Source organism: Phyllostomus hastatus, unplaced genomic scaffold (genome assembly GCF_019186645.2).
Source record: "Phyllostomus hastatus isolate PE091 unplaced genomic scaffold, TTU_PhHast_1.1 phas_scaffold_385, whole genome shotgun sequence".
Lineage (NCBI taxonomy): Eukaryota > Metazoa > Chordata > Mammalia > Chiroptera > Phyllostomidae > Phyllostomus > Phyllostomus hastatus.
In genome coordinates this window covers 4,178,527-4,466,884 of record NW_025334026.1, presented here as the reverse complement: position 1 = coordinate 4,466,884, position 288,358 = coordinate 4,178,527, and the positions used below count along the sequence as shown (strand labels likewise).

At 47.6% G+C, this 288,358-nt stretch overlaps 3 protein-coding genes and 1 pseudogene across 10 annotated transcripts; 2 read left to right on the top strand and 2 right to left on the bottom strand.

Moving 5' to 3' along the window:
- Positions 1-23,065: 23,065 nt before the first annotated feature.
- Positions 23,066-74,779, bottom strand: LOC123806406 (nodal modulator 1). The gene is made up of 31 exons (XM_045819532.1): positions 74,509-74,779; positions 70,827-70,916; positions 69,161-69,206; positions 65,945-66,045; positions 65,131-65,237; positions 63,178-63,250; positions 60,507-60,659; positions 59,858-59,995; positions 59,448-59,537; positions 56,618-56,723; positions 56,274-56,424; positions 51,586-51,760; positions 49,907-50,048; positions 48,541-48,672; positions 47,239-47,375; positions 45,590-45,677; positions 43,293-43,356; positions 42,197-42,292; positions 38,244-38,462; positions 38,060-38,142; positions 37,039-37,198; positions 36,785-36,911; positions 35,179-35,292; positions 34,155-34,282; positions 33,086-33,227; positions 30,563-30,646; positions 29,275-29,385; positions 26,969-27,070; positions 25,392-25,511; positions 24,148-24,240; positions 23,066-23,698 (listed from the first exon to the last, which is right to left on the bottom strand). Exons 1-31 carry the CDS (start codon positions 74,671-74,673, stop codon positions 23,567-23,569), a joined length of 3,669 nt encoding a protein of 1,222 aa, XP_045675488.1. The 5' UTR covers positions 74,674-74,779; the 3' UTR covers positions 23,066-23,566.
- Positions 74,780-77,355: 2,576 nt separating this feature from the next.
- On the top strand, positions 77,356-126,047 carry ABCC6 (ATP binding cassette subfamily C member 6). Of its 7 annotated transcripts, none has more exons than XM_045819639.1 (32): positions 77,356-77,488; positions 78,887-78,952; positions 80,462-80,587; positions 80,728-80,856; positions 82,316-82,441; positions 83,650-83,711; positions 86,525-86,656; positions 90,447-90,497; positions 90,746-90,955; positions 91,657-91,834; positions 94,944-95,105; positions 98,262-98,354; positions 99,902-100,105; positions 101,155-101,301; positions 102,004-102,103; positions 104,323-104,398; positions 105,945-106,071; positions 106,271-106,447; positions 108,566-108,733; positions 109,179-109,353; positions 110,641-110,716; positions 111,663-111,783; positions 113,314-113,521; positions 115,221-115,531; positions 117,681-117,880; positions 119,915-120,041; positions 121,147-121,248; positions 122,050-122,199; positions 122,694-122,852; positions 122,927-123,093; positions 124,908-125,102; positions 125,373-126,047. In XM_045819639.1, exons 1-32 carry the CDS (start codon positions 77,438-77,440, stop codon positions 125,479-125,481), a joined length of 4,485 nt encoding a protein of 1,494 aa, XP_045675595.1. In that variant the 5' UTR covers positions 77,356-77,437; the 3' UTR covers positions 125,482-126,047. The 7 variants fall into 7 exon arrangements, with proteins under 7 accessions (XP_045675595.1, XP_045675591.1, XP_045675592.1 ...); XM_045819635.1 differs by having other exon boundaries at positions 78,887-79,069; positions 102,004-102,091; XM_045819636.1 differs by having other exon boundaries at positions 78,887-79,069; positions 109,221-109,353.
- On the top strand, positions 96,648-96,737 carry LOC123806546 (annotated as a pseudogene).
- A 4,633-nt stretch (positions 126,048-130,680) lies between the features above and the next one.
- On the bottom strand, positions 130,681-266,944 carry ABCC1 (ATP binding cassette subfamily C member 1). Of its 2 annotated transcripts, XM_045819382.1 has the most exons (32): positions 266,808-266,944; positions 232,003-232,179; positions 225,676-225,801; positions 220,873-221,010; positions 219,529-219,654; positions 208,907-208,968; positions 207,380-207,511; positions 198,259-198,489; positions 197,387-197,564; positions 195,926-196,087; positions 188,255-188,347; positions 186,334-186,537; positions 177,320-177,466; positions 175,650-175,737; positions 172,829-172,904; positions 170,505-170,631; positions 168,184-168,360; positions 167,483-167,650; positions 165,377-165,560; positions 157,940-157,969; positions 155,141-155,231; positions 153,048-153,183; positions 150,837-151,044; positions 148,457-148,767; positions 144,698-144,897; positions 143,200-143,326; positions 141,828-141,929; positions 139,448-139,594; positions 135,341-135,499; positions 134,436-134,602; positions 132,959-133,153; positions 130,681-132,377 (listed from the first exon to the last, which is right to left on the bottom strand). In XM_045819382.1, the coding sequence occupies exons 1-32, from the start codon at positions 266,853-266,855 to the stop codon at positions 132,269-132,271; spliced, it is 4,626 nt and encodes a 1,541-aa protein (XP_045675338.1). In that variant the 5' UTR covers positions 266,856-266,944; the 3' UTR covers positions 130,681-132,268. The 2 variants fall into 2 exon arrangements, with proteins under 2 accessions (XP_045675338.1, XP_045675339.1); XM_045819383.1 differs by lacking the exon at positions 157,940-157,969.
- Positions 266,945-288,358: the final 21,414 nt, after the last annotated feature.

Sequence of the window (288,358 nt, the reverse complement as noted above, 5' to 3'; positions counted from 1 at the left end):
GCCTGCCCAGCATCTCAGCCGCTTGGGTTCCGGGGCCATAGCCTGGTCCTACCTGCCAATCTCCACGCCTGGCTGAGCATCCCCGGCCGCCCCTCCAGCTTCCAGGTGTCTAGTCAGCCTGCTGATTCCGCCCTGGAGGACTGGGCTGTCTGCCTCGCCCTCTGGAGGGCCGGCAGAGGCAGCGGAATGGGCAGCGATTCTGGGGCCGTCACAACTCCTGGCTGAAACCAAACATGACAGATTTACCATTGGGCAGGCTGTTCCATTTATTATTTAACGCTCGCAATAAATATTTGCATGACCCAGTGCTGGAGGGAATGCTCTGTGATAACTCACTGCATTTCCCTGCCAAACACCACTGCAATCGGACTCCAAGCTGTGGCAGGAACATTTTCTGCTGTTCTAAGGAGCCAGGTGATATTCCTCTGGTTGAAATCACTTTCTCGCCTGTCTCCAAAGAGGGGAAAGGGCATAGGGAGACTGTAGTTCCAAGAAGGGACTGGATGAGGAGGGAGGTGAAGATGATGGTTAACATGCACTTAGCACACGGCACACCAGGCTCTGGACTAAGCACTTCACAGTCACTCACTCAACACGGATCTCTGGAGGGCAGGGCTGCCAGACTTAGCAAGCAACATACAAGACACTCAGTTAAATGTGAAATTCAGATACACAATGAATAATTTTTAGTACCACTGTGTCCCATACAATACTAGAAAATTATTCAATGTCTGTCTAAAATTCAGACTTACAGGGCCCCCTGTTTCTCCCTGATAACCCTGATTGAGGTTGTGCCCGACTGCGACTGAACAGCAGAAGAGGCTCACTTTCAAATGGGGCTCCAGGAAGGGCCTTGAGGAAGGTGGCACTTGAGCAGAGATGTCAAAAAATAGAGACATCATGACAAAAGGGGAATAGAGTTCCAGGCAGAGAGAAGAGCCTGTGCAAAGGCCCTGGGGCTGGGGAGAAAAGTGGGGCATCTGAGGAGTAGCGGGGAGGTCCAGGAGGGAAAGGGATGGGAGGAGACCACAGGGTCTGTGGTCACGACAAAGAATTTGGATGTTATGCTAAGTCAAAAGGAAACCACTGAAGGGCTTTTCAGGTGGAAGTGACCAGATTGGGGTCCAACTCCTGCTGCCTGGATTTCTGAATCCAGCTGAGACACAGAGGACCTGACATCGGCAGGAAAGGAAAAGAGGAGGAACAAGGAAAGAAGAAATTGCTTTGGAAGAGAGCTGATCGGGTCTTGCAGGAGCCGCTCACATGGCAGCAAACCAGCTGCCCTCAACAGAAGCCTCCACGTTTCCCCTGAGTTGCTCCCCCAGCCAGGCAGCCGGAGGGAGGAAGACGTCGGCGGTGACAACGCTATCAATTTCCATTTTGCTTTTGCCAAATACAGAAAAGGACATTTCAAAGACTTTTAAAAATATCTTCCAAACAACTCAAGGGTAGGGAGGGAAAGAGAGAGAAATGTTATAGTCAGCCTGCTCGAGAATCGTGATAACAACAATAAGGAGTACAAATAAAAATAACTATCATGAAGCAGGCACGGCAGATTACAGTGTCCTCATTTCACAGAGAAGGAAACTAAGACTCAAAAAAGCAGGGTCCAACAGCGAGCAAAGGGCCAGGCAGGGTTAGAGGTAAGTGTCTCTGGCCCCAAAGCTCAGACTCCCCAAAGCCCTCTGGGACTTCCTATGGAGTTGCAACCCCTTCAAAAAAAATTCAGATCCTGAAGCCCTAATTTCAGTGTGAGTGTACCTGGAAAAGGGGTGTTTAGGAGATCATTAAGGTTAAATGAGGTCATAAAGGTGCAGTCCTAACTGTATAGGACTGCAGCCTTATAAGAAGAAGAGATACCCTCCTCCTTCCCTCCGTCCCTCTCTCTCCCAGTCACATGAGGACGTGGAGAAGGCAGCCCTCTGTGAGCAAGGAAGACAGCCCTCCCTAGAACCTGGTGGTGCTGGCACCTTGATCTCAGACTCCCAGCCTCCAGAGGTGTGAGCAATCAGTATCTGCTGCCTGTGCTGTTTTTTTTATGGCAGCCAGGCAGACAAAGAGAACTGGTGTGAACCCAACCAACCACAGCCCACCTCTCAGCCAGCATCCCCTGTCAGCCCAGCTATGCAAAGCAACACCCCTACCCCACCTCCTCTTCGGCCTTCCTTCTTACCTGACACCTGTAGGGGCCTCCCACCTGGCAAGCCCTTCCCTTCTGCCCTTCTTCCCCGCAGGACTCACGTGCCTCAGTAAATGTCAAGCATAAATCCTGGCAGTACAAGGACTCCTCTGGAGAGGAGCACAGTGGCAGAGTGGAAGGAGCCCAGCTTTGGTATTAAAAAACCTGAGTGCCAATCCCAGTCACTAACCAATTGGGTGGCCTTGAGCAAAGACCTGAACTTCAGTTCCCCCTGCTGAGGAATGAGAATAATACCATTCCCCTCACTAGGATCATTGTGGAGTTAAATAAGATGCTAGAAATAAAAAATAAAAGGTCAACACAGTGCCCAACACATAGTCAGCACCTACTAAGTAGTAGCTGTTAGTAGCAATTACAACAATAACATTCAAATTGTGGGATTTCTTCTACAAATTTTTATTGAACGCCTATTATGTGTTAGACACTTGGATACAACAGAATACAAGACACACATGATTCCACCTTCATGAAAATTCTAATGGAGGAAACAGACTTACCCTATAATGAAAGAAACACATTTGTAAAAAATCAAGTACAAAAAGCACTAAAAGGGTTGAAGAGTACTACAAAGGAAGAACGTTTCTGTAAGAGAATCGTTGACTTCAGCACCAGAGAAGGCCTCAAAGGACACTTTGGTTGAGACCCGGGGTGTGAAGGAGCCAGCCAAGCAAAGACCAGAAGCATAAGCCTTCCCAGTGCAGGCAGCAGCCTGGGTAAAGGGAGGGAGGCAAGAGAGAACTGGGCTTGTACTGGGGGTTAAGGAAGGCCACTGGAGGAAGTAAGGAAGGGAGATGCAGTTAAAGAAGTCAGCCAGGATCAGAGCATGCAGGGTCTGGTCATTTCTAGGTTATTCTGAAATCAAAAAGTAGCAGGTGTTCAAGCAAAAAAAAAAAAAACAACATAGCACATTAGCTGGTACAGAAAAAAAGCTAAAAAATTTTTAGCTCCCTCCCCAACCCTGATACAACCAAAATGAATAAAAATGGCCCCTCTGTTTTGAATTTGGGGGTTTGGCTTTAAACCATGGACTGGTAGGGTGAGGTGAGGTGAGGTGAGGTGAGAGAGGGAATGTGAGGGAGCATGTTCAAAATCAAACAAGACGGAAATGCCTGGCTGGGAATTTTCTCTGCAGCTCTCTGCAGGAATGGCCATCAGTGAAACTGCAGGAGATAGAACAGCAGTCAGCAGAGCCTGGGATTCTTTCTGCAGCCAAGGCCCAGGGGCCAGGCAGGAAGTGAAGCTGCCCCCATCCCACTTCGACCATGTGGCCTGTCTGAGGACAGAGTCTGCCAACCTCTTCCTGACACCAGACTGGTCTGTCATGGCCACTCTAGGCTGAAGCCATCAGCCTGGGACAGGAAAGCAAAATATACTACTATTGGGGTGGGGGGGAACTAAAACAAAAAAGTCTGGCAAGCACTGAGGACAGAGCCACAGTCTAACTTTATGACAATTCATCCAGCATGGAGTTGGGTGCAGTGACTCAGGCCCTTCTTGGACTTTTAAAATCCATTCCATTGTATTTATGCCACCACCACCCACATAGAGCTCACATTAGACTCCAAGAAATATGTATGACAACATTACAAAATATAAATTAAAAGCTGGGACTAGAGGAAAATAATTTAGAATTAGAAGTAAAGACAGGAATAGAGTGGGATGGGAGGCAGAATAAAGATAAATAAGCCAGAAGGTCAGTTACTAAACTGGTTCTAAAAATGTGGCACTGAGGTCCCTGTTGGCCAAGGCAAAAAGGACAGGAGAAGCTGTTCCCGTGGTCCACAAGGAAATGGACACTCAGCTCTCTAGAGCCAGCACTGCCCTGCTGTGTGGCCTCCGGTAAGTGATTTAACCTCCACTTGGACTCAGTCTCCTCATCTCCAAAAAGGGATGAGAAACTATTGAATCTTTATGGCTCCCTCTTTATTAATTAAAAAAAAACCACGATAATAAAAACCAAGAATGGCTCATCTTTCAGCTTAGACTCCAACACAAGAATCCCAAGCCCAAATATCTATAGGGACCAATCAGTAACAAAAACGAGAGAAGCAGCCCCAGCATGAGGCAATGGGGCATGGTGGGGACTGGGGAGCCAGTGCTCTGTCCGGAGGGGAAGCTGCTTCTCATCAGCACTGACTGTTGCCTGCAGGAATGTGGGCTCCACTCTGATTTCTAAGAGGAGTTCAAAGTCAGAGTTTTTCATGTAAACCCCTATAACTTTTAAATGTCTATTTTAATTCCAATTTACTTGAAACAATGTACAAGTCAGACATAGCCCCATCTGAAGGCTAATTTCCAGAAAGAAGCAGCAAATCCCTTTAATGTCTTAGAATGGATTCATCTATCTTCAGGTTAAATTGCAACCACCAGACCCTGTCCTCCCCCAGCTGAGCATCTCAAAGAGTACATCCGAACAGAGGTGTGATTCTTCCTGAATCCCAACCCCCACACTCTGTTGAGTCCCTACCATATTTTAGGGACAGTGAAGGAAACATCAGTGTGATAAAGAAGTCTTCACCAAGTAGCCAGATTGGCCTGGCTGTCTATGCCAGCAGAATGCTGAATTGCTCCCAGAAAGTTCTCAAAGTTAGGTGATGTGTGCGTGGAAATCAGCCCTTTCTAAATCTCCCTTGAGGCATATTGCTGGATTTATTTCTACTAGAAACCAGTAAACATCCACTCCTCTCCATCATTTTTCTTCTGCCCAGGCCCTGGGTAAGCTTCGTAGAGCCCTGCCAGTTCAGTACAGCAAGCATTTGCCAAATGTCCACTGGATACAGGCAATGTGCTAAGAGTTGGAGTTATCAAGATGATATGCAGTGCCCTGGCCTGGTAGCTCAGCTGGTTAGAGCACTGTGCCGACACACCAAGGTTGTGGTGAGTTCAACCCCCAGTCATGGCACATACAAGGGGGGACCCAAAAAAGGAATTTATAAAAATTGTGTGTTTATTCCTACATGTTTAAACTTCAGTCACCTCCAAAGTACTCTCCATTTGATGCAATGCACCTATCAAGACATTTTTTCCACTGCTCAAAACAGTTTTTGAATTATTGATTTTGTGCTTCTGCTGTTTTTTGTTTCACCTCTTCCACAGCAGCAAAACATTTCCCCTTTGAGGACTTTTTTCATCCAGAGAAATAAACAAACAAAAAGTTGCTAGAGGTGAGAGTGGTGAATAGGGAGGGTGGAGCATAGGGATCATGCCATTTTTTGGTCAGAAACACTAGCACGATGTGGGCAGGTGCACTCATAAATCACCCATAGTGAAATGGGCAAATGCATTAAAACAGTCTTCAAAACAAACTCACTGAAGCCAAATGCAGCGTCTCACAACACCACCAGCTGGTACACTGATACAGATGGGTTACTAGAACACTCACCTAGTGGGGGAAGCTTGTACTGTAAGGGGCCTGCCCTCCAGAAGATAATTCCAGGGGTTTTTTGAGTCCCTCCTCATACAAAAACGCATAAATAAGTGGAACAACAAATCAGTGTTTCTCTCTCTCTCCCCTCTCTCCTGCTATCCCTCCCTCCCTCTCTCTCTTTAAAATCAATAGATAAGAAATAAAAATGTAAAGGATTTTTAAAAATAATATTCAGTGTCTAGTACATTGTTGAGGTTCAAAAAATAAAACCATTGCTAGTTTCAGAAACTAACTGGAAAATAAAACTTGGTTTTCTTTTTAAAAAATTTTTAATTTTTCAATTACAGTTGACATTCAATATCGAGTTAGTTTCAGGTCTATAGCATAGTTTCAGATGTACATTTATATGATTTATGAAATGATCTCCCCAGTGAGTCTAGTACCTACCTGACACCATACAGGTTTACAGTCAATTAAAAAAGAAAAGAAAAACAAACAATCTTGACTGTCTTACCTTCTCTTTTTCACCATCTGTTCCACAAGAACTTCCCTACATAAAACGAAATACTCCTGAACAATGAGGATCCCTCAAGCCCCAAGCTGAGCCCCTCGCATCCACCTGCTGTGGACTGCACGGCGCTCCCCTAGGAAAACATGCAGTACCTGTCCTGGAGCCTTGATTTATGCCGCTGCCCCTCCCAACTGTCAGTCTCTGTGTACACAGCACAGGGCCCTCCTGGCCCAGCCCTGCCTCTGGATTCGGGTGCCGACTACAGCTTGCCAGTCCATGCTCTTCCCTGGTTCAGAGTATGTGCTCAGGGTCCGCAGACCTGGAATTTCCTTTCCCCTTTAAGCTTCAAATTGCCCCAAATGTTTAATACAGTTGGCACCTGTGTCTTGCCTGCTTACTTTGGAGGTGGTGCTGGCCAGGTCTCCTTCCCTTGCAAAGCAGCAGAACAGCAACTGGAACCAGTTAAGCAAACAGTGAATTCACTGTTCCCCGGATATGAGGAGTCTAGGGGAGCACCGGGTTCAGATCCAGTAGGATTCAGACCCGGAACAACACCATGGAATCACCTATCCATCTCTTGATCCTGCTCTCCTCCTCGGGGGTGCTGTGCGGTTGCTGTGGGAGACTCCAATTGTTAGGAGCTAAGTAGAGGCTTCCAGCCAGAATAAAAAGCAAAAGGGACTTTAGTTACATGGAGCAGCCTGAGTGCCCTCCCACCCCATTTCGCTTCGTCTGGCCGGCTGGGGCCTGCAGGCAGGCTGTTTCTTATTCCCACGTTCCCCCTGGATGGAGGGCCAGGAGATGGCGCCACCGCAGGCTGAGCCTAAACTGGGTACAGTGTGCGCCCCCTCGACGCCGCCCCCCCACCCTGCACCTGGTACCTGAAAGGCACAGGCCACCAGCTCTTCCTGCACTGGCAGCTCTTTCAAGGACACATACAGCACGTGGAGAGAGCACGGTGTCGTGAGACCCTCTGGACGGGACACGTGACTTAACCCGTTAAGGCCGCTGATCACCTGAGATTCTGGCGGGCGGGCGTGGACAGCTCACCTGCAGGAGCCCAAGGCAAGCCTCATAGGTAAGTCCACTCTCTTGTTGAAACTGCCACCTGCCACCCCGGAGTGTCTGCCTTTTCCGCCCCTCTTTGCCCTCCGATATGGAGCCAATTTCAGATTTCACCCAGGGAGCCCTAGGCTTGCGAACACCTTCTCAACCCCAGAAAGCCACCTCACCTCCCGCCCACAACTGAGGCTGAAGTCTCTTCCAGTCTCCAAGGCCCTATCAATGCGTCCTCGCGGTGTCCTAAGGGAAGCTGGCAGCCCTCAGGTCATTGGTACAGCATATTTGATTGCCACACCCCGCAACCAACGACTGATCAAGTTGGTTCCAGTATTGGCCCCACTAACTTCTCCTGAAGGACTTTTTCATCTCCCAAGTTTCTAAATGATTTTTGTTGCAAGTTATAGATGCCCAACTTATTAAGAGGATACTGAAGAATCCTGTATTTATTACTATTATTAGACATAATATTATTATTTGATATAATAATGATAGTTTTAATAGTAGTACATTATTATATTATGATTAGGTATAGCATATTATAGTTATTATTAGACATAATAATATTATCTTGGCTACCAGGGCTAAGGGGTAAGGGAAATGAGATGCTGGTCAAAGGTACAAATTTCCAGATACAAGATGAATTTTTTCTAGGGAATCTAATGGACAGCAAGATAATCATATTTAATAATACCATATTATAGACTTGAAAGTGCAAAGAGAGTGGATCTTAAATGTCCTCACCCCATAAGAGGAAGAATAATTAGATGATGAGACAGACATGGTGGTGATCATTTGCAGTAAGTAAGCATATCAGATTAGTTATGCACCTCAGACTGACGCAGTGCTGTGTGTCACTGAGACCTCAATAAAGCTGGGGGAAATAATGTGATATCTAATTATTAGTAGTAGTATTGGATAAATTAATAACATTGTTGCTATTATGATTATTATTATTAGGATGTGGAAGGGAGGGGATGAAGGAGAAGAAAAATTTACAAAGCATTTGATATTTTCCAGGTGCTATTCCAAGCACTTTGCATCTCTTTCATTCCTCACAACTGCCCTATGAGGTAGGTATTCTCATTTATCCCATTTTCCAGAAGACAAAAAACTGCTGTCACACACCTAGTCTGTGAGCCAGGGTTTGAACCTAGCTGGTCTGGCTCCAGAGGCTGCATTCATCACTATTAAACTATATTCAAAGGCAGAGTAACCAGAAGAGCAGAAGTGAACAAGTGTAACGGAAACCACGCACTTGAATTCCAACAGGAATTCATTGCTCTTCATCTCTGCTTCTGTCAACTTTTTCCCTCTCTCAGTAGATAAGCTTCCCTCCTATCACAGAAGGTGAGGCTCCCTACAGCCCCAGCCTCGTGGCTCACAGCTTCCACTACAGGGAAGGACTGACTGACTCTCTGCTTCTGAGTTCAAAATCCCAGGAAAGAGCTCTGATTGCCCTAGCTTAGGTCATGTGCCAACCTCTGGGCCAATCATGTGTGGCCAGGGGGCCAGAGGACCACAGTTTCAGGGCTTTGGTGTCAAGTGAATCAATGGCAGGTGGAGGCAGGAACCCCCAGGGAGTCAAAGTGGCAGAGATGGCAAAAGGGGCAAAAGCCATTGTTATAAGAAAGGAGACATGCTGGGGACACCAGCACTTAATTCATCCTGAGAGCAAGGGAAGTTTGCCAGAAAGTCTCACTTGGAAGAAGCCAGTTGGCAGAGAACTGAGGCCCTCGCAGCTGCGGCCCTTCTGACATCTGGTCCAGATGCCAGACATCATTCATTCAAAAGTGCACATGCAGCTTTAATGAGGGACTAAAGAGTACAGTCCTCTGGGACTCCTGTGAAGAGGCATTAGCATTCATTATCCCCCTGCTCTGCCTGCCTGCATGAAATGTGAAGGGGGTCTTTGAAGACACATTGAGAGTATTTAGCAAATGCTCCTGACCAGCTCTTCTGAAAATATCCCAAGTGCAGGACTCTGTCATCTGTGAAGTCTCACAGTTGCAGTTTTGGCAGGAGGTGGGCTAAATTGACAATTGACATTCATTTTCACATCATCCTATTTGTCAGTTCCACTGTTTCTTTCACCCTCAGCCCAATCCTGATTTACATCTCAAGTCCCCGAGGGTGGTGGGACAAGAAAGCAGGCTCTATAACCAGTCAAAACTGGTTTTGAAACTTGGATTTCGGGCTCACCAGCTGGGTGATCTTGGGAAAGTTATTCGACCTGTCTGAACCTCAGTTTTTCTACCTGATAAGTGGAGACATAAATTACCTTCCTTGTAACATAGCTAAGAGGATTATAAATAATGGGAGAGTCCTATATTAGGATAGAATGACTATGCTGTCAAATAAAATCCCAAATATCAGTAACTTAGTGCCACAAAGGTTTTTTTTTTCACTCATTCCACATTTCCTGCCACATGAGAGGAGCTCTTGTATGAGACCAAATACAAAATAAGACCAAGCCACCGAGAAATGCTAACACTAGCCAAGGGGACCAATGGACACATGCAGAAAGCATCTTGATATCACTGAGTCCCTAGTCCCAGGTCCATGCAGCAACTCCTTCCATCCCATAACCACTAAGTTCCAGTTTTGCTTAAATGTGCTTGAGATGGGCTTTGATCACTTGTAACTGAAGGAGATGCAACCAGTTGGATTAGCCATAGGGGTGCTGGTAGACCCCTGGCTGAGTGCTTAGTATATACTAGGCACCATCGATCAGTTTTTTGAGCACGTCCCACACACTGTCCTAGGCACCTCAAGTACAACATTGCTGCTCAGAGTCACCTTCATTCCCATCGTGCTTAGTTCACCTGTCTGTGAGCCCATGATCAATACCTCATTTCTAAATTAGGGAACTGAGGCCCGGAGAGGTTAAGTCACATTCAATCTCAGTTTGGGCTCCCCAGAAACAAACATGAAGCAAGAATTTAAATGCAAGTGGTTGATTTGGGAGGTACAAAAAGATACCTATCAAGAAGTGGGGACGTGGGATAGGGAAGAGAAAGCAGCCAATGAAGACTGTGTTCTCCAGACATCTCCGGCTATGGGCCACTGGGGCTTAATCCTGTGGGGGAACACTGTGAGTCAGCCTTATCCCAGCCAAGGGGCCAGGGAGCTGAGCACTTACACACCTGTCAGTCATTGGTAGAGGGATGGATGTTCTCAGGAGCATTAATTCCCAGACACTTCCAGCGTGTCCTTTGCAGGGGCAGAGTAGCATTCCACAACTTCGAAGAAATTCTTCAGGCAAGAAGAGGGAGACCTACCAGCAGCTGGAATTTGGCCAACACTTGTTGATCTAGTAAGGCCAAAGCAGTGGTGTGGCGGTAAATGTTTAACAACTGTCTTTCCAGATTAGGGGTGGGGGTGGGAGGGAGGGAAGGAGGGAGGGACAGGAGGGAGGGAGGGAGGAAAAAGCCTTGGTTTGTAATGCTTACCGATTCCATGATGGAAGTACTCCTACTATGGACAATTTCAAGCTACCAACATTATGTAAACTGGCTTGAAAAATTTCTGAAATTTTTTGCAAAATTCCTAAAATAACAGCTGGCTCTTGTGAGCTGGTTCTAGCTGACTCCAGCACACCACTGAGCCAGAGGGATGTGGGCAGGGCAATCAAAGCATCTGCCACAACTATGGACAGGACACTTGGGGGAGTTCAGTGTAGTAGGAAGGGCTTTCATTCCACCATGGTGGGTACTATCCATCCTGCTCCTTCTTAGCCCAGGGACTGTGCAAAGATTGTGGTGAGAAACAGACATGTGGGAAGAGGAAGGAGCAGCTGGTACTAAAAAGAGAGGAACAGAGCTATTAATATTGAGAGAGAGCTTCAAAATCATCTATTCTGACCCTACATGGAATGCTGGGCCCCTCCTGATAGGGTCCCTGCCTGCCCAGTGACCATCCAGCTTCTCCTTGCACAGCTCCTGAGCAGAGAGCTCAACACTTGTCCAATAGCCAGTCAGCCTCTGAAGAGTTCCACATCACCAGACCCAGATGGGATTCAAAAGCCAAGCGCCTGTGAAGGAGAAGTCATTTCACTGCATTCAAGGCAACGGATGGACTCGGTGCCAGAGGAAGGCACTTGAAGAATGAGCAAGCTGCTGGATCAGACACATGGAGCAGATGAAGTGCCTGGTCGCAGACCAACTTAAGCAATGGCTCCTTTTGTCAAAGCCACTCACCAAAAGGGAGACTGTTACATGATAAATGCCAGCCCGGGTCAGAGCAATGAAACACCGCGTGCAGGGTTCTATCTCCAACAGGGCTCCCCCCGGCTGTAAGATTAAGACAGAGCCCAAACTTTCCTGTGCCTGAGAGTCACTGGGAAGCTTCCTGGGTCCCAGCACCGACGATACCCACTCAGCAGGTCTGGGGCAAGGCCTGAGAGTCAGCATTTCCCAGGTGGTACTGATGCTGGGAGCCTGATGGTCGTACAGCTTCAGGGGTGTATGACCTGTGCCACTGCACAGCGCCCTGTGCTCAGAAAAGCCCCGTGCTTGATTTAATGCTCTGCCATTACCATCTTTAATTTCTTCACAATTTTTTAGCAAGGGACCCTGCATTTTCATTTTGCACAGAACCCCACCAATTACACAGCTAGTCCTGGTCACTGGTCCCCAAACCAAACCTCAGCAACATTAAATTAAGGAAAGATCACAAGAAGACATGCTTCTCCTAAGTGGAAATGTAAGTGTAGCTCATGCAGTTCAGCCTATGTTTACTGAGCACCTACTGTGCGCCAGGCACCGGGCTAGGTCCTAGGGAGGGACAGAGTACAATGGTTGCAGAGCTTACGAGGGCTGCCTATGGGAGTCCAGAGCGAATGGAGGATCTTACACTTCATAGGTCCAGTCCGTGTGTGCCAGGCAGCCCACCTGGGGACGCGCGTGTTGTGTTGAACAAAAGACCAGGCTCTGTTCTCGATGAGCTTGAACCCTCCTGAGCGAGAAAGACTACTCCCCCACCAAAAAACTGGGAAACAAAGCTGAGCCAACTTAACAAGTAAAAAAAAAAAAACAAAAAAAACACCCACGCAATAGATTAGAACAGAGATGTTCAAAAGTCACAGAAACATCCTTTAGAAGTATAAATTAGCAAAGTGGAGCTGTAAGCTATGGAGGTGTGAAGAGAGCATCGACAGGAAAATTTTTAGGCTCAAGAGCTGCCTGTCATTTTGTGAACTGGTCCCGCAGCTGGATGCTCACCCAGCCTCCCAACAACCCCGGAGGTGGAACTCTCAGCTGACCCAGTTTTATCGTTAAGGAAACTGAGGCTCAGAGTTATATGCCCAAGGTTATACTCGCAGCAAGTGGTGGGGCTCAGGGCTGCCTGGCCTCCAAATCCACAGTTGTAACTGTTAATCTACACAGTTGAACACCGAGTTGTCTCTAGGAAGAAAGGGAGACTTGCGGAGAGCCCCCATGCTGGGAGCATTCCTGCAAAGGCTCTGTAGACAACCCTCCCCACCTCTACCCTGCCTGGAAGGCTCAGAGCATCAGATGCAGCTGGGACTGAGTTACAGTCCTTGTTGGAGCTGGGAGGTGTTGTGGCATTGTGGCTGTGATGGGGGTCACCAAGGCCAAATCCTGACCTGGTCACCTCTTAGCTGTGGGACTTGGGCAAGTTACTTGGTCTCCAGGGTTGGAGTGACCACATTCCAAGCACTAGCAGGCTCCACTCAGATCTAGACCCCCAAAGACTGTAAAGTTAAGACATTCAGTACCTCTCCAAGAGTCATCTTTGAAAGACAGGCGGATTCCCAAGGCAGAACAGTTCATGTCCATTCAACCTCTGAAGCACATTCCCCATCCATCTGCTTCTCTGGACTTCTGATCCCACTGCCCCGGTCCAAGCCACCACCATGTCTCCTTTGCTTAATCCAGTGATCCCCCAGCTGCTCATCCTGTCTGGGCTCTTAATCCCTACAGCAGAGATCAGCAAGATGTGGCCCTTGGGCCAAATCTGGACAGCCACCTGTTTTGTTTTTTTGTTTTGTTTTGTTTTGTTTTTGTCAATAAAGTTTCATTGGAAAAAAGCCACATCCACTCACATGTGTACCTTCTAGGGTTGTTTTCCCATCACAGTGGCAGAGCGGAGTCATTGCCATAGAGACTGTATGTGGTGCATGAGGCCCAAAGCACTTGTGATCTGGCCTTTTGCAGGAGTTTTCCAGTCTCTGCTCTGCAGTCCTTTCTCCCCACAGCATCCAGTCATCCTTCTGAAATGGCAATCAGATCATTTTCCTCCCCTGCTTAAAGCCCTCCAGTGTCTTCCAGGGGGCATCTGAAAACATCCCACTTCTGCATCCATCTGGCAAAGTCCTATGTGACCTCATCCCTGTGTATGCCACTGGTCTTCTCTCTCTTACCGCTCCCTCCCTTGCCCACTGTGCTCCCACCAAAAGGTCCTGTCTGGTACTTCTTCTTGACCCTTGACCCCCCTCCATTCGCATTCCTTCCCTGGGGCCTCCGGGGGGTGCTCTGCCCCAGTCCGGCTTCCCACAGCTGGCTCCTTCTTCTCACCGAGCGGCTTGGGTTTCCACGGCACCTTCTCACAGTGGCCGTCCCTGAAAACCCCCACCTAGAATCACCCCCTTGGCAGTTATGGGACTGCCGACCGAAGTGACCCCATGTATTCATGCACTTCCTCGACCAATGTCCGTCTTCTGACTGCAACATAAAGTTGCAAGAGAGTTAGGGCTTTGTCTTTTTTTCTTTTTGATTCACTATATACCAGGCCCTAGACCACTGTCTTTCACATACCAGAACTCTCTAAATCTTTATTGAGTGAATAAATGATTTTGTCACCCCCAAAGACAGAAGAGACTACGATTACAGTAGGCATTACTTGGACCAGATACACGCACAGAAAATAATTCCTGCCTCACAGGGCTGACACCTGAAAAAGGCTATTATGATAAACTAAGGAACCATTTTCCAACAGCTGAATTAGAAAAAAACTATAGCACCCAGTGCTAGTAACAGTGTGTCATTGTAGATAGCTACAAACCCTTTGCAAAGCAATAAGGTAGTATGTGTCAAAAGCCATAACGATGTTCACTCATTAGACTTGGTATTCCCACTCCTGAGAATTTAAAGAAATAGTTCAATAGTAGCAAAGGTTTGTACCATAACATTGTTTACTGTTTTATTTGAAAAAAACTGGAGCAAGCTAACAACTGGTATACACAGCTTATAACCATGATTGTTATGAAAACTCAGTGGAGCCACACAGAAAAAGGGTTATGATAAATGAAAGAACTCAAATAAAAATGAGAATACATATAATGACTCCGAGTAGGAAAACTACTATGAACAAGGACTAGGAGAAAGTAAGAAATAATGGAAATACCTACTATATGTATGTGGTAGAGACTGCTGGCTGCCCATCGATTTGGTCCTTTCCTCCTCCGGGCACACAGCTCACCAGATTTCCCGGCAGCCCCTGCACCCAGGTGGGGCCACATGCCTAAGTCCTAGTCAGTGGAATGGGAATGGAAGCCACCTGCCGCTCCCTGTTCTGGCCCATGCAACCCTACCATGCACTCTTCGCCATCCTGTGACTCTGGGGTGGCTTTAGAAGCCACACATTGGAGATGGCAGAGACTCTGCCAGCCTGTCCACCAAACAACTGTGCATATGATAGACCTGTCTCTCCCCATTCACCTAGAACCACCCTTAACTATATAACATGAGTCATAAATAAACTTTGGTCGTATCTGTGCCATTCAGTCTGGGCCTGTTTGTTACAGCAGCTTAGCTGACCCTAATACCCTGACACAATGCCTGGTGGGTAAGAGTTCAGGCTTTAGGGTCAGAAAGACTTGAGTTCAAATCACAGTCACATCACTTCCTGTGTGACCTCAGTACATAACTGCTCTGTTTCCTCATCAGTTTGTTTTTGAGAATCAACTGAGAAAACCACTAAAAAGTCCTTAGTGCGGTACCTAAAATGGAGAAGGGGCTTGGTCGCTGGTTCCAGGTGTTCCTGAAGCCAGCTGCATCCTGCCCTTCCTTGGTCCTAGAGACATGTGCCTAAGCTAGCTTGAGCTGGGTTTCTAACCGTCACAAACAAGAGTGCTGACTGATACAACACTGCTCCAAACATTACTGTCTTTGTCCCAAAGAGGTAGTCCCATCACCCTGGCAGAGGTGGTCCAGCCTGGGCAAACCCAGGGAGAAGCTGGCTCAAATCCTAGGCAGGCTTACGATGGACCAGTGGGCAGTAATTAACCCAAAGTCTTCTGCACCTACGTGGCACGACCAGGTCCCAAAGCCAAGAAGACCCCACGGCAGCCTTTCCCAAAACATGGCCCCATCCCTGGTGCCCAGTGAGGTCAGGCTGGACTGTTTTCCTGGACAGAAGAGCAGGCAGTAGTTAGTGGGCTGTGCCCAGGCTGAGACCTTTCCCAGGCCAGATGGCATCTCTGGCAGGCCCTCAAAGCCAGCAGAGGCTGCATCATGCCCAAGAGGCCAAGAGGCCCAATATGGCAGGGATGGTCCAGAGTCCTGGTAAACAAGGCATCCCAGCATCCTCCTGTGCCAGCTGGCCCCCACTCAAGGGGCCCAGAGCAGCAGGCCAGCAGGACCATCCCAGGTGGGGGCACTGAGCCAGAAGTAGGGCTCACAGACTCAATCTCTCTCTCTCTCTCTCTCTCTCTCTCTCTCTCTCTCTCTCTCTCTCTCTCACACACACACACACACACACACACACAAATGCATGCAAAGAGCTGCAGCCATGCATTACACACACAGACACTCCTTCCAAGCCCAACACCTGCTGATAGCACAAGACAGAACAGAGCCACACTGTGGCATGGAGGAAACCAGTTTTTTGCATGTGTCATCATGATAAAATATTTGACGAAACCCTTAAGTTGCATCTCTCACAGGGTCCCTGCCTGCCTGCTGTCCCCAACAAACCTGCTCCACGCAGATGGCCCCTCAGACCCTTCCTCACTGGTCCCTAAGAATCGACCACTGCTCTGGCGATCGCAGAAAGATCAGGGCACTGATGGCAGGGTTTCCTAGTGCAGAGCCAGAGACAGAGACCTGGGAACATGTGGGTTTTTGAGGGACAGCTTCCAGAGGGAAATGAGGACCATGGGAAGCAGAAGGGGAAAGAGCCAAATAAGCATGTGGTCTCTAACATCTCACCTCAGCCTGGTCCTCAGAGCACCACAGGAGCTCTGGTGCAAAGACTGCACCACCTCAAGGCAGGGACAGCAACTCCTCCTGCCAAATCAGTGGGTCATCGGACCACAGCACCCTCTCCTGGGTGAGGCGGCTGGCTCCCATCTGGAGACAGCAAGTCCCCAGGGAAGGACAGCTGTGAGCTCTGAGCAGCCAGCATGCACAGCGGCTGGCAGGTGCACTGGCCAGGTGAAGATCTGGGTAGGACCCTGACAGCATCTGCCCCAGGGTAAACCACTGTAATTGTCTGGGGCCCTGAAAGGAAGGGGAGAATTCATCTCTACCTGGGGATGGCTTTCATAATACTAAACATCTATCAAGGCATAGGCCCCGACCAGCTGACACTGTGACCAATCCCATGACTGGCTGTAAAACATGGGCAGAGCCACAGCAGTGGGTATCAGCTGAATGCCAACTCCATCTCTGCCAAGGGATTATACCGTGAACCAAACCCTGCAGCCATTGCTCCATGAGCTGCATTCCACAGGATCCTCACAACTGCCTGAAATGCCACTGTCACCCCCATTGTAATGCGGAACAGCCTGGGGCTCAGGGGCTTTGGGCAGCTTGCCCAGCATCACCGGGCCCAGCCGATAGCGGGCGGGACTCGCACTCAGACCTGTCTGCCTCCAAAGCCAGTACAAATGTTCTACGCTGCCCCGCTGGCTTGAAGGAGAAGAAAAAAGAAAGCAAGAAAAGCAGCTCTGCTTCCCAGACACAAAAGGTTCCTCAGTGACACTGGGGTCCTGATTTTATCATGTTCTGAGGGGAAGGAAAGGGAAAGGAAACAAGCAAGGTGTGATCTCCTGTCATGTCCAGAGACATTCTTTTCAGAGAAACGTACATTTCTCTGCATCAATGTGCTCTGAAGCCTCACAAAGCTGACGAAGACCCCGTTACAAGAGGCCGTAGAAATTAAACTGAATCATCTGAAACAAGGAGGTCATAAACATTCAAAATTAATGATCCATTTCAGTCCCAAAGAAGTGAGCTCTTATCAAAAGCCTGACTTATCCAAAGATGACATTCCAGCCCTTCCTGCTAAGGATAATGACAGACTTTTATGTCCCCTTTCTGGGGGTTGGCAAACTTTTTTCTGTAAAGGGTCAGAGAGATAGTAAACATTTTGTGGGCCCTGCAATCTCTGTTGCACCTGCTCAGCTTATACCTGCATCTCCCCCACCTCATGGCCATGTCCTCTTGGTCTTTGGCAGGCTCCTCCTCCCTGGACTTGACTTCTTTGGTGTTCATCAAACTCATGAAGTGTGTCTCCTCCTCAGGGGCTTTGTCACGATTGTCACCTCCAGCGGCCAGCTCTTCCAGATCTTTGCATAACTGGCCCCTTCTCTTCTTCAGGTCTCAGCTCAAAAGTCACCTTCTCAGATAGTCCTTCCTGGTGCCAATCACCCTCTACTACATTGACCAGTTCTGTTCTTTTGTTTTGTAACACAACAATTATTCAAGCAGTTCTCATGTAAATGTCCACTGCCCCGTCTCCCCCATTAGCATCACATTTCAGGAGAGGGGAGGTCTGGCCACACGTTCTCACCCTGGAATCCCCAGTACACAGAGCACAGGCTAGATGCTCGGCTAAGAGCTGCTGAATGAATTAATGACTCCTCCCCAAAGATCAAACTTTACAAAGTGCTCACTAGACTAGTGGCCTGCAAAGCTTTTCTAGAAAGGGCCAGAAAGTACTTACTGAAGGCTGTGCAGGCCACTGTCGGTGACACAGCCGTCCAGCTCTGCCATTGCAGGTAACAACAGGCTCGGACGACCCAAAGTTGCATGTCCGAGGCTGTGTTACCTCGACAGTTCACTGACAAACACAGGTGCCTCGAGGACCGGTCTGCTAACCCCTGCACTCAACCAATGCGTCTTAGCCCCCATCTTCACATGTGGATCTCTTTGTCATCATAACTATCAGTCACTGTAGGTGAGGCATTCTTGAAACTGTGCAAGTCAAGAAGCATTTTCAGTAGGCAGCAAAATGTTCTTTCTCCATATTCCCGCTACCCCAGCCTGTGAACACAAAGCAAGAAAGCCCTTCCCCAAGTTTGATCCCTGAGCAGCTGTTAGCCACCCCTCCCTCCCAGCGTGTGGAGCAGGAACAGGATGAACACGCAGCGGCTGTCAGCTCCCTTCCTCATGCCAGCCGCCTTCCCTGCAGAGCCCAGACAGGGAGGGGCTGCCGTCAATCTCTGGGGGCATGGATTCTGCACAGACTCCAGGGACCAATTGTTCCAATGCACCCATCTATTTTACAAAACCTTCCATTCCAAAAGGCAACTGTAAGATGGGCTGCTATTTCACCCACATAGTGGGACACTGAAAAAATTCATTTATCCAAAAGGATGTGTAAAATGGCGGCATATGAACCCCAGGCATAGGGGTGTAGTTACAATATTCGTGATCCAACCACAATCCCACCATTGTATCATGAAGCATAAACACCCACTCCCACTGGGAATGGGGCAAGAAGAGGGTCATGCCATATTGTCCTGTACGCCACCAAGTTCTAGGACTGGAAAAGAGCCTCTCATCCTAGCACACAGTAGGCCTGCAAGAACATTAGTCTCTCCCCTCATCTAGGCACATTGTGATAAGATCACGGTCATTTTGCTAATGAAGATAAAGCCAAAAACAGTGGGTGACTTTAGCCAGGCCTTGTCAAGTCTATAGGAAGTGGATCTGACTTCTATTGGCTTGATGCACCCAGGGCCATCTGTTCCTCTGGAAAACGCAGCATCCCAGGCCACAGGAGCTACCTGTGGCATGGACATTGGTGTGGCTTGGGTCTGGCCAGGCCCCGGCGGGTCTGCAATTTGCCCATCACCTTCCCCAGGACTGACACAGTGCTGTGAGATGGAAGTTCCCTTTCGGTTGATCCTGCAAATTGAGATGATGTATGGACCAAAGTTGCCAGGTGACACCTTCCACAGAAGCAGAACAAGTCAGCAGAAGCCAAAAGCCAGTCTGCCCAAACCCCGCTCACAGTTAACTGTCATTGTCTCCACCTTTATGAATGTGTGCCCAGCGCCTGCCGCTGCCCCTGCTCCTTCGCCTGCCTCAGGCAGAGCAGTGACTGACCAAACAGCCCTGGATCTGCTTAAAACGTCTGTCACTTTCTAGCAAGTAGCCTTTCGGGGCTGATCGCTGAGAGCTGGCAGAGCCTTGGTGGAGGAAAGAACAAGGTCAACACACAGAGGGAAGCAGAACCAGGAACCTAAGATGGACCCTGGATCTGGCCCTGCACACAGCCGGGCACGCCTGTATTTCTCAATTACGTGATCATGAAATGCCCATTTTGCTTAAGCTAGTCCAAGTTGCATTTCTATTGAAACCAAAAGATCCTTGACTGATACACAAGTAGAAATGCATCCCCTTTCTGGGAGTCTCTGAGTCCCTGACCACTCATGCAGCAGATATTTATGGAGCACAGTTCCAGTACATTGTGTAACGTTACCCCCACACTTAGAGGCCTAACACAGTCACATCGTGTGCACTTGTTCTGCAGGGAAGGGATGTGTGGAGAGCTCATCTGGGGAGCACTCGCTTGGGGTCTCTGAAGTAGCTGCAGTCTGAGTTCCACGGGGACTGCAGTTATCCGAAGGCTTGACCGGAGCTGGGGGTCCACTTCCAAGGTGCCTCATGCATGTGGCTGCCAGGCTGCACTGGCTGCTGGCCACAGACCTCAACCCTCTCCACAGGACGACTGCCTGAGCATCCTCAGGCCAGGGAGCTGGCTGCTGCCCAAGCCAAGGTGGGAAGTGTAATGCCTTTTATGACTTAGCCTGAGAAGTCACACATGATCACTCGCTTTTGCCATATTCCATTGGCCACATACGGCCAGCCTCGATTCAATGCAGGAGGGACCACACAGGGCAACGTGGGTCACTGAAAACCATCCTGAAGCTGGTACCTATCCCAGGCACCCACCATGTACTAGGGACTGGAAACACAGACAATTAGGTGCAGATCTCACTCCAAAAGGACACCCACCCTAGACTAAATAGAATACAGTCACGCAAACTTTGTTCCCCAAATCCTTCTCAACTTTGCTCGCTGGGTTGCTCCAGCTTTTAAGAAAAGGGGAATCCTGCTACTAAGGAACTGGATTTAAGTGGTTAGCCACCTAGCCCTTTGGTTCTGGAAACAATGCCGACAGAAAAATTAACAGGTCCTTTGGCATCTAGATCTTTCCCATGACTCAACCCTCCGCTGCACGCACAGCTTCATGTCACTGCCTTTGCTAACCTCATTACAGCCTATGCCCACGTTTTGCATGTGATCCATTTTCTAAACCCCTGAATTATCCACAGACAACCTGGCATGTAACTGCAGCCCCATTTTTGTACAGCGGGGGCAGTACACCTTGGTAGTTAAAAGCTCTTGGACCTGGGTTCAAATCTCAGCTCTGCCACTTAGTAGCTGCAAGACCTTTCGGTCTCAGTTTCCTCCTCTATAAAGTGGGACTGAAAGGAGCTGCACTTCAGGTCATGAACAGCCAACAGACCATGTGTGAAAGGGATCAGCACAGTGCCTGGCGCATGGTCAACCACTCAGGAAGTTCCTAATGGTGCTCTTAACTCAGGAGGGCAATCATCCACGTTTATCTAATTTCACGAATCTACTTCCCTCACAATTAGGCCATTAAGCACAAGCACTGCCTCTTCCGTCTACGCTTTTCTTGCAGTGCCAGCCCCTCCCCTAGTGCATATACAAGCATATACAATCACATATGCATACTCTCAGCCCTTCCCATGTTCCCACTTCCAACAATCCTTGCTGGGTGGTTCAGAAAATTCAAAATAAGAATACCTAGCCCTGGCTGGTGTGGCTCAGTTGGTTGGAGCACTGGCTTGTAACCAAAAGGTTGTGGGTTCAATTCCTAGTCAATGCACATACCTAGGTTGCTAGTCGATCCCCAGTCCAGGTGCACAGGAGGCAACCAATTGATGTTTCTCTCACACATCAATGTTTTTCTCTCTCCCTCAAAGCAGTGAAAAATGTCCTCGGGTAAGGATAAAAAGAAAAAGAAAACCCAAAGAAGAATACTGAGATGAAGGCAGCATCTTATGACACTTTGTTAAAGGTCTTTAAAGTGTCTTCACTGAGGTTTTATGGCCATTTTAATAAGCAAAAATGTGCAAGCAATAGAGTTTTTCAAGAGCTTACTATTTTTGGACATTTTAAAAAATTCACCAGCAGGAAAAATTTGTCTCATGGAACTTTTAACCCCATTCAAAACCCTGTAACAACATTAGCACCTGCACCTCACAGGGGGATCAGGGCTCTGTTCCATGACTGCCAGAAAAATGAAGAAAATCACAGACAACTTCCAAATGGACTGAGGAACACATCTGCTTTTCTCCAGGAGCAGAGAGCCCTTTGACGTCCCACCAACACCAATGGTGACCTGTAGGCAGCCGTGGGGGAAGACTGCCACTCAATGGCAGCCTCAGGAACTGGATGGAATATATTGACATTTAGTTGTATCTTTTACAAGCTCTTAACCTTTACACCGTGTCAATAAAAAGCCCCATTAACATTTAAAAGGGATGTTACAGGGTGTCCACTTGGAATAACAGTAAGAAAACATTCCAAGAAATGGATTATGTATCTCATCGGTCCCCCATCTCCAAGAGTTTACTTCCCTCCAGGGTCAAAAAGCAAGCCAGTGAAGTGGCAAACAGCCCGAGCCACCAGTTGGACGCACAGCCAACTCTTCAGGTGGCCAAGGGCAGAAGGTCCTCAAGCGGACCTTCTGCACGAGTAGTTACATCCAACAGGACCTCCCGCCCTGAGCATCCTCTCTCCATCCTGTGTCCTTCCAGACTTGGCTTAAACATCCCGCCCAGGAAGCTTCCCTAGACGTCAGGGGGACCAGACCTCTGTCAGGTCTCCCACAGCCACTTGGGCTTCTTCCACCAAGAGGCCCTCAGCTTCCTGCACTGCCCTTGTCCACTTCCTGGCTGGTCTTCCCCCCAACCATGGGTCATGCTCTCTCTGAAGGCAGGCACCATCTCCCCACCCATCCATTCACCCACACGTTCATTTGCTCACTCACTTGTTAGAATGCTCACTACATGCCAGGCACTGGGGCTGTAAGAAAGTAAATGGACTTGACCTCCAGCTCTGCCAACTCCATTTATATTGTCATCTGCTCTTTATATCCCCAGTGCCTGTCATATGTGGTACTAGATAAATGTTCAAAGGCTGTGTCCCCTCCTTCAATATAACTTAATGAATTCGAGTCCTGTAAGAACTGAGTAAATGTTGTCCGACTGCCAGGAATTCCTGTGGCTCCCTTGTGCAAAAGGCAGCCGTCAGGCCTCAGCCACCTTTCACATGCATTTTGCTTGGCCAAAAGTACGTGGTCTTCGTAAAAATTTAATTTGCTGCTAACATTTAAAACTTGGAGGAATTCACATAAAATGCTCGTTCTGGCTTCTCTAGAAACACGACCACACATTCCTGCAGAGCCCCGGTGAAGCTGGAGAAACAGTCTCCTTCAAAGAGGATGGGTGCGCTTCACTTGCACGAGCCCACCCTCCCGTTTTCCCACCACGGCGGCCAAGACAGCTGCCGTGTATCACCTTGCCTTTGCTGAGGGTTTTCTCGCCCCCGCCCTTCACTGAGGACCTGCAGGCCCCTCTAGGCATCTTAATTTGTGGCCCTGGCATTATGCCAATGTCATCCAAGCAATATATCTGAGATGAGCTACAACACAAATGAACGGACAATTTTATTGATTTTTACCTCCTAACACACCCTCCTCGTAGTAGACACACGTTTTGGTTTTATTTTCCAGCAGGGATCTTGGATGCAAAGACACATTAAAGGAAAAGGTAACTCCAACAGGTCCTTTGTGAGGGGCCAAAACTGTGTTTCTTGCAAATGAATGCTGAAGATGAACGATTACATTCTTACACCACCAGCACAGCTTAAATACCTCTTTGACAAAAATAATAATAATAAATTATCTTCAACTCAGAAAATAAATTGTGCTCAGCAGAGTGACGGGGAGGGTCCATTCCATTCATTGCATTGCACCGCGGGGCCAGACCAGGGCGAGGACGGGGACAGGCGGCTGAGCCGACAGAGCGCACGGGCACGGAGCACGGTCTGGAGGGAGTCTCACGCATGTTTTCATGCCAGCGGCAGCGCTGCCCCTTGGCTGCGGCCTGCCCCGAGGGTGACTTCTCTGCCCCTCCTCCTCACGTCCGCCTTGTCTTCTGTTTCTTGGCTTGTCTCTTGGCATCTTCTGGGCCACTACTGTCAGAGGCTGTCTGGCCGAGAGCCCGGACACCCTGCAGCCGACTTGTCAACTGCAACAGCAAGGGAATGAGCTAAAAAGAGAGGGAGAGTGTGAGAGGGAGGCCAGGGGACTTCCGTCCAGGTGCACACGGGGGCCTGCCTATCAGCGCAGCTCCGTTTTCAGGCACCGTCACCACCCGAAGAAGGGCAGTGGGGGGTGGTGGGCATGGGGGGTGGGGGGTGGGGGGGGCTAGGTTCAGAACGAGGCAGGCCTCTGCACTAGAGAGGGTCAGCAGAGATGGCTGGCTCTCTGAGCAACACATGCCCACAAGTGTTCCACGTTTAAGGATTAGGAGAGACATTATGGATGTTCATGGCCTGGAAAAGAGGCCTTGGGGTTGGATTTGAGGCCTTTACGTTCCCTTCCAACCCCAACATGTAGTTTCTGGAACACTAAACGTTCTTCTTTGTCACCTCACAGCTGTGAGGACCCTCACTCGCTGACACACCTGCTTTCTCCTGAGGTCTCTGGGTTTCCTACCTTATCATGGTTGTAGCCAGCCAACAGGACGAGCAGCGTCAGAGGCAGGGCGATGTAGGAACCTTGCGCGATGTCTTGCTCAGGCAGTTTCCTCTGTAAACACAAAGACCACCGTCCCTTCCCTGCCTTCCACTCTGACGTGGCCGTGAGGCAGCAGCCTCCTGAATCAGCTAACCCCCGGACACCCAGGTATCCCACACGATCCAGACTGTCCACATTAAGAAACTGAGGCAACTTGGATCAGTTTTCAGACATACCCTCCACTATCCAAACTCATTACTTGCTCCCTGAAACTCAGGAACAGTCCATCACAACGTACTCCTCACCCCTAACTTCCACTGTCTAAACTGAGGAAACCCAGTGCTCTGGAAAGCAGGGCATCCCTGCATTTGAGAAGTAAATGGGTCTGGTGTTGCTGAGTCCCAGCTACCCACAGGCTTTTTCCTACAAGGAAGTATGCAGAACCCAATGCTCCAGTCTCAGACACAGTGATGCACAAGCCAGTCCCAGAGATGACACGTAGTGAGGAGATGAAGCAGCTGCTGCTTGTTCCCCAGGGCCCATTTGCCCTTTCTTCCAACAGAACTCTCAACTTTCACCTGGGCCAATCAGAACACAGGCCACATGTCTGTTCTTTTTTTGAAGTCATTTGATACAAAATCCAATAAGGTCTACACATGGCAAATGACTGATAAACTGAATAATTTCTTTTAATCTACAGGTATCTCTTCCATAACTTGGTTTTTTTCCTCTTGCAATCTGTCATGTTAAGTCAGGTTTCACGCTGTTGTCCTGCAGTTCTCCACAACCTAATTTGGTGATGTCCATTACATGCTTTCTCGGCCTCTGTGTACGTCCTGGAACGTGGCAGCTGGCTCTGGAAGTGTGGGCGGGTCAGGTATCCTGAGCCTCCTGAAGGACCACAGTGCCGCCAGTCGTGACGCAGTGCTGTAGTGGTGACCTTCTTCCCACAAGTCACCCCTGAGCACTGACCTAAACAACTCCAACGCCCTCGTGGCCGGTTTCCTTCTCAAAGGGAACTCAGGCATCAGCGCTGGGAAAAGTACACAAGCATCTGGAGAGATCCCAAGCACACCAATAAAATCCAGGATGCTACGGGGCCCAGTGCCGAGGGCCCTTTAAATAGCCGTCCTGCCTCTACCCGACACCTAGGGCTGAGGCTGGGTGAGTTTTCCTTCTCCCACTAGCTCCAGGGATGTGGCAAGACTCCCCCTCCTCCTTACCGTGGGATTAAAAACCAAGGTGATATGCTTGTGGTAGCCCACTGCAGTGAAAGAAACTTGAGGCAAGACGTAGTCATACTGGGATCTGGGGAGCGTGGAGTCCAGGAGCACAACGTAATTCTGTGCACAAATAAAAGTTACCTTTTTATAAAGGGCAGGTTGAGCAGAGCAAACGAAAACTAAAACCTAACGTATGGCCACAATACAAAGGACTTGACATTTTCAGCAAAATCCCTAAGTTTATACATCCAAAACCAAGGTGGCCACGTTCAGAGCAGGAACCTCGGGGGGCTACCCCGCCAGTGACAGCTACGTGTCTCCAGGCTCTCCGAGGCTGTGCCTTCTCGGAAAGCTTTCAGACTAGGGCACTTTTTATGAGCATATTCAACCACAACAATCGTGGACCTTTGAGGATGTGGCTTTATGGAATACAAGAATTTCTCATGAGCCAAGCCTAGTGACAGAGGTACGTGATCAAACTGAGGAAGACTGTCTGCAATCCAAAATGAGGTTGACTCTCCGGGGACACTTCGGTGGCTCATTAGCTGGCACGTTTTAAGAACACAGCATCTCTAGAAAGGTACCAGTGATGGGCGCAGACCTGTGTGTTGGGCCCCATGTGCCAGGTCAATGCCTGCTCTGCTCTCAAACACTGACAAGGTCAGGATGATTACCCCCATTTTACAGATGGGGAGAGCAAGCCCCGGAGACCTTGAGAGTGACTTGCCCAGGGTGAGCTCAAGCTGTTTCCACAGTGCTGTGCTGTCTACAGTATCTATTTCAGAGGGCATCTGGAGAAAGGAAGAGGAACCCCAAAACTCCATCTCAGCCAATTTCATTACTTTACAGCCTTTTCATGCCAAGAAAGACCTTAGTGCATCATCCCTGTGGCAGGTGGTAGGAAGCCAGGAGAGGAAAGTGCACACACGGGCTCACTAGTGACCCCCTCAGGCCAAGTCCCCCAGAAAGGAACCAAATTCTTTGCAAAGGTTGCTCCTACCGTGCCAACAACAGCAGTTTTCTCTGCCCAGTTAGAACTGATAATAAACATTCTGTGATCAATAAATGATGTCCAACATCAGCACCTGGGTCAAATCAATTATAGTATTTCCTATACTATGAACTCCTGTATAGCCATGTTATAAATGATTTATGATGGGAAAAGATTTGTGACATGTTCTTCACTGAAAAGCACAGATTATAAGATGATGTACAAGAGGCCCAGCTTTGAATTATTAAAATAAATATGTGAGTATATTTAAATGCATATGTGCACGCACACTGAAAAAAGACCAAAAGGATACTTATCAACAGTGGTTATTTCTGGCTGAGCGAGTTATGCCTGATTTTCCCCCAAACTCTCCTGCTGTGAACATGGGTTATTTTTGTAAACAGGAAAACACTAATTAAGAAACATAATCACCATAGGGCCCAATCTCCTTTGGTTCAGAAAAGACAACATCAACCATTTCTGAAGAGTGGTACTTACAGAGAATACGAGAGAGCTGTGCTTCCTTAAACTGAAAAGTGGACTTGCTAAAACAAAGACAGGACGAGAATGGCGCTGCAGCCCTTACCTGGCCGTCTCTGAGCAGCGGCGGGAAGTGGAAGAAGAGGGACTGGCCAAGAGAAACCGTCTGAATTGGGTTGTCGAGGTTTTCACTTTTGTAAAGCTTTACCTAGAAAGCAGAAACAAAGCAAGATGGGCTCTTGAACTCAAACACAATAAGCCTTTCATTTCAGACTACCTCAGGACCACTTATCTCCTGGGGGGAAGAATCCTTGGAACGGTATCTGAGAGAGAAACTGTCCTCTCCTGTCAGGCCATACATAATACATCTCTCAATCACCTAAGACTCCAGCTACATGACATGTGAAGAAATGCAAGATTTAAAGTAGATTCTGACAACTTATGTTAACACTCAAGATGGTTAATGATAATATTAAAGAGAATAGCTTCTAACGTATCTATAACACACCAGGCATGAAACAGGTACCTTACACATATTGTCACCAATCCTGACTACTAATCCTTCATCACTGTCATCTCTAAGGAGACTCAAGGTCACTTAAGGTCACACAATTTACACATGGTGGAGTCTGAGATTCAACCCACACCACTGAGGTCTTGTCACCCTGCCACTGCCTCTCCACTGCTGTACTATTAAACCTGAAACACATTCCCATTGTGCATTGGGTTCTCAGGGCTGCTTCCAGCAATGCAGTTCGTTTCCGGCCTCTCGTTCTCTCCAGCCCAGGTTTGCTGCCTGTCACACCATATGGGATGGGCTATGAGAAGAGGGAGGCACAGTCCTGGCCAATGCGAAAGGCTGTGGGGGCTCCTCCTTGCACCTGCCTAGGGGAATGCCAGAGCTGCCCCTCCCCAGGACCCACACTGAGGCTTTTCTAAATAACATACAAGTCAAGTAGAGTTTTCCTAAAAGTCACAGGAATTACTGGAGACCTGTAGTCACACCTAAGACCAAATATATGTTCTTCTGATTTGTGCAGTGTTTTAAGTATATTTGAATTCATCCCTATATTTAAAAATCAAGTGATTTCAAATAACTCTAACTTCCATCTTCTCTAGAAAATTGAAAAGTGATGTCAACCCTGGGCCAGAACCCCCAGCGCAGAATCAATCCAAGGGAGCAGAGGAGAAGCAGCAGCATCTCCCATCTGCTGCCCTCGCCTCCCTGGGACAGGGCATGGGTTCTCCACCCGGCCCCCCTCACTCCCTGGCAACGTGCCTGCAACCCTGGGCCTGAGGGGCAGTTAAGAGGCGAGTTAAAACCTAAATACACATTCTCACCCAAGTCTAATACTTACTTCACTGTACATCGAATTACAAGTGCCTCTGAAAATAACACTCCCAAAGAAATTCATTTACATCTTTCAAGGGATCACAGGGCACTGTATAAACATTTCTTCATTAATAACAGACATGACATTTTGTTAGAGCTCAGAGACCTTAAGAGGTCACTGAGTCCAAAACCCTGGCTTCGCAGGGGAGAAAACCAAGGTCCATGGGAATGAGGTGACTGCCGAAAGCGGCAAGGTAAGTAACCACCCGCAACAGGAGACCGCCCAGACTGTCTGAGTTCTAGTCCGCTGCCCACCACCAACACCCTGGGCGGAATTTAAACAGTTACAAAACACTCCACCTCAAAATTGTATTTGTTCCAGACTCCAGATCAATGATTTTCAACCTTTTTTCATCTCAAACCACACATAAACTACTAAAACTCTGCAGCACACCAAAAACTAATTTTTGCCAATCTGAAACAATAATAACCTAACTTTTTTGCTCCAAACTTATCTTTTTAAAGAACCAGGTGCCTATACTTGTATGTAAGTATTTCTGGTACCAAGAATTAACCAATCAGATGCAATCTTATTATATAACATGACCAATATGATACAATTCTATATATTTATGGTTCAAAACAGGGCATTCATACTGGACGGCTATTGTTATGTTGCCTGTTTTAATTTTTTTTTTTGACAATCTCAGGAAAAAGAGGTGAGTACCCGTGACTAAATAGTCAGGTAGGGCATGTTTTAAAAATTCTTGTGGCACAATGGTTGAAAAGCACTGCTCTAGATCGTACTGATGTTCATTAGGCTTCTTCTTCAATACTTCCAAAGATACATACTGCTAGCAAAACAGTTATTTGAAAGCAGAACACGTTTCTCTCAGCAATCAGCAATCATTCTCCCAGATACATGCTGGGATCGAAGTTTCTTAAATCTCAACCTCGGCGCTCAGCATCCCCACCTTTAGTATGCTAAAGCAAGTGCCAGGGACGCCCAGACATCCTGTTCTTACTCATCTCAAAGCTGAAAATAACATGGTATTTTCACCTTAAAAAGCTGGCCTTACCCATAAAGTAGAAAGGTACTCAGAGGAAGTGATCACATTTCCACTTAAATCAAATTGATTAATCTGCCGGAAAACTATGATGTTTATGTCATCAATGTCGTTATTGCCAACCTAGAAAGAAAGAAGGAATGCTGGTATTAAGGAAGCTGAAAAAAGAACTTCTGCTCTAACTGTGTGATGTCCCAGGGGCTATTTCAAAACAAACTTTATTCCCTGTACTAAGGGAGTAGAGTCTGTTTGCCACAGAAGTAGCTGGAGTCCAAGGTCACACTGTGATAATAAGCGGATGGGCTACACCTGGCCCACAGACACATTCTGTTGGACAAATGCAGTATTTGTTTCCTGAGTGTTAATTACTTGCCAACATTTTTCAAAACTTCATATACAAAAAAAAACACATTTTCTGGTTTCTTTTGAAAAAAGAGGAAGATATTCCTGCCTGGCAGCGATCAACAAGAGCCGAGCCACAGGCTGCCCCCTGTGGGTGGGCGTGTACACGCCATTTCTGTCACCTGTTCCTGTCTGCCAGACTGCCGTCCCCGTGACTGCTTGTGATCCTGGCCTAAGTCACCACGGCACGGAGATACACAACTGTAAGGTGCAGCCATTTAAAATGCCAGATGCCATAAAGACATCAAAAAATCCACTTTCTAGGCTAAAAAGTCCTACATGGCCCGCCACCTCCCTTTCTAACCCCCCACAAACTCCATGCCTAAAGCCACCTACTACAGATACCAAGAGGCAATCCCTCGTGTCCGCTAGTCTAGCAAATGAGAGTTATTTTGTAGGAGAAAAGCTCCACTTTAAGTGATTCCCACTGCTTCCTGTGGCCTGGAGAGTTGCCTCTTCAGGGGTCAATTAGCTAAGTCATTATCTGGAATATCAAAAACTCTGCCCACCAAATGGGAAAAACAGGGTCACCCAAATGTAAGGAAACTGGGTGGCCCTGCTACCAATTAAGCCCGTGTTCTCTTTATTACACTCCCTTGATTGGAAAAGCTACTTGTGCCTTAAGATCCTTAACTTGCAGAATAATGATCAGAGCTTGCAGGGGAAGTGGGGAAACAACAGTTCAAATTTCTTCTCTGGATGCCTGACAGGCACACTGTTCATTAAAAACCCCACAAGATGCTGCTTCGGAAGATGACACTATTCTAAGAGGGCCCTTAATTAGGATATGAAGTTCCCCCCGCGACAGATGAAAGGCAGACAGCCACAGGAGCACTAAAGAATTTTTGATCAGGGAAGCAATCATACCACAGTGCTGCTGAAGAACTTCATGCCTTACCGTAATTACCCGGTGGTGGGGGAGGGCCCGTTCAATGTGATCGTTGCCTTCTGCCTTGAGCTGCACGTGGTACACACATCCTGGCTGCAGACAAACCCAGGCGTCACTTCTCCAGAAAAAGGCTTGTCTCATGCAACCTGAGCTGAGCCCACTCTGACTGCAGGTCCGCACCAGGACGGAGCTGTTCTGCCTCACCCATTTCAGTTCCCAGTCTGCGGCCTGTTAACCTTCTAAACAGTTCCTTTAAAAAGCACCCTGATGAAGAAACATTTATCTGACCTTCTGTAATTTCTCAGTCCCCACTCAGTTTCTTCTACCCAAGGAAAATTAAATGTGGTCTCTTATTTCAAAATTGCGAACATAATATGCTCTTAGTCTTACAAAGTTCTTCTTTCCTGCTGTCCACCCCTCCGCTCTACTGTATCTATACACCAAGTGATATCTGGAATGATACTCCCAAATGCTTACCATGAATATTATTTCTGGGAAATGTGATTTGGGGTTTATCCTTTTTAAAAATTTCTTCTTTGTACTTTTTACTCCATTGCTCAAATTTATAGGCATATATCACGTTTACCAAAAAGTCACCATTCTAAGATAACTTTTTGATACTGAACACATGATGCATATACAAGGTCTGTCCAGAAAAAGCCCACCATTGTTAATATAACAAGAATGGTTTGTGTGACATCAACATAACCTGGCAGCCGAGGAGAGTGGACTGGAATGTGCATGTGTGAATGATGACTTCACTGTACTAGTCAGTGGGGGCAGTAGGCACCATTGAGGGAACATGTGTACTGTGTGGCTGTTATATTCAAAATGACTCAGTGCACAGAGCAACAAATCTGCATCAAATTTTGCATTAAGCTTGAACACTCCTCTGCAGAAGCTACTCAGATGGTTCAGAAGGCCACAGCTATGGGCAACTGGTGAATAGCAGCTTCGTCATGACAACACACCCACTCATACATCATGTCTCCTGCAGAGTTTTTGGCAAAACATCAAATCATCCAGGTGACTCAGCCCCACTAAGGTCCACATTTGGTGCCCTGTGACTTCTGGCTTTTCCCAAAACTAAAATCATCTTTGAAAGAGAAGAGATTTTAGACCGCCGATAAGATTCAGAAAATATGATGGGCAGCTAATGGTGATTGGGAGCCTATGTGAGGTCCCAAGGTGCCTACTCTGAAGAGGACTGAGGTATCATTGTCCTATGTACAATGTTTCTTATATCTTGCACCTTCTTCAATAAATGTCTCAGTTTTTCATATTACATGGCTGGATATACCTTGATGAAATGGTTTTTTGTTTCTTTACATTGCTGTGGGGGTTAGTAGCAACTCTGATAAAGAGAGATATGAGTTCAAAGGAGAATTTCTAGGAAGGCTGCAAATCAGATAAATTCAGCTTAAAAGCAAGGCTTTAATAGTATAAATGAACCCTTTATCTGTAAAGCTTCTGAATTACTTTTTTCCATACACATTTATTTGGGGAAAAAAAAAAGATCAGTATCTTTCCCCTGGCTCCTGACCTGTCTTCCAGGCTCCTGATATCTGACAGTGGGGTGCCCTGAACATTGGACATGAGTACTCTTGTCTTTGGGAAGGAACAGCATTGACCCAACACACCTGCATGAACTGGCAAACTGATGTGCATCTCAGCTCATGTGATTTGGGCAAACATCCGCCTGTCGCCTAGATATTTGTATGACTATTTCTGGGGTCACCTGAGAATATACAGTTTGTCAGTCTGAAAGGCTGTGACCTAACCCCAAATCCAAGCGACCCAGTCCACTGGCTGTCAGCCCACACTCTCTCTGGGACTTTAACAGTATACATTCACCATCTGTTGAATGAGCGTATGAATGGATGCACAAATAAAAACTGCGAAAAAACACTACAAATCCGAAACCAAATGTTGCCATTCAGCAGCCAAAAGGACAAATAAGGTGGTTGTCTGGCCCACACAGAGAGTTTTTTGTTAAATTAGTTGTGAACATCTATAGATGAGTTTTCACATGGAAATCTGAATTTCTGATTACTCTTCTAAAAACTCAAAACCGTGCTTACCCTCAGACTGTCCTCCCACACGGCCATAATGAGCTAGGGTTGGGCGGTAGCTTCTCAAGACCTTGACACAGGCCACACCCTCTCCAGGTCCCCACAGTCCTCTCCACCCCCTACCATCCACCCAGCCTCCTTCAACTGTTCCCACCTCTCGTTTGGCCTCAAAGGCCTTTGGTTTGAGAACCCTAGCCTAAACTGTAACCACCCAATGCCAGGCAAAAGTTACACCAAATCTGTGGGTCTACTTTGCCACAAAACCCCAACCCAATACGTCAGCCAGGTAAAAGGTAAGATGTATCAGTTAAGAAAAAATTGAGAGGGTTCCAGAACTTGACCCACCTCCCCAGCCCTCTGGCCTAGCCCACTCCTAGCAGTCTACAGGGGGGTGGGGGGGGGGGTACAACCACAAGGCAATATGAAAAAATCCCCTAATAAAACATGTTCAATGTCTCACCAGCAAGCCACGTAATCTGAACTTCCCTTCTTCATCTGTCACGGTGTCCTCTCCATAAATACTACAGTCGTTCTGTCCCACTGCTTCCACGGCAACACCCTGTTCTGGTTCCCCATTTAAAGAAGAAACCGTGCCATAGCAACTAGAGTAAAAAGAGAAGAAACAGAACATGATATTCGTGTGCTTCTCTGAAGCACACAAGGATTTCAGGTAAAGTGTCCTGCATTTACCAACAAATTACTGTGCAAAACAGCTCAGTGGAGAACTGTGCACCAAGGACCCAGCCAATTCAGACTAGCTGTGTCACTTGCCAATCCAGCCTTCCCACCAGCAAGCTCAAGCCAGTATCAGTATCATCAGTATCTCTCCTCATGCATTTTAAGGGATGTTCCAGAAAATTGCAATTTCAAAAGGCTAAGTTTTATTTTTATTCCATTTCACTTTATTTTTGTTAAGCTTGATATTAAATAATGAAGCATTCAATAACATTAAATCATTTCCTCTTTTATTCCATTATTGAAAATGGCCCATTTTTCTGAATGCCCTCCTTCTGATTAATCAATGTTCATCTCAAGTGCGTGTGTAAATATGTATAAACATGTGTGTGTTTATATACAAATACACACATGGACATGCACACTAGCATCGGCATGACCATCTCTGGAAGTATTTAAGACACTGGAAAACTTGGGTAGCTGACAGACAAGGACAGGAGGAAATTTTATATTGTGTATTCTTTTTAACATCTTGAAGTTTTACTCAAGTGAACGCACGTCTTCCTTTTGAAAATTTAATTCAAGTTTCCAACTTTTTAAAAAAGTAAACATTTTAAGCAACTATATAGGCTCTCTCAGACCTGTTTCAAAATGGGAACTTTGTGTGAATCACTGGTTCTCGATTTCAGAAGGAAAGGGCAGCAGCGAACAATCTCTGAACCTCGTATCTCATCCCACTGGGCTCCCAAACAAAATCCGTACGAAGGCTGGAATGAGCATCTAGATGACGAAAGCATCAGGGTGATTCCACAGCCCAGGCCTGGACAAGAGGAAAGCGGGCATTAGCTGCTCACCTGTAGGCCGTTCGGTACCCGGTGATAGTGATCTTTAAGTTCTGCCCTTCCTGCACCTCGATCATTTGGGAGGATGGCTCAAACCGGAATTCCTTCATCATGGGCTTGAAGTAATACTGGCCAGGGCTCTGCCGAGAGACAAACACAAACTGAACCTCTGCAACCACATCTAGGTCAGGCTTAAAATGGGGCGAGTAAAGACATGATGGACTAGAATTATGCCATGAGAGCTCCAGCACTTCCTAGACCAACAGAAATGACACCACTAACTCTACCATAAATAGTTACAGTAACAATTATAATTCTAACAATAGCAGCTGTCATTATCATATGCCTTCAATAACTGTGTAAGGAAGCAATGATTTGAATTTTAGGGATGAAGAAACTGAGAATCAGAGAGTTCAAGTAACCTGCCTGAGATAACACAGCAAGTAAGGGGCAGGGGGAAGATTTAAACCCTGGTATGCATCACTGCACAGTGTGCAACCTCTCAGAAATACCTCACTGCCTGCTTGTGACATCCCTGTAACAGTCACTTTATTCCCAGGACTGACAAGATGGCCAATTAACATATATTTCCTGAGTCCCCATCTGCCAAGGGAGGGCTCAGACTACATCTGGAATGAAAAATTGGTGCTTTCTTTACACCATGCCGAATGTGCTTTGCAGAAGAAACACAAGCTAAATGCTGAACAAGGCTCGGCATCACAAACAACAGGATCCTGTAGTAAAACAAAGGGCCTCCTAAGACAGGAGCCGCTGTGGCCAGGGTCATTAATTACATTGTCTTCGTGACAAGTGGGTGACCAGAAAACAAGAAGTGTGTGCAGAAGGGAACATGAATCAGCCGCATTAAGTTCTAGTAAGAGCAATACTCTAATTACATTTGGTCCCCTGAGAAACCTCACACACTCCACACTGGTGTTCTGTTCTCACATTGTCAAGCAATATGTAAGTTACACACACGATGTCCCTGCTCCCTCATGGGGAACGGACGCAGGCGCTAGGTTACAGGACATCTTACCAGGTTTGAGAAAGTCAGAATGCCATTGTCCTGAGTCAAGAGGTTGGAACGAAACACGCCCCCACTGAGGGATAAGAGGACCCCAGGAAGGGGCTGGTCATCTTCAGCTTTTATCTGGGGGTGAGAAAGGACACCACAGCAAGGTGAATTCATGTTAGCCATGAAGACATATTTTACTTGTCAAGAGGTAATTTTTATGGGTTGTTTTTCCTTTATTGTTATGTGCTGGGGGAACAAAAGGTCTGTTCTTCATCTCTGAGGGTAACTGATGCTAACAGTTCGGTGTGCAGTCTTCCAGAACTGTTTGCTGCCCACACAAAGCTCATGAACATTATGGCTACTGCTGACAGACTGGCAGGTTTACTGGGGGACCGTGTGGGGAAGGAGGTGAGACAAAAAGGACACGCTACACAATACACATGCTTTCTTCCCTCAACCATGTATCCTGACGTTCCTCTTCTACCAGCCCACGGAGATCTGCCTCACTGCTTAACAGCTGCATGTCATTCTGATGGAGAGGCTCATAAACCATCTTTGCGGTGGAAAAGGAGAGACAATCTAAAGGTCCCCGGACATGAATATCTTTGTGCACTTAGTTTTTTCTCTCTTCCTGAATAATCATTTCCTAGGAGCAGAATGGTTGGGTACATGCATTTTAAATTCAGAAAGATACCACCAAATTGGACTCCAAAGTGGCTGTAACCATTCATAGCTCCAAAAGTCATCCATGCAAGGGAAAATACACACTCTCCAAAACATGGATATTGTCTTAATCATTGCAAACCTAACTCAAAACCCAGTGTTTCAAAGGTAACTTCCTCTACATTTCTTCTAAGTTTATTAGGCATTTGTGTTAGTTCTGTGAATCGCCTCTTTACATCCTTTGTTCATCATCTCTCTATTGGGTTTTTTTCCTACCAATTTTAGAAGTTCCTTGTAAACTGGGGATCTTATTTTTGGTGTAAATATTCCTTCCCAGTTTGACTACCTTTCAATTTAGTTTCAAATGTATCCTGCAATCTAGGATTCTCATTTTTTATGTGAGGCAATCTGCCACTCTTTCCCTTCGTCCTCCATGTTGAAAATATTCACACCCAGGCTCTCCGGACTCCCTCTGTGCATCTCACGGCACGCTCCTTCCCAAAGAGGATGGAGGGAAGAGAGAAAGAAAGTGAACACGAGGAGAGGAACATGCTGGGTCCTTCGGCACAGAATGGTTGAGAAGAAAAGCTTGAAGCACTTCGCAAAAAGTTTGCAAACAAGCTAAAGTAACAGATCTCCAAATTATGCTAAGTGAAAAAAGCCAGGCAAAGAGGATGTCCTGTATGATTCCATTTATAAAACTCTGAAAAATGCAAACTAACCTACAGTGACGGAAAGCAGATCAGATCTGCTGAGGGGATGGATTATTACTGAAGGGTACAAGGAAACTTTGGAGTTAAGGGTGACAGATGTATTCACTATTTTGATTGTGGTGGTGTTTTCATGGGTGTGTCCATATGTTGAAACCATGTTGGTAATATATCAAATTATACACTTTATGTGCAGTGTACTGTATGGCAATTACACCTCAGTAAAACTGCTTCTTAAAAGCACACAGTGTTACCTCAAAGCTTACACCTGCCAAGGCATAAGCCTTAAAGTCTCCTATGGTTCCGTCCACCGCAGTCAAAACGTAGCCCTCCTTCTGTGAGGACACAGTGTACTCCAGGTCACTGTGCAGGGGCCCAACACTGAATAAAAGACAGCAAATGCAGAGATGGCTTTGCATCACATTCCTGGAGGAGACATCACCTAACTGCAAGGAAATCTGGGCTCCCCAACTGGTCCCAAGCAAATGTTTCTTAATCACGGACTTACCTATAGGCACCTTTGTCATCAGTAAAGACTGTGATCAAGGGTGAACTTGCCCCCTTTTCACTGATGACAATCTCGACTCCTTCCAACTCTGGGTGGATCTGCCCTTCTAAGAATAAGCCTGCTTTCCCATGGATCTCAATCAGCTTCCCTGGGCAGCTTTCTAAGAAGGGAAAAAGGAAACAGAAGAACACAATGTAGCTGTAGAGAAAGGGGACCTTCTGGTTGGGGGTTTCCCAATAAAGAAGGCCCTAAAACTGAGATATTTAGAGCTAACCTCCAAATGAGGTTGTTTAATGTTCCAGAAACTTCAATGACTAGAAGTGGCCCAAGCCTCTCTTCATCCTGGAAAGGCCTCATTTAACTGCCAACGACGTTGGCAGGTGAACCTAACAAAGGCTAAGTTTTTACTCCTCCTCTCTCTTGGGCCTCACAAGGCCACAAATGGGGAGAGAGGCCTTTGGAGCAGGCCAGAGGCCATGCTGCTCAACCTCAGAGGTTCTAAAACCAACGGCCCCCCAAACAGGCTGCCACTCGCTGGAAAGCCGGGCTCTTCAATGCACCTACTTCCAAACACAAACCACGTGAATGCCCAGGATTTAATGAACCCATAATGCTAAAAAAACAACGGCCAAAAGGCAAATGCTCCTTAAGCAAGCACTTCTAACTATCCAGCCCTAAAAAGACCCCTCCCCACACCCTACCAAAAAATATAAACATCGTGAACGGTTTAGACACAGGACGACTAATGCTCACATTTCAGCAACTGATGGCTTTGCTTTCCACTGACCTCTGGTGTCAACCTGGTAATGTCAAGAAAAACCAAGTCCTTTTCCAAAAAGATCACCCCTTCCTAACAGTAAAAGTTGCTTTTACGCATTTCATTCATTCACGCATCAAACAGTAACATCCATGTGCCTTACAAAGACACCTTCACTGGAACAACAACAAAGAATAAATGTTCAAATGCAGGCAGAGAAACAACTACAAAGGTGTGTCACTGGCTCAGTGAGTGGGCATCTACCTCCGCTGACGGTGGCTTCCATGGAGGGGGGATAAAAGAGCAGCTCTTTAGATGAGGGTGTGACAGTGATTTTCTCTCCAGACCTGAAATAATAAAAATACTTCAATTTGGTTGGTTCTGTCCCTCCATTTAGGAAGAATATCAGAATGGAGGACATGGCAGAGAAAAGCCCAAGAGAACGTACCGGGCCCAATAAGAGAAGTCATAAGAGAAGGGGCCTTGTAACTCATCCACCATTTCCTGAACAGGGGGCTTGGTCTTTCCTTCTCCACCTTCTTCTTTGCCCTTCTTCTCCCGCTCCTGCCTGCGGCTCTCAATCTCGGCCAACTGCTGCTCCCTCCGCAGCTCCTGCACAGACTTCAGGGGGCCTAAGACCAAGGCGGGTTCACTGTCAATGGAAGACCTGGAGGAAAGGAAGGAGCAGCCCAGAGGACATGGTCATTTGTCCCTGTCGTTGGTGGAAATCTGACACCTGCAGGTGGTCACCCATAAGTAACAAAACCAAACATCTGGTAACACACTACATGGCACAGTCTTCTCCTGATCTGAATAAACTAAAAGTTTTTGAAAAATAGAGACTGAATTTTTTTAAAAATACATTTTATTAATTATGCTATTACAGTTGTCCCATTACCCCTCTTCATTCCCCTCCACCCTGCACACCCTTTCCCACCCACATTCCTCGCCTTTAGTTCATGTCCATGTGTCGTAAGTTCTTTAGCTTCTACATTTCCCATACTATTCTTGCCCTCCCCCTATCTATTTTCAACCTACAATCTATGCTACTTATTCTCTGTACCTTTTCCCCCTCTCTCCTCCTCCCACTCCCCTGTTGCTAACCCTCCATGTGATCTCCATTTCTGTGGTTCTGTTGCTGTTCTAGTTCTTTGCTTAGTTGGTTTTAGTTTTGTTTTAGGTGTGGTTGTTAATAATTGTGAGTTTGCTATCATTTTACTATACATGTTTTATCTTCTTTTTCTTAGATAAGTCCCTTTAACATTTCACAAAATAAGGTCTTAGTGATGATGAACTCCTTTAACTTGACCTTATCTGAGAAGCACTTTATCTGCCCTTCCATTCTAAATGAAAGCTTTGCTATATAATCTTGGATATAGGTCCTTGCCTTTCATGACATGGAATACTTCTTTCCAGCCCCTTTTTGCCTGCAAGGTCTCTTTTGAGAAATCAGCTGACAGTCTGATGGGAACTCCTTTGTAGGTTACTGTCTCATCTCTTGCTGCTTCTAGGATTCTCTCCTTCATTTTTACGTTGGCTAATGTAATTATGATGTGCCTTGGTGTGTTTCTTCTTAGGTCTAACTTCTTTGGGACTCTCTGAGCTTCCCAGACTTCCTGGAAGTCTATTTCCTTTGCCAGATCGGGGAAGTTCTCCTTCATTATTTGTTCAAATAAGTTTTCCACTTGTTGCTCTTCCTCTTCTCCTTCTGGTACCCTGTGATTTGGATGTTGGAATGTTTAAAGATGTCCTGGAGGTTCCTAGACCTCTCCTCATTTTTTTGAATTCTCGTTTCTTCCTTCTTTTCTGTTAGGTTGTTTCTTTTTTCCTCTGGTCCACTCCATTGATTTGAGTCCCAGTTTCCTTCACCTCACTGCTGGTTCCCTGTACACTTTCCTTTATTTCACTTAGTGTAGCCTTCATTTTTTCATCTAATTTACAACCAAATTCAACCAATTCTGTGAGCATCCTGATCACCAGTGCTTTGAACTGTGCATCTGATAGGTTGGCTATCTCTTCATCACTTAGTTGTATTATTTCTGGAACTTTGATGTGTTCTTTCATTTGGGTCATTTTTTTTTTTTTGTCTTGACACTCCTGTTACTTAGTGAGGGGCAGAACCTTAGGTGTTCACCTGGATAGGGCAACCTACGTCACTGGGTTGTGACACAGTATGTGGGGGAAGGGTTAGAGAGGAAACAATGTTGCTTGCTCTGCTCTCTGCAGGATTTCAGTCCCTTCCACCACTTCCCCCAAGCAAACTGGGCCCTTCTGGTGCTGATCCCTGGGTGGGTGGGTTTGTGTACCTTCTAGGACCCTGTGGGTCTCTTCAATGAACTCTCCTGTGAGGCTGGGAGTCTCTCCCTGCGCCTCAACCCCCACACGTTTTCAATCAGTGCCCCAAGGCTCTTATTTCCTGGCGCTGGGACCCTGTGCGCACAATGCCCCAATTCACAATCACCACCTCGCTGGGTCTGCTGGTTGCCACCCCACGCTCAGGGTCTGCCAGCCGCCACCTGTGTGCCCAGGGTCCGCCCACTGCAGTCCTCTGTGCCCGGGATGCCTTACAAGCCCAGTCCCACCACTCTTTGTGACTTGACCCCTCTCCACCCTGTTGTCTGACTCTGCTCCTCCTACTGGTCTGGATAAATGTGTCTATTTTAACTCCTTGGTTGTCCAACTTCCATACAGTTCAATTTTCTATCAGTTACGGTTGTTATTCTGTTTCTAAATTGTTGTCGTCCTTATCCTGGTTGTGCCAGGAGACACAGTGTGTCTACCTATGCCTCCATCTTGGCCGGAAGTCAAGACTGAACTTCTGCATGATGGTAGTAGTATCTGGTACATCTGGGCTGGGACGAAATACCACTGACTTTATGACTCGATGAAAACACATCAGATTTCCCAAGGACACGGAGCTCCCCCCATGCCACCATCCTCAGTCCTTCATTCAAGCTTCAGTGAGAACATCCTCTGCCAGAGAACCAGGCACCGGCTTACAGGGTTGAGGGCCATAAAGAGGACAGACAACAGCCCCTGACCCTGTGGAATACACGTTCTGGTGGGATGAGGCAGATAATGGAATGAAAAATGATGTCACGGGACAAGTATAATGAAAAAAAAAAATAAAGCAGCGTGGGAGGAAATAGGCGTGGAGGTGCTATTTTTAAGGGATTAGCCAAGGCCTTTCTGATCAGGTAACCTTGAGCCAAGACCTAAAAGAAAGGAGAAGGGAGCCAGGAGGCCCACTGGGTGAGGAGTGTCTCAAACAAGGGGAGGGCAGGTAAAAGCCCGTGGAGTCCTGGAGGGAGAGCTGCCTTGGCATTCTCCAGGGACAGCAGGGAGGCAAGGCAGCCGCGGCAGAGGGGCCCAGGGAAAAGTCCGTGGGCTGGGGAATTCCCAGGGGAAGCAGCTGTCAGCCTAGGGCTTCGCAGACCTTGGTGTGGACCTTGGTGTGGACTTTGAATTTCATTCTGAGTGGAATGGAAAACTCCTGGGGTTTTAAGTAGAGGAATGATATGACTTCTACTATTAAAGGATCACTCTGGCTTAACACGGGCTGGCCCCCACCAGTTTGCCTCTCCTGAATGGCCCCATCCTCGACAAGGTAAAATTCAGTGCACTTAATTGCATTTATAATTTTACAGTTCTGTGTCTGATTCCTGAACTACATGCCTGCCCCATGAGACCAGGGCAGGAGCTGCGGCCTGTGCCCAGTCACACTGAAGATTCTTAGTAAGTACCTTCTGAAAGGACAGACAGGTGCCAAGGGGGCTGACAGACAGATGAAGACACTGCTGGGAAGACAACCCCAACCAAGGCAAGGGCAGAGACAGCAACTCAGATTTTCATACTGTTTGACAGAGTCGGTCGTGTTGCCAAAACTCTTTCATTTTTCGAGAAAATCAGGGTCTCAGATGCACCACACCACACTGCAAAAATTCCTCTTAAAGGTGACACTGACATAAAGCCCACCCTCTGGGAGGGACGGCCTTTCCCATCCTTTCTGTCTCGTTCTCCAAGTCTTTGAGGAAAAGTCTAAGAAAAACAGGCAAGACTTTTGAATTCGCTGAAGCACTTGAAATACAATGACCAAACCAGAGATTTCTTTTCCCCTAGCAAAGACAAGAAGTATAAAGAGTTCAAATGGAAATTTAAGACACTGGGAAGAGCTGTCAGGACGCTCTTCCTCACCCAAAGTTAATTCTTGAATCATAAAAAGAAAGGAGCAAGGCTGCTGTAAATTTATGGCTACGTCACATAAGTATGAGAAGGAAGGCCATTTGTATACACACCTAGAGATAAGAAATCAAAACTACTTTTCAGAGAACCTGGCAGAGAAGCCCCCAGGCCTCCCCCGCACCCTCCCCTGCTCGGCCCACCACAGAGCAGCAGTCTTACTTGATAGTCACAGTGACATCCATCATTTTGTCAGTGGTGATAGTTCCAAGGACATGGTGGCGAATGGCTGTCAACGTCAAGATACTGGGTGAAGACCTATATAAATCAAAGAAGTGGAGAGAAAATACTAGCAATATCACCTCGTATGCTCAAAGGATGGCAAACAACACCCTTCATGGGCCACCTTCCTAACCCCAAAATATACTATATGAAAGTGCTCTTCATTTGGGCTGAAATAACCTCTGAATCACCTATATCAGTGTTTTAAAGAATAAACTAATTTTCCTCCCCAAATCTTTACACCTCCAATTCCCAGTGAAACCCACAAGCATTTGTAAAAGTAAAGAAATGATGGGCTTGAGCTTGAGAAATTTCCATCAGTGAGAGCTGGAGGAAGACTTAACACAAATTATATTTAATCCACTTCAAAACCACAGCCTTCCATCTCAGCTTACAGAATGCTTGGGAAAGAGATCCTATCTCCATTTTCTCAGTAATTTACCCAAGTATTATGCTAAGTGAAATGCATCACACAAAGAAAGACAAATACCATATGAGTTCAACTAATGTGGAATCTTAAAAACAAAATAAGCAAACAAACAAAACAAACAGACTCATAAATACAGAGAACAAACTGAGGCTTGCCAGAGTGGGGCTGGAGGCCAGGGTGAGAAAGGAGAAGGGATTAAAAGTACAAACTGGCAGTTACAACAGTGATGCAAAGTACAGCATAGGGAATATAGTCAGTAATATTGTAATGACTACGCTTGGTGCCACATGGGTACAAGACTTATGGGGGGATCACTTAATAAATTATATATCTAATCACTATGCTATTCACCCAAAACTAATATAATATTGAAGTCAGCTCTAATTGAGAATGTTTAAATTTAAAATTAAAAAAAAATAATAATAATAATTTACCCAAGTATCTTCAAATCCTCATGTAGAAACTCTTTTTAAAGCCTAAACTTACTTCTTCCAGAAAAACTACAGAAAACTCCTTTTGCTCTCAGAAATGACTGAAGAGGAGAGCATACATGCGTTCTCCATGGAAGCCACACCAACACCACAGAGCAGGGAGTGCCCAGCTTACGTGTCATAGGTGTAGAATGCTTGTTCGAACCGGTGGCAGGAGCGTGGAGTCACCTTGTACACGCCTGCAGCCAGAAAAGCAAAAGTAATTTTCAGAGAAGGGCATCTATTAGGCTAAGCAATTTCAACATTTGAAATCCAAAGGCAGCCTCTCGGTTGAAGACCCACGACATAGCACAGAGGTGCAACAATGAGATCAGAAATGCCTTTTTCGCTGCCACTGATGGCATCTTTCCCTTAACCCAAACCACTTAATGGCCTACTGACAAGCTCAGGATTTTCAGTTCTATATAATTTAACAACTCACAGCAGTTTAATCCACACAGACCAAGCTAACAGATTATGTGCATGAGAAGGAACAGAAGTGCATTTCTACTGCAACTGAGATTGAGAGTCTTCTACTTAATAGATTCTGTTAAAAATTCAAAAGATAACCACAGCTTGAACTCCTTCATATAGAATATTCCTAAAAGGAGGCCTGGGGCAGGGGAAGGCCCAGAAAATTATGAAACAATCACAGAAAACACGTTCACGCCAGAAGATCATGCAGGGTAACCATGAATTAGGGGCGTGTGTCATCACCGCCAGACAATTTCAGGAAGGAGCAAAGTCTAACAATGTATTCCCCACAACTGATCATTAACCCACATTTCTGTCATATGTCCTACAAAAACTGACATTACTTCAAACTATCTCTGCTGTGTGTATCACACGGAGTAAGCCCCAGTGCAGTTCCTAGCAGAAAAAAATGATTATGTCTCTACATTGATTCTGTTGGTTCTTTCATTTGACAAATATTAATGCACCAGCACCTACTATGAGTCAGATACTGTGCTAGATACTGGTCCACAGCAGGAAGGGATATGGGCTCTGCTATCACGGGGCTTACCATCTACGGAGAGAGGCATCTGACAGGCACAGCAGACCTATTATGCTAAAAGCAGTAAAGGAAAGAACTGAGTGCTGTGAGCAACAGGGGGACATAAATAACAACAGAGCACCCTCCCATCCTCAGAAAGTCCATGTGAACCAGAAGTGGCAGGAGGAAGGCACGGCTGGGTGCAGAGTGGGGTACAGGGAGCAGGAAGAGCACTTGAGCAGAGAACACCTGAACCACAGCCTTCCTAGTTGTTTCTCCAACAGCTGTCCTTCCTACCGTGACATCAGACCTGGGTTATGTTTAGGGGGGCAATGTGTCTAGCCTCGGCAACATATTCAACTGCTCCAGCCTCCCTTGAAGCTAGAGGTGACCATGTGATATGGTTCTGGCCAATAAGACATAAAGAAAGTTTACTGGAAGAGTGGGGCACAAAAAATGATTGTCCCTCTCCTGGTCTTTCTGCCTTAAAAATGACAAGTTTTCTGAAGCAATGGCAATTATCTTGAAAACAGAAGGAATTAATACAGGGAACAGTCTAAAAGAATCACAAAGACAGAAACCCTACCATCTACTAGCCACTGAACCCATGCTTGCAGTCACATGCTGCTAGACTTTGTTATTAAGCCCAATTAATCCCCACTCCTTGATGGCACTGTTGTATGGATTCTGTTACTTGCAGCCAAAGGCATCCTAACTGAAACACAGGGAAAGGAGCCAGACTAAATACCAGTATTACATGATTTCAATGATATGAAATGTCAAAAAAAAAGGCAAATCCATAAAAACAAAAAATTAATTACTGCCCAGAGAGGAAATTAATTGTAAACACATGTGAAGGATATTACTGGTTGATGAAAATGTTCCATAGTAGATTATAGTGATGGTTGTACAACCTGGTAAATTTACTAAAACTTGTTCTGTTGTACATTTTAAATGGGTGAATTTTCTGATTTGCAAGCTGCATCTTAAAGTTGTTAAAAGAGAGAGAAGCCACCCAAGTATTTTAAACAAGGGGAGAGATGATCCAATTTTTATTTTAAAAAGATGGCTCTTAAGGAGAAATAGTATAATATTTTTTAAGAGCGAAAGGGTCTAATCACTATGTTCTACACCCAAAACTAATATAATATTAAATGTCAATTGTAATTGAAAAATAAAATCTAAAAAATAAAAGTGAAAGGGCCCAGCAGTCTCCACTCAACTCAAGCCCAAGAGACTGGCCAGCCCCAGCTCCCATTCCTAGGGGAAGAGAACCACTCCCTCCAAGGAGATGGAAAAACAAGCGTACACTGACCGCAACCAGAGCTGGTAACCTGATGCAAGTAGAACTGAGGTAGGAAAACGTAAATGTTTTAAAACCATCTCCTGGTGCTTTTCTGTTTCCCTAACACATAGCGCATCCATCCTCCCAGACTCACCAGGTTTGGACAGGCAGAAGCGGTTGACTCCTTTGGAGAGGTTATAAATCCCCACATTCTCAGGCCCATTTCCATCCTGATAGAATTCCTAAGGGACCAAAGCCAATACAATGACTTACTAGGGAAGACAGAGACACAAGATGATTAATAATATTTCTGTTTCAGAACCAGTCATCTGTTTTGTCCATTAATCATTTGAACAGTTGGGTGCCATGGGAAAATTAAAAACCTTCAAAAACTTCCAACAAAAATGTGCTCTTTTTCATTCAGTCAACTAATATTTACTGAGCACCTGCTATGTGACAGACCCAGAGCTAGGGGCTGGCAAGGCTCCTGTTCTCAGGAGGCTTACATTCTAATATAAGCAGGCAGAAAATCAATGTGGTCAGCAAGAAACGAGTGGACTTCCACTGGTAAGTAACACAGCCATAAGGAAAATAAGCAGGAGTTCAACACACAGAAGGATCCTGGCAGTGGCGTCTTTAGCTTGATGGTCTCAGGGCAGTCCTGCCCTGCGTAGGAAACACTGGGCTGCAGCCTGAGTGATGAGGAAAACCAACTACAAGCACTTTCAGAGCAGACAGAGCGTTCCAAGAAGAGGAAAGAGCATGTGGGAAAGCGCAGAGGAGGGAATGAGCGCACTGTGAAACGGAGAAGGCACTGTGCTGGGGCTCCGTGAGCGAGGCTGACAGCGTAGGAGGTCAGGAGAGAGTCAGGAGTGGGCCTTGTTGGCTGTCATTAAGAAATATGGATCTTATTCTAAGGGAAACAAATATACTGTAGGATTTAAGGAAAGGAATGGTTTCCTAAATGTCTATCACTTATTCTCAATTGGAAATTAGTTAACCCATGTCCTGGAACAAAGCTGTTTGTCAAGCATTTGTAGTTAACCAGTTAGAGCAGCCAGCAGCCAAGGAAAACACCACTTTCAATTCCTCTAGCGTCTAACATAAGCAGTCACTTAATTGACATTTGCCAGAGTTTCTCTACTGGGTACCTGACAAAGACACATATCATTTTTTCAGTCAAAAAATTATATAAAATTCATAAATGGATCTATATAGGTCTGTGCAGGTGCTCCCTTTCCAGAAGTCCACCTGGTACACTACCTATCAGGCCATGGAGACCCATCAACAAGAGAGTAAGGTCCCGTCTAACAACTCTGTCCTCTGAACCATATAAATATATGAGTCCTGGGGAAACTGACTCCGCTGCACCTGGTAATAAATAATAGCAGTACCTGCCAAGGAGATTTTAGATGTGTTAAGGCTTTACTTTATCCTCCCTATAACCCTGAGAAGTGGACGTTATGATCCCAGTTTTGAAGGAGAAAACTGAGGCTCAGAAACATTAAATGAACTTGCCCAAGGACAGAAAACCACCGTGCTTTGTACTACTTCAGCGGCTTCCCCAAATCACCAAAGTTGGAATTTAATGTGAAGCCAGGAAATCTCCCAAATAAAGGCATCTTCCATGGAAGAATTTTAAATGCTTCCTGATGATACTTTCTGTATGAGGTGGCTGAGTTGAGGGGCAGAAAAAGAAATCTGACTAGACCATGATCATAATCTTCTCGGCACGCCAGTCCTTCCTGCTCTCCAAAGGCAAGGGCCCTTCCACACAAGAGGACCCCCAGAAGCCGTGCATACCAGAGTGATGGCATGAGAAAGGGAACATCGCAGCATATAGCCCGTCTGCCTAAACTCAATTGGTGACACGTCGTCTTCCAGAACCTCCACCTCCAGGCTCTTGTTCTTCCAGCACCAATCTTCATGCATGATGCTTACTGCGAAAGCACAAGACACAAAGAGACACATGGGCATGGAGCATGTAACCCCCTGAATACCACCAAAGAGAAACTATGATGAATTCACTAATTTTTAAAAACACATGTGTATATATACGCACATATTTTAAATATGCATACACTTGTATATTTAAATATCTAACTATACATACATGTATATATACAAACATATCAATAAATATTATAAACAACACAATAACAATGCTTGGAAGAATATTAAAGAAAAATTGAAACCAATGGTCATTAAAATGTCCAGAAAGAAATTCAATTGCGTCTAAACATCAGGCTATAAGTAAGATACTCAGAGATCACCAAACTTCTTCTGTAATGAGCCACAGAACAAACACTCGGCACGTTGCAGGCCACGGGGTCCTGACTATTCAACTCTATGTTTAGAGCACACAGGCAGCCACAGACAATACATACACAAAGGGCATGCTGTGTTCAGACAAAACAGTTTATGAACATGGGCTGTTGGCCCTTAGGCCGTGGTTTGCCAACACCTATATATAATGGAAAAAATATATATAACACACATATATAATGGGAAATATAATTCCCCAGAAAAAGCAGTAGACTTTATAAGCTATTCACTGCCAGCTACTCCAAGCCAAGCTTTGAAAAGGCAGAAATACAGGCAATCGGTAGCTTCTGGAGAAGGACAGAGAAAAGAGAACCAGTGTTTGCCAGCGCCTATGCTTACCAGGCACTGTGCTTATACACTGTGCACGGGCTTACCACTGTATTTCATCTAGTGTTACATTCCACAGAAAGCCTGCTACTCCTCTTTCACAGATAAAAATGAGTCTCAGGGACTGCCAAGGTCACACAGCTGCTAAGCAGTAGAACACACTGTATTATTTCACTCTCTTTTCCAGCATTTAGAAATAAAATGGCACGGATGAGGGCAGCCTCCCAAAGAAGAAGTGTGTGGGTCGTCCTGATAAGGTGGCAGTTGGTTCCCAGAGCCTCAGCTCCTACATTACTGCCCAATGCTAAATACAGCACATTTAAGGTCGAGGGCCAAAGAAGAATTAAACAAGTAAAGTTATACAGCTGGGGTGCAATTTGAGAGCTGGGTTTTAGAATGTTTAGGAAGACAGGAAACGTGTAAGGGCCATGAGAGACTATCTTAGGGTCTTACTTTTGTATTTTCCAGGGAGAACATTGTCAAACGTGAACGTCATTGAGTTGACCTTGCCAGAGAGCTGGAGGCTCCGCTTCTCACCCTGGCGGCTCAGAGACTGCAGGGTCACCAGCAGGTCGCCGCAGGTGTCTACAGAGAAAAGACAGGGGGGCTTGATTTGACGGCCCTCGTGAACCATGTTCGAACCCTTGACCTGTGTGTGCTGCACGCTACTGCCTGTCTCCTGAAGGGCAGTGCCAGGGCTCCTTTAAAGCTAATGTGCAGCTACTCGATTCTACAAAGTGCCCTCCATGCAGGTCGTCAGTACCAAGCAAGGAAGCTACAATGGTGAAAGGGGCTGTGCCGTTTACTGAAATGGGGAAAGTAACATTTATGGAGCACCAAGAGGGGCCAGAGAAAAAGAGAGAAAGGTGATAAAACTTTACTTAATGCTCACTTTATACCAGGCTTATCACTAGGCCCCTTATCATAATAGTAACATTAGTATTCCTAATAATAGCAAACATTTAAATGGTTCTTGCTATGTTCGAGATACTTCTAAAGGTTGTACATATACTAATTCATTTGATACAACAAGCCCCTAAGGCAGTTACTATTATCATCTCCATACAGACAAGGGACTCAAAGCACAGAGAGGTTAAATAATTTGCCCCAGGTCCCACAGCAAAGATTCAAGCCCATGTAGTCTGGTTCTAGAGCCTATGTAGTCACTATGCTACACTGCCTCTTGATGACCACATTTGAGCTTCATTAAAACCCTCTGGCCCTGGCTAGTGTGGCTCAGTGCTGGCCTCTGAACCAAAGGGTCGCTGGTTCAATTCCCAGTCAGGGCACATGCCTGGGTTGCAGGCCAGGACCCCCACTAGGGGCACACAAGCGGCAACCACACAGTGATGTTTCTCTCCCTTTCTTTCTCCCCCTCTTGCCCTCTGTCTGGAAATAAATAAATAAAAATCTTAAAAACAGACAAACAAAAAACCTCTGAAAGCAGTAGTGTTCCTATTTAACAGAAGAAAATCAGAGGCTGGGCAAGTAAATGCTTATATTCTAATACCTAGTAAACAAAAGAGGCAGGACTGAAACCTGGGCCTAAGTCCACCTTCCTTTCAGAATCAGAGGAGAGGAAAAAGAGACCCACATATTTCTTGGGGAGCCAAAGCAGAACTACTCCAAGAGAAATCCTTCTGTGACTCGCTGTGGCTATTCTTCAGAAAGAACTGGATGCAGTATGAACTCTCCAAAACCACTGCCCTGGAGCAGCTCTGCTTTAATGCTGCCCCATGAGGACAAGCTCACCAAAACCCCACCTCTACCCACCTGCTTTTTTATAACTATCTGTTCTTGCTTTCAATAGACACCTTACCCAAACAAGAGACTTTCCCAGAAACTGACGCCAAAAACTGCACAAAGGCCACATCCATCACAGGCCTGTCCTTCACAGTAAGAGGAAACGTTCGGGGTTTCAAGGTCAGCCCCGCTCTGGTCTCTGCCTCAGGAACCACCACCTGTGGGAACGCAGGGCGACATCAGCAGCTACATCGGGGTTGCTGTTCCCCTGGCCTGCAGGGCGCCAGAGCACTCATCTGGGCCCAAGGCAAAATGGACTTCGAAGGACAAGGTTCATTTCTAGGCCAAGTTTTACAGTCACAACAAATATGTGAGTAGCCTGTGTGAAGACTACACATTTCTAATCAGGTATAAAAACTCATCCTCAGCAGCGCCACAGTGTGCACAAGCCTATCGGGCACAACACGCTGTAGAGACACGCGAGCTGTCAGCCATCGCCTGAACACTGGGTGGGGACCACACTGAGTCTCAGAACCTTTGCCTGGTTTGAGGTTATATGTGCCATAAGGTACAAACTTGCCAACACTGTCTGGAAGCCCAATAGAGAAATTAGGCCATTTTCTTCTTGTCTTCTAGGGGTCTTTTGCAGGCTAACAAGGACTGGGAAAGAAGGCAATGGTCACATTTTTCATCCATAGCAAAGGTAACACTTCAGAATTGCCCTTCCTCAGGTAAGTCCCTACTCATGCTTCTGAAAGGGCTTCCAAAGGCTTGTCGATGTGGCCAACTTTGCAAGAGGCTGCTGTCTAGTAAAGGAGCTGATAGCCCCCACACCATACTATTCTCCAACCTCAGCTCCTCAGAGGGGGGTCCCACTTGCCCTAGAGGAGAGCAAGTCTTAAAAGGAACCTTCCTTCACTTGCTCGTCCTCAGGGAGGAGGAGCAGCGGCTGACTTGATGGGTGAGGATCTGAGATCCACAGAGACAGGGTCTTGCCCCGTGGGCCGGGCCACTGCACTGAAAGGCACTGAGGGCTGACCTCTGGTTCTGTCTTGAGTCTCCTGCCCACGAGCCTCATCTGTGCTCCGGCCTTCACTCTCACAGTGAGACCAAGGGCCCACGTCTCCCCAGCTTCTCCACCTGCCTAGATGGAGAAATCAGATGGTGCCTGCCCAGCATCTTCAATTCAGAGTGAGGCAGGGAAAGGCCTTGGGTTCCAGAAGCCATGCACTATGGAAATTTTTGAGCTGTCATTACTAAAGAGTTCATTTTAATTCCTTTGGGACTTACGGATAGTCTGCAGCTGCCAAAAGCCTGAGAAGGTGGAGGCGCAACCGGCAGCCTGAACCTAACCCCTGACAAACATCACACCGGAAAAGCAAAATGCCTGTTGCATCATTTTTAAACTGATTGCCTGTCTGCTCCATGAATAGTGACATGCAGAAATGAAAAGATTTCAAAATAAGAAGTTGGAAATGGAAATGTTCCTTCTCTAACCCATTGTGGCTAATAATAACCCTTTTTAAAAAAAATCACTGGTCAGCCCTGGCCAGGTAGCTCAGTTGGTTGGAGTGGGTTCAACCCCCAGTCAAGGCACACACAAGCGTCAACCAATGAATGCACAAGTGGAACAACAAATCAATGTTTCTCTCTCTCTTTTCTTCTCTTTCTTCCTCTCACTCTCTAAAAGCAATAAATAAATTTTTAAAGAATCATTGCTCTTTTTCAAATATCTTAAAACAAAACTCATCGTACCTGGACTTTGTAGGCCCCTGGTTTTGCTTTAAAACAAAATGATCCATGAGCATCCGTCTCCGCAGTGACCAAAGACTTGTCCTTGTCTTGAGACGACAGGACAACTTTGTATTTACTCATCTGCTTGACAGTGTCAGGGAAGCGAATGATGGATATCTGGCCGCAGACACTGAACCTGCAACAAGGAGACCATTCATCCCAGCATGAGAACTCAATTATAACAGGAAAGGCACTTATCAACCAAAATTACACCCTTGTCCCTGAGAGTAGTTTGATCTTAATAGACAGGAATGCAGCCCAAATGGCTCCAGTTTTAAAAGCAACCTTTGGAAAGACTGGACCACCTTCTGAATAAGGGAAAAGGCAGAGTGGGGGCCCAGTGCAGGGCTGTGTATGTGTTCTCGGTGACATCTGGCAACCCCTCACTGTGGAAGTGATTTTCAGAAAATCTGTAGATGATAAAAAAATGTTTCAGGTAATTGAATCAGTGACAGCAGAGCAGCCTCAGACTGAGAAAGTGGGCTAGCCCTTAAAAGCAAGAGCTGCACGCTGCCTGAGAAAGTGCGGCATTACCCCAGCCACAAACAAGGCAGAGTTATCAAAGACACCTTCCTCGCCTGTGGTTCCATATAATGTGTGGATAAGAAAAGCAATCTGGGGATCTGAAGTGAAAAGGTAATTAAGCGAGAAAAATGCAAAGCTAAAGTTGAACTCCTTAGGAGTTAGGAACCAGAAAAGGAACTTAAAATTGACAAGCCCTATTAAGGTAATGACTCAGACAAGAGACCACATGAGCAGCGTGTAAAGTGCTCCAAAGTGCATCTCAAGAGACACGTGAAACACAGGGAGAGAGACACCCACTCCCCGAGAAAGACCATCATCCTCAGTAATGTTCTTCATTTTTCTCTCAGTTGATGTGTTCAAGTACAATAAGTTACCCCAGATGAAGGCCACAACTGTTTCCTTAATGGACTAAAGGTTAAATTTTCTAATCTTAAAGGATCATTTTAGATAAAAACCTGTTGTCAATTTTGACAGAAAGGTAATAAAATGTTGGATTCAACATTGGACAATTATGGGTACACTAAATGATGGAACACCCACTGTGCTGCAAATAAAAAGATGACAGAAAGAACAGCGACGTGGCAGAATACAGTGTGTGTGAAATCGGGGAATAATAAAAAGTCACTTCTTAGTCACTGGCCCAGCCATATGAGCTTACAATCTCGTATGAGGACCAAAACCCAGGTCCCACCAGCTACCTCTTTTCGTATGCACCTGAGCTGAGGATGGTTTTCACACTTTCATTCTCACATCTTTAAAAGGTTAAAAGGAAAAAAATCAGAAGAATATTTTGTGACACATAAAAATTATATGAAATTCAAACTTCTGTGTCTAAATAAAGTTTTATTGGAACACAGCCACACCTACTCAATTTAGAAATTATCTGCAGCACATTTCATCGCAGAGACCACAAGGCCCATGAGGCATCAGATATTTATTCCCTGGCCCTTTACAGAAAAAGTGTGCGGGACCCTGATTTAGATGGAAAGGTATGCACATTGGTTCTCATATTCCCCCTACTGCGTACTTTCAGAATAAAAAGATGAGAGAATACTGGTAAATTATTCTTACAGACCTTTCATGTTCTCCTGATTCATGTCCATAGCAGGGGCTGTCACCTTATTTATTCCAAGCTGACTCTTTGCTTCTCTATGTTTTAAATATTGTAAGTATAGGACCTGTTTTAGCTCATACTCCCAATTAAAAAGAAGTGTTCATACTGCATGTCAACTGTAATTGAAAAATTATTTTTTTTTAAAAAGAAGTAGCCAGTTACTGCAAACCCCAAATGTATATTGGTTTAGTTTAGAAAAATAAGCTTTAAAAAAGTGGTAGGACAGTGTTTGTTATATCAAAGCCCTTAAACATTGAATTGGGTCAATAAATTCTTTCATTGGGGCTTACAGAAATTGGTATTTTTGGTGCATTGTGAAATAACTATATCTTCAAAGTCATCTAGACAAGCCAAAGAGTTTGTCTTTCAAATAAGTTGAGTTGTTTAAGTAACAAATAGCAATGAATTAAAAGGCAAATGTGCTATGTTGGCCCAAAAGGAAAATGACGAATTTTTTCAATGATGTTCAACAAATATTTTACTTTCTTTGACCCAAACATCCTACTTTGAAGAAAATAAATGTATTTCCCCATCTCCATGAGCAGCACTTCCTCCATCTAACCCTCGGTTGTTCAAATAAGAAAGCTGGGACTCGGACAGCACAGACCTGACGACGCTCTCTCCACACCGCCCACCTGGCCCCTGCTTCACACTCCCCGTGGCCAGCACTCCAGCCAGTACCCCGGCCCAGCCACCACAGCTCCTCCAGACAACTGTCACCGCCTCCTGTCCGGTCCCTCCATTATATACTCCGGCTTCCCTCTGGTCCAAGCTCCACACAGCAGCCAGAGGGAAAAAAAGACCCCCCAAAAAAGAGAGAGAGAGAAAACCTTTCTAAAATAACCTGATCCACGTCGCTCACTTGCTGAAAACTCTTCACCGGCTCTCCTCTCTGGGGAGGTGGGGAATCCCATCTCCCCACCTCCACAAGACGGCTGCAAGGTCACACAGCTCTCCAGCCTCACCACTGCCTCCAGCCGCACTGGCTGTCTTCCAGAGAGCTCCCTCCCTTCTCTCCCCTCCGGGCTTGGGACCATGCTGTTCCCTCTGCCCAGGAAGTTCTTCACTTAGCTACCTCTTAGTCCTCCAGAAGGTCTCGGCAACACAGAGGGGACTTCCAGAACTCCCGAATAAGTCAAGTCCTCCCGGACCACCTGGGCTCTTCCTTGCACAACACCTACCATAATTTACAATCACAAATTTACTCGTCTTGAGCCTGCCTTTCCAGTAAGATGAAAGCCCTATTTTGGAACAGTAGGTATCTTTTCACTGTTATGTACCCAGCTTTTATGACAGTGCCTCACCATGCAGAGTAGCTGTTCAAAATCTTTATGAAGGGAAAGAGGGAAGACTTAAGTCCAAGAACTGTTTTCTGACCTCCATGAGAGAGAGGCAGTACCAGGTTCCACAGGTGATGTGCTTCCTGATTTCCCATTCAGCAGTGAACTCTAACTTTGACCCCCACCACCTTTCTACTGAAAATGGTCACTGTAGCCGCCTCAGTGATCAAGCCAATGCACTGTGTTTTCACGGCTCAGCACCCTGGACCTCCCTGCCTGTCAGGCACTATCATACCACCACCCCAGGTTCTCCTGAGGCCACCCCTCACTGGCATTTCATTTTTGGTCTACTGCTTTCCCAATTCTACTGCTTTTACACATTCAAGGTTCTGCCTGCCGCCTGCAGCCAAATCTTCTGTGCAATCCATCCAGGCGTCTATTGGAGAGCTCCACCTAGTGGTCCTACAGACCCCAAAACTGAACCTTCATCATCTGACTGGCTCCTCTCCTTGCCCACAGACAGTGGCACCACAGGAATCCTGCCCCTCAAAATGGGAACCCCTAAATATTTTTCCAATCTGTCCTTGACTTCCCTGTAAGGCAAGCCCTCACTGACTTTCTTTTTAGGCCCCTTGTCCCCAAGTCTTGTCCCCTTCAAAGCCATTCTCCACCATGCCACCAGCATGCCTCACTGAATACAGAAGTCTAACCATGTGCCCCCATGCTCACGCTGTTCACTGGCCCCCTGGCCCCTAGTGGAGAAAGCCCCCACCTTCCAATGGGGTGTGAAGAGGTCTGCTCCCCCTGCCTGCCCAGTACGCCATGTGCCCGCAGCACCAGACTGCCATCCACGCCTGCTGCTCAGGATCTGCACACCGTTGTTCATGCCGCCTCTCTCCAAGCAGACTATGTTCCTCTCCTTTTATGTTACTGTTTATTGAGCACCTATTGCTGTCTCAAGAAAGATGCCAGCGCCCTGGCCCAGTGGCTCAGTTGGTTGGAGGGTCATCCTGTACATCCAAAGGTCACGGGTTCAATTCCTGGTCTACCAAGGCTGCAGGTTCAATCCCCAGGTGGGGTTTGTGTGCGTGGCAGCCGATCAATGTTTCTCTCTGTCTCTCTCCCTCCCATCTTCTCTAAAAATCAATAATAAACAACATTCTCAAGTGAGGACTAAAAAAGAAAGAAAGATGGCAGCATCCCCACTCTACAGGTTACACCAGGTGAGAGGAAGGGCCGAGACTGGACTGCAAGGTCAGGATTCTTCACACTACACGTTACCTCTACCTGAGAAACCTACACGAATTCAACCACAGGATGTCCCCTCACATACGATAAACACAGCAAAGCAGGAAGAACTATGACAATGGCTCAAAGTATCTTACAACAAACTTTCTCAACCAACTATAACATCTTCTGAAGTCCTCAAAAATTAAGCCAAGGACGTCCCCACAGATACGAAGTCAAACACGAAAGACACTTTTCTGACTTAAATGCATTTGAATTTTAAAGCAAGATCATTTTCTTTAAGCATTCAACATATAAATAAGTACCTTCAGTTAAGATTTAGCACTAATTTTTCTAAAGAAGCTAGCCTGAATTTCTCGGCAGGCATCTGAGGCTGAAAGTGGATTCTTGGCAGAAACACAGTCAGACTGAAGGTGACTTTGTTCTCCACTGGCTGCTGGTGTACGCACTGGCGCTTCCAGACCCAAACATGACAACCTTACCCTGTGGCAATGATGTCTGCCAGCTGAGGTGTGTTAGGTGCAATTTTGATCATGACAGTTTCAAAGTAGAGGTGCTCTTTCTGCGCATGGATGGTGTATGTGCCGGTCGTTATGTTCTCCAGACGGAAGGAGCCATCAGCTTTGGTTTTGACTGCAACACAATAACAGGTCAACAAAAGATGAGCCAAAAAAGAAGTGCATAGCCCTCCATATTCACAAGAATACGTGAGGCTAAAAGCTGGCACATTTTTATAAACATTAAGATTTTGTTCCCTCTTTTCATTTCTCTCTGTGATCAAAAACTAGCACTAGCAAACAGCCCTGGGGCCAACATGTCTGCCCACCTTTGATCTGGTTATTCAGAGTGACCACTGCCTCCGGCACACCTTCTCCTTCAGGCCCATTCAGGACCCTCCCAGTGACAGAGAATCCCATGACGTGGAACACGGGCTAGAAGATAAAGAACAGGAAGACGGTTCTCGTGCTTGAGCGGCAAAAGCCCCCCTTTTTCCATCATGCCACCGCCCAGCACATCTGCCCTCACTGGCTTCTCCCAGTCCGGTGTGACGGCCGGGCGCCTTCCCAACTCACCCACACACGTGGCCGCCCCACCGGCAGCACACTCCCCGAGTGTGTCTTCTTTCTTATGTTCCCAACACAAGGATGTATGTCAAATAACCACATGAAGCAGATCTATTACAGACTTACTTCCTCAGTTAAAGGTCCCTGAGTCAGACTGGTGGAAGCCTCCCTGTCCTTTCTCCCTTCCTGCCTCCTGCCCTCCAGATGCTCCCATTTTGGGGAGCCAGGCCGTCCTCCAGCCTCCCAAACTTAAATCCAGCATCACCTTAAACCCCCACCTCCAAGTCTCCCCACACTCCAACATCAATCCACCCTGTGGCTCTCACCTCAGAAAGGTCTCCCAAGCCCTTCTCCTGCCTTTTCCCACCACAACCTGAATTCAAATCCCCACTAACTCCAACTAGACCACCCCATTTGACCCAGCTGCCACACTGACCACAGCGTTCTACACCTGGTTTGTGTGTGTCTGCCCACCCCAGTCAGGACTGCCATGGCTTTGCCCTCTCCGCAGCCACTGTGTTCCAGCCACCCTGATCGTTGGTCCCTCAAGCTGACCACATGAGTCCACCACATGCATCCCTCACATGGGGCTTCTACCAGCTGTTCCTTCAGCCTAGGTCTCCTCCCACACCTGGAGAAGATCTGGCAGGAGGCCACTCCTCATCACCACTCAGGTTTCAGTTCAAACTGTTACGACTTCCAAGAAGCTTTCCCTGACTATCCTATCTCTGTAGTCCCTGCCTCCCACCCCAGCCAGCCACTGTCTATCACACTAACCTATTCTATTAGCTTAAAAGAGAAAAAAAACAATATCTGAAATGTCCTTGTTTGATTTCTTACAGTTTGTCTACCTCCTATTAGAATGTAAGGTCCATGAAGATGGGGACCTTTTCTTAGTCACCTGGTACATAGTAGGCACTCAATAAGCAACTCCTGAATGAATGAATGAATGAATGAATGCAAGCAAATATGCCATAGCATTTGAGAGAACTTGAAGAAAATAAAATGGCTTCCTTTTTATTCTGGTAGCCTTTCTTGATCCTCCTAAAAAGATGTGGTTTATCCACTTATTAAACCATATATCCATTCAACAAACACACTGGGTTTATTAGGAACCCACATGTGCCAGGCACTAAATCATGTGTTAGGAACACAGTGAAGAATAAAACCAACCTCTTGCAGCTTCCAGGCCTTCTCACTCCTGACATTCACCTCTGTTTAAAAACTTGCATTTGGTCATGATCTGGAACGCCTCTCCCCGCTGCCCTGCGCCCACTCGTCTCTGCAAGCCCCGGAAGCACGCAAGGGCTTCATCTTCCCTCCCTTCTCACCCCCCCACCCAGGGCCCAGCACAACAGTCACACGCTTTACTGAATCTCACGAAGCAGGGTAGGAACCCCCACTGAGCACGTCACCTAAACACCAGCTAGCTCCTACCACCTTAAGCTACTTTCAAATGTAATATTAAAAGAAAATGATTAAAATCTAATTTTTTCAATAGCTATAACACTGGGTGGTCTTTTTAGGAAAGACTGTTATTTTCTTTTGGGATTTGCTGTATCTAGCTAATTTGCTGCAATAACCATTTTCAAATTCAGTAATTAAAGATGTGTGTTGAAAACCACACTTAATCATCCTTACCATCTCTTTTATGGTCTAGGGAGTTTATCAGACTGCCTATCATCTCATCCATCCCTACTGCCACGGCCCAGGATCTGTCAGCTCTCGCCTGGAGAACTGCCACAGCCTCCTAACTGCCCCTTACTCCCACCTTGCCCTGGGGAACTCTTCTCAACACAGCAGCCAGAGGGATACGCCTCTCCTCTGCTCAGCACCTCATCCACAGTGGGGCCAGTTGTCACCCAGAGTGGCCCAGGAGGCCCTGTACAACCTGCCCCATCATCTCTCTGACCCTCTCTCCTCTTCCTCCCTTCCTCATTCCCTCCATTCCAGCCCCCCTGGCCTCCTGGGGTACCCTAAACTCTCTAGGCCTCAGAACCTTAGAACCTGCCAGAATGGTATAAATAAATACCCTTCCCACAGAGGAAAGTATAGTTCGCTGCATCTTCCCCTTCAGGGTGTTGCTCAAATGTCACCTTCACAGTGAGGACTTCCCAAGAATACCTTACAAGATTGCAATCCATCTCAACCTCGAAACTGTGTAATCGTCTTGCTTTATTTTTGTAAAGAACACTTATCACCCTCTAATATACTTTCTAATATACTTATATACAAGTGCTCTTTTTCTGACATTAGAACGTGAGTTTCATAGAACAGGAACTTTTGCCTCTTTTTGGTCACTGCTACATGCCCATCCCTGGAATAGTACCTCTAACGTATACCAATGGCACTCAACAAACACATTTCCTTGAAGAAGGTAGATATAACTAAGGCTCCAGTTCTCCAAGACAGAGACATGTAAGAGGGGTGAGGTATCTAGTGGATTCCCGCCAACTGGAAGAGTACAAGGTTCTGGTTTTTCCAACAGTCCATCTAGATAAAATACTGATTTTTTTTTAACTAATCTGCAACACCTGTGCCCAGGGATGGGAACTTGAACACCTGCTCCTCCAGAAGATGGGGAGTTCCTACCTCAATGCGCAGGCTGTCGTGTTCCACTGTAAAGTCAAGTCTGGAAGGAGCAACGTCAAAGGTAATCCTCTCCCCTCTATAGAACGGAATCTGAAAAGAAGAGTGTGTTAATTACTAAGAGCCAATAACATGATTCAACCAATATTAATTGTCGATTCAGCAGCCCACAAACAACACGGGGTTCAAAGCAGGCCAAGAGAAACTATTCTAACTATTCCCAGTTTTAATAGAGAATAGCTTGCATTTTTGCAGCTGTCACAGAGGGGTCAGAGTCTTATCCTAAGTAACTGCTAAATACAATGTTCACACAAATACCAGTCAACCACTTACTCCTCACCACCCAAATGGATCAGCTATTACTGCGCTGTAAGAGTCCCAAACATGGACATAATGGAAATCGCTTCACTCACCACAGTGTAGCCCCCACTTGGCAAGGAATAGAAGGAGAATGAGCCATCTTCTTTGGAGACCGCGTAGCACAAATACACCAGACTCTTGTCCTCGGGCTGGAACCCGGGCACTGGTGAGATGTTGCAGCCCAGGACATCCTACGCCGGGAAAATCAAAACACGTGACTTCCTTTCCACTTACAAGTTCTGATTATCAACAAGTAGCCCCACTACAGGAAAACATTCGCAAGTTTCACATCACAAAACATGTATTTCTGAAATCCAGGACATAGTAGAGACAAAAGGAACAAAAATGTTTACACTAGTTAAAAATGGCTTAGTCCTCTTGGAAAAAAAAGACATGATCATCCTTCCCTACAATGCGTCACCATTCTCCAGACGAGAACACGGAGTTCAGGAAGGTGAGGAGCCTGGCCCACGGTCGCACAGCTAGTAAGAGGCAGAGCCGAGATTGGTCTGCAATGGGTCTGACTGATTTAAAAACCCATGCACTTTACACCAAACTCTACCACCTCCCCATGTGGACGTTTGGTTTCTTGTAAGTCAGCCAAGAAACACAATGTTCTTAACTGTTGAGACTATGAATCAACCTTGACTGCATTTTAAACAGCATAACCTCAGTCTCCTCAATTCATGTTTCTTTGCTTACCTCTTTGGTTACTAAAGAAGAAAAGAGAAGAAACTTCACCCCTTTCATGGGTTCCCCGTCACTGCGGACAGAGCCGGACACGTTGTAGCCAGCCACTATCAGGGGACCGGCGGCATTAGCATTGGAGTTGGTCACTCGCACGGTGGTGCTCGCCTACAAAAGAAGATTTTAACTTCCAAAAAATGAAATACTCAGAAAGTGTTTAGGAGCATGAGGACATGCTTAAGCTAAAATATTAACTAGGAAAAAAGGAACATGTAAAATCACATATATAGTATGATTACTATTTTTTTCACATGTAAAAGGAAATGTGGCAAAATGTAGATAATGATGACTTCAGCTGTATGTGGACATTTTACATCCTTTACACTTTCTCACTTTCCAACTTTTCTGTTTCTCTGTATGTTTCAATTCTTTAAAAATGAGCATGCCTTACTTTTTTCCTATGTTTTATGGTATACACGCAACTGTTTTTCAAACTAAACTACCATTTATGTGGAGAAAACTACACATATTCTGAGAGCCCTCGGCAGGGATTTTCACCAGGTGAACATGCCATGCGAACAGCGCCAAAACCAGGGCAGAACCAGCACCCAGAAGCCCGGTTCGTGCTCCTTTCCAGACACCGTCCCCAGCAGGGGGCAGCCTTCACCCTGACTTTTAACAGCACGCTTTACTTTGAAACAGAATTTTATATTAATAAAATAAAATTCCTTTATGCATGCAATTAACAACGTAAGCCTTAAAATGTATTCTACTTATATAATGTTTAAGCCAGTGAGTTTTAAATAAAACATTTTTTAGTCCTAAATCGAGGACATTTATTTCATTGCTTCCGGAGAGAAAGAGGAAGGGAGAGCGGGAGAGAGAGAGAAACATCAATGCAAGGGAGAGGCATCAGCTGGTTGTCTCCCGTGCGGACCCAGACTAGGGACTGTGCCCAGATGAGGGGTTACAAACTCTCACACCCAGACTGGGACCGAACCCACAACCTAGGCATGTGCCCTGACTGGGAATCAAACCTGCAGCCTTTCAGTTACAGGATGATGCTCCAACCAACTGAGCCACACAAGCCAGGGCAAATAAGACATTTTTGAAGTCCTGAAAACCTAAAGTCGTAAGCTGAAACCATACTATCAATTATAACTGCATAAAACCTACAGAGTAAAAACTGAAATACTGATTCTGATGCTTCTTGAGCAAGAATGAGACACAGCCTCAAAACTAACACAACAGCTAACGTGTTGAAATGTCCTTTAGGTCTTATTTCAATTTGTTTTTCCACAGTTATGACAAAATCTCAACTATTGTGTTTCTTTTTATCTGTTATTATAAACTATTTCAAACAAAAAGATAAAAGAAATACTCTAAAAATCACCTCCACATGCTCTAACCAGATAAGAAATAAAAGAGCAGAAATACTACTCAACGGGGCTATGACTGCTAGAGGGAGGGGGGTGTAAGGAGACTAAATGGTAATTGAAAAAAATACAATAAAGATTAAATTAAAAAATAAAAGAAATACAATTCAAGACCCTGTGTCTCTCCTTCTCCTCATTCTACAGACATCAATTAACACAGTGTTTACCATTCCCACATCTTTGTAGTTTTTCTACATATGATTGCATCCACAACTGGTATTATCATGAGTGTTTTTAGTTACCATATAAACGTTACCGTATTTCTTTTTTCTTCAATTTGTGTGTTTAAGTGTAGTCATACTGATGAATGTGGCTCTGGTGCCTTCATTACAGCCGATGTACAGAATTCGAGTACGTGATGGAACTACAACCCTTCCTCCTCATAATGAACATTTAGGTTGCTTACAAGACTTTGCTATTACAAACAAAGCTGCAATACACATTCTTATACATTCTCCTTGGGCACATTTACAACAGTTTCTAGAACATTAAGTATATTTATATAGAGTGCTGTTTTTGACTGAAAAAAGCACAAGTAAACCCCTCTGTGCTGTGTTTAATCAGCATAAGCTTCAGAGAACTATATACGTGTATTCTACGTCTTGATCAAAGAATGTACTCGGTATTCATTTAGAAGTTCAAAGTGACAATGCAGAGGGCTTTCACAGCCAGCGGACATGCTGCCAAACCTCAAGGACACACAATGGAAGGCTGTCAGAGGTTGCTAGCTAACTTTATTGTTTACTGAGTTCAAACTAAAGTCAAGTCCTTCTGGTGCTGAGTTAGCTTAAAATAGCTATAATTGCACTGGCTGGCGTAGCTCAGTGGATTGAGTGCAGACTGTGAACCAAAGTGTCGCAGGTTCAATTCCCAGTCAGGGCACGTATCTGGGTTGCAGGCCATGACCCCCAGCAACCACACATTGATGTTTCTCTCTCTCTCTCTATCTCCCTCCCTTCCCTCTCTAAAAATAAATAAATAAAATCTTTAAAAACAATAGCTATAATTAATAGCAAACCTATTTCACAGCAGGAAGACAATATTTTCACCTAAAACTGAAACCAACATAAGCCACATCTGCTACAGTGAGGGAGTTTTACCTTATAATACCACCACCTCACTAGCAGCACCACTGTTTCTCTATTTCCAGAAAAACCTTCACTCATTTCCCATCCTGAACTGAACACCCCCACATCTGCCCCCAAAACGGCACACCGTGGGCACCCTGAAGACTTAACAGAAAGGCTCACCTCTTTCAATGCCCAGGTTGGATGAGTTGCAAGGATTTCATAATCTCCAGGAAGAACTTTAAAAAATGCAAACCTAAAAAATACAAAATACCATTTAACTTATTCCCAACAACCTGAGTAGTTCTAATTGTATGATTAATATTGGGATGCACAAGAAAATGTTTGAATTATCACAAACTTGCCATTAGCTAGTTAAGTGAGCATAAACAAAATGTAATCCTTCATTGCGTGAATCCGCATGAGACATAACTTACTCAGCACTTACTGTGTGCAAGGACTGGTATTCCATGTGCTGGCAGAAAGAAGGGTTTATATATTCCTTAACCCCAACGACTTCTGGCCTAAAAACGAGTCACTGTGGTTTAGCAGGGAGCAGTCATAGAAGGGGCATGTGAGTTTTGACAGAGGTGACAGGCATGAATAGATAAGAAGGCAAGTGATGTGTCCAAAGGGACAGAAGTGGGAAGGGAGGAGTCACATACATGTACAAACAGAAACAGATCCAGTAGGCTAGGCAGACACAGACCCAAGATGATGCCAATGATGTGGGAGGGTGCATGGTAACAACCTTCTAATCCAAGGGAATGCAAGGGAGTTTGGATCTGTTACCAAAAGCAAATGTGACATTCTGGGCTCAAAGCAACAGTGATGAAGCCAGAAGCCCATGCAGATCACTCGAGAACCTACAGACTAACCAAGACCAGAGTGAGAAGAGCTGAGGCTGGAAATGGAAAGATTCTGACACATTTAACCCTTTAATCAGAAAGGCACCAGACTATTAAGAGGGCTGGTTCTAATGAAATGAATTACAGTAAACATTCAATTTCTTCTGTGGTGGTATTTTATTCTATCAAGTGCTGCCTATAATAACTGGATAGGGTGTGGCAGTCATTTTGCTACAATACAATCGAAACTACCACTGGATTTTGGTCTTCGTAAGATGTAGCTTACACTTCACATTCATGGTAACCCCATCCTGCTAGTCACTGTCTTTGTTTGGTTCAGGCAGATGGAGCTTCAGAAAGGTCATTTTCCCAGCAAGGTCAACAGCAAACTATGAGCCTAGAGAAAATGGAAACTTCACATTCCTCTACAGACCAGCGTTGGAGAGGCATTAATCAAATTGAAGTAAATGTTATTCCAAAAATCATTTCAATGCTCACCATTTAAAAATTGAATGACTTACTGACAGACTCATTATCAACTTCAATTTTGCAGCTTAGTCCATTCTGTGTATTAAAGTAGTTAGCAATGATCTGAACACTTTCAAAATTATCAGTTGGAACTATTCTGGTATTAAATTTGCCATATCTGTTAACACTTACAACTCAACAATATAAATCCATTAAATAAATGCTTTAAATGTGACTCAACAAGGTTAATTAAGTAATGATCAGTTGTAACTACAAAACAATTTTGATGTAGTTGTGATAAAATGATTTGTAAAAATCGTAACTAAGCTAACCTATATTGAGCTAACAGTTATTAAGCACATATGTCATGCCAGAGTGTTTGAAGCACTAATATAATTTGATCTTCCCAATAACCTAGGAGGTAGATTTCAGGGTTATTATCATTTGGAATGAGGAAACAGAGGCCCAGAGGCATTAAGTAACTTGCCCCAGGTCAAACAGCTAGCAAACAGGGGAACCGGGATTCAAACCCAGGCTGTCAGGCTCCAGAACCAGTGCCAACCACTAAATGAAGGCCTACTGTGTGTCAGGCACTACAGTAGGTGCTTGACAGGTATTATACCATCAACGCCAGATGCAACAGGTCCAGTGACTTCCATTCTACAGGTGAGGAACTTGAGGCCCTGACGGGCGTGAACTTGTCCAAAATGAAGAAACCAAATCAGGATTTGAACCCAGGTCTCCCTAAATCCAAAGCATGCACAACCCCTGTCACAGCCCTGCTTTAGCTGTGAAACAGGACAACACAAGCACAACTCACTTCCCGCCGGGCTGTGTTACTGTGGACTGGATCTTCGCTTCGGTCCCCGTGTTTCTCAGAGACACCTGAACGCCAGCAGGACCCAGGGGCTGCCCTTTGCTGAGAACCTGTCGTGGAGAACGAGGTTAGAACTTGGCCCAGCAGCATAGTGCTCCACTCAGCAGGCCCTGCTCATGCTCCTACATGGGGCCTACGACGTTCTCTGGGTGAAATTCCTTTGAAAAGGTGATGGAGATCGTGGACACCCTTCCCAGGGAGGGCTGAGGGACTGTGAGAGGAAACAGTCGCAGTATAATGTTTTGTTTCACTGAATCTGAGACATCATCAATTAAAGATGCACAATTATTTCACAACGTTTGGAGTGCAGAGATGATCCTCCTCTCTAACAGGAAACCCACACATACAGATGGAACAAGCGGGCCTCACTCTCAATGAAAGGGTGAAGAAGTGGACCCACCGTGCAGAGAAGGACGGCAGGAAACATGCACATCTCCACCGTGATGCTGGAGGGGGCAGGGGGCGGGGAAGAGAACCCTGAGAACCTGTCCCTGAAAAAGGCCACCCCTGGCACTTACACGCTAACACCCTCTACTCTTCCAGGGTAAGAGCAGCAACCTAGATCTGACCCCTAAAAACACCCACTACACTTCATACTCAATTTTATTGAGTTTCCAAATCCTTCTGAAGCTTATCCGCAGGTCCCTTGGGCAATCCAAGTTCCCCAGGTTAAAAAGTCCTGCTTTTTTAAAGGTAAGAGAAGTCTCAGTGTGTATTACAGAGCAAAGCTAAAAATAACGAAATACTGAAACCACACCTTTCCGTTCACTGAGAAGCCCGTAAACACAAAGTTGATGTCCCCGCCTTTCGTGCAGATGTCGCTGACGCCGTCCACATAGAGCTCCACATTCGTCGGCTCTGAAGGATGCAGGTGGGAACAGGGACAAGACAAGAGCAGTTCAGTTCTGGGGTAAGGGGAAACTGTCCAGGCAAAATACGTTTCATTGGTTAACTCATCTGATTTCTTTCTGAGCACTTAATGCAGCCACATGGTTCAAAATCCAAAAGTGCAGCAAGTAGACAGGGAGAGTCTCCTTCCCACCCGGGATTCCTTGGACACGCAGGCTCCTGCCCCAGAGGATAACACACTTGTATAAGTCGTTCACCGAGATGCATCTCAGAGTCCCATGAAAAATTCAGTGAGCACCAAATATTCCCAAGTTTTATTCACTGAATGTTTACCGTAGGCCAGGCACCAAGCCAAGTGCATTTAATCCTCACAACTACATTAAGAGGTAGGGAGTAACACTTAGAATTGATTGAGGGGTAAACTGAGGCACAGAAAGGTTAATGGAGCTCTCAAAGTCACAGTGCTTGTGAGTTACAGGGCCCCAATTCAACCCCCAAATATCTGGCCCCAGTTCTGTCCCCTGACCAAGCACATGGGTTCAGCCACATTAAACCGGGGCCGTAAACCCCAGTGCCGCAGGAAACAAACGGGTGAGAAGCCAGCAGACAGGCCAAGTGGGGACTATGGTGACTGGAAATGGGGAAGATGCCACTCAGCTTCTGTCGACCGCAGCCATGGGGCCCAGTGTTGCCACAGCCTCCAACTTCTCAAGAAAAATTGGCAATCCAGATTATAGGTCCCACCTCCTGGTTTTTCAATATTAAAGCTACAGGTAATTGAATTTTTTAAAGAATGAAGTTGAGATTTTAAAAGGTTAGGAAGAATGTGGAGTGATAAGTAGAGAGAAAAATGGGAAAATCAAAAGAATTTCAGGTGAAATGAAAAATTACCCACATAGGCGAAGACATCAATAAAAAAATGGACATAAGAGCTCTGGCCGGTGTGGCTCAGTGGACTGAGTGTTGACCTGAGAACCAAAGGGTCGCTGGTTCGATTCCCAGTTGGGACACAAACCTGGGTTGCAGGCCAGGTCCCCAGTAGGGGGCTTGTGAGAGGCAACCACACATTGATGTTTCTTTCCCTCTCTTTCTCCCTTCCTTCCCCTCTCTCTAAAAATAAATAAATAAATTCTTTTAAAGAAATGGACAGAAGACCCGAACAGGTACCTCACAAAAAAGCATATCCAAATGACCAACAAACATAAAAGAGTGCTCAACCTCAATGACCATAGGGGAAACGCAAATCAAAACCACCATGAGATGTCGCCACATCCCCACCAGAACGGCCAGAATGGAAAAGACTGACCACGCCAAGCACTGGGAAGAACGTGGAGCACCGGGAGCTCTTCCATGCTGATGAGAGAGACGTTGCTACATCCACTTTGGATGTTCGGCCTTATCTACTAGAGCTGAGCACGCAAACATTCTATCGCCCCGTAATTTCATTTCTGATATGTAACTCCATAGACATGCAAACATACATGTGCCAAGAAGTATGTATGAGGACATTTGCAGGAGCACTATTCTTAACAGCCAAATCGGGAAGGAACTCAAATGTTCGTCAAAAGTAGAAGGGATAAGATAAATCATTTCATATTCATGCAGACAACAGAATGAAGTAACTAGAGATATAAATATGAATGAACTTCAGGGACAACACTGAAAGAAAGAAACCAGATTCAAAACTGTACTTTGTGTGGTTCAGTTTATATCAAGTTCAAAACAGAAAAAAAAACTACCCTATAATTTTAGGTCAGGGCGGCAGCCACCTGTAGGGTAGGCTGGGGTGGAGCAGTTAACGAGTGCCTGTGGGGCTGACACGTTCCGTCTCGTTATCTGGGTGGCCAAGACCCGGGCGAGTTCACTTTGTGAAAATCCCTGTATGAGAAGCACGCTTACCTGAAAGTATGCTACAATCCAATGAAAAAAGCTTGTCAAAAGACAGAGCACTGACAGGAAGGGAGGGGCTCCAACACAACACTCTGACTGGCTGCCAATCTGCAACCTCGGCATTAGCCGTCAGTGGGGTTTGATTTCCCCTCTGGCTTTCTGGAATGCACCAGCCAGACACACTCTGACTTCAAAATGAAAAAGAACTTCTCCCACACAGCCAAATTAGGTACCTGAGCTTCCCTTTACCTGTCGTGATGGCAGGGACTCAGTTTGTCCTTGTCTAACTCATGAGCCAGCCTGACAGAACAACCGTGGCCCCCAACTCCCTCCCACGCCCAAGCTACAGAACTGGGATCACACACATCTCTTCCAAAAAGTCAATAGTCTCTCCTCTCCAAAATCATCAACCAAATCAAGGCACAACCCTCTCTTCTGACCTCAACCCCATTCCCACTTGTCCAACTTTGCTGAAAGGCAGTTACTTTTTTTGCTAAAAGCTCAGGAAAAAGTTTTGAGCTTTTATCTGTGCATGTGCAGAAGAGTGGCTTTTAAGTAGCTACCAAGTAATTGCTAATTATGTGCCATTCTGAACCCATAAATACACTGGCCCTTTAATCCTCCAGGTGGCCTGTGAGGCAGGTGCTGTTACTCTCCTGAACCCCTAGCAAGGAGACGGACACGGAAACAGGGGAAAGAACTTGTCCGAGGTCTCCACAGAGCTGGTAAGGCCCAAGGCTGCCAGATCTCCTGATCTCTTGAGAGAAGTAGATCTGGACTTTTATACCAAATGTTTATACCAAATGTTTAAACATTGTATCTTACAATGTTTAATGTAACAATTAACTCACTATAATAATAATAACAACAACAACAACAACAACAACAACACTGAGGGAGCTAAGAAAGAAGCCATGCTGGGACAGGAACCATGTCCCCACTCCTGACCTCTATCTATAATTCTACTGCTGTTTAATCAATGAAACTGCAACTGCAGAGTTTCTTGAGGAAGGTGCTAGAAAAGATGTCTATTTTAAGAAAGATGACCAAAAAACTTAAAGGCAGATGTAAGGTAAATCCAATGTACTCTAAAGTGACAAAGCAAGGGACCCTCTTCTACACTAGAAATGAACCCTTGACATTTTAGCAGTCTATGCCCTCTGTCAATTTAAATTAATAGCCAGCATATAATCTAATTGTTTACAGAGTATGTCTAATTATTCAGTTAACTTACCAAAACTCCACCCTAGGGGAGGCTCAATCTTCAGAATAAAATCTCCCTAAGAGGGGAAAAAAGTAAAGGAATGAGAACTGATGACCCTTCAAGTAGCCTAACTCGGTTTAGTGCTACCATTTAATCCAGAATTTTTAAGGTGGAAATGAAATCCCAAGCATAAACTGAAGTTAATCACCAGGTGTGCCCATCCAGCCAATCAGCCAATCAGAAGAAGATACCATGCGAAAGGCCAGGGGGAAATTCTAAAGACACCATATCCAGCCACTTCTTGTTTTTTGATACCAAACATGTTATTAATGAATCTCCTATTAATCCTGCATACATCTGAGGTTGTTAGGGTCAGCACATGTCTTCAGAACTAAAGTCATTTCTTAGAACTAGACTTACTTATACACTCTGGTTTCTTTAGGTTGTTTTAATAGTAAGATAATAATAATAATAATGAATGTTAAAAGATTTCAAGACCCCGAGGTCCACCTCTGGAAATCAATCTTGTACACAGGGTGGAGCCAAAGTAGGCTGACAGTTGTTCATATGAAAAATAACACAATAATTAATAAACACTAATACAAGCATAAACTGTGTTTTGCATACTCATAACTGCAAACTTACTTCTCCCCACCTTGTAATGTACAGAAAGATACAAGTTTGAAAATATTTATTGCTATGTTGTATTAATAGTTTTAAAAATTGGGAACAGCCTCTATCAATCGAGCAGCTGTTGAATGAAGAGCTGCTTTGGTCTGACTCTGACATGCTACGCAGCTGTTAAAAAGAACGCAGTAGATCTAAACATGCTGATGTTGGAAGGGGCCAAGATATCACCACAGGGAGAAAAATAAAATAAAATTAAAAAGTGATTCCTATTGTTTGATTTCACTTGTACTTTTTAATCAAAATAAAAACTATGTATATTGACTATTTTTGCAACTTCCTGTGACTCTATATTTTTTAATAAAAAAACTGGAATGTGGGCAAGACAGGGGTAGAAGTATGAACATGCACAGGCAACCCTCCAGTGCACGTGTGTGTGTGTGTGCGTGCACGTAAGCACAGGCATGTGTATTCTGGGATATCAGTGTAACTGCAAATACAAGAAAGCAGCCTGTGAGGACACACACCAAAACTTTCATCAAAGGTTATCACTACACAAGGAGGGGCATGTGGAGGGTTAAAGATAAAATTTACTTTGTGTACTTCTCAAGACCTTGATTTTTTGTTTTCATAAAGCTCATAAATTCATATGTTACTTGTATAATTTATTTTAAACAACATTTTACACTACTTGCAAACAAAGGGTTCTACTGAGTCAGGGTTTCCCACCCTTGATGCTGCAGACATCCGTCTGTCCTGTGCAGCATCATGGGCTTGCAGCTCCCTTCCTGGCCTCTGCTCCCTGGAGAACTGCAGTGCAACCCTCCCCTCCCCTCCCGCTGCAGCTACCCGAATGTCTGTGGGCCCTGACGGCTGTCTCTGAAGACCTGGAGACACACTATGTTCAATCATCCCCTCCAGAATTTGGCCAGAATTGTCACGTTCCAGTTATAATTTACAAATCAGATGGGTGTGTGCTTTTGTGGGAAAGGCCGTTCTCCTGGTTAGCAGAGCCCTGTGGGCCACACCACTTCCCATTATAAAAGACGAAATGACTCTGTCCTCCTACCTTATCATACAAGGGGATCATAAAGTAACCATTGTTCGGGGCACAGTCTGTCTGGTATTTCAAAGTCCCATGCTTGGTGTACAACTTTATCTAGAAAGAAAGGAAAGAAAAGAGATGTCGTAATTTCGCCTTTGAGAATTAGCAACGTACATTACACCTGAATGCATTCAGTCAATGGATTTGCTAAGAACCTACTACATGCTGCTATTAACACTGGACATGCGGCAGAGTGATATGTACCCCAAAAATAATGTGACTCGATACTTTTCAGGTTAGAAACCATCTGAAGTCCACTCCAAAAGTTGTATTTTTCAATGCTTTTTTTAATGTTAGTAACTGTTTCTACACTGTTTTTGGGTCCAAAATGTTCAAATTTGCTGTTAGTAAGGTGCTTGTTAAAAGCAATTCCTGAGCCCCCTTCTGTTTCTGCACTAGAAGGGTAAGGCCAGGTCTCTGCATCGTTAACCCCAGATGATTCCCAATGCCTGTAGCACACTCATCTACAAACTTCTCCATTTTCTCTTTTATTTTCATTCTCAGGACAAAAACATATCAAAAGATATTTAATACCCTGGCTGGCATAGCTCAGTGGATTGAGCGCGGGCTGCGAACCAAAGTGCCGCAGGTTCAATTCCCAGTCAGGGTACATGCCTGGGTTGCAGGTCATGACCCCCAGCAACCGCACATTGATGTTTCTCTATCTCCCTCCCTTCCCTCTCTAAAAATAAATAAAAACTTTAAAAAAAAGATATTTAATATATATTCTCTCCTCAAGAACTCTCTAAAACTCATGCATCCTTATCATTCCCAGACATAAACTGTCAGCCCACTAAGATGGTCAAGTAACTTCTGAGCCTCCCACATACAGTGTGACCTTGGGTAAGCCATCTACCCTCCTGAGGCCCTTTGTTTCTTCACAGGTGAAAAGAGAGCCACTCCCCTTCATGGTGGCTCGCACAAATTCACATCTGTTCATATTAGGCACCTAGTACTGAATGTGGACTCAAAAAAAAAACAACCCAGCAGCTTGTATTGCTATTTACTATTACTATTTTACTATATTACTGTGTTGTATCACCACATCTTCACTAATAAAGCGAAGTGGTGTCATTGTCAGGGCAGAGACTGGATCCAAAAACATTTCCTAAACTCTCCTGCACAGAGCAACCACTCTGAGCCTGTAAAAGGGAGCACTGGATCTCATATCTGTAAAAGGGAGCATTGGATCTCACCTCTAAAACGTTAATGCTGAGACCATGATATGGAAATGACCATCACATCATACCAGCTAAAAAGGTGTAAAAAGCAGCAAACTCACCATGTGTACATTTGGTAAAGGCACAAGTGAAATTACACATGGACTGTAAGTGCCCCATGGGCATGATGGCAGCTTACACTCCCCAGTGCCTGGAACAGTGTCTCATTTAGTGCAGGTGCTCAATAAATAAATACTCAGTGAATCTGTGGACAGGCCATGAAGAAAATCAGATGTACCAAAGTAAAACACGGCTTGTCAATTCGCCTGTCCAGCGGGGCCAGGGAAGCAATGTCGATGGGCACGGATTTAAAGGGAGACAGCTCACTACTCAACCCGAGCCAAGTTTTGCAGCCCAAGGACCAGCTGGTTTTCCAGAGGAATCAGGAAGCCAGTTTTTAAAATGAAATCCCCTGATTATCAAAGTTTCAACAAGCCATAATTTTTCTTTTGTAGGGGTTTTTGTCTGTTGTGTTCTCTGCACTGCTATACTGCTAAACTATCCCCACCCTGGACAGTTTCAGTACGAGCAGGGGGGCTCGCTCAATAGTTTCTGTCTGAATGAATATGATGGAAAAACACACAGAAGGGAAGAAGGCTGGAGAAGAGTAAAGGTAGTTTTTTAAGGAGACAGAAAATACAATCAAGAAATGATTGTGAAATATCTTGATCACTTGCATGTCTTTCATAAAGTACAGATCAGGACACAGGGTGGCAATATACATTACACATATGAAGTGTCTGATTTCATAATCAGAAATTATGAAAGAATGAATGTGTCAGGCCATCTGGACAGGCAGCCCTGGGGCTCCAGGAACACACTTCATACTGGCCCACAACACCTGCCCTCGGTTCTGAAGGTCACTATTGTGTTTGGGGTGGGGGTGCCCCTAACCACCTTCACTTTCCTCCCAGAGCCCCGGGAAACTACAAACTGCAATAGGCCTATCAAGGCAGCTTCTGAAATGCCCTGTGCCCACACACTGGGAGGCAGTCCAGGAGGTGGTGTGGGCACCCAACTGTCCCTCAGGGCCCTGCCACTGCCACCAGGTAGAGTCATTCATTAAACACCCAACTTCTTAAGATCAAAAACGGTGGAGAAACCACAGAGGGCCCTTAGAGGTGGTAATTATCTTCTGGCACTAGGTTCTGCTGCTTCACTCACAACCCCATCCAACAGGAACAGAAATTGGGACTTGGGGCAAGGCCAGGTCAAAGAACCGTGGGGTGTGGAATCTACATCCACCTGCCTCCCGCCCCAAGCCCCAGCAACCATTGTAGAGCACACTGGTTTATGCTTCCCCACAGCCCTCCAGCTGCCAAGACTGGGAAGGCTCAAACGTGCTTTCAGGCAGCCTTTGGGCTCTCAGGGCCCAGCCCCTTCTTTTTGGCACCTTCCAGCCAGTTCCTTTTTTTTCTATCAAACCCCTTCTCCCACCCCATCATCAGTAACCTCCTAAAATAGAGGGCACTTCTCCCTTGGGTATCTTCCCACCCACCCTGGCAAGTGACTTTCTATCCCTACTTCCATTATCCTCCCTTCTTCACAAAGCTTTCTAGGTCAGAATCCCACTGGGCTGATAATCATCTCACGAGAGCTTTGCAACTTAATAAAAAGGCGTCTGCACAAATCTCTAGTGAAATTCCAATAACTACCTAGTAAAGCAATCAGGGCAGCTCCAAACTCTCCATTAAAAAAAAAAAAAAAAAGTCCCAAGGGGGTAAGAAAAGGGCGCCAAGGATTAAAAATACAGATTCCTAGCCCCGGAGATGCCAATAGAGATCTAATGGGTAAGTATCTGGGATAGGAACTGACACTCTTTAGAAGCACCCCAGTAGGTTTGGAGGGGTTCAGTGGATTATAACTTCTGGGGGATGTGTTGTGGGATTTGGGAGGGGAAGACTTGTGGTATCTACATTCTGGAATGTTTTTTGGGAAATCTGAGTTTTGAGGACCTGAGTTGTGAGTCCCGAAGGGCCTGGGTCCTGCTGGGACTGGGTGTTACGAGATCTGGGGCCTGGATTCTGGAGATGGTCTGGGTTCTGGATTATCTTGAATCTAGATTCTGGGGACCTGGAGTTTAGGTTTTAAAGAATCTGAGGGTCTTGATTTGGAGGATCCTTGGTTTTGAAAACGTATGCATAACCATCACCACAAATGTCCCTCACACCCCTACGCACATAGGTTCTGCCCCCATCCCGACTGCATAACTGACCCCACGGTAAAAACCTCCACTTTAGCGAGTCTGGGGAGGGAGGGGTGGAGGGCCCATGGCAAGAGGCGCGTTTAAAAGGTTAAGGACTGCCAGAATGTGGGACTTGTGGCAACCTCTTGGTGTAAGAAGACCCCTGAGACCCAGAGAGGCTGAGTAACTGGCTCAAGCTCACACAGCAAGCTCCGGCCCAGGCCGCAGGGTGGGCGCTCACCTCGATGAGAGAGTAGTTGATCTCCACGTCAGACTTGACGAAGCCCCCGCAGCCCACCACAATGTCCTCAGAGCCGCACGTCGGTAACACGTAGTTCATCATCAGGAACAGGATGGCAGCCACCACCACGGGCTCCGGCGGCCTACCGCCCCGGTACACCCGCATGGTCCAGCCCCCCGCTGCCCAATCCTCCGCAGACCTCAGGGTCCCACTCCCCAGACAGCACGCTGCCCGCTGCTTCCTCCTCTGGGCGTGGCTGACAGCCAAGCCACACCCCTCCACCGCCTCACGCGTGCGCACCCCCAGGCAAAATGACTCCCGCGCAAGCTCAACAAAAAGAGGCCATTTGTGCCCTCTGGAGGCCTGGAGGACTCCGCGCACCGTTTGACGCGCGTTAAACGTTGCAAGGCGCGTTTAAGTACAGGTAGAAATTCCAAAGAATTCTACTTTTGGAATGCAGTATCCATGAAACTAGAAAGGATGAGAGACTGTTGATCGAAGAATTCAATACTTTCCCCAAATCTTTCTGACCCACGTATCCCACAGATATATAATCTCAAAAACTACTTTAGGAATTTGTATAAATTGGGGCATGTTCCCATGATAAATGATCAATAAAGTTTTTTTTAAAGCAAAATATAGGTCATTTAAATTCAGCATAACATTCGAAAAGTATTTAAAATCTATTTTAATCCCAGCTCGAATAATATCTGCATAGAAACAAATTTTGAGGGATTTTCCCCATTAGCCAGACATGTATGCCATTTAATTTACTTTGAATTTCTCCTGTGAGATAAAGCCTGATTTGTCTGAAAAGAAGTTTAGATTCACTATGTTGTATTTTGTCCCAAGGTTGAATGTATACTATAACATAGACTGAATTTAACTTCAGGTCACTACATTGAAATACACAAAAATTTCTTTTTCTGGCCTGGCATTTGGAATTCTTCCATTTTGCTCCTAAAAAAATCTAGTGCTTTATTTTGATGGTTTTTATATTTCGGTTTTAAATGACAAGGCAAAAGAGAATTTCCCACTGAAATTTGCCATTGTGGCTAAGACTTAAGTGGTAAAAATTGTGAATCACAATGATCTTGCACTATACAGAGGTCAAAGCCCTCGGACTGACTACAACAGATCCACTGAGATGCTCTGTCATGAGAGCGTCTGATTTCAGTTTCTCAGGCTGAATTCTCACATGAAATACAGTGAAACTCTCAACTGTTTGATTATAGAGAGAAAATATTTAAATAATTGTTATATTGATTGAGGTTCGCTATTTATATAACTACAATTGAAATATATGACCTTTACCCTCCCTGACATGAATCCCTGGTCTGTCTTGGCAAATCACCAGGGATTGAAAGCCACTAATTAGGAAATGTTGGCCTATGGAACCATCTCATTTTACAGAGTGAGAAACAGGCCTGGGGAAGGAAAGGGACTTGTCTAGGGCTCTGCGTGCAGCCATGTGATATTCAGAGAGCTGGAAAGTAGATTTGGAGTCGCCCAAATTCTGTTTTTGGCTCACCAGCTGGTTTCCTCTATTTTTTTTTCCTGCTTTCCTGACAATTCGCCCTTGAATTTCCAACATTCCCTTCGAATTCATCTTCAAATATACAAAGAAATAAAGGACTAGGACTATGGCAATGCCAATGGGGAGGAGGTTGCAGGCAGAAGGCGCTCACACCTCCCCATAACTTCCAGCAGCCTCCACCAAAAACACCTCAAATAAACAGACACCATTTAAATGGAAACAGCAGATCTGCTGCACTCAGCTCCAAGATAAATCCTCGGGTTCTTTGTGTCCCTGCTCTTCCAAAAAGAAGTCCCAGGCAAGAGGATGGCTGAAGGGGAAACAAGAAGAGGGGAAATTAGGCCTGGGGAACCCACGTGGTTGAGGCTGTAGGAGGCAGAAGAAAGATGAGGGCAAGAGCCTGAGAAGCAACGAGGCAGCATGGAGAGAGCAGAGGGCTTCAGTTCTGCACCCAGACTGAGCATCCATGCTTGTCTGTCTGAAAAAGCTGAGTCTTTCCTTCCTGTCCTGAAAGGAACACATGCTCACTGCAGAAGGAAAGAGAATAGAAAAGGAAAAGATAAGAAGATTAGGACTCCCACAATACTGCTGTAGTGCATTTCTATCTTTTTATTGTGCATATATGTCACAAAGAGTCATTTCCAAAAAGAACTCATAGCTGAGGACACAACTTGCTTTAAGACCCAGGAGAAGAATGTAAATGACGTGACTTTCCCACTTTCTCCACCATATGCCTTTTTTTTTGGCAAAATTATAGCCTTTTTTGTACTATGACCTCTTTTTTCACTTAGCATTTAGCAACCATCCCTCCAAATTAACATTTTTGCAATGGCACTTTGAAGCACTGCTTAATAACCTCTGAATGAAATAATAATACTAATGCTAATAACTAACTTGCTGAGCATTTATCATGTGCCCTGCGCACTGTGCTAACCTCTTTACTAGTAGTCTTCTTAAAATCTTCCCCCCACCATAGAGGCAGACAATGTCCACCCCCACAGAGGAGAAGACTGCAGCTTAATCAGACAGCTCCGCCACCCACCCGCACTGTTGGACACTTAGCACATGCACACTTTTTGGGTTCTTTCATCAGGATAAGTTCCTGGAATCGCTGTTGCCCAGTGTTCAGGAAGTTCAGGGTGACAATTGCTGTGGGGGTGGAAGGTTATATGGAGATGCCACTGCACTTTCTGGAGCTGGGGTATCCCCTCCCCTGGAGCTCTTTCTGAGCCACGTTTCACCTCTTCTTGCTCCACCCCCGCTCGAGGCTGGACCTTGCCCGGGGCCTCGCAATTCAAAGCTGGAATCCTGGCCAGGCCTGCTGGGCTCCGCCTCTTCCCGGTCTAGGGGGCTGCCAGGGACTGACGGACAGACCTAAAGACAGACAGACAGATGGACAGCGCCCCAATGGCCACTCCAGGAGAGCCAAGCATGGGACCCGGAGTGAGTGTCCCCTGACTGCCCACTCCCCTTTTCCCACCTTGGTAGATCTCTCAGGAGATAACCACAAATTTCAGGCCAGATGAAGGAATGGCAGGGAACTCGATCCTTTTAACCAAGCTGGGCCCAGAAGAGCCCAGCCCCGTTAAAGGGGCCTCCAGACCTCCCGGCTATGGGAACTTTGACCCCTATTTACTTAAGGCTTTAGGGCCCCCATTTCTCTGATGTAGGCTCTTTGCAGAGGACTCTAGGGAGTGGAGTTCATGGGGTGGCAGTGAGGGTCACAAAATCCCAGGATTTCAGGGGTCAGGTAGGTAAGGCAAAAATAATAGTTGATGCCTATTTATTTTTAGGGGTTTTTTTATCCTCACCTGAGGACATGCTTATTGCTTTTAGAGAGAAGGGTTTCCTTCCTCTCTCCAAAGGGGGCGGGGGCGGGGAGAGAAACATCAATGCAATTGCTCAATCCATTGCCTTTCCTACTCACCCAGACCAGGAATCAAACCCACAAGCCTTCAGTTTACCGACCAAGGCTCCAACCAGCTGGGCCTCACCAGCCAGGGCAATAGCTGATGTTAAAATGAGGGCTTACTTTATGCCCAGCATCGTGCTATTACTGGTATTGATCCATTTAATACAGCTTTTAGAAGTTGAATCTCTTATCATCCCCCCTTTGCAGGGAAAGAAACTGAGGCACAGGGAGGTTGCAGTTTACAGAGCTGGTGAGTGGTGAAGTGGGAGGAGTAAATATTACCATTGGGAAGGGGTTGGGGGGCTATGAACACAATAGGGAGAGAACTGAAGAGGTCATGTTCTCTTTACTTCATACTCAGACTTCTTCTAGGGTTAGAGACAGGCCCGCAGAGGGGCTAAGGTAAGGATCACAAATCGACAACAAGGTCTGGGGTCATACAGGCCTACATGGAGTCAGCTCTGTCTCTTCCTACTTGTGTGAGCCCGAAGAAGGCTCTTCCCCTCTCAGTGCCTCAGTTTCTCAGTCTGTGAAATGGGAACAGTAACGCCTACTGCCTAGAGTTGTTGTAAGAATTAAGTGGCTGTGCCCAGAACTCATCAGGGAACCCAGGTCTCTTAGACTCCCGGACCCAACCACCTGTGTTCAAATCCCAGTACCACCACCTTCCGGCTGGGTAACATCAGCCAAGTTACTCAGCCTCTCTGAGCCTCAGCTTCCTCACCTGCAAAATCAGTGTGATAACTGCATCTACCTCCTAGGGCTGATGTTAGGATTAAAGGAGCTGAGAGTTATAAGGTATTCCAAAGAGTGCTTGGCAGGTTTTCATGTAAATGTTACGGGTCCAAAAAGTTGCCTGGCCCTGTAAACAGGTAAGTTAGGGGCCCCTGTGCTTTACCATCATAAGGGTCACCCTGGTGTTCCCTCAGGTCTGGAACCAGACGGAGCCTGAGCCCACCACCGACAGTGTGCTGAGCCTGTGCTTCCTGAAAACAGTAGGAGTCTGGGTGCCCCCCATGTACCTCTGGGTCCTCGGCCCCATCTACCTCCTCTACATCCACCGCCATGGCAAGGGCTACCTCCGCATGTCCTCCCTGTTCAAGACCAAAATGGTAGCTACTGCCTCAGAGCCTGGAAGCAGGCGATGGTTGGGCGGGGGGCAGGGAGGAGCAGGCTGGAGCCCAAAGTGGACATTCCTCCTATCAAGGAGCGCATGGGGTGGTAATGCAAAGGGAACTTGTTAACTAAACAGAGCAATGCTGCACAGCACACAGAGGTAAACTCAGGGGAACAAGGTCCACCCAAACAGATTGGTAATAATGAAGTCCACAAACAACCCAGACACTCATGCATTCCGGAGCAGCGTCTGACCACCAAGACCAGGCATTCGGCAAAGCATGGGGTGCGCAAGGTAACTTTAGGATAAACGCTTTACATTGTTAACAGTTATGCATTGATTTTTATGTTTCCTTGCTGTTTGTACTAAAGCACAGTTCTTAAAATTGTTAGGCATTTATTTTAGAGAGTTAGAAAAACATGGGCATTCGAAGTGGGGGCTGTTATGCTCAGCTGTGCCCTTCTCCGCCGGACTGCTGCAAGGATGCTCTTCAAGGCTCATTCATTCCCACACCACCTTGTTACCTTTTCTCCTGTGGCCAGCCATCTCCCTGTTGTTGACGCACTGTCCCGGAAAGGGCCCCGTAGCACATCCTGGAGGCCTTGGGGGTCCCACAGTCTCTGCCCCGACTACTGAGTTCCGCCACTGCAGCAGGAAAGCAGCAGCAGGCCACAGTCAACAAATAGGCATGACTGTGTTTCAGTGAAAAAAATTCATCAGCACTGAAATTTGAAGTTCATATAATTTTCACATGTCGCAACATATTTACTTCTTTCAGTTTTATTCAATGATTGGAAAATGTCAAAAACCATTCTTAGCTCACAAGCAAGACAAAAGCAGGCAGTGTGCCAAACCCATCCTGTGAGAGCCGCTGCTTCGAATACCTGAGGCACGCTCCCAGAGTGCCCGGTCCGGCCTTTTCTCCGCTCGCACGCACTCGCACTTGCTCGCTGTCTCTCATGCAGAAGAGACGCCGAAGCACTTTAGAGAGGGTCTAGAGACAAGCAGATTCCAACAGAGAGTTTCCCCTTGATCTAACAGTGGGGATGAAAGGAGACTTGAGGGGAGTGTACGTCCATTTCATTTCACTGTGCTCCTCTGTGCCTCAGCACCTGTCCCGGGCGCTGCTGGAGCACCGCCAGCATTTGGGAAAACACAGCCTTGGCTCGGGCCCCTGTGGTCATTACTACATGACAGTCACCAGTCAAGCTCGATCTGTAACACCCCTCCCAGCTTTTTCTTATGCATCTTCCACATTGGCACTGTTAAATTATGACACTGGTACGTGACAGCACCCCATCCAGAGTCACAGTGACATGGGGTCACTGTGCAGCTTGCCACCACCTCCGTTTTCACCCACCAGCCTTACCTAAACCTGTCTCCACAGGTGCTCGGGTTCACCCTCATAATCCTGTTCACCTCCAGTGTGTCTGTCACTCTTTGGAGAATCCAGCAGGGGAGGCCCCAGGCCCCGGAATTCCTCATTCACCCCACCGTGTGGCTTGCCACTACGGTAAGGACATCCCCAGGCTTGCTGGCTTGTTCCTGGCTATTGGTCTTCCTGCCGAGGTGGAGGGTGTGGGGCAGAGTGGGGGTCTCCTCTCCCCAACCCTCCCCCCGCCTTAAAGGGTGTGTCCTGACTCTCTGGTGCAGACCTTTGCAGTGTTCCTCATCCATGTGGAGAGGAAGAAAGGGGTCCAGGCGTCTGGGGTGCTATTTGGGTACTGGCTGCTCTGCTGTCTCTTGCCAGCCATCAGTGCCGCCCAGCAGGCCTCGCAAGAGGTAAGTGGGAGCCTGGGCCACCTGGGGAAACCAACATGGCAGCTTCAGGCCTCGGGTCCCATCCCCCTTCCTCCTTTTTCCACACATGACTTCTTCTCTACGCAGAGACACAAACACCACAGTTGCTTAAACTCTAGCAACTCACAAGCATACTCCCCCCACAGACATACCTATCATCCCACATGTCTTTTTCAACACAGATTCTCATTGTCTTACACACTCATGGCACACCCTTTACTTGCACACCAGACACACACTTTATGCATCACACAGCCACAGACTGAAACATCTCACATACACACACCTGCATACGTCCACTCACACTGTGCCACCCAGTTGTGGCTGTGCCTTCAAGTTCCCACACGACTCAGGCACAAACTTCCCACACCACCCACGTATTCACACAGCCCTCCCACACTGCCCGGCACAGTCACACTGGGCTCGCAAGCTCAGAGCCCCTGCATGAAATTCCACACTGGCCCCATACACAGAGGGCACAGGGAGGCAGGACAGGCAGCCACAGCAGACTGGTGGTTGGCAGTTTAATAAGCAAAGGAACTTACCTACAAGGCTGGACTTGGGCACTGCAAGACAAGATCTTCACACCCACCCGCCAGAATCTTAAATAGTTGATACAGTGGCCTTAGTGAGGATAAGTCACGTATACCGTCCAGATGGTCTCGCGACACCATGCCCTTTCAAGGCTGCGTCAGGGGAACAGGAGGAAAGTGAGGAGCCTCTGATTGCCCAGGTCCTGCCCGCAGATCAACCAGCAGTCATGTCCTCTCGATGAACTCCCCCAACACACACCTGCACACACTCCCCCTCACGCATGCAGGTTCCCCCTCATTCTCACCTGTTCTCTCCCTCACCAGTGCCCCCATATATCTGTATCTCCACACTCACTTTGTACATCCACCCATATTTCCGCTTCCTGATCTGGAGAGCAGCATTTCCACATTAGGGGGCATAATGGACCATTTTATCTGCAGAGAAAAAATATGTAACCTAGACCAGAGTTTCTCAACCTCAGCACTCTTGGCACAATTCCCTTTTGGGTGGGGAAGCTGCCCTGTGCATTGTAGGATGTTGAGCAGCATCCTCCACCCGCTAGGTGCCAGTGGCACTGTCCCCCCATTGTGGTAGCCCCAAATGTCTGCTGAGATTGTCAGATGTCCCCCGGGGGCAAAACTGCCCCCCCCCGTGAAAACCACTTGCCTAGAGGGAGCTCACCGAAGACCTCTTGAGCCAAATGGTTATTCCATCTTGCTCCTTTTTAAAAGAAGACAGAGAAACACCCTTCTGTCCTTAAGGACAGATTTTTACAAAGTAACATGTGTAACTAATGGGGAAATTCCACAGACCATCTGCTAATTAATTCATAAAGGGTGGGTTCCCACAGTTGACTTGTCACTCTGCCTGCCTAGACTCAAAGGGACTCCTGCCTTCTCTCCCACAGGGCTTCCAGAGCGACCCCTTCCGCCACCTGTCGACCTACCTGTGCCTGTGTCTGGTGGTGACCCAGTTTGTGCTGTCCTGCTTGGCTGATGGACCCCCCTTCTTCCCCAAAGAACCCCCACAGTCTGTAAGTCTCCGTGTCTCCCGCCCAGTGCCTCCCTTGTCCCTGTTCTACTTCCGGTCTCAGTCTCTCATGTGACTGAAGAGAGCTGACTACAGCACAGGCCTTTGCTTTTTTTATTCATTCCCTCATTCAGTAGAATGTGTGTTGCACGTCTATGCCATGGGTTGGCCAACGTTTTCTGTCCAGAGCAAGACGGAGATGCTGTCAGGCTCTGTGGGCCACAGGGCCTCTGTGGCAACTACTCCACTCTGCTGCTGCAGCACGGAAGTAGCCACAGACAGTGTGTCGACAAAAGGGCGTGAATGTGTTCCCATAAAACTTGATTTGCAGAGACAAGCAGTGGGCCAGATTTGGTCGCCAGGGCCGCAGTTTGCCAACCCCTGCTCTGTGCCCAGCTGGGTACCGAGGATCTGTACTGAAGAGGCAGATGTTGTGCCTCGTCATGCAGCTAATGCCCACGTCAGAGAACCAAACATTAATCGCATAATTACAGAGACACATGGAAAATGACAGCAGGGGCAAGTGCTCTGCAGGAGTACCTCATGCAGGTACTCTGAGAGTTTACGACAGGTAACACTGAACTAGTCTGTGAAATCCGGAAGGAATTCTCTAAAGAAGAGATGGTTGATCTGAGTTCATCTAAAAAGATGCTCAACTGCTTAAGTAATCAAGTTAAAACTATAATAGGGCCTTTTCTCTATGATAATGGCAGGAAAAAATAAAATCTGATAACCAGCCATGATGGCGAAGGTGTGGTGAATGGGCACTCTCAGGCCGTACTGGTGAAGGACATAGGCTGTGCAATTTTTCCAGAGCAGGTGGCAACATCTCAGGACAGGCCCCTCCCCACTTCCTCACCACATTCACCCAGAGGTACGGATCAGAATGCTGTCAGTGTCGTTCACGGTCCTTGCTTTGAGAACTGCCTGGGCTCAGTATGAACAACAGTTGTCCTTCCAGGAAACTGTTAGGTCTTGCCTTGTGGATGCTCTCAGTCGTGTGGCCCAATCCCTTTTTGCCTTGCCTGCTAGGAAGCACTGAGCCCATTCGTGTCTACCTCTGACTAGTAGACAGTGCACGCTGGTGTGCACTTTTAGTACTAAACTGATGGTCACTTCACCCCGTCTTCCTGTCCCTGGTTCCCCTTGCCACATGCTGGCCAGGGAATGTGAGACTGAGTTCTCCCTCTGCCCCATCTTTTGTCCTTACAGAATCCATGTCCTGAGGCTGGGGCCTCCTTTCCCTCCAAGGCCATGTTCTGGTGGGTTTCTGGGTAAGTAAGGTGGCTGCAAAGGGGCTGGGGTGGTGCCTCCGCCCACTTGCATTTGTTGCCCTGATTTGTCACCACCCTGTTCCCCACCGGGGTTCCACCCAAGCTTACCAAGGTCCATGGGCTTTCTCCATTCTGGCCTCAGTGTGTCCCTCTCAGTGCACCCGTCATACACACCCCGCTCCTACTCCCTCGTTGGAGTGACATCTGGGTTTGAATCCAATCCTGGCTCTGTCTCTTAGCCAGCCATATCACAAATATTGGGAGTCTTAATTTCCCACTCTGTAAAATGGGAACAACTCTACCTTCATTGAATGTGGAGTGCTTAGTGCTTATATAGAGCAGGTGCTCCATAAAAATCATCTCTTACTTGGTTTCATTCATTGCATTAACACTTAACAAGCACTTACTATGTGCTCAGCACCAAGGGTGAGAAGGTAAAGACCAAACCTTTATCCCCTGGAAGCTCCCAGGCTGGCAGAGAAGACAGATGTTTCTCCAGGGTCCGCATGCGGGCACTGAGGATGTCCCTACCCACTGCGCCCCCTCCTGACCACACTGTGGTCAGATTTCATAGTACCTACATTTGAATCCTAGCCCCACCACTTCCTAGCTGTGTGACCTTGGGAAGGCTCCTTAGCCTCTCTGTGCCTCAGTCTCTGAACCTGTAAAATAAGGATAATAACAGCATCTACCTCATAGGGTTGTGAGAATTAAATGAGATAAAGTTTGTGAAGTGCTTAGAGCAAGGTCTGGCCCATAATGAGTATTATGTAAAATAGCTACTAAATAAATGCAGAATAGCATGCTCTAGGGATATGGGATTGGTGGAAAGAGCATAGAAGTACTAGAAGAAAACAGACCTAGCCCTCTGTTTCCCACATGTAGTTCCTTCAAGCCTTTTTCCTTATTAGGGTATCATTCATACACAGCCTACTTAATATTTTTCTTTAAAGCAACTCAGTTTTTTTCTACTCTAACGGCCTTTTTAAAAAAGGAAACTTTCTATCACTGCCAAACTGGAAAAATCTATACAGCCAATTTCCATGTAGAACTCCAAACGTAATTTCAGTGAAAAAGCAAGCAATGTGAATAATTTCTGAATCAGAAGTATTGCTTGCCTGAGTTTGCTCTGTGTTAAGAAAGGGAACTTGAGCAGCACCAAACAAGACCTTCTCCTTGGTGTCATCAGAGAGATTAGAGAGACTTGAAAGGAAAATAACGCTCCTGCTACGGAAGTCTGCATTAATTACTGTCTTGAGGATGCGTGTTGGTTTGCATCCTGGCCCCGCCCCCAGAGGGCAGAGGGAGATGGGAGAGACAAGCTCCAGAACCGTAGGTGGCGGTTTTAAGGAGCAAGAGAAGTTGCCTGCAAGGCTCCTCTTGTGCTCCGCTGGACAAGGAGATCCCCACACCTGCTGGTCAGAATCTTAGCAGTTTTTGTGAGGCCTTACTGGGGTTTAGTCACGGTACCACCCAGATGGCCTCAACAACATCTCACTCTCTCAAGGCTCCTTGAAACAGCTCCCAGCGCAGGAAGAGCGGGCAGCGTGCACATTCCAAGGACAGGGGAGGGGCGAGGAGCCTCCAGTCGCCCAGGTCTAGCTCTTGGGTCAACCAGTGGTCACATCCTCTCAATGACCTCCTCCGACACGTGCCACCTGCAGTCAGTCGTCTCATACACCAGTCCCAGGTGTTGGGAAACACTGTCATTTTAAGGTGAGGAAATGGAGGTCCATGGATGAGAAGTGACGAGCTCAAATCGCAGAGCTGACAAGTAGCCTCCTGTGACAAATCTTGTGCCCTGTGCCAGGAGGTGAGGACAAAGACAAGTACTGTCTTTGTCCCCGTGGAGCTTAACATCCAATGGAGGAGAAAGACACTAAGTAAATAATCAGGCTGAAAAAGTAAATAATCATAATTGCAACAAGCATTATAAAGAAAAAAGCTCAAGGAATTATGGGATCTTATAATGGGGGGATCTACCTGGACAGGGCATCATCAGGTGGGCTTCTAAAGAAATCCTGCCTAAGCCAAGGTAAAGAACAAGTGAGAAGTGACCAGGTGAGAAGTGCAGGAAAAGAGTTCTGAGCAGAGTGGCATGCGTGTGCAAGGGTCCTGAGGCCAGGTGGCTGGAGCAGTGAGTGAGAAGGGGAGTGGGAACATTTAATGCTGAAAGAGTTCAGGTTTTCTCAACAGTGGTAGTTTTTATTTTAATTTTTAAAAAATCTCCCCCAGTGACATGTTTGCTTATTGATTCTTCTTTTAGAGACGGGGAAAGGGGAGGGAGGGAGAGAGAAGAAGGGGGAGGGAGAGAGACAGAAACAGAGAAACATCGATGTGTAAGAGAAACATTGACCAGCCACCTCCCACACATGCCCTGACCAGGGACCGAACCTGTAGCTTTTCACTCTGCTGGAAGACAGCCAACCCACTGAGCCACACCAGCCAGGGCTCCTCAGTGATAGTTTTTAATTCTGGACTCCTGAGTCCTAGGGAGGTTTATTTTCCCTTCTACCCAGGACATCCCTTGGTTAAATCACTCAATCTGTCTGAGCCTGTGCTTCCTCATCTGTAAAATGGGTCAGTAGTAATCTATCATATAGGCTCATGTGAGAATTAAATGAGATAACCTTTGTAGACTGAAAAGTGCCCGGCAAATATTAGGTGCAGTTAATGGCTTTCATTTTACCGAGGGGCCGGCAGAGGTGCCGAGAGGTAAAGCAACTTACCCAGGGTCACACAGCTACCAGACCAGGACTTTCTTAAAGGGGCAGAAGGCATAAGGAGCTTGCCCTGGTGACCCTCTTTTACAGGCTGGTCTGGAGGGGCTACAAGAGGCCACTGGGACCAAAAGACCTGTGGTCACTTGGGAGAGAGAACTCCTCAGAAGAACTTGTTTCCCAGCTGGAAAGGGCATGGACAAGGAACCGCAGTGCAGCCCAGAGGTGAGTGTGTGGAAGTGGAGAGAGAGCTCAGCCACGCGCCCAAATACAACCCCCAACCCTACCCTGGGCTCCACCTCCACAGCCCCCTTCTTGCCGCTGATCTCACTGAGCGTTACCTGGTCAGGCTCAAGGCACATTTCCTCCCAGAGTGCTTTGCAGGTTTCCAAAGGAGATGGACAAAGTGGCAGCTCCACCAGACCCTCAGGAGGAAGCTCGAGTGGTGAAATGGCAGGCAGGAAACAGAAGGGATATTTTAAGGTGGGGAGTGCAGAGTTTGGTGGTGGGTCATAAATGCAGGCAACTATTCACTTATTATGTCACCCGAGTGATTAGTCTCCTGGGCCTTGGTTTTCTTACTTGTTCAATGGGCATGTCATTAGCCCCTAACTCATAACTTATGGGAGATGATAAGAAAATGATTTTAGAAAAGAACTTAGCGAATTCCTCGAAAATGGCAAAAGCTCGAGCAAAACCAGTTACCCAGAGGACTTCAAGCTCTTTCTAGTCCTGTCCACTCTGCCTCCCTCTTGCCCTCTGTGGTACTCCTGGGAACTTCTGTGGGGCCCTTGCAGTCTGAAGAGCCAGTTTGAGAACCTTTGTTCTAGAGAAATGAGCAGACAACATTAATTAAACCTGGAGTCAAATGCAGACTTGCCATCAAGTAGTTGATGATTTTGGACAAGTCACTTGATCTCACTGGACCTTAGTGTCTCAGGGGACAGATGAAAGTAACTTAGCTCTGTGGGAAGAGTTAAGAGGTCCCCCTGCATACTCTAGGATTTTGTAGTGGTGGCTGCAGATGGCTGAATCCCACAAATTAGCAGAAGTGAGAGACAGACAGAGTGAGAGTCTATTGGCTCACATAGTTGAGTCTGGCTGGATCCAAGGACTCACATGATGCCCAAATTTTTTCCCTCCATCTCTGAGCTCAGCTGCTATCTGTGTATTACCTGTATGCCATAAAGCCATTGCTCCTAGCTCCTTATAGAAAATCCCAAGGAAAATTTCTGATTGGTTACCTCAAGTCATGTGCCTCTCAGGGGCCACTCCCACAGGCAGAGGCCAGGCCCCATGATTGGTTCCTTCAGAGTCACACAGAGAGGAGAGGGTAGAGGAGGGGCTACACCCCAGACAAGGGGTGTTGCTCCAAAAGGGGTAATATAAGCAAATCAAAACAGCAGCCCTCTCTCACCCAGACATATCTTGTTGAGCTTCCCCTCCACTTTTAAATGACTTTTGAGTGGCAGAAACCACTCAGAAAAGCCCTGGAGGTCTCACCCACTCTCTTCCAGCACTGGCTTCCCCTGCCGGCATGAGAACATTGGAGCTAGTGGATAGAAACATACTTTTCAGAGAAGACTGAGGATCCATAAGCAGTGGACAGAAAAGAAGGAGGAAGGCATGGTTACACAAAGGTCCAGCTCAGTCGTTTTCTGAGATGACTGATTATTCACACAGGGAACTTTGCTTTTGTTTCTGAAATATCTTTATTTTGCATCTTTGGAGGAAGGGAGAGGATGTCCTCCTGAGAGGTCAGGTTCCCAAGGTGTGCTTGGCCCACATGGTATAATGTTCTTCTTTTATGGGATTTTTTGTTTTGTTTTTGTTTTTAATAAGTTGCCAACATTTAAAACTTGGAGATATCACTTAAAAATCTGGAATTCTGATTTCTCTTAATGTAGACGGTAATGCTGGGTCACAGCCTCCCACAGGGCAATGGGAGAGTGGACCTGGGTGGCAGCTGCCCCGTTGGACAGGGCAGATGCTTGTCAGTTTGCCACAGCCTCCACCACTCCCCTTTGTATCCCCCAAGTTACACCTGGCCACTCACTCACACCCCTGCCTCACCCTGTGGTCACAGGCAAGTCCTGCACAAGTGGCCTGTGGTCCAGAGAAGAAAGATTAGACACCAGTCTGGAGACTTGTCTTGAAGAAAAGTGAAACCCACTGGAAAGAAGAACATTTGCTGCAGACCCTGCAGGCTGACCTCAGTGACTCAGAATTCTGGGGCAGGCAGCTAGAACAGAACTGAGTAACAGAAGCCCTCACAGCCACCTCTTCGCCCACCCCATTTGACAGATGGAAACACTAAGGCTTCAAGGGGAGGGGATAGAGCCGGCATTTGAACCTCAGTCTTCTGGCTCCAAGGCCAGCTTCAGTCCACCAAACTAAGTTGCTTGCTTGCTTGCTTCCTTCCTTCCACAAATCTTCATAACACTATGCGCCAGGCACTCCTGTTAGGCCCTTTGCCCACATCACACCTATTTCCCCCATCGTTTGGCAAGTATTAACTGAGCACCTACCACCTTCAGGAGCTCAACTAGGTACTGGGGGAAATATAAGCAAAAGGTCTCCCCACTGGAGTTCTAACAAGGTAAGTAAAGGAGAGAGCTGGAGTGCGTGAGCATGGCTGTGAAGGCAAATAATTCAGCGATGGGGTCCGATGGGGAAGGGTGGTCAGGGATGGCCTCTGCAAGGAGGTGACATCCTTTTGGTTTTCCAGACCCAAATACCAAAATGTTTGTGAGCAGCAGGCCATGCACGGCTCAGTGACAAAGAGCAAACCACAGCCCTTTGAGATGCCAAACCAAACAACAAGCCAGGCCAGGGATGAGGGGCAAGACCTTTGACCTTGTCAGTGAGAGTCTGGCCACCCAGACTCGACAAGGTTTTTTTCTTTTCCTTTTTTTTTCTTTCTGCTGGGTGGCAAAGGCCACAAAGAGGCACTGTGTGAACCATGAATGGAGAGCTGGGCTCAAATCTCTGCTCTGTCCTTGCTGTGTGACCTTGGGCAGTATCACCATCTCTCTGAGCCTCAGTCTTGTTCTAAGTAAAGTGGGGGGCCTGGGACACCTGCCAAGCAGGCAGGTTGAGAGGAGTCAGTGCAATCGTGCACGTGAAGGGCTGACCCCCGCGTCTGGTCCCAGTCCCAGCTCTGTGGCTGGGCATTGACATTAATGATAACCCCACCGGCTGTCAGAACTGGACAGGACGCAGAGTGAAACCGGCTCCATCCTGTCACACTCCAGGACACAGAGGCACAGAGAGGGGCAGACTGCCCCAGGCCACACAACCCGGCTGTCAGCAGCTGCATCACTGCCAGCCCCTCCCTACGGTGGAGGACCGGCTCTCTCAGGAGGGGTCCTCTGGCTTCTCTCTCCTCATCCTCCCTCACCCTGGCTCTCCCTGTGGCCCCTGGTTATGGCCAGGGTCCAGGGCTAGGGCAACAGCAGGATTCTAAACCCATTCAAACCAGTTCTAAACATCATGAGGGCCGGCCAGGTGTGGAAGAAGAGAAGGCTGCATACTGGATCAAAAGTGCCTGAAGGCAGAGTTGGGTTGACTTCTCAGCTGCATGTCCTTGGACAGGTTCACCCTCTGTGCCTTAGTTTCCTCATCTGTAAAATGGGGCAATACCCGGCTCACCAGGTTCTTAGGAGGACTAAGGAGTGCCTGGTACATAGTAGGTGCTGAAAGCATGTACATACCCATCACCATTCAGGAGGGCTTAGAGCTGCCCTCCTGCCCGCCCCACCCCTACCCTGCCTAATTGTCTCATAAGTGGGTGATCTGAGGGATGAGGAAGAAGAGGTGAAGAGGTGAGGCTGGATGCATGGTCATCCACATCCCCCCCCCCTGGTTGAGAATGAACCCTGAAATTCTGGGTGCTGCTGCTGACAGCTCAGCTGCCACCTCTGAGAATATTAATAAGATTGTCTTAGTCCATTGGGAGCTATAACAAAGTTTCATAGACGTAGTGGTTTATAAGCAACAAATCTATCTCCCACAGTTCTGGAGGCTGGAAGGTCCGAGAGCAAGGCACCAGCAGACTTGTTGTCTGGTGAGAGCCCGCTTCCTGGTTCATAGACACTGTCCCCTCTCTGGGACCTTACGTGGCAGAAGGGGTAAGGTGGCTTTTACAAGGTCAATCCCATTTAGGAGTAGTCCGCCCTCACGACTTCGTCTTCTCTTAAAAGGCCACACCCCCAAATACCATCCCGTTGGGGGCTAGGATTTCATCTTATAAATTTGGGGAAACGCGTTCAGTCTATTGCAAGGACCGAGAGCCAGTGTCTCTTCTCCCCTAAGGCACACGGAGAGGGCAGCGTTTGAAGGGAAAGGAAGCCTCCACCACGGCCAGGACGCCTCTGAGACCGAGGCCTTCCTACAGCAGAAAGGGAGCAGGAGGGGCCCGCTGCTGAGGGCCATCTGGCAGGTCTCCCGCTCCACCTTCCTCCTGGGGACCCTCAGCCTTGTCATCAGTGACGTCTTCAGGTTCACTGTCCCCAAGCTTCTCAGGTGGGTTCGAGCCTTGGGTGCCTTGCTAAGATCAGTGGTCCCACATTGGTGCCAGCAGGGGCCCTGCTCTCCTGCCCCTGCCTCAACCTCTGGTGCTCAGGGAACAGGACAGTGGGAGAAAGGACAGTGACAAGGACAGAAATAAATGAGAAAGCGACTGACCTGGGGGAAGAGAAAATGGGTGACCTCTACCCTGACTGTATCAGTTAGTTAAGAAAACACCCCCAAAAGGAGGGGCTTTACACCACTAATTTACTCATGAGAATGTGGGTCAGCAGTTCGGTTTGTGAGCATGCGCACCAAGTGTCTCCTGTCTGTCCAAACTTCCTCTGTAAGAACACCGGTCACATTGGATTAAGGCCCACCCACACAGCCTCATTTTAACTCTCTGCCTCTTGAAAGACCTCATCTCCAAATGCAGCTGCATTCTGAGGTGCTGGGAGTTCAGACTTTAACCTGAGACTTTTGTGGGGTACAACTCAGCCCATAACAGGAGGAAATAAGAACGTCACCTCTTGACCAGAGCTGCTGCAGGTCACTTTGAAAATGAGCACGGACAGTGGGGAAAATAATTATGGTCATTTTGGGGGGGAAAATCTGCTACGCCAGCTGGCCCTCCAGACCGGGACAGGTTTGGGCAAGGGCCACACCATGGGCACCTTCTCTCATGAGCTGTACCTTCCCCCTTCCTCTTCCACAAGCCTTTTTCTGGAGTTTATCGGGGATCCCGCGGCTCCGGCCTGGAAGGGCCACCTGATCGCGGTGCTGATGTTCATCGCCGCCTGCCTGCAGACGCTGTTCGAGCAGCAGCACATGTACAGACTCAAGGTGCTGCAGATAAGGCTGCGAGCGGCCATCACCGGCCTGGTGTACCGGAAGGTGAGCCCCGGGGACAGGGGTGGGCTTTTCCCTTCTCTCCGTCCCGTCCCGGTTCACATGCAGGTGCTCTGGCCAGGGAGCGTCACCTCACTGAACTGTTCGTGTAATCTGCGCCTGAAAACACTCTCACTCATTAATTCACTAACAGTTGCTTATGTTCTTGGTCATTTCTGTGCAGCCCTGTGTGCTCTGACCCTAGGGCCTCTCTGACCCCATCACATCACACACCTCGTTCTCTCTTGCTCACCCGCGCCCACCCTAAACACATAGAGCGCCCCTTACCTCAGGACCCATGCGCATGCTGTTCCCACAGCCCTGCACGTGGTCGGCTCCCACGCACCCCCATGAGGAGAAAGAACTAACCTTTGGGCTGTGCAGAAACCAGATAAAAGTGGGACTGTCACCTACATTAGCAGGCTACACTGCTCGTGGTAAAAATGACCCCTGACCCACTGGGAAACTGCCTCTGGACTGGAAGTTCTGTCAGGGAACTGGGAATACCTAGTGGAAGCCGGAGCTTTGGGCTTCTCTCTGTGTCGGGACTCTTACTCGCTTGGGGAGCCCCGGAAGGGAAACCCATGGGACTGTTGCCATTGGAGACATGGGCTCCATTGGGTCTGGAGCATCTAAGCCAGGGTGGCTCTGTCCCACGTGAGTCTCCTGTCACACCTGAGCTGTCACCTGGTGAAGGAGGGGGGCAGAGGGAGCAGCTCCTCGGTGGCCTCGGGGATGGCTCCCTTCGCTGCCCCACCTGCCTGCTGTGTCCCAGGCCCCTGTCCCCTGAGCACACTGGAGCTTTGTCTGTGAGCCCTGCCCCGTCCTGTGAGTCCACCTGTTGAGTTGAGGCTGATTGGACGATGGCCTGAGGGCATCGCTCGTCCCACTCCCACCCTTAGAGAAGCCTCCTCATCTCCTGATGAGCTCAGACTCCTCACTGTCCTCTCTGGGCTGCTTCTCTATGAACCGTCTTCTTATTTTCCACAGCTTGTGTTTTGACATCTGGGGCTTTACTGACCCAGGAGGGAGGGACCGTGCCTCCCTGGCTAGCCAGTTCCTAGAGACAGTAAATGACTCACCTGAGAGCGTACCTTTCATATGCAAACCAACCAATCCAGAGCCCACCCCTCACCCCCACCCCCCATGTATACGGTTCTCACATTCTGGTCCACTACCCACACCACCCTGCCCTAATCATTCCAGGGCCAGACAACCAGAGACAGCTCCCATGCCCAAGAGCCAGCTGGAATTATTGAAAGAAGCCAACCTAATCCTGCCCAGCCGGCCTTCCTGTGAAGACCACAATACAAGCTTTTGCTCCCCGTTTCCCGAGCCTCCCTCTGCCCAACACTGGTGTGTGCCTGACCGGCCCCTCTTGGCAGGGAGTGCCCTCCCCTGTTGAGATTTATGAGTATAAAAACTCTCCTGTCAATCATAGCCATCTCCTGATCTGTGGGCCTTGCCTTATCTGAATAATAAACCCCATATTTTAAATCACTTCTTCATGGCACTCATCATAACTGCCAGTAAAGAACGAGCTATGTAAGTCTTCATTTAATTTTGCCCCTCCCCCCAAACCCCACTCCCCGGAGAGCAAGCCCCCTGCCTCTGTGTCCACAGCTGCACTCTTGGTTCTCAGCTCAGGTGAGGCACAGAGAGTCAGAGATTTCGTGGAGAATTCCCACACTCATTTAGTCTGGGCTTCCTCCTTCACCCCCTCACTGTTTTCCTCTCACACTCAGCAGAGGCAGGATTGCAAGTCAAACTTAGCATTCAACTGGCTGGAAGGGGTCCCCCGTGGCCTGAGGGTTAGGGCAGACCTGGGGCTGCCAGAGAATCAGGTTGGTGCTTGAGAGACTCATCAAATGCCTGCAGTGGCCCCCTGACACTCTGTTGGGCCTGGGGCATGCCTCAGGCGTCCTCAGTTCCAGTCCTGCACCAGTCATTTGTTGGGTTGGCCAAAATGTCTTTTTAGTGTTTTCCATAAAATAACAGACATATTTTTCATTTTCACCATGTAATTTTATCGATTTGGATATTTGGAGTATGTCAGCTATCTCCTGCTATTGGCTTCTCATGGGTAGAGGCCAGGGGTGCTGCTAACCATCTTCCAATGCATTAGACAGCCCCATGGCAAAGAGTTTTTTGGCAAAAATGCCAATAATACCAAGAAACTCTGCAAATCACTTCTGACACATTCAATCAGTCACAGCACCTTCTGCATACACTATATAAATCTTCTTTTGCATTTTAGTTGCATTTTTACCTTTCTTGAAGTAATAAAGCATAACATGCCAAAAATGTTATATATCTTCTTCCATCTTCAATATTAAAACAGCTGCACAAAAATTCACCAATTTTGATGTTTTTTAAAATGAACGCTGATATGACAGCTGTCACAATACATTCTAACAAAATCGTTTTGACTGAGTCAAAGACAACTAAGCACTGCTAGAGCCATCGTACAGAAAAAACTAAACGAACTTTTTTGGTCAGCCCAGTACAAGCCCTCTGTGTCTCAGTTTCCTTAGCTGTAAAGTGGGTTAGTAATTCTGCAGCTGACTGATTCTAGTCTCACTTTTTTTTAGCACTTCTGAAATCAAGATACCTTCTGTCTTAATAGGCATTGATTTTTTTCCTTTAATGATTCGAAAATACATGGTCTTACGGCTTGATCTTAAATCAAGTGAAATACGGCAGAGCCTGGTCCATGCAGCAGTGTGGTGCGCTCATCACAGAAAACGATGACACCATTTATCAGACACAGTGCCTATGACACAGCTCTCGGTACACGGCCACCACTGTCGTCACAAATCCAAGGTTTTCACATATTATGTGATTGGCTATTATGACCCCAATGCTTAGGGATTTCAGAGTATTTTCATCTTTGTCATCTCCCTGGATTCTCACAAAGGCCCCGGGATTTTGGCTGAGGGGGTTTTCATCAGCCCACTTTCAGGACGCGTGGGGCTCGGGTAGTAAAGAAGCCGCCTCACCCCGCCAGGACAGTGCGGCTGCGCTCTCGCTCCCTCCGCGCCCTGAGCCTCCCTGCCCCCCCACCCCAGTCGCCTGGATCCTCCCCTCAGGGTCTCGTTCCTCCTGTTCTGCCCAGGTCCTGGCTCTGTCCAGCGGCTCCAAAAAGACCACCGCCGTTGGGGACGTGGTCAACCTGGTGTCTGTGGATGTGCCGAGGCTGACCGAGAACATCCTCAACCTCAATGGGCTGTGGCTGCCGCTCGTGTGGATCGTCGTCTGCTTTGTGTATCTGTGGCAGGTGTGCAGGGCAGAGGGCGCTGGGATTTGAGCTGAATCCTAACCCTTCCCCTCCTTCTTGTCCTCTTCTTCCCTTACGCCTTTCTCCATCTGCACACTGGGGCCTGGTGTAGTGGGCAGAGTCTGAGACAAGGATGGCCTTCACTTGACCTTGGGCAGTATGCTCTTTCTCTCTGGGTCCCGGTTTCTTCGTCTGCAAAATGGGGATGATAATGACGACAATGACGCCTTGGGTACGCTCTCGGGGTACCAAGGAGACAGATTAAGCCTGTAACACTGGGGCCCCAGCACCGTGGACAAAAAAAGACAAAACATCTCAGGGGAAGGAACTGGCTACTTAGTGTTCGAAAAGCATAAAGTGGCCGTGTGGCAGAAAACAAAAGCCAAACCCTTTTCTTCTGATTTCCCTTCATCTAGTTTATGGCACAGGACCTTTTTTAAAATTTAAATCACAGACTTTGGAGTGGGACTCCCTGGGCTCACACCCTGCTTTCACTACTTGCTAGCTCTAAAGCCTTGCCCAGGTAAGTCAGCTGGTCTGTGCTGCTTCCTCATCTCTAAGGTGAGACCTGTAAGTGACAACAGCACCCCGCCCTTGATGTTGAGGTGATGAGCTGACACCTGTGCCCACTGAGAACCGCATCTGGCACACAGCGGTATTCTGTATGCATTTGCTCAGATTAGTAATTATGCACCAAGGTGGGGCAGGTCATCGGAAGATCTTACTCCAGCTCTGCTCCAGGTGCAGGTGCAAGGTTCACGCATTTTTCTGTAAAGGACCAAATCGTAAATATTTCAGACGTTGGGGCCATGTGCTCTCTCTCAAAACTGTTCAACTCTGCCCTTCTAATGCGAAAGCAGCCACACACAATACTAAGCAGGTAGACAAGGTGGCGTGTTCCACTGGAACAATTTCTGAATACTGAAATTTGCATTTTGCATAATTTTCATGTGCCCCCACGTAGTCTTCTTTTTTAAATTTTCTTCAACCATTTAAAAATGTAAAAACCACTAAAATTTTTTGTACAGCTTCCGGGCTGTACCAAAGCCAGTGGGGGGATCTGGCCTGTGTGCCGGAGTTGGCAGGCCCCTGGGCGGAGGCGTCAGTGGCGTGCTGGTTGCAAGTGAGTGCAGGACACTCCCCAGTGCCTCCTGCTGCGAGGTGGCACCATCACTGGCCCTCTGCTGCTGCTGCTTCCACACGCCTGCAGGGCTGGGGAAGAGAAAATTTCTGACTCTGTACTTTGTACTCTGTACTTTGTATGCCAGGGCCTGGCATACAGTGGGTGCCCAGCAAGTACACATAGGGCACTCCAAGCAGGTGCTGACATGAAGTACATAGATGTCAGCTCTTGTGATGGGGCTGGGGGGAGGACGGACATGGGAAAATGCAGGGCAATTGCATGGGCGGAGCCACGACCCTAGTGAATCAGCAGGCAGCACACCATCACTTTCCTGGCCTCTGGTTCCTACCATCAGAGGATCACCCTGAGATCCTGCTTAGGGGGAGGTGGGCATCGAGATTGCAGATTGCTGTAGTTAGAAGCCTATACTTTCAGGGATCATTTCTATATTTCGTTACTAGAGAAGTTCTCTGAACCTATAGAGCAACCAGCAACAAGAAAAATAAAGTACCTAGGAATAAACCTAACCAAGGAAGTAAAAGACCTGAACTCAGAGACTGACACAATACTAAAGAAAGAAATTAAGGAAGATGCAAATAAATGGAAGCATATACAGTGTTCATCGATTGGAAGAACTAACATTATCAAAATGTCCATTCTACCCAAAGCAATTTATAGATTCAATGGAACCCATATTAAAATACCAGTGATATTACTATAGTTGGCATTTGTAGCATTTTACCTTTTATCAACATATCTTTGAGAATCTTCCGAACCTTGGCTGTGACTGCTGGTGTTTGTCTTCTGAGCACTTCTCTATTTTACCACTGGGTGGCACTATTGCTATATAAATGAAACAAAATGGCTTGCTTGGTAGTCCAGGAAATTTCAAAAATTGTTTTTGGCTAATAGAAGAAACCAAAGCCTACAGACTAGAAAGAGGGTGAAACTTCTAGAGCATGGGCCCAAATGACCTCAGTAGGAATCTCAAAGTCACAGTTACTTAAAAATCATTTATTCTACCCCTTACCTCCACATTTTCTTTTTTTTAAGGTTCTATTTATTTATTTTTAGGGAGAGGGTAAGGGAGGGAGAGAAAGAGAGAGGAAAACATCAATGTGCAAGAGATACATCGACTGATTGCCTCTCACATGCCTTCAACTGGGGACCTGGCCTGCAACCCAGCACGTGCCCTGACTGGGAACCAAACCAGCGACATGACATTTTGGCTCGCAGGCCAAAGCTCAATCCACTGAGCCACACCAGCCAGAGCCACGTTTTCCATATAAAGAAAGCAGAGCTGAGAGGGAACACAACTGTCCCAAAGTCACAAAGCTGGGGGGTCTGCCAGAGAACACAGGGTGTCCTGTTAAATATAAATTTTAGGTACATTTAATAATCCCTTAGTATAAGTATGTCCCAGTGTTCCATGGGACTCACTTACACTGAAAACTTATTCACTGTTTGTTTATCTGAAATCCTAACTGAACAGGGCAGGTGTCCTGTGTGTTTATCTGCTGAACCTGGCACCCTTGTCCGGGGTGAAAGGAAGACTAGGTGACGATGGGATGTATGACGTGAGCACTTGCCTTGGGCTGTGGGAACAGCTCTATTTCCATTTAACAGCTGAGGAAACTGAAGTTTCATTTCCTTGGGGAAGTCACTTGCCCAAGGCCACCTGAGTGTCAGAATCAGGATTTGAACCCAGGTCCTGAGTCCAGCGACCTGACCTCATCACGCTGACCAGGCATGCCTCCCTTGTTCCACCCATCCAGATGCACATCATGTGCTGAGTACATGCCCCATGTTGTGTGCAGTGTCGTTTCCACTCCCCAGTGTGCAAAGCGTCTCCTTCTAGTTGTCTGCCCCGTGAGTCTTGGTCTCCATGACCCAGTAGCTGCCTTCACCAGACTCCCGACACCTCCCCACCTTCGGAACGAAGTCTGAACCCCTGACCCCACCCCAGCCCCTGGTCCTGACCCACTCCCCCAGTGTCTCTGGGTATCTCGTGACACCCTCCCCTCTGTCTCCAGCTCCTAGGACCCTCTGCCCTCACGGCCATCGCTGTCTTCCTGAGCCTCCTCCCTCTGAATTTCTTCATCACCAAGAAGAGGAACCACCATCAGGTTTGGCATCTGCCCGAAGGGACACCCAGGGGTATGGGGGGAGAGCCCGCAGCAGGGAGGTGGGAGGGAGGTGGTGTGGGCCTGGCTTGGCCGGCAGTGGTGTGAGCCTTTTCAGTCGCTCGGGCTGGTGGTCCCACCGCGCCCTCTCAGTGGATGGCTGTTCCGTCCCTCCAGCATTCAGGCCACAGAGTAACTAGGGGTCGGTGTTGATGCCTCTAATCTTCTCACATCTCGTGAGTCAGCTGATCTGATTGGCCTCACCTTCAAATTGTTTCCAGAGTGTTTCTCCTTCTTACCGCAGGCCCTCCAAAGCCCCCTGTCTCTCATCTGGGTCCCTGCAGGGACCCCCGGCTGAGTCCCCACTCCTGTCCTCGCCCCCACCCAGCCCCCTCCACACAGCAGCCAGAGGGCACCTGGGAAAACAAAATGGTGCCTCTGCCCCATTTCCCTCGGAGCCAAAGCCGAGACTCCCTGGTGGCCACCTGCCCACTGTGACGTGGCCACCTCACCGCCTACTCCCTGCTCATTCCCTGCCCCCAGCTGCCCTTCCTGGGGTCCTCACACCTGCCCAGCTCCCACCACAGGGCCTTTGTGCCAGCTGTTCCCTTGGCCTGGATCACCCTCACCCCCCAGACGTCAGGTCTCCCTCCCCACCTTCCCGAAGTCTGGGCAGCCTCTCCTGTCCTCCCCGCTCTGGTCACAGCCAGCATGCCCTCCCTCCACCCCCTGCAGATGGGCTGCTTGGCCTGTGCTGCTTCGTTCACAGTGCTTTCACCTTCTAACCTGACACAGGACACACCTAGTTCTTCCACATATTGTCTCTCTGTTGTTAGAATGCGAGGGTCCCAGGAGCAGGAAATGCTTGTTGATGCAGCCTCAGCTTTTGGAATAGTGCTCGTCCTGGATAGTGTTCAGTAAACACTTGGGAGGAAGGAAGGGAGGGAGGGAGGGAGGGGCCGTATAGACTATTTCTCCAGCCTCTAGTCTGGCCTCTAAGATGCTGTCTGCACAGCCGCCCCTCTGACGATGCCCCTCAAGGGTGCAACAGAGGGGCCCCAACTCCTCTGCCTGACCTCCATGTCCCACCATGATCCAGGCCACTTCTGTTTCTCAGTCTGTTTCTACACACCCTCCTCTGACCACACTGGATGTCCTCTGAGCCATGCTGTCCCCCCATCTTCCCCCGCCCACCCCACCCCATTCTCCGTGTGCTCGGCACCTCCACATCACTTCTGACCTAGCTAATGTGTCACCCCCACCTCCAGGGAGCCTTCCTGATGGCACCACGTTCAGCTGGGTCAGGGCCTTGCCTCTGTTTCCAGTGCATTGGGGGCCTCCCTTTGTTATGGTGCATTATCTCCTGTGATGAAGACAGAGGAGATGACAGTGGCTGAGCCAGGACTGTGGGGATGAAGATGCCAAGAGGCAGACAGCCTGGGGCCTGGCTTGAATCAGCGGGATTTGCTGAAGGGGTGGTGTGCCGGCTGCAGGGAAGGAGAACTCTAGATTTGACCCTGTCTTCTCCCTTCTCTTCCCTCTGGTCCCAGGAAGAGCAGATGAGGCAGAAGGACTCTCGGGCACGGCTTACCAGCTGCATCTTCCGAAACATGAGGACGGTCAAGTGCCACGGCTGGGAGGGGGCCTTTCTGGACAGAGTCCTGCGCATCCGGGGCCAGGAGCTGGGTGCCCTGAGGACCTCTGGACTTCTCTTCTCTGTGTCTCTGGTGTCCTTCCAAGTGTCCACGTTTCTGGTGACGTCACCTTGGTCTCCCTGCAGAGTGTGGACTTGGGGAGGGAGTGCTGCGGGGGTGGGGGGGATGAGGTTGGTGGAGCCTCTCTTTGCAGACCACCCTGTCCACCCAAACGCACCTCCCTGCATCCTGCTCTCACTCAGGGTCCCTGCGCCCTGCTGGTTAGCAAAGGGGCCAGATCTTCCCTCTGAGGGCAGCAGTGCCTGGTGAGGTCTGTCATTCTCCTTGTGAAAGGCCAGGCTTGGGGAACTGCTGCTTCCACCACCACAGAGTTGGGACAGGTGCAAGGAGCTGCAGAGGCGGAGCCTCGAGCTCACCCTGCAGTGGCCCCCTCCCTGGGTATGGTGCCTGTCCTGTCTTTTCCCAGCTGATTTCACAAATTCCTGCAACATTAGCTTTCTGAACCGCGGCTCTGACTGCAGTGGCGCCATTGTGGACACACCTGCCATGACTCACCGCCATGTCCAGGATAAAACTCAAACCCTTCATAGAACAGTCCAGGCTGGTGACAAGCGGGCCAGAACCACTGTTTCCAGAAGGATCTGGAATCGTAGAGGCCATCTGCCATGACACCAGATGTCACCAACACATCACCACTCAGAACTGTGCAAGTACCATCGCTTAGAACCTGAGGGCTCCCCAGCAAAGATGTACCATGACAACAAGTGACCAGAAGTGACCATCACACTGAGGACCATCACACAGTGTGGCCATCACACCAAGTGACATCTAGAACCACAAATGCCACCAATACCTAGAGCCCTCAAGTGCCGCTGATACTTGCTATTTTCAAGGGATTCTCCAATCACAAGTCCCAGCCCCGGCTAGAACCGCAGAAAAGCTACCGAGGCAAAGACCTGTGGTTCCCCCAGTGCCTGGAACCGAGTGTCCAATGCCCACTGACACGGGCCGGGCGCGCTCCCTTCACCCACAGCGCAATTCGAGGGCAGCACTGGGCAGAGGCTCCCATGGAGCCCTGGAGACAGCGCTGCTGGCCCGGGCTGCCCTGGCCCCGCTCAGGGCCGCTCATTCACCCTTGTCTCACCCAGGTGGCGCTGGTTGTGTTTACTGTCCATACTTTGGTGACCGAGGAGAATGCCATGGACGCCGAGAAAGCCTTTGTGACCCTTACGGTTCTCAACATCCTCAACAAGGCGCAGGCTTTCCTGCCCTTTTCCATCCACTCCGTTGTCCAGGTGAGGCGGGAGGCCCGCTCGGAGGAGCCTTCCGGGTCTCCACCCACTCGCCATCAGTCCAGGCGGTGGCGGAGGGGAAAGGGGATGAAACAGAGCAGCAGACCGGAGGGAGGGGGCAGAGGCTACCGCGGAAGTTGTAAGCAAACGTCCGCAAAATGCACAGCCTCGCCTAGCCAGCAATTCCACGTGCAAGTATTCATTCCTGTTCCCTTTTTATACAAAGTAATTTTATATTATTTCTCTGCCTTTGCCGCCTCCTTGGGCGTGATGAAAACAAGATAGCAGTGGCTGGGCTGAGCCATCCCTGTTTAAATGGCCGCCTTTCTAGGCACCAAAGGTGGGTTTGGGGTTGGGAGCAGAGGGCGCCCCTAGGTGGACAAAGTTTAGAATCGTTCCTGATAATGGCTTGATAATGGCTTGATAATGCTGTGGGAAAGGCCGCCATACTCTCTCCCAGGGCGGGGTCTGCAGAGTGGCAGTTCCATTGTACTAGTTATGCCAATTAGGAGCAAGGAGGAAGGAGGGCACCACCACTATCCTTGTCACCACCTTCAAGCGCATCACTTTTTTTGTCACCTAAAAAGCTTTGCACTATTATTGCCTTGCAAGATTTCCCCACCATCTTGAGGCACCTGACACTCGAAGCCTGAGTTCTTTTTCTGCTGTCCCTGCACGGGTGACCTGGGGCTTTGGTTCCTCCAGGCCCGGGTGTCCTTTGACCGTCTGGCCACCTTTCTCTGCCTGGAAGAAGTTGACCCTGAGGCTGTGCACTCAAGTCCCTCCAGATGCTGTGAGTGCCGAGGTCAGCAGGGGTGGTATGGGATGGACAAGGGGACCTGCAGTTGGCCCAGGTCCCAGCAGGGTGGGGGGTGGGGCGTCTGTTGGCGCAGGATGGCACGTGCCGGCTGCACGATTAACCATGTGACTCATAAACTAGCACCGTGATGCTGCTACCTGTCAGTCACTCAGTGCCTGCCGCTGTGCACTCTGTGTGCAGCAGTGACCTCGCTAACTGCCCAGTCTTTGCCCTCATGTGCGAGGTCAGGCAGGTGAGCATGGCAACCTGTTCATCAAGCTGGAAAAGAAAACCGGAGAGATCCGCAGTGCCACTGTGTGATGGGACGTTCATGTTGGCTGGGCTTTCCTGCCCTGCCCCACCCATGTCTAACCTGGCACCTACAGGCCTAGGGGCACTGGCTGCACTGCTGCAGAGAGAGGCGACCCCTCTCAGGGCTCAGACCCTCCCATCGTTGTAACTCAGACATCACCAACCTGCTTACCTAGAAAACACCCACATGGTGGTGAAAAGCTTAGCTTGTGGTGCTGGACTGCCGCAGCCAAAATTTAGTCTCTGAGCCTCACTGTCCCCATCTGCAAAGTGGGCGAGATGACTTTATGGCACTTCAGCATAGGGCTGTAGTCGGGGTTAAATGACTTAAGTTTAAGTACCATACTGAGAGCAGGGCCCTGCACAAAGTCAGCATTCAGCACATTTTAGTTATTATTGTAAATATTATTAGAGAAAAAGAACTATGAAAGTCAGCAAAGAGCCCTTTAAATAACGCCATATTGGTGTATCTGAGGCTTACTCAGAGCTCTGACTTATTTTCAGGCGGGCACAGCTTCGTTCAGCTGAACCCATGTGATGCGGGCGGTCAGAGCTGGGCAGGCCCTGCTTCAGATCCTGGTCTGCCGTTCCGGCTGGCCCCGGCAGTAACTCCTCCAGCTCCCTGCTGCTGCACCCCACCCCTGGCAGGATATCCTGAGAGCCACCGAGAGCTAGCAAGCCCCCAGTTCTCAGGAGCTGCTCCATAAGTAGCTTTGGGTCCCTGATTACTGTGCCTCTGTCCCCTCTGGAGGGCCCAATGGACCCTGCACCAGAGACCCCTGGGTCTTATTTGAGCCACACATTTGACACACCTGGTCACCTTGCCTGGGGCCAGAGCCTCTCTCTCCCCCGTCCTTTCTCTTTGCCCAGAGGTGTACAACAGCGAGATTGCTACAAATACCAACACCCAGTGGGGACTCACCACATATTCATTGGAACTGCTCCAGATCGAGACGACCTGATCTCTCCTCACCACCCATGTTATAGATGGGGAACGGGGAGAATCCCTGCACCCCAGACTGTCGAGAAGGGACCAGCCCCCAGAGCAGGGCAAACAGATTCACAAATAGACACATACAACTCCAGTGAAATTTGATTTTTAGGTTCACAGAGAATGATTCTTCTGGTTATACGTATATCCCATGTCACACGTGGGGCATATTTATATCAAAAAAGCACTTGTCTATCTGAAATTAACAGTAAACTAGGCACCATGCCTTTTATCTACAACACTTCCCTAGAGACCGTCCGGTCCAGTGGGTGTCGGAGGGGCCACCTGCTCGTTAGACAGGAGGTGCTCAGGCCTCACCCCGTGGAGATTCTGGTTTGGGGGTTTGGGCTGAGCCAGGGAGAGATTTGGGTTTTGTTTTGTTTTGTTTTTAATCTTTCTGGGTTATTCTAAAGTGCATTCAGGGTCCCAAACCATTGATCTGGTTCCTAAGGAGACCATTGTCACACCCATTGTCCCAGTAATATTAGTAACTCCCTTCACTTTCCGGAGTCCCAGGTTGGATGATAAATTACGTCGGAAGCCCAGTAACTTTCCTATGAAGGACTAGATTGTACATGTCTTAGGCTTTACAGGACATCTGGCCTGCGTCGTGACTGCTCACCTCTGCTGTTGCAGCGTGAAAGAATCCATTAAAAACACACACATAAATTAATGTTTTCCCATAAAGCTTTATAAAAATGGATGGCAGGCAGGATCTGGCCCCTGGGCTGTGGTCTGTGGACCCGTGAGTTATTTAACCATCCCACGGGGTCACGCTCAGGCCGGTGAGTAGCAGGACACTTTGTTCAGTGGGAGAGACTCCCTGCTGCTTCGGGGGATGGGGGGAGCAGATGGGGCCTTGAGGGGGGGACTAGGAGGCCCGCCAAGAAGTTCTGGTGTAACTGGTCTTTTCTGCCTGCAGCTGCCAGGGAGGATTGCATCAGTGTGCAAGAAGGCACCTTTGCTTGGTCCCAGGAGAGCCCACCCTGCCTGAACAGGTACAAAAGGGCTTCCCCAGTACTCCCTTCCCGTTGACAGGGAGAAAATGCCAGAGGCTCTTGCTGCTTGCTAGGTGAGAGGTGGTGCAGGTTACAGGCTAGGCTGGAGGGTGGGTGAGCCTGGGCAGGCATTCTACCACGGAGACTCCTGGGACCAGTCCTGGCAGAGGGAGTCTTGGGAGAACAAGATGGGGCACAGGGAGTCTGAGCCTCCCTGTCAGGCAGGAGATAGCCTCTGCTCCCCAGACCAGTCAAGGTGCAACAAGAGAGGCCTGGCCAAGAAGGGACCCAGCGCTGTCAGCCATGCCCGCTGCTCTCCCCGCTGTGTCAGTCCTTACATCACTGTCACCTTGAGCCTTCAACTCTGTGGCTGGATCTTTGTAGCAGAAGACCCTCAGCCAATCCCAAAACACCCTATGGAGGGAACTTCCCTGGCCAGTGTCTGTCAGTGGCACTTGCTATGTACCAGGCCCTATTTCAGACACTGGGGCTGACAGTCTAATGGAGGGACACACAAGTACAAAATCAGGGAAAGGTGACAGCGTGATATTGACAGGGTCAGGTGTGGTAAGAAAAGGGTTAGGTGTGGTAAGAGAAGACCTCCACCTGAGGTTGTAAGGTGGAGAGGGGCTGAGTCTTGCACACGCCCGAGAGCAGAGCTTCCTGGGCAGTGGAAATAGCATGTACAAAGGTCCTGGGGCAGGAGTATGCCTAGACCCAGGCTTCTTCACCTCATCATTATTGACACTGGGGTTGAACAATTCTTTGTTGTGGGGCTGTCCTGTGTATTGTAGGGTGTTTGGCAGGACCCTCATTATATACCCCCTAGATTCTAGCAGGAACCTCCATCAGGTGCGATAGCCCAAAATATCTTCATGCATTGCCAAATGACCCCTGGGGGCACAATCTCCCCCAGCTGTGCCTGACCCCCAGGTCAGTGTGGCTGATGCAGAGCAGGAGGAAGCTGGGTGCCTTTTAAGGTTGTCAGAACCCTGAGTGACATGGGAACCTCCCGAGGGCTTCAGCAAGGGAGTGTCATGATTAACTCAGGTCCCTCTGGCCTCTGGGTGGAGGATGAATTGGAACAGACACCGAGGGCACAAGCAGGAGAAGCAGTGAGGAGCCTATTGTAATGACTGAGGCAAGAGACAATGCCAATTAAATCCTCCTGCCAAATAAACTCTGGGTGGTACATGTGTGTACACATGTGTGTGCCCATGTGAGAGCATGTTTGTTTGCCAGCATGTGCACTTGTGTGCATACATTGTATGCATATGCATGCTGTGTGCGCACACACACTGTGGTATTCCATGTGCACATGTGAGTATTTGTGTGGGGGTGCATACATGTGTTCCCATGCACATGCATGGGACATGATGGCCACTCGCTAGCCAGACAAGGATTGGGAGAAGGAAGGACTGCCACAGAATGTCCTCTTAGCAACCTGCTGGATGAATGACCAGTGGGAAGGGCTAGTTGTGTCTGGGGTTCACCTGTTCTGCACAGATTTGGGCAGGGCCCTACCAGGTGTGCATCTCCCCTCCAGGATAAACCTCACCGTGCCACAGGGCTGTCTGCTGGCTGTCGTTGGTCCTGTGGGGGCTGGGAAGTCCTCCCTGCTCTCTGCCCTCCTCGGGGAGCTGTCAAAGGTGGAGGGGTCCGTGAGCATCAAGGTGAGGCCACACCCCTGACTTTCTGATAGATTGTCCCCCATCCTAGAGCCCTTGCCATGCATCCCTACTCCTCCCCCTCCTCTCCATTCACTCTCTGCCTTCCACCACCAGCAAGAGCCCAGCACCTACTGCTCCTCCATAATTACTCCTACCTTCATCCCCACTGGCCTCCTCGTTGCCAAAGTGAGTTGTGTTTTAGGGTCCTGTGGCTTACGTGCCCCAGGAGGCCTGGGTCCAGAGCTCGTCTGTGGTGGAGAACGTGTGCTTCAGGCAGGAGTTGGACCCACTGTGGCTGGAGAGAGTCCTGGAGGCCTGTGCTCTGTGGCCGGATGTGGGCAGCTTTCCTGCGGGGGTCCACACCCAAATTGGGGAGCAGGTGAGGGGCTTGGGCCTTCCTGGGACAGGGAGGGGCTATAGCTGGGGCCATTTGCTTCCCTGAGCTGTGGGCCGTGTGGTGAGAGGGATGAAGGGGAGACAAGGGAAGTCGGAGAGAAAAGGGGCCCAGCTTAGGGCCAAGCACATACTAGGTGCTCAATAAATCATTATTAATGGGTGAATGGAAACAGAGACCAGGGACAGGCAGAAAGGTGTGGCAGGGATTGGTGGTGATGGGCTCTCCAACTGGGAGTGAGGACACCCAGGCCCCTTTCCTGTCCCGCATTTTTGGGTGACATTGATACAATTGCTCCCCGTCTTTGGGCCTCAGTAAAAGGTCTGGGCAGAGATATCCAACGAACAGGATACTCTGCATAGAGGTGTATACCTGGAGCTATGGATTGGGCAGGATCGGCAAACTGTGACCCACAGGTCAAATCGGGCCTACCATCTGTTTTTGTAAATAAAGTTTTATTGGGACACAGTCATGCCCATTTAGTTACCCATGGGCCATGGCTGCTTTTGTACAACAAGAGCAGAGATGAGCAGTTGTGACAGATACTGGGCCCCCCAGGAAAGCTTAAAATGGTTACTGTCACGCCCTTTATAAAAAAAGGTTGCTGACCCCGGATTAGGGAAATGAGAGTGGAAAAGTAGGAGTTAAAATTAAGGAAATGGGTGGATTTTCTGGAAAGGAGCGGAGAGGGTCCCCTGTGTGCGAGGAATGTCTAGAGAGGAGGACGAGGCTGCAGAGGCCAAGGGAAGGTCACTTCACGGCAAGGGGATGCTCAGTATCCTTGCTGCCTGTCCTCACTGCCTGTCTTCACTGCCTGTCCTTGCTGTCCAGCTACATCCTAAACCAAACACATGCTTTCAGGACCCTCCTCCCCTATAGCACACCTGCCCCAGGTGGCGGAAGCTCTGAGCTGAGCTTCCAGAGCTGAGCTCCAAAACCTTGGTGTTACCCTTGAGGCCTCTCCTTTTCTTACACCCACAGCTAACCATCAGCCAATCCTGTTGGGCCACCACCAAGGCAGACCCAGGGTGTTCTGGTCCCATCCACAGCCAGCTCTCCCTCACGCTGCCACAGCGGCCCCTGGCTGCCCTCCCTGTTTCTGTCCTCCACCCTGACAGGTTAATGCCAGGGCAGCAGCTAGAGGCAGTCTGTTCAAATGTAGGTCAGATCATGTCCCTTCTCTGCTCAGATCCTCCAGAGTGTCCCCCCCCCAGCCCCCGCAGAGTCAGAGCCAAAGCCCTGACCCGTCGCTGACAAGGCTGCCCCTCCATCTGGCCCCAGTCATCTCTTTAACCCCATCTCCCATCGTGCTGCACTCCAGCCGCATGGCTCTCCATGATGTCCCTTGAACACCCCAAGCATGCTCTCACTGCAGGGTCTTTGCACCTGCTGTTCCTTCTGCTTCTAAAGCTCCTTCTCAGGAGTCCACATGGTCCATCCTCTCTTAGTGGAGGGACCTTCCCTGACCACCTTTCCCAGCACAGCAACCCTGCTAACACTGGTACACCCTGCCTGCACCCTTCCCCTGCTTCATGGCGCATAACACCAGCCAATAGGTGATATATTTTACTTGTTTGCTTGCTGAACATCTGTCTCCCAACCCCACTCTCATTTGAGTGGAACATCCGTGAGTGCAAGGATGGGGTTTTGTTCAGTGCTGTGTTGCCGGAGCCTAGAATGCTGCTGGTATGAAATAGCCATGTAGTAAATATGAATGGAATGAATGGATGGATGGATGAACAAAAATAAGGACTGAAAAGCTGCCGCTGGATTAGACAATGGGGAAATGAAGCCTGGTGTCCTTTAGGAAGGTGGTATCAGTGGGGACATGGGAACAGAAGCCAGATTTAAGTGAAGGAAGAAGTGAGTGGGAGGAGAGGCAGCCGTGGAAGGAGTCTCCAGGAGGCTTGTCTGAGAGGGGAAGCAGGAGGCTGGGTAGAACCTGGGGAGGGGTGTCAGCTGGGAGCGAGTGTGCACAGCTGGGAGGTGGCCCTGGAGGACGGGCACAGGAGCCATACCTCGCTCTGACGAGCAGATGTGGCCGTGGCATACCCGCCTCCCCCAGCATGCAGACTCGGCTCTGTCCCTCCCTTGTGGCCACAGGGCATGAATCTCTCTGGGGGCCAGAAACAGCGGCTGAGCCTGGCCCGGGCCGTGTATAGGAAGGCCGCCGTGTACCTGCTGGATGACCCCCTGGCAGCCCTGGATGCCCATGTTGGCCAGCACGTCTTCAACCAGGTCATTGGGCCCAGTGGGCTGCTCCAGAAAACGGTAAGTTTGGGGAAATGTATCAGAGGGCACAGGGCAAAGGCAGAGAAAGTTTTAACCCAAGTCTAGCTCACCACCACCCTCCTTGAGTCCAATTTTCCTCTTTGTGACAGTCAGTTTTTGCTGTGACAATGCTACATAATAAACAACCCCCAAACCTCAGTGGCTTACAATAGCAGTTTTTTGTTTGTTTTTGCTTATGGGTCTGTTAAACTGCTGCAGCTCTGCCTCACTCAGGTCACTGGGTTCAGGCGAACTCCTTGTTTTGAGACACAGGTTGAAGGAGCCCCTCTATTTCTCTATTGTGACATGCTGTTTTCAGTAAAGAGTGTGGGAGCACAGGAAGAGCTGTGCCCCACTCTGAGCCCAAGGCACCTCCTGCCCCCAACCCCCAGCTCTGGGAGGTGTGTGAGCACCTGAATGTAACTTCTACCCCTTCCCTGCCCAGACACGGATTCTCGTGACCCACGCCCTCCACGTCCTGCCGCAGGCTGATTGGATCGTGGTGCTGGAAGATGGGGCCATTGCAGAGATGGGTTCCTACCAGGAGCTTCTGAACAGGAAAGGGGCTCTGGTGGCCCTTCTGGATCGAGCCAGACAGCCAGGAGATAGAGAAGAAGGAGGTACTGGCTGGACTTTGCTGGTTCTCTGTCCCTGGCTCCTGCCCAGGATCCCACTGGCCTGAGGGGACTGCTCTGGCCACCTCTCCCTGCAGGCCCAGGCCTGAGGTAAATGGCTCTCCTGAGAGGCTACCCATGCCCCTGGAAAGAGCCAGTGCACTGCCCATGAGCCAGGGCCTGTGCTAAAAGCATCTATAAACATACATTATTTCACTTGATCCTCATGATACCCCTTTGAGGCACATGTAGTTATTGCTGCAGTTTCACAGATAAGCAAATTGAGGCAAAGAGAGTTAAATAGTTGCCCAAGGTTGCAAGATTAGAATTTGAGTTTATGCTTATGACTGCTACAGAGACTGAAAAAGGTCATTTGGTGCCTAGAGGCCAGGAGACCCAAGCCATGCTAGCTAGGGGTTCTAATGGTCCAGAGAACACAATGCCTGCTGGGAAAATGATGATGTTCTGGAAGTGAAGTCACCAACCCAAGCTTGCCCACAGTGAGTGATGATAAACTGCCTTTGGCACCTCACCTGCAATAACTCATTTACTCATCTCTATGCACCTGTGAGGTCAGCACCTTAATTACTTCCATTTTACAGATGAGGAGACTGAGGCCCAGAATAAGGAAATGGCCAGAAGTTATGTGGCTTATAAGTGGTGGTGCTGGGATTTGAACCCAAGCAACTTGACCCCAGAGAATGTGGTTTTTCATCACTAGGCTGTCTACTGCCCCTCCATGATGAGGAGCAGTAGACAAAGACCCACAGCCAGCTGCCCCCCCAGCCCCAGGCTCTGCCTCTTCTGAAAATATCTCTTGAGCGCTGGGCCACCTAAGTGGTGATTCACAGGGTCACAGTCCTGGAGCTTGGACATGGAACCTGCCCAGCCTACAGAGATGGTCATGGGGCCAGGGCCCTTCCTGGGGAAGATGACACCTGAGGTTGGATAAAAGTGTGAGAAGAGTGTTCAAGCCCTAGTAAGCTGCTTGTGCAAGAGTGTCAGGGAAGCCACAGTAGTATGATTATGTTCATGTTTACTGCTGTTTTCCAGCCCCAAGTTAATAGCAGGTCCTCTATGATATTTACCGAGTGAATAAATGAAGGAATGAGTGATCAAATGGATAATGTCCCTGGAAGGACCCTGGGAGGATTGCGAGTGGTTGCAGGAGCCAGAGCAGTAAAGTCGGATGCTCCAAGAAGCTCAGGCCACACAGCCAGCAGGTGTCAAAGGCAGCACCTGGACCCTGAGGTCTTGACTCCCATCATGTGACAAGACCCCTTTACCTTACAGAAACAGAACTCACAACCAGCATTGAGGACCCCAGAGGGTCTGTTGGAAGCAGGAGGCCCGTGGGTGGACCAGAGAGGTGAGTTCTCTGTGTTCCTGAGAACAGGGAGGGCACGGACTGAGGCTAAAGTCTACCTGCAGCTCAGGCAGGGAGGGGGCAGCCAGAACCATTCTGGACTGGACACCGCTCAATACCCACTGTGGTGCTCAGTTGTGGGATACTTCGCCAAAAACTGTTTGGCAATCAAAATTATTAAGCCCCCAAATGTCCAGTTAACAGAATGACCATTTAGTCCTCTGTACTAAATGGTCACTGTAGATAGATAGGTAGATAGATATATGAAAGATGGATAGATGGTAGATAGATTGATTTGACACTGTAGATGGATAAATAAATACAAAAATAGATAGAAATGGATGGATAGATGATAGATAGAGATAGATGTTAGATTGATGGATGAATGGATGATAGATTGGTTAGTAAGTGATAGATAGACATAGGTTATTCCCTTTTACAGCTGAGGAAACTGAGGCACAGCGCAGTTAAGCAGCTGCCCATGGTGTCACAGTTAGTAGATGCCAATTCGCATTTAAGGTTAAGTCAGCCCACTTGTCCACAGATGAAAGGAACACACAAGTCTTCAACAAGTGAATTGTGCAAAGCTGATATTCTGCCAACCTAGATGGACAATTCTGAGGATAAACAGTAGGGATGAAATGATTGCAGCAAAGCTTAGGCCAAAATGAAAATTCCAAGAACCAAGTTCTGAAGGTGGGCAAATGAGCCCTTTCAGTGGAATGGCACTGGAAGGACAGGCTTGCTCCACCTGGGGTGAGAGAAGGCAGTTAGCTGCGCACCGCAGCGGGAGGCGCTCAGTGCGTTGGCGGAGTGAGTGCATGAACGAGCGTGCGAACGAAGGAAGAGCGACCCTTAGTGCTCAGGGGCTACCAGCGGCCATGAAGGTGGGGCGCACACGCCCCGTGGAGAGAGACACTGATTTGTCCTCATTTCCTGTAAATAACAGGTCCCTGAAGTTAATCCCTGAGAAGGACAGCACCGCCGCAGAGGCCCAGACAAGGGCTCCCCTAGGGGACCCTGACAGGGCAGGCCCGCCAGCCGGGAAGGACAGCGTGCAGCACGGCAGGGTAACACAGCTGCCCTCCCCTCCACACCCTCTGCTACTGCTGCCCGCAGGGGCCCAAGACCCGCCACCACCAGATACAGCACAGGGGGCGGGCAGTCACCTTTATTGAACACCTACTATGTGCAAGTGAGATTCTAGACACTTTCTCTTTCTTAATGTCACAACTACCCTAAAAGTAGATTGTGGCAGCTCCATTTTAGAGGCAAAGAAACTGAGGTCTTCAAGTGTTGTGAGAGGCTTCCCTGTGTTCTCATAGTTAGCAAGCGACCAACTTGGGCCTCAAATCTAGGTCAGTCCTAATCTGGAGCTTGTACTATTCCTTCTCTGCTGGTTTCTCCACTCACCCACCCACCTACCTATTCATTCATTCACCCATCCACCCACCTGCCCATCATCTGTTCACTCCTCTATCCCTCTCACCCAGCCATACACCCCATACACCCACCCACTTACCCATCTTCCATCTACCCGCTTACGTATCCATCCTCTCCCCCATCCACCCTTCCGTGCACCCATCCACACATCTATCCATCCACCCACCCACCCACAGGCCCATCCCTTTATTCATCCATCTACTCATCTACCCATTCGTTTACCCATCTGCCCAACCACCTGTCATCCCACCCACCCCTCCACCCAGCGAGCCTTTCCCAAGTGCCCATCATGTGCCAGGTAAAGTCTCTATCCTGGTAGAGATTGCTTGCTAGTGGGGAGAGACGGCTAACAGTTAGGTTAACAAGCAAGGTAATATCAGATAGTGGTAAGTGCTATAAGAAAACAAAGAAGGACAGAGAGGTGGCAACCAACCGAGGGTCAGGGGCCTGCTTGGATAGGATGCTCTGAGGAGTGACATCTGAGCTGAGCCCTAAGGGATGCAAAGGAACCAGCCCTGGAGGGGCAGAGGGAAGGGCATCTGGGCAGAGGGAACAGCAGGTCCAAAGGCTCCCAGGTGGGAAGGAGCAAAGGAAGGGACCCCAAGAGGCCGGCAGACAGCAAGGAGCAGGTACAATGAGAGAGATGAATGAGAAGTTGGGAATTTCTTCTGAGAGCAAGAGAAAGCCACATGCAGGTTAGCACCAGCAGGATGGGGTTAGGTGGATGTTTTCAAACTCCACTCTGGCTGCAGCTGTGAGGAGAACATCAGGTTGGTAGGAGGCGGACCTTAAGCAAGTGGCTTAACCTGTGTGTGCCTCAGTTTCCTGATCCGTCAGAGGGGGATAGAAGCATATGCCTGTCTCATAGTAGGTGTTCAATAAAGCATACCAAAGCCAGAAACTGCCACAGCCTATCACCTCTAAGACTCCCACTGGCCCTCTGGGGCTTCCGTAGAGGAAGGGGGTCCCAAGGCTAGGTGGGGCCTCTAATGGAGAGGTGCTCCTGTTGGGAAGTACTGAGAGAGGGCCTGTGTGGTCTGCATGGTGGCTCCATCTGCCCCGCAGGTGTGTTTTGGGAGCCTGACCTGCTTTTCCTCTCCCCCCTCCCCCCTCCCCCGGATCTCCCTCTGCCCCCATCCTCCCTACGTGTGTTACAGGTGAAGGCCGCCATGTACCTGACCTACGTGCGAGCTGTGGGCACCCCACTCTGCCTCTACGCACTCTTCCTCTTCTTCTGCCAGCAAGTGGCCTCCTTCTGCCGTGGCTACTGGCTCAGCCTGTGGGCGGATGACCCCACCGTGGGCGGGCGGCAGACACAGGCGGCTCTGCGCGGCTGGGTCTTTGGGCTCCTGGGGTGCCTCCAAGGTACCCCTCCCTGGCCGCCCTCAGCCTCCGTCCTTCCATCCTCCTCCCCCGTGGTGCTCAGGGCTCCCTGGCCCACCCATCCCTGGCGTCCACTCTCCTCCCCTCCCTGAGGGTCTGTGCCAATGTCCTCGGTCCCAGCCCAAACCTGCGTCCTTGAGACGGGAGGCGTGGGGGACACAACATATCCCTTCCTTTCTGGGATCCTCGGAGTCCCCACCAGGCTTGTGGGCAAATGCAGATCATTGGCCCCCAGAGGTCGGGGCAGCTGAGCACTCGGGTGGGGACAGACCCAGCAGTGCAGCTGGCTCTTCCTCTTCCCCGCACAGAGGGCAAGCCCACAGTCTGACTGCTGGTGACTTTCAGTACCCCCACCCCAAACATCCAGATGAGCCCTGTGTATTTTGATATCCTGTTGTTAGGGACAAACCTGTGAAGAACTGTTATGTCTTCTTGAAGAATTAACCCATTTATCATTAGGCAACACCCCCTCTTTTTCCCTGATAATTTTCCTTAATCTGAAGTCTGCTCCATTTGAAATTAATAAAGATACTAACTACATAGCTCTAATATACTAACTATATACGTATATATCTCAAACTTGTCTAAGCAGCAAGAGAATTTATTAGCTTATAGGACTGGAATCCACAGATCACTAGCTTCAGGTATGGCGGGATCCAGGGGTCCAATGAGGCTGTCAGAATGGCTCCATTTTCTTCCTGTGATAGCTTCCTGTCCAGGCAGCCTTCTCCCCCTAGTTATAAGATGGTATCCCACAGCTCCAGCTTGGATGCCTCAAAAAAGCAAACACCTCTTGCCTAAAAGCCCTAGCAAAGTCCAGGTCTCACTCTCATTGGCCTGACTTGGGTCATGTATTCATTGTTGGACCAACTGCAATGGTTTGCGTTGGCCAGGGATACAATTTGCCCCCACCCAGAAACAGGGAATGAAGTCAGACCCATTCCAAGCACATAGATTGGCACTGGGAGGAAGTGGATATATTCACCTCCTAGGGCTACCGTAAACCAAAACACCACAGACTTGGTAGCTTAGCCCAGGGGTTTCCAACCTCCGGGCTATGGACTGGTACCCACCTGGGCCTGTTAGGAACCGGGCCGCACAGCAGGAGGTGGGCTTGAATGTAATGCACTTGAATCATCCCAAAACCTTCCCCCTGACCCCGGGCTCCCCGGTCCATGGAAAAATGAAACTCATCCCTGGTGCCAGAAAGGTTGGGGACTGCTGGCTGAGACCAATAGATATTTTTATCCTCTCATAGTTCTGAAGCCAGAAGTCCTACATCAAGGTGCTGGCGGGACTGGTTCCTCTTGGAGGCTCTGAAGGAGAATCCATCCCATGCCTCTGTCTTCACTTCCGCCGGTTGCCGGCAGTCCTGGCGCTCCTTGGCCTGTGGCATGTCACCCCCGCCTCTGCCTCTGTCTTCACAACACCTTCTCTGTGTCTCTCTGTGAATTCTCTTCTTAAAAGGACACTAGTCATTGGATTTAGAAGGCCCCCTCAATCCAGAATATTATCTCAATGTCTTTCACTAATAACGTCTATAAAGATCCTCTTTCCAAATAAGATCATGCTCTAAGGTTCCAGGTGGATGGGGTGATGAGGGTGGCCAGATCACAGGATGGCTACCACGGGGTGGGGGAGGTCTCCAGCCCTCATGCTCTGACCTCCTCTCTCCCCCCAGCTGCAGGGCTGCTCGCCTCCATGGCCACAGTGATCCTCGGGGGCATCCGGGCGTCCAGCCTGCTCTTCCAGAGGCTGCTGTGGGACGTGGCACGGTCTCCCATTGGCTTCTTTGAGCAGACGCCCGTCGGGAACCTGCTGAACCGCTTCTCCAAGGAGACAGACATAGTAGATGTGGACATCCCTGACAAACTCCGGTCCCTACTGATTTACACCTTTGGGCTCCTGGAGGTCAGCCTGGTGGTGACAGTGGCCACCCCGCTGGCCATCATGGCCATCCTGCCACTGATGCTCCTCTACACTGGATTTCAGGTAAGGAGAGGCTGGGAAGGCTCCTGGGGCCAGCTGAGGTCGCCTCAGCCAGTCCCCTTCCCTTGGCAGGAATTGGTATAAGAGGTTCTGCCCAGCTGGGCAGTTGGGGGCACCCCGGGAAGAATCCCCAGAGACAGAGACTCCACAGTCTGTTTCTTTTTTTTTAATTTTTAAAAAATTTTAATCATTGTTCAAGTATAGTTTTCTCCCTTTTACTCCCAATCCAGCCCACCCACCCAACCCTCCCCACTTCCCTCCCATTACCACCCACAGTCTGTTTCTAACACCTCTGCTATCTGTGTCTCCCAAAGGTTCACATCAAAGTTCTTGATATCTAACACTTTGTCCTGTTGCTGCTGAAATGAGCTTCCTCTTCTCCAGTTATCTGGAAACCAAGAAGGCATTGCAAGGTCTCAAAGACTGTGTATTAGGCTAGACTCTTTCAGTGCCCAACCCAGAGACCAACTTGAATTAGCTTACACAGAAGAACAGAATTTAATGGCTTATGTACAGTAGATGCAGTGGCCAGCTGTCACCAAGAGGCAGTCATTCTCTTTGCTCAGTGGTTCTCAAAGTGTGGCCTTGGACCAGCAGAGGATCACCTGAGAGCTGGCTAGAAATGCAAATTCTCAGGCTCTTCCCACTACCTACTGACTCAGACACTATAGTAGTTGGGCCCAGAAATCTGGTTGGTTTTTTTTTAGCAAGTTTTTTTTTTTAAGATTTTATTTATTTATTTTTGGAGAGGGAAGGGAGGAAGAAAGAGAGAGAGAGAGAGAGAGAAACATCAGTGTGCAGTTGCTGGGGGTTACGGCCTGCAACCCATGCATGTACCCTGACTGGGAATCGAACCTGCGACACTTTGGTTCTCAGCCTGCGCTCAATCCACTGAGCTACGCCAGCCGGGGCAGAAATCTGGGTTTTAATAAAGCCTTCAGGTAATTCTGATACAGTCTAGTGTTTAAGAACCACTGGCTTAGCTCTATTTGGCCCAGTTGTGCACACACTGTCTTTTCACGGGGCAGGGGCAGCTCTGATAGCCCCTGGCAACCCTCTGCTCACAGCACCCCACCTTAGCACCCCCAGCACAAAGAAACCTTTTCTCCAGCTCAGCGTTCCTATGAGTATATCAATCCCAGGGAAGATTCTGATTGGCCCCTTATAGAGCACATGTTCATCCCTGAGCTGATCACTGGGACTGAAGGGATAGCTTCCTTTGACTGGTTAGGCTGTGTTCTATGACCACCTAACCACAACTGACAGGCCCACCCCTGGAAATCAGAAGTAGAGTAGAACAATCTTGGTGGGCAGACAAAAACTGTGGCCACCACAGTTCTCCACAAGTATCCCAGGTCTTCTTTAGGTCCTCTTGACTTGGGATGGGACTAGTTCTCCATCAAGAGCTTGGGAGTCAGGCAGAGGTGGGTTTGAATCCAGGCCCTACCACTTACTGGAGATAGAGGCTTGGACCACCTGCTTAATCCCTCTGAGCCTCAGGTGTTCTCACCTGTAAATTGTGAACACCACTGTTGCCACCTCACAATTACTGAACACTATAAAGGGCCTGGCATGCAGCCTGGGTGTTCAACAAATGCATGTTCCCCCCTGCCTGCCAGCTGTATACACCTGCAATCTCAAATCAAAAAACAACATAACATATACTACCTGTGCCTCATTATGTTCCCAGCACCTGGCATGTGACCATCAAGTCAAATAAATGAATTCGACTTGGCTGACTACTTTCCTTGTCCTTTATGGTTTTGTCCCCATGGTAACTGGCTCTAAGGGAAGCAGTTGGCCTTAGAGCTGGGAATGAGACATTTACACTAGATCAGTGGTTTCCCAACCCTATCTGTACCCTAGAATTACCCAGAAGGTGATTTAAAAATATCAAGGCCAATGTGATAACACCAGAGATTCTGATTGAATAGTTCCGGGTTGGGGTATTTGAAGCTTCCCAGATGATTTTTAAAAGAACCATGGAACTCCAAGGAAATTGGAGCTCAGAGAGGGTCAGCAACTGGTCCAAGGTCACACAGCAAGCTAACAACAGAGCCTGGTTTGGGACCCTGTACTTAGGACTGCCTGTGCTCCTCAAACTACCTCTCTGTGTCTGTGTCTTCTCCCTTCCTCACCTGCCCCACTTCAGAGCCTGTACGTGGCCACCTCGTGCCAGCTCAAACGCCTGGAGTCGGCCAGGCACTCCTTCGTGTGTTCCCACGTGGCGGAGACATTCCAGGGCGGTGCAGTGGTCAGAGCCTTCCGGGCCCAGGGCTCCTTCATGGCTCAAAACAATGCCCATGTGAATGAAAGCCAGCAAGTCAGTTTCCCACGGCTGGTGGCTGACAGGTAGGAAGGGGGCAAAGAAGGCCTTGCAATCTATCTGTATCCCCAGAGAGTATCATACTGTGTGGCCAGAGAGGTCAAGTGGCCTGCCCAAGGTCATGCAGCAAGTTGGGAATAAAGCTGAGGCTACATCCCATGAGTGCACCTGGCTTACATAGTGAGCAGACAGAACCTGGCCTGAGGGGTTCTCAACAGCAGGTAGGTGAGGAGGTGCAGATGTCTGCAAGAGGAAAGAAGTCTTTGTGGCCAGGCCACTGGACCAGCCTCTCTTGCTCTGGTGACAAGGCAGCTACATAAGCATCCTCAGCCTCTTTTGAGTACTAAGCAAGAATAAGAGACAAACTTTGAGCATAGACAGACACAGCTCTACAGCTACTGAGCTGCGTAATCTTGGGCAAGTTACATAACCTCTCTTTGTCAAAATGGGATTGCACTCATAGAGTGGCTATGAAGATTAAATAAATACACTCATAGCTAATACTTGTAACATGCTTACTACCTGCTCAGCACAGTTCTGAGCAATCTACATGGATTGAATTTATTTAATCCTGTTAATAACCCCATGAGGCAGAGACTGTTTTATACATGGTGAATCTTAGGCACAGAGAATTAAGAACTTGCCCAGGGCCAAAAGGTGAATATATGGAATCAGGATTTGAACCCAGGGAGTCTGGTGCCAGAGTATGGAGAGAGGGTCAAGCACACAGTAGGTACTCAATAAATGTGAATTCTTTTCTCCTTTCTGCCCAGATCCCCAGTCAGCTGGGGCTCTCAGGCCTTGTAGCTGTGAACAGAGTCTCAATGCCATATGCCTTCTGAGTAACCTGCCCTGTCCCTTCCTGGAGTCTAGCCTAGGGAGGAGAAACCTTGCAAACAATTAGAAGTACCTACTATGTGCAAGGCTCAGTGATTGCCATGCTGTATGTGGCATCTCATTTAAACCTCTCAACTGTAATGAATCAGATGTTACTTCACTCCACAGATGGGTAAACTTGGGTTCAAAGAAGCAAAGGGATTCCCCCAAGGCCAGCTGTCTAGGAACTGGGAGACCTCATCCTTCATTTACTCATTTGTTAGTTGGTTCCTTAAAAGGAAGCATGACCTGTTGGAAAGGGTATGTGCTTTCTGGTAACATTCAGACAGTTGTGGCTTCAAACCCCGGTGTCTGGGCTTAAACAAATACCTAGCCCTTCTGAGTCTCAGTGTTCTCAGCTGTCAAATGCGGACAGGAATGTCCCCTTTTGTAGGGTTGTCAGGAGGACCAGCTGTTATATGTAGTAAAGCCCAGAGTTTCCTAAGACAGGGATTTTAATGTTTGATTCATGGCTATGTCTCCAGCACCTCCAATATGCATGGCACATAGTAGGTGCTCAATACGTATCTGTGGAATGGATGAATGAGTGAATGGTAGAGTAGAAATTCAATAAAAGGTGGTGAGCATTTATTCCTCCACCCAGCATGTATGTGCTGGGCCCTACTCTGGGCTGGGTCTATGCCAGGTACTGGAGACGGAGCCCTGAATGAGAAAGTCACTGCCCTAAGGGAGCTCATAATCTACTGATGGAAAATGAGTGTCAAGGACTGATTAAATGGTTCCATTACAAAGACTGATAACTGCCATGAAGGAAGTAATCAGTGATGTATTAGAGAGAAAGGGAGGAGCAACCCAGGAGGGCTCTGTGAGGAGATGATGTTGGAGCTGACTGAACATGAACATAAGATGTTGGCCACGTGAACATGGAGGCTGGGTTCAGTCAGGAAGCACAAGGGTATATGGCTTGGCATACACCAAGCACAGAATATTGGCAGCATGGCAAAGCTTTACTAGAGTACCCACTGTGTACTAAGCCCAGAGCTGGGCACAGGTGAGAGAGGACAGTAACTTCCCCCACCTAACGAGCGTTGGTGGGGCCTAGGGTGTGGAAGAGACCCTTGTGGGCTCTTGTGCTGGCACCATGATTAGTCCTTGTGCCCAAAGGGGCAGGTCCCACGGAGAAGGTTCCTGCTGACCCCGCTGTTACCTGCCCCACCCTGCAGGTGGCTTGCTGCCAATCTGGAGCTCCTGGGGAATGGGCTGGTGTTTGCTGCTGCCCTGTGCGCTGTGCTGAGCAAGGCCCATCTCAGCGCTGGCCTCGTGGGCTTCTCTGTCTCCGCCGCCCTCCAGGTACTCCCAACACCCCAACCTGACTTCTGGGTGCAGGCAGAAGCAAGACAGACAGAGCCCTGCCAGCAGGACCTTCTGGGGTCTGAGTTGAAACCACAACCAGTGAGGAAAATGCAGCTCTTACAAGAGCTTAGCTGAGGTGACACTGCTGGCCCCTGAGCAGGAGTCTACTGGCCCCGAGCCTCAGTGTGCTCATCTGAGAAATGGGGTAGTGATCCCTCCACTTCACTAGCTGAGATAAAGTATACAGAGTGCATTTCCAGTGCATTGTTAAATTTTTGTTATCTACTAACAACAATCTTCAATGTCAGGTCATGAAATCTATAAAGAAAAAAACACATACGTGAGTAACATTCATTATGAATGAGGCATTGTTCTAAGAGCTTTGTAAACATTAACTCATTTAATCCTGCCCCCAGTCCCATCAGGGGTACTATCATTATCCCCATTTTACAGTTGAGACAACTAAGCTTAAGGATCAAGCAAGGTGAGACGTCAGAGCATGATTGGGGGTGTGCATTACTCTCATGAATGGCCCAGAAGGCCTCTCTGAGGAAGGGGCTGTGAGCCACGGCCTGGAGGAAGTGAGGGAGGAAGTGAGGGAGGGAGGCAGGAGGGGGAGCTTTTCTGAGGCGGGAACAGCAGAAGAGGCCCTGGGAGGGAGAGAGGGGCGTGGCCAGTGTGTTAGAAGAACAGCAAGCAGGTGGTGTGGCTGGAGAGGGTGGAGGGAAATGAGTTTGGGGAAAGGAGGAAGGACAGGTCACCCTGGTGAGGAGGTGGGCACGGTTCCAAGTGTGAAGAGCAATCAGTGGAGGGAAACCTCTCAGAACAGAAGTCAGGAGGCCTGTTCCTGCTGGCTGCCCTTGGGAGGGCCATGCACCCTCTCTGGTCCTGTCTCCCCACCTGTGTCACGATAGGTTGGACAAGCTGGTGTCCGAGGGCTCCTGTCTGCTCTGCTTACCCTGGTTGTACTGAAAGGACAGGAGTCCTGGTGGCCATAGCCAAGTCCAGTCCCCTCCTCTGCCCCACGGCCCTGCCTCAGGGGAGTTGAGCAAGACTGTGGGGCGGTTTTGCTCAAGTAGCCTGAGGTGTCTTCTCACACCAGGTGACCCAGACACTGCAGTGGGCTGTTCGCAGCTGGACAGACCTGGAGAGCAGCATCGTGTCGGTGGAGCGGTTGGAGGACTATGCCCGGACACCCAAGGAGGTGATGGGTAGCCCCTAGGGGTGGAGGGTCTGCCCCACCTGGGACTTATAGCAAAGGGCAGTGGGCCAAGGTGGATGTCTGCCAGGGGCTCTAGAGCCCCCACCACTGCAGGCTGGAGTCCCGGCCAGGGCCGCAGTAATGGCTGAGAGCATGGGATCTGGAGCCAGATTGGATCCTGGGTTCTTTGCTTCCTCAACTGGGCAAGCAGGTCATTCTTCTGAGTGACAGGGGATGGAGTCACAGCCACGTAACAGCAACATGGGAACAACACAACAGGAACAGAAGAGCAGCACAGCCACTAGTGATGCTGGGTATCCTGCAAGGGTCAGATGAGATCCCAAGATAAAGAACTTCCTATGGTGTCTGGCACACCACAACACTCACTCGATGCACGCCACCGCTCTTACTAGCCCCATTTCACAGCTGAGGCGCAAGGGGTGGAGTGACCCGTTCAAGGGATGGCAGTGGCAGCATTGGACTCCCTCCTGCCCAGGCCCACCCACTTCACAAAGACAAAAAAGAGGTCCTAGCCCTCTTTTTTGGTCCCAGAGGAATAGAGTATATTATTGGACAATTAATAGTGGCTAATAATAATTTTAAAAGATAAAGAATAGCGAACACCATCATTATTTTTAAGATACTAGATATTACTTGTTTTTAGCTTTGCTCTGTTCCAGGTCCCTATAAAATAGCAGTAAATATGCCCATTTTACAGAAGAGGAAACAGGCTTAAAGAGTGGACCTTTCTGTGAGAAGCCTGGGAGAAGGGCTTCTCTGACCCAGTGTCCCTTCCTGCCGCAGGCACCCTGGACGCTGCCTACGTGTCCAGCCCAGCCGCCCCCCTGGCCTCATGGGGGGCAAATTGAGTTCCGGGACTTGGGGCTGAGGCACCGACCTGAGCTCCCACTGGCTGTGCGGGGTGTGTCCTTCAAGGTCCACGCAGGAGAGAAGGTGGGCAGCTTTTCCACATCTTCTTCCTCGTGGGAGCCAGGCAACGAGGAAGCTGGTGCTCAGGGCCTTGGGGCCTTCTCCACATCCCCACCTCAGGGCCCCTCATCTTCAGGATGGGACGTGCAGAGGAAGACATGGGGAAGGAAGGAAGGAAGGAAGGATGAGGGGTGATGGAGGGCTGTGCATGGAAGAACAGAGGAAGGGTAGGGGGATGGAAGGAAGGTTGGGGGAATAGATGGGAAGATGGCGAGATGTGTTGGGGAAGGGGAAGATAGAGAAGAATACGCAGACAGAAGCTGGGTGGACCAATGGATCACCCAGGAAAGGTGGACAGATGGAAGGGTGGATGCTCAAAAGGACGATGGCTGGAGGGACAGAGATTTTGGGTGCGGGGGAGACAGCTCACAGAGACGCCCGGGAACCCTCTAGGCTTTGGCCTGCCTTCTCCTGGCCAGGTCTAGTCACAATGGCCTTGCCCTCCCATCCCTTGGCAGGTGGGCATCGTTGGCAGGACGGGGGCCGGGAAGTCCTCCCTGGCCGGGGGCCTGCTGCGGCTCCTGGAGGCAGCTGAGGGTGGGATCTGGATCGACGGGGTCCCCATCGTCCACGTGGGGCTGCACATGCTGCGGTCCAGAATCACCATCATCCCCCAGGTGAGGCCTGGGGGCAGGGCGGGCAGAGGTGGGAGCACGGCCAGGCCCAGCTCTGACCCACCGCCCCCCGCCAGGACCCCATCCTGTTCCCCGGCTCTCTGAGGATGAACCTGGACATGCTGCAGGAGCACACGGATGAAGCCATCTGGGAGGCCTTGGAGACGGTGCAGCTCAGAGCCTTGGTGGCCAGCCTGCCCGGCCAGCTGCAGTTCACGTGTGCTGACCAAGGTGATGACCTCAGGTAGGGTCGCCCGCCACGGCCAGGACCGAGTGTGGCCAAACCTCCCCCAGGGGCAGTCCACCCTGGAAATGTGGCCTCCTGGTAGATTGTCAGCCCCATTCTGCCAGGAATCACAGCGGGGCCCCACCCCTGACCAGCAGTCCCAAACTCCAATGCAGTCTCTGAATATCACGTTTTCTTTTCCTAAACTCGGCTTCCGAATGTATTTGGGCACAGAACCCTACCTTGAGCGCTATGAGGCTACTCATGGTCATTAGCTGCCCTGCTCAGCACTTGTTTTGCTGGAGGAACAACATGGATGATTTCGGGCGCTGACCCCATGCTCACTGCGGGTGTCAGGCATGCCCTCAAAAAGCTTTTTTTTTAATGTAGTAAAACACACACTATAAAATTTATCATCCTACCCACTTGTAAGTGTGAATTTCAGCAGCGTTGAGTATGTCCACTTCCCTGTGCCACCCGTCTCCAGAACTTTTTCCATCTTGCAAAATGGAAACTTAGGACTCCTTAAAGAACTATCCCCCCTCCTCCCAGCCCCTAGCAACCACAGTCTATGAATTTGCCTGCTCTAGGTACTTCATTGTTAAGAATGTTACCTAATTTGTCTTGTTTGGGACTGGCTTATTTCACTCAGCACAATGTCCTCGAGGTTCACCGATGCTGGAGCAGGTGTCAGAATGTCCTTCCTTTTTAAGGCCAAGCAATATTCCACTGCATTTCTGTGCCACATTTTGCTTATTTATTCACCTGTAGGTGGACACTAGGTTGCTTCCATTTGTTGATGATTGTCAATGTTGCTGTCGTGAACACAGGGTATAGTTGTATGCCTTTAAAAAACCAAGACGCTCTAAAAGAGCCCACCTGCCCCCGAAGGCATCAGGGTGCAGGGCTGTGAGTGGTGGTGGTTCCCTCTCATGAGAGACACAGGGCAGCCTGGTGGCTCAGAACACAGACAGGCCTCCAATCCGGGCTCCCCCATCTACCAGTTGTAGGACCATGGGCGATTTACTTAATCTCCTGTGCCTTGGTCTCCTCATCTGTAAAATGACACTACTAGTACCTACCTACCTGTACGAGGATTGGGTTGTATGTGTAAAGTTGTTGAGACATGTCTGGCACATAAGAACGATAAACATTCGTTCTAGTCTTGTGAGCTGCACTCTCACACTAATCCTGTTCCACAAAGTTAGCATCTGGGGCCTGAGACGCGCCCGGGGCTTGGTCCGGGGGTAAGGCTGCAGCAAGGCCCCGGCACCCGGCACCTGCACGGCCGAGGCAGGTTCTGGTTCGCTAGTGTTCACTGTGAGGGGAGGCTGAGTACGGCAGGGAGCAGATACCCTGGGGGCACCGGCCACGAGGCTTTGAGCCTCAACTTCTCCATTTGTAATTAGAGGAAGAGAAGCCACTGCATGCTGAAGGCTTTCCCTGTGACAGGCACTTTTGTGGTTTATCTTGTCCTCACAACCCAGAACAGAGAGACCATTTAATACACTACCCAGCTTTGTGGTCTTTATGAAGATCGGGCCAGTATATATATAGCACACAAGGATGTACGTGTCTGGCACAGAGAGAGCTATTGCACAGATGGGGAAACAGAGGCACAGGGGGTTTGAATGACTTGCCTAAAGTTACTATGGTCAAAATGGCAGGGCGGGGACTCCTACCAGCTCTGTGGACTGGGCACCCACATGTGGGGACGCACATGCACACCCCCCACGCCTGTGCTGTTGTGGGGGCCCATCTGTGGGCACACCCTGCAAACCCTGATGTGCGGGCACCCAAACATCTGGCCTGACTGTCCCACTCATTCCCAGTCTGGGCCAGAAGCAGCTCCTGTGTCTGGCACGTGCCCTTCTCCGGAAAACCCAGATTCTCATCCTGGACGAGGCCACGGCCGCCGTGGACCCGGGGACGGAGCTCCAGATGCAGGCCGCCCTGGGGAGCTGGTTTGCCCAGTGCACAGTGCTGCTCATTGCCCACCGCCTTCGCTCCGTGATGGGCTGCGCCAGGTAGGTCCCCCCGCAGCTGTCCCCAGGGGCCCCGCAGTGGTGAAGAGAGGCACTGGAATGGATTAGCAAGTGCCCACTGGACAGGGGGCAGGACTGATGCCCAAAGGGGGAGCCCAAGGACATGCCCCACAGATGCCTCCCACCAGCTGTCAGGGCCAGGAAACTGCTCAGAAGGCCAAGGCTCCTGGGGAGCAAACCTTGGAGCAGGCATGCTGGGCTCTCAGAGTGGCCGAGTGCCCAGGGTGTGTCCTTTCTCCCTCTCCCCTGCAGGGTGCTGGTCATGGACAAGGGGCAGGTGGTGGAGAGTGGAAGTCCTGCCCAGCTGCTGGCCCAGAAGGGCCTGTTTTACAGGCTGGCACAGGAGTCAGGCCTGGTCTGAGCCCAGACCCCTCAGCCCTCCTGCCACGCCAACCCGGACAGACGTGCGATGCCCTGGAGATACGAGAGACCTGGGGGTCATCAGTGGCACTGTGGTTTTTGGTCCAGACCCCTCTCTGCTCTCTGGGGGCGGGGCGGGGGAGAATGGCAGGGAAAGTGGACGCTCAACCATGGCAGACCGGGAGGATGCAGCAACCCCCAAGGCTGGCCTGACCAGAGCCCATCCAGCCTTGTCCACCCTGGAGCCGGAGTGGACAGCGGCTCTCAGCCCTGGCTGCCCACTGGACTCACTCGGACCACAGGACCTGCCCACACCCAGGCTTCACTGCAGATGGATGAAATCATTATCCTTGGGGCTGGGGCAATGCTGTGTGTCCTTTTCCAAATTAACCCTTATTTTGAGATGACTAACTGCAGACTGACAAGCAGTTGTAAGAAATAATCAGCAGAAGGCCCGTGTGCCCTTTCCCTGTTCCCCCCAAAAGCAACGCCTTGAAAAATGCTAGTACGATATCACACCTGGATGTGGACATTGGCACAATGCACCGATCTTGCTCAGATTTCCCATTTCACTTGTACTCGTGTGTGTGTGTGACTTCTGCACAGTTGTGTCACACATATGGGCGGCATTCACCACAGCTGGGATGCTGAATGCTTCCGTCACCACGATGACCCCTGGGCTTGCTATTTTGTCACCGCACCCCTCTCGCCCACCCCCACAACCCCTGGTGAGTTCTCCCTTTCGGTATACCGTGTAGTTTTAGAGCTCCCCACATGATTCCAACATGCCCTGGGACTCCTGCTGCTCCTCCCACCCTTGCACGTGAGCCGCAAGGGGCATCTTGCTCAAATTGGACACACGGGCCACGGACCCACACCAGGAATGGGTCCCTCCAGGCACAAGCTCACACCAGCAGGTGCTGTTACCAAGGGGAGAGGGGAGGAGCCGGGATGTGGCCCCCACCGGAAGAATCTGTTCAGGACTTGTCACGTGTCGTGCATTTGTTTGTTAAAGACCAAATTACGGACTTCTCCAGGGAGCCCCAAAAGCAGCCAGGGCATTTCTGTTCACATGTTTGCTCCTGAGGGGGCTGTGTGGAAGATGCTGTTGGAGGTCAGAGGTCAGGGGTGGTGAAGGTCCAGCACTTGCTTCCATGAAGGACAGTGCAGAGCGTGCATATCCGGTCCTGTTTCTGACAGCAGTCACGATTCTAATGTGAGGCTCATCAAACCAGCCTCAGGCACCAGGACAGGGAATACCCCAGGTCCTTCACAGACCCCAAGGTGTTGCTACAGGGATAAAGTAATACATGGAAACGTGTTCAGAGCTAAGGTGGGCACAAAGTAAGTGCTCAACAAACGTTCACTGTTACCACTCCTGTTGCATTTGCAAGCCTCTGTGGGCAGCAGAGAGATGTGCACCAGGATTTCTTTAACCGTCACTAGCAACATGCGGGGTAGAGGGTTCTGTTGTGGGGCCGCCCTGCGCACTGCAGGGTGTTTAGCAGCATCTCTGGCCTCCACCCTCTAGATGCCAGTACGCCCTTACCTCCAATCGTGTATAAAACCATCTCCAGACCCTGCCAAATCACCTGCTGAGAGTCACTGGACTAACCTGATCCACTGCCATCAATAATCCACTGGTGCTCGGGCGATGGCTGTGTTGGTGTGTCAGGAGGGGCCTGTGGACCCCCACCTGCCTGCCAGGACACAAAGCCTGCTCTGTCTCAGTCAGGTCACAGGGACTTTCTAATGGAAAGTCCTGACGCAGGTTTTCAGCCCAGAGTAATCTAAATTTAATTGCAGCTTCTACCTCCCGCATTTGCCAAGATGTGGCCACAAGCACATTTTGATGACCTCAAATTCAGATAGGGGGTCTACATGCCTTGCTGGTCCCCGGTCATGCCTACAAAGTGCTGGTTCCCCATTACTAGCTCCATTTGCAGATGAGGAAACTGAGGCTCAGATGGTTGATGTGACCTACCAAGGTTACCCAGTTAGTAAGTGGCAGAGTGGGGATCTGCCCCTGGAGTTATCCAACACCAAAGTCCAACTCATCCTGTGGCAGTTGTCTGTCCAACTTGGAGGCACAGAGCAGGACCAGACACAGCACTTCTCGTTTCTCTGACAGGAGCTGAGCCACCCGACATCCCAGCAGAGACGGCAGGCAAAGGCAGCAGCAGCTGCATATTTGGCAAACTCACTTGGGATCGCTCCAGGGTCACAAAAGCCTACTTTCACGGAGGGAGGTGGTTTGCCGGGGAGCAGAGTCTGGGCCACAGGAGCCAGCGCCCACGAGAGCCTGCTAACAAGGCTGCTGCTGGTCCACACCAGTGCTCCTGGGGGACTGGCCTGTACACCATCCAGACCATTAATCCCCCACTGTGGGCTCCTGCCAGCAGGCTGGCGAGTGAGACACAGGTCCAGGAAAGCCACACACAGACCTCCCTGGTCAGTGCCTCTCAGTAGGCCCTTAACTGCACCCGTGTCCCACTGATCACTGTGAGCCCACACAAAGCCCGGCTGTAAATGCCTTCAGGTAATCCTCACCCCGGAGGAGGGCGGTGCTGTCATTCCACACACCACTAGGATGCTTTGGTGAGGATGTGCTGTCATTGGGCACCTTTCACAGAGAGAAAGCTGAGCGGTTGAGTAGGGATTGAGCCAGGAGGTCCGGTGCCAGAGTACATGTCCCAACCGCTGGGCCATGCTGCCTCTCACACACCTTTTCAGTTCTAGAATACCAGGTCATTGATAAAGATGGAATTTTCTAGAACCCCATCAGAAGAGAAGGGCTCCCATAATTTACTGAGCTGGGGCATTTGTGCATTCTCCCCAGCACCTCGCCCGGTGCAGAGCATGCAAGAGGACTCAATGAATGCCAAATGCTTGACTAAATGAACGAAAGGATGGATAGATGGTCAAAAACACGAGTGAGTGGCATCACCACATCTGAAGGTGCCCTGAGGGCGGGGCATGGTGCTGGGTGCTTTCCCCCGATCTGGGTGCTTTCATCCTCACAACTACCAGGCCAGGTGAACGCGACGGTCTCGGTCATACCAATGAGGAAGCTGCAGCTCCTGAAAGTCAAGCTCTACAGCCCCAGTGACATCACACTTGGCCAAGGCCTGGCACAGAGGGTTCAGTCCAGACCAGAAAGTGCAGTTACTGAGCACATGCTGTGTGCCTCTCCTCCAGAGTGGGGATTCAGCAAAGAATAAACAGATCCGTGCCCTCCTCTCACAGAGCTGCCCTCATCAAATACAGAATGGAGCAAGCAAAGCTGACATCTGGGCAGAGGGAGGCTCTGACACAGGACTGCGCCCCACATGCTAGAACAGCAGAGAGGTGTGTGTGGCTGGACTGGCCTGAGTGGTGGCCAGTGGGGCCAGCTGAGGGCAGAGGTTGCAGGAAGCCAGGTTGTGCAGGGCCTGAGGCCAGGCTAGCTGCTGCCCCAAGATGGGGACCATAGCAGGATTGTGATGTCTGCTTTCACAGCATCACTACGGCTGCTGGGTGAACAGACTGAGTGTGGGGGGAGGGGCTGGCCAGCAGCAGAGGCAGGAGACCACTGAGCTGGCTGTCATAGGCACAGAAGAGACAGCTGATATGTGGGCACCAGTGTGGCAGCAACGGGAGGAATGAGAGGTGGTCAGATCCTGTATGTTTTGATTGATTCTGAAAGAAAGAAGGGGCAAGCAGCTCAACCCTGGGAAGCATCAGGCCAGGTTCCCCACGCCAGTCTAGCCCCGAGAATCCCTTCCCACGAGAAAGCTGTGCAAAGTGCTGAGCCCAGGGTGCACAACAAAGCTTAACCCCCCACGTCCATGGTAGTAAAGCACGTGCAAAGGTTCCCACCCAACCCAACCTCAGCGCCTCTAGCTCCACCCTCTTCAGGGTTAAAGATGCACGCTGCCTCCTTTCACAAAGCAGACTGAACTTGAACCCAGCCCCAGGATTTCTCCCGAGTACTTGGCTGAACTACAACACACCCCCACATGTCCACACCAGGTCACTCCCTATTGAGGATCTGGAATATTAATACTCAGGGTCAGCCGCTGAGGCAGAAATACACCTCACATTAAAAATTGAGTCCATGTGGCTATCCAAGTGCTGCTCACTAATGGCGGTAACCTCACCGGCTTTTTGCCCTTTCTCCACCCCAGCACCTTCACACTCTGGTCCCTAATGCAAGGCAACAACCCCTGATCTGGGACAGCCGTGCTGGAGGGAATATGGCACTAGGATGCTCCATCTGCACATGAACTTGGTGCATGGTTTTAGGGTTCAGCAGAAATGGCATGCTCCCCCAGTACAGGCACTTCTTATTATCCAGACTCACCCAACTCAAACTGAGAAACCCAACACCTGTCTCACTACCTTACTAGCCAAAATTAAGAAACCACATGAATTGCTCTTGCTTATGCACCCCTACATTTCCCGGCTTCCTCTGTGGTTTGCTATGGCCAATAGGCTGCTAGTAGAACTGACTTCACTTCAGGTGTGAGACACTTAAGAGTGGGTATGAGTCATCCCCACGCTCCCTTCCCCTGCTGTGCTGCAATGCTCTGGAGAGGTGATGTCATAAGGCCAGAGCAGTCTGGACCTCTCAGTCACGGCATGGAAGGCGGGGACCCTGCAGAGGCACCCAACCTGACCCTCATCAAGGAATGCATGAGCAAGAAATAAAACCCTTGCCTTCAATTCCCAAGAGTTCACGGCTACAGCTCAGCCTAGCCTAGCCTAGGGCAAAGGGATTTTGAGGGGCAATTTTGGCCACCCGACTTTTGCTTTGCTGGAGTCTTAGAACCCAACCTGGGCCACCGGTGTCACACAGTCACGCCATCTTCACCACAACCTCATCATGCAGGTACAATCAGCTCCATTTTACAGATGAGGCATCTGAGGCACAGTGACTAAGTCACTCACTCAGGGTCACACAGCCAGCAAATGACGAGGGCAGGACTCAAGCCAGGTCCGTCTGACCCCAGAACCCAGGCTCTCTCCTCCATGACATGCTGACTTCCCACTAAACCCCACCCCATTCTTAACCTCGAGTTCTCCCTTCTGACAAGAGCTCCCACTGGCAGTGACACGTTTGCCCGCAGGAAAGGACAGAGACAGACCGGGGTGCCTGTGCTGCCTCCCGGAGGAGGCGGCCGCAGCCTATGCTAGTGCCCCAAAGAAAAGGGACTCATTGTTTAGAAAGAAATAAAATATTTTTTTACTGCAAATTGCTTGTAAATGTTCTCCTTTCCAGTGTAAGTCATTACAAAAAGATTCCCAAGAAAAACTTGGTTTATCTAATGTGAAAGAATAGTATAACTTACAAAAAATAAATATATATTTCCACCTAAAGGAAGAAAGATGCTTCTCTGGGTTTGAAGTCAGCGACGTCATTCGTAGCAAGTCTGACTCTTGGGGCTCAGTGACCTCTCCCTACTTTTTGGGTCTTCCTTTGGTCTCCGGTTGTGAGGCCTGGAGCACAGGCCTTGAAGGTCTCTGTTCCTGTTTGCTTCCGGGAACACACAGACCAACTCGACTGTCAGAGGCCAGGCCAACCAGGCCACTCCCTGGGAGCACTCTCTCCGGCCCAGTACTTCCTCCTAAGAAATTAAAGTCGAGGTTTTTTTTTTCCCCAGGAGCAATACTTTAAAATAAAGAAAAAGAAAAAGAAATCGTTGATATTCATGAATGAGTTCTTTTCTTGTCCTGGAAGACACTCGGTAACTAGATGTCAGGTTCTCTGCACCGCCACTTTTGAGAGCTGAGCGGAGGCCACGGGTGAGACACTGAAATCCACAAACAGGGAGAAGACTCAGCAGAGCTCTTTTCAGTACCGACTGGTCATGCTTGGAGGTGCCTAGCACTCTCAACTCTGAATGCCTCATAAGCATGGGCAGACCTCTTCCCGGTGCCTAGAGGCAAACTCACCTAATAGTGGGTAAGGAGAGGCAGGAGGAAAAGCAGAGACTAAAGTGGGTGAGGAGGTGAGCAACCAATCAGGGGAGGGAAGTCGGCGCTGAGGGGGGATCCCCCAGCCCTGGAGTTCCAGGTCCAGGCCCCTGTCAGTGAGAGCCCAGCGGGGTCCTGTCAGTGAGGAGCGTGCGGGTGGCGAGGCTGCCCCTGGTCTCTGAAGCAGGTCTCCGCGCAGGCAGTGCTGGGACGTTGGTTCCCAGAGTCTGAGTGCCAGGAAGACCAGAGGCTTGGTCAGAGGGGTGTCCAGGCCCTCAGGACACTGCCCGAGGATGAGGATGACCTTTACCAAGCCCCTAACCTCTGAGCTACAGACCCAAGGAAACGAAGCATTCTGGGCAGACTAGACAAGGATGGCAGAGGTGCCGGGACAGCAGCTAGAGGCCGAGTACTTAGAATTCCAGACTTTGGCCGTAGAGATTTGAGGCAGTTGGCTGGATTTGGTCACTAGCATACTTCACGCAACCAATTTCTCCAGAAGTCCGGCTGCCAGAGCTCCCCTGCAGAGCACCAAGAGCAAGAGCAAACATTCCCAGGGGTGCGAGAACACGTGTGCATCTTGTCGGGTACCAGAGGCAAGGGTGTGCGTGTTTTTGGTGGGCTGCATCGCTGTGTCTCTCCTGTCTGTTCACAGCCAGTTCCAGGCAGTGGGCTGGATGGTGGCTGCTTTGTGATTGTGTTGATTTTGGGGTTTGGTTTCTTTTCTTTTTGGTTTCAGTATATGAGAGGCATGAGTTCCCAAGAAGGCTGACTCATCCTGGACACTGGTACTCGGGCCCTGCAGGTCAATCCAGACACACCGGCTCCAGGGCTCACACCAAGCCAGCATCTTTGGCCATGCTGTAAAATAACCCTCTCTGCTGCAGGAGGTCGGAGGGGCTGCCGCACTCCCGGATTTCTCCTTTGTCCAGGACGATCACCCTGCAAGGGGAGGAGATGCAGACATGAGTGGTAGGGCAGAGGTTGGCACCTCATGTCCCCAAGAGCTCACCTAGGCAAGTCCCTGCTCTGGGCCAGTCCCCTAGCACCTTCTGCTAGGTCTGTTCCAGTAGCTCTCCAACTGGTTACCCATTCTCAAGCCCTACTTCTAGTCAACGTCGAAGTCCTGCGATGCTACACACAGCACTCTCCATCACCTTCTCTATTTCCTTCTCAGCACAATTTGCTTTTATCTGTTGCTATGTTTATCATTTGTCTCTGCACCCAGCCCCCAACTAATCTGTAAGGTCCCTTAGGCAGGTTCCTTACCTGACAACTTCCTGCTGAGTCCCCAGTACTTGGAAGAGGGCCAGCTTTGTGGCAGGCACTTCCATACGTGTTGAGTGAGTAAATAATTAAGCGGTATCAAAAATACCTGTTAGTACCAGGGATAAAGAAAGGTTTCCTGGAGCTGTCACTTGGCATAAGGATAGGGTTGAAAGAATGAATGAACGGATGAATGAATGAGTGAGTGAATGAGGTGAACACTGAGGCCTAGAGGCCTTCCGTGCCTGGGGCTTCACCTTGTGTAGTCCATGATGGTGTTGAGCCGGTGAGCGATGGTGAGAACAGTACAATCGTCGAACTGCGTCCGGATAGTGGACTGAATGAGGTCATCTGTTTCTAGGTCCACGGCCGCTGTAGCCTCGTCCAGCACAAGGATCTTTGTCTTCCTCAGCAGGGCCCGGGCCAAGCAAACGAGCTGGCGCTGCCCAATACTTGGCCACGAGAAAAAGACCAGGAGACAGAGTGTCAAAACCACCCCTGACCCTGAGCCCTGGCCTGAGCTGGGAGAAGGGAGAAAAGATACTTGGTGTTCCTTAGACCAGGAGAGTACGAGGGGGGACCCAAAAAAACCTGGAATTATCTTCTGGAGGGTGGGCCCCTTGTAGTACAGGCTTCCCCAGCTAGGTGCGTGTTCTAGGAACCCATCTGTATCAGTATGCTAGCTGGCATTGTTGTGAGGGGCTGTGTTGGGCTTCAGTGAATTTTTCTGAGGACTCTTTCAACATGTGTGTCCATTTCATGATGGGTGATTTAGGAGCACACCTGCCCACACCGTACTGAGTGTTCGGCAGTTTTTGACCAAAAATGCCCTGACACCTTTGCCCCACCCTCCCTATTCACCAGATCTCAATGGAGTGACTTTTTTTTGTTTCCCCAGACAAAAAATCCTCAAAGGGAAAAGCTTTGCTGATGTGGAAAAGGTGAAACAAAAAAATGGCAGAAGCACTAAAAGGCATCAAAATCGACAAATTCAAAAACTGTTCTGAGCAATGGGAAAAACATCTTGATAGGTATGTTACATCAAATGGAGAGTACCTTGAAGGTGACTAAAGTTTAAACATGTAAGAATAAATGCACAGTTTTTTAATAAATTAACTCCAGGGGTTTTTTTGGTCTCCTCTTGTAGGTCCACTCCCACATCTGAGCCTATGGCAGACACCGCTAATGGGTCAGAATGTTTTGACTGTTAAGTGGGCTCAGAATCATTCTCAGACACAGGGCTCAGAGCAATATCCAAAATACTTGACCAGTTCAGCTTGGGTAGTGTGACAGACAGCAAAAGGGGCCCATATCCAGGTCCCCACCTCAGAGTCTGATGTGCCTAGCTTTGGCCAGTGGGGTGCTGGCAGGCATAAGGCCGGCAGAAGTTGACATGGAATGTATGCCAGGCTTTACACACTCGTGCATCTCGGCCGTCACCATGACAACATGCCTGGGCTGGTCTGCTGGAGGAGGGACACGTGCAGCAGACCACAACTGCCCCACTGGAGGACAACGAGATCAGCCTCAGCTGCAGACCCCCAGCCGCATGAGCCCAGCCATGAAACCTGAAACCCACTTCACAGACACAAACTGAGGGTCCAAGAAACAAAAGGCTCATCTGTGGCTGAGCTGGGACTCACACCTGGCTCTGACACAGTGGCAAAAGGACAGACTCTTCAAACAACCTGGCTGAGGTGAAGATGAGGAGACCACCCACCCCCCTCAACCTACCTCAGGTTCTCCCCGCCCTCCGCGCACTCGTGGTTCAGCTTATCAGGAAGACCTGTCACGAAGTTCTTCAGGTGAGCCAGCTCCAGCGACGTCCAGACTTCTTCATCCGAGTACTGGCTGAATGGGTCCAGGTTCATGCGCAAGGAACCCGAAAACAGAACGGGGTCCTGTCCAAGAGAAGACAAGCAGACGGCGTGTGAGGCTCACGTCAGACAGGACAGGGACGGGGCGCAGAGGAGAGACACAGAGAGCTCTTGCCAGAATTGTTCAAGATGCGGCTCCAGAGTTCCTCAGAATCACTGTTTCTGGAGATATTAATAATGAAAAAAATCTGGAAATTCTGGGTTAAGTGAAATAAAATAGATTACGTGGTTTGTTTTTTTTTTTGCAAAACTTCCTGGATCTTTCAATATGCAAATGTGTCAGGAACCTTCCAGAAAGGAGGTGCAATATGGGTAATTCTTAATCGTAGAGTACTGTGGACTCCTCCCCATCTCCTATCCAAAAAAAATCTTCGAAGAAATTTTAGGGAAAATAACACTAAAAGGCAACATATTAGGGAATCACCACCTTCGGAAATCAGTCTAGAAAATTCTCATTTCTGATTTAGCTCTTGGAAGGGTCAGAGAAGCTTGTCCTGACTGAGAGCCGGCAGAGAAGCCAGTGTCCTAGTGGGTCCTGTTAGATGCTCAGGGCACTGTCCGCAGGGCGGTGGACATGACAGAATGATACCTGCTTGATTCCCATTGCCATTTATATGCACAGAGGAGATTCAGTGGAGAAGAAACAGGATAATTTTCATAAAAGTAATAAAGTGGGAACAATTTATATTTGTCCATTGAAAACAGACATCTGCTGCTTTTACTGGGACCCGGCACAGCCCCGTGGCCTCACACAGACCCCACCTGGGGGATGATGGTGATCTTGAACCGCAGATCGTGCAGGCCAATCTTGGCGATGTTGACGTTGTCGATGATAATCTCTCCCTCGGCAGACTCATTGATCCGAAACAAGCCCAGGGTCAGGGATGACTTCCCAGCTCCTGTCCGCCCCACGATGCCAACCTGTGGAACAGGAAGGGCCCAGCGTGAAGTGGGAATGCCACTATCTGGGGGACACCTCCTGCCCCAGAATACCCTCACTTCAGGTTCTGCCCTAGAGCAGTTCAGTCATCTGGTCAACCCAACTCCTGCCACACCCCCCTCACCGCTTCCTGGAGACATGCCTATAGGGGCTGTTTGGCCAAAGGTCAAGAAGGACTCTCTTCTTTTTGCTCTTCATATAAGTTAAAATTATAATTACCTCTTTCTGTAAGTGACTGGAGACTTCCAAAGATCTAGGCATCAGGCAGGAGGGATTTCAATAAGGCCTTATTATTTTCAACTCAAGATAATATTAAGTAATAATCAGATATTCCCCTCACATTGTTTTTTTCAGTTCTTAGATGGTGAGTTTCCCCATCCTGAGCAGCTGAAATAGCTCAAAGACTCAAGGAGATCCCCCTGCACACCCGCTCCTCTCCATCCCAGCTGCGTGAGCACACAGGGGTTACGGATGTGATCTGGTCTCCACTGGCCCTCTCTGGAGGGAACTGGGCTCCCATGCAATGGTCAGTGATTAATGTTCCTGACATTCAACTCCCCTTCCACCTGGGCTCTGAGAAGTGGGCCTCCCCGAGCACTAAGAGCAGTGTCACAGAGCAGTCTCACAGTACGACAAGCCATAAAGCCTCAGTGGGAACACCACCCTTCTGTTCTTCCTCTCACGATAAGTTAGAGAATTATCTCATGGGATCAGAACATTCTGAGTCTGGTAGAAGGGGCAGTTTAACAAGTCCATATGTTCAGAGATGAAGGCAGCACTGTCCCCTGGAAAATGGCCAGGAAGAACCGTGGCCTAATAATTCCTGAGGAGAGTCTGAGGGTGTCAGGGGAAGGATGTCTTCCAGGAACAGCTTGAGACCAAGGATAATGTTCCAAATTTTAACAATCTCACACGTCCCTTGAGTCATCCCTAGCAGTGACGGTGACATCTTTCTATCCTAGAGATCCCAAACTCAAGGCCAGCAGGGTCTAGGTAGGCACCTGATTGGAGTGGAGGGTGGGGACAAGGTGAATGAGGAGACTCATGTCTTGTCTAGCAAGAGCCAGGCGGGGAGACTTTTGGTCAAGATGGTGACATAGGTAAACACAGCTTGCCTCCTCCCACAACCACATCAAAATTACAACTCATTTACAGAACCACCATCACTCAGAACCGGCAGAAATTGAGTTGAATAGAAGAAGTCTGATAACTACAGAATTAAAGAAACCACATCCATCCAGACTGGTAGAAGGGACGGAGACACCAAACAGGCTAGTCCCACATACATGTGTGGTGGATAAAAATTTGGGAGGGATATCTCGGGAGCGAGGATTCCCAGACCCATACCAGGTCACCTAGCCCAGGGTTCCAGTCCCAGGAAGGTAAGTCCCTGTAACTTCTGGCTGTAATAACCAATAAGGATGGAGTCAGTAGAAGAAACCACTGGAATCTCAGGCAGTTTCTCTTCAGGAACCCACATACAAACTTACTTGGACTCACTCCCTCTGAGCTCCAGCACCAGGGTAGCAGCTTGAAAGGCACCAGTGACATACAGGGAGAAACAGAAGTATCTGGCATCAAGGCAAGAGCTAGGGGAGAGCTTTCTCCCAGACAGAAAGGCAAGCAGAGCCACAGAGCCGACAGGTGGGAGCCATGTCTGAGATTCCATCAACCTGGCTAACACAGTCTGCCCCACCAGAGAGATCCCCCGAGGCTCTATCCCAACTAACTTAACAGCTGTTAACAGTAGCTTTTCCATATGAATGGCTGGTCTTGGTTCATGCTTCACAACTTCCTAATTCTTTTCAAGCAAGCAACAGCTGACCTCAGTACCTCTTGCTAAGTAGCCCCAGGCCCAGCACTAGCAGCAACCAGCCTAGATTCACAGCTTGGCTTTGCCTGGAAATCTCCAGGCCCAGCACAAGTGGCAGCTGTCTCAGATTTCTTTATAGCTCATGCAGGGTGGCCCCAGGCAGAGCACAGGTCAGGGCTGACCTTGGCCTGCACCACCCAGGAAACCCCAGGACACATGCACCCAGTGGACATCTATAGACCACACCAGAGCATCACCACACTGCCCCTGCACAGCTGATCCTCCTCAGAGGACTGAGGTTTGTGGTCAGCCAGCAGAGCCAATCCTTGCAACTTACTAGCCTGGGTAAACCCCTCCCATTGACCTGCCAACAGCAATCAAGGCTCAACAAGAGGGGGGTGTACTCAGCCCACATGAAGGGTGTACCTTGAGTACCTAGCTCGGGTGATAGGGGAGGCTGTGTCACTGGACCCTACAGGACATCTGCATTAGGCCACACTACCAAGACATGGAGTCATAGCAGTTCTACCTAATGCATAGAAACAAACACAGGGAGGCTGAAAAGTGAGGAGACAAAGAAACATGGTCCAAATGAAGGAACAGATCAAAACTCCAGAAAAAGAAATAAACAAAATGGAGATAAGCAATCTATCAGATGCAGAATTCAAAACACTGGTTATAAGGATGCTCAGTGAATTTAGTGAGGATCTCAACAGCACAAAAAAGATCTAGTCAGAAATGAAGACAACACTAATTGAAATAAAAAACAATTTACAGAGAAACGACAGTATAGTGAATGAAGCTGAGAATCAAATCAATGATTTGGAATATAAGGAAGCAAAAAACAACCAATCAGAACAACAAGAAGAAAAAAGAATCCAAAAAACTGAGGTTTTTGTAAGCAGCCTCTGGGACAACTTTAAGAGGTCCAAAATTCACAGCATAGGGGTGCCAGAAGGAGAAAAGAAAGAAATTAGAACTCTATTTGAAAAAATAATGAAAGAAAACTTTCCTAATTTCATGAAGGAAATAGACATGCAAGTCTAGGAATCACAGAGAATCCCAAACAAGATGGATACAGCGAGGCCCACACCAAGACACATCATAATTAAAATACTAAAGGTTAAAGATAAAGAGAGAATCTTAAAAGCAGCAAGAGAAAAGCAGACAGTTACCTACAAAGGAGTTCCCATCAGACTGTCAGCTGCTTTCTCAAAAGACTTTGCAAGCAAGAAGGGGCTGGAAAGAAATATTCAAAGTCATGAAAAGCAGGGACCTATAGCCGTGCAGCAAAATTATCTCATTTAGAATTGAAAGGCAGATAAAGAGCTTCCCAGACAAGAAGAAACTAAATGAGTTCATCATCACCAAACCATTACTATATGAAATGTTAAAGGAACTTATTTAACAAAAAGATCAAAACTATGAATAACAAAATGGCAATAAATACATACTTGTCAATAATTCAATCTAAAAACTAAGCAAACAAGAACAGAGACAGAATCATGGATATGGAGAATGTTTTGATGATTGCCAGATGGGAGGGGAGTGGAGGGGAATGGGTGAGGAGATTAAAAAGTACAAATAGGTAGTTACAGAATAGCCATGGGGATGTAAAGTATAGTACAGGAAATGGAGTAGCCAAAGAACTTATATGCACGACCCATGGACATGAACAATGGTGTGGGGATTGCCTGAACAAGGGAGCGGGGTGGGTTGCTGGGTGGAGGGGGGAAAGTTGGGAGAACTGTAATAGCAGAATCAATTAAAAAAAAAAAGAGCCAGGTGGGGAGTATGAACCCAGTGTTGCTAGACGTAATCTTTCAAGAAAAGCAGAAAATAGATTTTTTACCAAGACAAGTTCAAAATTTTTCAATATTTGCAACTTATTCAGATTTTTTTCAAAACCTACCTGTGGGCCATATTTGGCTCTCAGGCTACCGGTATACAACCGCATCAGACACTGAGTGGCTATTACTTCCACAATCCCCTCCAATAGAAGGCCACTCCACCACATGGTATGGCTCTGATGGACTGGGGGAATGACAGTTGGTTTCATCTGCTGGTCATAACCTGTGCCCAACTGTGAATGGGTGGGAGAACAATGCACACCCACCTTTTCCCCTCCATTGATGGTGATGTTGATGTGCTTGAGAACCATGTCCAGGTCCTCTCGGTAACGCAGGCTGTAGTCCCGGAATTCCACTCCTCCCACCTCGGGCCAGGTGCTCGACGGAGCCATCTCCTCGATCCTCCAGGGAGCCTGCAATGGGCGGCAGGAGGGCAGGAGAGGGGGATAAATAAGGAATCTGAAGTCCATCTCAGATCCCAGAAGTCCCTTGGGGCCCCAAGGCTCTATATGAGCTGGACTCCACGACCCCCCTGACCTTACCTCCCTCTTGTTCACTCTGCTCCCCACAATGACTTCAGGGTGACTCCTCCAGGCTTTTGCACTTGCAGCTTCCTCTGCCTGGAACGCTCTTTCCCAAGCCTGCTCCCCCACATCCTGCAGATCTGAGGTCAATTCGGACCACCCTCCTAACCCTGCACCCATCTTTCTTCTCCCCTGCTCCACTCTCCAGACCCCCCATCTCTCCTCTCCCCTGCTTCCTTCTCCTTCAGGGCCCCTGCTGTTGTAAGTGTGCATCTGTTTATTCTGTCGCCCATGCCCACCAGAATATCCACTCTGTGAGGACAGATTCTTTGTTTGTTCATTGTTACATCCCAGGGCCCAGAGCATACAGTAGGCAATCAATAAATATTTATGGACTGAATCACAGTGGTCTTCTCTGAACAGACGCAAGGTTGACTGACTGCCTTCTAGGTCTGGAGTGCAACAATGAAAGTGGCAGCTGATACTTACACATCACTCTATCATATTACCTCACTTAATCCTCACTAGCACCCTGTAAGTGGGGTCCTTTCATCACCCGTTCACACATGAGGAAATGGAGACACAGAATATAGGGTAGTAACTTGCCCTGGGGTCACACAGCCGCTATGTCTGAAACCTTTCTCAGTCTGGTTCAGCGCTTCCTGTGACTTACAAGTGGACATGCTCCAGGCCAGCCTCGGGGCCACCACAGGGGAAAGAAAGGAATGGAGAGAACAATGGAGAACTTCATCCTTTCTCCCCTGTAATATCCTTATATTATTTTTTTACAGTAGGCATAGCTCCCTTTTATAATTTATGCATGTAAATTATGTGTGTATGCAAATACATATGTAAATTATATTTTTATGTGTGTAAATTACAGCGCGTCCCTTTGGGCATGCTGTAAAAACACAGGAGGGACTGGAGAGAAGTAGATGGGACTTTCTGACTATAAATATCTATTATACATAATATATAACATATAAACAATAAATAAGTATATATCTCAATAGTGGTAAGATTCCGGGTGATCTTTACTTCCTCTTGTATTTTTTACATATACTTATTCTAAAAAATGTAACACTAAATAAAAAGTAAAATATTTTTGTAAAATAAATTGAATTCACAGTTTAAGTGGATGACCTGCTTGGCATGTGAATTATAGCTTAAGGCTGTTATTAAAAAAATAAATTCAATGTAAGGTGGGAAACTCCTTGGTGTAATACACTCTTATTTCTACAGGGGTCACTCATACCACTCTTGCCGATGCCCTCTGATGAAATGGAACCTGGTTCACCATTTCAGAGTGTTAAAGGACTGGGGCCATTGGTCACCTGTGCATATCCTTTAAGATGGAGTTTAACTGGGGCCGCCTTGGTCTCATCCCAAGGGGCATTCTCTTGGGAGGCAGTGCAGCACAGTGGCACAGACCTGAATCCTGGGTCTGACACTTACCCCCCCACCATGTGATCTTAGGCAAGTATTAGTAACTAAAGCTCTCTGTCTCTGTTTCCTCCCCTGGAAAGTGGGAGTAATAATAGAATGTGAGTTATAAGACTGTGCAGAGAACACGCAGACTACGTGAAATGTTTAGGACAGGGCGTGACACCTCCATAAGGGCACAAGACGTGTCCCTATTGTTATTATTGGTGGCCATGGAGATGGTGGTGGTGTGGAGACAGAAAAAGGCAGCTATTGGGGGCAACATGGCACTGAAGTCTGGACACTTGGGTCCTACCGACTGCTCATAGCCTTGAATCAGCCACCGTCTCTCTCGAGGCTACCTTTCCTCCATCTACAAACAGTAACCGCAGGGTTTCCCAAACTTGGGTCAATTCCTTACCAGTATCATGATCTTTACAATATCCATGTACTGATTTTGGTTATTGACTTTGAATACTTTTAATCACCTTATTTGTCCTTAACTTCAAAACTTATTAAAAGAAGAAACTAGTCTCATTTCCCATAGCAAGTCCCCCATAAAAATATGTAACAAGTAACATTAAGTTTGTCAGACAGAGGTTGCCTGTTGCAGGCATGCGTGGTTTGGCTCAAAGAGTTCTTTTCGGTAAAGCCACACTGAAGGTCAAGGTCAAAAGGTAAGGGCAGGGGCTTGCTCTACCTCCTTTTCAGTTTCTGAATACTCCTTGAGTCTCTCCACAGCCACAATGTTGGTCTCCATTTCCGACGACATCCGAACAAGCCAGTTCAAGTAGGCGGTGATCTGTGAGTGGAAGAGTCACATGGAGCTTCTAGAGCAGGGACACCCACGCCCTGGGCCATGGACCAGTAGTGATCTGTGGCCTGTTAGAAACCGGGCCTCCCAGCAGGAGGTGAGTGGCGGTTGAGTGAGCAAAGCTTCATCTGTATGTACAGCTGCTCCCCATCACTCGCATTGCCGCCTGAGCTCTGCCTCCTGTTAGATCAGCAGTGGCATTAGATTCCCATAGGAGCACGAACCCTACTGTGAACTGTGCATGTGAGGGATCTAGGTCGCATGCTCCTTATGAGAATCTACTGCCTGATGATCTGAGGTGGAGCTGAGGCCGTGAAGCTACTTCTAGGGAGTGACTGCAAATACAGATTATCATTAGCGGAGAGGTTTGACTGCACAGAGACCATAATAAATCAATCTCTTGCAGATTCCTATCAAAACCCTGTCAGTGAGTGGCAAGTGACAAGTAAGCTGCATCTGGTGGCAGGCTTTAAGTCAGAACCTGACACTTACTTTAGCCTATGAGTGGCTTGCCCATTACTTTATTTACCACTTCTGCCTGCACCTCTTTCTCGCACTGTGCACTTGTCTCAATCACAGATTTGGTAAGTCCACATGCTAACACCAGCATGGGTGGCATAATAATTTCATTACATATTACAATATAATAGTAACAGAAATAAAGTATACAATAAATGCAATGCACTTGAATCATCCCCAAACCATCCCCTCCGCTTCCCGTCCATGGAAAAATTGTCTTCCACAAAACCTGTCCCTGGTGCCAAAAAGTTGGGGACCGCTGTTCTAGAGTGAGCTTGAGTTGCTTTATTTTAATGAATTGTAAGTTGTGAACTATTCCAGATAAGAAAGGTATAGTAATCAGCAACCCTGCAAAGAACCTTCAGCAGACTTGCTGCACAGCATCTCTTAAGCACATTTCAAAATCACCCATGGGCCACACTGGTAGTCAGAAAGGAAATGAGAAAGTATTTTGAACTAGAAAATAACAGGAAAATACAATGTATCAGAATTTGGGAGATGCAGCTAAAGCAGTGCCTAGATGGAAATGTATAGTACTAAGAGCATTGCCCTTGTAGCTGGAGGCATCCAGGCCATGAGTCTAATCTCTGCTGCCCTAGTCAGTCACTGGGATCTACACTTGCTCCTGAAGCTCCACTCAGCCTCTTCCTTTCCCACAGTCCCACAGGGACCCACACCAAGGACAGCTGGCTTTCCCAGGAAAAGAAATGGAAAATCCGGCAAGAGTCTCCCCTCTTACCTGCAACGAATAAGACACTGAGAGGCCCACCAAGCCGGCGCTGAGGCTGTGCCGGGAGATCACTGCGAATAGGGTGGCAAACAGGACAATACAGTTGCCCACACACTCGAGCCGCACAGCCAGCCACCTGCATGAGACACACAGGCAGAGAGGTGGACAGGTGCACACACACCTGGAATCAGCTTTTCAGAGACTTGGTTTCCAGTTCTGGGGGGTGGGGGTGGGGAGGAGGCACTTGGCTAACTGAAATAATCCCTGGTAGTTCCGAGAGAGGCCTTCTCTGCCCAGCTCCTAGGACACACAAGGATGGAGGGCCAAAGGGACATGATTTCAGGAACTCCTCATTCATCTGGCAACCCCAGGGATTAGAGACAGTTCTCTGGAAGCAATCATCCCAGAAAACTGAAGCTCGCTTTTCTTAAAAAACATCTTTTTGTCATGGAAACCTTTAAAATACAGCCATGTGTGCATTTTTGTAAAAAGATGTCCTGAACAACTAAAATACTAAGCAGTCATCAACTGTAAGAGGCACCACTGATTTAAAGTAACTTCTCTTGGCAGGGAATGGCAGCAGTGAGAAAAAAAAATACTATTTTCAATGTAACTGTTAGGGTTCCCACACCCAGATTATCTTTATCTCAGAAACATTAAACTGTATTATTTTTTACCTTTTAAAATATAAACAGATATTTTGATGGTGTAAAGATAACTTCTACAAGGTATCACACAGCATTAGGAATATTATTTTAATGTTTCAAAATGGAAAGCATTCTAGGGAGATGGTTTAACCTTTTTCTACTCCAGCCCTTAAGATTCATGTGACTGATCTTCACAGGGTGGGTGACTCGCACAGACAGACCCACATTCTGACAAACTCCCTAAAATTCTGAAGGGAAGGCAAGGTCTCCAGTAACTCATGGTCTCCCACCCAGTCTTACACTACAGGTTTTTTTCTATATGAGTGGCTACCCCTTCCCCAGCATTTTCTGCCCCACATCTCAAAACCTAGATCAGGATGTAAGCAAGTGAGGGGAATATTTAGGGATGAGACACTTTTCTAAATTCAGTCAATAATTAGCAAACCTCTTTTCCTTTTTTTATTAATGCTATTCAATCATTCTTGATGCCCCAAATGGCAATTTCACATGGTTCAACCTAATATTAATTTACTTCCAATACACATCAGGGGGTGCAGGTCAGGGGTGATCACCTTCAGCTGGAAACTAGGGTAGGAAAATACTCAACAGCTGAATCTGCCCATCACTAGGATTGTGTATTTCCAAGATGACCGTGAAAGGGCAGGCTCTGCAGTCCTTTCTGGCTCCAGAAGAACTCTCTGTCCTGCACTTCAATGCCCCTGGAGTGCTAAGTGATCGTAGTGCTTGTCTGCTTTGAGTGGTCGGTCTGTCCTTGCCAAGTCTAACCATTCTCTCTGAGGGGTCTGAGTCTGGCTTCACACCCTCCTCCACGAACTACGAGGGCTTCTCAGTGCGCCCACCTGTTGGCCACGATGCTGGGGTAATAGGCCTTCTGGTTCTCGTCCACCTTCAGGTCACTCTGGTGGATGAAGCGCTCCTGTTCCGCAAAGGCTCGGATGACACTGACCCCCAGCAAGGTCTCGTTGAAGTGGGAGTAAACCGGGGAGCGGCTGACTGACTCCAAGCGCTTCAGCTGCCGCGAGGAGGCCACGTAGAACCTCTGGGAGAACAGAAAGGACAGGGGAGTCAGCAGAGCTGCCCTCATGCTAGCCTCCTAGGGCTGGGCTGGAGGAAGTCTGGACGTGAACGATGATTCCAGGAGGCCAAATGCTGGAGCTGGGCTGCCCTTAACAGGTGTCTCCACTCACCTGGTGACTGCCGGCACGGAACCAATGACAACGACAATAACAATAGTAACGCTAACACTCACGTGCTGTGGTCACCTCCTCGCACTGGCTCCCTTTCTAAACATCCTGGATGGAAACTGTTCTACAGTGTTTCACCTGCTCAACTGACTCTACTTGTCAGATCTTCAGAATTCTATTCACTATGAAAATCTAACCTGAGACAAAATGTTTTTTAAAAGATTTACTTATTTTTAGAGAGGGGAAGGGAGGGAGAAACAGAGGGAGTGGAACATCAATGTGAAGTAAAAACATCGACTGGATGCCTCCCACATGCGCCCTGACGGGGACCGAATCTACAACCCAGGTAACTGCCCTGACTGGGAATCAAACCGGCGACCCTTCGCCTTGCAGGGTGACACCCAACCCACTGAACCACACCAGTCAGGGCTGAGACAAATTTTTGTTAAGGGAATAATGTGATAAAAAAAATTATTGGCTTCCATTTGAAACTCTATTCCAGAAACACAATCCACACTCTGGACTCGCCTTACTCTTCAGAGACCAAGACAGTGCCTGGTGCCCATGAACGACAATGGCCGCTCCAGGGGCAGCTGCCCGTGCCGGCAGTGGGCCGAAGGCTGCGATGCCAAGACACACAGCAAGTGGCGTCCGTGGAGGCCAGACCATTCCATGAGGCACAAATGCCTCCCTCCAGCAACACGGGAGCCCCTCAGAATTCCACATCACCTTACCTCGAACATTACTGTTTTATAAAAATGACTTGTTTTTAAATTATAACAGTAAAGAATATCCATTTTAAAATGTTGAGGGTAGGAGATATAGATAGGGAGAGTAAATAAATACTATAGTAAGTACATATCCTGAGACAAATAGGCATGATGCAAATTTCAGTGTATAGTCTTTTAGATCTTCCCCAAAAGAGAGTGCATACACACACACACACACACACACACACACACACACACACACACACATCCCCATACGTCCAAGGGGAGGGGGGGACCAGGACCAAAACCAAAACCAAAAAAATCCCCGGAATTATCTTGGGGAGAGCAGGCCCCTTGTAGTACAGGCTTCCCCCACTAGGTGAGCCCGTCCATATCAGCGTCCCAGCTGGTGCTGTGGGGGGCTGCATTCAGCTTCAGGGAAATTTTTTGGAAGATGCAACACATTTGCTCATTTCATGTTGGGTGACTTACCAGCAGGCCTGCCCACACCCTGCTGAGTGTTGGGCAGTTTTTGATCAAAAACGGCAACACCTGTGTGCCCCACCCTCCCTATTCACCCCATCTCACCCCCACATTTTTGTTTGTTTGTTTCCCTGGATGAAAAAAGTTCTCAAAGGGAAACATTTTGCAGATATGAAAGTGGTGAAACTAAAAAATGGCAGAAGCACTAAAAGGCATCAAAACTGACAAACTCCAAAACTGTCCTGAGCAGTGGAAAAACATCTCAATAGATGTACTGCATCAAATGGAGAGTATACCTTGAAGGTGACTGAAGTTTAAACATGTAAGAATAAACAGTCAATTTTTCAATAAATAAATTCCAGGTTTTTCTGAGTCCCGCCTTGTACATCCATCTAAAAGCAACTTTTTTACTGAGATGTAACACATCATTTATTCATACTGGCACAGCCACCACCTGATCAAAACCCAGAACAGTTCAGCACCCCAGAAATCCTCTCACAGCCCCCTGTGGCCAGCGTTCTGACTTGCTGAACCACACAGCAGGAACTCTGGAGTCTGGCTTCTTTCAGTCACCACAGTGAGTCTCTGCAAGACTCATCCATGCTGTGCACAGCCGTAGTTCCTTTCTTCTTATTGCTGAGTCACTTGCACTGTACTGTACGAACAGACCACACCATACTTACTCATTCTTTCGTAAGGGGCATTTCATTTGTTTCTAGTTTGGGGTTTTTATGAGTCAAGATGCTAAAATCATTCTACCATAGTTTTTGTTGTTGTGTTTTTGGCAAGATACAGTCTCTCATTTCTTTTGCATATAAATTAAGGAGTAAGAGTGTTGAGTTATAGGTTAAGTATATATTTAGCCAAAAGCCATTAAAAACAATCCCAACCCTTAGGCAATGTTTCATTTTTGGCCTCCTTTCTCAGTCCTGCCCACGCACGTTATGCACTTCATCTTAGTTAAAACAACAGTGAACATTCAACATGATCCTTAGCTAAATTCATTTCCTTTGTGGTTTAGAAATAAAGCTGGTGGTGTTGCAACAGCATCTCCCTTCTGATCCCCATTAAAGGTACGTATGATTCTGTCATGGAATCACTCCATGGTTTGCTCACGGTCCTGCTTACTGGAGATATCTGAGCTGCTTCAACTGTTGAATTCGGTCTATTTTGTTCTTTTGGATTGGGTCTTTCAGGAAAATTTCCAGCCAGAGTATGACCATGGGTGACATTTTTGGTAAGTGTAGCCAAATGATTTTCCAACACCGGCACGAAGCTGAAGCAAATACAGTGAGGGTTGGGGAACGTGCCTGTTCTGCCCTATTCCACCTTTGTTCATGCTCATCAGTCACTGGGCCACAGTGTGGTGGGGCCCGGGGGCTGGCTGACTGGACCGGGGCCTCTGGGGGGCCCTCCATGAGCAGGCTCTAGGTGAGCTGAGGCATGGAGCCCCTCATGATTCCTCACCCTTCTTTTGTGTTGCTGTCGTTATGCTGCATCGAAACCACCGTCCCCACCAGCAGCCGTGCTTCAGCTCACACTTTAGGGGAAAGAACGGACCAGCAGACTCATGGTTACCAGCACAAGCTTTGGAATCACAAGGACATAAGCTCATACGGCCAGCTCAGCCGTTAGGGCCTCAACAAGCTCGTCTGTCAGCTGGAAACACTATCTGTGTGCAACTGCCTAAGAAACCACAGGGGTGCTGACTCAGCTATCGTGCGCTCCCTGCCCTGTTCCCCTTCCTCAGCCTTGTTTTCTGAAACACAAATGTGAAGCAGTCTGCGGTATTACCAAACTCACGGAACTGCCCTGCCAGCCCTGAGTGGCCCACCTCAATATTTCTATTACAAGGGAGAAAAACAAACTCCTATCTTGTGTAAGCTGCTCTTATTCGAGTCTCAGTTACCTGCAGGGAGCTTAGGAACTAGAGAATTTTGTAAAATTCTGAAGGAAATTTCAATAATAAAAGTATCTTTATAGCTATAGCTTTTTTTCTAAGTCACAGCTACAAAAATAAAACTTGCTGGGAAAAAAGTACATTTGGTTATCGCAAGCTAAAACCAATCAGCTAAGGTGCTCAGAACCGACAACAAATCCAGGCTCGGCCAGCCAACCCTCACCAGCTCCACGGTGGGGAAATGGTGCCCTGCAGTGAGCCCTGTGCCCACGTGGGAGCACGATGCACAGGAGCCCAGGAGCCCAGGAGCCCACCTCTTACCTGGACAAAGAAGTAGATGAGGCCCAGGGGCGGGATGATGACAGCGGCGATGGGAGTAGCCAGCAGGATGATGATGCAGGCGCCAATGACATTGAACATGGAGCCCATGAACATCTTGATGACCTGCGGGATCATGGAGTCCACTGTGTCCATCTCCTTGGAGAAGCGGTTCACCAGGTTCCCGCTGGGTGTCCGCTCAAAGAAGCTCATGGGTGACCGCAGGACATTGTGCAGCAGGTCCAGGTGCAGGCGGCGGGAGGCGACGATGCCCCCGATGGACAAGGCCATGGAGTAGCCAAACACCCCGATACCTACAAACACGCTGGTGTCAAACTCCACACTGGGAGAGGGGCCGAGCTGGGGGCTGGGATGAGTGGCCCTGCCACCGTGTGGATGCAGCAGGGCTGGGCCCCCAATTTATATTAATAATAATAGTAGTGGCTATTATTTTTATCGAGCGCTAACTATACGCTAAGCATTGTACTGGAGTTTTGCATATATCTAAGCCTTATGACAACTCTGCAGAAATTAGATTATTACACCCTTCACAGATGAGGACACTGAAGCTCAGGTGAATTCTGTAACCCTCAAAGTTCTCAGCCAATCAGCAGCAGAGATGAGGTTCCACTCCAGGCAGCCTGCTCCAGGTTCCTGCTCTCCATCAGCTGGTCCACTGCTCTAGAGCAGCCCAGTGGGGCAGAGCCTCCTGTGACAGTGGACACAGTCTCTATCTGCACTGTCCAACGCAGGAGCGGGGAACCACATGTGGCTGCTGAGCACATGAAATGTGGCTACTGCAACAAACTGAATTTTTACTTTAATTTAAATGAAGGGAAACTCAAATAGCCACCTGTGGCCAGTGACCACCATTACAGGACAGCACAGCTCTGGAACAGACACTGATGCTGTGTGAGCCCAAGTGAACATCACACCCTCTCTGTGCCCCACTTCCCATCAATTATAATTTGGAGTCCACAGCCATTTGCCCTAAGAGGGCATTACAGGGACTGAGAAATTTAAAACACCCATGTCTGCTGTTCTGGGTTTTTTCCAAAGCCATCTCCTAGAGTTCAGGAGGCATTTGTGGCTCCTCTAAACAACCCACGGAAGGGCACCCACTCTTTGCAGAGAGGTGATCTCACTGGGATGGAGAGGCTTGTATCCTCGCCTCCTTAGTCAAGGAAGAAACCCAGGAGGCAGGGCTAAAGTGACAGGCTCTGGAGTCAACACTGTCAACTCTCGTCTCTGTCACCTACCAGGTGTGGGACCTTCCACAAGTCACTCAGCCTCCCTCTGTGCCTCAGTGTCCCCATCTGTAACATGGGAACGATATTTATAGCACTGTCAAATGTAAGGGGTCTACCCAGCACTGTGCCTGGTGTACAGTAAGTCCTCAAAAATGTCAAATATGCACCCGTTTACTGTATACATCGAGTACCACAGACACTGAATGCACATGTGCACACACCAACACACGCCTTTAACGGGCACAAGAACACACAGCTGCTGTACTGGGCGGCGTGGTGCTTATGAGCGTGGGCTGCGAGCCAGACTGCCTCGCTCACGGCCAGCACTGCTGCACACCAGCGAGTGACTGGGGGTAACTTGCTTATCTCTGGGCATCAGTTTCTACATCTCTAAAATGGGGAAAATATTAGCTCCTACCTCATGGGGTTTCTGTAAGTGTCACTAAAACAAGTTAAAACACATAAAAGCAGGCACCAGAACAGAACCAGGCACCAAGTAAATGCTCAGTAACCACCAGCCGTTGGTATTAATGCTGTTGTGCCTGGGGACTCTCGTGGGACCCCAAGAAGGGCAAACAGCAGCGTTTCTCCACCTCTCACTGTTGACCTTTGGTGCTGGGAAGACCTCTGTTGTGGGATCTGCACAGTGCACTGCAGGGTGCTTAGCGACACCACTGGTCTCTAGATGCCAGGAGCACCCATCACCCCCCTCAGAAGTTGTGACAACCATAAACATCTCCAGACATTGCCAAATGTCACCTGCACAGCAATACTACACACACGTTAGGGATTCTCATTCCCAGATAGCAGGGAAAAGCCCGCAAATGAGACTGTGCAGAAGCACCAATGCTCCAGGTGGCCTCTCTTCCTCAACTTCCTCATCTGTAAAACGGGCACACTGAAGCTCCCCTCTACCTTCTAGGGCCACATGAAACAAAACATTTAAAAAACATTCATTCCACAAATATATGAGTGTCTACTGTGTGTCAGGTACCATTCGTCTGGGTTTGGCTTGGTTGGGGGCCTATAAAACCCTGACAAGTGGGGGAACCAATTCTCTCACAAGACACAGAACTGGTTCCAAGTGCCAAAATCCAATGGGGCAGAGGAGGGTCCCAAGGGGCAGCTCCCACCTTGTGAGATGCCCAGGGCTCCATAGACACTCAGCCGGACTTTAGTGTGCTCCTGGGTCCCATTGACGATGGGGTCATCGGTCCACAGACTGAGCCAATAGTTGGAGGCCAGGGCAGCAACGTGGTTACACAAGAAAAGGAAGATGCTGAGAAAGGAGATGAAAAGTCCAATGGCCTTCATGTACTCCCAGTACACGGAGAGCTTGACCTGGAGGCCATGGGAAAGAAAGCCTTTTACACAATGCAGCAACCCACCCAAGGCCAGCACCTGCGTAGTTCAGTCCCTCCACCTGTGTGCACAGCTATGACACCCGCCCCTCATTTTTTGACAAAGACAGTCCGCAGCAGACAAAGCCAAGGTCTCTGCCCCTGCTGGGCTTGGTTTCCACAAACTCGAGGCATCTTTCCTCATGTGCGCGCTCACCGTCGTGTCAGACTCTCCAGGCTGAGTTCTGCGTCACAAAAGTCATGTCTGGACTACCGTCTGGTTGAACGGTAACAGTGAAAGCTCGGAGGTCTCATGTGTAACTGAGTGCTTCCTGTTTTTTTCTTTTTCACGTCTCTGTTCTTCAAACTCACATTGTGGGAAGGGGGCGCCAGAATAAAGGACATTTTGGGGGGACCACTTGGCTCCTCATGTAGCTGAGCTGCCTGCCTTGCCTGAATGACTCTGTGGGACTCGGGCACTCCCTCCTCACGAGCAGTGGGACGTGGCAGCGTGGGAGGCACAGGTGGCCGGGTGGGCTGGACCCTGCTCCACTCTTGGCCTGACTTTGGCAATTTACACCCCGACCCCGTCCCCATTTTCCTCGTGTAAAAAATGCAGGTAACCCTAGGACGCATCTCCCCTGGAGGGTGCCATTCAACGGGCCCGGCCTCTCTGGCCCTTCCTTCTCAGGCCCGTGGTTCAGGGTCACTTCTCTGGCTCCCTGGAGGGTCGGGGAGAGCAATGGGGAAGGGCACACGACAGCCACCTCCGCCCCCAGCCACAGGTGTGATGGCAAGAGGAGGGGGCAGGCTGGGGACAGAGGTTCTCGGGAGACTCCAGACTCATCCAGGCGGGTCTGAGGAGCGTGCCCCACCCTCACGTGGTGCCATGCCACCTTTCATGAGACAGTTGTCTTTCTTTATGTACTATTTTTATTTATTTTAAAAACGCTGTTCCCTGTCCTTAAACAAACAAATAAACAAAAACCCCTACATTTATTTTTTAAAAATAAACTTTGGATTATTGCCACAAGTGGAAAACTACTGCTGGCCAATATAGACGATGGTAAAAACAAAACACAAGACAACAAGAGCATTAACCGCACTCAGCTTGTTACAAAGGAAGGTTAGCAATCGTCCATGGCAGAGACTCGAATGTCTGTGTCCCCCTAAAATGCATGTGTTGGAACCCTGGCCCCTAGTATTAGGCATTAGGAGCTGGAGCCTTTGGGAAGTGACTGGTTTCATGAAGGTGAGTGGGGTCAGTGCTCTTATAAAAGGAGGCTTCCAAAGGCCCCCAGCCCCTTCTGCCGCATGAGGACGCAGGAAGAAGACGCTGTCCGTGAGCGAGGAAGGAGGTTCTCGCCAGACACCAAACATGCTGGTGCCTGGATCTCGGACTCACCAGCCTTGGGTGTGTGAACAACAAACGTGTGTTGTGTGTGAGCCCTCCAGTCTATGATGTTCTTGCTATAGCAGCCCAGATGGTCTAAGCTAGTTATTAAATTAAAGACAAGCTAGCAACCAACTTTCTCAGTGATGTAATTGTAAGGGCTAAAAGAGAAATGAAAAAAATTTTTCTTCTGACTATGTAATTTCATATTCTTTAGCTCCATGTCTGTAACAGTCTGAAACGGACTCATATAAAATGAAACCCCGCATGGTAAGAAACCCTGATTTAAAGCAACCAGGTCACCTACTGCTAATGAGAGGCCCCCAGCTGCTCAAAGGAGGTGGCAGTGAGTACTGCAGGGACTACAGATGCCCACCCTGGAGTCGGACTGCTAGGGTTCAAATCCCGGCTTTGCCACTCATCAGCTACAACCTTGGGTAAGTCACCTAGGCTCTCAGGCCTCAGTTCCAGGCACTTAAAAGAGTACTTCTACAGGCTCCTCATCAGGAAGACATGAGCTAGTAGAAACAAAGCCCTCTGCACAGGGCCCAGCACACGATGACACACCGTAAACCCCAACCATCGCCCTCGTTTAGGGAACCGGCCCTCACCTGCCCCGTTTGAGCCTTGTCTGCCTCCATCAACTTCCAGGTGTCCTCCACGTTGGCTCCGGCTTTCTGCAGCTCGGCAGTGCTGTTGTGGTGCCGGCTGACATCCCCGCTGTAGGAGGAGGAGTTGCTGAGCTGTCTGGGGAAAGCGAGGCACAAGGGTGTCAACCAGTGGGAGCCTTGGGCAGGGACAGCAGTCCTAGCAAAGTACCAAACCAGTTCAACCTTCTGATTTTACGGATGCGGCCCAAAGAGGGGAAGGGCCGCGTGTGCCCCAGGGCCCCATGAGAGAAGTGGTCCTTTGTGCAGGCATTATTCCAAAAAGCATTTCTTGCCCACCAGTGGTCATCAGCTTTATGCAGACCATTGCAGATTACCACAGATCATGTGACCCAGAACTCTTTCCTGCCTGAGGCAGTCCTATTCCCCGAGGACTTATAGTCTTGGGAAACGGCATACATTGTGTGTATGTATGTGTGTATGAATGAGAGCACAGACACACACAAGCGAAGGTGAGGAAGTGTGACCCATCTTGGCCACTGACTCCCCTGCCTCCTTGGTTCGCCTGCCTCGGTGAAGCAAGCCCCAGGCCAGAGAGACGCTGGGAGCTGAGGGCTGAGGGCTGAGGGTGGCCTCCCAGCTGCGGCCAGTTAGGAAATGAGGACTGAGTCCAAGTACTTGGAAGTGAATCCGTCCCCAGCTGAGCCCTCATTAGACCCCAGCCTGGCCTCGGCTGCAGCCTGTGAGAGACACTGAGCAGAGGAGCCAGCTAAGCCACACTGGACCCTCCAAGACACAGAACCACGAGATGACAAGCCATTAAGGCATGGTAATTTGTTACATAGCAACAGAAAACGAGTACCCCAGTGTTCTGCATGTTTCTTCAGTCTACCCACGGACCACCCCAGTGTGCGCCCCGTCATCACCTGCCCCGGTACCCCAGGACCACCCGAGTGCATGGCCTCATCTCAGCTGCTTCAGCATATTTTTAGATGCAGCAACTGTGACTGATTGTGCCCCCCGCCACCAGCGTGTCGCGGCGACGCTCTAAGCACTTCACACGCATATGCCTCATTCCACAGGCACCCACCTCAACAGACGCACCGACAGAGAAGGAAATGTTTTCACCTGTCCCGGGTGACAAAAATCTAAGTCTGGGAGGGTACTGTGGCCAGGGCTCTAAGGGCAGAGCTGCTCTTACCGATCTCCATCCCAGCCCCATTTCTGTGAAACAGCCCCACCCCCAGAAGAAGTAGGTCCATGCAGCCCCAGCTCCCCCGATATAACTGTGTGCTGCTTACTGGGTGCTGGTGGCACAGGCACTGTTCTAACTGCTTCACGTGCACCGTATGGTGTAAGCCTCACTACGACCCTGTGTGGCAGGTACACCACAGTCCCTATTTGACAGCTGAGAAAACTGAGGCACAGAGAGGTTAAGCAACAAAGTCCACAGAATGCAGGTCCCCCGAATACCCAATGATCTCACCAAACACAACCTCCTTTAAAGCCACAAACTGTAGAACTGAGGATCAGTGGCTCAGAGGCCAGACTTGGGTTCAAATCCCAGCTCAAATTCTCTCCAGCTGTGCAAGCTGTGGGGAGCTCCCAATCTGCTCATCTGAGAAATGGGCAGATGACAGCAACTACCTCCAGGTTCAGTGGACTGCACGGGCCAGGTCCTAACGGTGCATAAAATGTAGTGGCCACTATTACTGTGACTATTTTCAATTGAATGCTGGTTCCTAAAGACTCAATCTTCCAGCCCCTCAGAGTGACTTGAGCATAAATCCACACCATGTAGGGAACTTGAGCGTCAGAAGCCCAGCCCGACAGTTAAATCACAAGGCCCGTGTGGATCATGCCACCTGGTGGGAACGGTGCCAGTCTCCCCCTGCAGGCCTCCATGCTCTGGAAAGTGAGGTTCCCGGAGGATTTGGGGAAGAGAAGGAGGAGGCAGAAAGCCTGCACTTTCCTTGACCCTGAAGAGCTGAAGGCCTTTTTTGGTAGGTCGAGCCAAGCCACTGGCACCCTGTCCCTCCTCTCTCCCCACAGGCAGGGGGCAGAAACGTGGTGCCTGCCTCCCTCCCCGTCCTTACCTCTGCACTTGCTTCCCGGCAGCGTCCGTCACCACCATGCCATTCTCCATCTGCCTCATCTCTTTGCCTGGACCGCTCATGCCTACTAATCCTGGCAGAAGACAGAGAAAGGGGGGATTGTGGTTTCAAAGGCCAATGCCAAAACCAAAGACAAGGAAAACCTGTCACTTTGGGGGGAGATGGCTGACAACCTGGCCTCCTGGGAAGCTCAAAAAGCAAGACCTGCTTTGCTGAGGCCACAGGCAGGCTCCCAGCTGGGTATAGGAGCTAACTTAATGGCTAGTTAGCTAGTTCCTTGGGGCAGGGATGATGTTTTGCAACCATCTCGAGAGCCCGTTAGCTGAGGGTGGTAGGCCTGAACAGAGGCCCTGGGCCAGCAGCAACAGGTACAATCCATGGACAGTGTCCCTGTTGCATAAAGCTTGGCCAATGGGGCCAGGGTACAAGGAACCAGACATGGGGAATGGGCACAGTCCTCTGGTTCCCAAGGATCCCAAGCAGGGTTGATACTCAAAATAAATAACAACCAGTTCTGACAGGGGTATCCTGTTATGCCAGGAGTTAACCCTTTGGTTGCATAATCACGGGGTGGTCCAGAAAGTCTGGCGCAGTGGTACCTGGGGCAGTGGCTGCTTCCCTAACAGGAAGGGATTTTAATAACTGATATGGGCCCATGGACACCAGCAGGATATCTACCCAATCCCAGGAAGTACCTAGCCGTCAACACTAATCATGGTCACTTCCATGGTGATCGCTAACATTTATCAAGTGAATGGTGGCCACTGTGCTGAAACAAGTGATCTCCTTTAACTTTCCCAACCACTCAGTGAAACACTGATTACACCCACTCTGATCTCCTGATTCAGGTGCTGAGAGAAAGAGAGAATAAGGGAGAAGCACGACACAGGGCTCTGAAGGGATGGCCCCGGGCGAGGAGGGGAGGGATGCAGGAGGGAAGTTACGAAGGAGGATAAATACGCAGCCAGGGTGACCCTGGGAACATGCTGACGTGACATGCATAACAGCAGAATCCAAAACGACAGGCTCTCTGGGGTGACAGCCACAGGAAGACAATGAAGACGGAAAGCTAGGGCTCATTCCTGGGGCAAGGACAGGAGTTCCATGCCGTGATTCTCAACCTTGGCTGTGAAGACCTTGGGGACCCGTGCTGAGCTAGAGCACAGTCAGGTGTGAAGTGTTCTCTCACCTCCCAGGTGTGTGTACTGGGGGAAGTAACAAACCTCTGGGCCTTGACTACCACCTCTGCAAAATGGGAGTAAGAACACCACCTACCCTTGCACGCAGGGAGATGAATGAGCTGTGTCTGGTGCTCGGTGAGTCTAAGTAAGGCAGCATCAGGGTGCTTACCATTCCTTACCTGCGTTGTAAGTGTGCTAGAGTTCTGGCACACAGCCAGGATTGAGAGTCACCGCTTTAAACACTTCCTTTAATGTTGATATCTCTGTTTTTAATTAAAAACAAAAAACAAAAAACACTAAACCGAACAAAAAGAAAAGCCGGGACAGGCAGGACCTTCATGCAGCAGCAGGCCCCCCATGCTCGTGCACATGCGCAGCCTCCGGGGCTGGCCTGGCCTGAGCCAGCTCTCTCGGAGCAGGAGATGCCTGAAAACACTCCCAGAGACACCTGTCCTGTGAACGGGTGCTTCAGAGAGCCCAGCTGCCCCACCTGGCTGCCCAGGCCACCCTCTGTAAGCCTCAACCTTCTCTTCCCCTCCTGCTCCTCACTCAGCACCAGCCCCCAGGACTAGACAGCAACCCCCACAGGGGCCTCCTGTGGTCAGCTTCCCTTCTCAGCCCACTGGGCTTGTAGGCTGATGTGCCAATGGGGGCAGCAGGAAAACTCACCTCTGCGAGGGGAGGGACTGAGAATCCAAGAACAACATGAAGGTTTGTCGCCCACCACCCCAACTGCCTTCTTTGCAGGGGCTCAGCCCTCCCCCGTCCTACGATCTGGGCAGGACTGTCTGTCAGGATGCCCCAGGCTCCCCCAGCCAAGGGTGGGGCCCTTCCGCAGGTCGGCTCACCGGCCCCACAAGGATCAAAAATAGCTCCAACTGATGTGTCCTAAAGGAGTCTCATTCCCAGAGTTCCCGTTTTCCGAGTCCTGTGGTCCAGTTTTGCCTTTGGTTTCTGAGCTTCCGGCAAACTCCCTTGTTGTTAAGTGGCTGGAGTCAGCTGCTGTGGCTCGCTAAGGGGCTCTCTGTCAGGACCTTCGGCCACGCAACGCTGGTTACAGAAGGCAAGGGGGATGGGTCTGAGCCAGCGGCCAGTTCCAGCCTTTACATCACCAGAGGAAGAGAGGGCAGACTTTCTGGCTGAAATTCTGCTAGAAGACATCCCTCCTCTGGGCACCCACCGCCACCTGCAGTTACTCCATCAGGTGCTCATCCCCTGCACTGTTATGGTCTGCCAAGGTCCTGACCATGCCCAGGAGGTATGAGCAGCATAACAATCAGTCAGTGATAATCAAACTGTTGCCATGCATCGTCCATCCACCGTATGCCAGGCATTCCACAACCAGGATCTCCTTCAAGGAGTGCTGGTCGTCATCATTTGACCTATGAGACAGCAAAGCTTAGCCAAGGTCACCCAGCTGATGAGCAGGAGAGCTAGAGATCAAACTGTAACCCTAAGTGCCCACCAGGAAGCCTGGAACACAGTAGGTGCCCAATAAGTGTTTATTGGCTGAACAATGGAGGGGGTGCAAGGGCGGACATTCAAGGGCCCCCTCCCAGGCATGCAGCAACAGGACAAGTCTAACCCACATGTCGCTGACCTTCCTCTTCCTCGTCCACCGCTCTGCTGCCTGGGAATTCACACGATCCAAGAAAGTGTTAAGAACTGAGGCAAAACTCCCTCCCTAAGCCCCCACTCTAAACCCCCTGTGGGGATGGATGGAGGTATTCTCTTAAGGGTGAGAGGCAAGGATGGTTAAAGGACCTGCTGCATTTGTGCCTCAGTTTCCCCATCCCACATGTTTTGGTAAATCCCTGATAAGCACATTATACAAGACCAGGCCTTTCTTCTGAAAGCTATAATTGTTAAGAGTTTAAACAAAAAAAGAGCAGACCAACATTCCGTCTTTACACCTGTTTTCCCAGCAGCAAAGAGAAAGAAATAAAGGACCACAGCGTGGCAGGGCAGGCAGGACAGCTGGGAGGCAGCACAGGCCTCAGCTCCAGCTCACAGCCTTTGGCTCTCAGAGGACGCGAGCCCTTACTCTGAGCCAGCTACTCATGGAGCCGAGAAGAGGGGAAGAGAAGGTAATTTGGCTCAGGTGTCACCCTGGACCCTCCCAGGCTAGAATGGGGACCCCTTCTCGGGGTTCTCACAGGCTGCCACGCCTACCTCCACCACCACGATGTCCTTGATTATTTAGTGCTTGTGTCCCCCATCAAACTGTGGGGGTACTGCATCTCCTCCACTGCTCTGGTCCCAGCACCAGGTACATCAGACGGCTGTGTGGGTTTAGACAGGATGTGCACCACACAATTCAAGGGGCGCCATCCCACACAGTGGCTCAAGTACCAGGCAAACACAGGTACCCTGTGCACCTGTGCATTCATTAGCAAATGAATGGCCAAGTGAACAAGCAGAGCTGACCTCCCGATGCCAGAAGGGGCACCACACCGGCCACAGTGGTGCCAATCTCATAGTCCACTGCCACAAAGCTGGTTTCCACACCAGCCCTGAGAGCAATGGGCAAAATTGGCTCATCCTGTTTTCTAATCTGGATAAGTATGTAGCTGTGGTAATGTCCAAAGCCCACAGACCTGTACAGACCACTTACACAGGGAATGACTCCAGCAATCAAAGGGTAAGTCACTCACTCAGCACATTTACTGAGTATCTGCTATGTGAAAGTCATTGTTCTCAGTCCAAGGGTGACCAAAAAGCCCTCATGGAGCTTAAATTCCAGTGGGGGTGGTGGGGGAGACACAATAAACAAACCAGCAGATCCAGAAGTTGCTATCATGTAGTGATAAGCACTACAAAGAAAAATAAGGCAGGGTAGTGGGGAAAACCAATGATGTGATGAAATAATTTTTTTTCTTATCCTCACCCAAGGACATTTTTCCATTGCTTTTTTAGAGAGAGAGAAAGAGAGGGAGGGAGGGAGGGAAACAGTGATTGGTTGCCTCTCATAGGCTCCCTGACAGGGGATTGAACCCATGGCCTTTCAGTTAGGGGACGACACTCCAACCAACTGACCAGAGCTGAAATAATAATTCTTATTTTTTACAAGAAACCTGTAATTCAATGAACATTCCTTGAGGCTTCTAAGCACCAGGTATGGGGCTGTGATGTCGACACGCCAGGCGCTACCCCTGCCCTTGAATGCAAGTGCTGCCTGGGCTGTGTGCTCAGCCGGCTGCTGGCCCTCACAGCGGGCGCCTCACAGGCTCACTGTTTATTCCAGCAATGCTGCCTTTACTTAAGAAGGTTCTGGAACTCCGCTTGGGCAAGGGCCAGTGGGCAAGCCTCCCTGAAGGGAAAGATCCAAGTCACTGCTTTACAGTCAACGCCTCATTTTTGACCAAAAACGGAAGTGACCGGCTGTATCACCCAACCCTCCCCCTGCCTTCCCCCCCATGCACTGGGCCCTGAAGGTTCTTCATACTCAAAAGAGGAAGAAATACAGCTACTGAAGACAACCGAAAGGAATGTGCAGTCTGCAGATGGACTCTCCGGCAGCTGTGGGGTGTTTATGACAGATTTTTGTAATATGGCGAGGGGTTTATGGGCCGACGCTGGTGGGGAAGGAAGGGCAGGAGACCTGATGAAGACAGAGACAGGTGGGCCAGAAGCCAGAGCAGCGCCCCCCTGTCTGTGCGCGGGGAGAGTGGAAGGAGGTTCTTTCTCCTGGTTCTCTGTTTTTTGCAGTTTGCTATTGTCTGCAATGAGCATATGTTGATTTTATAATCACTGAAAAGAAAATGAGCAAAAATATGAAGAAGGGAAAAATTAGTCACAGAGTTGAAAGAAACTGCCAACAAGGTTGGGAAAAGTGGACGAGTTGTTGGAATGGCCATCTTTTCCACAAGATAACAAGGGAAGGACCTGAACAGCCTGAAGCTGGAGCAGAGTGGGTCCCTCCCCATCCTGCTGGCGGAATGATGCTCTGATGTTGGTGGGCAGAGGCGTGCTGTGTGTTGTAGGGTGTTTACCAGCATCTCTGGTCTCCACCTACTAGTTTCCATGCCCCAATCCCAGTTGTGACAACCAACCCCATCTGCGGACGTTGCCAAACTCCCCCGGAAGGCACAAATGTTCCCCAGTGAAAACCACTGCTCTAGGTTTTAGGCTCCTAATAAAGAAACCAGAGTAAATAAAAAGTTTTCTTCACTTTCCAGGTACAAAGCTTTTGAGCCAATATGTAAATCTCCTTTTGACACCAAAAAAAAAAAAAATCCTTTCCTGGAAATCAGTATAATGAATGTCCATGGCGAGGGACATCTCCCCACTCCAAGCCTGGTTCCTGTTACATCTCCCCCTTCCCTGCCCCAGTGAGAAAGAATCCCCCAAACCAAACACTCCCCCGTCAGCCTGGGTGTTCTAAAAAAGATCTGATTAAGTCAACAAGGAAAATAAAGTTTCCCTTTGGGAAGTGCCAAGAATGTGGTTTCTGGCACATCCAAGGTCCTTGACACTTGGTGCTGGCTAAGCAAGACTAGCCCCCGACGCTGGGCCTTATCACCGGGGAGGCAGGGAGGGCGGGGGGCTGCCCAGTCTGACTTCAGATTCAAGGGCTGAGGACTGCTATGTCCTGTCAGGCAGGAGGCTGGGGAGTGGAATTGGGGAAATGACTCCACAGTGCTGCTAGGGTGGTGGGCGGTATTTTCATCACCAAATTAAGTGCTGACATGCACCAAAAAAAGGGAAAGAGAAAAAAGAAATGGGCAATGCTCCATGTTCTGCATAAACTGCTTTGGACATGCCTGCAGCTGGATAGGAAAGGAGGGGAGGGAGAAAAGCCATCTGTGGTCAGCAGAGCCTAAGAACGTCCCCCACTCACCTGGACAGGATGTGGACAGGGACCTCATTCTGGGGAAAAACGACTCAGCAAAACCCACACGTGTTGATGTGGAAAGCATTCAGGGTTATGTTTGCCTCACTGTAGCTCACCAAGTGGGTCGGTGAAATGGTGATCTCGGAGTAGCCACCACCCATTATGTGACCTCAGCTTGACTTGGGTTCAGAGGAGACTTCGCAGCAACAGGAAACAGGCTAGACCCGAGGCAGAACTTTCTAACCACGAGAGCATGAACATGTAGAAACTCAATCCAACCAGAGAGTTTAAAAGCTGAAGGGAGGGTCAGCTATTTCACGCTGGCAAAGGAAAGCATTTTTAAAACTAGGGAGCATAGCAGCACTACTTATAATAGCCAAAAAGTGAAACCAACTAAAAAATGTCCACCAGCCGACAAAGATAAATAAAATGAGGCATGCTCACACATGGCATATTATGGGGAACCTACCCGCATGGAATGGCAAATACAGCCCAGCCCTGCGGGAAAGCCCATAGGTGCGTGTCAGCACGCAGAACGCCAAACCCACGGATCCGTTCTCTTCGTGGGAAGCCAGGCCTGCACTATACCTAGGCTGCCATGAGGCTTGCTCTTGCTAAAACTCCCTCACCCTGAGTTGAAGTAGCAAATGCTTACTGCATATCCTTAAAGTAACTTCCTGAAGTCTGTGCTAATTCACCCAAGGACTGAAGTGTAACCAGACCAATTACTCTAATTGTTCCCTTGCATTGGCAACATTTTTTCTTTGTTAATCTGTAAGAAGTAACCAGTAACATCCTTTCCATTGCTATCTATAAAAAGTAATTACCTAAAGCAAACCTAAGTATAATGAATGAAAACCTTCTTTGATGTATGCTATTAGAAAGCCAATAAAGGCCAGTCAAGGCAAGGGTTGAGGCACTCTCTCCTTGGAGTGGCCAGGCCATTCCTTTTCCTCCACAGGACTCAGTAGTCCATGTGAATTTGTCTCATCTCATCCACAACGCCTCGGACACTGCAGGCCAGTGTCTGCATCAGCATATTACTCAACAATCAAAAGAAATGAGGTACTGATACATGTTACCACACAGATAAACCTTGAAAACGTCATGCTAAGTGACGAAAGCCAGTCACAAAATACCACGTGACAGAATCCCACTTACATGTTCAGAATGGAGAAATCTATAGAGACAGCAGGCAGACTGGCAGTTGCCTAGGATTTGGGGGGCTGGGGGAAAATGGAGAATGACTGCTAATCAATTTGCAATTTCCTTGAAGGCTGATGAAAGTGTTCTGAAATTGACTGTGGGTAATGGTTACATAACTCTGACTATACTAAAAATTACTGGATTGTACACTTTCAGTGGGTAAATTGTATGGTATTTGAATTATATCACAATAAGACACATACTAAAAACCACTAGGACCTCCACAGCACACTCTGAGTCAGAGGGATTCGCTCCCACCCCAGGCAGGCCTGGAGGCCACTCTAGGAGCAGAGGACAGGGAACCTGGAGACCAGGCCTGGGAGCCAGCCCCACCTGCCGCCATCGAGTGTCCTCAGACAAGGTGCTTCCTCTCTCTGACATGCAGCGGCTTTCCACTGCATTTAGACCAAAACCTAAACTCCTCACCTCAGGTGGGTGACCCCCAGCCAGCCTCATCCCAACCCTCATCCCATGCCTACCATGGTCTGCACACAGAGACCTTCTTTTTGCTCCTTAAACAAACGGAGCTGCCTGAGGCCTTGGCCCTTGCTGTTCCCTAAGTCAGAACACTGCTCCTCACATCTTCTCCTTGCTGGCTCCTTTCCATGCCAAGGCCACTTCCTCAGAGGGCTTCTCTGAGCACCCTGGCATGCCCCAGCACATTATCCTGCATTTTCAAAATTCACAGCACTTACTGCTGCATGAAACCACCTATACTTGTGGATTTGTTTGTTGCCTTCCTCTTCCACCAGATACTAAGTTCCATAAGGACAGGGATTTGTTTATACGTTGTTCACCTCTGTCTCTCCAAAATCTAGAACAGTGCTGTTAAGGGCTAAATTAAATCCCCACCCACACCCAGATCCATATGTTGAAGTCCTAACCCCCAGGACCTCAGAATGTGACCATATTTGGAGAAGAGGCCTTTGCAGATGTCACTAGTTAAGATGAGGTCATTAGGCCCTGCTGGTGTGGCTCAGTGGATTGAGTGCCAGCCTGCAAACCAAAGGGTCGCCAGTTGGATTCCCAGTCGGGGCACATGTCTGGGTTGCAGGCCAGGTCCCAGGAAGGGGGTGCATGAGAGGCAACCACACATTGATATTTCTTTCCCTCTCTTTCTCCCTCCTTTCCCCTCTCTAAAAATAAGTAAATAAAATCTTAAAAAAGGGAAAAAAGGATGAGGTCATTAGGGTGGGTCCTAATCCTATATAAATGGTGTCCTTATAAGACAGGGTGGATTTAGAGACAGACACACAGAGAGAATGCCATGTGAAGATGAAGGCAAACTGGGGAGATGCTTCGACAAGCCAAGGAATGCTGGAGATTTCAGGCAAACCACCAGAAGCTGGAAAGGAACATGGAACACATATTCCCTCACAGCCTTGGAAGGAACCAACCCCATGGACACCTTGACCTCAGACTTCCTTCCGGCCTCCAGAACTGTGAGACAACACATTTCTGTTGTTTAAGCCGGTACTTCGTTACAGCAGCCCTAGGAAAATAATACGAATACTTAACACAGAGTGGGTGCTCAATAAACATCTGGTCCGTGACTAAATCAATGAATAGCAAGTAGCTTTTTTAGTGATCAGCCCCTTTCACATAGACAGGGCATTGCCCGCTCCCGGCATAGAAGGGACTAGTTTCTTTAAGCCTCGGTCTCCTCACAGTGGCCTGGGAGTGATGACTCCACCTCCCTCATGAGTTGTTAGGAGGGTTCGGCAAGAGGACTTCTGCGGAGAACGGGAGCCCCAGCAGGCACTCTGTCTCAGCTGTGTGCCTTCAGATCACAGACACGCCGGCAACAACCTTGCCCAGGGGAGCTGCGCGACGTGGCAGCCCTGCAGCCCTGCCCTTGAAGACAGTCTGTGTGAGACCTGTTTGGGGGCCAAGTATATTGCAAACATGCCACAGAGGCTCAAGAAGTCTGTAATTAGCTCCCGGAGGAGGGAGATCAGGGTAGGATAGTTGACCTCTATGTAGTTCCACTCTTTTTTAGCAACAGCTGAAACCAAAGCCAAAAAGGCATCAGATGACCTCTCCGTGTTAACACGGGTCGTGACTCAGAGAAAAGAGGTGTGCAGAGGACTGTCTGAGGTGCCAGTCTGACCAATGACACACAGGGCAACCTGGAAAGGCTGCAAACCAATCCCTTGACTTCTAACCAACTGATAAGACAGAACAGGATTCTTAGAAGTCTTGCCCTATCTGCTCCAAATAAAGACGGGGAGAGGGCCCAGCCTAGAATTCAAAAGGCACCTCTGAGAGGTCCCTGATCTCAGAGTCCTGGCCTGAAAGGGGAGACAGGGTGCAGTGGCTGGAGAGTGGGCAGGCTCGCCCTGACCTGGCAGGGGCCAAGGGCATGGGGGTAAAAGAGAAGCAACTCTTTCCAGGGGAGTAGTGACATCAGCTGTCATTTACTGAACCCTTTGCGCCAGGCGCCAGAGGCTTCACACAATACAGCACATTAAATCTACATCAAATACTAGAAGGCTGGTTTTCTTGTTATACTGCTTTGTCAGTGAGGAAACTGAGGCTAAGAAGGGGTTTGAGGTCACACAGATGGTAAGAGCTAAGGCTGGGATTTGAACCCAGGTCCTGCCAACTCCAAGCCTGCACGCTCAACCACCTTGCCTTATGACCCTCACATCTGGGTTAAGCCACATGTTACTGGCTTCTCACAGCTTCTTGGGAGTCAAGAGGACTATAATTATCACTTTCCCTATTTTTGTCACAAGGACCCTGAAGCTCAGGAAGCCCAAAGCCATACCACAGAGAAGTATTAGAACTTGTGCCCAGGTCTGCTGACCAGGTCATAGAGCACTGAGACCCTTTCCCACTGCAGCCCGAAAGGATGAAAATGGTCCCTCTAGGTGGTTCCAGAGGGAGCCTGGCCTAGCCCCCGACACCTTGATGGGCCGCCAGTGGCTGACAGGAACCTCTGGGGGACAACTGTGGCCCTGCAAGGTGCCACAGCACTGGAGCCAGCCTCCCTACCGTCGTCCTGCTCCGTCTGCTCCTGTTCCGCGCTGGAGTACGTGCGCAGGAACTCGGCGAAGGCCCCGTCCTGGGCCAGCAGCTCCTGGTAGGAGCCCATCTCAGAGATCTTGCCGCCACTCATGACGATGATGACATCCACCTGAGGCAGGTAGCTGATCCCATGGGTGACCAGGAGCCGAGTCTATGGGAAACGTGGAGATCGGGCAGGTCAGCACACGCGTGCGAGAGGGAATCACCCTGCACCTGGATAGCAGAGCTCCTGTCTGAAGGTGGAAGCACACCTGGCACAGTCTGTGGGTGCTTTCATTCGACACACATGCCAGGACCTGAGATGGGGGCAGCGGTAGCAGGGAAGCACTCAGAGAGCCCTGCACCTGACCCCAGGGCAGGGCTGGAAATGAAGGGCACGAGTAGAACACTGTGTTGTGTGCTGGAGGGTGACCCGCAGCACAAGGCAGGCTGGGGCACGGAGGGTGGGGGCGGTGTTGCAAGTTTAACAAGGGTGATGGGAAGGGGTATTTTTGAATAAAAATATGAAGGATAAAAGGAGAAAGGGAACTAGGCATGCATGGACAAATAAAAAAATGACTGATGCAAAATAATTTGCACATAATGGCTTCATTTTTTAAGTAACCACCCATTTCCATGCCCCCACCCCCCAAAAACCCTTAAAATTTGTACTTGTGCCTTTTTTTATCTAATGATCTGAAAGTCTGGGAAGACGCTCATCAAACTATTCACATGAGTTGACAAACGTTTTCTTAAAGGGCCAGGTGGTAAATACTTTCAGCTTTACGGGCCCCCCTGTCACAGTGGCAGCGGCCAGCTCTGTGGCTGTGGTGTGAGGGCAGTCACCCCCACACACAAATGAAGGGGCCGGCCATGTTCTGATGAAGCTTCATCTCTGGACACCGATATTTAAATTGACAGCATTTTCCGTATGTCACAAAATTATTATTTTTCTTCAGATGTTTTCTGACCACTTAAAATGTAAAGGCCATTCTTGGCTTGAGGGCTGTACTAAGAGAGCAGGCCAGACTGCTGGCCCTGGCCCTCGAGAGAGGAGGTGGTGTAGGGAAGGGGAGGGCCTTTTTGTTCTTACTTTACACAGACCCTTTACAGTCTTTGACTTTGTTACCATGGACATGTGTGGCTTTGATAACAATTTTTTTTTAATATTTAAAAATCATGCCTATATAGAATGTTTGTGGTGTGTATGAGAATAGATCAAGTGGCACGATGCTAACTATATATATGCATGACATGATAACCCTATCAAAAAAGTTTGTACACTCAGCAAAAAAACCCCACAAAATTTGAAATACTAAAATCTCTAATCAGTGAGCAGATACATAATTGCTCTTGTTTTTCTTTTTTGTGTTTTTCTGAATCTGTTATATTTTTCCCATGAGCATGTGTTATATTTTAATCCGTGAAAAAGGAAAGAAAGAATCAGTACTCCCACCTGTAATTCCTCCAAAAAAATAAAATAAAATAATAAAGGAGGACAGGAAACACTTCCTGTGGGGTCAAGGTATTGTGGCAATTTTCCTGCTGCAAACCTCCGTCCCTCAGCCCACGGTCACTTTGGGGAAGGAAGGGAGAGCTGCTTGCTCAGCCACAGGGGACCTTGGTGTGGGATTTCCTTCTACAAAGCCACCCCCATTTTTAAATCAGGAAGAAGGGCCTTTTTTGGCCAAGTGGAGGCAACAACCTCAAGTTAGTGCCAAGGACTTCCCCCTTAATGACAAGAGCGTGAAGGCCATCCTGGGAAGGCTTCCAAGGGAAACATTAGAAAAGTGTCCTGAAATCCAATAAGAAAAGAGAAGAGAAGAGAAGAGGAGAGAAGAGAAGAGGAGAGAAGAGAAGAGGAGAGGAGAGAAGGGAAGAGAAAAGAAAAAAGAAAAGAAAAGAAAAGAAAAGAAAAGAAAAGAAAAGAAAAGAAAAGAAAAGAAAAGAAAGGAAAAGAAAAGAAAAGAAAAGAAAAGAAAAGAAAAGAAAAGAAAACAGCCTGGGAAGTACAGGACTCCCTAAGGGGACACATTCCAACTTAACCAAAGCATGGAAGGGCCGGACCTCAGGCCCTGCCCCTTCCCCCAGTACCTTGTTCTTCAGCATCCCCTTGGGGCCAATCACATTTTCAAATATGTGTTTTCCCACGTGGGCATCCACCGCTGACAGGGGGTCATCAAAGAGGTAGACGTCAGAGTCACAGTACACAGCCCGGGCCAGGCTCACGCGCTGCTTCTGGCCCCCAGACAGGTTCACGCCCTGGGGAGACACATGGCAGAAGGTGGGTTTGCTGGGAAACCTCAAGACATGCAGAGAGGGCAACCTGCTTGGGATACACCAGACCCAGGCTGGAGACCCTACAGGGAGGCACTCTCCTCCTCCTCCTATGCAGCAGCAAAGGCATAAAATTGCACCTGCATGGATGTGGGTTCAAGTTCCACACACAAGATTTAGCCTCACCTGCAAAACAGGTGGAAGAGAAAACCTGAGGCTCCAGGAAGCGGCTGAGAGAAGAACTAGGACATGGAGGGTGTTTAGCAAAGGGGGGCTGGTGGCACTGAATAAGGCTGGCTACAGGAAAGGCTCCTGATCTCAGACTCTGATGGAAGGCACCAAAGGATGTGCTAATGACGTCATCACTGCTAGTATGGAGCAGAGTTACCCAGCAGAGCCTAGTCTGTGTCAGCCAATCACAGTCCACTCACACACCCACACTAAGCCACTGAGATTTTTTGTGACTGTTACACAGCAACAGCTGACTGTCACAAGGGCCATGCTGAAGCCATACTGACCTTCTCACCAATCTCCGTCCGGTCCCCGCTGGGCAGGATTTCCAGATCTGGGAGGAGGGCACAGGCTTCTATCACAGCTTTATAATACCGTTCCTGTAGCTGGCGTCCAAAAAGGATGTTTTCCCGGAGAGAATGATTCTGAATCCAGGCCTGCTGGGGGACGTAGGCCACTGAGCCCTAGATGGCAGGGGGAGAAGAAAGCGAGGGGCAGGGACACAGACCTGGTTAACAAGACAGCAGCCAGCTCGCCCACATGCCAGAACAGCCCGACTTCACCAGTGGCTCTCATCCCGCCCACTGTTTCAACAGGACAGAAACTGAGTCCCCAAGGACAACAAGTGCCAGAGACGAGATCAGAACCCCCATTGGCCAGTATCAGGAGTTCGGGAGTTGAAACCCTCACTGGGGAGATTATAGTTATGTCTCTAGTAAATATTCACTGAATGCCTCCATTACTGAGTAAAACTCCTGACTCCCCAAAATGGGAAATTCCTGACATGATTTAAAAAATTAAATGCTGAGAAAAAGACATAGGAGACCTTTAAATAGTCCTTTAAAAAGAAAGACTTAGTTAGCAACATCAGGAAAGCATTTCTTGAGATAATTTCCTTGATGAAATTTAAGCAGGGACATCTATATCAAAATTGTCCATTTCAAAAGCTGTTGTGTCTTTATTTCCACATAATGGAAGGTATCAAGTAGACCATGAGAAAAGGGCTGGCACTCTCTTACCAGGGCAAAATAACCAGTCACACATAAACCCGTAACCTCGTCAAACCAAATACTCAGCACACACTCAAATTCCAGATCCATCACTTTTGTATTTAAAGGCTTTTTTCCTTTAAAACAGTGGTTCTCCCCGAGGGGTAACTGTGCTCTCCAGGGGCCATCTGATAATGTCTAGAGACACTTTAACTTGTTGCAACTGGAGGCTGATGCTGGGATCTAGTGGGTCGAGGCCAGGGATGCTGCTCACCATCCTACAGGACAAAGGATGGCCCCCAGAGGGAATTATCCGGCCCAAAATGTCAGCAATGCTGTGGTTGGGGAAATGCAGGGTTAATGGAATGCAATGTGGGTCCTGCCATGATTTGTCATTTTCTTCCATTAACCTAGCTCACGTTGCCCATGAATCTTACTTTATAACATGCACTTGAAAGCAATGACAGAACGTTTCCTAAAACAAGGTAGATGCTATTACTTTGGACCCAACTATGGTAATGTATACATTTTTCTAATGCATGTTAGGAGAAAGGTCATTGTATAATCAACAAAGAAAAGATTTTGCACCAAAATAAAAGCAATGGCATAAACCAGCATTCCCAAAAGCAGAGTCCAAGAGACAGCAGTTCTGGGGACGGGAAGAGCTAATGCAGAGACAATGAAGAGGTGCAGGCAAATATGCCCGAGCTGTGCTGCCTTAACCCACGTTAAATAGGGTTTTTCCTCCTTGCAGGACTTCTCAGAGCCTCTACTTTAGTAACGTTTATTCTAAGTCTCCAAGAGACAGGGAATCAGACTATGCAGTATTTTCCAAACTTGTTTAAGTTGGGGGGAATCTTTATTTCCAAAACATCCTGCTGGATGAGTTTGCTGCAGAGCCCACTCCAGGTAACACTGGTGTCAACAAAATATGAAGGGAAGTACTCCTGCATCAGGAAAAGGCCTTTGTGGGGAATGAGCTGAATGCAAAACATGGCTCTTGATTTCTAAAGGGCTCATTTGTTCACTAAAGCAGCCTCTTAGGCTCTCTCTTGAAGAATATACCAGCATAGTTCAAAGTACTTTGTGTATTTAAAAGCAATAAAACCACAGTCTGTTTTAGTCCCATATTAAGAATTCAATGAACATTCAGAATTTAAACAGTTCCCTTAAAAAGAATTCTCTAACATCACATTCCAATGACATAAATCAAAAATTTAAGTTTTGTTACTTTTACAAAAAGAGATGTGCAGAGAGATCCATAGAGAGAACAAGCCAGAAAGACTCATGGACAGAGAGACCACGAGATGCACAGACGGACAGAGATGGGGAGGGAATGGGAGACAGTGAGCAGGCCAAGGAACATTACTAAGTATTTATTGAGTGCACACTACATGCCTGGCGCTATTCCAGGTGCTGAGATACAGCAGAAGATAAATGACACTTCTCTAGGATGGCACAGAAGAGCAGAAAGAATAAGAGAGAAAAAGAAGGAGAGAGAGGGGCCTCGCTGCTTTTGTTTCATGCTCAAGGACCACGATAAAACACAGCGTTGCACTTGACCTTCCTCTCAGACCACCAGCCTCCCCCCGTCCCCGCTCACCCAGCTGTCCTCCTACCTTGATAGCCACATGACCCTCCAGCTTGTCCATCTCGGCCAAGAGAGCTGAGAGCAGAGACGACTTCCCACAGCCCACCTGGCCCACCACGGCCACTAAGGAGCCTTCTGGAATGGAGAAGGTGATGCTGAAAAGACACAACACACCATGTCTCAGTCATGCTCTCACCTGAATGAGGCTGGCGGGGCTGGTGCACCAGCCCCACTGGAAATGGATTTACCCCGAGTGGAGAGAGGGGCAGAAGGCAGGGCTGTCATGAGCCTCTGAGATTTGAAAATTCCTCCTGCATTTCTGCTGCTGAGTTTAGTTCAGTGAAGTCTCAGAAGCCTTTCTGAACCTGAAAGTACAGATCACACCGTACCTGAAAGTGTTCCTTCTCAGTTACGCCAATGCATCTGAGAAATCGGAGACAGCAGGAGAGTCCTGAGCTATCAGCCATGTGGAGGGGTATTAACTTTGCTTCCGGGCACAACGGGGGGGGGGTACTCTGGGGGACAGAGGACCCCTCAAAATGGACTCTGAAGGAAGAGTGTGTGCCAGACACAGAAACTTGGGAACAGCTTAGGAAAAGGCCCACAATGTGAATCACAGGTGTGATCAGGGGTGGACATGTCACTGACACAAGACAGGGCAGGGATGCCAGTCCCAAAGGTGGGTGGGTGGTGGCCAGGCCTGGGAGGATCTGAAGGACCACTCAAGGGTTTCAAGGGACCTGATATGGATGAATGTGGGTTTCAGAAACAGGTTTTTAGTGAAATTTCCCTTTGACAAATACTGGTAAGCAAAGCACAAGACAATACACCGGTCGTTCTGCCAGTAAGATTGGCTGCCACGTGACACGTGTCAGACTTGTGACTCCACCCACCAGGGAAGGGCAGGCCTGTCCAGGACCCTGTGGGGTTTGCTTACATTGGCTGTGCTCTTCTACAGCCTCTATGATGATGTTTAACATATTAATGGAAATGGTGTTAGATTTTGCTGTCACTCACTGCTTAATTCTTGGGAACCTGCTACACAGTCACAGATTATTCTCTTGTTCCTGTACAGTGCGGGGAATGGATTACAGGGCCCAATAACGCAGCTCTTGCTATCATCCAGGTGAGACTGGAATATTTTTAGAGGCTGAAAAGAAAGTAAGTTTGGATGGAGAAAGATTTGGGGAGTCAAGATGGGTGAAGGAGACTGGAACAGGAAAGCCTTTGATTCTGGAAGAACAGAGGAAAGCATGAGGGCACAGATATTATTTGTGAAGTAGAATGAAAGAGAAAAGCTAGAATTGAAGCAGGCAGGAGTAGAGTTAGATATAAGGAGGAACTTCCTGAACATGCAATTCCACCATTAATTTTCAAGAGAAATGTTGGATAGATCCTTTACCCTGGGGAGTTTGTCCTCCATCCCCAGCCTCCTCCCCTGGATAAAATACAGCAGTAATTTGGCTACCCAAAAACAGGGAATTTTTCAGGGGCATAGGGGACAAATTTGGCCTTTAAAAAGGACCCCCAGCACTGTGTTTTGGGAGTCCCTTAAGGAGGCCTAGAAGCCACTGAGCAAGACCTCCAGTCACAAATAAGCACTTGACAAGTTGCCTGGGGAGCAGGGTCAATTCCCTGGACAAAGAGCACTTCATGGGAAAGGTGCCAGGTGGAAGGTAGGTGAGAAAGACTGAGTGAGGCAGCTGGGGAACCCAGGAAAGGATGGAGAACAAGTCCATCCTGAGACCAAATCCCAGGGGACAAGAATTCCTGTCACAGACCCAAGCTTGCCTGCCACCACCAGCCACATCACAGCCTGGGACCCAACTTGGCCAATTAGTGTGCTTTGGTCTCTCCTGGCACAGTAATTGGCTCAGGAGGGGCACATGACTCAAATTGGGCCAATCAGAAGCAGGCAGGTCTCCCAACACAGGAGGAGGTACACTTGGGGTTGATAGGGGCCATCTGACATCATGAGGGGAGAGGCCATCTGAGAGGGAAGCAGAATAAAGACAAGATGGAGAGAATCCTTATGGCACTGGGTCCCTGGATCACCCTGTACCTGAAAGTGGCCCTTCTCAGTTATGCATACCACAAATCTCCCTTTGTTGCTGAAGGTTATCTATGCAAGGTTTATGTCACCTACAATGAAAGGGAACCCTCTGTGCCAGGCACACTCTCATCTGCTTCTCACCAAAGCCCAGGAAGGTGTGAATGCACCTATTTCCCAAATGGGTAACTGAGGCTCAGAAAGGCAAAGTGACTTATTCAAGGTCATAAGGCTGCAGTGTAGCTAGAATTTAAACCCACCTTTAACCAGAGCCCTGTGCCTCTCTACATGTCCTGGCTTACCCATTCAGTGTGGGAGGGTCATTCCTGGCCCACGTGAAGGTGGCATTCTTCACAGTGATGCTGTTCGAGCTCCCGCCTGAAAAGCACCAGATGCAACACATCAGACATAGATAGAGTCATGGGACCAAGAGTGAGCACGAGGCTTACTTTTTTCCCCCCAGTCAAGCAAAGTTCAACCCTAGAGACTAGACACTTTCGATAGGCATTTATCTGGTTACATCCATCTCAGTTTCTAAAGAACACAATTAGCAATTTTGGAGATGGTCTCTGACCCAGAAAGCAAAAGAAAACGGCAAGACGGTTCCGCCTTGAAAACCAGGAGGTTGTACCATCAGACATCCATCTCACAGAGGAGGGGGGACCCACGGGGTTACTCCGCAGGGCTCCAGGGACCTCCCTCATTCCGTCTTGGGCAGGTTCCGGCAGCTCTGGCTGGGAGGGCCAAGCAGAAGCCAAGGTCAATGGCCCTCCCCACACTCCCACAGCCCCTTCCTTCATGTTCAAAGCAGGACTCTCCTCAACTCCTGGATTTTAGGGCTGCCTCTTAACTCATCTCCCTGCATCCCCTCTCCTTCTCTGCCTTCATCCACGCTGCTCGCATCACGGCAGGTCTTTCTAAAGTGCCAGCCACAATGACCGGAGGAAAAGCAGGCTGTGGAGCAGGAAGTGGGGTGCTGTGGCCTGGGGCAGGGTGTTGGAGACAAAGCCTGCACTGTGTGTGGCGCCCCTGTGATCTCCTACCTCGGTCCTCACTGACTTCCCTCCCCTTACTGTCCTTTTACTCCCTGTCCCACACTTTAAAAAAACACAGTTTTGACTCTATTATGAGCCATCTCAAAACCACCTAGAGATAAGACAGGGATGTTTTTCAGTGATCAAATGAAGAACAAAGTTCTCCCACACATCAAAGAAACAAAAACTTGGGGTGAGAGGAAGTTAACCTAACTTGGCCTTCTCCCTCACCACTCCCTCCACCCACCTTCCTGAAAACAGAGAACAAGGAAGAAAGTGGAAAGTGCTATTGAAGGAATTTAAGAAAAGCCACTTGAGTCTGACAAGCTAGTGAACCTTAAGACTTGGCCGGGGGCTGCCAAGGTGGCTGGCTCTGGCACCTGGAGATGTGGATAAACATCTCAGAAAGTCAAACTGCCTCGGAGACTGTCACCAGGGCAGGAAGAGGGGAGCTGAGGTTTCCAGGGACCAGGAGGCCCAGGGACTTTCCAAACTGACTCTTACAGTGAGCTGTGAACAACTTCAGTAGCTCAAAACCTCCACTGCCTGGCCCAAGTTTTGGCCCTGTGTTATGCAGGGAAATTGAACCCTGGGTAGATAGCACTGTTCCAGCATCCTTTTGTGGGGAGGGAGACCACGGTCCTCCGGACAGCGAGACTGGATGAACACAGGCCAGGGGAGTCAGGAGGAAGATTTCCAGCATCCAATAAGCAGTGGTTCTCAAGTGGGGGTGACTTTGCTCCCCAAGGGATATAATGTCTAGAGACATTTTTGGTTGTCAAAATTGGAGTGTGGGCTACTAGCATCTAGTGGGTAGAGGCCATGGATGCTGCTCAACATCCTATAATCACCCCAGAGCAAAGAATGACCCACCAGAACATTAGTGTGCCAAGACCGAGTCAAAAATGCCGCAGCTCACTTCTCACTCACACTAGAGGAGGAGGGTGCACCACCATTCCTGGTTTAGCAGGCACTGTGCTAGGTGTTTTACACACCACTGAAGACACCTGACAACCTCCAAGGTGCCAAGCACTGCTCACACATTATAACCAATATGTACACACATTCACTCCTCTGACTGTATTTATTAGGCTCTGGAGCCAGACTGCATGGGTTCAAGTCCCTTTACAGCCACTTCCTAGCTAGAGAGCTATGGGAAAGTTACTTAACTTCTCTGTGTCTAACTCTCCTCATCTGCAAAACAGAATTGATGATAATGGGGATTAATCTCATAGGGCTGTGATGAGCAGTATATAAGGCAATATACAGCGTCCTTAGAACAATGCTGGGCACACAGTAGGTGCTCAATAAATCTCAGTGGATAAGAGCATAGATTCTACTGACCAGCTATTCATGTGGATCCCAACTCTAGTTCTTACTAGCTGTGCAATCTTGGGCAAGTTACCGAGGCCAGTTTCCTCATCTATAAAATGGGAGTTTCCAAGCCCCTCTCTGTGTGCCTCAGGGAGCAGCAGGCGGGTGCTACATCGATATCCTTAGAACAAACACCCATGGTGGAGTGGCACTGACATGAAAGTGGAAGCGGCTGTTAGTGCTGTTAAAGTAGATTAAGTGCCTGGAGATACAGCCATGGATCAGATCCTTGGTCAGGGGCATTGACTGGGAAGGACAAATTAATAAGCTGCAGAATAAACAAACCTACCAATAAAATCCACATACTCCCCCCATCAAAGAAAAGCACCCTCATTCCCATTCTCCAGATGGGGAAACTCAGGCTTAGAGCAGTGAAGTGACCTGCCCCAGCACACACCACTAACGGGTGTTGGAGGCTGATCAGTCTCCAACATCTAGTTCTGTCTGTGTGTCTACCCAGAATGGAATCAAAGTCCAGGTCCCCTGGGAACTGACCTTCAGGGGGAGACCGCACCCAGTGGCTGCCTCTAAGCAAGAAAGCAGAAGTTCAATTTCACCCTCCTGGGAGGGGCAAGATAAGGCCCTAGACTCCACCCCACTCTGCAGAGATCCTGCTCCCTGCAACCTTGCAGACAAGCTGCTGGGAAGAGCCAAACAGAGGACAGCCTTGGTGGCAGGGCAGCCATCCTGGCACAGAGGGACCAAACGCACACACCGTCTTTGATGGGCCGTCGCTCAATGCTGTCGGGCTCCAGCTCCTCGTGGGACAGAAAGACCCTGAGGCGTTTGAGGGAGACACTCGCCTACACAGGAAGTAATAACAGGGTGCAGTTATTTTTAAAAGCATTTTTGCAAAACAGACCCGAGGCTAATAATGTGGTGGCTTCCCCTGGGTGCAGAGGGGCCCACGTGCCCCCCCATTTCTGAAGGCTCTGAGTTTCCTACAACCAGTGCATGCCTTAGAATAAAAAGTAAGACAGGTTTTGGTTCTTGTTTCTTTTCCTTTAAAAACCCACAACCAGTATTAAAAAGGACTGTGCTAGATGCAAAGGGAATTAAGAACCATAATAACCAAAAGCAATAATCCCCTTTAAGGCACAAATTTGCAGCTAGGAGATAAGCAAGTCCTGGAGACAGAGTGCACAGTGCAGTTAGTGCTCGGAGTCAGCCATACCGGATTATAAATTCAAAGTTGCTAAGAGACTAGATCTCAATTGCTCCCATCACAAAAGGGACGTGGTAAGCACAGGGCGTGATGGAGGTGTTGGCTGACACTGCAGAGGCTGCCGTGCTACCATACATCAGCGCGCTAAATGTGCACAATGCAACGTGTCAAATACATCCCAATAAAAATAAATTAAAAAAAAAAAAACAGGTTCGGAGTCAAATAGCCCAACAGTAAAAACATTAATGAGACAATCCAGAACATATTAATATGGACTGCATATTATTTTAAGAAATTACTCTTTTGTTAGGCATGAAAATGGTCTTATAATTATGTAAGAAGAAATGCACACTGAAGTATTTGCATGAAAGGTCAAGAGGTCTTGGATTTGCTTAAAAATTTTCAGCAAAGAAAAAAAATGAAGGGAGGGAAGAATCAGTGAGGGAGGAAGGTAGAAAAAGGACTGGATGCAGCATGTGAGACAGAATGTTGAATCCGAGTGTCAGGTACACAAATTTCACTACACTAGTCCCTACTTCAGTGTAAATTGGAAATATTTCATAATAAAAAGGGGTTTGATTTGCTTGTTGTTTTTTTTTAGATAAAGCCTACAACCAGAGTTAGACAACCAAATATTGAGGCTGATTCATCTGTGTGGCTGAAAACGGGGTTTTCAACATGAATATGTGCAACGAAAGGGAGAAGAGTGTGAAAAGTACCACTGGCAGGAAGTGGTAGAAGTTCAAATGGTGCAAAAGTGCGGCGGAGCAGTTTCCTTTCCCTGTGGGTTCACTGCATGAGTTTTAGGAACTCTAGGGGGGCTCGGTCAAGGCCTATTAATAGCTGGCAAAATCAACTTACTGGGTTAAGAGATGCATTTTTGAAAAGATAGAATAGGGCACAGGGCAGGGCAGAACAGAGCAGATTGGAATGGAATAAAATATTTCGGAAAGAATCTTAGAGAGCATGGGAAAGCCTGGTTGCATTAAACTTTTGTTTCATATGCGTACGTGTGAGTTCCCTGTCAAGACGTAAAACGTATTTCTTTCTTTGGACCACGACCAAAAGGCATAAAAGCCACCGGTCCAGGCCTCACTGCACCCATGGGCACAGCAGGACAGGAAATGCAGAGGGAGCCACCTCGAGGGGGATTGTTAAGCCCCCCTTTTGTTCTGCTCCCCCAGAGAACCCTCCCTGAAGTCCCCCAGCCTAACCTGTACCTGCACGATGCTGCTGATGACCATGGGGAGAATGTTCAGGGGAAAACGGAGGATGTTGAACAAGGCCAAGGACACAAAGGCTTTCTGGGCATCCAGGACGTTGTGCTCGCCGGTGGTCACATAGACCGCAAATGTACACAGGGCCACCTGGAAGCAGAATGCCCGTCACTGACTGTGTCCTGGAGTCAGAGTCAGAATCTAGGAGAAGTTACATGCCCCCAGCCATGGGTTCAGGCCTTCCCCATGGCAGGTGCGATCGCATGGGGCTGGAGGCAGCAGAAAACGCCCAAGACAACGTCTAGCACACGACAGGCACTCACCAAACACTCAGAGAATGAACACAATAAATGAATGACCGGGAGCCAAAATTACCATCCTCTCCCACCCACTTCCTCTGAGGCATGAGGGATTCCTCAAAACACAGAAGTATAATCACACCTCCGGGCCTTTACGTTTGCAGTGTCCTTTGCCTAAAACAACCTTCCCATCCAGGTGGTGGCTGGGTTACTGTGCCTTACCTGCCCCTCCACCTGAAACAGCCCTGCCGTTGCTCCCCATCCTCCTATCCTGGTTTATTGTTCTTCACAGCACCCACCCCCACCTCTTACTATCCTGTTATATGTATTAGCTGTCTGGCTCCCACACTGAAATGTAAAACCCCACAAAGGCAGGGACTCTGTCCTACACACACAGCACAGCTGCATCATTGGTGCCTCGAACAGACCCTGAGACCCAGGAACACTGAATAAGACCTCGGCCAAGTTACCTCCTCTCCCTGTGCCTCAGCTGTCTCATCTGTGAAACAGGGGTGAAGACGGAGAATTAATGTCAATGTTTAAAGTTCCTGCCAGCTTATAAAGTTTTGTGTAATTTTATACCCCCAGGACAGAAAACCTTACTTAAATAAAAAGAAGGAAAAGAAAACAGCCACTAGCCACTCCCTTCCCCACAAAGTCAGACCTGCCTTAAGCCTTGTGACTTTACTGCCTTGCCTAAGTTCCTGGGATTTACTTCCCAGGCAACCAGGTTTGGGCTCATTGTAGAGAGAGGGGCACGCCACTTCCCTCACCAGGAGGAATGAGGGAAGCCCTGAATGATCCAGGGCCCGGCTGCTTGGTGTAGAGGGGAGGGAAAAGATCAGTGGGTGAATTTCTGTGCCTCGCCCTCACTGCTGGGGACAGAGCAGTGCCAGGTGTCACCAGGGGTGGGAAACCACAGGCGTCCCACAAGGGCGTCTGGTACCTGCTACCAGAAGCAGTCTGGGAAACCTCGGACCTGGCTGATGAACAGAAGCTCCCAGTCCCATGCTAGCCCCAGACTCCCAGAGCCACTGGGGTCAGGGGACATAACTGGGCCCAGGGCAGAGAGCTGGAAGTCAGGAGATTCAAGTTGAAGCCTCTGGTGTGTCTGTGGTTCGGTATATTTTCAGGGTCTCAGCTGCCTCATTTCTCTGCTACCCATTAGAAGGTTGTAAAGCTTAAAAATTAAAACCGTAAGTTTGGCCACGTATCAGCTGGGTGTGCCACCCCACTCCTCCAAGCGAGCCTCCCTCTAGAAAGCAGGGATCCTGATACCCTTTGCAGAGCTGCTGCGGCAGGAAGTCAGGCACTTAGGTGGAGTGCTTAGCACAGTGCCCAGGGCACAGCAAAATGCAGCATGTATATGGCAGCTGTTTTTATTTGTTACAGGACTCAGTCTAAACTCCTTGGATGGTTCTCCCAGAGAGTCTATAAACCAGTCCCAAGAGCAAGGCCCCGGGGAGCCAAGCTGGTTCCTGCTCTGGCTCTGACACTAACAAGCTGGGTGACCCTGTGGCAAGGCACAACCACGTGCCCGGCTCCATGACCGGGAGGGTGGCCAGGCACTCAAAAAGCCACCGACACCTGCTCCCTGGGAGGCCTGCACACCCTGGCTCCCCTCTCCCAGGCAGCAACCTCTTGTCCTAAGGTGCTCTTCACTCGAAACTCCCCAAGTACATCACACAAGGGAAGAGCGTTTGGCCATAAAAAGGAATGAAGCAGTGACACACACAGTGTGAAGGACCCTGAAACAAGGCATTACGTGGAAGCAGGCAGACGCACAAGGCCACACAGCCATGCGACTCCATTTGAATGAACTATCCAGAATGGGCAAATCCGCGGAGACAGAAAGTGGAGTAGTGGGCGCCGGGGCTGGGGCGTCGGGGGAATGGGGAGCGACTGCCAATGAGGGTTTCTCTCTGGAGCGATGGAAGTGTTCTGGAGTCAGATAGTGGTGGCAGTTGCGCAACCTTGTGAATATACTAAACGGTGCTGCGTTTTACACTTAAAAATGGTGAATTATACTGCAATAAAAATAAATAATTTTTTAAAAACCCACCTCACCAAAGTCAGTGTGCTTTGCTTACTGTAGCAGCTAAGCCGCAGGGCCCGCACTGTCCGGCCTCCTCTCCTACCGTTCTCCCGCTCGCTCCCTCTGTTCCAGCCCCACCGGCCTCCACGGTCATTTCTGCTCTGGGGTAGGCAGAGCCCAGCCTCAGGGCCTGGTCCACTCACTCTTTCCTCCCCCCGGCAGGCCCCTCACCTCCATCAGGTAAAGACTCGAGTGTCGCCTTCTCAGTCAGGTCTTCGGTCGTCCTAGGGAAAACTGTAAAACGGATGCCCTCCCCATAGCTCTAACCTGAATCTTTTTTCCCCACAGCACCTACGACAGTTTGGCACACTCTATGATGTATTTATTATGCCTATTGTTTACCGTCTGTCTCTCCCAGTTAGAATGAATGAACACTCCATGAGGGCAGGGAACTCTGTGGTGTTCACTGCTCTATCATGGGTGCCTGGGACAGCACCTGGACCAGGGCAGGTACTTAGGTAATGTGTGTGGGTGGGTGCAGAGATGGATAGATAGATGGGTGGGTGGGTGGGTGGGTGGGTGGATGGACTTGCCTGAAGGCAGGAGGGCATATACTCAGATGTATCTCTTCAGCAGTGGAGAAAACCAGGCCTCAAGCATCTCACCACCAGACCACGCCAGCTCCCTTGGCCCACTGACGGGGCCTGCCAGCAGCACAGGGCACAAGCAAAGAGGGGGTATCACCACGTAGCCCCTGTCAGACCCACAGACCTGGCTTTTCCAGGAAGCAGGGGTCATTCATTCATCCGTCAGTTACTAACTGAGCACCTACTGTGTGTCAGGCACTGTGTGCTCTGAGGTGAGGCAAAAGGAGATCCTGATGTTATCGGCACCCTGAGTTCTTGTGATTTCTCAGGATGGAAATCAAGAGATCACCAGAAACTGACATACTGCCTGGTGCATTGGTCAGGAACCAAACCCAGGAGGCAGGTGAGAATCCTACCACTGAACCACCCTGGGTTCTTGGGAACTCCTGAGATAGAAATCAAGAGAGTTCCCGATAAAGTAGTACTTAGGTGAGAGGTTTATTATATATAGTTTGTGCACCAAGGGAGAGAGCATCTAAAGGGAAAAAGAAATGTTGCTCTCTGAACAAAAGCTAGGGAACATTTTTAGATAAGCTGAGGCAGGAAAGATGACATCAAAGTGTGATATCTAAATATATAGAGGTGGGAACTCTTTGGTGTTTGCGTGGTTAACTACATGTTTCTTCATCAATCTCATTAGCATATTAAATCTCCACCCAGGGGGGTGTTTTTTAGTATTTAAATAAGGGAAGTTCACTGAAAGGACAGTCTATGTTGCTAGCACACATGCATGAGTGACCACCAAAATAAATCGTGCAGATAGCAATGTCCTTCAGTCTAGCTGCTAACTGGCCGTAAGAAGGAAAGCTTTGAGGCAATTAATGGGTCCCTGGCTTCCTGCCAGCTGGACCCAGGGAGTAGCCTGCCTATCTCACTGAGACTCACAGCCTAGTAGGAAATAGGTACTAGCCAGGTTCTCTCTATCAGGGGGTGTTTAGAAGTGTGTGAAGGTGACTGGGTAGCAGGTGGTGGGGACCTAGGGTTGGCTACCATGCTGTAATGGGTGAGAGTAAAGAATGAGAGAAATCCTTCACAAACAACAAAGAACTGTCTCACTCTAAGTGCTAACAGTGCCACCACTGAGAACTACAGCAAATGACTGAACTATCGACACCAGCCCAACCCCCAAAATAACCTGACATCTCTTTGTGTGGACATCTGTTCTTCCTACCTGCCCAGTATCAATTCCGCTGGTGCTGGTAAGAACACCTCAATTTTTCTTTGGGGAAATGAACCTCCCCCAATCTCAGTCTATGAGCTTCAGCCACAGATGAATGGCCCATACTCCACCCCAAACTCATGACCAGGCAGGGTCAATCCAAGCTTCCTGTCTCCCTGGCTTTAGGGATTCAGGATAAGCGTGTAGCCAAGTAGAATCAACAAGACTCAATCTCACAGCTTTGTAGGAACTGACAGAGAAAGGAGGGTTCTCTCCTCATAGGAGGTAACAGGACCAACTGTAACTGCATGGCGAGCACATGTCTGACAAAACCAAGAAGAAAGCAGAGCTAAGAGATGGATACGGATCATTGGAGCACCTAGATGCAGCCATGCCTGAGACCCTCACCACACTTAAAACCAGCACTTTCCTAGACTTTTCAGTTTTTTAACTTGAAAATCTCTCTATTTCACTCTAGTCAATCTGAATTAGGTTTCTGCCTCTTGCAAAGAGTTCCTGACTAATAGTTTCCTCAAATATTTCATTCATTCACTTATTCAATCATTCCTCTACCTACACTTACAGAGTGTGCACCATTTGCCAAGTCCCCTGTGTTCTAGGGATACAAGAAAAAAAACATGATGTCCATGTATGATCTGATCAGTGGAGAATTACAACAGATAACTACCATCTGGAATGATAATTATCTAATGAAGGGAGATATAAGGCAAGTAGAAGGTAAGAAGTGCACAAATCTTCCAAGGCAGAAAATGTTAAATATTGCTGGCTGCCTGGAGATGCTATTTTAAGAAAAGTGCATTAAGTGGACATGATAAATGCCAGGCTCTGTACTCCAGAAAAACAGTCCCATCAATCCCACTACATGGCATCCCCACTCCTGTCTGACCTCCCCAGGCCTCTGTCTTCCATCACACCTACCCGTGGGTAAACACCTCATCATCCTTGAAGCACAGGAATTCACCAGTGAATGTGCAAACACCTTCCAAGGAAACTGAGGGCTACATATTTTATCCTAATGTAGTCAGAGGTTTTGGTGTCTCAGCCATGGCCCAGGGCCCAGCTGACACCCAGGCTCATCTGTTTCACGCCCAACAGCTCAACAAACTCCATCACCCACCCCAAAACTGAGCCGCAGATTCAAGGTCAAGCCAGTCCCACGCTTAAGCATCTCTTGCTGCAGCTTCCTAATAGAGACCAGGGCGGGAGATAATAAATGAAGAGTCAGCACGTTCAGGTGACAAGCTGGAAACTCAGTCTGGTCAGAGGATCTAATGTGCAGGGGAAAGGGTTATGGGAAAAGGAGCCCCTGTCCTAAGAGCACACAAACCATAGACTAAACCCTGACACTTGCTCCTCTGACTGACAATCTTTTCCTATTAGAAAAAAAAGTAATTCAAACACCTTGGAGTTCTGAATGATTGCTATCACTTGTATAAAAGTAACTAAAAGAGATATATAAGTTTAATGACATTACTTGTGCAGAGTCACTGTTATGCTGTATATGTAGGCTTTCTCTGTAAATACACAGAAGCCGCCAGGCTTGGGGGCAGGGTGCACATTTCCATGTCTGGAGACTATTTTGTCCCAACTGGAGAGGTGGAGGGACAGGCACCACTTGGCATCGAGAGGACAGAGGTCAGGAGTGTTGCTAAGCACTGTACAATGCAGGGGACAACCCCCACACCAAACAGACAAAGAATGATCGGGTCCCGAGTGTCAACAGCACGGAGGTCGCAAAACCCTGCTGCAAGTCCTTTAGGACAGCTTTAACCATTTTTACCATGGCAATGCATGGCTGTTTTTAAAACAAAATGTATCACATATACAAAATACAACTACTAGTTACAAACATGTAAAGACTATTTAACAACTTAAAGAAAAACCGCCCTGGCTGGTGTGGCTCAGTGGATTGAGTGCCAGCCTGCAGACCACAGGGTTGCTGGTTTGGTTCCTGGTCAGGGCTAGGGGTGCAAGAGTGGCAACTGATCAATGTTTCTCTCTCTCTCTTCCTCCTTTCCCCTCTAAAAATAAATACATATTTTTTTAAAAAGAAAATAATGAAATGAACATGCTATACAATTACCATCCAGAGTTATATTGCTTTTACTTTTAAAACTCAAAAAGGGGTGTCAAGTACCTGGGGACGGTCGGGGAGACTGGAGTGTGAACAGAATGAGACAGCAGAACCTCCTAACCCAGAATGCTGGAGTGTTTGAGCTGCAAGGGGGGGTCTTAGGAACACAGAGTCCCAGAAGAGCGAAGAGATGCCAAGTCTCTTCTCGTGCCAACTCCGGGCAGTTGACACTGGTCACCTGGAGTGCTGCTCAAACAGAACTTGGTGGGAGGGAACACCCCAGCTGACTGTGGATGTCTGGTGTGGGCGGGGGACGTGGGGCAGGGCAGGGCAGGGCAGGGCCCTGTATGTGACATCTCTGCAGCCTAACCCCTTCATATGTGAAAACCCAGAGGCAGGGAGGCAGGATGACTGGCTTCGGGTCCTGATGTGAGCGGGCAGCAGAATTCAGCAGCTGTCCTGACTCTCAGAAGAACATTCCATTCTGGGCTCAGCATCCTATGGCCTGTGGTCCACATCTGTTGTCTGGCCCTTGAGCTTAGAATGGCTTTTACATTTTTAAATTATTTTTTAAATCAAAATAATAATACTTTATGATGCAAAAATTATATGAATTCAGTGTCTATAAATAAATTTTTATGGGAACACAACCACAACCATTCATTTATGTATTATCTGTGGCTACACTAAGTAGTTGTGATAGAGACCATATGGCTCAGAACACCTACAACACTTACTAGCTGGTCCTGCACAAAAAGTCTGCTTACTCCTACTTTTTCTCATTGTTTCTCAAACTGCCTGAGGGGAGGCTGCCAAAATTCAGATTCTGTTTCACCTGGTCTGGGGTGAGGCCTGAGGGTATGCATTTCTAATATGCAAGCAGGTAATACCACTCTGGTTGTGAGCCACACTGAAGAGTGGGGATTTACTCCAATGGTTCCCAAAGTGTGTACCCCAAACCAACAGCATCAGTAGCACCTGGGAACATGCTAGAACTACTAACACTCAGGCCCTACCCAGACCTACTGGACCTGAAACTGTGGGTGGGGCCCAAGGAGCTATGCCTGAGCAAGCCCCCCAGCGGATCCCAATACCCCCTCAAGTGTGGGCATTGCTGCTTTTCCCCACACTGCCTAGCCGGAGGGTTCCAACTCTGAAGACAGTAAGCTGAGCCTAATAAAATCCAGTGTCAGAATGAATACACTTCGGCAAACACTGAAAACACAGGCGCCCTAGCTGGTGTGGCTCAGTGGATTGAGCACTGGCTTGCCAAACGAAAGGTCACTGGTTCAATTCCCGGTCAGGGTACATGCCTGGGCTGTGGGCCAGGTCCCCAGTTAGGGGCCTGAGAGAGGCAACTGATCGATGTTTCTCTCCTTCACATTCTCCCTCCCCTCCCCTCTAAAAAAATAAATTAAATCTTTAAAAAAAAAAAAGGCAGGAGCTTCCCTAAACATTCTACCTGCAATTCAGCTGTGGTGAAGTAAATGTTAGTCTAAAAGAAACTTATGAAAATGTGAGCTTTTAGTTCATAGAACTTCCCATAAGAATATATATTTGCTGATATAGCTAAGTAATAATCATTATTAGCGCAACATTTTAAGACATAGTTAGAATACCAAGACAGAAGGGAAAACACAAATATGGGCACCATCTGAAATCATCCTTAACCATTCTTAGCTATCAACTGTGCGTGGTCCATCTCCACACGGCCTCTTGGTCTGGGACCATCTTTGTAAAACAGTGGCTTGCACTGCCGTCTTTAAAGTTTTCAAAGCTAGCCAGCCTGGGAGAGACCCACTAAACTACCCCAAACCATGCATATTGGAACATTCGCTGCAGCGTGGGTCATAAGAGCAGAGTAAGAACCACCCTAAAGAGCCGGGCCTGGGAGACAGGAAAGCCAGCTGTGGCACACCTACACACTGCACAGGCACTCGCTGACACGGACAAGGCGGGTCCAAGCAGGAACCAAGGTTATACAGTTAAGTCTAAAAAGGTCTAGAACACTGGAGTATGACTCCACTTCAATATATTAAAACTATTCTTTAAATATCCAAATACATAAATATTTTTTCTGAAAAGATACATGAAATCGTCACTTCAGAGGAGAGGGACAGATGGGAGGAAAGACAACTTATTTTTCATTTTATAACTTTCTGTATGGTTTGAATTTTTTTTTTTTTACAATCAATGACAAATATTTGTTGGGTGCCAAGTTGCACTATTTTAGGCACTGAGGATAGAGCAGTGAACAGAAAAGACAAAATCCCTGCCTTCCTGGAGCTGACACTCCAGTGGAGACACAATAAATGAAACAATTAAGTAAATTTTGGAGTGTGTTTGGCATTGCCACTCAAAGTGTGGTGCACAGGTCACGGCCAACACAAGTTTGTGGCCAGTCAGCCACAGGGAAGGACCTGACACCGTAACATAGCTCAGCTACGGCACTGAGCACGCAGTTTGGTTCAGCGGACACTTGTATGCTTAGCAAGACTTTCTCAATGAAGGACGCAGAGAGTGCGGGTGGACGTTCTGGGGCAAACGCCTCATTTCACAGGGAACCTGTAAAAACAGTTCCTGAACTGGCTGCTTTGAGTACCCTGGGTTGGAAACTCCTAAATGTGATGAATAAAATAAAGGATGTGGATGTGTGCGACAATTTTAAAGGGAATAATAGAAGAAGACCTTGTTGGAACAGTGACATTTTGAAAATACTTAGGTATGAAAACAAAACAAAACATAAAATAATATGGGCCAAGATAGATCTGGCTTCACTCACCAGGAAAGGTGTGCAGACCCAGGTGAAGGTCCCCACAGCTGCCAGGTAGGCAGACTTTTTCAGCACCTTCAGCTCCTCCTGCCTGATGGCCAGCACCTTGTCTTTGAACGCCAGCTCCCAGGCATAGAGCTTGAGCACTTTGATCCCATTGAGAATTTCATTCATCAGCTTAATCCGATTGTCTTTGCTCTTCATGTGGGCTACCTTCAAAGAGAAGAGCAATCAACTCACATCTGGGGCTGGCCCACTCACTCCTGGCCCTGGTGGCAGACCATCACTCCACACCCCTACCCACTAAAGGGCCTTCCTAAGGGTGCAAAAACTGAGCTGACCCTGCAATTGCATGAACCCTACTGCTGACCTGAGAGCACTCCAAGGAACTCCTATCAATGAGAAAAAAACCTGCTTCGAAGCACATTAAATTAGACACAAAGAAACCTATTAGATCAAGGAATAGAGGCAAGAAAATCCTTCAGGTATCCAGGGAAGAAGCGGGGACATGGTTCCTACTCCGAAGATCCAAACATGAGAGAAATCATATTGGGTTTTTCCCTTCTGCTTTGTTATTTTCTTTATAAATTTGCAGCCAGGCATGGTTGTTTACAATACCGAAGTGTTCCTACAACAGCCAGAACTGGTTCCGACCCCTGGGTACCTGCACCATACATTGTTAAACATTTCTAATAGCATCTGGCTCTTTCCACACACCAGGCACTTTCTGAGCACTTTACATGCATTTAGTCATTTAATGCTCATGAGAACCCGATTATTGAATGCTACGGTCATGACTGGGGCACAGACGAGGACACTTTAAGAAGCCGTTTCAGAGGCAGGCCTACTTCCCTGCTCAGGGAAGCCTACATATCAAGAGGATAAAAGCGGATACAGCCACAAGCCCCTTCCTTGCCTGTCCTCTCTTGCCATCCCCCCCCCACTCCTGCCTGAGGAGGCCTCATTCCAACAGGCCCACGTCCTGAAGCCATCTCTTCTAAGGCATCATCGGTGAGGTCAGGCCCTCCTCTTTGAAATGCCATAGGCACTTCATAAATAGCCAACAGCCGTTGACATGGGAGCAGAGAAAAAACTCTGGCCCGTCTCTGCTGTGGACCATTAGGCACCAGTTCAAGAGAATGAAGTCAGGCTGTGGCATGCTCAAGATCCCCAAGGCATGGGGACGACATCAGGCTGCCAAACAGGCCCGTTTGTGTAAAATATATGTGGTGACAATACAAAAAATATGTAAAAGATTTAAAAAACAGCCCCCCCCCCAACACACACACAATGTAACTATTTAACCAGATCTCTACATTAATGCATAGAAAGTCCTAGAAGAATTTGCTTCACGGTGTTCACTGCAGTTGAGGATAGGAAAGGGGACGTCCCCTTTTAATCTATAAACCTTTGTTTTGACATTTTTTAAATAATGAGAAGGCATTCACTCTGCTACTTGGGTATTTAGAAACTTAAAAAATACAAAGTGTCTCTGAAACTAAAGAGTTGACCACTGCACCTAGCATAAGGTAAGAGGGGGAAAGTAGGGGTAATTTTTGCTTACCCTTAAAAACACACACACGAATACATTCCTGGGAAATAAGGAATTTCTTGGAGGATCACAAACATGCTTCCAGTCCCTGGCTCACTAAGTCTAATGATTTTAGGAGCTCACAACGTGGGCTGCCCGTTGTAATCACCGGGGAAGCTTTAAAGACTCCGGAAGCCCAGGTCCTACCCATATTAGTTGAATCAGAATCCCAGGAGTGGAGTCTGGACATCAGTATTTGTTAAAGCTCCTCAGGGGATCCCAACAGGCATGCAAGGCCGAGAACCCCACATCCTGAGCAGAAGGAACTCAGCTAAAACCCACATAGAAAGACCACAGGTCAGGGCCCAGCCCGGAGTCCTGTGGAGACAGAGAGCCTACCTGGTAGGTCTTGGTCTTCATGGCCATGAAAGCATTGAGGGGAACCATGAGGATCATCACAGCCACACCAGCCAGGACGGAGGGGCCCAGGTTCTAAGGGAGGAAAGAGAACAAAGGCCTTCACACAGGGCTTCCCCAGGCCGAGCCTCCCCGCCCCGACTCTGCAAGTTTGCTGTAGTTATGTTACTTTAACCCAACAACGGGCTGTTAAATCAGATATATTCCTGACCATCTCAGGGGATGCCACAACCCCTTTAAGATTATGCAGGTCCATGACCCTTTATTGGAACCCTTGGGACCAGATAAGTTTTGCAAATTTGAACTTTAGAATTTTAGAAAGGTAATAAGGTCTTGAGCAAAAAACAGTTAACACAGCCAGCCTGAGGATTTACCTTGTGTGAAGGTCTGCTTACAAACCTGGCCCTTGGCTGCATGTGGGAGCTCGGGTTTGGGGGAGGGTTCCCACATTCTCAGAACTGATCCAACCAGCTCCCTGTGCCTAAACTGTTGGTACAAACAATATGGTGTGTGCTGAACCCCCTTTTCCTTCTGGAAGTCTGGGAGCTTGGCAAGTGCCAGGCAGAGGCTGACTATGTGACCAGCCCCCGACAAAAACCCTGGACTCCAGGTCTCTACCGAGCTTCCCTAGGTGGCAACACTCCCCACGAGCTGTCACACCTGGCTGCTGGGGAGTCAAGGGCATCCTGTGTGACTCCATGGAAAGGATGCTTGCAAGCCTGTACCTAGTTTCCCCCAAAACTTTGACCCTGCAGCTCAGCCCTCCCCTCAGCCTGCTGTAACAAATTACAGCCCTGCATCCTCCTGAACCATCAACCCGGCATGCACTTGGGGACTCCTGGCACACGGGTATATGCCCTTCGACTGCACCCACCCCCAGCAGGCCCCGGCACAGCACTCCATAATCAAATGCATTGATTTTACAGCAGCAAAATAAGTATATCTGCATGGAGAGAAACAATCAAGGTTATAAATAGTTCATATCCATTCAGGTCAAGATTTGCCACCAGATAAGTTAAGAAAAACTCTGGATTTTCATAGCTGTTTGAATGAGATTTACAGATAAGAGGTTGTAGATTTTTTCTCGTCCCATTGGCAGACTACAGTCTCTGAGCGGTTGATAGGAGGTGACAATACAGATCTGTATCTTCCAAATTCCACAAATACACGGAGACCGCCTGAGAAGTTGGCCCTGTGTGGATTTACTTAGCTGAAACACAGAGATGGAATTATAGGGCCGTGTGCTTCTTTTTCCCCTTACGCATTCAGAAAAACAGGAGTGTTAGTCCCTTCCCAGTAGTCACCTGCAAGGGCTCCAGGCCTAGTCCCAAAAACAATACTCCGGTTGATCCAAATGGCTTTGGTGAGGTGAAGATTAATCTACCTTTGAGAACAAAGGTGATTTCTACCAACCAATGAAAGCATTCAGAGTATTGACAGCAAATAGTAGTAACTAAAAGAAACTGAGAACATCTGTGTACCATGCACTGTTCCATAAACATTATCTGCATTAATTTACTCGATTCTCTGTCTCAACATCCCTCTGATAAGAGGTACTGTCATCATCACTGATTTACAGAAGAGGACACTGAGGCTTAGGGACATTAAGAGTTAAGTCATAGAGTGAGCGATGGAATGAGGCAGGATTTAATAAACCCAGGCAGTCGGAGTCCAGAGCCCACGCTGTCACCCACTATCCTACACCATGTTTTTGAGGATCAAAATAGAGAAACCTATTGCTGAACTAAGCCTGTGGTCTCCAACCAATTTCCCCCAAGGGGACATCTGGCAATGTCTAGACACATTCAGGCTGCCATAACTGGGGAGTGAGGAGAGTTTTGTGTTGTTGGTGTCTTGTGGGTAGCGGCCAGGGATGCTGCTAAACATCCTACACCACGAAGAGCAGCCCCCACAACCGACAACTAACCGGCCCCAAATACCAATAATACATTCACCAACCCCCACTGAAACAAAGCAATTTTCTTAATAGTTCATAAACCAACCCCAAAGCAATTCTAAAAGAAGTATTCCAAAAATATTTTGCTCACGGCAGCACTTTCTGGGCAAGCAGGTGCCAAAAAGATATTAATTTTGATATCTAAATTCTAGCATTTATTTTCTAAGTTTCATTAAGAGAAACAATTTATAATCATTTGCCACCTGCTCTATAAATACACAAAAACCATAAAATACAGCCAAATCAACAGATAATTTGTGGTGTACCTATTATGCAGCAGGCCCCACTGGGACTGCACCCACAGGTTCCAAAAACAAGACCCTATGAGTCCGTGAGTAGCTAACAGACTCCCAAGAGAGGAGGGGGTGTTATACTGAGTGTGCAATACACTATTTTAAAAGGTAAAATCAGATGAGTTTCTATACTAAAGCTACTGGGATTCAAAAGAGGAATAAATCCGTTTATGTGAGAAGGAAAAAAATCAGTGGCACTGGTCACAGTCTTGAGGGGTGGATAGCATTTCATCCTTAAAGAGGAAGGATGGAAGGGTGTTCCTGGTGGAAAGAAATGCACATGCAAAGGCTCAGAGGGGGTAAAAGAATAAGGCATGTGACAGGATATGAGCATCTTTGCTCATCATCTTCTGATTTTGGAAACTGCCCCTTTTCTGGTAGAAGGGCTGTCAATCATACCTCCACCCCTTCCACAGTGTGAGGGCTTTGACCTAGGCTGGACAATCAGAGAAACCTATTTTTGGTCTACACCAGTCATCCCCAACCAGACAGGACTTTGCCAGGCCAATCAGAATGCTCCCTGGGGCTCTGGCTAAGGTAAAGAGTAGTGCTATCTGTAAAAGTAATACAAGCCCAAAGCTATAAAAGCCACTTAGGGAAATCCCATTGGAAATAAGGTCAATTGGCAGGAAAACATGACTAAAAAATGATTAAAGAGCAAAGCTAAGTCCCTGCAGCATTCCTTGAACTCCTAGATCCAACCATGTCTGAAGTCCCTGGACTTTTCAGTTACACGCATGCACTCCCAAAATTGCCTTTATTTGCTTAGGCTATTTTTAAATTGTGGGATTTTTTTTTAATTTTTAGGAAAATGTACTCAGATGTTGCAATTATGCCTACAGCCATAACACTGGATGTTGTAATCCTATCTGCCTCAAACACAAAATTGCATCAAGAGATCTCCAAGGAGCCCTAGACAGTGTGACTCAGTTGATTGGAACGTCATTCTGTAAACCAAAAGGTCGCTGATTCAATTCCCAGTCAGGGCACAGGACTGGGTTTCAGGTTCTGCCCCCAGCCACAGTGCATACGGGAAGCAACTGGCTGATATCTCTTTCACATCAGTGCCTCTCTCTCTCTCTCTCTCTCTCTCTCTCTCTCTCTCTGTCTGTCTGGAATCAACTAATATATCCTCAGGTGAGGATTAAAAAAGAGAGAGAGAGATCTCCAAGGAACCAGAGGGGCAGAAAAAGTGTTGTTGCCTGAAACAGGGGAAGCTCTAACCATCTTATTACTCAGCAGACATTGGGAGTGAACTCTAGTGCAAATATTTTGAATGTAGTGCCTTCTTTCTACCCTTTCCACTTTTCCCAACTCGATTTTTTAGTTTCTTTTTTTTTTTCTTTTATTCCCATCTGTCCACAACCCCCCTTTGGCAACTATCAGCTTGTTCACTGTAACTATGGGTCTGTTTCTGCTATTTTATGGGTCATGTTCTACTATTTTAGATTCCACATCTAAGTGAAATCATACAGTATTTGTCTTTCCCTGACTTATTTCCCTTAGCATAATACCCTCTCAGTCTATCCATTATGTCACAAATGGCAAGAATTCATTCTTTTTTATTGCCAAATAATATTTCATTGTGTACCCATTCATTTAGATTGCTCTTATATCTTGGTTATTACTACTAATGCTACATGGAACGCAGGAGTACAAGTACCTTTCCAAATTAATGTTTTTGTTTTCTTTGCATAAATATCCAGAAGCACAATTGTTGGGTTATAAGGTAGTTCTATTTTTAATTTTTTGGACCCTCCACACTGTTTTCCACAGTGGCTGCACCGATTTACACTCCCACCAATGGTGCACAAGGGTTCCCTCTTCACATCCTCATCCACACCTGTTATTTGTTGATTTATTAACAGTAGACATTCTGACAGGTGAGACAATATCTCACTGTGGTTTTAATTTGCATTTCCCTGATGATTAGTGATGTTGAACATCTTCTAACAGGTCTATTCGCCATTTTTATGTACTCTTTGGAGTAATGTCTGTTCAGGTCCTTTGTTTTTTTTGGTGTTAAGTTGTATGAGTTTCCTCATATATTTTGGATATTAATCCTTTATTGGATTAATATCATTTGGAAATATCTTCTCCCATTCAGTAGATTATCTTTTGTTTTGATTTCCTTCACAGTACAAAAGCTCTTTAGTTTGATATAGTTCCATTTCTTTATTTTTTCTTTTGTTGCCCTTGCCCCAGGAGGCATGTCCAAAAATATATTGCTTTCTTTTTGTTTCTGTTTGCATGGAATATTTTTTTCCATCCCTTCCTTCTCAAGCTGTATGTGTCTTTCAATCTGAACTGAGTCTCTTACAGCCAGCACATCGATGGGTCATGATTTAAAACCATTCAGCCACCCTGTGCTTTTTCGCTGAAGCATTTAACCCATTTACATTTAAAGTAATTATTAATAAGTATGCACTTATCGCCATGTTGTTTGTTGTTTTTAGGTTGTTCTATAGCTGTCTTCTGTTCCCTTTCTTCTCTTCACCTCTTCCCTTATGGTTCACTGTTGCTCTTTAGTGTTCCTTTCTCTTTGCTCTTTGTGCATCTTTTGTAGATTCTTTGGTTTGTGGTTACCATGAGGTTTTTGTACAGGTGGGGCGAAAGGAGGTGTACAGTTGTGAGCATGAGAAACCAAGAGCTTATTCTTGTATCACTATTTATTAATTATTGTATCCTTTTTCATAGGAACTGTAAGCCTACTTTTGCCCTACCTTATCTATCATTCTTTATCTGTAGCAATCTATTTGAAGACAGTAAGTCTGAATATATTTTCTAAGGACCAGGTTTTTACTCCCCCTTCCATGCTTTATGTTATCGATGTCACGTTTTAGATCTTTCTGTGTTGCATATCTCCTAACTGCGTATTTTAGTTTGAGTTGTTTCATACTTTTTTCTTTGGACCTTCATAGTAACCTTTTAAATATCTCATTTGCTGTATTTATTAAATATTTGGCACTACCTGTGAGATTTTTTTTCCTTTCCCATATATTCTTATTTTGGGTTATGGCCATTCCTTTTCTGCTTAAAGAAGACCCTTTAACAGTTCCTGTAAAGCTGATTTAATGGTGGTGAACTCCTTTAGTTCTTGTTTGTCTGGAACACTGCTTTTTCTTCAACAGTGAATGATTGATAACCTTGCTGGGGCAATTATTTTAAGTTGTAGGTTCCTTTCTTTCAGCACTTTCGAGATGTCCCACCACTCCCTTCTGACCTGTAAATTTGCTGATAGTCTCATAAGGTTTCCTTCATATGGAACTCATTTTCCTCTTGCTGCCTTCAAGACTGTCTCTTTAATTGTTGCCATTTTAATTACAGTACGTCCTGGTGTGGGCCTCTTTGGGTTCATCTTATTTGGAACTCTTGGTGCTTTCTGGTCCTGGATGTCTGTGTCCTTTCTCAGGTTAGGAAAGTTTTTAGCCATTATTTCTCCAAATGGGCTTTCTATCCCTTTCTTTCTTCTCCTTCTGGGAACCCCTATGATGCAGATGTTAGTATGCTTGATGTTATCCCAGAGGTCCCTTAGACCATGCTCATTTTTTTTTAATTCTTTACCTTTTTGCTTTTCTGACTGGTTGACTTCCACTAGGGTTTCAGGTCTTTGATACACTCTTCTGTGTAGCAAATTTGCTGTTCATTCCTCCTAATATATTTCTTCATTTCAGTTATTGTACTCTTTGGGCCTGCTTTCTTCTTTCCTTTCTCTTTGTTGTTCTCCCTAAGTTCCTCTATTCCCCTCTCCAGTTTGTGAGCATCCTTATGACTGTTTCTTTGAATTCTTTATTAGGCAAATTACTTACCTTCACTTCCTTAGGGGTTTTATTTTGGGGTTTTTTCTTAATTCTTTCATTTGAGATTCTTCTGTCTTTTCATTTCGTTTGATTTTCTATGTTTGTTTATACAAATTAGATAAAATAGCTACCTCTCCCAGTCTCGGGGAAGTGGCCTAATGTAAAAGCAGTCTCTGTAGGCTGTGTGTCAGGTGGTTCTGGCAGCCAGTAGGAGCCCAGCAGGTGCCTAAGGCATACAGGGCACTGGCCTAACTAGCTGGAGAGGCTATGGATGGAGAGGACACATGTGTGTAGTAATACTCAGTTGGTCCTGCTTGCTCCCTTTGTTTGGGGCCAAAATGGGCTTGGGTGGTGTGTCCAGAAGCACACTGCAGCAACCTTGTGGGCAGGCCAGAGACCTGGATAGAGCCCCCACCCACCCTATGGAAATGGAGGGGGATATACAAATGGCTCTCTGGCCCTGGCCAGGTGGGTCAGTTGGTTGGAGCATCATCCCACACACCAAAAAAGGTTGCAGGTTCAATTTCCAGTCAGGGAACATACCTAGGTTGCAGGTTTGATCCCCAACTGGGGCACATGCAGAGGCAACCAATCGATGCTTCTCTCTCTTTCTCTCCCCCCTCCTTCCTCTCTCTAAAACCAATAAGCATATCCTTAGATGAGGATAAATTTTAAAAAATTTTAATGGCTTTCTCTGGCCCCTCAGACCCTGGAGAATCCCCACGTACCCCGGAGAGCTCCTGCAGCTCTCCAGTTTGCTAAGTCTCTCTCGTTTGTTACACAAAAGATGGTCTTGTGTAGAAGTGACCTCTGTGAGGGCTCGTGTGCTGGGCAGTTTGGGGAATCCAGCCAGATCCAGGCAGGTGCTGATGGCTCCTGGGGCACTGGCTGGTCTGACCAGAGTGGTCCCAGCAGGAAGGCCAGGTGCATATGGTGACACCTGCTGCTCCTGCTTGCCCCCTTCGTTCAGACACAAATGGCTGTTGGCATTATTAACTGCTGTGGTGACCTTGCAGACAGGCCAAAGCCCAGATCAGAGCCCCCATCAGCCCTATGGAAATGGAGAGGACCTTAGGCAAGGGCACCACCTGCTCCCTCAGCTTCGCTCCCCCAAGGAGAGTCCCTACAGGGCTTCTGTAGCTTCCCAGCCATCTCTATTTAGTCTCTTCATGTTGTTTGCTGTTCAGAAGCTGTTTGTTCTCAGCATACCTTTGCTGATTTATCTGATATATTTCTACCCTTTGCAACCAAGAGATATCTTGACCAACATAATTTAGGACCAGTGAATAAATGGGTAGGTTGGTATGTGGGAGAATACAGTGGCAGAAATATGAAGTGTATGTTGTAGAGTTGTTCATTACATATACTTTCAAGAAAAGATAAATGCAAATACCATTCCACTGAAGGGAACATAAACCTAACAACTGAGGAAAGGAATAAAATATCCAGAAATTGGCTGATGGGTCAGAAAATAAAAAGCAAATGACAGCATAAATACCAGTGAGTTACATGACTTCTTATCATGGACACCAGCTCCCTTGCCCCCACCGCCCACCCATGGAGGTCCCTCCCCACATGACTGGGAACCACATCAAACACACACCAGCCACAGAAGGTAGAGCGCAAGGATGACTTGCAGAGGGGCTGACCAGATCATGTTAATGTACGTGGTCAGGTCCATGAACCTCTGGGCGTCCACAGACATGAGGTTGACGATCTCCCCAACCGTGGAGGATTTTCTGGCAGAATTGGTGATCACCAGGGCCTGTGGGGCAAAGGAGAGGGAAAGAGGGTGAGCGTGGCAGGTGAGGAGCCCAGGAATGCCTCCAGGTGTGTGTGAAGGAAGGAGACTACTCACATGTGGAAAGGCCATTCTTTCCTCCTCCCCTGCCGACTTACCTGCCTTTCCAGCTCATCCATCTCATCACAAAACCCTCACTCTTATTGACGGCACTCACTGCCTCCCTATCTTGAGCTCTTCAATGTGGAAGGGACCATAAAGGTCGCCTCAACTCGGGCTTTGCGCACTGGTACATGTGCACTCACCTCACCTGGGAAGTTTGTTAGCACACTGGCTCTGATTCAGCAGGTCTGGGGCAGGTCCTGAGACTCTGTATTTCTAATGGGTTCCCAGGTGATGCCGATGCTGCTGGTTCCCAGACACACTGAAGAACCAAGAGGCAGGCCAGGGCTTCTCAATGTTGGCATTCCTGGCATTGGAGCCTGAGTCTTTCTTGGTGGGGTAGTCCTGTACATTATAGGACATTTAACAGCATCCCTGGCCTTTCCCCACTAGATGCCCCCACGCCCAGTTATAACAACCAAAAATATCTCCAGACATGGCCAAATATCACCTGGATGCATAAAATCACCCTGGTTCTCAAGCATGGTTTCACAATATTACCTGGGGACTTCTAGAAATACTGATGCCTGGCTCCCACCCTCAGAGATCCTAATTTAGTTGGTCGAGATGAGGCCTGGGCATCAGAAGTTTTTAAACCTCTCCAGGTAAGTCTAACTTGCAGGTGGGGCTGAGAACCAATGATCTAGTCCATTTTTTTCGACTATCCCAACCCATGGGGCCCAAGCGGCGTCCTTGCCCTAGACGCTAAAGAACGTAGGGACTAAGAAGGTAATCCAGTTCCTTTAGGACTGGTGCACAAATGCCTGCTAAGTACTCTGTCATCCAGGGAACAGCCATCCTCTCAGTTCAAAGAGAGAGTCAGAACAAACTCAAACACAGACTATGAACAGCAGAGCAAGGATTTGAACTTGGATTTCCCCAAATCCAACACCACCTAAGAAATTCAACCTCCCGGGGCTGACACGGGAACTTAGGGACATTCTACAGACTCATCCCTGAAATCAGCCTTGCTGAGGCCTAATGCGTAACTGTCAATCCTTGCCACTGGCAGTCACTTAGCCACCCCAGTGCTACTGTTCCAGAAGCTGGGCTTGCAATCCCCATGGTGGTCCCAGAGTGACTGGGTCAAGTCCCTATGGATTCTGAGGCCACAGCAGATGGTAAAGTCAGCTCACTTGCCCACGCCCTGGCCTCACCCACCTTCCGATAGACAGCACCAATGACGGCCGTCTTGATCCTCATGCCGCTGACGAAGCAGATGTGGAAGTACTGGTGCAGCACAAGGGTCTGCAGGCAGGCGCACACAAACAGGAGCACCGTGTAGAAGTAGCCCTGCCAGTCTGGGGCCTTCTTGTCATTCACAAAGCTGATGAGCAATCTAAAAAGGAGCAAGGACAGAGCCCAGAATGACGTCACACCATGCCATGCACATGGAGGGAAAAGCCTTTCGGTTTCAGCATTTTTGACTGTCTCCCAAGCCGCGTGAGGTGAACACTAGTACTTCAAGTTTATAGATGGTGACCTGAGTGTGCAGGCTGCCCATACCAGTCTCACATGACAGGGGGCCTTAGGCTTCTCACCACCCGTTCCATCTCACCACCTGTGAGTCACCCAAAGGTGACCAAATAGAGACCATAAGGGAACAGAGCAGGAAGGGTTAGAGAACAAATGTGTGGCCCAAAGAGTCACACAGAGAGAGGAAACAAAGAGACAGTGAGAGAGAGTAACGGAGGGAGGAAGGGAGATAGACAGAGAAGTGGGGACCTCCTTTCTGACTTTCTGGTTGAGGCTGCAGTTTTCATGTGATCTGGCATGCTCTTCACTTCCTAAGACAATCCTCTATCTTCCCCCTTTTGGCTTCAAGGGGGCATAGTAGGTTTCTGTTACTTGCACTAAATGTGGCCTTAATTAAGATGCTAATAAAGCAAAGCACTAAGCACAGCAGGCAGAGGAAGAGACTGGCTATAAGCCCCCTGGGGCATGCCGCATGACCCCAAGGGAGAGTTAGGAGCATCACAAGAGAAAGGTCAAGGATGTGAAGAGTTGCCCAGCTGGGAGGGAAGAGATCTTACTTCAAGAGCTCCGGGCCGGCAAACATCATAAGGTCGTGCAGGGCCTTGAATAGGAAGCTCATGAGAAAGTAGGGCCCAAAGGTCTTGTAGAGCACCTTGAACAGGGACGGCTCCCGCTCCTTCTGGGGGGACTTGACAATCAGAGCCTCAGCCTCCTCATTCACATCCACCTTGGAGCTCCCTTTGGGCTTGGCGGGGTCGTTGGAGGAGTACACGATCTTCACCGGCTGCCTGGAACATAAAGAAGGTGGGCCCTATGGGGTCTGCCTGAGACTGAGGCCCCCGACTGCAGGAGAGGGCCAGAGAACCTGCATTGCACGGAGGCCTGGCCGAGGTAAAACAGTCATCACAGAGGCAGCTTAACGTGGTGGTTATGAGCATGGACTCAGGATCCTGGCTTGGCCATTGGCCAGTGGTATGACTTCAGGAAAATTCCGTAACCTCTCTAGGCCTTAGTTTCCTTGTCTGTAAAATGGGGATAAGAGTAGGACCAACCTCAAAGGGCTGTTGTAGAAATTAAATGAGTTAAAATACGTGAAGGGCACAGGAAGGTGCCCATTCCAAGCAGATTCAATGCAGCCACTATCAGAATCCCAGTCGGCTTCTTCATAGAAATTGACAAGCTAATCTAAAATTTATATGGAAACTCAAAGGACCTAGAATAGCCAAAATTGTCTGGAAGAAAAACAAAGTCAGAGGATTCACACTTCCCGATTTCAAAACCTACTATTAAACAACCGTATTTAAGGCAGGCATAAGGAGATAGGCATACATGGATCAATGGAATAGAATTAAGAATCCAGAAATAAACCCAAATGATTTTTGACAAGGGTGTCAACACCATTCAAAGAGAAAAGAATAGTCTTTTCAATAAATATTGCTAGAAAACTACGTAATACAAAAATGAAGCTGAATGCTTACTTCACATCATATACAAAAGTTACCTTGAAATGTATCAGAGACCTAGATGTAGAGCTAACACTATAGAATTCTTGGAAGGTAGCATAGGAGTAAATCTTTATGACCTTGGAATTTGGCAATGGACTCTTAGATACAACACCAAAAGCATGGGCAACAAAAGAAAAAAATAGATAAATTGGACTTCATCAAAATCAAAAACAATGATGCTTCAAACGGCACTATCAAGAAACTGAATCCTCACACAGTCTTTGAGAAGTGGGGGGCGGGGTGGGGGGAAGAAAATGAAAGACAACACACAGAATGGAAGAAAATATTTTCAAATCAAAAGTCTGGCCCTGGCTGGTGTGGCTCAGTGGACTGGGTGCCAGCCTGCAAACTAAAAGGTCCCCAGTTCAATTCCCAGTCAGGGTACATGTCTGGATTTCGGGCCAGGTGCCCCGCTGGGGGCATGCAAGAGGGAACCACACACTGATGTTTCTCTTCCTCTCTTTTTCCCTCCCTTCCCCTCTGTCTAAACATAAAATAAATAAAATCTTTATTAAAAAATCTGATAAAGGACTTATAACCAAAGCCCATAACAAATTCTTCCAATTCATTAAGAAAAAGACAACCCAATTTGAAAAGGAGCAAAGAGTATATGCAAATTGCCTGTGAGCATATGAAATGTTACTTACTTAACATCATTAGTCATCAGAGCAATGGAAACCAAAACTACTGTGAGATATTGCTTCACACCTAGGTTGGCTATCATCAGAAAATCAGATAATAACAAGTGTTTGCAAGGAGTAGAGAAATCAAAACCCTGCATGCCCCTGTGGAGTCCCCTCTTTCAAAATAGGATATTGCAGAAATGATAGACCATCTCTTCCAAGATTAGGTTTAGAACACACTGTGGCTTTCGCCTTGTCATCTCTTATAGCATTCGCTCTGGACACTCAGAGGGCCCTCTGGAAAACCCCTACAGTGAGACCTGGCCAGCGGCCAGCACTAACTTGCCAACCACGTGTAACCTGGCAGCAGATCCCGCAGCCCTTGTTGAGCTGTCAGAGGCCTGCAGCCCTGGCCACCATACTGACTGCTATCTCATGAGAAGCCCGGAGCGAGACCACCCAGCTAGGCCACTCCCAGATCCCTGACCCAGAGAGTAAATGTGCACTGTTATTTTATGCTGCTAGGTTTCGGGGTTCACTTGCTGTGCAGTAACATACACATCCCCAGTTCCCATCTACCAAAACGCAGTTAAAGCAACATTCTCAAATGGCAAAACATGGACTCTAAGCTTCATCCCCACCCAGCTCTAATGTTTACAACTTACCGAATTCTTACACAGCACAAGTTCACTGAATAAGCATTCGATTTCAGGGGACTCTTCCTCGTCACATCGATGACACATCTGCCCATCCGGACCACGTGAAACTCTCCCCTGGAAACCAGAGCCTTCCAACCTGCCCTGGCTCCGCCCCCACTCCAAACCGTGGACACTAGTCTAGGCTCTGTCAAGTCCTTCTCCTTCTCCTCTGTGCCCCCTGCCCCAGGAAAGGCCCAGAAACATGGGGGCCATCCTCGACCCCCACCTTCAGGACCTCAGGTCCAATCAGGCGTGGGTCCTGTCCATTCCACTTGCAAGATGTGTGTGGTCATCTGTTCACCCTTTGCAGCTCCACAGCCTCCAACCCATGCAAGTGACCACTGCCAGGACCTCCTCACCACTCCCCACTTCCTCCCCTTACAACTATTTCCCTGTACAGCAGCCAGAGGGATTATCCTAAAAACTCATCATCCTCCTCCAACTCCACTGGTGGCCTCCCACCACACGCCCGGTATAATCTGAACTCTGTGTGAAGCTGTACAATGTCCTGTAGCCACTGTAACAAATGACTACTAACTAAGCGACTTAAAATAACACAAGTGTATCACCTTGTACTTCTGAAGGTCAGAAATCTAAAGTGGGCCTGCAGGGTTGTATTCCTTCTGGAAGCTCTCGGGGAGAATTGGTTTCCCTGCCTCTCTAGCTCCTAGAAGTCACCTCCATTCCTAGGGTCAAAGCCCCTTCCTTGACCTCCAAAACCAGCAGCTCGGCATCTTCTCTCCCTCTCTCTCTCTCTGATCTCCTCTCTGCCCATCTTATAAGGACATTGTGATTATTTGGCCCATGCAATGCACAGCAGTCTCCCCATTTCAAAATCCTTCACTTAATCACACTGCCAGGTCCCTCTGCTGTATAAGGTAACATATGCAAAGGTTCTGGGTATCAGGATGCGGACATCTTTGGGGAAGGGGGGCATCATTCCACAGACCACAGAGGATTATGTTTTCCAACTTGTCCACGTGACCACATAAGGTCTCTTCCTGCCCACTTTACTGACTTTCCCTGAAGCTAGGTTTCTGGCTAGGGTTTTGGTGTTTCTTCCAGCACACATGCCTTCTTGGCAAGGAGGAGAAGGCAGCAAGCTGAGAGGAAGGGAGTGGCTCAGCCTTCCCGGTGTCTGCTCTCTGCACTACTTCCCAAGCTGGACCCGGGCCCTGGGCCCACAAGGCCTGACAAACCCAGGGCTGTTTACCGTGGTCAGAGATGGGCTGCTGAAGGGCCAGGGAGGTTTCAAGCAGATCGGAAGGAGGATGGCTCAGGCCTGGGTGGAAGAGGTCAAGAACAGTGGAAAGGATCAGCTAAGGCCTAGTGAGGGGAAAAAAACAAACAGTGGCAGGAGGCCTGTGGGGAAGGTGTTCCAGGACGGGAGAAGAAGCAAGCAGGGCATCTGAATGGTCAGGCTGGGAGGGGAATGGAAAGTTCAAGGGGGAGGGTCTGAGTTGGGAAAACTGCCCAGAACAGGGCAACAGAACCAGGTGAGGAAGCTGGAAACTGGGGGGAAAAGGGACTTGCTGACTTGACTGGATTCTGATGTGGGCAGAGGTGCCCATCGGTCACTCATCCATGAAGGAACTGGACACGTGCTTTGGGCCAATCGCTGGGGAGAGCCCCACCACTGAGGAGCCTTGTGAGAGAAATGGATCATCTTCACAGGCCTGTGTGAGCCAAGAGCTTCAGGGTAAGGGAATGGGCCCAGCTGGGGGGGGTGCGGGGGGGGTGTGGTCCAGGCATGGGGAACAGGATGAGCAAAGCCTGAAGTGAAGGATTTTGAGAAGAGGTGAAGAGAGCAGGTTGGAAGGGCCTGGGACCAACCCAACAGCAGTGAGGAGCTACTGATGGCTTTGCCCGTCATTTGTTACATAAGATCTTTCATCTTCTAGCTAGGGTAAAATCTCAAACTTAAAAAATCTCAACTTCATTAAAATGCCACATTTCCAGACATACCCTGAGCATGGTCTTTGACCCGTAATACCCAATATGATGGAGAAGGGTGGATCTGGTCTACAATCATGGAGAAAGGATTTTACAAACTTAAAGCACATTTCCACTCTTCTTAGAACTCACAATATACAGGAAAATGGTTTTGGAAATCACAGATGAGGGTGATCCTCCCTCCCCAACGCCACCCCCCAAAGCCCCTCCTTGGAAAACATAGGCCTGGAAGGATTTTAAGTCACTTACAAAGGCAAGTAACTCAAGATATTCTTCCTTTTAGTGTTTTTTGTTTTGTTTTTTGAGTGCTTTTTCCTTCCTCAAAAACGCAGGTTTCTCAAGAGGGCTTGTTTTGTCAGCTCACATTCTGTTTGTAGTGACCAGGGCACAGGCAGGACCTTCTGTGAGGCACAGAACATGCCCAGCGGAGGAAGACCCAGCAGGCACCCATGGAGGCGAAAGGCCTGCCTCAATGACCTAAGTCTAGAATCCAATGCCAGCTCTGACAGAAATCCACGCACAGTGTGTATTTTCTGTTTTGCAAGTTTAAATATGCCTCAAAACTTTTTTTCAGGAATGCAATTAAGACAAGATAGTGAGAAGCTGGGAAATTTCCTTGGCAAGTGGAACAGGGAAACTGAGACAGCTGAGCACAATGGCAGAGCAATTTACAGCCGGGTACAGAAGGTCACCTACCTGGAGTTAACAACTAGGACTCAGTTGTGTTTAGGTTCCAGGACCAGAACAGCAGCAAAACCAGGTGGGGAAGCCAGAACAACTGCAATGACTAAAGACCCCCTGTCCTGTCACTGACCCTGAAAGGGCGCACCTGGAGAACTCATGAATATTCTGCTGAAACCGGCCCCTGGGAGCTTCCCTAAGATTTCCACCTACAAGAGATAAACACCTCATGACCATGACAAAGGACCCAGCACACACCATTCCCTCCCCCACCCCCACCTCCTTCCCCACAGGCATGTGTCTCCCAAACTCTAAGGCAGTGGGCAAGATCATCCCAGGCTAACCCTTTAAACCTGTCCCCAAAGCCCTTTTCTCTGACTTCCCAGGTAGCTCAGGCAGCCCAGCCTAGGCTCTCCCATTGCCTCTTCTATGCTAAGCCCTTGTTTCTCCGTCCCCAGCTTTAATAAACAGTACCGTCCGAGTCACCAGGACTCGGGTTGTGAAATCTTTCCAACAAGAAGTCAAGAACCCACGCACTACAGCTGGCCCTACGCAGACCCACTCAGGGCCAGGCCCCTGTGCAGCAACACAATGACTGTGCAAATTAAGGAAAGACTGTATTTTGTTAGGAACTTTGCCAAGCGTTGGTATTCACTTGGTGAAAACCGGGTCTGTGAGAGCGATAGCAGGGGCCCTGGTCTCCAGAACCACACAGACCCAGGCAGTTCAGAGCTGAGCTGTCACAGACAATCTCCAGTGATTCCTTATTTATATTCTAGAGCACACCTATGCATTTATGTCCTGAAATACATGTCATTTAGTATAAATCTCTCACTTTTTAGTTTTCCTTTAAGGTCTAGAGAGAATATTCTGTTGATTTTATAAATTGGATATGTGGTGGGTTATTTCTGTTTATCTATTTCCTTAAAGTTGAGGGATAGAATGCAGAAATAAAATGCACTCACTATCATCAAGCAGCTAAACTGCTAAAATCAAGGTGGTTGAGGCTTGAAGAAACGATTCTATTCTTGTTTGAACTGTCCTATGAACTTAGTTGGTTGAACTTTCTGGTCCTATGTCAATACCCTGATATGCCACACATCAGACCTGCAGGAAACCCTGATGACCCCTTGAAGGACACAGGAAAGAGTCTTCATGTATCCAGACCTCCTGATGTCCAGCAGCCAGACCAGCAGTCATCAAGAGGAGTTCCATCTCCAACCAGGCCAGAGGCTGAGAATGTACCACTTACCAGTGAGAACTCTTACCAAGGGTCCTCCTGACTTTGTTTAAATTTAGTTTTAAACACAAGCACTAGAAATCATCTCTTTCTCTCCATACCCCTCAGTGTCCTGGCCTTTCCCTCAGATAATCAGCAACCCCTGAAGTAGCAGAAGACAGTGGCCCAGCCCTGACGAAAGGTCACAGGTCTGGACCCCTGGCAGGCTAAAGATAACATCTTGCTTGGCCTATGTAAGCTCCCCTAGCTACTTTCCCATGAGACCAGACAGACTCTGGGGCAGACTCAGAACTGTCCTCAAGACCTGAAGAAATGACTTAGTATCCTTATCTTACCTCCGACCAATCGGTTCCCAGAATGACTTCACACCCCCTTAACCCTTGATGCCTTATATTTAATCTGATTTTGCCTTATATAAAATCTGTGCCTACACACCACTGGGAGTCAGGTCTCAAGCATTAGTCTCCTGTCTCCAGCCTGGCCAATTCAATGTTGAACTATTTTTCCTTCCACACTGCAAAATCCTATTTGTGCATTTCTTTGGACCAGTGCATGCAGGCCAACAAACTCAAACACCAGGATCCTGGGACCATACTCTGGGTACTACCTAGCTGTGTTCCTGCTTAGCATGCCCTAAACCCCTTAAATAAACCTTTATCATTTATCTCTAGCCAAAGCCTCCAGCCCTTTTGAGTTTGTTCAACAAACTCCAGTAAAGGAGGCATTACAAAATCTTTGTCTCCAAGGGGACAGTGATTCTGAAAGGTTGAGAACCACTGCTTAACATGCGTATTTTGAAGACTTTTGTTTTGTTTCTGTTATTTGCTGTTCGTCTTCCTTTATGAAACATAGACAACAAAGTAAATGGTCACCTTTTCTTTAAACACTACTGCTTTTTAAATATACAGCTTTATTGGGGTATAACTGATATATGAAACCGCACATTTTTAAAGTGTACAATGTGATGAATTTTGACACATGTATACACCTGTGAGTCCACCAAGGAAATAAAGAAAATGAACACAACCCTCACCCCCAGAGGCGGCCCTATCCCTTTGTCATTTCCCCACCCACCTCTCTACCTCTCCCGCATTCCGGGCAACCACTGACCTGATTCCCGTTCCTACAGAACGGTTTCCATTTTCTAGAGCTGCATATAATGGAATCGCCTAGTATGTACTCTTGTCTGGCTTTGTTCACTCTGCATAATTATTTCAAGATTTTTCCATGTTGTCAAACGTACCAAGAGATAATTCCTTTGCATTGCTTAGAGCAGGGGTGTCAACCTCATTTTCACCAGGGGCCACATCAGCCTTGCAGTTTCCTTTGAAAGGCCGAATGTAGTTTTAGGACTGTATAAATGTAACTACTCCTTAACTGTTAAGCAAGAGCTCTGTACCGTTGACAGGTAGAAACAAGGTGCTGGGCCGGATAAAACAAGGTGGAGAGCCAGATTCAGCCCTCGGGCCTTGTGTTTGCCACCTGTGGCTTAGATGTGTTCCCACATATGGCTGCACCATGGTCTGTATGCTGTTCACTAACAGTTGTCTGGGTTGCTAAGCTATCACTGACAAAGCTGCTACACAAGTTTTTTATGAACACAGCTTCAGGTCTTTGGGGTATACACCTAGAAGTAGAATGGCAGGTGGTACAATAACTGTTTAAAACTTTTTTAAAAGATTATTTATTTATTTATTTTTAGAGAGAGGGGAAGAGAGGGAGAAAGAGTGAGAAGCGTTGATAGGCTGCCTCTTGCATGCCCCCAGCTGGGGACCTGGCCCGCAACCCTGGCATGTGACCTGACTGGGGATTGAACCGGTGACTTTTTGGTTTGCAGGCCAGCAGTCAATCCACTAAGCCACACCAGCCAGGGCCTATTTAACTTTTTAGAAAACTGTCGAACTCTTTTCCAGAGCCACTGAAGCTTATATAGTCATGCTAGCAGGAACCACAATCCGAAATGGCCTTAACCTACAGGAGGCCAAAACTCGAAGAGAAATTTCCACTCCATTTTGTTAAACTCAAAACCATGTGATAGAAACCAATGAAACACTGCATTTTAAAATCCAAAGGTGGGGACAAGGGGGTGAGGGATAGGTGGGGCAGAAGGCAGCTCAGACCTGACTTTTGAGAGGAGTCACTCAAGGCTAAAGAGAGAAGCTAGAGGGAATGGGTGTCAAGACCCCAGACTGAGAAGTCAAGCCAGACACCCCTGCCCAGGCCGCCACTGCCCATTCCCCAGCAGGTCGGGACCCCCAGCAGCCCAGAGCCGGCACAGGCTACCTTCATTCTCTAGCTAACTAAAGAGGCCACACCAAGAAATTCCAGCCTAGAACAGGACTCTCCTCTCACCACCCTTATGTCCACAGGGGCTGCAGGCACCAGATCTGACTTACACCTCCAGGAACAAAGTGACCCATATGCCAGTGTCCCGAGGCAGTGAACTCCCAAGCTGAGACCCCGTAAAGGCCAAGGTGTTCTGATGGAGCCAGCGCCCCTTGGGTGGCCCACACTCGAGCCCTGTGAGCCAGCTCACCATGTTCTCCCAGGCAAGATGGAAGTTCACAGATGAATAAAACACAACCAGTACATTACCTGCCCAGGTTTTCACATGACTTGTCTGAGGTTAGATAGCTTATAATACAACAATTATCTCCCCACATTCTTAGAAGGCCCTCTGAGTGGGACACAAAGGCTCCAGGGCATGAAGGCACTCAGGCAGCCTCTGAGGCCCTCCCTGGTCTCCCCCAGGATCCGCCTTCCCCAGGGCAGCCCCGCTGGCCGGCATAAAACAGATCTCACCAAATGCCACCTCTACCTTCCCACTGAACTTGGGGTCAGACCCTCACTCACTCCCACGGCCTGGCAGACCCCAGAAAATACTTCTACTCTATCTCCTCCCGGTGACGGGAAGGAGGTGACCCAGGGGCCCTAGAGGGTGTCTGGCTTTCCCCTGTGGCAAGAGGACTCACACTTACTTTCTGGATTTGGCACATTCCTTCTTCCAGTTCTTGACCAAAATGGGCACAACTTGTTCTGACATGTCCTCCTTGTTCAGGGACCACAGGTCAGTGTTCTCCAGGGGCTGGCGGTAGCCGCGGATCATCAACCTGGGGCAGAAACACAGGGGGGAGGCAATGAGAGTCGAGAGGAAGAGGACGATGGCCCTCACCGCACACGCCCGCCACCACCACTGCCACCGCCACCTCCATGCCACGGCAGCCCCACAGCCAAAGACGGCTGAGCAGCAGGGGCAACCCGAACATGGACAGACACTGGGCATATTGAACAGTTATTGCTAAACTCTGACAGGTCACCCAGGAAAATGGCCTCACTTCTTAGAAATATATACGGAATATTTAGAAGGGAAATATCAGGATGGCTCCAATGTACTTGAAAAAATCGTTAAGTCCAATATGGCAAAACATTAACAACTGTTAACTCTGGGTGGCCAATTTAGTGAGGTTTACAGGTTTGCACACTCATAGTTAATAGTAAAGCTGATATTTTAACTGGCTATTTTGAAATAATTTCAAATTTATAGAAAAGACATGAACTGTACAAAGAACGCCTATCTACCCTTCACACAGTTCACCACTATTAATGTTTTGCCACGTGTGCTGTATCGTTTTTTTCCGTCTCTACAAACACACACATGAGAACACATTTTTTCCTGAATCATTTCAGAGTAGCTTGCAGAGGCTATACACCTTCAACCTAAACATCAGTGTGCACCCACCTAAGAAAAAAAGACATGATCTTACATAACCAGAGTACAAAGATCAAAATCAGAAATATTAGCATGGGTGGCACAGCCCACAGTCAATATCTAAATTATACTAACTGTCCCAATGGTGTTCTTTAACAGTAATTTAAAAAATAATTAGTTATGAAAAATATTCAATTTAAGAAATGCTTGTAAAAACTTTATAAAGACAAGGAACAATGCTTAACAGAGGGAGAGGGGAGCATTCGAATAAGCCCAGCAAGATGCTGACAACGTGCGGGCGGTGGGGGCAGGAAGGACATACGAAAAGGAAAGGACGAGAAGGGAGATTATCGAAGTGTTGGCTGAGTTGCCTCTGGTGCTTCAGTCCTCGATTTATGCATGTTTCTCTCACCCACATTTCCCACAGCGCACGTGTAGTACGTTTCTAATGGTGAGGGGTTTGAAACAGTGCCAATAATAATAATTATCCCTAATGTAAAAAAATACCCCCAGCTCCCAAGTGAAGGCAAGAGCACTGTCATGAGCATCGTTCACAACGTTCTCCACAAGTATGCACCTTCTAACTGCCCCCAGCCAGCTGTCCGTGGAGGTTTATGTGTTTTATTCTTCATGCAGTTCGAAAGTTCATGAATGTGGCGACAGGGTCAGTATCTCTGAGACCCCTGTCCAGGGCAGGCGCACTCAGGACACAATGCTGCCACACACTCCCCCTCGCCCTCGACCCCAAAGCCCCCGCTCCCCAACCCTGCACCCGAGGCAGGAGGGCCAGGCTTACCCTGTGATCCACCAGAAGGTGATCCTGGAAAGGAAGGATGCGCCAGATTCTGGGCAAGGGTTCTGGTGGAGAGAAAACATGGGGTGGGGATGAAAAGGGCAATGAGTGATTCAACTTCTCATCTATGAGGACTCTGGCCAGGGAGCTGTCAGCAGACCAGTCTTCCTCCCAAAGGACCAGCGGCTACTCTCATGCCACTGATCTGCACCCTGAAAGGATCTCTCTCCTGAGACCCAGTGGCCTTAAACAAACACATGGCAGCTCCTCCACCTTCACCCAGCAAATATCTCTGAATGTCCACTGTGCGCAAAAATGGTACAGTGCCTTATCTTACATCCCCACAGCAGCCCAATGAGCATGGTGCTACCGCCGCTCCCACTTCGTTCCATGAGTTCTTTCATTCGCTCATTCACTCAACAAATATAGTCTGAGCATCTACTATGTGCTTGGCACCATGTATACAAATCTCAACAGACAGACACAACCCCTCCCTTTAGGAAGCCCAGGACATACCAGGGTGGTAGCAGTAACAACAACAGCACCTGCTAACATCTTCTACTAACCAGCTCTGTTCTGAGAGCTTTACCTAAATTATCTCATTTAATCTCCAGAACTACCCAACAAGGCACGTAAAAAAACATCAGCCTCATTTAATAATAAAAGAAACTGCGGAGCATGGGGTGAAATGCCTGGTCCATGGTCCCCAGCGAGATGTGGCAGAAACAGGGTGTGAGCTCCAGGCAGGGCCCAGAGAGAGACATTAAGAAATGATCTCGTGAACAAACACAAACCCACACCTGTGGTGGGGATCTCACCCTGAAGGGCTGTCAGTGGGGTCACGGGTATCTTCCTGGGCCCGCAGTAAGAGAGCTGATAGGGGGTGGGGACTGATCTAGTTGATAGAGGCCAGGGAAGGTGTTCCTGAGTGAGATGTTCCAGCTGAGGTCTAAAGAGTGAGCAGAGGACAAGGAAAGGGGAGAGGGGAGGCAGTCCCAGCAGTGAGAGCAGTTTGTGCAAAGGTCCAGTGGTATACAGGAGCATAACCTCCTCTAGGGACCAAGAAGGGGTCTGGGTAGTCTCCACCGCAGAGGCCACGTAAGGAATCCTGGTCTTCACCCTAAGGGCAATGGGAATCACGGACAGATTCTCGCGAGCTCCCAACGAACCCCTTTCCTAAGGCACAAAGATGAGCTCTAGCTGAATAACACACAGACGAGGATGGGGAAGCAGTGTGGAGCCTCAGGGCTGCACACGGAGTGGCCAGGCTCTCGGTGCAGACACGTTCAGGCCTAGGTTCTGAAACACCAGCTTCCCTGAAGGGGTCACCATGCAGCGATGAGCCCTTCAGCTGACGGCAACACTCAAGGTTCCAGCAGTTTTCAGAGATGCGGCATTGAGAGATGCCTCGACCCAAGCCGTTTTCCATCTGGGCTGGGAGCACTTTTAGAAAACAGCATATCTGCCCCCCACCAAAGAGTCTGATTAAGCTGGTTTGGGGTGGGACCGGGATGTCTGAGTCTTTGTTTTTAATCTCCAGAGTCTCCTTAGCAAAGTGACTGGGCAGGAAATGTATAAGACAAGCCTAGAACACCTTGTAACACCCAATACCAAGGAAACTAAAGCTGAGTAGGATTGCTAAAAGTTCTTGGAAGCCACCAGAAGTGGCTCCCACTAGCCCAAAAAGGGATAATCTGAGCTTCAATAAGGACAGTAAATAGAATGAACTGAAACACATCACCTATGTTTAAATACACAACCTCATACTGATACTGAAAAAAGAACCACCTCTTGGTGTTGGTGATGAAAAGATGCTGGTGAACCAAGCTGTTGTTTTGAAAACAGAAAATGGGTAGGAAACAAGTATTTTCCCATCTGTCCTAAATGACCTACACCAGCGGGGGACCAAAGAGATGAGAGGAAGTGTCTGCCTACAAATGGTCCAGCTAGTAAGTGAAGGGATGATATAACGTAAAGGAATGCACCACGCTGTGACCACCACGGAGTATTATTTGATGATATTAATCAATTATGATTAATGTTTTTAGGCCAGATAGTAGTTGTACTGTTTAAAATACTCATCTTTCAGACACTATCGTTGGGGCAAATTGAGTGAATGTACGCAGGAACTCTACTATTTTTGCAACTTTGTGAGTCAAGTTATTTCAAAATAAAAAGTTATGAAAAATTTAAAATTCCTCATCTTTCAGAGATGCACACTGAGATCTTTGCACATGCAATGCAGGGTGAAGAGTCCATGGCAGTTCATCATACTGCACTGTCCGCTTCTGTACACACGTGGAAGTTCCATCGTGATAAGTCTCCCCAGTGATTCAAACGCACACCCAGGACTGAGAACCAGCAGGCTCTGCTCTGGGGCCACACGGCCTGGCTGTCCTAGAGTCACCCTGGTGCCCAGGGTCCCAAACCAGACCAACCAGTTCAGTACCTCCGCGGTGGGGCCCTGCATCAGTATATTTTTAATAAAGTAAGTAGATGCAGCCAGCACAGACCTACACTCCAGAGCAACCTAAGGCAGAGTAACTTCAGACTGTGGAGCCAGACAGACTTGAGTTCAAATCCCAGGCCTGCCATTTTCTAGCTGAATGACGTTGGACAAGTCTTCACTTCACAGCCTGTTTTCCCATCTGGGAAATGGGAACAGTTAGTCCTACTGCTCAGTCTACCGTCCAGGACTGCAAACAGGAACAAGTAAAACGAGGTCCGTGGGACTGTGTTATAAGCTGGAGCTCTCCCAGCAGAAGGCAGCAGTATTATTCACAGAGGAGGTGGTGATATTCGCCGTGTAGGCTGTTCGTTTTTCCTCCGGAAGTGGGTGGGTTATCGGGAAATCACAAAGGCACTTCAAATGTAGCCCAATCCCTACCCTTTGTGAAAAGCTAAGCAGTGCTGAAAGAGAAGGGCGATGGGGTGGGGCAGAGCTGGCAATGACTCATTTATATCTTGAGCAAATATTTAGGGAGGACCTGCCTATATGCCAGGAGGCAACTGAGGGGTGGGGACAGAGCCAGGAATAAGAGAGCAAGGTCCCTGCCCCATATACAGTGTCCCATATGAGGGGGAGATGGACAGGAAGCAAACCAATATGCAAATAAATATATAACTATAAATGATGAGAGCTGGAATAAAGGAGAAAAAGACAGGATGCCAGAGAGAGAAGGGGTGGGGGAGCAGGGGCGGCTTATGTGTGAAGCAACACAGAGCTGGGTTAGACGAGTTTCAGTCCCAGCTCCGCCACTTACTAGCCATGGGATCCTGGACTCGTTACTTGGTGATGAGATCAAATGAGATAAAGCATATTACGTACTTAGAACAGTGCCTGGCACAGGGTAAAAACTCAAGAAATGGTATCAGTAGCATTAGAATAGACAGGAATAATAAGTGGAATGACAAGGCCTTCCACTGCTGGCAGGCCCACGACACATCGAGCACTGGATTGGACTCTCCGCCACTGAGCAACAAAGTTTAATTGGGACACAGTGACGCTCACTCATTAACAAATGTCTGTGACTGCTATGATCACAGAATTCAGTAGCTCTGACAGAGACCATATGGTCTGCAAATATTTACTAGCTGGCTCTCTACAAAAAATGTTGGCTGACCTCTGCTCACACCAGACCTCATATACACCCAAGAACACAATGGTTATTACAGGTGAAAGTAGAAGCCAGTCTTTCTTCTGTCGTGGCATCAGCATACCATTGTGCAACTTAAACCTTACACACAAAGGTAGCTTCCCCCGGCTGAGGGGGAAGTGAGGGCTGAAATGCACTGTGTGCCTAGCTCAATAAGGCAACCAGGTCCTATGCCAGGGAGGGGTCTTATCAGCTTAAAAGAAGCAGGGTCTATCTCAAATTCATCCACCCGGGGGTGGGAGGAGGTAAGTCATCTTTTTCTAATTTGCACGGGGGCTTGGTACAAATAGCAGGGATGTTAGGCATAATCTGAGGGGCCTCACAAATCCTGGCCTCCTTTCACAATCAGGCAAGTCCAGCCGCGGGTCAAGAATGAAGCAGCCTGTGGACTGTACAACTGAGGTCAGACTTGTTCCCTTGTACCCAACTGCACACAGATAAGACCATAAGAAATGATGCCCCAGAGGGAAAACACTAATCCTCCCTCCAGCCCATAAGAATCCCAACCCCTGTGAGAAAATTTGCCCTGCAAATTTGGTAAGGCTGGGTTATCACCATGAACATTCCAGTTTCTAATTTGTACACTCCAAGAGCTTTGCCAAATTCGTCTCCCCAGCCTTCCTCCCTCCAAGTGATCCAAACACAGATTTTCAGATTACTGGAAGTCTGTTCAGCTGACAGAGTCCCCATCACCAACACAGAGAAGGAAATACTGTATCAATTTGGGAGCCACTTTCGGGAAGTCCCTCTCTGACATGAACGGCCTCGTTCCATAACAGACAACTAGAGCACTTATGAAGCCAAGAATTGATAAAAAGAAGAAGAAAGGGCTAATGAACGGGTTCCAGAGAGCAGACCAGTCAACCGAAATCAAGCGAATGTTTGGTGTAGTGCTCTGCCTCTGCTTCCCACAGAGGCAGAGCTGCCAGCTGGGGGTTTCTGGCCTCTGAGACTGAAACGGACTAACTCCTGACCCAGGGCGGAGGCAGCTCATTAACTGGTCCCCCATTCATTTAGAAAAGAGAATAATTCACTCAAGCCCTGGCTTAAGGCAGAAGGAGAGAAAGCCTGATTTATGCAAACAGAGCTGTGTTCTTTGGCACCTTTACACGGCTCCCAGTGATCTGGCCAGAAACTGTGCATATTAAAGTAATTGGACATAAGAGCCCAGGCACTGGTTCTTTAACTACTCACTCATTCACCTCTCACATGTTGCCCTTTGAGGGCGTCTTCCAGGCCCCCACACCTTTTCTGGTTTTGATTCTGCTTTTAGTTTAATTGTCTGCCAGTGACTCCCACTCTGCACTTCCTAGATGTCCAGGAATAAGGGGTGAACAAAAAAGCAGTATAGCTTTGAGCAGGGGTTTTTGAATGTGGCCCCCATCACCAGCATCCACAGTGCCTAGGAATTGTTTAGAAACGCAAATACTGGGGCCTCATCCAGATCTGCTGACTCAGGAGTGCCAGGGCTGGGACCCAGTGAGCTGTGTTTTAACAAGCCCTCCAGGTAATGCCGTGCCCATTCAGGCATTCAAATCCAGAGAAAGGGCTCCCAGATCCAGTGTTGTGACTTAAGCAAGACACTTCACCACTCTGACCCTTGGGAAGATTCATAATCCTATCTCATTGGGTTGCTTCCAGGATTAAATAAACTAATAAATAAAGACAGCACACCGGGCTGCTATCATTATTACTGGTTGGAATAATTTACATGTCCAACAATAAAAGAGATTTGTTGCTACAACTTATAACAATGCTGGTTTTTGTGGGCTCCGCTGCCCAGAGCTGTGCAAACCACCTCCGTGCTCAGGACCACAGTCTCTGCTACTGTAACACACACTGCGTGCACACCGCCCACAACCTCATCCATTTTCTCCTGGATGCTGATGCTCTTGTGCACACAGGGTCCCTGTCCAGCTCAACTCTCCACTCTACCTGCCTGGGTTGCTATAATGGCTTCCTAAGTGCCACCAGCCACTCCATGTCCCAGGAGTCCTCTTCCAGTCTTTAGCTGGAAGGATCCCAACCAGAGTGTGTCACTCCCCTGCTGAAAAATCCATCAGGTCAAAATTCCCAGTCCATATAGACGGCCCCCCCGGCCCATCCTGCCCAAGCAGAATCCATGCCGTCCTCACTCACACATCCCAGCCCATCCCCTGACCTCTGCACCTGCTGGTTCCTCTACCAGGAGCACCTTCCCACCCGCGCTCTGGCCTTCAACGTCATTAGCCTGGCCAGGCCTCTCCTTTCTTGGACTCAGGCCTCCGCTGCCCTGGATGCTGGCCCTGGAGCCCCCAGCACTGCCCTGCCTCAGAGCCCCACTGTCCGGCCTGTAGCTGCTGGCTCATGGGCCTGCTGCCCCTCCCCCACCTCTCAGAGCCGCTGTCAACATCTGCTCATTTCAAGGTTCTCAGAGCCCAGCTCAGCCCTTGGCACAATGCTGAATTATTATTACTGAGTGGCCACAAGTATAAAGGAAAAAGGACTTTTTAAAATGGTGTTTACAATGCTTTCATAAACAATCTGAACCCAGCCAGTCTCAAGGAGGAGAGGGGTAGAGACCAACCATGACGGGGCAGGGGGAACTGCCCAGGGTCCTGCTAATGTTCTGTATCTTGAGAGAGGCTGAAGTTACTCATTTATCCTCATTGAATGGTACTAAGTTTCAAGAATGTCACTTTATGTAAATTTTACTTAGAAAAAACAGATAGTGAACTCTAGCTAATGGTTTGCATGATGAAATGTTTGGGTGAAGGATGTTTATGTATTTCAAAGGAAGTTTCAGGTATCAAAAAAACTAGTGGGCAGGCTGGCTGGCTGGCTGGCTGGCTGGCTGGCTAAGTGATAAAGCAGTTTAGCAAAATATAAACTGTACAGTCTAGTTGGAGGGTGGATGGGTTCTCCCTGTGCAAGTCTCCTGACTTCTCTGTAGCTGTGAAGTGTTCATAGTAACATGCTGGGGAAGAAATGTTTCATATTTAGGATCAGGCTACAAACGCCTCTTACTCCAAAAGAGCTGAGAGGTTTTAGTAATGTGCACCAGTGCCTGTCAATGGGGACCCGCCCCTGCCCCCCAACCCCGGGATCTTGTTAAAACGAGAGGGAGGCATTAGGGCTCAGGAGGCCCAAGACACTGCATTTCCAATGAGCACCTGGGGATGCCAGTGCTGCTGGTCTGAGGACCGCACTTGGAGAAGTGTGGGTCTGCTGCATGGGCCATGTTTGACCATGATGCTCCCAAACACAAATGAAACCCCTGTCCTCCAGCCCTAAGCAGTAGCCTCAGGGCCAGCAAGATAAAGGACCAGAGGCTGGGGACAGGCAGGAGCCTCGGTCAGCCACCTCAGCTGCACCCAGGCTGGAGCCAGAGGGACTGAGGGGAGCAGCCCTACCAAGAAACCAGGGCCGGAATAGACGTCCTCCGTCGTCCCACAAGGGCAGGCCCGCTGGGTGACTCAGCAGAAGGGAGCCTGGAGAAGCCAAGAGCGGCCAGCTCCCACCCAGGCCTCGCCTCACCTCGCCCGGGTCACCTCAGGGTTTGGCTGCCTGCTCTCTCCAAGGACAGGCGGCAGTGGTTGCTGCTATTAGGGCAGGAGGGAAGCAGGGGCTGGACTCTCCCATCTTTCAGGGTCCAATGTGATACTAGCTCTGAGGGTCACAGGGAAACAGGCACAGAAGGTACTAACAGTGTCCCCCCTCCTCGGGTCTAGGGTGGGGAGCAGGGTGAGGCGAGCATCAAGTAGAGCCTCATCCCAATTTCCAGACACTGACGTCCTGGAAGGAGGGGCGACTGGCCCCAAGTCCCCAATCCAAAAATCATGTGACCTGCTTCCCTGCCTTCATCTCAATTGTGGTTCCCCAGTTTCAGTATTTGTCTGCTGACTTGTGTAACAGCTGTCTCCCCTGAGACCAGAAGCTTCCCAAAGGAACATGGCAGACAGTATTTTCCAAAGACCAGACGTGATCTGCCATCCCGAGTGCTGGTCGCACAGTGAGAGCTGCCCACTCCCCCATTGAGAGGTGGGTCTGTGCCCCACTACTGCTCCCAAGCAGACTTTTGTGATTGCCTCGATCAAGAGAGTAGGACAGGGGTGACACCATGTGACACTGGGACTGGATCAGAAAAGGAGAGAGAGCTTCTACCTGACTCTCTCTCGGACACTCACAGTTGCCCTCCTGCGAGGAAGCCAGGCCACACAAGGAGACCACAGGGTGCTGCCATGCCCGGCCGAGGCCCAGCCAGTGGCTGAGCTCACTTACCACCCACATGTGAGTGAGGAAGCCCAACTTGAGCCCCTACAACCATCGGGCTGCAACTGTAGGACAGTCCCCACGCAAGACCCACCACACTGAGCCCAGCCATACCCACGGCTGGGAGACATAATAAACTACTATTGCTGACTGCAACTGAAGTCAGGGCGGTTTGTGAGGGAGCAGCAGGCAACTGCAGCAGGGCATGAACCACCTCTATTTCCCACACAGCTGTGCCCTGAGAACTAAGCACGGGATACAACAGATGCTCAGTGAATGTTTGTTGAAGGGATAAAGGAACCCAGGTGGGATTAAAATGCAGGGTTTGCCCAACTCCAAAATGAAGCTTCTCTTCCATCACACATGCTGCCTCCACACATGCTGCCGTCAGATTTAGGGTATAAGCTAGGGTCTAACAGCCCACTTCTGAGCTTCAATCCCTAACACAGAAAAAGGACTGGGGAGAAGAGTTGGGGTGTCCTGGCCCCCCACGGCCCAGCCACCAGCTCCCTGAGCCGCGCCTGGCAGGCCCCCCCCAGGGTGGCAGGTCAGGCCCCAGGCTCTGACTGCTGGGAACACGGAAAACACAGTGGGAGGAGGAAGTCCGCTCCTTGAGCCACCTCCCTGCACTCATGCCCAGAAAAGAAGTGAAAGGAACTCGATCTCAATTCCCAGAGAGGACCAAATATCTGAAACTCCATCCTAACAAAGCACCCAAAATGGTCCACTGTGAGAGGGCTGCTTCTCGGGCGCCAGAGGCAGCCTGAGAGGCCAGATGCCCCCCACGCCAGCCTGTCAGCCCCACCTGGACTCAGAGGAACCCAAGGTCTGCAGCCACTTAGGGGGTGTGACTTGTTTGGTGGGATTCCTGGCTCCACAGAACAGCCTGACAATTAATAAATGTTTCCTGATGGGGACACTCCATGGCCACGCGCGCACACACACACACACACTGAGGACCAGCAGACACCACAGCCATAGATATCTGAGCCTCTCTTTTGTGCCGGGCGTGGGCTGGGATGCAATGGGTGCCACAGGCACAGTTGCTGCCTCAGTGAACCTTGTACACATGCAAACACACGTGTATAAGAACACAGTGACACACACAAACACTCCAACACATATCTACATACAAAACATGAACATAAACATACAAATATAAGCACACACATAAACATGCATGTACATGTACCCACATATACAAACATGCACATGTGTACAAACACAGTTGCATGAATACATGATTTGCTACTTTCTCCAACCCAGTTCCTCCTTGAGCAGGGAAATCCAAAATGGGACCTTTCAAGACACACCAGGACACAGGGGGCAACCTCCTCCTCCGCTGCTGCCCCCCAAGTCCCCTGATAACTGAAAAGGCAGCCTCAGCCTTTTCTGAGGCTCAGGCCAGACCCGGCATAACAACAGCAGCTGAAAGCTGCTCCTGCTGCAACTTTACCCATTAACAGCTGACTAACCAGACATGAACAAAGCACCAAATAAATGCTCCAAAGGCTTCCTGCCCCTCTCAGAACAAAACCCACACAGCTCATCTGGCCTACTGTCCCCACCTTGCAGAGGCCACCCCTCAGCTCTCTCCTGCCTTGCTGCTCCAGCCACACTGGCCTCTCCTACTGTTCCCTTGACATGACACAGCAGTTCCTACCCCAGGGCCTTTGCACTTGCCAACACTCTGCCTGGAACTCTCTTTCTCTGGGTATTTGCTCAGTTGGCTCCTTCATTTCTTTAGGTCTCTGCTGCAGTGTGGTTTCCTGCAGGAGGCCTTTCATGATTGCTCATCAAAAATTGCACATGACCTCCAACCACCATCTCCGGTTCCTTTCCCTGCTTTTTTCTTCTTAGCATTTACCCCACCTGACAGATATGTGGGTCCTAGGGTTACTGTTTGTCCCCATGAATGACAATCTAAACTTCAAGTGGGCAAGAACTCTGCTTTAATCACTGCTACAGCCCTATGCCCAGATCAGGGCCTGGCACTCAGCACTGGCTAGAAGGAGGAAGCAGAGAAGGAGGGAGAGAGAAGGGGAAGGAAAGAATGGGAGGAGAAGGGAAGGAAGGGAGGGAGAAAATAGAGACACAAGGGTGACGAGGTCCATGTCCCCTTTTATTCTCCCAGCAGGAAGAGTGGCCATCTCTGCCTGTCCCCTGATTTCTTCCTGCACATACAGGATTTCCCTCAAACTGACAGGACAGACCAAAGGACTCAAACTCGAATCCTTCAGGGGCCAGGCACATACCTAGATGAAAGAAACAAGACTGTACAATGCAATAGGGAGTAGTGGGGACTGTGGTAAACTAGGGCAACACTGCCATGTGCCATGGCTCTGACGCTACCTGAACTTCTATTTTTTTTTAGAATACCTGAACAGTTAGAATTTATGTGAAACTTCCTGATTTTTTAAATGTTTGTTCATATTTTCTAAAATCACTATGCCAACCTAATGAGAAAACCTACAGGCCTGCAAGACACAGAAATTCACAACAATGAATCAGATTCCCTCCCCAGGCTCCCCCACCCCAGCCACGTCTACAGTTCAGTCTTTCCATGTCAAGTGTAGCGGTTGATACCCATCTCCAGGTGTTTGCAGCAGATGGAATGAGATCCCAGATGGACAACACTGGCTCAGAACACATGCCCAATCAACACTAGCCAGCACTGTACAATGCTTCTCTCTTGAACACATTCGTGATCACACTTACGGGGTCATTGATGGTTTCAGAGAACAGGGGCGAGCGGTCTGAGAAACAGGACAGGACGAGCTGAGTCAGCACAAGGCAGAAGTAAATGTAAAAAGTGGTATCCCGAAACAAGTTGACTTCGGCGTCCTAAACATGAGGGCAGAAGGAGGAAGAGAACATCATTTTCTGGAATTAGCTTGCAGAGGCCAGGGAACGGGCCGCAGAAAGTCCACCGACTCAGCACGCAGGCCCGGTGACAAGCTTTCCCGCCCTGTCCCACACCCTGCAAGTCGGCACACGAGAGGCGGTTCCCTCAGAGTGTGGCCCACAGCGCCTGTGGAGGGCGCCCCGGTGGTGGGAGGAGGCCTGGGCGTGGGAGTGAAGCAGACCCCCGACCAGGCCCTGTCTCTGCTCGTACTGGCTGCAGGACTTCGACACCTTACCTAGACCTCTCCATGTCTCAGTTTTCCCACCTATTTACAAGGGTGATTCTACCTCCCGGGGAATACTCAGCAGTGTGTGGAGACACTCCTGTTTGTCCTAACTGGCACCCAGCGAGGGGAGGTCAGGGATGTCCCTAACATGCGACAAAGTACAGGACAGCCCCTGACAACAAAGATATCTCTGTCCTAAACGTCAATTATTGCTGAGGCTGAAAAACGCTGCCAGAGTACTTGTGAGAAGTCAAGATGATTCATGAAAAGAACCCAGCCCTCCACCTGGCACTCTGAAAACACAAACTCAGTAAGTGTCAGCTGCCAACACTGTTAAAGGCAATGTGCTGTGCACTGCAGGTGCTCAGTAAGTGCTCCGTTTCTTTTCCTCCCGTTGCCTGATGCCAGGTCCTGATCAGCTGGGAGATGGGAGGCAACAACAGGATAGTCTGAAAGCACATGCTCCTCAGGATTCCTAGGAGCAGCACATGGCAGCCAGCATGAACCGTTTCTCAGCCCGACTAGCGACTGACAGCACCAAGGTAACTCGGGACAACCTAAGGCCCCCTGGGGGAGCAGCCGCTCTGCAAATACTGCTCCCCATTTGGCTCTGTTCCAGACTGAAGACATCTGGAGCTGACTTTCCTTGCTGTTTACTGCTGACAGAGGCTCACAGGGTGGTGTGCCTCAGCCTGCAGATCCCGCCCCGGGGGGACCCACATGGGCTCCTTGGAGCTACACAGACAAGCAGGGCAGTGAGGAAAGAAGGCTACAAAACAAAGGCTGGTGAGGTAGGGAAATCCCCAGGGAAGAAGCCAGGCCCATGTGGTACCCATCTCCTGGTTCCCCTGGCAGAGTGTGACTTCCCAAAGGAACAGGCATCTCTCCCAAGGGCCCCTGCAGGAAGCTGCAAAGTGAGGCCGCCACTTACCTCTTTTAAGGCAGTCATGATTTTGGATCTCAAGATGGCAAGGGCACATATTAGGGCTACAAGCCAGAATGTGAGCATGATCCCTGAGGACTGGACTCCCTTCCTTCTCTCGAGCTGAATTAAAAAGGTAGCAAGCAGCTAGAAGAGAGAAGCACACAATAGGAGTCGTCAGGAAAAGGCTAGAGCCCCAAAGCCCCCTGGTCCCCAAGGACCCCACAGTCCAGAGGCCTGGAAGACACTGGGCCTGGAGTAGGGCTGCCCTTCACCCAGTGCTACAAGAACAGCCCCGGGGGAGGACTTGGCTCCAGTCCTAGCTCTGCTCTTGTCCTGCTGGGTGACCATGAGCAAGTCACCAAACCCCTCTGAGCCTCCAGTGCCTTGCCTGCAAAACAGTTGATAACAGCACCTAGCGGGATAGCTGTGAGAATTTAATAAGATCATGTATAGGTTGGGGGTAGGAGGCGGCAGCTCAGTGTAGAATAGAATGGGCACACTTTTTTTTAAAAGACCAGACAGCAAATATTTTAGGCTTTATGGGCCATAGAGTTTCTGTCACAACTACTCAATATTGCTACTATAGTGTAAAAGCAGCCCTAGATGATCCGTGAATGAACAGATACAGCTGTGTGCCAACAAAACTTTACAAAATGAGGCAGTAGGCCACCCTTGATTTAGAACTGGAAAGACTTGTTCAAATTCCCCTTTGGTCAACAGTGGCAACTGTGCTCTCTGGAGCATCTGCTACCTTCGCCTCACAGGAAGCATCCTAGTGCACTAACTCAGTGCAACCCCTGCAGCCCCGAGAGCGGGAACCACAGTTTGCATTCAAGGAAGCGAGGTTACTTAATCTGCCTTCAGTCACACATCTTGTCTTCAGGGACTTTCATTACAATAATGGCAGGGTGGGTGAATTGGGGTTTTTATTTCATTCCTGATACCTGGGGCTACTATTTCCATTTCACATGTGACTTCACGATCAGAAAGAAAATAAACAACAAAATTACTTTTCCTTGAAAAAAGGAAACTTCACTGCCCTCCTCCAGAATGATAGAGTCACCCTCTTGAGGCAGACCCCAAGGCCAGTCATGGTCATAAGCCAACTCCTGAGGGGCTATAGGTCACCCACGCCACCACCCCTCATAACCCAGGTGCTGGAACCAAAAACCCATCTGCCTACCTGTCCTCCTCAGCTCCCCCATCTCCTTCACTCCCCACACCTAATCCATCAAAAACACACATTGGCTGTGCCACCAAGGCCAGTCCTCAGTGCACCATCACCCCAGCCTCCATCCCCTCTTGCCATAAGACCCTCCACCCACCCCACCCTCCTCTGACCTCCCAGCTGCCACTGCTGCCCAACTATCTGTTCTCCACTCAGAGGCCACAGTTAGCTTTTAAATATGCAAAGCCAGGAATATCACATCCTTCCTGAAAACCTTTGTCTTTAGGACCGAGGGTTTAACATGGATTCCGAGGACAGGTTGTGGAAAGAACCTGGGAGTCCATGAACTTGGATAGGAAACAATTACAGCTTCAGTTTCCCACATCAGCATCACCAGGTACAAATGCAGGCAATCAACCACAATGGCATTAGCCATACCCAGGACTCTGTCGCCATAGAAACTGTATCTGAAAATACAAAGCTGAAGATGTCCCAACTATCTCAGATGGTCATTGCTATTTGGAAGTTAAGGAGGCATCGCACCTGTTGCTAGATCTTGATTTGAAATACATTAACAGAGAAGCACACGTATTTTTTGGTTTTTATCTTTTGATAACTACATTTAAATACAATTGGTGTCCCAGTCCAAATGTCCAGCAATGAAAGAACAGAAAAAAATGGGTGGTGAAACCATACAATCTAAAATACTCAGCAATTTAAAAAAAAAATGTTCGGACACACTCAACATGGCTGAGCCGCAGGTGCTCTGAAGTCAGACTCAAACTGGCCCAGCTTGCGTGGTTCCATCCACGTGACATTCTGGAAGAGGCAAAGTGACGGGGTCAGGTGGCACGTCAGTCCCAGGGAAGGGGCGGAGGTGGGGCCCGACAACAGAGGAGCAGCGCGAGGGGGCTGCGGGGGTGACAGGGCTGCTCTGTGCGGTGGAAATGGTAGTTACAAGACAAGATGTGTTTACTGATTAAACCTCAAATATAAATGCACGGCACAAAACCTTCCTATACTTACTCGAATGTGATTGGTTTCCTTTGTAATCCTGTATATGTTAAGAACACCATTCTGAGAAGGTGATCAGGCTAGCAAAGGAGAAAGGGGTCCATGGTACAAAAAGGTTTAGAATCCAGCGTTGGGAGTGAAAAACAACACTTTTATTCTGAAGCTCAAGGTCCCTCAGAGCCAGGCCTCTGCCATCGCAGCTCCCCTCCCTCTTCCTCAACCGCTCACCCCAGCCACAGGGGCCAGCTCTCAGTGTCTCCCTCCGACCCCAGCACTTTGCTGTTCTCACCAACGGTTGGCCCTCTACTCATGGTCCCGTCAACTCTTTAACACCTGCTCATCCTTCAGGCCTCAGCTCCATCACCCCTTCCTCCCTCCCTCCAGGGGTGTCCTACCTTTTGGCATCTCTGGGCCACACATTAAATATATTGTGGCACGTAATCACAAAAACACCTCATAATGTCTTCAGTAAATTTACGACTTTGTGTTGGGCCACATTCACAGCCATCCTGGGCTGCACGGGGCCCGCAGGCCACAGGTTGGACACCCCTGCATCTAAACCAAACCAAGCTCACCTAAATTCACTCTCACAGCAATTTACACACAAGAGTTTGTGATATTCCTTGAATGTCTGTTTGCTCAGCTGGACTGCACACTTCCTAAGGATAGGCACTGGGGCAGTTTGATCTTCAACTTCTGGCATGCATTAGGAATAATAAATATTTGCTGACTGCCTCACATCTCATATGCCTAGTGCCTGCATATTCCAGTCCCCGAGGGGTCGGAAGAAGGTTCCTGCCACAGCGATAGCAGGGCTGGTCCTTCATCCTGTCACGGAGCCCTGAGGAGAGACTGAGGACCTCACGGGCCCCTTCACCTCTTGGCCAGCTCAGCTCAGAGCCCTGGGGGATATAAGGCCCAGTGACCCTCAGCCCAGCACACCTGTGTCTCCAGCAACACAGACAAAGACATGAATGAAGAATCAAAAAACAAGGCACGGGAAAAGTTAAGGGAATGCACTATTCCAGCCCAAAGCAGTCCATACTGATACCCCCTCACCAAAATGTAGAGCCCAAGACCCCCAGGCCAGCAAAACCAAGCCCTTTATTTCCCCATTCCCTCAACACAGTGATGGAGTGCTTACTGCATGTCAGGCTCTGGGGACACAAAGAACAATTCACAGAGAACACTAGGTTTGGGTGGCTCTTTGCAAAGACAGATGATGAAGCCAGGTAGCCTGCACGTGAAGCTGACTCTGAGGCTCACTGGCTATGTGACCTTGGGCCAGTTCCATCACTTCTCTGTGCCTCAACCTGCTTATCTACAAAATGGGGGTAATAAGCAGACATACTTAAATGGATTAACATACAGAGGGATTAGGACAGTGCCTGGCACAGATCACACACTCCTAACGGGAGCTGTGAAGAGTCATGGTCCTTCACAAACTGGTTCCAACTTGCCCTTCTTGAACCACCTTGTCGCTTCCACTGTCTACCCTCTAACCCCCACACCTTCTTGCTTCAAGTGAGGCTCACCATCCTCCCCCAGATACTCCCTTTTGGCCTCCAACCTTCCCTTGGACATACTGGTTTCCCTGCTCCAAACATCCTGCCCCAAATGTGCTCCCTCTTCATTCTTCAACACTCAAGGGCTACGCTCACCGAGGACCTTCCAGGTTGCTCAGAGGACAGAAGTAAAGTACACAGTACTTCACAGGACTGGCTCTTTTTTTTTTAAGATTTTATTTATTTATTTTTAGAGAGGGAAGGGAGAGAGAGAGAGAGAGAGAGAGAGAAACATCAATGTGCTGTTGCTGGGGGTCATGACCTGCAACCCAGGTATGTGGCCTGACTGGGAATCAAACCTGTGACACTTTGGTTCACAGCCCGCACTCAATCCACTGAGCTATGCCAGCCAGAGCTAGGACTGGCTTTTAATTCAGAGCATGTCATTGTGGAGAGCAAGGGCTAAAAGCATGGCCTCTGAGTGACCACCCCTCACTTGACCATGTATCAGCTGTGTGACCTTCAGCAGGGAGAATAACCTCTCTGTGCCTTAATCTCCTCACCTTAAAATGGAAACAAAGCAGTACCTATCTCACCAGTTGTTCTGAAAATCAGACATAATAAGTACCTAAGACACACCAGCTATAATAAAGCAGTCCCCCATTTATATCTCCCACTAAATAAGGGACCCCCATGGTGCAGGGCAGTTTCTCATTTAGTTTTTTTATCCCACTCCTTATGCCAGGGCCTAAAAACTCAACAGGCCATTGAGTTCCAGGAAATTACTATAAATTACAGAGCTACCCAGTGCAAGAACAGAATAGACGGCAAGTACAACACAGGCTGGCACCTTCGCTCAGCCTCAGTGGCAGGGAGGGCAATAGGGCACAGTGGGGACGGTGACACACTCACTGTGCAGGCCCCATTCAAAGGCTGCAGTCACCTCTCAGCCCCAGCTGATTACTGCCCTGGAAGACTACAAGTCTAGTTGTTACCAGACCTTTGGGCTTTTCAAAATAAGCCAGATGTCTGGATTTTCACTGTGAGATCGGCCCATTTCTAAATACCGACCACTGTTTTTGGTCCCCACAAGTGCCTGACAGCCAGCCAGCTCCTACTTACCATGGTGATGCCCAACAGGGTTGGGCTGACCAGGAACACCGGGGCCAGGAACTTGACCCGACTTCTTTCCCAGAAAGAGTAGAAGAGGTCTGCCCAGCAGACAATCCACAGCAAAAACCCCAAGGCCTGGAAGAGAAGTACATACATGTCTTAAAACAGACAGCACTGGAACTTCGCCCAGCTCAGAGCTCAGCCTCAGGGGGCCAGCCAACCCCTATACTGTCAGCAGCGGCCCCTGAACACAGCACACACCCTCTGGGACACAGAAGTGCTGACTAGGGTGAGCCACCACCTAAACCATCTCGTGCTGGTCTGTAACCAGTAGACCACCCCCTCCCACCCGCCAGGCATGACAATTTGTCTGGTCACTGTTCACCCCAGCACCTGAAAACGCAAGAGCTCAGGCTAGAACTTATCTATCAGCAACCCCAGCAGAATAACCATTCATTCAACAATAGTCATCCAGCCACAACTAACTTGGGGCCTGCTATGGCCTGCATCCTTCTCAAGGTGCCAAGGATCCAACAGTGGTAAACACAGACAAACATGCCTGCTTTTGTGGAGCTGAAATTCTAGTGGAATGGACATAAACAAGAGAGTGAGGGATATGAGGAAAAATAAAAGAGGTCAGATAGGGCAGTCAGGGAAGGCCTGACTGACCATCTGAGTACAGAGCCAAAAGTGAACACTGGAGGGAAAGAACGAGTCAGGCAGAGAGAACAGCAAGCGCAAAGGCACGAGGGTGGAAATACGCGTAGGGCGAGTCTGTGGCTGCTGTGGGAAGAGCAGTGGGTGCGGTAGGAGATGGTGGAGGAGGAGCCTGAAGCCAGATCGAGCTGGGCCACTGTAAGGACTTCTGGGTTTTCCCTGTGGCGAGAAGTTAACCGAAGGTTTCTGAACAAGGCAAGGGCAAGATCCAATTTACATTTTAAAGGCAAATATTTTTCCCCAGGAAAAGTACCAAGTGCTCCCAGAGGTCTAAGAGAAAGACATCAGATGTAGCTTAGCTCAAAAAAACAGACAGCATTTTGAGATAGACTTGAACTACTTAGTACAAGCAAGACAGGTTTGAATGGCAATGTTAGCAAAGGGACAGCATCGGTACAATCATTCAAGTTTTCCTGTTTGCTGATGGCTTATGGAAATAAGTCTTGGGAAATGTACCTTTAGAACATTGCTGAGAGCTATAGTTATAAAGTTGAGATGATCCCTAGAGAGTTCTACCGCATACCTGGCGACACTCAGGCAATGGCAAAGCCGCGCCAGGTTACAGGCACCAGCCCTTATGGCTCCTGGGCAGTTTACCCTTCATACTAGCCCTTCCACTTATGAGGTTCAAATTAGTGCCTCGAAAATTATTTGTCGCGTTTCATTTTTCAGCATACGCTGGGACACTTGGAATCTCTTCCATCCTCAGAGGCCAGGGGTCTTCTCCAGTGTCAGTGTGTAGCAGAGACTAACTCCACAATAAATGGAATTCATTCCACACATACTTTGTTCAAGCACAATTAATAAATAGCCTATTTTACAAAGGTCTTTTTAAATGTCAATATTACGATGAAGTTTTCATTTGCTACATAAACCATGGTTTCAGAACTTACCTTTTGAACAAGCTGATGTCAGAATCTGAAAAATGAACTAAGAACCTTGTGTAACAAATTAAGACGTGTGAAAATAACGTGTTCATAAAGCATGGGTTGTGCAAAAAACACACGCACAGAAAAAAAAAACAGAACAATTACTGAGACACCTGCCAAGTCGACAGGAAAATGCAGAGTGTGAAATACACAGGCTCTTTACACGTCTTCCCCTCAGCTTATACTTGTCAGGGCAAAGCCAGCAACTGTATCTGCAGACACCAAATGCCACTTTGACCAAATGATCAAAATTCACCCCATCGATGAGTTGGCTACCCTGCAACCCTAGATGTAACAGTCTGAGGACACAACGTCCCACTGGTGGTTTTCCAGTCAGACAGGAGTCACCGGAATCCAATCATGAGGAAACACTATACAAGCCTGAGCTGAGAACTCACTCTAAAACAACTGGCCCACAGTAGCTATGTCAATGTCATAAAATGCAGAGAAAGGACATCTTCCAGATTCAAGAAAACTCAACAGGCTACGTGATTCACTGCAATACATGACTTTGGACTGGATTCTGAACTGCGGAGAAAAATGCTCCCAAGGAAGTATTGGCACAATTGGAATATGGACGGTTTTTTTTTCTTAAGTGCCCATGTTAAACTTCCTGAATTTAGTAACTGTACTATGGTTACATTAGGAGAATACATGTGCTTTGAGAAAAGATGCACTGAAGACTTAAGGGGTAAAGGGGCATGGTGGCTGTGACCTATTCTCAAATGACTCAGTAAAAATAAATAATGTGTATGGAGAGAGCAAAAATGAATGATAAAACAAATATAAACAAAATGTTAAAAACCAATGACTATGAGTGATGGGTGTACAGGGCTGGAGGAAGTTCTTGGCATCATTCTTGCAACTGCTCTGTAGTTTCAAATTATTTCAAGATAAAAACTTCTTTTGCCATCTTATTTTTTATATTATAGTTGACATACAATATTACATTAGTATCGGGTACACAACATTGTGATTCCACATTTGTATACCTTCTTACAGTGTGATCACCATGATGTGTCTAGCGATGATCTGTCACCGCACAAAGTTATTACAATATTATTGACTAGTCCCTTGTGCTCTACATTATATTCCATGACTTACATATTTTGTAACTAGAAGTTTGTACTTCTTACTCCCCTTCACCTTTTTTGAAATTATTTTTTATTTTTCAATTACAGTTGATGTATAATAGTATATTAGTTTCAGGTGTACACCCCAGTGATTAGACATTTATATCACTTAATGAAGTGATCACCTTGCTAAATCTGGTAACCGTCTGACAACACACATATGCACAGTTCTTACAATATTATTGACTGTATTCTCTGTGCTGTACTTTACACCCCCATGACTATTCTGTAACCACCAATTTGTACTTCTAGATCCCTTCACCTTTTTTACCCAGTCCCTCAACACCCTTCCTACCTGGCAAAGGCCCAAGGGTTCTCTGTATCTATGAGTCTGTTTCTATTCTGCTTTATTTTTTAGATTCTATATATAAGTGAAATCATATGGCATATGTCTTTCTCTGTCTGATTACTTCACTCAGCATAATATCCTCTAGGTCCATCATGTTGTTGCAGGTGGCAAGATTTCATTCTTTTTTATGACTGAGCCATATTCCAGTGTACACAGGCACCACTTCTTTACCTATTTACCTACTGAAGGGCACTTAGGCTGCTTCCATATCTTGGCTAGTGTAAATGATACTGCAATGAACATATGGATGTATATGTTTTTTTGCCTTAGTGTTTTGGGTTTCTTGGATAAACACCCAGAAGTGGAATTGCTGGGTCCTTCTTTGTCTCTTGTTATAGCCTTTGTTTTAATGTCTCTTTTGTATGGCACAAGTATCACTACCCTAGTTTTTTTTCCCCATTTCCATTTTCATAAAATATCTTTTTCCATCCCTTTACTTTCAATCTGTGGGTGTCTTTAGATCTGAAGTGAGTCTCTTGCAGACAGCATATGTAAGGGTCTTGTTCTATTATCCACTCAGCTACCATATGTCTTTTGATTGAAGAATTTAATTCATTTGCATTTAAAGTAATTATTGAAAGATATGTATTTAATGCCATTTTATTATTCATATTTCTCTTCCTCCTCCTCCTCCTTCTTCCTCAAGAGGACCCTTTAACACTTCTTGTAATACTGCATTAATGGTGATGAACTCCTTTAGCTTTTTCTTCTCTGGGAAATTCTTTATTTCTCCTTCAATTCTAAATTATAGATTCGCTGAGTAGAGTAATCTTGGTTGCAGGTCCTTGCTTTTCATCACTTTGAATATTTGCCAGTCCCTTCTGGCCTAAAATGTTTCTGTTGAGAAATCAGCTGTTGGTCTGATGGGAGCTCCCTTGTAGGTAGCTAACTGCTTTTCTCTTTTTTTAAACTGCTTTTCTCTTGTTGCTTTTGAGATTCTCTGTCTTTAAACTTTGACATTTTAATTGTGATGTGTCTTGGTGTGGGCCTCTTTGGGTTCATCTTGTTTGGGACTCTCTGTGCTTCCTGGAGTTGTCTTTTCTTTCACCAGGTAAGGGAAGAGTTTTCAGTCATTATTTCTTCAAACCCATTGCTCTCTATCTTCAACACTTGATGTTGTCCTAGAGGTCCCTTAAACTACATTTATTTTGTAAAATTCTTTTTCCTTTTTACTGTTATGATTGGGTGTTTTCTAATACCTTGTATTCTAAATGACTGACCTGATCCTTTGCTTTATCTAATGTGCTGTTGATTCCTTCTAGTGTATTCTTCATTTCTGACTGGTTGTTTTGTATGGTTTCTATGTCCTTTTTAACGCTACTGAGATCCTCACTAAGTTCCTTCAGCATCCTTATAACCACTGTTTTGAACTCTGCATCTGGTAGATTGCTTGTCTCCACTTTGTTCAGTTCTTCTTCTGAAGATTTCTCCTGTCCCTTCAGTTGGAACATGTTTCTTTGTCTCCCCATTTTGGCTGCCTCCCTGTGTTTGTTCTGTGTATTAGATAGAGCTGCTATTTCTCCTGGGTTTGGTAGAGTAGACTCATGTAGTAGGGGCCCTGTAGGGCCCAGTGGCATCACCTCCCTGGTCACCCAAGCCAGGCACTCCAGGTGCACCCCTCTGTGAGCTGTGTGCACCTTCCTGTTGTATTTAGGTCTTGGTTGCTGTGGCACATCAATGGGAGGGATTGACCCCCCGGGGCCAATCAGCTACAGGGAGCAGACAGAACCACAGCAGAGGAGCTGCTGTGCAGGGGCTGGCCCCATGGAGCAGACCTTGCTTCAGCAGGGCTCTGGTGCCTGCTGAGTCTGCCCCTTGAGTGTGGCGCTCGTGGAGGTGGTTGGGTAGGAATCTGGCATGGTCTGAAGTTGGGCCTCCCAAGGGGGCCTCACAGGTCAGTCACCACCTGTGCCCTGTCTATAGCTACCAGCATGAGCTACAAAGCAATCTGTGGATGGCTGCTAGTTGTGCTGGACTTGGAGGTGCCAGGGAAAGCTCAAGCTGCAAACTGAATCCAGCTACCATTAATACCAGGCCTGGGGCCACTTAGCAAGAGGTATGGGGCACATGGAGGCCAGATGCTGCTCGTTTGGGGTTTGTGAACCTTTGGGAGGACTTAGGAAAGTTGCACCATGAGCCAAGAGGAGGCTATTTGTCTTGAAAAAGGTACTGGAAACACCTTGGGTGGGCCTGCATGCTGAGTAGGGCAGGGTACCAGGGAACCACCAGGGTGGGGCAAACAGTGTGAGCCAGGTGGAAGGAGTCTCATATATGGTGCCCATCTGTTGGCTCTGTGCGGGGAGGGCTCATCAAAGAAACAACAGCCTCTACCAGTACTTCTGTCTAGGAGAAAGCCCCTCCAGCTCTTGCCCTGATGACGGACACTTCAGTTTCTCCCTGCATGTCCCTAGTGTCTCTTCAGCAGCTACCCTAGTGCTGAGCTCAAATGAGTAAATCCAAGTAAGTTCGTGCATGGGCCCTTTAAGGGGAATACCTAGGACTCCAGGAGTCTCACCAGCCACAACGCCCACTGGTTTTCACAGCCAGAAGTTATAGGGAATCTCTCTTCCCAGCACCAGAGCCCTGGGCTGGGGGACCTGGAATGGGGCTGGGCCCCTCACTGCTCAGGGAGGACCTCTGTTGCCAAGATATTTCTCTTGACTTTTAGCTGCCACACAGGGTGTGAGGCCAGACTGTTCTGTGTTTCTGCCTCTCCCACCAGTCTCAACGTGGCTTCTTCTGTATATTCTTAGTTATAGGACTTCTGTTCAGCAAGACTTCAGGCAGTTCTGAGTAATGGTTGTTCTGTAGTTTAACTATAATTTTTATGTGGTTGTGGGAGGTTACCAGCACCACATTTACATACTCTGCTATCTTGACCAGAAGCCAAAAACTTTTCTTAAATATAAAAAGATATCCCTGGTCCAATAGGAAGACTTTCTGATTATCTGCTGACAACCTGTTGAGACAGATCCTATCATCCCCATTGTAATGACAGGAAACTATGCTCAAGGTCCCGTAGCTCGTAAGGGACAGAGACAGTGAGTGAACCCACGTCTGAACCCAAGGCCTCTAGCCTTGTCCACCACATCATTGTTCTGTCTTCTAGCAAAAGGAAGCTGGGGACAATGAAGTAGAAGAAACACATTAGTTTTCACCAACCATCACTCCCCACCCAGGAACAGCCCCCCTCCCTGCGATGACTTACAGTTTTGGCTTTGTTGAGATGTGTCATCTGAATGTAGCCCCGGTCATGGTGGGAGAGGTAAAGGAAGTAGAAGGGGAAGCAGACCCAGAGGTAAAAACAAGGCACCCACACGAGGACAGTGTTCTGAAAGCACTTGGTGAAGTCAGGATTGCTGGTGTACCACGTGACGTTCCACTCCTGCAGACACAAACACAGGCATGGCGTTGGTGGGACGTGCCAGAGGGGTGGGGCCCATGTGGGGTTCAAAACTAGCTGTTCTGGGGTTCAACGAAACAGGCAAGACCCCCGCACCTGAGGCCCTCTCAGGCAGCATGTGCAGGCTGGGGAGTTCGGTACCAGAAAGACCATGAAACAAGGAATCAGGAATAAAAGATACACCTCCACGTATGTGACAGGCTCCTGGGAACTGTGGAAAATTCCACTATTGTATGAAAGATGGAGGTGGCCATTTAAAGGAATCTCAAGGGGTATTTTCCTATAAATTGAAGAGTCGGTTAGTCATACGAATCATTCCTACTTTACTATCTTGTGAACTGAGGACTTTCAAATCTTCTTCATCACCACTGTCATCTTCATCACCACCATCATTAGAGAGTAGTGAGAGCACTACTCTCACACTCTCATCAGCACCATTACCACCCTTAGCACCGTCTTCATCACCATTAGCAGCAGCTGCAGCAGTAGCAACATGGATAACAGCCAAATTGTAGTTCTATAATTGTAGTTCTATGTGCTAGACCCTATTCTAAGACTTTACATGTATTATTTCCTTCAGATCTATAAGTACTTTATCCCTCCTTTTTCAGATAGGAAAACTGAAGCACAGAGATGTTCAATGATTTGTCCAAAATCACACAGCTGGTAAGATCTGAAGCAGAATTCAAACTCAGACAATTCGGTTCTGGAGTGAGTCCCTGCATTTAATGACTAAGCTATCCATCCTCGGCAACAAATTTGTTTTAATTAGTTTTATTTTTTAAGAAACTACCTGCACTTCATTAAAGAGACAAGCCAGATAGATAGATAGAAAGATAGATCAATCAATCAAGTATATCTGCCCAAGAATAAACTTCAACCCACTGTTAGATTTCAGTAACAGAGAGTTTAATTCAAGCCCTGATCTGACCACAGGCCAGTTACACAACTTTGGGAAACGTTATTACCCTGTCTTGAAGTCTCAATTTCCCATCTCTACTTTAATTACATCAGATGAATTTAAAGGTCTGGCCCTGGCTGGTGTGGCTCAGTGGATTGAGCACCAGCCTGCGAACCAGATGGTTGCAGGTTTGATTCCCGGTCAGGGCACATGCCTGGGTTGCAGGCCAGGTCCCAAGTATGGGGCACGTGAGAGGCAACCACACATTGATGTTTCTCTCCCTGTCTTTCTCCCTCCTTCCCCCCTCTCTAAAAATAAACAATCTTCAAAATAATTTTTTAAATAAAAAAAATAATAAAGCTCTGAATCTGGTGGCCCTCAGGCAAGTTTGACCCACAGATGGTTTATTGTTTTTGTTGGATGCATGCTTTTAAAAAAATTTTAGATAGCTGCCAACATTTAAAATCCAGAAATTTCATATAAAATTTTGGATTTCTGGCTTCTCTTAAAAAAAAATCAGAAAATCTGGCTGCCCTGGTCCCATATTCCCGCTTCACAACCACCAGCAAGAGCTGGGAAGTAGGCAGTGTCTGGGTAAGGCCCACACAGGTGTACGGTGGGCCAGTCTCCATGCAGCCCGCCTCTCTCCTAGCCTTCTCTGCCTGCCACTGGGCAATGTAGCCTTCTGAGCCTTCCCACAGCCAGGGAAGTGAGACCACCAAGGAACTCCAAGGAATCAGGAATCTCATAGCTCCACACAAGTGTTAAAGCCACATCAATAAATGTAAAAGAAGAGAAAGTGATGGGAACAAGCAAATCATTTCACTTAAAGAAAACATTTGACAATATCATCAAAACATTATGTTCCAGGCATTTCAAAAGAGAGACCCCTAGTCACACATGGCAATGGTAAGGATGCTTAACACAACTGAGTGTTGACTTAAAAATGGTAAAGATGATTAAAAAATAAAGAATTTGACTTTATAAAAAGAAAGAACTAGTATTAAACAAGTACCTAAACTGGTCCTTTAGAGGTATAGTTGAAAAACGATTCTATGATATAAATGTTTATTTTCCCAGATCCAAGAACAAGTAATTGATGAAATGTAAACTTTGAATGCTTAACACACACAAAGGTATTTCGGAAGGAAACTTTTAAACACAAAGAAACTCTTAGGACCAAGGTCATGCTTCTATGAACTTGGGCATTTGAATTTTGATCATAGGAGTGATTTATATCAGAGACTGATTATTTTTAACTGGTTTCCCTCCACTTGTAATTATTAGGGTGATGGTGAAAAAGGGATCCAACTGTGGGTGGTTATTACATACAGAATAGTTTCTGAGCAGTTGCCAGAAAAAGCCCAGTGCAAAGGAAATTGCCCTTCTACCAAGAAAACAATGCTGGGGCTTAACCCCTGCACCTATGTGTACAAGGAGCTCAGGTCATGTGTGAGACATTTCAGTAGCCCACTCCTTGCCCCAATCATTCCTTGCCTGAACTATTGCAACTAGCTTCCTAACTATTTCCTGTTTCTGGCCCCTCCTGGCCCTACTAAGTCTTCCCAACTACAACAAAAGTTATTTTACCTACCCATACATCCATACAGGAATTTATAGGTGTATCTACCCACCCATTCATAAACCCACCCACCCGTCCATTCATCCATCCACCCACGCATCCATCCATGTCTATTTATTTTTAATAGGTAATACATTTATGTGCCAAACTTTTAAACTACACAAAAAGTTATTCTGTGAAGAATAAGTTTTCTTCCCTGAACTCGCAGCTCCCCCCATCCCACCCACAGGCAGAACTGCCCCTGCAAACATCTTACGTGTTCTTCTAGACTGTCTTCCAAACACAGTGTATTTATTTTCTTTCCCCAAAGGCACCATAATGCATACCTGTTCTTTACCTTACTGTTTTCACTTAACCAATATTAGAAATTGATCTTTACCAGTATTACAGATCTGCTTTATTCTTGATAGCTTAATTTTATTTCTTTTGAACAAAGGACAGAAGTGACAAGCCATCCTCCCATCCTTGTCCCTAATCCCTCAGTTACTCTCTCTAGAGGCAAATGTTATTGGTTTCTCATGTATCCTTCCAGAAAATACCTTATACATATCACAAAAATAAATACATTTTTCTGTTATGAAGGACGCATACTCCATATACCGTTTTGTACCTTGCTTTTTCCCCCCTCTTATTAATAGGTTTTAAAGAGCACCCCTCACTGCACAAGAACAGTTTCCTCCTTCTCTGTGCTGGTGCTTTATGCTCCATTGCATGATGGCTTGACTTTCCTTAATTAGCCTTCTGCTGACTGGGCTTTAGGTTGCCCTTACAAACAATGCAGCAGTGAATACACACTGGTAAGTGCTCACGTTACACATGAAAGGGCATAGTTGTAAGATCACTTTTTAGAAGTAAACCTGCTGGTCATGGGGCGCACACATTCAAAATGTAGACAGATACTGCCTCCCAAATGGATCATCAATTTATACTCCACCTAATAAAGTACAAAGGCAACTACATCTCTAACCACAGTGTATTAAAAGCTTTTGATCTCTGCCAATCTGATAGCAGAAAATGACTCACGGTAGTTTAACTCCCTTTTCTCTTTATGATGAGTGAAACAGAAGATCTTTCCATATGTGTTTAAAAGCAGTTCCCACTCAGAGGAAAATTCACAGACTTAATTAAATGCATGTATAAGTATATGGGACAGATCTGATGGCCCTATCTGCTCTGGGTAACAACTGCCAATGGCTCCTCATTACCTCTGAGAGCCGATCCTTGCTATGGTTCACAAAGCCTTCCACATTCAAGCTCCATCTGTTTCTTCTCAATTTCTCCCGCCCTGTTCCCCAGTGTGTCACCTGAGGCATTCACTCAAATAAGCATTTGCCAAGCGTGAGTGGGCGCTGTTCAATGCACTGGTGACTCAGGAAGGCCGTGGTCCCTGCCTTCAAAGCATTCCCCAGTTGCTAGTCACACGAATGGTTCTTCAGCATACCTCTTGCTCAATGCTCTCCCTACATGTCTTTCCATCACAACGAACTCCTATTCATCCTTCAAAACTCCTTTAAGAAGCCTTCCTCTTCACTCCCCAAACCATCAGACACCCCTCATTCTCCCTCCCCTCTGCAGTGGTTTTCTTACATGTCTGCAATACCTCTGTCCTTCAAGGACTACTCAGGGCCCCCAGTGCCAGGACCCTGCTGCATTTATCTTTGACTACCACCCTCCTAGGCAGCAGGTTCCCAGAAGTTATTAAGTAAACAGGTGGGCCAAGCCATGCCTTCCGTCCCTGGCATGATTTCCTACTTTACTTTTGAAAAAATAACAATTCATTCAAGTACAACCTAGCACCGACCCCTGACCTCCTATGAACCTGGAGAGGTCACTTCACTATACATAGCAGACATGAATAATAATAACCACCACTGCTACCATCCGCACTGCTACCACCCGCACTGCCACTGCCCGGAGTCAGGAAGCTTGAAGGACAGAGAAGAGCTCAAGTTACGAAGTGAGCAAGAGGAAGTCAGGAAGCATCTAAGGACAGGGGACTCCAGCAGGAGAGGTCAGAGATCTTAGAAAGGAAAGCACTTACTCTTCAGAGGGCAGCTTCCCGCTCAAAGCCAGATGGCCGACCCTGACCAGGAGGGCAGAGAGGGAGGGAGGAGGGCGCATGGAAAGGGGAAATAGGATTGTGAACATGAGCTTCACTGCTGCGGAATGCTGCCAACGTGGGTGGCCCATCCGTCCCCCAGCCCCCACACGGCCTCAGGCGCCGCTCCACCAGCTCCACCACAGCCAACGGTGGCCCTGACCACAACTGGCACAGCAGTGAAGATAAGAATGTTACGCCCCCTGCATGTCCCTCACTGGCTGGGACCTTGGTGTCTCCACCATCCAAACTCCCAGAGACAAGCAGTGTGGCCCCCTCTATTTGGGGTTTCTGGGGGAAATAGCAAATGCCGAAGACCATTAACGAAGGATGGGTCTCTGGGTCTGCCGTGCGCTCACTACGCCCGACCTCAGGGAGAGCAGCTGCCTCGGCTCTCCTTTCAGGAGCTCTGCCTCCTACTGTGAGGAGCTTCAGAAATCAAGGTGATGGAACCTTGATTCTGATCCATCCACGCAGCTTCCAGGAAATGAAATTCAGCCCCAGGAAATGGGAGTCCAAGAAGCAGTCACCAGCGCTGGCCCAGGCACCACACTCCAGGGAACCTGGCCCACGGGCATCTCAACAGAAAAAGCGCACCCCCAGATTCCCCTGACCGAAGCTTCCCATCACAGGACTCCTCCACAGCTCAGTCACCTTCTGTGTCCCTTTGTCCTCAGCCCTGACAGTCAGGATCTGGGGAACAAGTTCAAATCTGTTGGGCCCATGAGCTTTAGGAGTTCATGAAATTCCTTTGTGTGGTGGCCTCTCTTACCCTTCTCTCTCTGGGCGAAAAAATGACTACACATTCTGAGCACTGATCTAAGTCTCCCACAGATAGGACTCTACTCAGTCCTCACAAAGAGACACTGCTGTTATCCCCATCTCACAAATAAGGAGACTGAGGCACCAGGAAATAAGCCATCTTCCCAAAGGCCATGCTGCAGTGTGTCTACAGTCCCCACCCCAACCCCCACACCTATTTTCCCTTCTCTGGCAATAGCCCCTGACTCTTCTTCATAAACAAACCCGCCATTCTCAGCCACACACTAAGGGCAAAGCTCCAGGGGTGGGCCCTCATTAGCCTCAGCCAATCAGCAGAGTCCTTTACCTACATGCTGGTGATTAGTTCAAGAATGGGCACTTGACCCAGGTCAAGCCAATCACAGTAAGAACACATCCTCTCTTGTCCCCAAAGATGCAGGGTGCGGGTATGGGGTTTTCTGGCGTCTCAGCCACTGACAAGGGAAGTGCCAAGGGCTGGGAGGGGAAAGGAAGGGAGGTACCACCATGGTAAGTGTGAGAATGAAGCTGACACAAAAAATGGGAGATGAAAGAAACTGGTGCTTAGTGTCATTGTGAGCTACTGAATCGAGCTGTACCTGCAGCCCACCTTCCCACTGGACTTCCCCAATAAATTTGCTTTACTGCTTATACAAGTTGAAAATGATTGCTTTCACAATACAAACCATCCTAGTAGTACCAGTTCTGATGCACTGTGTCTGTCCCCTTGTCCTTTTCCTTACAGGTCCAGCATTCTTCTCTTTTCATTCACTGTGTGACCTCAGACAAGTTACTCAATCCCTCTGAGCCTCATCTATGACTAAGGCTAAGAATACATATTTCCTAAAGCTATTCTAAAGAATAAATAAAATTATATACACACAGGGCCCAGCTGAGTATAATAATATCCAATAAAGAGCTACTAACAGTAACCGTAATTCTGTGTAATAAAAATAAATGAAGTTTATAGCATTGTAACCTTACTGTGATAATCTTATATTATCAATAATAATACCACCTAGCTTTAACTAAGCCATCTGAAGATGATCACTAAAAGGCAAGTTGTTTTTATCCCCATTTGGTACATGGGGAAACTGCACACAGAAGTCAAATAATTTGCCTCAGACCACACAGCTTATAAGTGACGAGGTTAGGACTCAAACCTAGGAAGCCTGATTACTGAGTCTCCCTAACCTCCATGCTGGCTCCTAGAGATGGGTAATGTATGAACTTTAACAGGGCCTTCTGTTAAAATTGAGCTTTGCCCATGACAAATCTGGGCCAAGAGGAAGAATTGAGTCCTTAAACCACCACCAAGTCCAGAACCAGTTACCTGCATTTGTTATAAATTACCATGAACTCAGCATCTTAAAACGACACAATTTTTTATCATACCAATCTAGAGGTCAGAAATCTGAAATGGGTCTCACTGGGCCAAAATCAAGGCGTGAGCAGGGCCGTGTTCCTTCTGAGGACTCCAAGGGAGACTCCATTTCTTTGCCTTTTCCAGCTTCTAGAGGCCAATCACATCCCTGGGCTCGTGGCCCCTTCTTCCACCTCAAAGCCAGCAGCGTTAGCCAATCCTTCTCATGCTGCCATCTCTCTGGTTCTCTCTCTCCTGCCTCCCTCTTCCACGTACAGGGACCCTCGTGATGACCCTGGGCCCACCCAAATTATCCAGAATAATCTCCTATCTCAAGGTGAGCAAATTCAATTCCATCTGCAGTCTTCACTCCCTCTGCTGTATAAGCTAACATACTCACAGATTCCAGGGATCAGGTCTTGGACATCACACTCCCTCAGTTTGACACTGGTCCACCCTAGCCATTCTGTGACATTCCAGGGGCATCATCGCTCCTCTCAGTGGGATGAGATTCAGAAGCCACCTGAATCCTGCCAGGTATAGGCAAGAAGGGGCCATGGATAGGCCAGAGGCGTGGTCTCCTGCCAACTGACCTTGAAGCTGACCGGCCCTCTCAGCCCAGCCATGCTTCAACCAGGCTCTCTGCGGTGCTCCCTCCACCCTGCTGCTCCGGCCTGGCTAATACAGCTTCCATGGGGGCGTGTGCCTGGGGCCTGCATAGAGACAAGGGAAAGGGCCCTGCCCAGCACCCAGCCAGGACAGGAGCGAAGGCTGCAGAGAGGAGGACAGGTGCACAACAGTCAGGGATGTGATTACAAATATGAACTGCTGCTCAGTACCACCAATGTCTGGGAGCCGGAGTTGCTCCGACATTATTTAGAAACAAGGACGTACTATTCCTGGCATTCCACTGGGGTCTGAACATCCATTTTCCAATTCAGTCATCTCAATAACTTGCAATAGTTGGGTTTCTACCCCTCAGTGGACACTTATTTATCAAGATACTACTATGTGCCAATATTTTTTTAAGATTTTATTTATTTATTTTTAGATGAAGGAGAAGGGAGGGAAAAAGAAAGGGAGAAAAACATCGATGTGTGAGACATACATCAATCAGTTGCCTCTTGCACGCCCCCAACTGAGGACCTAGCCCGCAATCCAGGCATGTGCCCTGACTGGGAATTGAACCAGCGAACTTTTGGTTCACAGGCCGGCACTCAACCCACTGAGCCACACCAGCCAGCATGCCAATACTATTTGAAGGTTAATAAAGTTTCCACTCTCATACAGTTTGTCTATCATAAGACAGATACTACACAGATAAACAACTATATGTATGTCTCATGGCCACAATTGCCCTGGAAAGGAATGAGAGAGGCAGAGAATGATGGTGGGAGGCGGGTGCTATTTTTATATCAGGTGGACAGAAAAGGCCTCTGGGCCAAGATGACATCTGAGCAAAGACCTGAAGAATGTAAAGAAGTATATGCCACCTTCCTCCATTGATGGGAAGAAAAAGCATGAGGGTGAATTAAGGTTCCAGTAGCACGTGCCAGGACTGAGCTCAGGGCTTTATCTCACATTCAGTCATCGTGAACAACTCTGGGAGGCTGACACTGTAATTACACCCATTTTACAAATATAAAAACTGAGGCCCAGTCACTAACCCGAAAGCAGCATACACAGCCAGGAAACTGAATCCAATGTAGATGCCTCGCTACACATAGAAAATGCCCTGGTTCCATTTTCCGTTTATCACATACATGTCCCGTTTAAAATCAGCACTAAAGGCTATACAGATGCTGGTCTAGGTAGGGAAATTTTCTTAGAAGGAGACAAGAAAAACAAAAGCTAACAGTGATTATCTCCAGGGGGTAGGGTTGAAGCTGGTTAGAGGAAGCAACTATTAGTTTTTGTTTTATTATCTTTTTGTACTGTTTGAATTTTTTACTCTGCATGTATCCCCCCTACAATAACAATAACAATAGCAAAATGAGTTCACACTTTAAATAAATAAATAGCAGCAGCAGGAATTTAAGAGCAGAAATTTCTCAATGCTGAGCTGGGAACAAAGAGAAGACACACACTGACTGGGCGCCCATTAGCAGTGTTGGCCAGGCCAGCCACGGTGCTGTTTTCCAAGCATGAGTCCACTTAAACCTCACAACATTGCTACTAAGTCAAGACTAATTAATATAACTCCCCCTTTTCAGGGGAGGACTCTGAGGCCCAGACTCTGAGGCTCAGAGAGGTTATGAACTTGCTAAGCCTCACAGAGCCAGGAAGAGACAGAGCTGAGATTTGAACGCACAGAGAGTCTGACACAGCTCTTAACCCTTGGGCTCCACCACCTCCCAGCCACGTGGCTTGAACTCTAAGGGCTTTGCAAAGTTAATGGCCTCACCGTTCAGCCTGGGACAGCTTGGAAGGCAACATTCTCTCGGGCAGGACATCAATTAAATGTCCTCAGACCTAAGGGATTCCAAGCTCATCTGGGCAAAATGAAGAAGCATCTTTCACACTCAGACACAGAAGTAGGCTACAGCCCCTCCTACCATCTACCCAAAGTGAGCGATACAAAGTGATGCTTAAGCACACAACATGCAAGGTCTGGGTTTAGAGCCAGAAAATGTTTTGTCTTCAGGGGCCACCCCATGACTTGAAGGATGTTGAGGGCGGCCTTGACCTCCAATCAATAGATGCTAGGACCACACATCAAGTTTAATCCTTCCAAACAACCCAAAAAGGCAGGTAGTATAATTAAACCCATTTTACAGATATAGAAACTGCGTTCACGTAACCTGCAAGCAGCATACACAGCCAGTTCTGACAACCAAAAATGTCTCCAGACACTGCCAAATGCGCCCTGGAGGATAAACTGCCCCCACTCCCCTAACACAATGGCCTCACCAGGCCTCGATTTCTTCTTCTGTGAAATAAGGCTAATTCTAAGACCCACCTATTATAGAATAATCAGGAGGGTTTCCAGTTTGAATTCTGGGCCAAGACAATAATTAATGAACATAAGCACACTTTCTTTCATCCATTCATTCATACAATGAGTATTTATTGAGCACCTACCATATGCCAAGGTCTGGGCTAATCATGGGGATATGGAGATAAGTCAGACACTGTTTCTGCCCTTGAAAGACACTCAGTCCACTAAAGATAAAAGGTCTTAAATCAAAACAAAACTACAAAGGGTAAATACTTGCTAGGAAAAAAGGGAAGAGTGTTGGAACAGCAAATATCAGGGGTGACAACCTGGGAAGGTGACATTTTAGCAGAGACTGAAAGGGTCAGGAGAAGCCAGCCATGCACAGACATGTATGGGTATCATCTTTTCAAAACTGCAGTAAGTGTCCTGGCCACTGTGGCTCAGCTGGTTGGGGCATCATCCCATACTCCAAAAGGTCATGGGTTTGACCCCCAGTCAGGGCACACGCCTCGGTTATGGGTGTAGTCCCTGGTTGGGGCACGTGCTAGAGGCAACTAATCAATGTTTCTCTCCCTCTCTCTCTAAGATCAAAAAGCATGTCCTCGGGTGAGGATTTTTTTAAAAGAAGGAAGTGAGGCAGGAAGGGAGAGAAAGGAAGAAGGGAATAAATAAAATGAACACAAACAACCGAGAGTGAGGCCCCTGGTGCTGGAGTGCCTGGGCCTGAATCACTGCTAGTTGCCCCTTGACCTTCAGAAAATTAGCTACCGTGTTTTTTGGACTATAAGACGCACCCCCCCCAGATTTGGGAAGAAAATGGGGGTGCATCTTATAGTCTGAATGTAGCTTGCCTGACTCACTGTGGGGTGGGGGGTGGGAGCTGGAGCAGGGTCATAGGTTATTAAATATTTTACCACATTCTTTGCTTCAAAATTTTTTCCCCTATTTTCCTCCTCTAAAACCTAGGTGTGTCCTATGGTCCGGTGCATCTTATAGTCCTAAAAATATGGTAATCTCTTCTATCCTGGTCCCTCTCATGTGCAAATAGAGTTAATAATGGAACCTACTACATGCACCGGGACTGCAGGGTTAAGTGCTTAGCTTGTCCAGAGCTGTGTGACAAGGGCTGGGACAGGCAGGATGCAGAGCAGACTGCTGGCCCAGCATCACCAGCTGCTTGCAGAGTGCAAACCCATGGGTCTGAGACTCAGGTTAATAACAGGAATAATAAGATGGCAGTTCTTCCGATGCACTGCCTGTATGCCGGGACTATGTTCCAGTGTAATGTGTATCGTTCCATTTCATCATCGGAGCCACCCTATGAGGTGGGTAGGATCTTATCCCCATTTAAGAGAGGGACACAGAGGCAAACTGTGGTAAGAAGGCTTGCTGGAAGGTCAGGGGCAGGACCTGGGGGAGCCTGCATTCAAACCCAGAGAGGCTGGCTCCAGAGTCCCAGCAAACTCTTCTGCAAAGCAGGGGAGGGAGAGCTGCAGGGCACAGCCAAGAGCTGCACCGCTGAAGAGGGACGCAGGGGGAGGCAACAGGCCATGTATAAAGCCACAGTTGAAACCAACCCGGGTGCCAGGTCCCCTGCAAGGAGGGCTCCCAAGCAAAGGAAAGCTATGAAAGGGAAGCTGAAAGGCTGCAATGGTCAGGGACCCGCTGGGCTTCTGGACACTAATCCTGTTTACAGCTCCAGCAAGGGGCCTTCATTTGCCTACCAGAGTCCTGAAAGGGATCCAGTGAAAGGTCAAGCAGCATGCGGCACAGTGGGAGAAGGGCAGCCAGCGCCAGCATCCCGCTGGCAGCCACGCCCCCCGCCCACTGCTGGGCTGAGCAGCAAACTTCCCTCACTCTCTGACTCACCAGAATAAAGCCCAGAAATGGGGAGCGGGGGCAGTCTCCACACCTTACTCCCAGCACCCAGAAAGGCAGGGCATGGCCCTGCCCAGGCAAAAGCCCCAGATCCCAACTGGATCCTCCTCAAGACCAGAATTCAGAATTGAACATTTTTGTAAGAAAAGGGGCAAGAGTTTTCATGCAAAACCAAGACACCTGTCTTAACAGGACTTCCAGTGCCAAGAAGAAGACAGCCACAGCTGCCTATCACAAGCATCCGGATGTCAGCAAACTGCAGCTTGATCTGACCTGCCCTGGACTCTCACCTGGGCCCTTCCCTACAAAGCACACACCATCTTTGCATTCTCCAGCCAGCCCCAACCATTGGCTCAGTTCATCTCTAGCCACTTCCTCTCCTTTTATCAGACTCTGGAGCTTCACTAAATCCTCCATCAGGGCCCATGTCCCAGGGACTTGAGAGGGCTCAGGCATGTGCCCAACACAGGAACACGTCTGGGGACACAGCAGTAGGTAGAACTGGCGGCACTCACCCATTCACTGAGCACCACCGCTGGGCACTGAGGACCCAGCAGTGAGCAAAAGGCCTGCTCTCCTGGACACAGCAGCCTGACAAGACAGAGAGTAAACAAGGTAAATATAGATAGATAGACAGACAGACAGATGTAGCATGCAGTGCGTGAGTGTGTGTGAGAGAGAGAGGTTGAGAGAGAAAGAAAGTGAGTTATGATTTTAAAAGGCTCAGAGAAGTGAGAAGGCCTCCCTGGAAAGGTGTACTGGTTGAAGGAAATAAGGGAATAAGCCACCCAGGGGAAGAATCTTGGGGGAGAGCAGAGGAAACAGCAAGTGCAAAGGTCCTGAGGCAGGAATGTGTCTGGCATTTTGGAGCAAGAATACAGAGGCCAACATGACTTGACAGTAATGGGAGATGAAGTCAGGGAGGAAGGGGGGAGACAGGCAGGGATAGACTGAGACTCACAGGCCACTGTAGGGATTTTGATTTTCACTCAGAGTGACTTGGGGACCATGGACTTGATGTGTCACCATCTTATTTATGTTTTCACATAGTGGTTCTCAACCTAAGGCAGTTTCCCCACCACCATCACCACTACCACCAACAGGGGACATCTGGCAACATATGGAGACATTTTTGATAACACTACTGGAGTGAGGGGGGTGGGGTAGAGGCATTTAGCCATTAAAGGCCAGGGATGCTCTAACCACCCACAATGCCCATCAGCCCCACATGTCAGTAGTGCCAAGCTGGGAAACTCTGTTTTCACAGAATCCCTGCCCTTACCAAGTTTAGGTTCATATTCCCCACAACTAGCCCTGTTTGGGCAAATGGGGGTGTCAGCTCCTCACCATGTGACACTAGGCAAGCAACTAAGCCTCAGTTTCCATATCTGTAAAGTGGGAACACTACTGACACGATGCAAACACACATTTAAGTAAGCATGAGCTAGAGCACACAGCAGGTGTTCAATAAATGTCACTGCTATTATTGGGGTTACTTCTAAATCCCTCTCTTGCTACGTTCCTTCCACATTTCCAGCCTCACGAAATGATTCTTTCTTTCATCCAAAAAAATGTTTTGAGCCCGTAATAATGTGGCAGGAACTATGTTGTCCAGGTGTCATAGGCAGAAGAATCCCAAGGGTGTCCATGTCCCCACCCCCAGGATGGGTATGTTACCTTACACGGGGCCAAGTGGACATTGCAGACGTGATTCCGTTAAGGCTCTGGAGACGAGAGGTCACCCTGGATTATGCAGGTGGGACCCCTGGACTCAGGGGAGAGAGGCGGGCAGGAGGGCCAGAGTCAGAGAAGGAGATGTGCTGACAAAAGCAGGGGCAGACGCAAGGCAGGGCCCCAAGTCCAGAAATGCAGGCTGGAAAAGGCAAGGAAATGGGTGCTCTCCAAGAGCCTCCAGAAGCACACCAGCACTGCATTTAGGACTTCTGGCCTCCAGACTTTAAGGGAACAAACCTGTTTTGCTTGAGGCCCTAAGTTTGTGATGCTTTGGCGTAGCAGCCACAGGAGTCCACACAGCAGGCCACACAGACAGAGCCAGCAGGAGAGGAGGCCTGGCGGTGCCCTCACCGCACTGACGCTCGTCCATGCCTCGATGCCCACACAGGCCCTGCCTCGCCTCGCCCTGGCCCTGCCCGAGGCACGCTCAGCCGCGCACAGCCCCTGCTCCACACCGGCCCTCCCAGGGCCGCTCACATCCCTGCCTCCCCTGCAGTGGGGCTGCTCAGAAAAAGCTTTTGAAGGATGGGAGAGAGGAACAACAGAAAATACAAATTTGTTTTCAAAGTCCAGAGTGCTAACCATTACACCATGGGACATGCTAAATTTTACTTTTATAGGCAATACACAACTCAAATTGAAATGTATTTGTGTGGGTACATGAGTATGTATGTGTCACTCTGCCGCCCTCTGGACCATGAGCCCAGTCCCCTCCGCCCAGTGCCACAGACCCCTCCCCACACACAACACAGCCACATATGTGAGCTTCTCACGTGCCCTTCTGGAATTTGTCACGCAAATAACAACTGTGCGTTCTTAGTTGTCCCTTTCTTCACACAAGAGGTATTATGCCTGCTATATCTGAATGTTTTCACTTAAAAACTGGATCTCGGAGGCTGACCTTGTTCTCACTTCCTACTTCCATCTGAAAACATCCCCCCTCCTCCGCTAACTGAGGAGAATGTCTTCTATTTGCCCAGGTTCTTACTGCCCACCACTGGGTTGCTGCCAATCTTTGCTATCCCCAACAGTGACCCAATGAATGACCTTAGAAATTACTCAAGGAAAAAAAACCCACAGGAAAGTCTATCCTGAAGTGAACAGGGTTTCTCTTAATCAATCGCTCATGAGCCTCACAGGCGGAAAACAATGCAGCCCCAGTTAAGTTTGATAACCTGGAAAGACACAGTGAGAATCATAAAAATAATAATGAACGCTGACCCGGTCACCTCTGTGAGAATTCAGTCTTTAAAACACGGCTAACTATCTCCAAAAGAAATGGTATTGTTCTGAAGGGGTATCTGTACCCTGTGTTCACTGCCGCATTATGCACAAGAGCCAAGCTATGGAGACAAGCCACCATCTGTTGGTGGATGAATGGATAGAGAAAATCTGATACATATGGTGGAATATTATTCAGCCATAAGAGAAGGAAATCCTGTCTTTTGCAACAACAGGGATGAACTTTGCGGGCATTATGCTCAGGAACACAAGTCAAAGAAAGACAGAGACCGTACGTTCTCACTTATACGTGGAATCTAAAAATGCTGAACGCATGGAAACAGCGCCGAGTGGCGGTGGCTGGGGAAGCGGGGGACTCGGGAAGATGCTGGTCAAAGGGCACAAACTTCCAGTTGTAAGATGAATAATTTCTGGGGATCTAAAGTACAGACGGTGACTGCAGTTAACAACACTATTATACATTTGAAAGCTTCTTCGAAAGTAGATCTTAAATGTTCACACCACAAAAAAAAATGGTAACTACATGAGGTGATGGACATGTTAACCAACCTTATTGTGGTAATTATTTCACAGGACACACTGGTACTGCCTTGGCTGAGTAGCTCAGTTGGTTAGAGCGTTGACCCACTAGGCCAAGGTTGCGGATTCAATCTGTGGTCAGGGTACATCCCAGAGCCAACCAATAAACACATAAATAAGTGGAACAAATCGATGTTTCTCTCTTGTACAAATCAGTAAATTAAAAAATATACATTTCTAAAGATATACCTGTGTCCAATCATCACATGGCACACCTTAAACTACACACTGAACACATGGCAGGCACAGTGTTGTCAATTACCTTTCACTAAAGCTGGAAGAAACAAAACATAATACAAATTCAGGTTCCTGGACCCCATCGTTGTTCATTTCACCCTTTTTTAAATGTGGTTCCTAGAGAATTGAAGTTCCGCGTGTGGCTGGTGCTGTGTTTCTATTGGGCAATGCTCATCTCACCACTGAGCGGCAGAAAAATCGTCAGGAAAGTGACAGCACCAGGGTTTGCTGCAGCACCACACGGCCACAGTTCCTGCTAAACGTGAAATCCTGTCACTAGTATGAAAAAAGTGACACACCCCTAGAAGGTAGGTGATCCACTCTATTTGTTCTACACCTGACAAATAGTTATTCACGCCACCTGGGCAATTACCCCAGTCTCCTAACAGGCTGCAGGACTCCCCTCTAGCCCACCCCACACCCAGCCACTGAGAGGATGGCTTCAGACGGCAACCAGGACCCCAGCACACGCTGGCCCAAACTCCTCTCTGTGGCCTCCAGGTCCAGCCCAGGCTCACTCTCGGCCACTCTTGGCTTCAGGGCCTTTGCACAGTCAGTTCCCGCTGTCAGGAGACCTCCTCCTCCTCATTAACCTGACTTCAACTCAGAAGCATCCTCAGAGAGGCCTGCTACCTCCCCACACCCTTCTCAACATGTCAAATCCCTCAGTTAACCACCTCGTGGGACTCCGTACGTCTCCTGCAGAGCACTCACCATACTGTCATTAAATATGTCCTCCAGATATTTGTTGGTGTTTTACATATGAGCTTATTCAGTACTTTAGGTGTGCTGCGGAATATGGAACACAGCACACAGTACATTGTGTATATATAATATATGTGCCCAGGACAAACTATTTGACTTGCCATTTGTGCAGGTCAAGGGTCAGCCAGCTCCGGTCCCTGTGCCACACCTGGCCCGCTGCCTGCATTTGTACAGACTCCAAACTAGGGATGTAAAATGTAAAAAAGATGATTTGCCTTTTGCCAAGGGCAACCATTTGATGTTGCCCATTGGCCTGCAAAAGTTAAAATATTTACCACCTGGCCCTTCATATAAAAGGTCCACAAACCCCAGACAGAGGTCCACTGGGGTGCCGACAATCATACACAGTGCCGACCTGATGAAATTTATCTTCTACATCATTTCTGCCGCTTCCGCCCCCTCCCCAGACTGTCAGCCTCACGGGGGCAGTGGTGCCCAGGCTCGGCCCCTCCGTGTGTCACTCCACCCTCACTGCAGCTCCTGGCACGTGGCAGGCCCCCGGGAAACACCTGTGGAATCTATGAGCCACCAGAATGAGTCTCAGCAAACTGTAAACTGGGATGCGGCCAACATCTGTGATCACCACGCCAGCACACACCCTGCCAGGTCTTAAAAACACGAAGATGAGTGAATGGGGTGACGAAAATGTTCCAAAATCAGCCACGGTGATGAATGTATTGTGCAACTCTACCTATTACAAAGCTGCCGAAAGGTACACTCTAAATGGGTGAATCATATGGAATGTGAATTCTATCCCCACAAAACTGTTTTAAAACAAAGATAAGGAAGACCCAGGGCCATTTTGACTACATGCAGTTCTCGCCTTACATATGCTATCTTTAACACCTAACACTCCTCTTCCAAAAAAAATTAATAAATACACAAAGACTTCATCACCTCAGTAAGGGATACATCATCCAGAAGGGACACATGTGCATTTGTTAAAAAGATGTCTAAATGCAATGTCTTCCCATTGCTAGGCTGCTGTAACTAGGTCCACGTCCCCTTCACCCCAGGTCTCTTGCCCTCGGCACTACTGACATTTGGGGCCAATAATTCTCTGCTGTGGGGCCGTCCTGTGCATGGTAGACGTCTGGCAGCATCCCTGGCCTCCACACCCTAGATGCCAGTCATATCCTCCCCTCCAGTCACAACAACAAAAATGTCTCTGGATATTGCCAATGTCCCCTGGGAGCACAATCACCCTGGTGGAGACCCACTGCCTTAACATTTATTCATCTGCCCCACTTCTGCCCCCAATGCCAGGGACCCTAAAGACCCACCTACCTGCCTGTCTTCCATTCATTCGACACATTTACTGAGGTCTGTTCTGTGACAAGAGGTGAACCAAAAACCACATTAAATCCACATTAGTGTCCTGCCCTCAAGAAGTTTGGAACCTTGGACAGGGGATAGGCCGGTATATAACTGGCTGTAACAAAAGATTTTTAAAAGCATAAGTACCACTGAAGCAATACACATAAATGACAAGAGAAGAGAGAGGGGTTAATTCATAAAGCCAAGGGGAAGAAAAGTTTCCTCACCCACACAGCAAGGACAATAATCCCCACTTTTCAGAGTTATCGTGAAGACTGCATCCACACACTGAATTATTTCATCATCGCCCCCACCCTTTGACATGGGTACTACTGTCCCCTTTTGCAGAGGAAGCAACTAAGGCACAGGGAGATAAAGCACCTTGCCCAAGGTGGCCCAGCCGGTAAGTGACAGAACTAGATAACAACGCAGGCTGCCCGGCTGGCTCACCACTGCAGGTCCTGCCTCCCTGGGAAAGCATGTGTAAAATCACACACGTGAAGACCGATCGGTGGAAGTTCGTGTTACTGCTATTTCCGCTGGGCAGCTCAGAGCAGGCGTCTTGAAGCAGGTAAAATCTAAGGAAAGGCCACGATTTTCCATGGTGGAGACAGGAGGGAACGCTGTCCTGATGGGAGTCCACAGCAGGATGCAAGACAGCCGCTGGACAAGGTGAGGGTGCATAATAAGTACGTCCAGAAGTGGGACATAGTGCCGAGAGAAAACTGGGTGACAATCTGGGCTGGAAGGGCAAGCCAGGCTCCAAACGAGTTAAGCGAAGGAAGATGATGCCTCACTTAGGATTCCCACCAGGAAAGTGCTGCATCACCCACATGCTGAAAAAGCTCCAAGAAATTGTGAAACCCAGAGGGAGGCTCTGGCTCACTCGTCTCACTCCCATCTCTTGAACAGGACCAAGAACAGACAACTGGGAAAGCCGCCAGCATGCTCACACGCTCCCCTCAAACACCCTTATCCCTGCCCAGGAGCCGCCCAGCTCGTCATCTCCCTGTCCCAAGGGGTCTCTACTGCAAAGTGAAATCTGAGCAATGTGCTCCTCTCCTTGCCAGGCAGCATCACAGTGGAGGTGGACCAGGAGCAGGAGGTGCTGAAGAAGCCATGACTCAGCATTCAAGAGCTTTCACCCTGAAGACCTCACTCCACCTCTTTGACTTCCAGCCACTCAGCTCTCATTGGGCTGTTGACAGTCAATGACAGAGGGAGAAGGGAGCCATTGGTTGCTGTGACTTCTCCCATATGGCTGCTATTATTGATCTTGCCATCATTCTTTGAAAACAACAGTAGCACATAAAGCCACATGACAGAATGCTGAAGCCCCACCCAGGAGATTTTCCTTCTGTCCTGCTCATGAATTAACCAGTCATTCAGCACAGCCTGTCAGAGGACTCCACTCTGGCCCAACCCACAGCCCTCCTGCCCATCACACCACTAATCTGGGAAGCACTCACAATAGCTATTTTAAGAATAATAGGTCACTACAGTGGCAACTAGGGACAATCCTAGCACAGTAGCAGGACGGTGCCATGCCTGAGAGCCAACACTTGGGGTCAAACAGCCGGGAAGCCATCCCAGCTCTGCCACATCAGCTGTGTGACCTAGGGCAAGCTAGACAACCTCGCTAGGCCTCAGTTTCCCAATTTGTAAAATCAGGATCACAGTCTACCAACTTCACAGAGCTGCTTTGAGGATTAAATGGAAAGTGTTTTTATACAGAGCCTGGGACCACATGAGTTTAGTTATTAGTATATTACAGTTATTATTAAATCATCCATGACCCTCTCCCCTAGGCTCTGATGCTCTAGATACAATGTCCTCCCCACTGTTCCCCAAACATCCAGTTTTCCCCACCCTGGGACCTCCAACCAGCTGTTCTGGCCCTAGGTTGCCCTTGGCCTGGCTACCTCCTTCGCAGCCTTCCTGTGTTGCCTGGAACACCAGCTGGGGGAGAGTCCTCACCTGTCACAAGTTCCACGTCTCCCCATTATTCACTGGGCCCAAAACCTGTGTATTTCCGTCAGCACCCAGATGTTCATGGGGCAGCACAGGGCAGGCGGTTATCAGCCAGACTCTGGAGCCAGAGATCCTCAGTTTGAATCTGGCTCTGCCACTTACTAACTGGGTGACTTCACCATTCTCTGCCTCAGTTTCCCACCCATAAGCTGAAAGTAATCACAGTCCCTACTCCATAGGCTACTGCCAGGTGAAGCCATTAGCACTTACAAAGTGCTTAGAACAGTCTGAGGCATTAAGGAAATGCTCTGGAAGTCTACACCATCAACTATTTCCTTGTTGAGGTCTAAGTGTCTCGTCTCTGTTTCCCTCCTGTATGTAGTCTCCCCAAAGCAGGACCACATCCTTTTAATTCACCTGCATATAGTAGGTGCTCTTTAAATACTTCTCAACCAGTGGAAGAAGGGGTGAATATATCTATCCAAAGAGCAACCCAGAACCAGGCAAAGAAAAGCCAGGACTCCATCCTCTCACCTTTGACCCAATAACCCTAGTGATGGGCAAAGGTCCGAAGGAAGTAAGGAGCAGGAAAAGGAGCACTGTGCACAGGCTGGGCCATTCACAGGAAAACTGGGAAGCTCCCAGCACACAAGAGCTAACTAAGCAAATGGTTATAGGAGATCCTGTTGAGAATGACCAAACTGTCACAAACCACAGTGGGAGCCACTTCCATTCCTAGAGAGGCCATCAGTAAAGAGGGCAGGCACTGGCCGCTTAGGGCTCAGGCTCTCTGACAAGGATTTTTAACCCTCATACGAAAGCAGACTAAGAACTAAATGAAAGACACCACCTCTGAGCAGGACTGCCAAAGAGGAGCTATAATTAAGGGTTGGGGGGATTCCAAATCGAGAGAACAGATGGTGCTTCAGGTTGAAGGGGAAGGGTATGTCTTCCTTTCTCTGGAGAGGTTCAGATACCATCATAGAAAATCCTTAAACAGCACCAGGCGGATCTCAACTTGTCTAATCCCCAAAGCAAACCTACGAGGAGACAGGTACTATCAGCACCCTCCATTTTACAGATGTGAAAACTGAGGGACAGAAGAAAAAGGCTTCCTGACCTGGGCCAAGGAGACTGTGTTACCCAGAGAGTCAGGAGTTAGCCATGACTAGCTCAGAGGCCAGCCTAGAGCTACACTGTGGTCCAGTGCTTTTTCTATCTCAGCCCCTTTCTAGATCCTCAGATTCATGTTGGGCTGCTGTATAACAATAATGATTATGTCAACTGTAATAATAATAGCATGGCAATAGTAATAATAACAGCACATAAAAGACCTAGCATACTAATCGTATATTAACTCATTTCATTTTACAAGTCTCTGAGGCACTCCCATTATCCCCATTTTTCACATGAGAAAACGGAGGACCAGAGAGATAAAGTCACTTGTCCAAGGTCACACAGCTAGTGAGAAGCATAACCAGGATCTGAAGGGAGGCTACACTGGTTCCCTCCGCTGCTGTGTTCCTCTAAACATCTTCACAACTGTGGCCTCCGTGAGACAGGAAGACTGTGTGTTTCACTTGCCATGTACTGTCCTTAGCAATTAGCATCAAACCTATGATAATCAAAGAATATACAGAAAGGGGAAGAGGAAGACAGGGAGAAACTGGAAGCTATTATATTGCATCGATTCTCAGACCTGTGTTTCTTTCCGTTTTACTACCTTCGATATCAGTGTTTCTCATAAGTAATGCATCCTACAGTCTTTACCGGCCAGTTTCATAGCATAACATCTCTGAAATTGAGATGCATGTCACAACTGCCAGACTCTTACATTCCATGAAATGTGGTATGCCCCTGTCAAGAGTGTGGCCTCTTTTCTGATCTAAGTGCAACGTTAAGGGATGGCAAGAGGCTTTTTCCTAAGCTTCCAGACCCACGAAGGAAAACTGAAAGTGCCCTTGTGTCTTAGCCAAGCTAACCCTAGGAAAGAGACAATAAGCTCCCTGGCTCCACCTCCTTACTCCAGCTCCATAACAACTCAATTAACTTTAATGGAAGGACAAGCTTAATTGCCAAGTTACCAGACCAGGCCAGCCTCAGGCAAAACTGCCAGTGATCCTCTCTACCTGCCAGTGGCCTTCTTATCTCCACAGTCCCTTCCCCAGGCCAGGTTGTTTTTGCCAGGCAGAAAGGAGGCAATAAAATCTCCTCAGAAAGGGACAGCCCTTTCAAAGTGCATGATCACCAAGAGGCCAAGGTTTCTGCCTGGCCCAGAGATCCTCTCTGTAGCACAGTAATCTTTTCCAAAACACAGACTCGAGAGAATTTGTCTGGTAAAAGTGTTATTATTTAAACCACTTCAGCTTCAGGGTCCATAAATCCTTTCTCCCCAGCTTCAAAACAGGGAGAGTATTACCAGCACAGGAGTGTTTCAACCTCAGCACTACTGACATTTGGGCCCCAGTAATTCTTTGTTATAGGGCGGGGAGGGGCTGCCCTGTGCCTTGCAGATAAGCAGCAGCCCTGGCCTCTATCCCACTAGATGCCAGGAGCACCCACCCTCCAGTCATGACAACCAAAAATTTTTCTAGATGTGGACCAATGGGGGCAAAACCACCTGGAGTTGAGAACCATTGTTCTAGGCAGTTTGCAGAACATCCTATTTTTTTATTTTACTGGTGACATAGTTAACAGCTATGAAGTAAATACACAAACATGACCAACCTTTGACTTCACAGGAATTCTAAAGTGATATGAAACTTCCTTTGGGAAATTTTTATGTGAGTTTTCTAAGAGGACTGATTGAAAGTATTATGTAAATGAACAGACACTTTGGAGGGTGGCAGGCTTACTCAGTCACCCTTTCCCCACTCCCTTTCCTCTTGCTGCCTCCCGCTAAAGAAGCATCAAACAAATGCTGGCTTTCCCCGCCTCCCTTCCCGCTAGAGGAGGCCAAGCCCAGGGCAAGGACATTCAGGGGACCCTCGGACACTGTGGACCAAATGGGGCCAGGCCACGGGACCGATGGGTGAGGGCTCTGCCTGTAAGCACAGCGCATGACCCTCAGAGGTTCCACCTCCTTACCAGGGGCACCAAAGAGGTTGGGGACGTGCCCCTCTGCCACCACCCCCCACCCCACAAGCCTCTTTTTCCTCTGGTTCCTCCTTTGCACGTAAGTTAAAAAAAAAAACAAGATTAGGACCAACTGCCTCCAGAGGGAACAATTATTAGCAAATTAGTTAATCAGGTTCATGTTGACATTTCAAGTAAATATCTGTTCATTACAGATCGACCATTTCCAACATGGACTAGTAAAGGAAAACAAAAAATAAATGTTTTCATAGGATCCCATTTTCATTTTTAAAAAATACCATAATTTAGGACATGTGGAGAAAAGAGATTGAAAGTTAAAACACCACCGTGCCAGGAAGAGACCGTTTCTAGAAGAGTGAAATTACAGAGAATTTTCATGTTTTATTCCACATTTTCCTTCTGTTTCATTCTACACTGTAACTGTTATAACATCAAAGAAAAGAACCAGTAAAAGAAGAAAGTCCCTTTAAGTAACTCAATCACTACCATGTTGACAGCAACAGAAAACCTGAGCTGCCCGGGGATGTAAATGTCAGCAGCCCTCACAGCCTCATGACCCACCTGCATTCACATGCCACTGATTTTAACCCTAATCTACAAAGACAATCTGCAGAATGAATTTCACACACACCAGCCCAATTTCAGAGCTGACAGCCAACACCTGGCAAACCTCCCCCAGACCCGGGCACCCCCACTGACACCCTGTAACAACTGGGTGACCAACCTGAATTGTCTCAGGTGGCAGGGACAGATGTCTGAACCGCTGGGCTCCAGCTGGGCTCCATTCTGTTCTTGCCTAGGGCTGCAGGGGCCAGGAGGTCACAAGGAGATGATAAAGCAGAAGAGAACCTCCACACCAGAAATCCCCACTCAGTTGTCCTCACTGCCCACCATGGTACCTTGCTGTCTTCCTCCGTATCCACAGTGAGTAACTGCTGAGCTTGACTAAGCAACCTCCACACCTTGCCTCTTTCTCCCTCACAACTCTGCAGGATGTGCAGCTTGATCACGACCCCCCACTTGACAGATGAGGAAACTGGGGCCCTCAGAGGTTAAGAAAGTGGCCCAAAGTCGCAGGCTGGGAAGTGCCAGGACCAATTTTCAAACCCAAGCTCCTGACTCTGGCCTCTTCACCCCAGTCACATGCACCCCTGGCTTTCTTTGGAGCTTTAGCTTCTTCCCAGCCAAGCATCCCCACGCCTTAGCCCCCAGTGCTCATCCCTCTCTACTCAATCCTCTTTGAGAATAATGAGGGTCTGACCCAGGGGTGAGCCCTTTCTCCAACCCCTCCCCCACCAAGTATGCAAGCGGAACTGGAGGTGGGCCGGCCCTGACTCTAGCACCAGGGGTGACCCCACAGAGACTGTAATCTATCATACCTTGAGTCTTTGTCCCTCAACCCCGGTCAGTGAATTAATGATCTTGAGAAAGAAGCCTTATCAAAGGCTCCTAGATAATCTAACCAAATTGTAACTACCAGGTCACCTTTCCCAGCACCCAGCAGCTCCAACTTTCCAGAGCCACTGGTCTCCAGCCTCGCAAGGCTGATGGGAGGGACCGGAGAAGGAAGACACTGTGATCCACACGTATCTATCACCTGTTCTTAGTAACATTAAAAACAGCAACAATAATAACGTGTACCCTTGGCCCCTGCTAGAATGGCGAAGTGAGCCAGCCCCTTTTTAAAACAAACAAGGTCACCATCGCTAGAGCAAAACCTTTTCAAATGTGCTGAGATACTCCGCCCCTGAGAATATGTTCTAAGGAAACAAATCGACAGGCACTTTCCACATGATGGTATTCATTACAATGTTTTCTTTAAAAATGCTTAAAATGTTTTTAACATTAAAAACATTTAATGTTCCTTTAAAAAAAAAGGAGGGAGAAGGATAGAACCTACATGTCAAACCACAGGTAGTAATTATGTAAATTATAGTCCACCAATACCAGGAACTATCGCTTGGACATTTAAAGGTATAATTTTAAAAGTTCTGTAGGAACATGGGAAAATTCTTACAGTTCTTACAGTTGAAAATTCTTACAACTGTAAACAAAAAATGTAGGATAGAAAATGGCAGGCGAGCCCTGGCCAGGTAGCTCAGCTGATTAGAGGGTCATCCCAATATGCCAAGGTTACAGGTAGGAGCCCCCATCAGGGCTCATACAAGAAGCAACCAATGAATGCATAAATAAGTGGAACAGCAAACCGATGTTGTTATTTCTTTTTCTCTCTCTCTCTCCAACCCCTTCCTTTAAAATCAACAAGTAAAAAATAAAAATACATAAGCAGGCAAGCTATTAGTGCAACCTTGCAAAACTGCACACAAACCTGGACAAGAATTGGACACTGACAGGCCAACAGACCAACAATGGCTTATGAAAAAAATATCTGCAACACACACAATAGACACAAAGGTGTGATTCCTGATACGTCAAGAGCTCCTGCACATCCACAGGAAAAAGGCACACCATTGTAAAGGTGTACAAAAAGGACTGAGAAAAACATGCACAGAAAAGAACACCAAAGTCACCAGGGAATATGTTCCAGGATCTCAGCTTCTAACTTTTAAGGGAAATGAAGATGAAAATAATTTCTATTCATCAAATTAACATAATTCGGCCATGTCCACAGTTGGGAAGGATACAGAGAAAATGCAAATTCCCATGCACTGTCACTGGACATGAACTTGCTACAATCTTTCTGGGAAATAATCACCCAATACCTATTAAATATTAAAAATTTATGTAAGTGTGGCCAATGTAAATGATGTTTATTGAAACACTGTTTACAGGAACAAAAAAATGGGAAATGAATGCAAGCAATTGTTATTAACAGAGAAATGGCTGAAATAATTGTAGTAAATCCATAACCTGAAAGATTAAACTACTATAAAGAACTAGTGAGATTCTATGTATTGACATGTATGATACGTTAAGTAAAAATGAAGTACAAAGTAATGATAACAGAACCTGTTTTAAACACGTGTGTTTGAAAATATTTTTATGATTATAAAAACTAGAAGAATACCTTGGTTATCAGATAACTCAAGACAGTAACTTGTTAATGACTTCAATATTTATATGCTGTTTGTTTTGGAATTAAAAAACTGATTAAACTGGAAAGTTGGTATAAAAATTATATCAGAGTCACATTAGCATGGTGGGGTTATGAGTAAAATTTTTACATGTTGTTAAACTGTCTCACTGGTTTCAGAAGACATCTTTAAAATTTGAACCAAACCAAGCACTCTCTGGACATACACATATATACACACACACAAACATATGTATATACATATATATAAACTTAATTTAATTTAAAAAACCTGAGATCATTTAAGCATAAATGAATGAGAAGTCCACACTCTTGTGGGGGCCTAAAATATCCCCCTGGAATATAAGGTTTAACCCTTCTCACTACACAGGGAAGCAAGGAGGGGCTGGTCAATTCCCAGCTTGCTCGACGCTCTCCAATACCAGGAAAACAAGAGGTGCTTCATAAATGCTTGTAGGGCCATTAATGGGAGCATAAACTGTGGCAGCCGCCTGGCAGTCAGCATTATCACATCTCAGTACGCATCTATTCCTGAACCCAGCAATTTCTCGTGGAGGAATGTATTCTGCTGAGTCATTTTCATCTGCCTGCACACATGTGCAAGGTGAGTGCCCAGAGACGGTCCGGGCAGCACTGTGTACCATGCCAAAGCTCTGGAACTGACCTCAACAATGGCCAAGAGGGGGCTGGGTGAACATATGGCCCAGTCATGTAACAGGAGAATGTGTGGTCCGTAAAGAAGTGTTATGTCTTTCCTTTCGATTTGCTTGGACTTAACGTGGAAAAAATATATAATTGGTTTTTAAGTTAAGGAAGTAAAATACAGAACATTAGTTAGAATATGAACCCATTTAGGGAGGAAAAAGAGACATGCACACTCTCTGTCCCTCCTTCATACAGATTTGCATATGCTCAACATTTTTCTAGAAGGACACCAGAGAAACTATCATCAATGGCTGCTTCTGGGAACAGAGCGGAGGGAGGGGAAGTACCAAAACTTTTACTTTCCATTTATATTCTTCTAGACTCTTCACCTTTTTAAATGTAATGGCACAATCAAAACTATTACTGTGTAAGGTCTTCCTCATGCAATCAGCCAGATCAATTCAATAGCTAGTTTTAAAAGAAGAGTTTTCTAGTAATCATCTTAAGATGATTTTAAGAGAAAATCATCTTAATCACCTAAGCAATCACCTCATCATCTTAACAGGTCATGAAAAGCCTTTGAACTTGGTCCGACCCTGAAGAGTTTCTGGGAAGGTTCTGAAACCGATGAGACTAATAAAAAAAATGTGTGTATGTTTCTGTGTATACATACACACACATACATATATATACACACATACATATATAAACTTAATTTAAAAAATCTGAGATTCATTCAAGTATAAATGAATGAGAAGCCCACACTCTTGTGGGGGCCTAAATATTGCTCCATTTCCTCACCAAGCTGGGGTAAGCTTCTTCCTCAGAATTTCCAAGCCCGTTTTATTACAAGCCATTTTATTAGTACTTTATGCATTTTTTGCAGAATGCTCTAGGCAAGATTTTTATGAGACAGGCTCTGCAGTTCCTCTGAATTAAGCTCCATGATATTCTGGCAATGCCAAGTACCCAAGGCCTTTATACTTGCTGTTGCCTCTATCTGGGACAACTTTCCCCAGGCTTCGCACAGCCAGATTCAGGCCACAGGTCAAAGGTTACCTTCTCTGAAAGGCCTTCCCTGGACATCCCTCTCTCATAGCTTGCACCGGACCCCGGTCCTTCCCAGTGTGTGTCTTGGCAGCACTTAGCACCATCCAAAATCACCGTGGTCTTTCCCAGTGTAAGTTCCATGAGAATATGGACCTCGTCGGTCTTGTTCATGGCTGTATTCCCTCTGTCTAGAACAGTGCCGGCACATAATCGGTGCTCAGTTAATAATACAAGATTGAATAAATGAATGAAAGAGAAATGGCTGTGGGAGGAACAAGAAAATAAATTCGGTGCTTTAAAAGACTATATTCAAGTTCTCCATGCTGGGAAAACTTAGGCACTTGATAAACAACCTCCAAAAAGAAGGGCATCCCCAAGCAAGTAGCTACCTAAGAAGCTGATAAAGGTAAACTGAGGTTCTCAGAGAGACAACTGACTGAGAGGGAAGGAGAAAGCCCTATCAAACTTCAATTACTATTTGAGGGTAATGGCCACCCTCCCAGGTCATCTAGACCCACTTTCCAGAACTTGGCAACCTCCTCCAGGAGATGAACCCCACAATTAAATCAAGGAGACACTTAAGAATCTTGACTTCATAATTGTCCACCTACCCTGGGGCAGTTTATAATGAAAGTGCAGAGCTTAAAGCCACCCTCTAAAGATAGGCATTTTCACCCAGAGATTGAACCACCATACCCCTCAACCAGCATGGGTTAGAGGAGATGGACACAGCCCTCAGCTGTGAAAAGAGGCAAACAGCATGAAAGCAGCTGCATACTCCCTCTCCAGCTAATTGGAGTTTAACCTCCTTACCTTCTCATTAAGCTTCTCCAAGGCAACCCCAATAAGCCAATTACACAAGAAGTCCAGCAGCTTAAAAATTCTCAAGAAAGTGGAAGGATAAGGACCGAAGTCTGGCCCAAAATTTCTTCTCTAGATCCCTCCACACCAATGGCTGTGTGATCTTGGCATCCAGGGGTGATTTGACAATGTCTGGAGACATTTTTTTTTTGTCACAACAAGGGGAGGTGCTACTGGCATCTAGTCCTTCAAGGCCAGGGGTGCTTCTCAACATCCTGCAGTGCTCAGTACAGCCTCCCACAACAGAGAATTATCTGGCCCCAAAGGTCAAGAATGCCACTGAGAAACTGTGCTCCACCCCACCCCAAACTGGTTTCCTCAAAGGTCCCCCTCAACCCTCAGCCTTCAAGAAATAAGTACCGGTTCCAACCTCCCCCAGGAGAGACACAGCCCGGTTTCCGTGCCAGGCTAGAGGATGCACTCGCCTCAGCATATTCAAGCCCTTGTCATTATCCACCCCCACATTCTTAGCACTTTTTTTCCCCAAAAATGTTCAGGCAAGTATTTTGGGGCTAGAGTTTTACTGACCATTAAGATCTGATAATAAGCCCTGGCTGGCATAGCTCAGTGGATTGAGTGCGGGCTGCGAACCAGTGTCGCAGGTTTGATTCCCAGTCAGGCCACATGCCTGGGTTGCAGGCCACAGCCCCCAGCAAAAACACATTGATGTTTCTCTCTCTCCCCCCCTCCCTCACTTCCCTCTCTAAAAAATAAATAAATAAAATCTTTAAAAAAAATCTGATAATAAAAGCTAGACCTTATTCCACCTCAAAAATCTGGCACTAACATACAAATTCGAACTAGAGGCTTGTTTCAAATTCTTCCGACAACATGACTGTGCCAAGGCTAGGATGCCTGTGTCACCGGGCTAGTGGCTCAGGCAGGCCCCAGCCACTCCACCAAAAGGCTGGGATTTGAAGCAGGGGATGCCAACTCAAACACCTGCAGGTGCCAGATGGATTTCAGCAGTAAGAGAAGCAGATCAGATGGGGAGGCACAACAAAGAAAGGCAACAGATGCTGGACCTTAGGACTGAAGCTGCAATGAGGAGGTGTACCGATCTCGGCAAAACGAAACAGCCCAGCTGACCACTACACTTACTAAAGCAGGCCCCATGCTATCCAATCTTTTGATTTTTCAAGAAAAGTCAGAAATCCAGATTTTTCTGTGAAATTTTACAATCAATAAATATTAGAAATTGCAGTAATTCGCAATTAAAATAAAGCCAAACCAGCACACTTGGCTACATCTCATCCCCAGCTTGGAACTTGTACCTCAGACACTAAAATTCAAATGTTAATTAAGTCCACTGTGTACAAGGCACTGGGTCCTCGGAAAAGGCAGATGGACAAGACTCAGTCTGACCCTTGCATGATAAAATATAAGCAGTCAAATGTGGAAGCTAGAGGAAGCTGTGGAAGCTGAGTAGCCATTCGAGACAGGTGAGTAACTGTCATCCTTAGGGATATCTGGAGAAAGGCTTCAACCTAGCTCAAAAGCCAACCCAGTACTTCATGTCATTTATTCATTCATTCAACAAATGTTTACTAAGCACCTACTGTGTTCCAGACACTCTTCTAGATACTGGAATTATGGTCATATAAACAAAAAGGCAAAAACTCCTGCCCCTGTAAAGTTGACCTTTTGGTGGGAGTTTACAGAAAGTAAAAAATTAAAATAAAAAAGTAAAATATTTGGTGTATTAGATGCTAGTAAATAAGTGCTATGGGTGGGCGGTGGGAGAGCAGAGACTACTGGGATGAGCTAACCTGTAAACAAAGAATTGAAGGTGAAAGAGCACTCCAGCCTGGGCATACAGCCAGTGCAGGTGCGGAAGCAACCTTGGAGCCACAGCTGGACTGAGATAGCAAGTAGCAGGCGATATGGTTAGAGATGGTGGCTCCAAACACTGCCAGGCCTAGTAAGACTTCTGAGCCCGTAGCTTCTAGGCTGAAGGAGGTAGGAGCCACTGAAGGGAGTTAAGCAGGAGAACAGGATCCCTCTGGCTGCTGGTTTGGAACTAGACTGTGGGGGTCAAGGAGGGAAGCAGGGAGAGCAGTGAGGAGGTAATGTTCAAATCCAGAAGTGAGCCAATGACTCCAGCCAGAGGTAGTGAGGAAGGCTGCAAGAGAACCTGCTGGGATCAGATGTGGGATGAGAGAGAAAGAGGGGTTCAAGGATGATGCAGGCATGGTCTTCTGAAGACAGGGCTGATGCCATTCACTGAGATTGGCAGAGCTGGGGGAAGAGCGTCGCAAGTTCCATTTGGGACTGCATAAGTTGAAGATACCCAGGTGGAAATATCAGTTCCTAAAAGCTGAGTCCATAAGTGGAAAGATTTTTCATCCACCAACATGGTTCAAGGCCAGGGAACCCCAAGGCTCTCTCACAAATAAAGCTGGTCCAAGCCCTTTGTTAGTTTCTGACAAACAGGCCAGCCATGGCTTCCTTCTGCAAGGCCCAAGGGCAACCCAGGGACCCCGTATTAGGCCTTGCCCTGTCCTGTTCTCTCAAAGGTTCCCCTTTTCTCCTTTCAAAGCCATTTACCTTATTACCTTATCACGCTGCCATACTGGGCCTCAGAGTCAACCTGTGTGAAGTGAGGTGAGTGGAGGGGAGGCCCCATTAGAGTTCAAGGGTCCTTTTGAGCTCTAATAGTCCACAGGGAAGGGAGGGAGCAAAATAACTGGAAGGAGTGCTGGACAAAGAAGGGAAGAAGGGAGGAAGGCAAAGTGATGAGCCTGAAAACCAATGGTGTACTTGGAGGGTGGGAAAAATTTTTGGCTCTTTATATAGTGTTGTGAGGCCATGGGGAGCTATTAAGACAGGGATCAGACTGACTCCAAGGCCAAACCTTACCCTAACAGGGATTTCTAACAGTTTCTAAGATATTCCCCCTTCTCAAGTCCATTGACAGCTAATTCAAATATTCAAGGGTTTCCTGAGTTGGAGGGTATCTCCAAAGCAAACAGCACCAAGATCAAATATTAACTAGAGAATTCTAGTTGGTGTCAACTGCTCACAATTAGTGAGTGCTAACTACATAACAAGCAGCAACATTCTCAGTTCATGTCAAGAATTGGCTTGTCTATTCCTCACATTACCACTATTCACTTGGTACTACTGGGTTGGCCAAAAAATTCAGCTGGTTTTTTCCATAAGATGCCTCTAAGTAATGCTTAGTTGTCTTTAACTTCATTTGAAACAATTTTGTTAGATTATATTGGGACAGCTGTCACATCAGCGTGCATTTTAAAAAAAACATCAAAATTGGTGACTTTTTGTATAGTCATTTTAATAATGAAGATGGAAGAAAATATGCAACATTTTCAGCATATTATGTTTTATTATTTCAAGAAAAGTAAAAACTGCAACTGAAATGCAAAAAAAAAGATTTGTGCAGTGTATGGAGATGGTGCTATGACTGATCAAACATGTCAGAAGTGGTTTGCGAAGTTTCGTGCTGGAGATTTCTCACTGGACGATGCTCCACGATCAGGTAGACCCACTGAAGTTGACGGCGATCAAATCGAGACATTGAGAACAATCAACATTATACTATGCGGGAGAGAGCTGACATACTCAAAATATGCAAACCAATCAAGTTCTTGGTGAAAATGAAAAATGTGTCTTTATTTTATGGAAAAGACTAAATGACCTTTTTGGCCAACCCAGTACGTTATCACTCCCATTTTCTATGAGGGGAAACTGACCCATGGAAGGCGGGGAGCAACTCACATAAGCTGCAGAGCCAGGTGAATTGAACCCAAGGAATGCAAGCACTCACTCTGAGCCACCACACTACACTGCTTACTGATTTGTTTTATCTACTTTTCTATACTCTTCAATTTTTCTACACTGGCCATGCAACCTATTAATTTAAAAGAATTGTTTCTAATTAATTTGCAAGCAGAAGCCCAGGCCCATTTTCTCAGCCATCATTCAAATATCGGCCAAAGAACAGACCCTCCTACCAGCCCACACCCCACCCCAAACACCCCCAAATGATAAAAGCCAGCCAAATAATTGTGTACTCAGCCACTACTTTTCCCTTTAGATAACGGAGTTCCCTTTCTTTCACCCCAGAAAATTTGCCTGAGTGAAGACAGTATGTCAGTGGAATCCTCACCATGGGCCATTTCCACACTCTGGTTTTTCTGAAAATTTCCTGGGGCTCAGAGGCAGGCACTGGCCCAGGAACAAAGCTCTAATAATAGTGTCACCTGGACTAGTCACCTTGATTTCTAAATACTTGCCCTTGATCAGGGGAGGAACTAGACATGAGTAAATGGGTGACTCAATCCCATCACCACCCCATGAATGAAAAGTGGGTCCAAAGGAAGGACAAGCAACTCAAAACACACAACTTCATCTTTGGAGAGAATAATAATAACGATTGTTTAACTCTGTGCAGGGCACAGGCTGAGCCACTTACATAAATGAACTCATGTACTTCTCCCAACCCTAGGAGGTTGGGAATTTTTTGGCCCCTGCCCCCATTTTACAGATGAGAAAACTGAGGCATGGAGCAGCAAAGGGCCTTGTCCAACAGTGCACAGTTATCTAGCAGCTGGGTGTCCTGTCTCTCCTGGCCTTGAGCATGCTACCCTAGAAAACATAAGCCACCTGCTTTCTGTTACATTTGGTTTCTCCTGCTATCTGGAAGTTCTTATGTCTCAGCTGCCTGCTCTCAAACTCTGGTTCCAGGGCGCCCTCAGAAACTGGGGCATCCAGTGCGTACAGGTATCCAAAGAGAGGAGAGGCACAGGGAAGTCTGTAAGGCCAAAGACTGAGGAAGGATGAAGGTCCTCACAGAAGTGAAGGTCAATCACTTGGCCATTTCTGTAGCAAAAAGTCCCTGCAAGGAGGAAAAAACCCAACTGGTTTTCCAGATGCCTTCTTAAACTAAATAAAGGAAGGATACCCCCAAACACACTGGACTTCAGAAAACCTCATTAGCCATCAATCAAATGTACATCCTAATGCAGAATCTAATTACTTTACAGTTGCCCATTCTTCCCCCTATGTCATGCAGAAAAAAAGAAACAAGGAAATACTCCAGAATCTGCAGTAACACTTGACCAGATCTCCATCTGCATCCTTGCAGAAATCATCTTACTGCTGTCCTAACTGGCACAGGGAACAAGGACTCCACAGGTTTTCCTCTCTGCTAGAGCCTCACTTGGCAATGACCTGCTTTCTAATCACTGCCAGACCCCGAATGCAAAGCTGTCTTCAGCCCTGATTCCATTGGCCTGGAAATGGGAGACTACCAAGGTGTGCTTGGTTGTGCTACAAAATGATACCCCTCCAAAATAAAGCCTTCCCATGGCACCCTCAATGATGACTTTTTCAACACTCTAAATGCATCTTGTAAGAAAAGGACCACAAAACAGGACAAGAAGGTATTTTTGGATGCTAATCACCAGTTCCTAAGAGCCAAGGGTGTTTCTCTCTCCTGATTCCTAAACAAAAGTGGAAAAACTATGATGTCCAGATCTGTGTATTGTGTTCACAAATAATCAAGATGGCCTGACACAGAAATGCCCTCCTGGAACAAAGGAGGAAATCGCATTAGAGGGAAGCTAAAGCCACAGACCCTGGGATTAAACCACAGAAAGCGGACTCCCAGGAGCCAGCCAGGCTCAGCAGCAAACATTCAGAAGAAAACTTGCTGGAGTGAAAACAGGCAGAGGTTCCACAGAGAGCAGCCTCAAATTACAGGCATGGAAGGGCACACCCAAGGGTACCAGAGTCCTGGGCATGTCAGAAGCACCCCAAACATAGCGGAGAGTCAGGCCAGACATGGAAGGGGTGAGCAACCCTATCTTCTTTCCTGGCTGTTCCTCAAACTTCCCCCAATTCTTCCCTCGTTCTCCCAAACACCTCCCAGGGTAATTGAGCTGAAAGTAAAAGATGACAAAAAGGTGTGATCACCTGAGAGTTACATGGATGAAAAACAACTGGGGCAAACCTCAACCAATCGCTGGGAAGCCCCTTTCCACAGCCAGAACCCCTCCCCAGCTCAGCCTTGACAACCGGGCCTTCTTTGTGAAAGGGGGAACCCAACCAACAAAAGGAGATGGGAGAGCTTCAAAGCAGGGAGACAACCCCTTTTACCTCCCTCCGTCTCTGGCGTCCCCGTCATTTTTGATCGGAGAGGGAAACCCAAAGCACGAAGGATCCCTCTTTTCGACCCCGTCCCCCAGGTTCTGGCCCCTCAACTTTACCCCCCAAACCCCGGACCTGGGCACATGCAAATCTCCTCCCCTCTTTACCGCACCCCGGCAAGCCTGCTTCCCAAGAACTGAGTCACCCAAGTTTTTTTCATCAGCTGCACTCCCGAAGGGGCCGTCCCCGGGAGAGCCGGGGAACGTGGCGCTCGGGTAGGTAGCCGGTGCCCAGGGGCTGCGGGCCCGCCCGCCCAGGCTGGCGCTTCCCCCGGCGCCGGCCTCCCAGCCTTCCTGACGGCCTCCCTCCCCGGCCCCACGCGGCCCGGGCGGCCACGGAGCACGTACCCAGAAGGGGTCGGAGCCATCCGCGCTGCAGAAGCCCCGGAGCGCCATACGGCGGGCTCAGGCTCCGACGAGCACCGGCAGGCTTGGGGCGGCTGGGCGGCGGGCGGACAGGCCCGGCTGCTGGCGGCGGCGGCGGCAGTGGCAGTGAGGGCGGGAGGCAGCGAAGAGGGGGCCCGGGGCCGCAACGCCATCTGATTGGCCGGCAAGTCACGGGGATGCAGCGGAACCGCCCCGCCCAGGCGCCCGGCTCCTCTAGCAGATTCTCGGCTTGCGCCCCGCGCGGAGGTGGGACCTGCGATCGCCCGTAAGCGCCACGTGCCTGGAGACCGCGTTGGCAGTCCGCCTTATCCCTGATCCCGGCGCCCAATTCCACCCCTATGGGTCCCAGGAGGGTGTTCTAACCCTCCAGAAGCTGCCGGGATCTTTGCGTCCAGACCAGTCAACCAATTTTCAAATCCTACTGTAACAACGACGACGATCGCAGCAACAGTAATAACAAACGGGAGAATATAACGTGCCCTCGGCCCTCTATGAGCCTGGAGCACGCCAAACACAAGCTGCGTCCTTACTGGATCCTCTGACTTCGCTTTCATGAAGGAAGAAAGCAAGGGGCAGGCAGGTTGGGTGGCTTTTCCGGGGTCACAGGCTAACCTAGCAGCTGACTCCAGAGCTGACACAGAAACGTAGGAGGTGATACCCTTACTAATCTGTGAGAGAAACAAGCTCAGAGAGGGGAAGTGATTTGCCCAAGGTCACACAGCTGCCAAGTGTGAAAGAGGTATTCAAATCCATGACCAGTCTGATTCCAGAGCACTCATGGCAGGAGGGTTCCAATCGCCACCCCAATCAGCTATTGTCCCCACATGAGTGCAAGGGACCTTGGCATTTTCTTGACCCTCTTTGAACAACCCTCAGGAAATAACCAGGTTATTGATCCTCACTTTAAAGGTAAAGAAACTGAGGCCTACACACATAGTAATAATTACCAAGCATTCACAGTCATGATGGGGCTTCCTTCCTAAGGCTGTGTTCTCAACAATGAACATGAGTTAACCTTAATGGTCACAACAACTCCATGAGGTAAATCATTTTATTATCCCCATTTTGAAGATGAGGAGACAAGCTCAGCAAGGAAAGGTAATTTGTCAGGATATGTAGACAGGATGTGGCTAAACAGACTTTGGACCCAGGCAGGCTAATTAGGAAGGAAGGAATCTATAATGCTAACCATTCTGCCATATTGCCTCAGAACTGTTTAATGCACAGGCAGCCAGTGGCAGCGGAGCTAGGGCTGGAGCCAGGGAGTCTAGGCTTTCACTGTGACACCAGCAATGCCTTTCTTCCCTCCTCTCGTCCTTAATCCCTTGACTAATGAGCAGTTTCCATTACATACACACACATGCACACACACACACACAAACACACACCAGCTGCACCAACTAAAACAGGAATAGTGACTGAATTTGAGACCCCCCCCCCAAGCAAAGGGCCTAGTGAGGGAGGGAGGAGGGGGAATTGTTTTCTATGATTTTTTTACTGGCTCAGGTTCCCCTCAGGGTGAGTTTTTAAGGGTTAATTAATTTCAGGTGATAGTGTTCCATGTACTATTGCCTTAACATTTATACATTCAACAAACACTTATTAAGCATCTACTAGATGTCAGATCTTACTAGGAACAACATTAAATTGCTGCTCTTATGGAGCTTAAAGAGTTGGGGTTTCTTCGGTGGGGGGGTTAAAGAGTTGGGGTTTCTTGCGGAGGAGAGATTAATGCCTTTTTATGGTAGGGAACAGGTTAATCTAATGATCACATAAAGAAAGGGGTATTTACAGCTATGATACAAGCTAGGTGGAACAAGTTGGAGTAAGAGGGCCTAAAAGGGTCCTAGACAGCTGGTGATGAAAGTCAGGGAAGGTTTCCTGGAGGACAGAGTTTTTGAGCTGAGATACAAGTGATGAGTATGATTTCGTGAGGCCAGGCTGAAGAAAGCAGCTTTTGGAAAAATAATGAACCTGGACAGACCAGGTCCTCGAGGGAATCTGAAGACAGTCTGGGTGACAGGAATCCAGAGAGAGAATCAGAAGGGATCAGGAAGGGCCAAAGCACACAGGATCTTGTTAGTCAAGGGTGGGATTTCAGTTTGGCTGCAAGAGCAATGGGAAGGCCACTGGTGGGTTCTAAGTAAGGCATGAGACAGAATTACAAAATCCAAACATAATTGATTCACCCTTTTAAAAGATATTTATTGAGCAAGCATATAAAAAGGTGCTCAACATCATTAGTCATAAGGACAATGCAAATAAAACCCGCATGAAATACCATCACACACCCATCAGAATGACTGAAACAAAATGCCAAATGTTGGCCAAGATGAGGAATGACTAAAACTCACACACTCTGTCGGTGGAAGTGTAGACTGGTTCAAGCGCTTTGGAGTCTGGCAATCTCTACTGAGAATAAACATCCCACTACACAGTGACACAGCAATTCCACTCCTATCCAAGAGAAAGGCATGCTTATATCCATCAAACGACATCTACAAAAAATGTTCAGAACAGCTATACTCAAAATAGCCAAAACTAGAAGCAACCTAAACACCCATCGATAGTCAAAATGATAAATAAAGTGTCACATAATGACACGGATTACTACGCAGCAATTTTTAAAAGGATCAAATTATTAGCACATGGAACAACAATACAGATGTATCCCATAAAACATCATATGGAACAAAAGAAGCCAGACACAAGAGTGCATTTTCCATAAACCCATTTAAATGAAGTTCAAGAACAAGCAATAGTAACAGATGCTGATTAAAGTCAGAATAATGGTGACTTTAGGGGGTACGATTAGGAAGGGGTGCAAGAGAGCCTGCCACAGACCTAGAAATGTTCTATACCTTGATCTGGTGGTAGTTACATGGTTCTTACACACACACACACACACACACACACACACACACACATATACTTTAAAATTCATTGAGCTGGGTGCTTAAGGTTGCTGTACTTTACAAAAGTTATACCTTATATTAAAATTTAAAATAGAGCCGTAGCTGGTGTGGCTCACTGGACTGAGTGCTGGCCTGTGAACCAAAGGTTCCCCATTTGTTTCCCAGTCAGGGCACATGCCTGGGTTGTGGGCCAGATCCCCAGTAGGGGTCTGTTACATTTCTTTCTGGAAAATAAAAGACACATTTTTTCTTTCTCACCAAGAACTATTGATTTGGATATTTTCAGTATGTTGACTATCTTCCACTAGTGGATTCTAGTGGGTACAGGTCAGGGGTGCTGCTAAACATCTTCCAATGCATAAGACGCTTCCACAGCAAAGAATTATTTGGCCAAAATGTGAATAGTACCAAGAAACTTCACAGACCACTTTTGACAAGTTAAATCACCTTCACAGCACCTTCTCCATACAATGCACAAATCTTTTTTGGCATTTCAGTTGCATTTTTACCTTTCTTGAAATAATAAACCATAACACACTGAAAATGTTGCGTATTTTCTTCCATCTTCAATATTAAAATGGCTGCACAAAATTCACCAATTTTGATAAGCTTTTTAAAAATGGACACTGAGAAGGACAACTCTGGTCAAGACAGCAGCATAGGTAAACACAGCTCACCTCCTCACACAACCACACCAAAATTACGACTAAAATATAGACCAGCCATTACTAAGAACTATCAGAAAGAGAGTTTGATGGAAGCCTGACAACTATGGAACTAAAGAAACCACATCCATCCAGACTAGTAGGAGGGGTGGAGACATGGAATGGGCTGGTCCCATATCCACATGTGGTGGATAAAAATTCAGGAGGGATATCTCATGAGCAAGGAGTCCCTTTCCCATACCAGGCCCCCTAGCCCAGGGTTCCAGTGCCAGGCAGATAAGTCCCCATAACTTCTGGCTGCAAAAACCAGCAGAGATTGAGTCAGTGGAAGAAACTCCGGAGTCCCAAGCAGTTCACCCTAAAGAATCCACATACAAACTAATTCAGGTATACTCCCTCTGAGTTCTAGCACCACTAGGGTAGCAGCTTAAAGGCACCAGTGGCACACAGGGAGAAACTGAAGTGTCTGGCATCGAGGCGAGAGCTGAGGGACAGTTTTCTCCCAAACAGAAAAGCGGGTAGAGGCCATTGCCACTTTTCTGAGCTCTCCCCACATGGAGCCATAGAGCCAGCAGGTGGGTGCCATATCTGAGACTCCATCAACTTGGCTAATACTGTTTGCCCTACCCTGGAGATCCTCTGAGACTTCCATCTCACCCAACTTGGGAGCCCATCCAAACTATTAACCATGATTTTTCCATATGAATGGCTGAACTTGGCTCATGCTGCACAACTTCCTAAATCCTATCAAACAAGCAACAGTTAAGTGGCCCCAGACCTAGCACTAGCAGCATCCAGACTAGGTTCACAGCTTGGCTTCCCCTGGTAACCTCCAAGCCCAGCACAAGTAGCAGCCATCTCAGATGCTTTATAGCTCATGCAGAGTGGCCCTGGACAGAGCACAGGTGGGGGCTGACTTTGGCCTGCACCACCCAGAGAAACCTCACAGCCTGCACAACCAGTGGACAACTACAGATCACATTGGAGCACCAACACCCTGCACCAACACCCTGCACCTACGCAGCTGATCCTCCACAGAGAGAGGAGGTTGGTGGTCTATGGTCACAGCCAATTCTTGCAGCTGACTGTCCTGGGTAAATCCCTCCCATTGACCTTCTAACAACAATCAAGGCTCAACCACAAGAGGAGGGTGTACTCAGCCCACACGAAGGGTGCACCTCAAGTACCCAGCTCAGGTGATAGGGGAGGCTGTGTCACTGGACCCTACAGGACACCTACATTAGGCCACACTACCAAGACATGGAGTTATAGCAGCTCTACCTAATGCATAGAAACAAACACAGGGAGGCTGCCAAAATGAAGAAACAAAGAAAAATGACCCAAATGAAAGAACAGATTAAAACTCCAGAAAAAGAAATAAACAAAATGGAGATAAGCAATCGATCAGATGCAGAGTTCAAAACACTGGTTATTAGGATGCTCAAGGAACTTAGTGAGGTCCTCACTAAGCATAAAAAAGATCCAGTCAGAAATTAAGGTAACACTAATTGAAATAAAGAACAGTTTACAGGGAAATAATAGTAGAGTGGATGAAGCTGAGAATCAAATCAATGATTTGGAACATAAGGAAGCAAAAAACAACCAATCAGAACAATAAGAATAAAAAAGAAAAAAATGAGAATAATGTTAGCAGCCTCTGGGACGACTTCAAGCATTTCAACACTCGTATCATTGGGGTGCCAGAAGGAGAAGAGAAAGAGCAAGAAATCGGAAATCTATTTGAAAAAAATAATGGAAGACAACTTCCCTAATTTGGTGAAGGAAATAGAAATAAACATACAACTCCAGGAAGGACAGAGTCTCACACAACATGGATGCAAAACAAGCCCACTCCAAGACACATCATAATTAAAACACCAAAGGTTAAAGATAAAGATGGAATCTTAAAAGAAGCAAGAGAAAATAAGTTAGTTACCTATAGGGGAGTTCCCATAAGACTGTCTGCTGATCATCAAAAGAAACTTTGCAGGCTAGAAGGGACTGGCAAGAAATATGTAAAGTCATGAAAAGTAGAGACCTACAGCTAAGACTGCTCTACCCAGCAAAGGTATCATTTAAAATCAAAGGGCAGATAAAGAGCTTCCCAGACAAGAAAAAACTAAAGGAGTTCATCATCACCGAAACATTATTATATGAAATGTTAAAGGGATTTATTTAAGAAAAAGAAGAAAATCAAAACTATGAACAATAAAATGGCAATAAATACATACTTGTCAACAACTGAATCTCAAAAACAAACTAAATAAACAAGAAGAACAGAGACAGAATCATGGATACAGAGAGCATTTTGATGGTTGCCAGGTGGGAGGGGGTTTGGGAGAATGGGTGAAGAGGTGAGGGGATTAAGAAGTACAAATAGGAAGTTACAGAATAGCCTTGAGGATGTAAGTACAGTACAGGAAGTGGAGTAGCCAAAGAATTTATACACATGACCCATGGACCTGAACAATGGTGGCAGGATTGCCGGAGGGAGTAGGTGTATTGTGTGGAGGGGGGTAAAGGGGGAAAAACTGGGACAACTATAATACTATAATCAATAAAATATAATTTAAAAAATAAAATAAAATGAATGCAGATATGACAACTGTCACAATATGATCTAACAAAATTGTTTTGAATGAAGTTAAAGACAACTAAGCATATTAGAGCCATTGTATGGAAAAAACGAAACAAAATTTTTGGCCAACCAAATACATCAGACCTCCAGGTAACCCTCTGATTACCCAAGAAGGACTAAAGAAAGAGTGTTCATGTATCCAGACCACCTGACGTCCAGGAGCCAGACCACCAGTCAGGCAAAGGATTTCCATCTCAGACCAGGCCAGAGGCTAAGAATGCAGGACTGATTCTTCTCAAGAGTGCACTGTTTACTACTAGAACTCCTAGCTTTTCTTTCTTCTTCGGAACACTGTGTACTGCTTAGTTGTGTTTCCAGTATGCAGACTGCCTAAGGCCCTTAAAAACACCGTTATCATTTATTTATAGCCAAAGTCTCAGGCTCTTTTTGAGTCTGTTCCGGAGTTTCCAATTCTTTCTTTCAACCACGACAATGAAGAATAACTGTCAGTGCTTATTGAGCATGTATGCCATGCCAGGCACTGTGCAGCCTCACTGCTTGCCTGCCACAACCCTATGCATCAGGGACTATGACTCTGTTGATTTTACAGAGAGAGATGGAGACTCACAGAAGTTAAGGGCTCACTCAAGGTCACTAGCTGGTGGGTGGCAACATGGATTTTGAACTCAGGAGCCCTACTCTTCTCTGCTGAGTCCATAGGATCATCAAAGAAGGTCTTTGACAATGGAGAAACTGAGAGTCCAGGAGTGAACTGATAGGACCAGGTTCCTTAAAGACCAGAAAGGCAGCCTCCGTGAGGACCAACCGCTTTCCCACGGTGCTACTTGGCCCATAGACTCTCCAAGGGTCATGTGCAAGGACAGGGTTTTTGTTCCTATTTTTGTTTAGTTTTTTATCATACATACTTTCAAACGTAAAGAAAAGTAGAAAGAGCTGTGCCCTTTCTTTTTAACAAAGCTGTGCTCACGGCCCAACTTCAACAATTGTTACCACTTTGCCACTTTCATCCTTTCCTACACATATAAACTATATTAATTTCCTTTTTTGGAACCATTTCAAAGTAATTAGACTTCATGACATTTTACCCCTAAATATTCCAATAAGTATCTCTAAGAGATCATGAATACCCACTACATCAGCGTCACACTTAACAAAGTTCTCTATCAGTCTAACACCCAATTCATATGCTGATTTACCCTATTTGACCAAAAAGTTTTCTTGTTTTTTTTTAAAGCTGATGTTTTCAAGGTGCCTGATTGTTTTTAGCCCAATCAGAGAAGCCCACCAGGGACAAACTGGTACTCTGACAAAGCCAGAATCTTTATAAAGAGGGAGAGCAAAGGTCAGAGCAATTATGGGATGCCTTACCAAAGGAAGGGGCAAAAATCAGTTATCAGGGAATTTGGGGAAGGGTCAGGTTTTGGTGAAGTTTCTGAAAAGCAGGGTTTTGATGGGCTTAAAGGAAAACAGGGCTGTGAGTAAAGGGTTGCTGTCACTGGGGCTAAAGAGTAGGCCCTGGGTCCTGTTTCCCCGAAACCACAAAGTTGAATAAATGTGGACCATTGTGTTCAGAAGCTCTGTAGTTGGGTTGGCAATCAAGGCAGCTTCTTGGTCTCTAAGTGACTTCGACCTTGCAGACAAGAGAAAGATATTTCATTTGCACCGATATAATTTCAAATTGCACCGTTTCTCATCATCTATGATTTTAGAGAATAGCTTACCAGTGAATGAGAAAGCAGCAGTTGCTCAGAGAAGCCGGTCACTCTGGCACACTACAGCTGCAGAGTCCCTTTCGGCCAGCTTTACCTGTGCCTGTTACCCCAGGATGAAACACAGCCCGGCTGTTTCACTGTCTCAGTCAGATCCAATTTCTATTTTCTCACCATTCAGGATCATGCACTGCATTTAGTTGTTTTGTCTCTTAAGGGGCTTTTAATCTAGAACAGACCCCCCCCACCTTTTTTTAAAATTGTTTATTCTATTATAGTTGCCCTATTTTTCCCCTCCCCCCCTTTTTTTCTTGACATTGTCCTGTTGAAGAGACCAAGCCAGTTAGTTATACAGGAAAATATCCCACATTTCTGGATTTCTCCTTTTGTATCTTCATTGGCAATGTTTAATTTATTCTTCTGTTCCCCATTTATTTTCTATAAACTTTAAATCTAAAGGTTTGGTTGGATACAGGTTAGTTAACATTCTTTCCAGAACAGGTGCTCTTAGCAAGGATGGTGTTAAGAGGACCTATTTCCATGTAGGTTCACCATCCATCCCACTCTTAGATATTTAACCAAGAGAAATGAAAGCAGACTCCACACAAAGACTTGCACTTGGATGAGTACAGCGGCATGATTCATCACAGCCCAAACTGGACACACCTGAACCTCCACCAGCAGGTGAATGAGAAACAACTTTCTGTATATGCGTACACTGACTACTACTCGGCAACAAAAAGGGACTACACCTTCCAGGGCCTCCGAATCATTATGCTGAGTGAAAGGAACTACATGCAAAGAACCACATATTGTATACAATGACTGAAAGCGGGCCAGTGGCTACCTAGAGGTGAGGGTAAAGGGGGGTGTACTGCAATTGGGCATGAAGGAATTTTCTGGAATGATGGAAATTTTCTTTCTATGTCTTGGATGTGGTGGAGATTACACAGTCGTATACATTTGTCAGAACTCATCAAAGTAGATACTTTAAACGTGTAGGTTGTACCGTATTAAATTGTATCTCAATAGAAGAGAAAGGGAGAGAATCTGTTTAGATCTCAGCTCGTGTGCATTCTCTCCCCTAAAATGGATTTGCCTGAGAAAGTGCCTGAGGTTGAAGGTGCTCCCTCCTTCACCACTGTCCTTCGTCCACTTCACGAAAACAGTGCAGTGCTCCCCACTCATGCAGAAACATACTAAGGTGCCACACGTTATGGTGTAGAAACCTGGATGCCCAACAAAGGCTTAGTGTGAAATAACAATGTGTAGCTAGGAAAGAGAATTACCCTAAAGACTGGATAACAAATCCTTTTGCAGTTCCCATGGTTTCTATTTTGCTTTCAACCAACTTGAAATCACCTGCACTGCTTGTCAGGTGATGGATCCTTACAGACAATTTCTGACAATGGATCAGAATGTGATGTGTGGTGAATCAGAGGGGAGTTCGATCGTGTATGACCTTGAATTACTTAGCTGTAACAAAATTTCCACTCTGGTCTCCTGTTTATGTGTAAAACATTTCTTACTGTTGACTTCTATAAAAACAAAAAATTGGAACAGTGCTTCTTCCAAATTCCGTACCATTCCAGCAATAAGTAGTATTCATCCACAGATAAATAAAACTGGAAAACTACACAAAAAATAACTAGCCCCATTCAGCTCATTAAAGGACTCTCTTAGAATAAGGCAGACTTTTTAATGTATAGCAATTATTAATCACAATGTTTTGATCAACTATACAATAATGATCTTTGTAATGATAATTCAGAAAAATTTGACACTTAGAGCCTTATGAATATAAGATGGTTTTCAAAATTAGAGCCTTGGGAAATCAGGATATATATATATATATATATATATATATATATATATATGACTTTATATATGCATTTTTGTTACACGGAAGTATGATCAAGTAATTTATTTTAAAAAGAATTTCAAGTATACTACAGTAGGATAGAAGTGTGTGGGTAAAGTGAAATGGAAATAAAAGTTCAAGGAGAAAAAAGAATGAGATAAAATTTCCAACAGTTAAGGAAATTTCTTGTACTTTTTCCACAAAAATTTCCATATATTTTCATAATGTGTAACTATGGTCACAGATTTTTTTTTAAAATAATGATGGTAGGTATATTTAAAAGTGTGAAGTAAGGTCATATTCTAAAATGTTGGTATTGTATAATTGGGAAACTAGACTTTGCAACTATTTAAACTTACAATAAACCAATTTTAGATGTCAACTTAAAATGTGCAAGGAAAGGACACATAGTTCTTAGAAACTCTTTTAGGAGAAACACAAGTGAAATACTTGAAGATCAGGAAACAGGACCATTTGTTTGTCTACTGAGCAGTAACTGTGTGCCAGGCAAAACGCTCAAGAGCGAGACCGGCAGGGCTCCTGCAGCTGGCACCTGATGAGTAACAAACAAGCATAAACAAAGGAGAAAGAGCCAATGTCCGAAACTGATGATACGTTGAAGAACACAATAGATGTAATAGAGAGCTCCTTGGGTGAGACCCAGTGTATGGGGAAGAGTGGCAGATGGGTTGGTGAAGGTAAGTCTCACAGAGGAAGTGACATCTGAGCTGAGACCTAAATGCTGCAGGTGTCAGCAACCAGTAAATCTGAGAAAGAGAGTGTCAAGCTGAAGAAACAAGTGCAAGACCCCATGGTGGGAACAAGCACAGTGTGTTCCAGGAATAGACAGAAGATGCTTGTGGCAGAAACATGGTGAGCAGGAGAAGTATAGAGAAGGCAAGCTGGGGTCTTATAGGCTGTGAAGCGTGGAGTCTGAATTTTATTCTAAAGATGATAGGAATCTTTTAAATTAGAGTTTCTAAACCTCTACCCTATTAACATTTGGCCCAGATAATTCTCTGTGAAGGGGGTTGTCCTGAGCCCTGCAGCATTCCTGTCCTCTACTCACTAGCTGCCAACAGCATCCCACCTCAGCTGTGACAACCAAAAATCTCTCCAGACACCACCAACCATCCCTGGGGGGCGGGGAGGCAATCTGTCCCTATAACGGGATATTGCACAGCCACCGGTAATGGCGATGCCAGGCTACATCTGATGAACAGGACGACACCCATGACCCCGCGGAGGCATGGCATAATGAACACACTTTATTTCTGTTCCCTCCCATAACCTCCCTGAAACAACCTTCGAGGAATAAGGAAGGTCAAAATTAATGAGGAAAAGGAAAATGGGAGAGGAAACATCAGCTGAACCGTGCCAACAAAATTTTAGAAGGTAGAAAGCAAGTGGTTAGCGAACCAGCAGAAGACAGAGATGGAAACAAGCTAATCCCTACCATGGAAGCCAGAGGCGGCTGGGAGACTGAAAAGTTCAGTTACCTGTGGAGGCTCTGATGAGCTGTGTGGAAGTCAGTATAGGAACAAGGTTGGGTTCTTCCCACCCCATAGAGCAGGTGACTACCTCTTTCTGAGCCGCAGCATAAGACAAAAAGTTTTAGCGAGTCTTCATTTGGGAAGGGGCACACGGAGGGTGGAATGAATCATGGAACTGAAAACCGGGGGAGTAAAGAGAGTGTACCTAGGAACAGTGAGATTCCCAAGCTTTTGAACTATGTGGATTTTTAAAAACCATGTGCACATATTTTTTCAAACAAAAAATAATTAAGATTTTTAAATCAGTATATCATCATTATTCAAACATTGAAACCATAAGAATTTACACAATGGAAAGTCTCCCTCCCACTTCTGTGTTCAATCACATAATCCCAACCCTCTCCAACAGGTAACTGCTGTTATTAGCTTCTCATCTCTCCTTCCAGAATTCTTTTTTACCCCACCCCCTCCCTTCCAGAATTCTTCATACATATGTCTGTAACGTATTATTCCTGCTGGTATGGTCTGAATATTTGTGCCCTTCCCCCCACCAAATTCATATGTTGAAATACTAGCGCCTGATGTGATGGTATTGGTGGGGGGGGGCCTTTGGGGTGTTAGGTCACAAAAGCAGATGAATGAGAGTAATGCTTTTAGAAAAGAAACCTCAGAAGAGAACTGCTCCCTGGCCCCTTCCACCATGTGAGGACACAGGGAGAACACAACTGTGCTGGGGCCTTGATCTTAGACCAGCCTCCAGAACTCTGAGAATAAATGTATGTTGTTTATAAGCTACCCAGTCCATGGCACTTTGTTATAGCAGCCTGAGCAGACTAAGACACCTCTCTTCTCAAAATAAATACCACAGACCCTGCATCTTTTTGACAAAAGTCTCTCCCAAGACTCCTTGCAGGCAAGGTGAGGGCACATGGGCCCAGTGGCTGTGCTCCTTTCATCCAGAAGAAGCTGAGTTTGCAAATCCTACAAGTGCTGGTTAAGAGACATCTCTGGGGAGACATTCTTCAGTGTTACACTGTGTTCTCTCCGGAGCCCTTTTTTTTTTTAACTTTTGATCATCATTTATTAGTTTACAAAGAGCCAGGTTCTGTAATATGCTAAGCACTTTCTATACTTGGCCTATTTTGTCTTTTCACTCCTCCCAGCAAACAAGAGCCCAGGCAGCCATTGGTTACAGGAGGCACAATGCCTAAGGCCCTGATACTTCTAGAATCCCATCCAACTGTTGTAATTCTTTTAAACTCAGAAGAAAAAAAATAAATATAACCCTGCCTGTACTATATTCATCACTTTAGCAACACAATCATAAAATATAGTTTAGATTTCTTCTTTTTAAATGGAGAAATGTGGCCTGGCCAGCAGCCCTGCAAGGTGGGTATTATTGTCACACGATCTATTCAGGGGAGCAAACTGAAGTCTGAGAAGTGACTTGACCAGGCCTAGGGAACCTTAAAGCTCTCATGCTTGGCCACTAAGCTAAAGGGGCTCTGGATCAACACTTTACCTCCAGGGGATGTTTATGGCTGGAGCTGGACATGCGTGGAGATTTATCCTGGAAGAAGATTTAGAGGAGATTTGATACAGTCTTTGAATATTTCAGGGGCTGTCATGTGGAAAAAAGATTAGCCCTGTTTTCTATTGCTCCTGAGAATGGAGCTGGAATACTAGGTGGAGTAAGGCTGCAGAAAAGCAGGCTTTGGCCCAGTGATACAACGCACTTGCTGGAAGTAATGAGAACCCTGTCAGTGGTGATTTATCCTGAAAACCAAAGGGGGGACGTTTGAGCCCAGACCCTGACAAGAAAATAACTGGAGAGGATTGCTGCCTTGGGATGGAACTTGGACGAAAACAAAATGAACTTTTATGCCCCTTTTAACTTTAAAATTCTATAGCTGCAAATATTAGTTCAGCAGTTTAGGGAAGTTGGGATCCTCCCCACCTCTACCCTGATTTTACCAGTCCTAACTGAGCTGTCTCATACACTATTGGTGGCAGTATAAACAGGTACAGCCTTTTTGGAAGAGCCATTGGTAGTACCTATTACTATTTAGACTGTTCATACCTTTTGACTTAGCAGTTCTATATGAAAGAACCTATTCTATAATATAAGTGCACAAATATGGAAAGGTATTTGTCCAAGGGTATTGACCCACAGTATGGTTGTAACAGTAAAAGTTTGGCGACAACCTAAGTGTCCCTCAGAAGGAGACTGGTTAAGTGAATGATGATATGCGGTAGACATGTCATGCACTGTATTAATGATCCAGGCTCTGCTGTAGGCCCTAAGGATCCAAACGTGAGCATGAGTGACAAAGGCCCCCACGCTGTGGACGTTTTCCTCGGTGGAAAGGATGTCACCCAATAAGCAAACATACTTCGTGAGTAAATCACACTGTATTAGAAGTTAGTCAGGGCTGTGTTGAGAACTTGGGAATGTAAGGTAGGAGTGGGTTACAATTTTAAGTGGAGTTAAACCATACCCAGAAGGCCCTAGAAGAACAATAGCTATTGTTCATTTTAGTCCTGCAGTTAACAAAAGCTCACAAAATATTTATCTACAAAAGATACCTAAAAGCATTTCAGCCTGCAAATGAAGAGTGGGAGGGCTTGGACTCTGGTGACTCTTTTATCTGCCTCCCCTGAAAGGAGTCAAAACATCTCAGCTAAGGGCAAGGTCCCCTGACTGAATGTCCTGTTTGCCTGGGTGCCTTTGTAGCAATCTGCTCAAATGTTTCCATCGCTTTAACTGTGGGTGGGATGCTTCTCAGCTCCCTGTGTCCTTGATAAAGGCCTACAGGGCCTCCTCCATTAGGCAATGATGAAGCCTTTGATGTTGTGAGGTTCCTCCCTGGACAACAGGTTATTAGTCAGCAACTCCTTACACTACGCATTTATTCTGAGTCTTGGACAGAGACTGATGGGAGATACCAAAGAGAGGGAGGTGCTTGCTTTCCGGGACTCCAAGCAAGACTTAACTAGTTCCCTCATGGCACTGGCCTCATGAGGGTAACAGGCATCTATTAACTGGTTAAGATGTCACCCAAAGCAGAGAAAGCAGCTCCTTCACAGGGACAAGAGAAAAATAAATTTCTACACAAAGCAGAAAATAACCACCCCAGAAGAGATCAATAAAGTCCCAAAGGGATGATGAGCAAAAGCTTCCCTGGCACCCAGGACACTGCTGGTGGGCCTGGAGGAGATCCAGTTGGGGGTTAACACAGGAACTGGGGGATGGTGTCCTAGCAGAGGGCACGGCAAAGAAAAACATGTGGAGGTAGCTACAGTGGAGCATATTCAAACTGTTCTAAGTAGTTCCTTTGTTTGAAGCAGAGACATAAAGAAAAGAATAAATAATAGTAATAACAAACATTCACTCTGCTTTTACTATGTGGCTGCAGCATTGAAAACACTTTCTACTCCATCTAATCTTCACAACAATCCTGTAAGGAGGTATATGAGTATCCCATCTTGATAGGTGAGCAAACAGAGGCAAAGGTAGATTGATAATTTGCTCATTTGTGGTAAGGAGTTTGTAAAACACCACTGCCAACAACAGTGATAAGCACGATAATCAGCTGCTATTGATTGATTGCTAAGCACTCCACTGAGCTCTGGACATTCTTCCTCCTCTGATCTGACCCTCACTGTCCAGGTAAGGAAACTTAGGCTTGGGCAGGAGTAAAATTTTTGCGTACTATTGAAGCTAAGTTGTCACTAATTCTAACTAGATTGTTATAAATTGAGATGTTAATTGTAATTTCCAAGGCAACTACTAAGAAAATAACTGAAAATGTAAAGTAAAATGCACAACAAAGGACTCCAAGTGGCACACTAGAAAATATCTATCTAACATAGAAGAGGATGTAATGGAAAAATTGAGGAATAAAAAGATATGATATATAGAAAACAAATACCAGAAGTAAGTCCTTACTTATGAGTAATCATATTACATGTAAATGGATTAAACTCTCCAATTAAACATCAGGTCGCCAGAATGAATAAAATAACACAAACCAACTATATGTTCACTTTAGATCCAGATCCAGAGACACAAATAGATTGAAAGTGAAAGGATGGAAAAAGATATTCCATACAAATAGTAGCCAAAAATAAAGTTGGAATGGTTATATTAATATCATACAAATAAACTTTAAATCAAAAATCGTTACAATCAAAAAGAGGCCAAAGAAGGGTATTATATAATTATAAAAGGGTAGATCCATTAAGAATATATAACAGGGTAGTGGTGGAGGGATTGTGGGAAAAAAAAGAAACAAAAGAGACAGACAACAGTGTGGCAATTGTCGGGTGAGGGGGATGTGAGGGGAAGCAGAGGATGGTATAGGGGGAATAAATGGTGAAGAATGGAGACTTCACTTGAGGTGGTGAACACACAATACAGTGTGCAGATGATGTGTTGTGGAATTGTGCACCTGAAACCTGTATTACTTTGTTAACTGGTGTCACTCCAATAAAGTCAATAAAAAGAAAAAATAGAAGTGATAACAATTATAAATATGCATGTACCTAAAAAGAGCCCTGAAGTGTATGAAGCAAAAGCTGACAGAATTGAAGGAAAAATAGACAGTACAACTATAATAGTTGGAGACTTCAACACCTTCAATAACAGATAGAACTACTAGATCAAATATAAGTAAAGAAACAGAAGAATTGAACAACACTATAAAGCAACTAGACCTAACAGACATATTTACAACATTCCTCTCAAAACAATCAGAATATACATCTTTTCTCATACACATGAAACATTTTCTAGGATAGACCATGTGCTAAGCCACAAAACAAGTCCTAATAAATTTTTAAAAGATTGAAACTATCTTTTCCAGTTAAAATGAAATGAAACAGAAGAAAGAATGGAAAATTCACAAAAATATGCAAGTTGAACATCATACTTTTAAACAAACAATGGATGAAAAAAGACTTCACATGGGAGATTAGAAGATACTCTGAGATAAATGAAAAGAAAACTACAATGCACCAAAATTTAGAGCTGTAAACACATTAAAAATGAAAGAACCCAAACTAATACCCTAAATTTCCACTTTAAAGAATTAAAAAAGAAAACTCGAACTATACCCAAGCAAGCAGAAGGAAGAAAGTGATGAAGCTTAGAGTGAAAATCCACAGAACAGAGAATAGAAAAGCAATAGAGGGGCTCAACAAACACAAAAGTTGGTTCATTATTTGAAAAGAATAAAACTGAAAGACTTCCAGCTAGACTGACTAAGAAAAAAAGAGAAAAGACTCAAATTGCTAAAGTCAGAAAGTAAAGTGGGACAATTGCTACCAACCTTCCAAAAATACAAAAGAAATACTAATTGTATGCCAGCAACTTAAGTATCCTAGACAAAATGGACAAATTCCTAGAAACACACAAATTGCCAAAACTAAGTAAATAGTAAATGTGAATGGACCTATACTAGTAAAAAGATTGAATTAGTAATATAAATTTTATTTTATTTATTTTTTTAATCCCCAATGAGGACTTTTTTTTTCACTGCTTCTAGAGAAAGAGAGAAGGGGGAGAGAGAGAGAAAGAAATATCAATGTGTGAAAGAAACATCAATCAGTTGCCTCCCATACCTGCCCAGACAGGTGATTATACACACCAGAACAGGGATGGACCTGCAACCTAGGCAAGTGCCCCGATCGGGAATGGAACCCACACCCTTCAGTTACAGGATGATGCTCCCACCAACTGAGCCACACCAGTCAGGGCAGTAATATATAATTTTTAATTTTCCTATAAAGAAAATCCCAGGGCCAGATGGCTTCACTGGTGAATCCTACCAAGCACTTAAGAATTACTACCAATGTTTCTCAAACTTTTCCAAAAATATAAGAGACCAGCATTACCTTGAAACCACAGCCAGATATAGTCACCATGAGAAAAGAAAACTAAAGACCACTACTTCTTTTAAATATATATGCAAAAATGCTCAGCAAAATACTATCATATCCAATCCATGGATTATACATCATGATCTAATGAGTTCATTTCAGGAATGCAAAGGTGATTCAGTATTTTAAAAGTTAATCAATGTCATATACTACATTAATAGAATGAAGAGGACAAAAGACCACAATGAACATCTCAACTGATGCAGAAAAAAGGCCTTTGATGAAATTTAACAACCTTTCATGATACAGATACTCAACAACTAGGACTAGAGGGGAAATTTTCAATATAATAAGGGACTTATATGAAAAACCCACATGACCCCTGGCTGGCGTAGCTCAGTGGATTGAGCTCGGGCTGCGAACCAAAATGTCACAGGTTCGATTCCCAGTCAGGTTACATGCCTGGGTTGCAGGCCATGGCCCCCAGCAACCGCACATTGATGTTTCTTTCTCTCTCTCTCTCTCTTTCTCCCTCCATTCCCTCTCTAAAAAAATAAATAAATAAAATATTAAAAAAAAAAAAAGAAAAACCCACATGATATGCAATGATGAAGATTTAAAGCTTTCCCCCGAAGACTAGGAACAAGACAAAGATGCCTGCTTTTTGTTACCTCTATTCAGCATTTTAATTGAATGCTCTAAAATATTAGTTTGCTTGTTATTCAGGTATGGTGAAGCCAACAGATCAGGAGATGACTGCCATCTCCTTGAGAAGATAGTTTATCAGCTTGTCTTGGTTCATGCTGTAAACTTTGCTAAAATCTCTCAAAGGTCCACAAACCTTAAACAAGCAGCATCTGGCCTCAGTGTGCTCTGTACCTCTTGCTAAGCAGCCATAAGCCTGGTAGTAGTGGCAACTGGCCTCAGTTTGCAGCTTGTCCCTTCCCAGGCATCTCCAAACCCAGCAAGACTGGCAAATATCTGCAGATCATGTTGTAGTTCATGCTGAGTGGCCCTGGGCAGGGCATGAACAGTAGCTGACCTTGGCTTGCACCTCTTGATAGGCCCCAGAGCCAGTGTACCCAATGGACAGCTTCAGACAATGCTGGAGCACCACCCAACCACCTACAAGAACAATACACTCAAGGGGCAGATTTGGTGGGCACCAGAGCCAGCTGAAGTGAGTCCTGCTCCTTGGGTAGGGTCCATGCACAGGAGCTTCTTTACTATAATCACAGCATGTCTTTGCAGCCAACTGCCCTGGGGGTCCAATCCCTCCTGCCAGGGTCCAGCCTTGGCAGGATCTCAGGGTCCCCGAAGGATGCACAACTTAGGAGAAGTGAATGAAGTGAGACACCCAGTGAGGTGCCAGAGGACAGCCAGGCTTTTTGGGCCCAACTGACTCACGAAGAAGAATCAATTTTTATTTTTATAGGGGAGGTTATACAACATTCAATGCATAGTGTGATTATTAAAACAGAAACAGTTACCATAGAAATAATTTTGAAAAATACAGAAAGTTTTACAGATCAATCATGTTAAATAAAGAAATAACTGAAAAGTACAGGAGGTCCCACAGATCAACCATATTAAACAAAGGTTATTTTGACCAAGAGAGTCATTAATCAGATAGCCAACAAAGCTATATGGGCACAAATTTTCAGGTACCAATTAGTTAGTAACTAGGTGTCTATTAAGATTCTAGGGATTGGTCTAAATTAAAAGGGTGCAAGGAGTGATTTATAGGTTATATAGAAATTAGCTATTGTCTGTTGAAGTTAGATTTGTCTAGGTTAGGTAACTGGTTTCCTGCCTAGGTCTTTTGATTTATACATCTTGTGGGGACCATGTTTTGTATTCGTTTCCACATATTGAGATTATTATTTTCAACTAGAATTCCTGGCTTCTTTACATTCCTGTCCAGGGTATGGGAGGGATAGTGGCTCTAATAAACCTTAAGCTTTTAAGTGGTGACTCCTTAAGAAACATTCCTAGCAACAGCTTCCTTCAGCATTCTGGCAGTTGGTCTGCCCATAGTTTAATTTGTCCTTAACGTCCCAGGTGGGGGAAGTAGGCAGCATTAGGGTTGTTAGGGATTTCTATTCTGTGGTCAGCAAATTATTTCACACAGAATCAGAGGCATCATGCAGATTTTTTCTTATAATGCACAAGTATCTAAAAATCCCACCACCTGTTGCTAGCAGGGACAGGCAGACAGGAAGAGATAGACAGGAGATCTGGCCACAGTCGCCTCTGCTGTGCAAATGCGTCTCATCTGACCTGTGTCAAGGGTCAGCTGTTGGTTGGCTCCCAACACCCCCCCATTTACAAGCCAATAGCAATCAAAGTTCAAGTACAACAGGAGAGTGCACAAAGCACACATGGTGGGGGGTCTCACCAGGAGATCCCCATTTCAGTGATGAGGGAGGCTGTGCCACTGGGCCCCATGGAAAACCTACTACATAAGGCTTCTCTACCAAGACTGGGAGATGTAGCAGCTCTACCTAACACATAGAAACAAACACAGGGAGGCAGCCAAAGTGAGGAGAGAAAAAAATGTCCAAATTAAAAGAGTAGAACAAAACTCCAGGAAAAGAAGTAAACAAAATGGAGACAAGCAAGCTACTAGATGCAGAGTTCAAAACACTGGTTCCAAAGATGCTCAACAAACTTAGGGAAAGAATAGATTGGCTCAGTGAGAACTTCAACAAAGAGATGGGCAACATAAAAATAGAGATAGAAAACATAAACAGATCAGTCAGCAATGAAGAATACAATAACAGAAATGAATACACTAGAAGGAATCAACATCAGATTAGATGAAGCAGAGGATTGAATCAGTGATTTGGAAGATAAGGTAGGAGGAAATATCAATCAGAACAGCAAAAAAAAGGTCCCCCCAAGTGAGGACCATATAAGGAGTCTCTGGAACAACTTCAAGCACACCAAATATTCTCATCAGGGGGTGCCAGAAGGAGAAGAGAGAGAGCAAGAAACTGAAAACCTATTTAAAAAAATAATGACAGAAAACTTCCCTAACTTGGCAAACAAAATAAACACACAAGTCCAGGAAGCACAGATAGTCCCAAAGATGAACCTGAAGAGGCCCACACCAAGACACATCATAATTAAAATGCCGGTGGTTGAAGACAAAGAGAATCTGAAAATCAGTAAAAGAAAAGCAGTTAGTGACCTACAAGGGAGCTCCCACAAGACTGTCAGCTGATTTCTCAACAAAAGCTTTGCAGGCCAGAAGGTATTAGCATGAAATATTCAAATTGATGAAAAGCAGGGACCTATAACCAATACTACTCTATCCAGCAAAGCTACCATTTAGAATGGAAGGGCAGATAAAGAGCTTCCTAGACAAGTAAAAGCTAAAGGAGTTCATCACCACCATCCCAGTACTAAGGGGTCTTCTTTAAGAAGAAGGAAAAAGGACCAAAAATATGAATAATAAAACAACACTAAATACATATCTATCAATAATTACTTTAAATGCAAATGGATTAAATGCTCCAATCAAAAGACATATGGAGCCTGAATGGATAACAAAACAAGATCTTTACATATGCTGTCTACAAGAGACTCACTTCAGATTTAAATGCACCCACAGACTGAGAGTAAAGAGATGGAAAAAGATATGTCATGAAAATTGAAATAAAAAAAAAACTGGGATAGCGATACTTATACCAGACAAGAGAGACTTTAAAATAAAGGCTATTACAAGAGACAAAAAAGGACCCAGCAATTCCACTTCTGGTTATTTATCCAAAGAAACCCAAAACACTAAGTTGAAAAGACTTATACTGTACCTTTATATGTTCATTGCAGCATTATTTACAATAGCCAAGATGCAGAAGCAACCTAAGTGCCCATTAATAGACAATTGGATAAAGAAGAAATGGTATAGCCCTGGCTGATGTGGCTCAGTGGACTGAGCACCAGACTGCGAAGCAAAAGGTCACTGTTTCAATTCCCAGTCAGGGCATGTGCCAGGGTTGCAGGCCTGGTCCCCAGTAGGAGGCATGTGAGAGGCAACCATACATTGATGTTTCTCTCCCTCTCTTTCTCTCTCCCTTCTCCTCTCTCTAAAAATAAATAAATAAAATCTTTTTTAAAAAAGAAGAAAAAGACATGGTACATATACATTATGGAATATTACTCAACCATTAAAAAGAATGAAATCTTGCCATTTGGAACATCATGTACAAATCTATAGGATATTGTGCTGAGTGAAACAAGTCAAACACAGAAAGACAAATACCATACGATTTCACTTATACATAGAATATAAACAACAAAATAAATGGACAAACAAAACCAAACCAGACTCCCACATACAGAAAACATCTGATGGTTGCCAGAAAGAAGGGGTGTTGGGAAATGG

Coding starts and splice junctions, on each gene's coding strand:
- LOC123806406 (XM_045819532.1), bottom strand. CDS start 74,673: ATGCGGGTGTACCGGGGCGGTAGGCCGCCGGAGCCCGTGGTGGTGGCT. Junction 48,673..49,906: donor TGGGAAAGTCTCTTGTTTGG/GTAAGGTGTCTA, acceptor TTTTCTCTGTAG/ACACCTGCGGCGACCTGCTG. Junction 24,241..25,391: donor CCTTGGTTTTTAATCCCACG/GTAAGGAGGAGG, acceptor TTGTGTTTACAG/AGGAAACTGCCTGAGCAAGA.
- ABCC6 (XM_045819634.1), top strand. CDS start 77,438: ATGGACAGCGCCCCAATGGCCACTCCAGGAGAGCCAAGCATGGGACCC. Junction 102,104..104,322: donor CAGATGCTGTGAGTGCCGAG/GTCAGCAGGGGT, acceptor TTCTGCCTGCAG/CTGCCAGGGAGGATTGCATC. Junction 122,200..122,693: donor AGGTCCACGCAGGAGAGAAG/GTGGGCAGCTTT, acceptor ATCCCTTGGCAG/GTGGGCATCGTTGGCAGGAC.
- ABCC1 (XM_045819382.1), bottom strand. CDS start 266,855: ATGGCGCTCCGGGGCTTCTGCAGCGCGGATGGCTCCGACCCCTTCTGG. Junction 196,088..197,386: donor TTGGTGCTGTCTATCGGAAG/GTGGGTGAGGCC, acceptor TTTGCCCCACAG/GCCCTGGTGATCACCAATTC. Junction 133,154..134,435: donor GAGGGCGGGGAGAACCTGAG/GTAGGTTGAGGG, acceptor CTCGTGGCCAAG/TATTGGGCAGCGCCAGCTCG.